At 40.6% G+C, this 229,227-nt stretch overlaps 1 protein-coding gene and 1 long non-coding RNA gene across 4 annotated transcripts; one reads left to right on the forward strand and one right to left on the reverse strand.

Moving 5' to 3' along the window:
- Positions 1-58,689: 58,689 nt before the first annotated feature.
- On the forward strand, positions 58,690-219,098 carry RAPGEF5 (Rap guanine nucleotide exchange factor 5). 3 transcript variants are annotated; one of them, XM_038174149.2, is made up of 26 exons: positions 58,690-60,025; positions 89,649-89,699; positions 90,790-90,896; positions 91,890-92,011; positions 93,526-93,685; positions 99,219-99,285; positions 108,650-108,698; positions 123,969-124,045; positions 129,184-129,309; positions 155,129-155,232; positions 155,552-155,640; positions 183,588-183,666; positions 184,753-184,897; positions 186,111-186,208; positions 186,945-186,975; positions 187,926-188,004; positions 190,940-191,089; positions 193,715-193,812; positions 195,552-195,674; positions 196,926-197,104; positions 199,871-199,961; positions 202,336-202,386; positions 203,483-203,570; positions 206,764-206,828; positions 212,310-212,364; positions 215,445-219,098. In XM_038174149.2, the coding sequence occupies exons 1-26, from the start codon at positions 59,816-59,818 to the stop codon at positions 215,561-215,563; spliced, it is 2,613 nt and encodes an 870-aa protein (XP_038030077.1). In that variant the 5' UTR covers positions 58,690-59,815; the 3' UTR covers positions 215,564-219,098. The 3 variants fall into 3 exon arrangements, with proteins under 3 accessions (XP_038030077.1, XP_038030078.1, XP_071889653.1); XM_072033552.1 differs by lacking the exon at positions 58,690-60,025 and adding an exon at positions 60,168-60,389; XM_038174150.2 differs by lacking the exon at positions 129,184-129,309.
- On the reverse strand, positions 69,441-131,577 carry LOC140001595 (uncharacterized). The gene is made up of 4 exons (XR_011806975.1): positions 130,013-131,577; positions 81,409-81,509; positions 73,124-78,389; positions 69,441-69,918 (listed from the first exon to the last, which is right to left on the reverse strand). It is a non-coding gene; the product is annotated as an uncharacterized lncRNA (long non-coding RNA).
- Positions 219,099-229,227: the final 10,129 nt, after the last annotated feature.

Genomic DNA, 229,227 nt, shown 5'->3' on the forward strand with positions numbered 1-229,227 from the left:
AGTACTCTAAATATTGATGTAACTGTGACATAACGTTGTGTGCTCAGCTACCTGTCGCTCTTGCATGATTCATGTGCTAATGGTGTTCTGGTCATCCTGCACTGGCTGTGTCAGGCTGTGAAGTCAGATGTGAGTTATTTCCCAGAGAACAGTTTAATGTACTTCTAAAAGATCTGCGTGTACTATCTGCGAGCAGCCTGACTCATCCTTTTCTTTGGCAAAAAAAATAATTTCCGTGGCTTTAGAAAACAGACTCTTGAAAAGTATCTTCTCTCTTTAAAATGAGAAAAGGCAACCCCTCAAAAAAAAGTTGTTGGTGAGTGATATTGTTGCTACACTATCCCATGTCTGTGAGATAAAATAGAAAAAAAAAAATCTCTCCTGAGCTGACTGTGGAAAAATAATGAGACTAGAAGAAAGTATATTTGCATCACTGAACACAACAGTAGTCATCTAAAAGCATGCTGCATATATGCATGTTCTGGAAGGGGAATTAGGCACTTTCTGTGAGAAACATGGGGGCTAAGGAGGCTGAAAGTTAACACACTAACCTATGGGCAGGCCAGGAGAGCACCAGACTGACCTCCTTCAGCCTACATAGCACAGGTAAAAATCTGGCAGTTCTTTGTCTTCAAGGTCTTGGGGGTGTGAGGTTATGGGAAGTTGAAGGCAGTGACAAAAGAATTCCACCAGGACCCCATACTAGTGATTTTTGGAGTAAACGTAGTGAGTGAGGTCATTGTCCCATGAAGTAGCTATCTTGTGCATCTTCTGCCAGCATATTCATGGTAACAGATGGTTCAGTATAGAGTGCAAAGCTTTCCTAGGAAAGTGGGGGAGTTAACTGAGTGCTTATCCTAAACTTGGTGTTGCCATGACTGGTTTAAAGCTTGGGTGTAGTTAGATACAGTGATCTAAATATAAGGATACTACCTTGCTGGGATTTAATGTCCAACTCTTGTCCTATGCCTTGTGTTAAGAAAAAGCTGCTAGAACATAATAAGCAGTACTGCACACAGCTTTTCCATTGAGCAGGGAAAGGAGAAGAACATGAAACATCCTTTTTGTGGGAATTTATATCTGGTCTTCGAACTACCAGTACTTTGCATTCATGGACAAAATAAATGGATATGAAATGCACCAAAAAAAATAAACTGCTATACAGAAAGACTGAAACCAGTCTACTGAAACCAGTATCCATCTTTACACATTGCCTCCACATGTTTAGTTTATACCTCTAGTACAGAGGTGGGCAAATTGTCTTTGCAAGCAGTTTTGTTTCAGTTTCCAACAGAAAAGTATGGGAACCCATGGGAGATGGTGGCAATTTTGGGAGTCACAGGAAGGCTATAGAAGGCTGCAGTAGACAAAGGGCATTAGAGCTCCAGTTTGGGGTAATGGTAAAACACCTGTAAGGTTGTGAGATTCCTAGCTGTACCAGAGTTGTACCTACAAGCACTAGGTAGCCTGTTAGGACCATCTGGAATACAAGGAGTACGAAATGATCTCTGATATAATGCGAAAACAACTATCCTCAAATGAATTACTTGGACTGAAAAATTACTTATGTTTTTGGCAGTGGAAAACTGTTTGGAGAAAAACTCTCCCTCTCTCCCCTCCCCCCAAAAGTTTTATCAGGCTTTCAGAGTATTTTTCATTTCTTAGGAATGGCGTGGGTTTTTTGGATCAATGTAGAATTTTAAAAATAGCAACATGAACTCCTACCACTTTTAAAAAGCTAATCAGTAGTTTTTATGCCAGGATAAATTCTTCTTCTCTAACTTATATGAGGTCCTCTTTGGCTGCTGAGATAACTGCCTAGGAAGTCCTAAGAATAAAGAAAACGTCCTGTCGTATTTAAATAGCAGAACTCTTTGTAGGCCAAAAATTGGTAAAAACATTTTTCTTACTTTAAGATATTTATGTTATTTTTACTCTTTTACCCTGTATAATATTACTTCAAAAGAGGTTTATTTTATTTTATTTTATTTTATTTTATTTTATTTTATTTTATTTTATTTTATTTTATTTTATTTTATTATTATTATTTTAGAAAGAGTCTTATATAGATATTATTTAAAAATCTGTGAATTCACTGGCTGCTGCAAGATACATATCTCACACTTACTCAGTCTTCAGCAAAGCCCTGCATATACATTCGTGCTTTGTAGTCCACCATTAGGTTCCAAGTTTAATAGACCTCTTATTACTCTTTCTGTTGCAACTCCCACAAAAATCTTATGATGTCTCTAGAATAAGATTCCCCAACTGATATATCATATTTTAAAGGTGAGATACTGTATATGGGAAATGCAGTCTCCAGCTTATGTTTCAAAAACGGTTTGATGTCCTTCTTAAGTTTTGTATCTCAAAAGCTAGTTTAGACTGATCTTGGGTCTAATCCCTAAAATCTTACTAGCTGTGCCCTGACATAATTAAGGATATGATTTAGGAAGCATCAGAAAGCTGCTTCTTAATTTTAATTTATGCAACCACTGCTGCAAACTAAACTGGAAATGCACAGTGCTATGAGGATAACTTTGGATGCAGTCCTATTTAGAGGTCAAAAAGAGTCCAGAGCAGAGGAGAAGGGGAAAATTCAGCCATTATTTGAGCCAGTGTATTAACTGGTTAGTCTAGAAAGTTATACAGAGATCGGTTTTAAGATAGACATGGCAGCTGTGAACTGGATGTTTGTTACCTATGTTCTTACTCTAGGGTGTGCGTTATTGGTCTTGTTCATCAGCTTGGAAAGTTAATAACTTGCGTAATCCATGCAATTTGTTCTTTTTAAATTCCCTCCCTTCAAGTCCTGATGATAGTGTGTTCCAGTAAATCAACAGCAAAGAATTTTTTTCCTTCCTGGTATTTGTCTGAAACTTCAAATTGTTGTTTTATCCCTTACAAATTGAGAGCGACCAATAAGAGTTGGACACATCTCTCATTTCAAAGTTGGCAGGCAACTCTGAAATCCCACACACGTACCTCTGCCAAGTGGAAAGGGAAAGCAAAATGAGGGAAGGAGAGCCACCGCTGTACTGTACAGTCGGCTGACGGGAGGTGCGTCAGCAGAATGACTCTGGCTTGACACAGTCAAATAGGAGATCGTGAGGGGCCACCTACAAATAATTAGTTTTATTTCTCCTCAGGGTTTTATTCATTGCTGGAAATGAAACATAAAACGGATGAAATAGATTAGGAATGAAGTCTAAGAGGACAATGTTCGAAAGTGTGGTTTTACTGTAACTACCTTCACTGGAAAAGAGGTCCCTAATGGTTGGTTTGCTTCTGTAAATTGGTCTCACTCCTTTTAAAAGCAATGATACAATGTTAGAAACTCTCATTTTTTTCCTTTCTTTCTTGTTTTGGGCTTCAAACTTCACCTTCCATGAAGTACTTTATAATCATTTACATGCTAATTATGCACTGCATATTAACGATGTAGCAGGTGTAGGGCATAAAATGAAGATATTCAAAATTAGCCCCTCCCAATCAAACCCTAAACCTAATTTTGAGAGAGATATTTAGCTCAAAGTGAAAAATAAATAAAATAATTTAGTTTGAACAACATGTAGAGACACATTAATTCCTGGAATTGATCAAAGACACTTTTTCTTTGCACTGGAAGACACCACCAGTAGGGAGGGATTCAGACATGGTCCTTTTGTTGCCTACCATGCTACAGACAGGGAGCCACTGGCCATGTTTTGATGGCCATAAGAAACTCCTGTAGGCCACTGTTAAACATCTGCCTTTAAAAGCTGAAACACCAGTAGTGTTCTTCATTTTCTAGATACCTAAGGCCAAAGTTATTGCAGCATCCATCATCTTAGCAAGGAATTTGTGATATCTAAAGGAATGGAAATAACATTAGAAATGAGGAAGACCTGAGTCCCCTGACATCAGTTAATTTCTGAATTGATGAAGCTATCTAGCTGAAGCTTAGTGTATGAAACTATCTTGAAATTATTTTGAAAAAAATATTTCACAGATGAAACAACTTCTGTGAATTAAACAGTTTTATGGAAAATGTCGCTATCTTTTTATCTGGTCTGTGGTTAGCCTCAGGAAAATCTCTCTGTCTTCCCATGGTAGTAATATTAATGTCATCCTTTCCCTCAGGTAAGTTCATATTTCTGATATGTTAGATGTCTGAGGTAGAAATCCTGTTGAGGTTAACACCTCTGTACCGTTCCTGGGGCAGAAAGTTTCAGGAAAGACCCAGAAGGTGATGGGTGAAGGAGGGATCATCTGTTGAACAAAATGTGAAAATGCTGAGTGACTCTCTCCTCCCCTGAGCAGAACTCATCCTGGACACCCCATGAGGTGAGAATCTCTTGAAGAAATAGTTCATATACCTGGAAGTAAAGACAATCTTGAAGTGTCTGTATCCAGAAGGAAACAGTGTGATCCTGGCCTGTTCATGTGCTTCATTGTAAGCAATTTCCTCCTAACCCACTTATTTTTAAGTGATATGTAATATTAATCAGGGAGAATAGCCACAGACTTGAAGTGAATGAACCATTATAACACCCCTATAAAATACTTTCTAAAGGGTACATATGCATGTAATTTAACTTGAAGAATCAAAGTCCTTTTACAAGTAAAGAAAGTGTTTAAAAACAGCTGATCCCTTCCCTTCCCTTCCCTTCCCTTCCCTTCCCTTCCCTTCCCTTCCCTTCCCTTCCCTTCCCTTCCCTTCCCTTCCCTTCCCTTCCCTTCCCTTCCCTTCCCTTCCCTTCCCTTCCCTTCCCTTCCCTTCCCTTCCCTTCCCTTCCCTTCCCTTCCCTTCCCTTCCCTTCCCTTCCCTTCCCTTCCCTTCCCTTCCCTTCCCTTCCCTTCCCTTCCCTTCCCTTCCCTTCCCTTCCCTTCCCTTCCCTTCCCTTCCCTTCCCTTCCCCCCCCCAAAAAAATGATATTTATGTTCAAACACTTCAATTTTAATCTAACTTCTTACCTTAACTCTATGAAGCAGGTTGGCCAGGATTTTTCACATTTCATGGAGAATCTATCAGATATCCCTGAGATCTGGCTTTGCATGCTCTCACACCTCAGTTGAAGGGACAGAAATGCTGATTCATTGACCAAGATCACAGAATCACAGAATCATCTAGGTTGGAAGAGACCTCCAAGATCACCCAGTCCAACCTCTGACCTAACACTAACAAGTCCTCCACTAGACCATATCCCTAAGCTCTACATCTAAACATCTTTTAAATACCTTCAGGGATGGTGATTCAACCACTTCCCTGGACAGCCCATTCCAATGCCTAACAACCCTTTCGGTAAAGAAGTTTTCCTGACATCCAATCTAAACCTCCCCTGGAGCAACTTTAGCCCATTCCCCCTCATCCTGTCACCAGGCACGTGGGAGAACAGGCCAACCCCCACCTCACTACAGCCTCCTTTAAGGTACCTGTAGACAGCGATAAGGTCGCCCCTGAGCCTCCTCTTCTCCAGGCTGAACAAACCCAGCTCGCTCAGCCACTCCTCATAAGACTTGTTCTCCAGACCACACCAGCTTTGTTGTCCTCCTCTGGACATGCTCGAGCACCTCCATGTCCTTCTTGTAGTGAGGGGCCCAAAACTGAACACAGTACTTGAGGTGTGGCCTCACCAGAGCCGAATACAGGGGGACAATCACTTCCCTAGACCTGCTGGCCACACTGCTTCTTATAAAAGCCAGGATGCTGTTGGCCTTCTTGGCCACCTGAGCACACTGCTGGCTCATATTCAGCCGACTATCAACCAATACTCCCGGGTTCTTCTCTGCCAGGCAGCTTTCCAACCACTCATCTCCCAGCCTGTAGCTCTTGTTGGGGTTGTTGTGCCCCTGGTGCAGGACCCAGCACTTGGCCTTGTTGAACTTCATACAGTTGGCCTCAGCCCATCAGTTCAGACTATCTAGATCCTCCTGCAGAGCCTTCCTACCCTCGAGCAGATCGACACACGCACCTAACTTGGTGTTGTCTGCAATCTTACTGAGGATGCACTTGATCCCCTCATCCAGATCATTGATAAAGATATTTAAGAGAACAGGTGATATTAAAGAGAACGGAAGATATTAAAAAGAACTGAAGATCTTTCTGTGCTACTTCTAGACCAAAAGTTATCTAGCTAGTGAAGCTGAAAAGTTGGTAAAATGAAAATTGCAAAATGAGAAACAAACTATCTCGAAGAGTCTTAGTTGCTCAACTTTCCCTTGCAGTTCACTTGCTGTTGCTTTCAACTTTGCAGTGTCGGAACTTAGTTCCCTATATTAGTTCTTATCATAGTGGATTTTCCTAGAGCAAACAGGTCCTAAAATTCTACTCTAGGCACTCCCTTCCTTCCAAAATAAAACTAAAATTTTGGATTGAAAATTGTTAAGAAATGAATATGTATACCAATTTTGTCACAGTAAGTCAGATATAACTGAAAAATCTCCTCAGCAAAACAAAATTATTTTACAGGCTCTCTCCATGATTTTTAGTCCATTTTTGTTATTAAAGACAATCCAGCAAAAACATTGAACTGTTAGCATTTTCTTTAAAAGAGAAACTACTGTACTTCACTAATGGGGTGAAGGCAGATCTCATACCCTTTACATGGGTGACACAAGGGTAGTCTGTCAAGTGGCAAGGGAATAGGGGCACCCACAGCGGGTTTACAGGCTGGTTAAATCTGCTCACACTAAAGCTGAGTGTCATGGCAAAATGAGACAAAGTAAACAGTGTAACACTTATTATTTCTGCTGCTCTTCCTTTAAACTTAAACATATGACATCAAAGTAAGGGGAAGTAGGAAGTCCCACATTAGTCAACAAAAGCTTTATCCTCTTGCAATACAAAAGCTGCGAACTTCCTTTGACCACAATGTAATTTGCTGAATGCTTGTGCTCTTACCACATACAAATGAATGGTATTGCAAAAGGTAGGACAGAAATTCTGAAAGATGGATATCCTGTTTTACTTGGGGCAAGAAAAAACATGCTCATATAAGAAAATGAAAGCAAGCTATGTGGTAATGAACTCAGCCATTAGTTCAATAGAGCAATAGCAAATTAAAACCACAAGTCAGTCAAAAAAAGTTCTCTGCATGTTGTTGTGTTTTTTTTTTTGTTTGTTTTTTCTTGTTGTTATTGTTAAGATGTCTTATTGTAAATGTTTTCTTTCTTTCCCTCTTTTTATTTGTTTATTTTTTTAATGCATAGTATCTTGTTGCATTATTTTTCTTTAACAGAGTCCTACTGGATATTTAATGGATGTTTTCATAGCCCTTTCTGTTATAACCCCAAGATCTCATTCCTGAGCAATAATGTTTAGTTCAAAGCTCATCATTCTGTTTGTGAATTTAGGATTTTTATTCAAACAAATTTATCGACAAGCAATTTAATCTCCCAGCAACTCAGGACTGTTTCTGTAGTTTTTCATAACTAACCTACCTCTTTATTACTCTTAAAAAGTGTACATAAAATATATAGAAATGCTCTACTAAGTCAGAGAAATGGTCTGCCTAGTTCAGTGTTCTGTCTCTAACAAGGAATCTAGGTGATGACATGACATTGGCTTGTCAGTTCCCTTGTTGATTTAGAAATATATTGTCCCTGAGTTTGCCTGACCCTTTTCTGCACCTGCTGATACTCTCTGCCCCAGCAATTTTTCATGCCAACAATTTCCAGAGTGTCACTACTTTCAGCACAAAGAGTTAGAATAGTTTCATCAGCAAATATTGCTACTGAAGTATATGACCTTTTCCCCTAATGTTGGAATATATGACAAAGCGAAGGCTCTGTCATATATTCCCACTCATCCCCACAAATGAGTGGGATTCATTTGGTGATTTCCTCCACTGAGAAAAAGACTATTCTTTGTGGTTTCTTATTATTTAATCATTGCTTACCCATGCAGAATCCTTTATTTTTATCTTGTGGAAACTTCCTTTAAAAGACCATGTTAAATGCACTTTGGAGACATAAGTGGACTATATCAACTGGATCTGGCTAGTTAGTCTACATGCTCATAGACGTCTTCAAAGAACCCCAATAGATTTGTGAAGCTTAACTTTCAATTTGGAAAGCATTTGCTGAGTCTTTCTTGGCATGACATATGTATCCGTTTTCATTCATTTATTTGACTTTTTTTTTTTTTTTTATTAGTTTCCCTAGCATGTGGATACTATGACTTAAACCGACATTGTTCCAAATAATGTGGCATCCAGAGATCAGTGATAAATTGTGCTGTATACAGATACATTATGTACATATGCACACTACTACATACATATATATACATTAAATTGAATTCACAGAATCACAGAATCACAGAATCACAGAATCACAGAACTGTAGGGGTTGGAAGGGACCTTGAAAGATCATCGGGTCCAACCCCCCTGCCAAAGCAGGTTCCTCAGAGCAGGCTGCCCAGGTAGGCGTCCAGACAGGCCTTGAATGTCTCCAGAGAAGGAGACTCCACAACCTCCCTAGGCAGCCTGTTCCAATGTTCCGTCACCCTCACCGTGAAGAAGTTCTTTCGCATGTCAGTGCGGAACTTCCTGTGCTCTAACTTGCAGCCATTGCCCCTTGTCCTATCCCCACAAACCACTGAGAAGAGGTTGGCTACATTCTTCTGTCACCCACCCCTCAGATATTTATATACACTGAGGAGATTCCCAAAATTAATTTTTATATACTTACATATGCAATATATATAAGAAAATATTATACATTATTATAGGTATTATAAAATATATGATGTAATAATTATATATCTGTATAAATATGTGTGTGTTAACAAGGCATTTCCCCCTTTCTACTGTAACCACATATCCTGCAATTGCAAAGATGATTTTAGAGAGTGACATGATTGACAATTTTATGAAACTTTTCATGGAATTATGAAATTCATACTGGAATAATTCTGATTTGGGGATTTCCCGAGGAAACATCAACTCTCAGTAAAACCCACTGAAGAATTTGCATACAGTTGTAGAGGAAAGAATAGTACCATGCAACAAGTATGACTCCAATGGCATTTCCATCATCACAATTTCCTTTTTTCCACAACTCATTAAAAAAAAAAAACAAAAACAAAGAGACCCTTTTTCACTAACTGCCTCTAAACATTCAAGAGGCTGAAATAGTCTTGTGTATAAGGCATGTTTTAGCATTTATGAGGAGTACAGATGGATCATGTATCACATGAACCCTTTCTGGCTAGCACATGTCCCCAGGAGCATTGGTATCTTAGAGTCCTCTGTTTTTTTTGGAAGTGATGCCAGCACAGAACCTGTCCCCACATCATAGCTGAAACCAATGGGAGTGCCCACTTACAGTAATTCCATAATATAAAGGACACATTTAACTCTCAGAAGGATCCAAGGCCACAGACTTTGTGAGGAAGAACATTTGGATGATAACAGCTGCTCACACAAGAAGTAACAAGAGCATGTCCAGGAATCAGAGGTTAAACTGTAGAGCACTGAATCTCAACTGAATCATGCTGGCATTTTGCAAGGAGTGGTCTGCGTGTTTTCAGTTTTAGGTACAGCGTTATTATTTCTGTTCTGTACACTAGTGTACGTGTGAAACATTTTTCTCTGATAAGATTATCACTTACAAAATTAATTATGACTGTCTCCAACCATTGTAATTTATCATTTTTGTTATTTAAATCATTTGCCATTTTGATGTATATTGACTCTTACGTTTATGATGTGAATGTAAAAGAAATGTCACCATCTGAAATATTAACAAGAGGACTTTATATTTTCTCCATTTTAGAGGATCTTGAAGCCATTACATAAGCAACTATAGTCTTTACAGTTTGAATAACATTGTGGTTTGTGAAGAGGAAGATTTCATCACACTTGAGGAGATGAGAAATGGTAGTATGTGAATAAGAAATATAGTGTCTAGGCATTACTTTTTTCTCCCTCAATGTAGTTATACCATTAACCGAATTTATTTGTGTTTGATTTAATGAACGTAGATCCCATTCCTTCAGCACTTTAGCAAGAAGGACATCCTACTTCACTATCCATATATACACTTTACAAAGGCACTTCTTGCATCCTCTTTTAACACGCCTCCACTAACGCTGCTCTAACATTGACCAGCATGCACTAGAAGAACAATTTAACTTGTTGATTTAATGCACTGTTTACCTCCATCAGATGTGGGTCTGTGATGTAGTGGTCAGATTTAGAAATAGGTCTGGGAAAAGCTTCAGTACTCAGTGCAAAGCTGTGCATAACAAAGAGGAACTTTGCTCTGGCTCATTCCCATGAGGAATTCCCTTTGCTCATCAGAAGACCTGGACTTGTGGTCTAATCACCTGCTCCTGGGGACTTGTATCTATCCAACTGACTTCAGTACTCCCTAGCTGTACCCTCTTCTCCTGTAACACCACATTCTGAGCCCATCCTAGGCCCTGAAGGCTCTAATGCCTAATTGCTGGTGGGACCTGTGGCTGTCGTAACTCCTGCTTCATTATGGGTATGTGCTCTCTTGGTAAGTCCTACAGACTAGGAGGCTTAGGAAAATGGAAGACCAGGTAGCAGACCTTACTGATGAAAGCTAAGGATAGAATAAAATACACTTAACACTTCAGTCTACTCCATGTCTTCTGTCACTAGTTTCCTTGCCTCATTATGCAGCATGGCTGTGTCTTCCTTAGATTTCATTTTGTTACCAACGTGCTACAGAAGTCCTTATTTCTGACCTACATGTGTCCTGCAAGTTCCAACCCAGAGGAACCTTGGCCTTTCAACTTCATTCCTGTAAATTCAAGCAATGTTCCTATATTTGTTCTGGGCAGCCTGTTTCTGCTTCAACCTTCTGTCTGCTTTCATTTTTCATTTCTGTTCATCCAGGAATGGACTGACCTTTCCATGGTGCCTGTCTTCCGCACTTGTTTTCTGCATGTCAGAATGGGCTGTGCTTTACTTTGAGGAGGCTGTTCTTGAAGACCAGCCATTTGTTCTTGCATCCCTTTTCCTTCAGGGTAGTCTCCCATGGAATCCTGACAAGGTCCCTGAATAAATCAAAACCTGCTCTCCTGAAGTTAAGGGTTCTGACTCTGTTTATCTTGCACAATCTCCTCAGGATCAGAACTGCAAAATCCCATGTCCTTTGTAAACTCCAATTGTGTAACCTATTCTATCCTCTGTAATCCTAATGAGGTTGTATCTCTGTGTACATGCACAGACTTCTGTTTACTTTCTAAGCTGTGCAGAGCTGCATACAGACACCTGAAAGGGTTATACCCTTCTGCAGAAGTCCTGCCTGAGCTGAGATCTCTGCACTGGGTGCCAGGTGCTGTTTCTGCAGATGGTGGAGATTGCCCCCAGTGGTGCATCACCACTACTGCTGCACAGTCCTGAGTAGATCCTGAGCCCTTCTACACCACTGCTCTGCCAGGTCTCACTGACAAGGTGCTGGGGCTCTCAGACCAGAAGTCAGCTGGAGGCGGAGGTGTAGATAGTCTCCATCCAGGAAGCAGCTCAAGAGTGCTGGCTGCTAGAGGTGACAAAAGGAAAAGGATTCAGAAACTACCAACAGCAATAAGCTATGAAAAGGTGATTCTCAATTGCCCGAGTAGTCTTCATTTAAAAGTAAACTTAAAGCTTTGGGAGAAATAGTTTTATTTCAGGTGGCAGATTATTATTTTTTTTTTTTTGCATCAGCAAAAAGCATTCTGATACAAATGCAACATTCATTCGGAAAATTATTTTTAATAAATATCCTGCTTTTTCCCTCAAAGAGATCAAGTGTCTGTGAGTCACAGTGCTTTGTGTGGCTGCAGTCTGCATCTCTTCTGTGCATTAGAAGTCTATTGGTAGTTCTTACCAAAGATTGGGAAAGCTGGCTGTTACCATGGAGGAATGGGATGCAGCTAACTTCTGGGATGGACTGTGCTAGCTCAAAACTCTCCTCACCTGTTGCACCATTTCAGTGTAAAGCAAACTTATTTACAGGAGAGCCTGGAAACCAGATGCTGTTTGCTGAGCAGAAACTACAGCTTTTGAGACATCAGCTTACTGTAGAAGATATTCTGAGGGGGTAATGGAGCTATCAGTGGACAGAAATATGCATACTGAGTCAAGGTTGTATACTTCCAGTGTGAATCTACGGTTAAAATGCCAGTCTCTCACAGTGGTGCTGCCTCTTCTGATCTGTAAGCAGAACTTCAGTGTATGTTTTTATATGCAGGAAAGACTGCAGGTTTTCAATAGTTTTAGTCCACTCATTTTCTAATGCAAAGCCAAAGGGCTGTTAGCTACTGTTCCTGCTTGGACATGAGCAGCTTTTTTTGTCCTAGAATTCAGTACCAGTCCCTGCTGTGCTATTGTGTGCCATGGTTTGCTGGACCACATCTCAGATGTCAGCCAGGTTGAGCTGGGAATACTAGAAAGTTGTATCAGGCAGAATTTGCGCACAGAAGACAGGTGATAAAGCAGCTGGGAATAAGGACAAAATAGCCCTAATTTCACAGGAATAAGGACAAAATAGCCCTAATTTCACAGAACTAATGTCTGAAGTGCTTTAATTTGCCTTTGGTGAATTCATGGAATACATATATATATTTTTTTTCATTTGGTGTTTATCTGATTTATGTGAATAACAGCTAAATAAAGAAAAAACAGCCTTATAATAATCTAATAAAATAAAACAACAAACCCACAAATATCATGGGATTTAAAGTACTAATGTGTTTAATGGAGGGGCTAAAAACATAGTTGCATGTAATTATGGCAGGAAAACAATCCCAAAGATGAGCTAATACCAAAGCTAAGGTGGTAGTCACTATGGCATGCTTAGAGAGAGAGAGGAGAGCAGGCTTTTTGCTGCATTCTTCATGTGCCTTCTGACAGAACCTTTCCAGCCCCACCTCACTTGGGGCCATAGGCTCTTTCAACCCCAGCCATCCAGGTTAAGAGGATCCCCGGAGGCAGCCCCTGAGCCAGAGCAGATGGCAGATGCAGCCAGTGTTTCCACTTACTGTCAGCACTGGCTCCCTGTGGCAGGTGCTTTCCAGCCCCAATTTAGCTGAAGCTCTAGGCTTCTTCTTCCCTCACCCTGAAGCTGTACTGTTGTCAAAGCCATCCCTTTTTCAATTAATTGCTCAGGGATTTTTGCAAGTATTTTCCTCATGTCCCAGTTCTAAAAACTTTTTTCTTTCGCTTTAAGCATCTTAAAACCAGTTTACCTCTCATCTGAAGTTTCAAAAAAATTTTTGAGTGTATGGAAGAATCTCTGCGGTTTGAAGCTGCATCTTTGTGCTCCCCTGAGCTGCTCATGCCGGAATACCCCACAACTGGCCCTGCCTGGGGCGGGCATCCTTCTTGTCCCCTTTTCCCCCCGGTGCGCACACACGAGGTGCGGAGGCACCGGAGCCGCGGCCGGCGCTAGGTGGTGCCAGCTGCCCGAGCATCCCCGGCTCTGCTCCGCTCAGCCGCTGCAGGCGTTTCTGCTAGCGCCTTGGGAGCCCGTGGTTTGCTCCTCCAGCAGCGGAAGGGAGTACGAGGAGTTTAATCAAAGCCAGAGCATGCCACTTATCACTCTCGCTTACCTTTAGCAATAAATGCTTAGGTTACAAGAAGGCAGATAGTGAGGTCATGGTAAGGAGATAGGAATCTAAATACTGAATAGTTATAAATTAGTTACAAATAATTCTTTAAATACTATTATTGAAGTACTAATCAGTATTTACAACCTCAGCCCACAGCTGAATTTTCCATGGCAGCAAACTTTCAATAGCAGCAAATTGAGTTACTCAGCCAGATGTATCCTCAGGGTCAGCTTTGCAGAGGATGACTGCTCAGTGGTGCAAAATACGTCCCCTTTAACCTGTTTAAGGTCAGGAACCAGAATCAGCATGTCTCATCAAAACAAGTTATCAAAGGTGATTAGTACAACATGAGCACAGCTTCCTAGAGAGAGCAGAAAGCAAGACAGCTCTCTAGTCCCATCCTGAAACACAAATGGGCCTCGGAAGGCTTTCTCCTGGAAGACATCATTGGGTGACAAAATCTAGGCCAAAGCTCTTTACACAAATAGGTAAAGAGAAGAGGAATTGATGGGGTCTGAAAGAAACCTTCTGGATTAATTAAAAATCACTTTTAGGAATAGGAAGGTTCATTTGCCAAAAATGCAAAGTGGGCTGCATTAACAGAGACCAGTAGAGAGACACAATGCAAATTAAATTAAGCAGGGAAAAATGCTAGGTTATTCTTTTTCAGTCAAGCCCTTTGGTCAAATGGCAAATCATTTTATGATTAGAGTCCGTGTTTTATTCTGTGGAGCACTCTGAGATGCTGAGCTCTCTGCGTCACCGTCAACTAGGAGAAGTTGCTAGAACTAGTGAGGAAGAAGAAAAAAGTTTCAGATAGAGTAACACAAAATTCTGCATGAAATCCTATTTCTGTGTTAAAATGGAAAACTCCAAATACATTGAAAATGTTACTGAAAATGCACCTGGCTTGTTCTTTCTGTGGCTATGGATGACAGAACCCCTGTCTTGTCTGTCATGGCCACCACACAAATCCCTTGTTGGCTGTGCTTGATGACAAGTGAAGTCTTGTGGTAACTTCTAATTCAGAGGGGAAATTCAACTACCCAAGCTATAAATCCTGCTTGGTATTGCAGCAAAGTTTTAACAACACTTCTGTCTACCTCTGGGATTTGGTCCTTAGTTACATAATTCATTCTATGCAAAAATTCAGAGGGAAAACATGAAATTACACTATTTTTGAAGTTAGCTAAAACTGGAACAAGTCCATAGGTGACAGTAATACAGATAATGTGTTTGAATTTAAATTAGCAAAACACAATGACACAATTATTTAACATTATTGTTAATTTAGTGTGTGTATATACATAAATTTATAAAAGATTGGCTAGGAGGGTGCAAAGCACACAGTAAAGCTGGAATGGAGGCTGCAGGTTGTTGGGTGACCCAGGGCAAGACTCCTTCCCCATCACAGCTAATAGATGTGACCGTAAAAGATGACTGCTGCAAACTGTAGCTGATCCATTGATTCCAGATGTGCTCAACAATTAGTAGGTAGATATGGTATTTATAATACACTACTGAAACCAAAGGAAATTGTTATGATACAGTAATAGTTCCAAAAGATTATTTTCTAGTTAGCAAAAAAGACAAAGTCAGACATTCAGTAGTGGCAAAGCTTTATTCGTCTGTAGTTTTGTGATGGTTCTGTAACAATTCTGCGTTAATTTGAAATGGCTTATAATCTACCAGGACAAGATTTGAATAATCACAAGTGCCAAGGCAAAAATATTGTGGTGAAGCAGCGAGCAAGCCAGGTTAGGCACAAACTGTGAAGATGACCATGCAAAATATGAAGAAAACAAATTAAGGTAGGTTGGAAAGCCAAAATGAGCTGTGGTAGGGGTTTAAGCAAATGCTTTAACTGGCAATTTGCAGTTGGAGCATGGGAAATGCCAGAATACACTATAATATAATGTTGCATAGTATAGTAATTAGTATGTATATTATATTGCATGTTATAATTATGCAACATTATGATACCAATTTTATGTAATGTAATATGGCTGTAATTCTATAATTGCAGTAAATTATAATATTCCATACACTAACACATAAGTCAATAAGATTCTAAAGCAAGTGGAGCAGGGCTGAACAAATGTGTTTTTCCTTTCTAATGGGCTTCTTGGAATATTTGGGTGATCTCAATGTAATGGGACCAAAATCCAAAAATGAATTCCTTGTCACTTCACCTCACGTTTCTCATCAGTTTTACATCAGCTTCTGTCTGTGGCAATGTTTAGCAGTAGATGTACATCACAGAATAATCTGCTGCCGGAGCTGCCAGCTAATGCCACTAGCTACCTGTGATAGTCTCACATACCTAATATTTACAGTCCCGAGCTCCAGTCACAAGGCTGCCTCTAGACCGGCTGAAATGGCAGAAAAAAACAGAGGCATTTGGTTACTATGTTCCATTATTATTCAGAGCTGGTAAACTCTTGGTTCTTAGCTCCAGTAAGCTTTCTTCTAAGGAAGGTACACTTTGCTCCAGGCACTTTGAATGCATGAATCATTTCTACTGTAAGCCTTACATATAAAAATATTATTATTTAAATCTAAGATGGCTTATTAGTAAAATTGTTCAATAAACACTGCTGCATAATTCATTTCATACACTGGGAGCTTTTAAGTCTAATGTGCTACATAATGTACTGTGTGCCTTCAGTGGAATACAAATACAGGCAGTTGTTCTTGTCTTCAGTAGTGTTGGGCAGGTCTTTAAAACATCACAGTTACTTCTGTCCCAGGTTCTCAGCTATTGGTGTGCAGTTACCCACCTGCAGTCCCCTGCCAGGATCTCAAATATCTGGAGAAAATGCAGGTGGAAGCTTGCAGCCATCAGAAATGTGTACTCAGAGCTTCATTATGTCTATGAAGTCCTTGGTTGGGTTCTACTGATGTGTTTACAGATCCTGAAAGAGTGCTTGTCATTGGCATCATTTGCTTTCAATAAATGCTCTTATGGTTATATGTTGACCTGTTTCAGGAAAGAATTCAATTTTTATATTTCTTGTCTAAGTTGGGAGCTGCCTCTCCCACATTCCTCCTCATCAAATACAACAAAAGAGGTTGTTTCTGCTTTCTCTATATTTTGGGTTGTCTTTCAGATAATTCTTCTAAAAGGTCAGAAGCTTCAATGGTGTGTGATTGTGCTAGAATTTATTTTGATATTGAGATGACAATACTGAGTAGATAAGGTTTTACATCAACAATGTTACTGATAGTCACTGCAATACAAAAGAGTTGCCATATGATTTTTTTAAAATACGTTTTTGAGATGGAGAGTATATTAATTTTTTTCAGATGTCTGAACTGGCACACCTTTCCCTTTACAGACTGGAATACTCACTTGCTTTTTGCAGGTGCCCATTTTTATACAAGGTAATACAGACAGTAAAGTCCAGGAAGAATAACTCAATACTTACTAGACTGTGTAAGTGAGGAATTCAATTACTAGGAATGTTAATTAACTATACTCCTACAAAGTTCCTTAATTCTTGGTCTTTCTCAGCATCTGCATAGCCCGTACCAGGTAGTTTCACAGCTTAATCATGCTTTGCTTTACACCCATTATCTCCTCTTGTTTTTTGGGCAGTCACTTGTTCTTGTGTTGGAAAACTGAGTAACCGTTCACTTTCTTTATGCCACTTATGATTTTAGAGGGTTTATCTAATTGCTTATGAGTCCTTTCTCTTCCAGACTGAGGAATACAAAGATATCAGATCAAGATCTCAGACATATTTTATTTTTTTTTAATGCATGTGCTTGTAACTTGCAGCTGAGGCAAGCACTGAAGAGAACTCTGTCAAGATGTCACAAAAAAACAAACTATGAACAGCATTGGAAATCCATCTCTGGAATATTAGGATTTTGCAGTAAATTTCATAAGAAGTCTGATCTTGGGAAACTGACTTAACTTTGAGTAGAATTAAATGAGCAATTTCATGCTGATGGGATGTAGGCAATGGTTATTAATTATTCATTTGATCTGTTTTGGAGTGCTTTGATCCTTGCAGAAGCAGAGTTGCATCAGTAAGGCCTCAGCCATATAGGTGTTGGATATTTATGATATTCTGTGGTGTTGGATAGTTACAGCTGCATTACTGAATACTGATTTTTTTAGTTGTGTTGCTGCTTCAGCTGCATATAGGAGAAGAGAGCCAGACTGCAGCCTTTTGTATTTTGGTTCAATTTCTTTGATTGCCTCTCTTCACATTTCAGAAGAGCAATGCATTGGCTGAATGACTTGTATTTGAAATCTGTCTATGTTGTTGCTAAAGAACCTGAGCTTCTGCTGTGCTGAAACATGGCAGTCTTGCATTTGTCAGCAGCAAGGACCACAATGCAATCAAGCAGTTTCCATGGTGTCATTCCAAATGTGTGGTTTAACACCACAGGTGTGCAAGCAGACTGGTATAGAAGGACTATGCACATTCACCATGGCCATGGTGGATGGGGAAAAAAATAAAAAAAACTCTCTAAGTGAGGCAGCAGTTGGTAAACTTGAAATGGTGTCTTTGACCTCATTGCCTCTTCTTCACCTAATGTAATGCTCATTTGAAATAATTGTCACAGATTTGTGGATGAGATCAGTAGTCTCAGTGACAAATCTGGCCACTCCATGCCAGGAGGATGGGAACTCATACACACTAGAAAAAAAGTATTGCATGGAACTGACGTTTGAGGAGACACTTCTGGGTGCAGGTTCCTGGCATAAAGAGTCAGCAAGTGGAGCTTGCTACCTAATACAGACTGATGGCCTGTTCTTAAAATATCTTGCTATTTCCAAAGACAGCGTCTCAACTCCTCAGTCACTCCTACGTGATGTCACTTACCCCAAAAGCAAACAGGCCTTCCCTCCTGGAGTTTCTCATCAACTGTAGTGGGGTTTCTTTAGTCTCTTATGGAATGCTGGTATTGTCTGTGCTGTCTGAGGTAGTTATGCACTGTGGGTTAATTTTCCTCTACAATATGTATACGTTATCTAAAAATTATTCTAATATTGACCATAGAGGCAAAGAAACTTTGGAAGATGAGCTAATAGTTTTCTTAGACTGGTTGACAGAATTGAATTGAGATGGTTTCAGGCAGATACATAAACCATTCTTCATCGTGACAACATCCTTCAGAGGAAGGAGACATGAGAGAGGCATTGAGAACAATGCAGAACTGGAGCCTGTGGTAGAAACAGTCACTGTCCTCTTCAATAATTGGAAAGGGATGAGGTCCTCCAAAAGCAAAAAGACAGATTCAAATGATGTTCAATGGCTGTCAAGTTTTATAGCCTCAAGGGCAGTTAATGAATCCTTCCTGCTTTGCCTCTGTTTGATCTCTGGTCCACACTTGCTCCAGGCATTGACACCTCCAACCCCTTTGGGTTCTGTTGGGGAATCTTGCCATAACAGTTCTGATACTTGGAATCTTACTCCCTTTTCCTTGTGTCTCTTATACGTCATTTAGAATCTCCTATACTTGGTTTATATCCATTATTTTTAAAACATCACCAGTTTAAAACCTTTGTCAGTGCTTTCGTTTTAGATGTCCTGATGTTAACTTGGTACAACACCCAGAAAAACACACTGAGCAAACTCTGCTCTATGTGCATGGTTGCTTAAGGCGAGGATAATATGGCACAGCTAGCAGAGGTAGTGATTTCACCCTCCTTTTTCATTCCTTTCATGGCAGCAGCATCCCCCGACATGAGCAAAAGCCATTTGTGTGGTCACACTGTGCTGGAAGGGGGAACTGGTTACCGGTCTGATTGTTTTAGCTAATTTTCAGCTGGACCAGTTTTTCATCCTGATTCTCTATAAGCAACAGAGAGGTGAGGATGTGGGCCAAGAATGGTGTCCCAGGAGAGGGAGAGTCTGACTTTCCTTTCATGGAGATCCAACTTATGTCAGGATAAAGAGTTTGTGAGCTTGTAAGGGTACACTTCTGACAGTCACAGGCAAGCTAACCTTGCATTAAAAACATTGCATGTGCCCTGCCAAGTCATTGTGGTATCTAACTACATATAATGACTCTGTACCTAATTACAACAGCACAACTGTGTATTCAGAAAGGTGGTAATTGAAATAGGCTATGATAAGAATTGTTTAGATTTATTTTCTAAATTTCCTTTTCACCTCTTATACAGAGGGGAGAATCACTTTAATCTGATATTGCTTTTTACAGGAGTAAAGGTGCCCAAGAAAGTCTGAAAAAAGAAAATACTAATTTTCTCCCTATGCTTTGACAAATGAATTTAAGTGGAAATACAATTTGGAGGTCAAACATAAGAACTAACTGACATTTTCTAACTGCTTTGGAAAATGCAAAACAGCAGTACAACAGTTCAGGATTCTTCCCCCCTTGCAACCTTCCTCCCCCAAAAAAGTACCAATAGGTCTTGGAGGATCGGGAAGAATTTCTGTGGTCAGACAAAAAAGATTTAGGTGCCTTAAAGAAATGCCTACTTTGTCTACACTGTTGGTGCATTTTGCTTGAATGTTAGTTTTTTTTTTATTCTCCTGTTTTTATTATGGCATTTCCTACTGAGTTCATTCTAGACTGTAGAAGTTGTTTAGCCCATAACTGCAGGTTTTAGGGGTGTTTTTAGATATCATTAGCCTATACTAAGGAGTGCTTTCAAGGTAAACATAAAATTCTTGTAGTTGGCTGAATAGCCTTTGGGGCTTGTTATAGAGAAATTTCTGCTTAAAGACTGGTGCTCTATATTTTAATAACCAGGTCAAGCAGAAATAAAACAGTGTGTTTTTTTTTTCTTGGCAGTTTCTTAAACCACAATTGTGATATCACTCATTATTCACTTGAGATGACATTAGAATAAATTAATATTAAAATATTTAAATGCAGAATAAGGAGTTTGGAAACTCACAGAAATTGATCACCCGAGATACAACATTGGTGTTTCATTATTCACAGATCTCTGAGTTGCTGGACTGAGGTACCTCATTACCAATTCTTTAATGCTGACTGGACTGTATTCAGGCAGCATTGTGTACAAACTAGTTAATAACAGCTCCTATCAATACCCTAAGTTGCATGTGCAAACTGGAATACTCTTCATTTGCAAACTATAGCAATTTAGGCTTCCTAGAGATGTGGTTGATGTCCCAAGCCTGGCAGTGTTTAAGAGGCATTTAGGTGACATAATATGCTCTATCTTTTGGTTAGCTCTGAAGTGATCAGGTAGTTGGTCTTAATTTTTCTAGGTTCTTTCAAACTGGAACCAACCTATTCTAGAGTTTTATTTAAAAAAAAAAAAAAAAAAAAAAGCAAAGAATTTTCATATGGCTTGATATTTTTTCTTGCAGAAAAATTTACATTTCCAGCAGATTGCAAAATTTGTTAGTGACATTGTTCATTCCAATGCAAGAAAGAAAGTTTTGCAAAAATTAAGATTTTGTGGCCAGTCTAAGATTTGGGAATAGTGGCACTAATGGAGTGGGAGAGAAACAGTTTTTTGGGAAAGGTGTGACCTGAAGAGTGGTGGCATGTGTAATAAAAAGGCCATTTTTTCAATGTTTTTTGATGTTGACCTCAGCCCATATGCAGAGAGAGGAGGTTTCTCAGCCCCTTGAGGAGCTTGGCTCGTCCTGAATAAATAAACGGTTGCCCAGCCAGTTCTCCTTGCTCACAGCCCTGAGGTGTAGGGTAGAGAAATCCCTTTGCAACCAGGGATGTACCCTGCTTCAGCATGCAGTGGCTGAGCTGGAGAATGGACAGGCAGAGAACGGGTGCTGATAGCCCAGCAGATGGCTGAAAGTCTTTAATCTGAGCAATAATGCTAACACAGCCATATGGTCCAGTGCTGTAGGAGAAATCATTTTTCTAATAGCAGGCAATATCCAGAGTTTAGCTGGGCGGGGGGAGGGGGAGCTGTAGGAAAGCAAGCTTTCTAGTGATTTAAGTCCATTGACAACTGCAGCATGGAAGAAGAGCTGTGCAGCTATTCTGGACCATTTACATGTTGACAAGAACAAATCCATCAGCTCAATTACAGACAATTGTGCTTTTTGTGCAGAAATCTTGGCCTCCATCTAATCTGGGCAATGTTGTCCTGTAGAATGCTGTCAAAAGCAGACCTTGTTTGGTGCAGACAAGGCACGCAAGTGCTCAGTTCCTGGGGTATGTAAGCTGGGCAGGGGTCCCAGAATCACTGCACAGACGGTGAGAGAGTTCCTGAGGGGAACATGGTCCTAATGCTGTCAGGGGTGGTGTCACGAAAGCCAGAATTCAGCAAAAGGCAACACAGGAGAACTAAAGCCCCTTGATGATGGGCTGAGAGGTGGGGAGGGCAGGGGTCTTTGGAGGTGGTGTGGCACAGGTTGATGCATGTTGGCCTAACCAATGTCGCTCTCACAAGTGCTTGGAGTTTCTCCTTATTCTTAGGACCACAGATCTTGATCAAGCAACTTGATCTTTGGTCTGTGAGTGCTTTTAGAATATAAGTCTCAAAAAGTACCCTTACCTCTGGTTTTAAAAAAAAAATTCTCTCTATTAGGAATTGTCGCATCCATTGTATTTATTTACTTACCCTCTTTAAATCCCTAACTGAGAAGCTTAAGGTTTTGCATTTGCAGCTGTGTTATGTTAATGAAAAGACAGCTTTAAAATGGATTAAAAGCAGGCAGAAGATTGAGTGACCTTTGGTGCACAGCCCCCAAAGGGATGCAGGTTTCAGTGAGTGGGCCTGATTTTGCTTGTGTAGGCCCCACAGGGTTCATGGTGTTGTGAGGTACTGCAGTGCTGTATGCCCGTTTTAACTCCTGCCTGATGCAATGCATTGAGGGTGCTCAAATCCACCAATACAACAGCACAGCACATGCCCTTCTGGTTCACGAAATGCTCCTGTGGCCTCTGTAGTGTCCTGGAAAGTGCAAGGTGAGCTGGGGTTGGCACATCAGGCCAGGGAACTCAGTATGTTAATGATTTGTGTGGCACTAAGGGTTAAGATAAAGTGGAGGAAGGTGCCTTTCTGGGCCTCCAGGCATGTGGTCTCAGATCTCAGCCTGTGAAGAAAAAAACCTTCCCAGAAAGTGGCATCTCATAAGAAAAGTCTTCTGTTCCACACAGCTACGTGGTCTAAAGGGAACAGAACCAAAGCTTTGGTATTAGCTACTGCCCAAGAAACAGTCTGATGCTGTCTCAGTGGACTCTGTCATCCAGACATTAAAAAGACATTTTAAAATGAGCTTTAACTACTTTTTTCCTGTTGTGTTTTTTTTTTTTTTGTGTGTGTGTGTTTTTTTTTTTTTCTTTCTCCACTGGGGAAAATTTCCTATTCCCAGGCATCAGTTCAGTCAATGCAGAATTGCCTGGGGGATTAATGAATGCAGAGAGAGCAGCAGGATTTAGAGAAGACGCAGGTGGGCGGAGGAGGACTGCTGAGATGAATGTTTCTAGGGGACAAACTATGTTAAATTTATTGCTTGCATGAGGGAAAGCTTGTACTGGTTGCACAGGCATGGTGGTGGAGATCACAGGAGTAGCGGGAGTGACCCAGGATCAAGCTGTGAAGCCAAAAGGGAACTTGCTTGAGGGGAGGAGGGAGTCTTCAGATCCTTCCAGTACGACAATGTCTTCACATATGTTCCTTATCAACCCCCGAATGAGCAGTATGGGGTCAGTACACTCTGTGTGCATGCACTTGTCTTTCTTAGGTACCCAGCTAGGCTGATTTTATTCAGATACTCTGCTTTTCCACACCCCTGGGGACAGGGCAGGGGTATTTTGTGCTTTAAGTGTGACAACAACAAACCCTGGAGTCATCACTCCCCTGTGTCTGTTGTGTGCCATGGTCTTATCAAAAGCTCATGGGTGACATTTGTTTGGGAGGCATGTTAAAAAAAAATTGGCAGCATGTTACTAATTGCTTCATTTTAACTGGTAAAACAAAGAAGTTCAAATTCAAAGCAGAGGGACTCTCAAAGAGCTGCAGGTGTTTCCCTCTGACAGCCTGCTGTTTTTTTTTTTTTTTTTTTCTTTAAATTTATGCTAGTTGGCAGAAGTAATAAGTATAGAATAAAAATCCAGTTGGTTTCTACACCATCCCCCTTGACACCCCCAACTCCTATTTATCAAGGTTTTTCACAGATTCATTGTACTGAACCCTTACTTCCTGAGCTGCTAACCAAAGTCCTGCAGGCAGAACATCCTTCTCAGGACAAGGAAGACCCTGGAAAAGCTGCAGCTGAAACCTCTTCAAGCCTCTTCCTGAGAAGGGGATCTGAAGTACATTGCTATCCCACTCCTGTCTTTTGCTTCAACATTGAAAGCATTTGGGAATTTTTCCTGTAATGTCAATTAAAAAGGTTTGATGACCTGTTTCAGAGCAGCTGTTGGCAGTTGTGAGAGGGCTCCCCTGTTCCTCAGGATGGGGTCTGTGTCCTGCCAGCATCTTTAGGGAAAGTAGTGGAAATGCTGGGAATTGTAGGACATGGGAAAGTGGGAGCATGCAGGTCATTGCTTAAAGGTTGCAAATAAGCTGCAGAGGGGCTGAAAGACAGCAGGTTTCAAGTACGCTAGTCCTAGACTGGGGTATGGAGTAGGACAGGAGGAAGTTATCCCTGGTCATCTTCATGTTCCTAGATAAAGGTCAAAATGTTATTTACAGAGGCAGCTTCTGGAGAGGAGATGTGGAGGGGCTGGGAGGGTGCAGCCTGAAGTCAGAGATGGCCTGTGGAAGCTCCCTCTGTGCTAAGCTGCTCTATCTTGAGAAAATCTGGAAATATTTCACTTTTATTGCACTGGTGCTGTGTATTTAAAGCTTTTTTCTAGCTATGAATGGGCCCAGTCTTGCCTAAGGATAGACTAAATCCATGAGGCTCTCCAGATAATGTGCTGTTCTGCAAGTACCAGTCTTGGTAGTTTATCAGCCTTCCTACATGAACACAATGCTTAAAAAAAAAGTGTCTGGAATTACTGGAAATGTCCCTAAAGGATGCAAGTGGATAGGTGTCATATGACAGAAAATTGATTTTCTCTAGAAGCTTTCCCTAACAAAGCAACTGCTTTGGGTTTCTGCTAAAGCATGGGATTTGCCCTCTTTTCACCTCTCCTGTGATTTCTGGCTGGCAGGAAATCAGCAAAGGCTTGGCTCAGGCTGGGGGCCACCATCCTGCCAAGAGGAGCATTGTGGCACTCGGCAATCCTTGGGCTTTCTGGCAGTGCCTGCAAACTGAGGGGCACTGGGACAGTGCTGGAGCTTTACAACATGGGAAAGGCTTGATTGGAATGAAAGTGAGTGCTTGTGTTGTTGCAGAGACACAAAACCATGGGAGGAGGTGGTAGAAAAGCCTAGAAGCTGAGGGCTAAAAAGCACCCTCTGCAGAAACTTGTCCAAAATATCATCTAAGTGTTTTTGTCAAATCTAGTAGGGAAGTCTCTTAAGAAAAACAACATAAAAAAAAAAAAAACTTAAACAAGCTAGTATTTCTCTAATAAAGCCCATGGAAAAAAGAAGTCAGTAGAAGAAAACACAAACCAAATGTGTTATGTTCCCCCTCCTCCCCTTTTTCCCTTCTCCAAAATCTAAGAATGCTGAGTTTTGTGTCATTCTTAGATTGTCTTTCAAAATCTCATCTTACCTAAGACAACTTGAGCACAGATGATGAGGCTGATTTTTATATAAATGTGCATGTTTTATTGTTGCTTGCTTCGTTATCAAAAAAACTTTTAAAACCATGCTGAAGGAAAATAACTGCTTTAATCATTTTTGTGAATATCTACAAGTTAGTGATAACTTCATCTGAGTAAGTCCTGAAGAATCACATTTGTACACTGTAAGCACTCTGGATCAAACAATTGTTTACACTGTCTATGCTTTTTGTTGTAAGATTAAGGTTGATGCTTTTATTTGTAGTCACAGGCCTGACCTAGAACTAAGGATCTCTGAACTTTGGGGCTGTTTTCACCTGAACCTCTAGGCTGAGAAATGCTTCTGTGGCCTTGCATGTCCATGGAAAAGAGTGTGCTCTGTTCTTCCACTGTAAGCAGTTAAATGTACCTGTTTTAAGAACTGGTTTGGAGTTTAATTATTAATAATTTTTCTAATTAGGATACACCTTTACCATAAAGCCTGGGCATTATGCAGAAGACATTCAGCAGGAATCTGAACAAGGTCATTAGGTGTCTGCGTGTGCTTTTAAAGGAATTAAAGCTGTATTGAGCCCCATATGTGGAAAGCAAACTTGAAAACATGTATACTGCAGAGCTCTTTTATAGGATCTTAACAGCTGTCGACAAAAGGCACAGAAGATGTGATACTGCTATTTTCTGATTGTGCAAAGCAAACAATGACCACTGCCCACCAGCCTCTCCAGTGCAGTGCCATTGTTTGCTGGTATTCCCAGAGTCTCTCAGCCACAGCTGGCTTCTGCAGTCACTCAGGTCATGCATTGTCTTGGTCTGGTCTGGACCAGGGCATGAAGAAAGCCTTGGGGCTGCCAGGGGCAGCTCTGCACTTGCCTCTTGCCACAGGTTGGGTCAATCTTTGAGGCAAAGGATGTCTTTTTTACTTCAGAGGTGCTCACGGGATGGAGTGTTTTGGTAGCCAGTCTAGCTGTCATTGTACAAGACATATTTTGCCAGCTATGGATGGCTCTTCTCATCTGATTTTGCCACAGAAACATTGAAATGTTTTAGCTATTTTCGTTATTACTTTGCTGAGAAGAGATGCCCCATAATGAGTGTGGTAACATCCACAGTTCTTCCTTTCTTCTTGTCCTTGATTATTTCCTTGCAGTGTCTAATTGGGAAAGGAAAGCTCCAAGAGATCAAACTGTACAGTAATTAAACCCATGCTAAAGACTAAATGAAAGTGTTTAACCCTGTTTGAATGCAATATTCTAAATTCTACAGGACTAACATTTCATTTGGAAAGGAAACTTGATGAGATTTTTTGAAGCCAATGATATTCTTTTCTGGACTTTTGGGCTCTGTAAGAACAACAGGGACCTGACTCCAGGATCACATAAAGCAAATAAATCCCGGAAAACATTTTCACCCTGTCTTTGATGGTACCAACATGTACTAGCCCTGTTTTGTTAAACTGTATTTAAAAATGCATTTATCTTAACTTGCTTATCAAGACGCATTTCACATGCTTCATCATGGTGATCAGACTGAAACAGGAATTTCTCAGCTGATAATCTGCTGTGCCACAGGAATGGCAGGTTAGAAGTCGAGACTCTGGGGACTAAATTGTGGTCCCTTTGAAATCAATAGGCATCTTGCCAATCATGTTGGATCCTGCTCTGTTTTGCTGTTTCACATAGATTCTGTTCTTGATTCTTATCAGCAACTTGCTTTGGGACCTCAGCAAGTTATTTAACTCTTCTAGTCTTTTACTTTCTCCAGCAGTATTTTACAACCCTTCGTTTTATTTGTAATATAGCAAGATCAACACACAAATACATTAGAAATGTGTGTGATACTCAAAACAGAAGGGTGATCAAATATTCCTCTGTGATCACCCTCCTGTTATCACTGATTTCCTGTTCAGGAAAAGCAAAAGATATTTCCTATGTTGAGAATTAAAAAGTGTGTAGGAGAATATTTTCCATTCTGCGGGTAACTTTCTGATCTCCTATCTCCATATGTCTTCCAGGCAAAACTGCTTTCAAGGTAAGTGGCAGGGCTGTATGAGTGGAGTTGAAAGATTTCATTTGGCACTTGGTACGTGCGTAGGCAGGGTGCTGATGGAGCAAGTGTGAATGGTACAGCTCTACAGGGGCATGTTTTCTGCAGTGTTGTAGGGACACAGCAAGTAACATGGGTGCATAGAAGAGAAGCAGCCATGTTATTCCTCAGAAACTGTGAATCTCAGTATTTCTCCGGTTTTACTTCTTACACCTAAAATAATTCATCTTTCACCTGCTGCAGAAAGGAGAATCCTATCTCTGGCTGTATGCCAACATTGCTTCCATGTCTGGGCCCACAGTGATCATGTCCTTGCTTAGTGCATTGATTGGCATGATGGAAAACACAGCCACTAAACAGGCAGAGGATAGGACGAGGGTGGAAAACACAAAATCATGCTCCTAGCATCGTGCTAGAATTCAGCCTCTATTTACTAAGGTATCTTTTTGCCTGAAATCAAAGGAAACTGAGCTCTTGAACACTTTTGGCTGCGTCTATGTTACTAGAGACATCTACCTGCAGGAACAAATCCTTGTTCCCAGGTAAAGTGGCTTGTGTTTAGAAAGCAGCACCAGTGGATATCTCCTTTGAGCCTTGTGTAGTGACCCTGCTGGGCAAATAAAATGGGCCAGCTCCCGGTCATCATAAGGGGATGCTTCACAGCTGGTGTCTATGGATAAGCTCTCTTTCTCTCCAGAACAAGGCAGTCTTGGCCATCTTTTGAGCGCTGGATTGCAACCTGCCAGATGTTTTTGCAGCATGACACCAGGCTGTATGGCAAGAGGGCATCTTGGGGGTGTCTTCAGGTTGCAAAGCCAGCTAAGGTAGTCTTGAAGGATTGATGTAGGTGGAAGGAGCCAAATTACCAATGGTCTTTTATTCTTTGAGTGGGGAGTAGACTGTGGGATAATAGTCAGCTGGACAGAGACAGCTTTTGATGCATTTATGCAGTTATCAGGGGTTCAAGGAAGTGAGACAGAAAATGGCATTACCTGCATCATGGGTGTCCCCAGCTTTGTGTTGCCAGGTCTCAGGTGCATTGGGGTCCCTGGGTGGGCAGAAAGAGCTATGTAAGGGCAAGGTATCAAAGCACAAGGAAGCAGGACCGCCTGTGTTGCCATAAGGTCGTGGGGCTGCCCATGGCCATCTGCTTGCTCGCCTGACCTATTTGGCTCCCTTTGTTCAAACTGAGCCGTGCCGCCCTCTGCCAGGCCCTGCAGGTGCTGCTCTGCAACCCAGACCGGGGAAAGAAGTATGCATTTACGGAAAGTCCTCTTCCCTCCCTTTCCTTTCCCTTTTAAGGCTCTTGGCCAAGCTGTGTGATTCTTATCTGGTCTCTGCAGGGCCGTTAAGTGAGGTCATTCAGGAAGTTTAATTAATCCTGTACAATTGTCGCTACATCCTTGGCTGCACATTGTACTAGGGCCCAGCCCACTACTACAATGCATCTTACGACAGCTGAACATCTGTTTAAAAACTGATTGCCAAGATGAGGTACTTGCTAAGACTAGTTTTCCCTCCGGCTGTATGTATGCAGCTCAACACAATGTTGTGTAACGTCGTTAAGAGAAAAAACAGAAATTCCCTCTGCTCGCAGGATCAACTGGTAAAGCAAACTAAAATAATCCAGGAAATGTCATTTCCGAAATATCTATGGCAAAGAAATGGGCTGTCCGTTCAGCTTCTTCCCCAGGCTGGTGCCATCTGGGGTGCTGGGTTGTGAATGGGCGCTGCACTATAAGTGTTGGGATGTTGGGGCAGATTCCCTGGGGGCTTCAGCCCCCGGCTGTTGCTGTCCCTCTGCCTCATTCCTGGGGAGTACATTCTTCCATGCCATGCTCCCTTGGGCTGCAGGAAGGGATGATGCCTTTCTGATGCTCCTGAGAGCAGGGTGATGCTACACGCATGTGTAAGAACACATCTTGGTGCTTCCCAGACTCCCAGGACAGCTTCAAGATTAAACTTTAGAAGAGGAAGCAAAGAAGAAACAGAATGATGATGAAAGGGGGGAATTGCAAGTCCTTTGCATGGGAGATGGAGAATGATAGCTGCTGGGAGAGAGGGAGCAGGGGGTCTGGGCACAGGCAGAAATGTGGGGCAAGCAGCACCTGAGGCCATAAGGGTGTAAAGAGGATGGGACATGTAAAGGCTTGGTGGCAGGATATCCCCTTATCTGACAGAACAGTAAAGTATCATTGCAGTCTTTTAACGTCCTCTTCCTTTATTTACTCTTATCCCTCACTGAGTTTGCTCCAAACATCCTAGGGGGACAAGAATATGAAGATGTCTAGGAGAAAATCCCACAAGGATTTGCTTTGTGTATAGGCAGACACATGCTGAACCCGAAACATGGTGACCAAGAGCCCACTGACTGGGATAACTGAGCTGGTTTGAGCAAAGTGCAGCTCCTTGTCCCCAGCACAAACCAGTGCAGCGTGAGCCACCCTGTCCCCTGGCTGCTGCAGCTTTTCCAGGAGCAACCTGACACCAAAAATGGCTAATTTGGCATCCTTGTTAAATAATGGATGGAGATAGCTAGTGCAGTAAAAGAAAGACTTTTTGAATCTCCCAAGGTAATTATCCATGCTTCCAATTTCCTGAACAGTGCTGCCTTTTGGTTCTGTAATTAAATCTGGTTTTCATAGTTTGGCCTTTTTTGAATTGTCTGATTGGTTTAACTCTGCATTGGTTTAAAATAAAAAAAAATAAAAAATGAATTTTTCTTTTTTTTTTTTCTTTTTTTTTTTTGAGGTTTTGCTGTGATTACACTGTTGGATGGACAGAGGTGTATTTAGGTGGATGTAGTGTCTTCAGGATTATTGATCCAGGGATATTCCATATGGGGCCAGTCTTTTATCCTGGAATCAGCACACTAGTTTATCTTGAAATAAATTCTTTAAATTCTTCTTTCTCCAACATCAGATTGTCCTTTCCTGGTGTTATTGGGGAATAGAATTTAAAACTTGCAACCTACCCTAATTAATTTTCTTAATTTAAGTACACATATTTTAAACACAGACAAGCTTTAAGGAGTAAACTGTTGACATAACCTGCAAGATATAAAGGTATTGTCTATAATTGTGGTATTTTTGTCACCTCAGAAGAGCTGAGATCCATACTGAGTTTACTCACAGATGCATGCCACACAGAAATGGTAGGGGGCTGAGCTTTCTGAACATCGCCTGCACACGTTAAAAAGATGGCTCAGGAGGTGTTCTCCTCAGATGAACTGCACAGCCTCTCTGCAGTGTAGTGGCAGAATTGTATGTCCAGGGACTGCTACGGGGGACACTGTGTTCACCATTGGGAAGAGTCTGTTCCCACCCTTAGAGCACCTCTCTGGGGAACAAACTGAATCCCTCTAGGGATGTATTACTTCCTTTGAACTTCAGGCATACTACTGTTTGGATACACTGGAGAGAGCTTTATACTCAAGTTTTTGTCTAAGAAACCTGTGAAAGCCAACTTCAAGGAGGGTATAAATACTAAGGAGGACTAGAAGTGATATCTAACATTATCTTTCTAGAAGGGTTTAAATTATTGATAGTTTTCTAGACAGTATTTTCTTGCCTCAACACAATCCTCTCAAGTACACTTATGAGACTGTGTGGGTTGCGTTTTAGGGTGTTTATCTGTCTTGTTTTTTGACATAGGCACAGATGTGTCTAACTGATTTTTGTGAAGTACTGTTAAGAGCTGTGGTAGCTGGTTATCCTGCTTTCACAGTGTAATAACTCCCTGGTTGTCCATGCCTTTACTACATAGTACTTCTGCTGTTTTCATGCTCTGTGTTTCTCAGAGCTGCCTGAGCTTTCTTCCCTCTCCAGGCATGGTGTGTTGGTTTATGGCTTGTGAGGAAATTGGAAGCAAGGGACAGATGATTTCTGTGGGTGTAGCATACCTTGCATTTGTGTAAGAATAGTTTATTTGTAGTGGAGTAGAATTTGAAGTCTGGAGAAGGTGGTAGATGGTAAAGGCAATGTTTTTAAAAATTAAAGCTGGATTCTGTCCTGATCTTGCACCTCTTTATTGAGATCTCATGGTTGAAGCCAAAGGGGATTGTCACAGTTAGATACAGAATATTCCCCGTTACCTCTCAAATAAATAACAGCTAGCACTGATATATACAATCCCATAGTTCTTCAAAAGGCTTAGGAGACATTAACTAATTAATCCAGTAGTGCTTTTATATAATGAGGTCTGAGTACAATCACGCTCACGGAAGATGCCTGTTCTTGAAACTGCCCTCAGAAGAATAAGGTCTTTTGTTTTGAGCACCACATGCAGTAGTATTTTATTGATTACTGCTTTTCTCCTGCAGTGCCATAGGGGTTTCATGTAACAACACGGTGGAGAATCAGCTTCGTGCTGTATTGTTAGGTGGCATAATGCAGTTTGCAAGTATTGGAAATCTACATTGAAATGGGTTTGGAAACTCTGTGAATTCTCACAGGAAAAAAAAAAAAAGTAGAAGTAACTAAGGAAAACATCAGTTCCATAAGATGTCCTGTCTCAGCTTGGATAGGTCTGCTACAGTTTGTCAGGTGTGTCAGCATGGTGTCATGTCTGAGTAAAATTCAGCAGGGTTTAGCCCAGCTTTTGTTCCAGGTTCCAGGCAGGATTTTTGTGCCCCCTTGGTGCTGCCTAGACCTGTGATGTGCAGTAAAGTGCAAACACAGCCCTGCTCAGCCCTGAAAATCACCACCCATACCTGCCTGCAGCTTCCAATGCTAAGCATACACCATGCATTGCTGCCTGGGAGCATCACCTTACTCAGGTGACAGTTTTGTCCAGGCAAGGGTCAGGCACACCACATGCAGCCGGAAAAGCTTCTCCATGGGCATCCTATTTTAAGGACCACTCAGAGGTGCATTTTTGTCTGGCATTTAGCTAGAGTTATTGCTAGTCTCCAAGTAACTTGGAAAGCAAGACAAATGGGAGGTTTCCACCAGACAAATTAAATGGTGCATCGGATCAGCCGGGATCCCATCATTTAGCAGTCAAGGTTTAGTTTATGATTTTGCAGTACCACTGACACACCTTGTGATTTATAGATACAAAAGTATGTTTGTTTATTTTTTTTTCCATCAATGAACTGCTAAGCCTTTTAAAAGCTTTATAAATGTGTAATATCAGAGAGATTGATTAAAATGTTTCTAGATGCAAGCAGCATTGCATTCTCTGATAGCATATTAGCTAATTATTGTTTATCCTTATTTCCCTTGTCTGTCATATCATGAATTCTCTAGCACGCTTCTCTGATATACCAAATGTATTGTCAGGCCTTGTTTTGCCTCGAGCAGTTGTGTTTTTATTTCACGGTTTCAGTCTTTGCCCTAAGTGCCTTAGCAGCAATGTTTACAGGATGCAACAGGTCCTACATTCTGTCACTAATCCCTACTCATTTTTGGTTGTTTTACACTGAATTCTGTGTCTTTGCATACCCAGCAAGCCTTAAAACACACTTTCTACACGCCTGGCTCACAGCATCTGTTTTTTTTTTCCTCTGAAAGCAACCTTCTGTATGCCAACCAAAGCCCTTCCCCAAGCACTGCTGAAATGTACTACATGAGGATGAGTGCGGGGCTGTACTGCTGCTCTGCACTATGACTGCAGCCCAAAACATGGGGTATGTATTCTTGATCTACCCAAGTGAGACTGAATAATACTGCTTTTATGCTCAATACAAGCAGCAGGTTTCCTCAAGCTGAGGATAAAGTTGACCTGAAATCACCAACCCATTTCTGCTGGACTAACCCCCACGTCTTCCAGATCTTTGTGCTGCCATTTCTCTTCTCATAAAGGCTTCTTTCTCAAATGTGAAGCAGGTATGTTAAGAATGGATTTTCTAAATGAATATTCTGAGAGAAAACCGGGGAACTGGAGGAAGCACTGCTTCCTGCTTGTATTGAAGAGCTGTGCCTCCTGCTCCTTCAGGCCACGGTGACAGCCCCTGACCAACGGGCAGCATTTCCCTGGTGAACATGCCTCTTCCCTGTTTTGCAGGGTTGTGAATTGGACACAAAAATCTCCTAAACTACTTAGCATAAACACAGCAGCTTCTCCACTGTCAGGGGCTGTGGGTCTTTCATCATCTCTGTGCCACCATCCAGTACCTTGAAAAGTCTTAAGATAGCCTCAGTCCTGTGCTCCATGGCAGAGACAAGACCTGCCTTGGAAGGAAATGATCAGTCAATCTGCTCTGCCCTTGTCCGGTCTGGAGTCAAAGACGTCACTTCACTGCAAAGCTGGGAGGAAGGAGGAAGGGGGAATGACCTCACCGGGATGCAGCACAGAGCACAAAGGCTGTGAGGCTGTTGGGAGCCAGCTCAAATGCTCTGGGAACTTCCTTTCCCCAGCATTTATGGAGGCATCATCACTATGATATTACCTACCGGGCAATATTCTGTCAGATGCCTCCTGTCTGTGTCCACTCACCCCCCAGTCTGGCCTGGTCTGGCCTGCACAATGCATCTCCCAGGTTTCTTCCCCACTGCTCCTCTTTTATGGTCTGATACTGGCTGCCTTTGTTGCATCCACCTGCATGCATGAGTCTTTGCTATGTCCACTGCTGCTCTGCCCAGGCACAACTCAGGGTCTTTGGAATGTGAGTAGGTCTTAGGTCTTGGGATTGTCATGGGCCCATCCACCTGTTTTTTTTTTTTTTTTTTTTTTTTTTTTTTGGTTACTGTATTTTTGTTTGTTTGTTTTTTGCTTTTTTGGTTGGAAGATGAAAGTTATCTTGAGGTAGGGTAGGTGTAAAGCAGTCAGTATCACAGACACGTTACTGGAGATGACAGCTCCCAGAATCCAGATGTTCTATGCCTTTTTTTTTTCAACTGACCATTAAGAAATGAATGAAAACTAGGCTTATAACATTAAATTTTTAAGAACTTTCAGTCTACTTTGATGTAGGAAAAAAAAAAAGAAAGGCTTGGTTTTGGTAAAAAGATTATCAGAACAATACATTCTACATCCAAAGGAATTAGCATCAAAGAGCTAATAGGTGAGCTATGGGACATATATGTGCTTTAGATGTAAAGGAGATCATCCCTTTTGATGTTTACTGCCTATTTTATGCCCATGGGTTTCCCCATTTCCTTGATTCTGTTAACTTCCTTGGGTTTGTGAATGTTGGCAGGTGATCAGGTGTGCAAGTACCAAGAGATGAACTCAATTTTAACTGGAGGAACAAGGAGTGGGAAGCAAATTTACCTTCTCTCTCCCTCTCTCTCTCTCTCTCTTTTTTTTTTTTTTTTCTGCAATGGTGTAGAGGTTTGGGTTTTATTTTACTGGAACTAATTAACTTGGCTAATTGAAGACTGGGTTCATATTGTCCTGCTTGTGCATCAGTCAGCCAATGGGAATAAGAGCAGAGAGCTCTGGGCACAGAAAGGCTTATCAAATTCTTTTATAATATCTCAATTGGCTTTTCTCTAACGCATGGTGTGCAACAAGGTATAATGACAACAAAAGTTTGAAGAAGTATGGTCAGTGATCTAAGACTCAGGAGTCATTTGCAGATTGCAGTTACTATATCTTTAGGGGTACAGTATTTTCTGGCTTCAGAAAATACTAAGATAAATTCACGTACAGATTCCAAGGTATTCTTATTCTGTGAGATCAGATACCTCAACTTGCATTATTACAGCTGTCTATTTTTCTTCCTCCATCTTTTCTTACTGCAGAGGAAAATTCTTTTTGAAGTCTCAGGACATGGGGCTTCAAAGCAAAATTATAACTTTAAACATAAAGTTTCTGCAACTTGAAGAGCCCTGTGTCTTCTCAAGGTGATGAATTCTAATGCTACCATCATTAAAAGGGTGATAAAAAAATAATAATGAGCTGTTGCTTTCATCAGCTCTTTTAGGGAAGTGATGAGATACATTGCGGAGTGAAGCAGATAAAAGTTGGAATAAAAATACGTTTATAACCTCTTTGAAATCAATGAGTACTCCACAAATGTACAGCAGTAGGCAACGTACTTTGGACAGAGCACTCTGCTGTTAGATTTCTGGTCCAATGAACTGGAATTTAAAAGTGAATATCTGTGTGTCAGGCTCCAGTAGGTGCCTGAAACAGCTAGAAAGGAATTGCTAGTGCTCATCTTCAAACATCACAAAAACCTGATCTGTGTTTTCCTAAACGCTGATCCAGACCATTTGTGTGGTTTGATTCAGCATCTATGGAGGCTTCTTCTCCTAAGAGGTGATGGAGAGAGTTAAAGTGCTGGAATGCATTCATTCATCAGCAAAAATATTTGGAGCATAAGAATCCTTTTCTAAGCCAAACCCCTTGCTACCAATCAATGCTTTAACTCCTGTTTTGCTGTTCTAATTTCCATTCCAGCTTCCTCATTTAGATTATGTCAAAAGGTGAAATTTCATATGGCTTTTCTCCTGGCCACATGTCTGTCTCCTTCATCTTGTCCTTCATGTAAAGACATAATACACTGGACAATAGAAAGCTTGTGTTTTCCTTCAAATTTTGTTTAATACTCTGTTTACTAATGCTGAAAATTCACAGAACCTCTAGAGATCTCTTGCGTTCCACCTTCCACATTTACATTTGCATGAAGCTAAAGTAAAATTGCATGGGAAATACTCAGGAAAATAAGGTATTTTCTCTGCTGTAGAAAATACCTTCCTCTGATATCTGTAGAATCCCTGATTAGTCTGTCTTTCATGTCATTTTTTTTTAAGGGATGTTATACATGCCTCTGTTGTGTATTTGTAGCAAGCTCCAGCCAGTGATTTATTTCCCACTGACTGTCAAAGAGGAAGGATTATACCAAAGCGCTGATTGCTGAAAGGTCCTGATTGCTTCATTACTGTGGTTTTGGAGAGAGCTGGGAGAGGAAGCCTGGGTGCAGGAAGCCTCAGGATTGACACTCTCAAAACATCCTGAAAAAAACAGGGGAGAGAGAGAGGGATTTTCTTCCAACAGGACAGGAATCAGGCAGTTCCCCTGGCAGCAAGCTGATGTTGCAAACTTGCAGGGCTTCTAGCATCTGCAGGACATGCAAAAGGAGAAAGCTCTCTTGCAAGTTCTGCTTTGTAGCCAACCTCATCTAAAGCTATTTTTTCTAGCTGGGTGACCACCGAGAGCAGGCATGGCATTATAACTCAAGAGACCCCAGTGGGGGGCCTAGCTTGCAATAGCCTGGATTGTATTTCACCCGGAGGTGTTCAGTGCTAGTGAGAATTTTGGCGCTGCAAAATATCTTGAGAGGCAATAAGGCTCTTGTTACCCAGGAAAAGTCTGCAACTTGCAGAGAGGAGGATGTTGGTCTCTTTTCTTGGGTGATAAGCGGTGGGATGCAAGGTCTCAAGTGTTGCTGGGGAGGTTTAGATTTGACATTAGGAAGAATTTCTTCATGGACATGGTGGTTGAGCATTGGAACAGGCTGCCCAGGGAAATGGTAGAGTCCCCATCACTAGAGATATTTGAGATGTGTGGATGTGGCACTAAGGGACATGGTTTAGTGATGGGACCTGGTAGCTCAGTGTGGTGGTTGGACTCAGTGATGGTGAAAGTCTTTTCCAGCCTAGATAATTCTGTGTACATGAGGCATGACTTGAGCCCTGCTGAACTACTGCAAGTGGGTAGGAGTGGCTTTGCAGAGGATTGTGCCAACTCAAATTGTGCCCACTGAACGATGAGGAAAGGTTCCCTGTTTGTCACCAGCCTGAGTGAGTGCATGGGCTTTTCACCTGCCATCTGCTGAACGTGGGAGCTCTGATCCGTTACCTCCTTGCTCACATACTGGTGGCTCAAAATCTGCTTCTCTGCATAGGGTTGAGTTTCTCCTCAGTGTGCGTGGTGTGGAAATAAAAAAGCAGACATATATCAATGTTATTCCTTATTACTATGCAAATAAACCGCCTGATTTTTTTTGGACACTCTCCAGGGCTTAATTCTCAAGCTAAACCTGGCCAGCTTGGGGGAGGAGGGCATGTGTGGGCAGGGCTAATCATGGGGGCAGAAGGCAAGCTCTCCTTTTTGGGCCTGGGGAGATGGGAGAAGAGCTGTCTAAGGAGTGTAACACTGATGGAACAGTTCCCACAGTGTGGGCAGCCGTGGAGGGAAGAGGAGCCTGCTGAGTTTTTGACATCTATTTTGGGAACTGGCTGCAATTTTAGCTGTCTTTAGCACAGCCCAGACTCCCGTCTTGAACGATCTGTTCCTTCACAACAGGAGGAAGGGATTGCTCTGCCTGATATGAAAAATATATCTTGTGCAAAGTTTTTTGGAAGTGACATTTTGAATAGTTACAACCACTGTGGGTAAATTGGTTCAAAATCGAAAATGGTGGATGTAGGTGTAATTTTTTCTCTCTTTCATTTGACATGAAGATATGTAAACGTACATGATATCCAACTAGAACTGACCTTGGGGTTGTTCAGATGAGGGTTACTAACGTTGTGCTATCTCTGAAGTCTAACAATACCTGTAGCAGCACAGCCATGGCTCAGCATCAACATTCCCTCTCTAAACACACCTATTTTCAGGTGTTTATATAACTGCTGCTGGAATTTCCTCCTGACTGGTTGTCACTTGTCAGATGTATTGAAACCATTTCAGTAAATCAGAAGAAAAATGTTTTGTGTTGCCCAGAATGTGAAAGATTTGAGGTTTTTTTTTTTTTTTTTTTTTTTTTTTTGAGAGGAAAACTGAAAACACTTTTAGCTGAAGAGCTGCCTAGAGAAGATGTGGAATCTGTACCACTGGAAGTTTTCAGGACTTGACTGGGCAAAACCACAAGAAACTTCAACAGGAGGCTGTCTGGGTGTCTCCTGAGGCCCCTTCCAGCCTCCACAGTTCCGTGATTCGATGAACTGTGAACACTGACAATGTGCTGGCGATGTGCTTTTGAAAAATTGTTTTAAAAATACAGCTCTGGGGATAACTATGCCTGCTCAAGATTGACAGTATGTCAAATGCTTGAGGTGAGAAGGGTTATTTATTTCCAACTTCCACACCATGTTGGAAGGAGTTGTTTTTTAATGGTAGTGCTGTTCACATAGGAAAGAAATACCACCATGTTGTTTACTGAATGTACACTGCAGTACACCTGTAAAATGTATATTTGTTGTCTTAAAAAAGTAATGTTTTTTAGGCATTCTCTGAACTCATCCTGATATGGTAAGCTGCCCTGTGAAGCTGTGGCTTTCCTTCTGCCCAGCCCTCCATCAGAGCCTGCAGGATGCCACAGAGATGTCAGGGGCCATTTTCTCAATGGACAAAGTTCTACTTTTTCAGAAGAATTGCACCCGTGTTTGCCAGGATTCAATTTGTCAAAAGCTGTAGTAAATAATAAATGACATGATGGCTATCTACCGGGTAATATGCAGAGGGAGACAGTAAAAGCTCTGCATACAGAATGAGCGAACCTTTGTCAGTACATGGCAGCACAAGCACCAAGAGTTGATGCTGAGGTAAGTCCCTGCCAGCATTAGCCCCATGGCTTGGCTCCATGGACCTTCCGATTTCAGCTGCCTCATCTCTCTATCAAAAACCTTTCTCAGCGAGTGGTGTTTGACTGTCCACTGAAAATGAGTTGTGTGAGGAAAGGTTCCTCTGTGCCCATGTTCCCATTGCAAGGCACCTTACTGCATTCTTGACTCCAGCTTCTTTGGAAAGGTGTCATCCTCCTAGTGGTGGTGTGCCTTGCTGGTGACTGTTGCTGGAACAGCTGCTCTCAAGCACCTCTGCGACCAAGATTTCATTTCTGTGCATGTTCCTGCCATATCTGCCTGTAATTAAAACTGAGCAAGCAGAGCATCAGCATAAGTCTGTGAATGCCGGTGCTGCAATATTCAGTTCCCTAAGTGAGGTGAAACAATAATTTTGAATATGTGAACCTCCTCCTGTGGTTTACTTGACACAGCATCATTATCAGCTTGGCTCTGCCGTTATCTCCTTCTAACATAATTCTGTCCCATGTGAAGCCATGCAGTCTAATCTGCAGAGCGTGGCCCCAGCAGCATGTATTTGCAAGACCAGGTCCCAGACAAACCACCCAAATTCTCTTATTCTCTTCTGTTTCTTTTCTTCCTCTTTCACTTGACCTTCCCACACAACTTCTTGTCTACCTTCTCAGGACAGGAAATCTATCCTGTACTATCCTGTTTTGTGCTGTTCTAATATTTCTTGTTCTTATGCCACCCACATCAGTTTAGTGTTTAACTGTCTCATACAGTTTCAGGGGAGAAGATTTTAAAAAACGGAAAAAAAAAAAAAGAAACAAACAAACAAACAAACCAACGGTCCTGCTACTTAGCATTCCTCTAGTGGTAGGAGAGAAATTGTTCTGTTAGCATTTAATTTTTGAAAAGTACTCAGAGTAGAGGTTTTGGGAGGAACTTTCTAAATACTTTTCTTAATAAAGCAGCAATTATGTGAAGATGAGAATAGACAATGATTGCAGAGACAATGGAATGTGATTTCGGGGGAAAAAAAGCAACACCCCACACTACAAACTCAAGTCTTCTAACGGCATAGAGAATGGCATTGATGAAGCATTGATGAACTACACTCAAAGAAAGTAAGATACTTGGTAATGGCCATCTGCCAGTCACTGCAGATTGGAAGATACATTTTGTTGTCTTTTGAAGTTAGAACAGAAAGGTGCTTTACTGAACAAGATTATAGACAAACACATCCCAGGTAGTGAGTCCTTAATGTGGTAGATATGGAAATCAAAAGATATGTGGGAAAGCTATCCATCTATCTGTCTGTCTGTATGGTAGTCACTGCTCAGCTGTGCAGTCAGAGTTTGGAGTAAATTAGTATGAGAAAATGAGAATGACTGTGCCATGAAGCTTCCAACAGTCAGGTGGAGATTCTTCATTACTTTTCAGAGAAGAAAATGAGATTTCAGGGATTTGGCCTGAACTAGATGGGCAAGATTAAAAACAAATGGTAAATCAAGATATTCAGTGACATTCCTGAAGGCTTTTCTTGTGTCTTATTGTAATATTCCAAATAACTGTGGACAGAGGAAGAGAGAAAATATCTTTTCTTTCGTTACAAACATCCTGAATTTATGAGTAGCAAAACAAATACTTCATTCCAGGAGCACCTAGAAAGCATGAATGTACTCTGATCTTAGTTGTGTACTAATGTAAAAGTCTTCTCAAGAACACCCAGTACTGATACACTACAACAATTGCTTCTAAACCCAGAAAAACAGGCTGAAGTAAAATAGGATACGTTGTGTACCAAGGCAGCATGGGAAGAAACATAACATACTGGAACATGACATTGAACAATTTTTATCATCGATTGTACCTTAAGTTCTGTTTCCTTAAACATGTATATAGAAAACTGATTAGATTTAATGACTTCTGGTTCACAAAAAACACTGGTATTACTTTTTCAGGTTTAATAAACTCACTGGCAGATACCTGCAAGAAACAATGATGAAAAATTATTCTAAGCACAATTTATATCTCATATCTGATGCCAGGTAAAAACAAAGCAACAACTGAGACACTGAAATACGCTGAGTTACAGTATAAGGAAATGAGGTCTTTTCCCTGCTCTACCCATGAGTTTGTAATTGGAGTTTATACCTAAACAGTACAGGGAAGGGTTTATTTGAGGTAGGACAGGTATTTATAAAACTGGAAAACATGTAAGGAAGGATTTCACGCTAGAAGTGTACAGTAAAGCAGGATCTGACTGTTGAACAGAGCCAGGCTTGCCTGCACAGGGATAAAAACAAATATTTGGATGATGGTACTGCAGCTTCTGTATTATTAAACATACCTACCATTTAGAAAAAAAAATCTCTTTTCCATGGTGAAAGAGTCTGTTCTTCCTAGGGAATCCAGCTGAGTTTACTTCAATGTCTTTCTTGAACCTTGTTAGGGCAGATTTTTCTGTTACTTCTGTTTGCAGTGAGCCTGGGACATTATGTTGTGGAGGGGGTAGACAGATCCTTTGAAGCCTCCTTTTTTGTTGTTTTTGGGCTTGAGGGGGTTGCTTTGAAGGCTGGTGCTAAATGCGTTTGCAAGCATGCACCCTCGTGAGCTGCATTGATCTGAGCTAGTCTTGCCTGGGCTGTATGAATGTCAACAACTTAAGGAAAGAATGAAGCAATTCTTTCAGTGCTCAGACATCTGCACAACGGTGAGGAGCAGCAGAGATACCTCCTACAGTATAGATGATATTGTGCAAGATTCGGGGAAACAAGGTAGTACTTGTATATCCTCTGCCATGTGGTTAGTGGGGGGCTCTTGTGCAGGGGGCAAATAGCTGGGGAGAAGGAAGAGGGCTGAGGAAGGAACATGCCCAATGTCAGGGAATCCGCTCATCTGTGGCTAGGCAAATTGGTGCATGTCCATAAGCTACCTCACATCAAATTTCCCCCATTTCCTAGAGCCATGAGCAGAGTACACTATAGGGCTGAGGGAACTCCAGGAGGTGTTCATCCGAGGAGGACAGTGCCTTCTCAGGGGCACTTCTACTTGCTCCCTGGGAGAGTGCTAGCATGCAGCTGGGTCTTTGGGCAACCATGCTGGCTTACTTCCCACCATGGCTAGTGATTTGTGTTGCTTCACTCTACCCACGCTATAACGTGCCTGCTGCAGGATGAGTGATGTTACAGGTGGTAGGCATAGGAGCTATTTGTGGAACGTATATAGGGGTCTCATGGACCTCAAGAGGTACATGTTTTCTACCCTTACAGGACCATAGGGACCTTCAGGTCTTGTGGCCCATAAGAATATAGCATAAAGGACACTAACACAAATACTTGTACCCTTCCATAAGTTCCATATTCAGCCCAAATATTGCATGCAGCAGGGAGTAGAGAGCCATAACTGCAGAATTATTTCCTTCTGCCATTAAAAGAAATTTTAATGCACAGCAAGCTCCATTGAAGTGCAAGTGAAGGGCCCATTTCATAAAAGATTTAGGCACCATCTCGGTGCATACTTTTGATTTGTACAGCAGGGAGCTTGCACTTGGGAAGAAAAAGGAGGTGGTAGTGGGGGAGGAATTTGCTTTAAATGACAGCTTTTTTTCTTACTCATTTTGTATTCAAAAGCCCAAATATATTTTCTCTCTCACTAGCCTTGATTTATGACCTTATAAAAATGAGATAGAATCAACCCAGAAAGAAACAAAGGTTAGGTCTTCCCAGAGCCTGAAGCCTTTGTATAAGTCCCTGAAGAACAGCTGTGCAAATTACATTTGTGGCTATCAGATAAAGTGGAGACAGAGAGCAGTTTCTTTAGCAGGATCTGGACAAGATTCCGTTTTATTTTGTCATTTTGAATGCAGGTTTGATTTTGTTTGCTGGTAATAGCAGCCTTTAATGTTACCTTGCTAAAAATGGCTATTGCAGGAGAACTCGCATCAATAGGATATCAGTACAGGCAGAAAGAGAAACATCCTGTTTATGTGAATGTCCCTAACAAAAGGAGTCAAGATCTAAATAGATAGAAGAGAATGCCAGTAACCATGAAACAAACTACATGCCAGATGTTATGCTGCTCAGAGCACTCCTAGAAGTTGATCAGATGTCATGTTGATAAGCACAGCTTATGAACCTGTATAGAAGGAAAACACAGATGACATTTGCATGATTAAAGGCTTGTGTAGTACTTCTACATTAAATCACAAATTCATTTTACTTGATTGTATGAATTAAAAGGTTACATTTCAAGGTTCCACTTTCCTTTCTTTATAAATTCATACAAAACATTTCCCAGAACTACTGAAAGGACTTCTGGAGGTTGTCTGGTCCAAACCCCTACTCCCCTCTGAAAAGAGGCTGGCCCCATCTTCTCTGTAATTCCCCAAAGGCCCTGGCAAGCTGCTGTTAGGTCTTCATGAACCCATTTCATCTCTGGGCTAACAAGCCCAGCTCCCTCAGCCTCTCCTCACGGGGCAAGTGCTCCAGCCCCTGCCATTTTGGTGGCTCTCCGTTGAGCTCACTCCAGTGTTCTGAGCTCACTGGGGGATGTAAAACTGGACACAGTGGCTTCATAAACATCAATATGAAAAATTCCTTCAGCTTTCTGACTGTTTTTGTTTGATCTGTGCATTTCTTGAGAGTGTGCATGACCCCAACATCCAGGTTGCTGATGAAAATGCTTCATAGTGTCAACGTTGGTACTGCCATTTATAACCAAATGACAGTTTGACCAAATGTTGAATGCTGTCTTTTGAACCCAATGGTCCAGCTTTTCATTCATCTTGCATTCTGCCTCACCAGTCTGTAACTTCTCAACTTGGATACAAGGGTACTGTGGGAAACCCTGTCAAAAGTCAAACTGAACAACATCCACATTTGCACAGGAATATTCATGCAGCGGTGACACTTTTTTTTTCTTTTTTTTTTTTTTCTTTCAGTCAACATGCTCTGGTATCTTCATCATCAGTGAGATTTCTCTTTTATTTTTTCTAATTCAGAACTATGAATAAATTCGAATACTGACCCTCTTCTGTGATGGAGATAACTTGCAGCAAAATATTTAGGATTTGCAGAAGATAACTCGCTCTCTGCATAAAGACCAAGTTCTGATTATTCAGCCTGTTTTCCACTTTGATACTCCTTGGAAAATAGTTGTGTTTCTCAAAGAATAATAAAAGTTTATTTTTCTTTTTTAAATCTCTTTTGGGTTTCAAGACAACTTTGAGGAAGTGGAGTGTGGGAAAGACTAAGGCCTGAAGAGAAGGGACAGAATCCAAGACCAGCAAGACCACTGTGGATTTTTACAGGGATGAGACCTGTATCATCACAAATGTATCTGTAGCTAGCAGATGCTCCCAGCACTGTTTCTACTCACTATATATTTTTCACTCTTTGACTAAAGGAGAAGACAGTTCCCCTGCAGCAGTGCATTGATTTTTTTCAAATATTTTTTCTTCATAGAAACCTTCTCGTTTTGATATAGCTTTTGATCTTGTTGAAAAGCATTACCTGTCTTTGCTTGTTTCATCAAAATTAGGTATTTTTTCATCAAATAACTTGGTTCACTAAGTGAGTAAATGAACATTGGTTTTGTTTGTATTAAAGAATGCTAGGAAATATAATAGTAGCAGCTTTACTGCAATGTAAAATCATAGTGTTTGATAAGCAGGATCTGTATTCAAAATGGATGTGGAAGCAAAAAGTAAAAAATGATGTTTCATGTTGGTCTTTTGAAAAGTCAATTTTCTGTTTCAGGTAGCCTTAAAACTTTCTGGAACTACTGAGAGTTGAGGTGGACCCTGCTCTTCTAAGACTCACAATTCTTAAGGAGACTTCACTGTTTTGCCCAGCCCAGGGTGGTGGAGATGCATGATGTCTCATTCCTTGTAGTGACATTTATGGGCGGTTCTTGGTCCCTGCTCTTTTTCTGTACCTTAACCTAATTAAAACGAACAGCTCTTCTGGCTCCTTACAACCTGGCATGTGACAGTGGAAGATTTCAGGTTACACCAAGGGGACAATTAAGCCTGTCCTAAGATGTGGTAAGGTCTCCAATAGCCACGTTGCAGCCTATTGACTATTTGAGGGTGCGGGCACCTTCATGGTGGTTTAAACTAACACATTTTACTCTGCAATTGGGGCATGCTAAGAACATGCTCATGGTCAATTATTGTCATTCAGCTGATGGACTGCCTGTGCCACAGGAGCTGAGTTGTTTTTAACCTAGTGCATCTCTCCATACCAATTTGTACATAAAGCTTTGCACTAGACCACCTTTTAAAAAAAAGTTACTTGTAACAGAAGATTAATTAGATCCAATGACTTAACCCAGCTTAATGCATATATAAAAGGCAGTGTCTTTATATATTCTGTAGACACTTTATAGTGACAGTAATGGGTAGTCTGCTCAATGATTTAGAGACACTGCTGAGGAAGACACTCAATACCATTGCAAACTTGTATATATATGCACAATAGCGAGTTTACATAAAGTGACTTGCAAAAAAAAACCAAAAACAAAACAAACAAACAAACAAACAAAAAACAAGAAACAAAAAACAAGTAAGATTATGTAAATTTTAATGCACTTCAATGTGTATGTGTTGTGTGAGTGCATCTGTGCATTATCAGTGTGTACATTGCACATTTTTCTCAGAAACTTCAGCCTCAAGAGCAAAGGTAAGGTGACATTGTAGTATAGCATGCTTTTCTAAATGCCTGTCAATGAGGGTTTAGATTTTAAGTCTTCTCCATGTCGAAATTCACTTGAATACAAAACAGTTCCTGGCTGGACAGTTTAAAAGATGCATAAGGGAAGTCACATTCTTGTTGGTGATTCATTTATAAAATTTCAGGTGAGGGAAACAACAGCCTTTAAAGAATTTCTAGCAAGAAAGTGTATGTGAAAGGGTTAGAAAACCATTTCCTGTATTGACCAAAGCCTTCTGCATAGACGAGTGTAAATACTACAACAGTCCTCTGCTGACTCGTGATCTGGTGTTTTACTACTGATCGCATATTCAACAGAGCAGGCAAATGGTCAACATAGTGAACTTTATTTTTATTTATTTATTTATTTATTTATTTGAAAACCAGGATGTAGTATTCAATCTTTCAGAAAGCAAAACATTATCATCAAAAGGCAGTGATTGTGCTTCACGCCACCTGGGAACAGAGCGAGAACATATGCTCAATCACTCAGCCCCACATTGTTCTGCTTCTGATTTTGTCAGTGGGATGTGAAACTGAAACGGTTGTGTTATCTTTGGTACAGAGTAAAACCAAACAGTTGATCCATCGTGGCCCTGAAAGCTTGCTCTGCCCCTGAGATCATTCTACCCAGTCCATTTTCTTATGCTGAGCCTTGTGCTGGAATAAAAGAAAATGTCAAGGGCGAGGGAAGAGGGACTTAGCCATTACAGCAAGGTGGGAATCTCAGCAGCTTTTGAATGTCTCATGGCCTGCCCACCCATGCCAGCACAAGCTAGTGCTATGCTGCTAGGAGAAGATAGAAACATCACACTTCTGGAGAGCAGTCTGTATATCTGTCCCCCAATTACACGTCATTGGATATACTAGAAAACAGCTACGAGAAAGAACACAGCCCAGGTTTTATGTCTGAAAGAGTAGCCACTGAAGTCAGCAGATGATGAATATGAAGCAAATATTTTGTAACACTAACTTTTGTCATGCAGCAATAGAGAGAAAATGAAGGTAGGGTGTTTTTGGTTTGTTGGATAGTTGTTTTGCTGTGTTTTGTTTTTTAATCCAACACTCCTGTTTGAGACAAACTCTGGGAAAAGTGAATCAAACAAAGCCACTTGAACTCTTTGCCCTGGAAGACGTGTTGGCACAGAAGTGGGAAAGATGTTTGTGACCCTTCCAAATGTTCCAGGAAACAAGGAATATTCTGAGGAAATCTGAGAAGCTGGAAATCCTCACACGGATGCGTGCCAGAGTCAAAAGCATTGTTATAACAGCTGAGATCTGTTTCTGCAGGCCCCATTGAGCAGGACATAAGTACGTACTTAAGCCTATCACAAGCTAGCAAAGTGCAGAAGTGTGGGCTGAAGTTCCAGCTGTGCTACTGATTGCACGTTGCTGTGTTATGATTCTCATTGTATTCACAGGCGGATTTGCTCTGCCTTAATGTTTCTCTGCTATATCAAAAGTAATTATGTGAAGGCGATGAACCTGAACTAGAACATGGCTTTAGGTTATCTTAAACTAACAAAGACGAAGATAGATATTCACACCGTGTGATTCTGTGCATCTATTCAGGTGCTCTGAGCCATGTGCTCATATTTGCATCGTTCCCTTTGGACATGCAGGGAACTTAGGCTCCCAGACTTATGTATTCTGAATCACAGTTCAATTAGATGACTAAAATACTTGTTATAAATATCTTTCCAAAGAGCAAAGTTTTAACTGTGAGGGTAATTAACTGCTGGAATCAATTTCAAAAGCATTTTCAATGTGTCATCACTTGCAGTCTTTCAGCTGAGTGTGGATGTCCATAAATACGCACGGCTCCCCGCCTGCATGGGGCTCCTACAGTGCAAATGCACTGTGCTTTCTTGCAAAGTGCTGAGTAAAACTAGTCAGGCCCATGGTGTGCTTTTGGTGTGTGTTCTTCCAGAGGGGAGAGCTGTGTACAACAGAGCAGCTGCTTGTGGTAGCAAGGTTTGGCATGTTTGTGTTTCTGAGAAGATAGTCAGCAGAGTTTTATAGCAATTTCAGCCTCCTGCCAAGACATACTGCATGCTATGATCAGACGGTGAATGATCAAGGCATGACTTACTAAAATCAATTATCATCTACCAGGAACAAGCTTCCTAACCAGCCAGGAATGACTGTTAGGTGATGCTATGTGAGATCTTGATTTCAGCAAGATAACACAAGTGACTTTCCAAGTAACAAGTCTGCTCTGAGGAAGTGTACGTGCTCCTCCAGCCACAGCTACTGATCTGTGACTGCAAACTCTCCAAATGCTTTCTCTTGCTCTCTCTTATCATTTCTGCCTTGCTTGCATGCCATTTCCACAGGTCATTCTTCATTTATGAACAGATCTCATTCAAGTACTGGTGGCTTTGGGGGTATCTGCTGGAGGAGATGTAAAAGCTATGTGTCGTTTCTATATTGTGGGAACTTAGGTCCTGGTTTTCCTACTGCTGTTATTTATCGATTGATTATAGGTGTTGAATAAAAGCTGTATGAAAATTTGTGATAAAAACGCAGTTTTCTCATGGTACTTTTGGGTACTCTGCTCCAGAAAGAACTCAGATCATTTCAGACAGTCACTCTGAACCATGCCTTTCTTTCTCAGGGAAAGGATCTGAGTGTCTGAGACATCAAATGCTTGAGGCAGCTCCAGGAGTCTGAGAAAGGATGTTTATTGTCTATCCACTGACTACAGGAGATTTTGCATCGACTAAAATGGTTTCACATCCATGTCCTGAATCTAAATATAGGCATTATGATTCTATTATATGAGACTGTACTTATCTTTGGTTATTTTCTTTGTGAGCTTGCTCAGAAATAGAGTGGAGAAGGGCTGACCATAGCCAATAGCAGGCCATTACCCATGCACCTGGGATACTTTGCATGCCCAATTATGCCTTTGAAGAAGAGAGATTTCTCCTATGGTTTCTATGACAGCTATTTTAGTCAAGTGGCACCTGCTTAACATGGTGGAGGAGAAGCAACTGCGGAATTCATTGTTCTTGTCTCATGTCCTCTCCTGAGCATATGAAACTTTGTGCTGGTTGAAAGTACTGGGCCCTGGGAGCCATGATGGGTTCTGGGTATGGTTGCTACCTTTTCACAGTGCCTTCCATTTCTGGTGCTTGTTCAGTCACAAGATCTATCTGAACAGGACTGATTAAACCATCTGTGAATCACAGGGGGGTTTGGGGTGAGATTTGGCAGCATCAGCAGAGGGAGGTGGGCAGGAAGGTTTTGTGGGAGTGTGGGACAGTCTCAGCTTTTATTTTCTGCCATTTGGCACTCATGTTTCATGTCTCTGATAGGGGAACACATGCAGTGCCAGAAAGCTATGGAGGCGTATGTAGAAGGTAGGAAGACAGAGCCATATGGCCGTCAGTGTGCTGACTGTCAGAAGTGTCACTGGTAATGTCCCACGAGGCCCACAGGCTTTCTTCTGGGGAAGAGGACACATTCATTTTGGCAACCCTTGGTGCCCATTGAAGTCTTTGTGTTAAAGACAGAGGCCCTGGACTTATTCTTAGTGTCCCAACGGAATGATGATCTGTCAGTGTGATGGTTATGATGTCCATAATTTTGATAGCTGGGCTGGCAAGCAGGATCTGAGCAGGTACATTGGCCAGAGATAATCTGTGACACTCCCAAAGCAGAAAGAGGGAAGAATTTGGCAGCTTTACTTCAGCAGTCTTACTTCAGTGTTGTTAAAACTGGATGAACTGTTTGAATAATTTCATTGTCTTTAAAATCTCAGTGACTTCCTTCATGTACTCTGGAGTGCAAGCGCACAACATATTCCCCCTTCCTCAGCTCCCCAGCTCTGCCCCTGGCTGCCTGTGCCTGGAAAATGCAGCAAGTCCAGGCACTGTCCTCAGACTGCACCCTGTTTATTCATCCATAGAAACACAGCCTTTGGGGAATGGATTAACCAACACATAGCCTGCTTGTATATGACTTTCCTGAGTGTTACTGTTTTCCCTGTGACAAAGAGGATGAGGGGTTCAGATCCAAGACTGTCTTGTGGGTCCTACCAAAACCAAACAGTTTGCAGGCAGGTATGTGTATTCTTGTGGTGTAACAAGAGATAAAGCCTGTTTATTTAATTCAGGCATGCAACTGATATCCAAGACGATGAACAGGAAGGGCATGCATAGCATACATTTACCTGAGAGGTTTGTTTACTTTGGCTGAAGTTATTCAAGCACTTTTTTTTTTTTTTTTTTTTTTCATAAATAAGCCAATGACTGCTATCCTGATAAACTGGCAATCACAAGTATTGTACAATTTATGTGAAACAAATACAACTATTATTAGAAATAGCAAATATTTGCATATGTATTTGTATTATGGAACACTCAGTGACAGGGAATTTGAGATTTTATAAAGAAAAACATCCCAAAAAAATAAAACAACAACACAGTTGGCTTCTGCACTTTATACACCTGTGCAGCTTTAGATAAGAATTGAATTACTCCAGGGCAGCCTATAATGCTCAGTTTTCAATTTCCTTGTACTGTATGAGATCAATCTGTATTTTCATAGGTGATGTAAATGCTCTGTCCTGGCTTAGTTACATTTTATGCCCATTTGCAGAAGTGTGAATAAAAACCCAGAGCAAAATTTAGGCGTCTGCGGTGCAGCTGTCTAGATTTGAGCTGCTTGCCTAAATTTGGTTTATAGTTAGTGGAGAAAAACAGTCATTTGGAAGACAGGCTTCATTCAAAATACAGTGGCTGAATCCAAACCTACAAACACCTGTTTCTCTACATTGACAGTAAAGGGAGCCTGGCTGATCTTTTTTACATGCAGACACACTGCAGGTAAACAAAAACCAAAGGTGAAAAATCAATATAAGAAATGTGGGAAATCTCTGAAAATCAGGGGTGATCTACAGGTGCCCTCCATGGATCAGGAGAGATTTGTTAGGTGACCACATCATGTCATGAAGATATCAAATCGCATGTCAAAAGCTGTTCCCTTCCTTCTCCCAGTAGTGTTGAAGATTGTTCCTGTGCCCCTCTTTTTTAATGGTTGCCTCCAGAGTGATCATTAGACTCCTGCCTGAGATATGGGTGCTTGGACATTTTTCTGGGTAGCTCTGAATATTTGTGTCCCTGGCTGCTTGGTTCTGTCCTTGTACCATAATTAATTGAACTAATCCAGGGTGGAAATAATAGAAATAGCCTACAATACAATAAATAAATAAATGTGTGTGTGTGAAAGCACCTAACATTTTGTAGTAAGGATCTATAGATGTGTTCAGCCTGTGTGTGTGCCCATTGGGTGTAAATAAGAACTATGTGAAAAACAGACTGGTTCTGTTCCATTTTCTGTGACTTCTGAAATGTGTTGTGTGATTATTTTTTGTTGTTGTTTTTAATGAGATCTGATGTGCTTAAAAGTTCTCAGAGTGAGGAGTTCTCAGACATTCTCAAAGTTGGCTCAGCTTTGTGGAGCTCACAGGACAAGCTGTGTGATTTTACATGACCCATTTAGTTTTAATAACTTTGCATTCAGACAGCATTCTCACTTGCCAAAATAGAATTTTTCATGAATTACTTAATCAGTAATCAGTACTTACTGACTGGCAGCATCAGTGAAGGCTGATAGGAAGATTTTCTTAGTTTGCAGTGGAGGCCTAATATAATCTTAGAGGGATGCACTATATTTCATCCTATTTTTATCAGATTTCTTGAGACGCTTACTTTTTTTTTTTTTTTTTTTTTTTTTTTTTTTTTTTTTTTACTGTATTTGCTTGCAGAGACACTTGAACCTTAGAAAGTTTCAGACAAGGTATTTACTCTTCTTTTCTAGCAAGTGGAACAACCGAACAATGCTAGAAACAGAACCACTGCAAACCAGTAAGAGTAGTTTACTAGTCCATTAGTTTATCATTACCAGAAAGCTACCTATATCTTAACTAAACACTAAGTCAGTCTTCCTGAGATAAATGCTGTTTGGAAAGAACCGGGAAGCAGAAACTTAAATGTCTAATTAAATAATTTTCTGTTTGCTTTCTTCATGTCTGTTAGGGTTTTTTTAGGATCACTGCAAAGGACAACGTTTAAAGAGAAGTGTCTGGCTGTAAACATCTGATTATGTTGAGGAGGTCACATAAATGTATTTATCACATAAATGGGGAAATAATGTATTATTCTTGCTTATTGTCTTAAAGTTTTGAGTGTTAATTGTGATGTAGGGTGCTAAGCTGGTTTTCAAGTTATATTCTTCACAAATTGTGTTGCCAATGAGTAAAAATACTAGAAGAAAAGGCATGAATTGCTACTGTCTAACCGCAACAGTCTAGGCGGGCTGCCATAAGAGTATTGAAGATCTATTTCAATAATTAATCTCAGCTACAAATTTATTAGTTTAGCCAGGTCCTCTAGTTGGCAGAATGTCTATCTTAAATTTGCTTTGATGCACACTGTTTGGGCTATTAGCTAAATACATCATTAGGTAGTCTAGGAATTGCTTGTCCATAAGCTAATAAGTTCACTGTCAACTTGTTAATTAGACTAATTTTATTTGGTATTTTCTTAGAAATAGCTTAACCTTTACATGACTTTATAATTTTATTTCATTACAATTACAGATATAACATTGTTTACAATGGTAGTGTATTCAAGTCTCAGAAAACGCTGTAAATGTCTTGCAGGCAGAGTACAAAAAAGGTCTTTTTTTTCTGCAGCTTCAGTGAGATTGAGCATTTTTTTCTCATGGGCATAGAAAAATCATCTTATGTGTTTCTTGTGTGTAGGTCCAGAAAAATGCTGTGAGTTTGTTGTGAGTCTCCTCTGGCTGGTTTTGCAAGGCTGCTGATGTGGTTTTGTCAGGGGACAGACCTGTAGGTGTCCTCTTGCACAGTGCCGGGTGCTCCCTGGTGACCTGTGTACATTTCAGGCAGCTTAATGTGCACACACCCCAGAGCTAAGTACTGTTCTGATATAGAAGTACACCTGGCAAAATCGAAAATCATAAACATTTTCAGCCTCTGTAGCTGATATTCTCACTGAAACCTGTCCCCCTTTACAAGCCAATATCTATAACCTTCCATGGGTGGTCTTTCTGTACTGGACTAACCAATGTACATACTAGATCACACTGGTTTGCCATCGCAATTTCTTTAATTCCCTGACTCCTACTGCCTTTTCAGAACTTTCCAGGCATGTCTGTAAGCAGTCAGAGGCTAAAAGACTGGAGAGACCAGGTTAACCAGGACAAAGCCAATTTCTTCTTTTTTTTTTTTTTTTTTTTTTTTTTTTCCCAGGTGTTCATGTCTTGGCATGGAGAGAGCTGTTCTGGTCTGTCACCTCTTCTTCCCTGCACCATCCATCTACTGCTTCCTTGAATAGGTTATTACAAAAGTGATGGAAGATTTTCCCACAACGAAGCGTTATCCCTGAAGGACAGCTGAACAGTCAGTGCTTATTGGGAATGCTAGGAGAGCTCTTGGACTGAGACTTGAGTGACCACCAAGGTGCAACTGTAGACACAGAGTTCAAAATGCCCTTATGTGGATACATTCAAAAGTCACTTAGTAGACCTAGACCACAGATACACATGCACCTTGTGATTGCTTGGCCTTCCTGAAGGTCTTATATCCCCCCAGGTGTTTGCTACAGTGCTGCTGTGTGGTAGCACTGGCAGATGTGGAGGACAAACATGTTCATGGTTTGGCTGTGGACAGACAAGGACAGAGCCAGGATCACTGCAACCTCGTCCCTGATTCCTGGTCACCAGGAGTGCCCAACCTCCTCAAAGCAACCGCCCACCAACACCTGCCAGCAGATTTGTTGAGGTGAGCCCTCCCACTCTACCACCACCCAAATGGAAAGGGGAAAGCCACTTGGATTTCTCTGTAGCCTTGTTGCCTCTGATAGTGCCACTCTGTCTGTATCTGTCCATCTCTACCAGGAGGAAATATTATCCTTAATAAAACCACAGAAACCTATAGGGCCGTTGAGCAAACCTACAGCATCCCTTGTACAGATGCAGACTCCTCTCTGAAACACCATCAGAGATTTTCTGTTCCAGTCATCTGCCTCACTGTTTCCATTCAACAGCTGCTGTGCTCTTATTCAGCAGGAAAAATCAGGCACATTTAAAAGAAAACAAAAAACAGAACACAATGCAAACAAAGTAAATTAAAGAAAATGTTTTGAAGCATTTCGTTACTCACAAGATGTTGTGAGATGGCCTGGTGTTTAAAATTGCAATATTATTTCTGGCAACTGGTCTCATACAATCCTTTTGTTGATTTTTCCAGCCTCTCAAGAAACTGGAATGAAAATATTTTACTGTTGTTACTGTTCCTGGGAACAACTTGTCAACATGGACCCACGTTAATGCAGAAAACTCAAAATATGTGGTATGTGGCTTTGTATTTTTCCTTCATCAAAGAGATTTTATGGGGTGAAGGTCTGTTCACATGAAGGCAGTGAGAGATACTGATGCTGTACTTAGCAAAACAAGAGAGGCCCTTGCATAAATATGTGTGCATATATGCAAATATCTTTTTACAAATGGCAATACAATAATGAGAATGTTACACTAAGGTAGCTGGCTCATGTGAAAGCTGAGTGGATGCTGTAGGGATGCAAATAATGTGGGAACAAGTACATATACATCACAGCTCTGTAGTGATGGGGGAATCAATGAAGCCTGATTTTCTATGGATTTGTGTCCTGAGGTTACAACACTATCTGGATTTTCTAATGTCTCATACGAGGATTCTGCACTTTTTACCTCAGTGAAGCATTAACCACAGCTCTTAACTGGTTGCCTACCTTCAGAATACTTTTAGGATATAAGAGGGTTTTTTTTGGATTTCTGTACTTCTCTCAAATGTGCTCAATATGGGCCTAAGCATTCAAAGATTCATAGAGGGCTGTCAGATGTACAGAGGCTGTGTCTTAAACCCAGTTTCTGCAAAATCAGGCTAAGCATCCTCACACTTACAGTTATGGAAAAGAAAGAAAAACAAACAAAAATAAACAAAATAGAAAACACGATTGTAGACATAAATATGGAATTTAACAGCTCAGGAAGAAAAGACAAATATGCAGATTGACCATCAATCACACAGGAGAGATCTTCCACTGACTTTCAGTGAGAATTTGGCTCCTAACTGCAATCTGTGTCTTTCAAAATTTCCTACACCATCTCTGCAGTAAATGTATGTGAAACTTCTCACATTGGACATTAAAAAATAAATAAATATCATGCATATGCTCAGGTGCCTGGGGGTAAATGAACCTGAATTTTGGTGGCAGCTGTCAGAAAAACTCCCAGCTTCCATGGGTCCATTTATAAGTGGTGTTTGTTTTTTTTTTTTTTTTTTTTTTTTTTTAATTTAAACTAAAAGGTACTGATTTGTCATTTTGAGATTTGTGTTTTGTTAAATAAAAAAAGAATAAACATTGAACAAACTCCTTTGAGAATCTTATTGGCTTTGGAGTTTAATTTCGTCCTGTAAGAGAAAGAGCAATAGCTCAATGACAACATTGTTTTGACAGAAAAGGCCAGACATGAGAGCTATAAGAGTTTTAATTTCCCCGAGGGGTCATAAGGTCCCCTGCTTCCAAGTATGTTAAAAGACAAATCAAACTGAAGAGTCGAGTCAGGTTCATTAACTCTGACAATCACAATTACCAATGCAAACTCATTGCTCTTTTTATTCATACTAAAACAAAAGTTTGCTGTGTACCAAACAATGCTCTGGGCTGTATTTACATTAGCAATGCCCCTGTCGCCATGGTCCAGAGATTCTTAAAAAGAATGAAACGAATAAAGTAAATGCAAGAAGATATCCCTTTAGGATTGCCAACACCCTGCACCCCAGCCACCCATTCCTGTGGACAGAGCAGTAACTCGTTCCAACCACAGCAGGAACAAACCTCATGGCTCAGGATGCTCTGGAGCTCTCTCATTTTTGAGTGTTGAAGGGCTGCTAGTGGGGAGTATGGCCCAATTCCCTGCGTGATGACTGGCAGGACACAGGCTGAGCTGAAGGTGCCCTGGGTTTTGAAGCCTGAACGAGGTGTTAGGGGCAGAGGGGGGCAGAGTTGGAGAGGATTGGGCGGTGTGTTGAAGATCTTCACAGGCCATCAAGAGAAATCTGGGGGTTGTATAAACGCCTTTCCAACTCTGAGTCATACAAATCATGAAACTACTTGAAATGTTTCACCTACTCATATGTTTCCTTTATCTTTCACCTCTTCCCTCTTTTTTTTTTTTTTTTTTTTATGGTTATTCTCCTGTTCTGTTGTCTTTCAAGTCACACCCTGTGCTGATCTCCTGCTTCCTCATCCCCCATTCCCATTTTGGTATCTTTCCATTGCTGAACTTACGTTATGATTTGTAGGCCTTTCACATCTCTGAAATGCAGCAAGCAGTGGTTCTGAGCTGAATTCACCAAATTTGCTCTGTGTGATAACAGGATACTAAACCAAGTAGATATTTGCTTTCCAAAAACAAACAAAAAAAAAGCACTTTAGAAACTAAATCAAAGACTTCCAAACAACATGTATACATGACCCACACACATGCCCTTGATGCATATGGTTCTGATAATCAATTGTTGCTATTTATATCCACAGTAAGTTTTCAATACAACCAACATTTAAAACACCACTAAGATCCCACTGATCAGGTGAAAGGGAGCTAACAACTCAAAAGCCTGCAGCAAATTATTCAGAGAGGATTCCTAGCAGCCCTCAGTGATGAACAGGTTGGTTTTGAAGTTGGATGAACCAATGAAGACTTTCCAAAGCAGAAAAGCGTGTTTCAGTGAGAGGTGCCCAGCCTCCCACAGTGCATGCACCACAATGTCGTGCTTGGCTGCCCACCTGCCCACTTGTGTGGTGGATGGAGAGGTGCACACGTGCCTCAGAGGTGCACGTACATGGGTACTACAGCTCACTTGCTCTCCGAAGAGATGGGAAGAAGAAAATGGACTCATTCTCTGCAATGGTAGAAAAGCATTGCCCCCCTCCAGCAGGAGCGACCTCCTAGGGAAGAGGAAGTGATGCTTGGCTGGTTGTACAGAGGGTGTTGTTGCTTTGGAAAAATTTGCTTTCTTTTGAATGGCTCCTGCCAGGTCAGGGAGAGCAAATATTCAGAAGACACTGCTGCAAGCAGCTGGCTCAGGATTGCTGTCTGTTGTGTATGTTGTGTGGCTCCCTCGCATCCGGCCCCTGTGCCCCGATACTCCCCAGCTCTGCTCCTGCACTGTCTGCACGGCTGTAGGCAAAACCAAAGTGGCACCTACTGCTTGTTGTGATGGGGTCAGGAACTCACTACACTTAAAGTCCAAAATAAGTGTTTATTATGTCTCATTACAACTTGATTATACATTATTCTTTTTGTTATTAACCACTCAAAAAAAAAATGATACTAAACACACATAGGCATGAAACGACTTGTATTGTTTTCACTGCATTTCTTTTGATTGTGCTAGACCATGAAAGAAAAACAAACAACCAAAAAAAGCAGACACTCCCAGGCCCCACATCTGTTAAGCTTCAGTAGATTTGCTTAGGTCTCCAGAGTCCATCCTGTATTGGTTTAAACATACATGTTCCTAAATTTATATGAAGTCTCTTGCAAGTGAGAGAACAAAACCCTATTCAGGCTCTACTTTGGAAGGTATATCCAAACCTAGACTTCTGCAGAGCTTGTCTCTGGATTTTGGTTTATATCAGACCAAATTAAGTGTTTAAACTTTCTGGAGAACTGGAATTTACTGAGTGCCTGCAGATGGAACTGAAATCCCTTTTGTGTTACTGCTGATGCCTGCAAGGGGCAGGAAATCCGTAGTCAGGCCCAGGCCAAGCCCACCGAGGATACAGACCAGTTCCCCCAGTGCCCTGCTCTGGATGCAGGGAAAGTTCACTGAAATCAAGGTTCTTTGAACACAATATTTTGGATACAACATACTGTCTTTTTTTTTTTTTTTTAATGAAAATGGTTTGTCAAATACTTTGTGACCAGATCTAGTTTTGATCTCCCCTCCCCCTTTCCTGTAAGGAAAAAGAACAGGTATCAGGCTCATTCTGCAAGCTAAATCTTCTATGACATAAGAAAAAAAGTGATGTAAGGTTTAATTTTAGACAATTCTTACTGTGATCTTCCAAAAAAAATGGAATAATCCAAGCTAGAAATAGAAAGGTCTAACTACTATCTAGTCCACTTTCATTACAATTATTAGTCCAAATAATGTTACCCAGTAGATTATTGTTTTAAAATGTGCTGCAGAGCATATGTATTTCTATTCAGACACTGTAGTCAATGTACATTTACCTTGCTTGGTTTTAAAACAAGTAAAACAACAAATTCTGAGCATTGGCATAATTTATCCTTTCTTTGCATAAACAAATTACTTCTGGTTATACCTCAGTCTGTCACATTAAGTCACACTTCACTGAGTTATCTTATTGCTGTTTGCATTATAGCAGTGCCTAAAGACCTGGACAAAGACCGTGGGCCTTTTGTGAAGCCTACACGCGAAGGATGCATTATTCTTTTGGGTGCAGATACACCTCTCCTTGTAATTACATCCTGAGCTGTGACAAAGTGGCTGCCAGGCAACACAGCTGTCAAAAACACATTGCAGGGCAGTTGGAGAGCACAAGTCAGATGAAATAATAGAAGTGTTTGGGACACGAGCAGTTGCATAGAACAGCCAGTGCTCTTCATGTTCCTCCTATTTGATTACACAGCACAGCCTTGGCTACGTGTTTATGGCATAATCCCACTTGCCCTTTCAAAAGGGCTGGAGCTGATATTTCAAACTGGGGCTCACAAATCTCCCTGCTGTTTTGGGGTAGAGGAATGTACAGGGCACTTGACCCAAGTTAGGACTGTCACTGCAGAGCTCATTTCTGCCCCTTTTCTGTCTTTTGTGTCAGCTATAGGTCTTGTGTGATGGGCCGCATCAGCCATCTAAAATAGCTGAACATTTTTTACAGTTACATTTCAGGTGGATTGGTTCTGATTTGGCTCACGTCATGGCCAGCGACTGTTGGTACTAGCAGGAAGGAGGTGGCAGCAGAATGTGGCTGGACAAAACCACCCCTTCTCAGGAGTACGCGGCTCAGCCTGCTTTGCACTGCTCATGAAGTCGCATGCAGAGGATGCAGATGAGCTGATTTAATGATGGATGGCTGCAGAAAGGAGTAATTCTGCTTTCCCTTGCTTCCAGGTTTCTGCCTGCCCCGATCCTGCAGCTGTGTGGTCACAAGGTGGATCAATTCAGCTCACTGGCCAATGGAAAACTCATTATTCCCTGAAGTGTAATTTTTCCACCAGACTGACCAGCTGACTGGAGTCAGACGGGTACCAGATCCAGTGTAAGGGTTGTGAGGGGAGTACCTGTCCAGTGGCTGCAGGCAGGACCACCTTTTCGCAGCAACCTGCCGTCAACCCAATGCCACACTGGTGCTGGAAGCGGCTGTTATGCACCTCTGCACCCTGACATGGGCTGTGCACATCTGCACATCTCCTACTACCTCTGTGATCCCAGCTGAGTTGGTTTAAGAAGCACGAGTGAGGAAAAAACTATTTTATTTTTTGTAAGGTTAGTTTTGTGGTTAAGACAGCTCCTTGTTGGGCTGGCTGAGTGGTGGAGCTGGTCCCTGAGAGATCTGGACCTCACAGGTGGGACAGGGGGACAGCGTTTTGCAATGTCTCCGTGAGAGTGGCTTGACTATAATGCCATTTATTGAGACTTTTAGGCACAGGTGAATTCAACCTGGAAGAGCAGGTCAGCGTTTTTTGTAGCTCGGAGGCAGAAGATGTGTGCAAGCGGAGCCCCACCTTACACCGAGTGCTCTGAAGGACACAGACAAGAAGAGTCTGGCAGCAAGGGAGCGACACCTGCACCACTGCGAGGGCTCAGGCAGGGGTGAAACACAGCGCCAGCAATTCAAGGCACGGGGTTCCCGACGCCTGCCTCCTCCCTGCACCAGGAGCGAACGGGATCGGCTTCTGGCACCGAAGGCTCCCTCCTCAGCTCTTCCAGGGATTACCTGAAGGACTGCAAGCCAGCCGCCCCCCGGGACAGAGCAGAGGCGAAGGGACGGCCACCTCGGGTCCCCCGGCAGGACGTCAGGGCACCCCCCGGCCCCTCGCAGCCCACCTCCGACCCCAGCCGGTCCCCAGCCGGCGCCGGACCTGAGCGCAAAGGAGTTAACAGGACTTTCTGCCTCTTCCCGCCCGCTCCTCCTCCTCCTCCTCCCCATTACCTGCACTTTATCACCGCCGGAGCCGCGGCGCGGGGCGGGGGCGGTGAAGGTGGAGGGGGGCCGGCGGCTCCCCCAGCTCCTGCCGGGGCTTTGCCGCCCGGCCGGCGGGGCCGAGGCGTGCGGGGGCCGCGGGGCTCCGCGCTCGGCTCCGCTCCGCTCCGCTCGGTGGGCGGGGGGCAGGCGGAGCGGGGCTGCGCGCCGTGAGCCCGGCCGGGATGCGGCATGGCTGGGGGCTCCGTGAGGATGCCGCCGCCTCCGCCGTGTGAGGCTGCGGAGCCGGCCCGCGGCTGGAGGAGCCCCGGCGGGGGAGCCCCCGACCCGTCGCCGCCGCCGCCGCCCGTGCAGCTGCGGCAGAAGCTGCGGGAGCTGCCGGCGCTGCTGCGGAGCGGGCTGACGCTGCGCAGGAAGAGCGCGGCCGCCGCCGGCCACCGGGTGAGCTGCCGAGGGAGGATGGAGGGAGGGATGCAGGGAGAGAGGGAGGGATGCAGGGAGCCCGCGGGGTGCGCCCCCGCCGCGGCCTGCCCACCGGGGCCGGCCCGTGGGGCCCGGGGCGGTGCCGTGCCCGTGGGGCCCCGGCGGAGACGTGGGGATGCGGCGGGGGAGCCCCGCGGGGGGATGCGGGGGGTCCCCGGGCGGCGGTGGCGGCCCCCTGCCGATAAACCAAATAGCGCCCGGCGCTGCCCCCCGCCGTCGTGCTCGTCCCTCCTTCCCCTCCCGGCCTGGCAGGACTCGCGTGGGCCGGGCACGTGTGGGAGCCTCGGGGCCGAGGTCGTGGCCTCGAGCGCTCGAAGCTCGGGTGGGTTCTGGGCCCCCGCTGGCTGTGAGTGGGGTTGTGGGGTTGGGGATGCTAGGTGTGGGCTCCTTCGGTTTGGGGAAGGCTGATGGAGCGGTTTTACCAGGCTGTAAAACCTCCCCGCTTGTGCTTGGGGATGTACTGGGTGGGACTGGCGTCAAGTCACCGCAAAACTTACACAAACCTGGCCTCAACCCCACCGTCTGGTAGCCGAACTGAAGGGGTTGGCGTCATCCCCACAGCCTTGGCTTTATCTGTGTGGGGAACCAGGTGAGATGCCGTGGGGCTGTGGTGCACCGGCAGCCACCTGTGTAGGCAGTGGGGAGAAGCCTTTACGATGTGTGTCTGCGCCCGAATCAACATTGCAGCACTCTGCCCGAGTAAATAAACGCTTTCTCTGCACGGCAAAGTTGTTGTGAAATCGAGTAGGGTGTGAATTCAAAATGCAACTTGCTATGTGACTGCTTTGTTGTAAGAAGATATATGTGGAGGGAAGATAAATGGGATTAAGATAGTACGTATATTTACAGGAAAAGAGCTATTTCTGAACAATGTTTTGTTTCAGAGCCTTCTTCTAGAGTAAGTTTCTTTCTGAGGTGAGTTTAACCCACAGAATAAAGACTAGTCTGTATGGAGATGACTGATGATTTTTATTGTTCGGGTTAAATTGTAATCCACTTGGCAAGTGTCCATCCAAACACAGGGCTAAGGAGATTCAGTGAATGTTAAATGGCCAAGTCCTTTCTGCCCTAACAGGAAGTTTACTACAGGTGTCTGTCTTCCAGGGAAGATGAGACCTTTTCTGAATTCTGCATTGAGCTTAATTTATTCTAAAGCACCCCAGGAGAGCAGTGGAGTGATCCCCTCTGTGAGGAGGAAAGAAGCGGTGCCCAGCAGCTGCTGGTCCCTGTGCTGGTTTGGAGCAGGTCTGAAACACTGTTTCAGCACAAGGGATTTGTGCCTTTTCAGGCACAAATTCGTGCAGAGCAGGCCCAGGCTGATCATCGTGGTTACTCTTCACTGCTACCGAAAGCATTCGATAAGTGATCACTGTGAGCATTTGCTCTGTAAATATTTGGAACTGGGTGAGCTAACACCTCTGTGAGAAGCCTGCATGGCTCCTGGGTTGTGCAGTTCTTCAGTCGTCCTTGATGAAGCATTGGTCCTGTCTTGCTTCCTAACAGCTGAGGGTCAGCCCGTCTGTGCTGATGTGCCCCGTTACAGGCTGCCAAATTTACTAGTGGTACCATCCTTGGCTTTGTTTCACCCAGAGGCTCACCTTGCAAAGTTTTTCTTTGCCTATCTATCCTGACAGGAGGATAGCTGGAGAGAGTGTGGTGAGTTTGTGAGTTTGGCTGGAGTCATTCCAGGAGATCTTGGATCAGTTGGCAATGCTGCATGGAAATCCTGCGTGGCTCCAGCAGGACCTTCTGGCTGGTGGCTTAGTGCCATGTGGAGGACATGACTGCTGTGCTCTGCCAGCTCTGGGCTTGCAGGGATTCTCCTGCCTCTCCCCAGGACTCAGCTGGAATTATTCAGTGATGCAGGGCTCTAGTGGGGTGTCATGGGATGCAGGCAGGGCTGACAGCCCAGTAGGGAATGTCAGTGTCGCTTGTTCCCTTCTGAAACAGGGTGGATGTTTGGGGTGCACGCAGGATCTCTTCCACACATGTGATTCCCCAGGGAGAAGTCTGGCTCCTTTATTAGTGCCCGTATTGGTTCCTGCCTACTTCATTCTCCACGTGCACTTTCCCCCCAGAGATGAAATTTTAGGGGGATGGCACTTTCCATATATTTCCACTTCATTTAGAGAATAACTTCAACCCTGAAAATGTCAATATTTGGGACAGGGAATAGATATGTTAAATTAATAAAATAAAGCTTTTTTTTTTTTTTTTTTTTTTATTAGTCTCTTCCTTTTAAACCTGACTCTCGAATTGGAAAAGCCTTAAAATAAGGTTGGAAAAGGGTTGAATAAAACAAATACGAAATAAAGATTTATTAATTCCACCTCAGCAAAGTGTTTCAGGTTAATCCAAAGATCATTTTTGGAGGGTTTTCTTTTGCTTGTTTATGAAATATCCATTTTTACCCCCCCCCCCCAATTTTTTTTTTTTTTAGTCTGATCTTAGTCTCTGGTGACTTTTTCTTTGTGCTTTTTTTTTTTTTTATTTTTTCCTTTTTCTTTTTTCTTTTTTTCCTTTTTTTTTTTTTTTTTTGTTTGCTAAGCCACCAAGCTGAGAGTCTTATTTGTCCAGCTGGATTCATCAGGAATGTTGCTCACTTAGGTGAGCTGTTTTCAAATAAATGCTGACCAGCTGAAATTCTGGTTTGTTTAATTTCCTAGAAAAATATTATGACCCCTGAAGAGGGGGGGTCTCTCTCTGATGCTGACTTGCTGAGGGACCGCCTGCAGTGCAGTTTGCTTCCTCACCTATAACACACGGATAATCTGCATGCATGCATGCTTGGAGGTTATGGATAATAAAGTATAATGGAAGTGTTAAGGGTGCTATAATTATTTTAAGGATGTACTTCACTGCATGCTGTTAGAATACTTCCCGTGGTGCAGGGGAGGAGAGAGCACTGAGTAGTATACAAAAAATGGAATAAATTTTGCAAACCAGTATGGGGTGGAATAATATTTTTTAAATCTGTTTAGGCCTCTCAGTCCTTGGTACTAGGCTGTTTGACAACTTGTGACCAGAGATGGGGATAATTGAACGATGTGGAATAAAATAGAGATAAAACAAAGCAGGCATTCTTCTCTCAGTTCAGTGAACCCCAAAACCAAAGTACAGAAGGGCGTTTTTGCCTTTCTATGTCAGCATGTGTCTGATTTTAATGCACTTGAAGAACTTTGAGGTGGAAAAACACCTTGTAGAAAAGCTGCAGTACCCATCTTGCTTGCACTTTCCCATGTAAATGGGAAATGTGCACCCAGGTAAATGCCAATACTCTCTTGTACCCTAGTCATTTAGATAAAGCTAACCTTGAATCCCTCTGCTGGGGATGCCCAGTGTTGTTTTTTTTTAAAGCTCCTGAACTTTGCAGTGGATGTTGGCGTTGTCCTTGACTGTGGATGTTCTTAAATTAGGTCTAAGGGCAGGTCTAGCACAAATATCTGAGATGGCATTGGGCGTTTGGTTGCAGTCTCACAGTGAGCTTGAGAGAGGGGTGGGTTTTACTCCTCTCCCTCTGCTTGGTGCTTTGTTGTTTCTGCTGGATAAAATAGCAGAAAATCATCCAGTCTTTCGCCGTGTTAGTTTTATTCCTACATACATATATATATATATATATTATTTTTTTTATATATATATTTTTTTTGGTGGGGTAGGTGGATTCAGCTGGTTTCCTTGCCTAGTAGACATATTGCAACCCACCAGAGCTTGTGCAGAGGCAGAGGAGGGATGTGTTATGTTGGCTCAATGTGTTCTGTGGAGCTGTTTCCCTCTGCCACATGCTTTCTGAAAATCTTTGGTAAGTAGGAGCCTTCTGTTTTTCTAGTTTGCCTCCTTGAAGCATGTATTGAGTGTACAAGCAGTAAACATGAGTACACAAGTCATGAACTGGCCTTGCTGTCCTTTCTGGCACTCAGAAGTCAGAGGGACAGTTATCTTGCACACACACACAGACACATACACATTTAAAATGGCCTCTTCTGCTTTCTAGGTTTACTCTCACACCCAACCAAAACAGTGCTGTTATACCTGAGTGTGGATGTTGCTTTTTGTCACAGTAGTGTTGCTGGAAAACCTTCTGTACATTATGGTGCTACTCTGATACGGTGTTTCTCTGATATTGTGAAATTTTCACCATGGGCCATCCTGTGTGACTTGCTTGAAACTGAAGAAACACCATGACTGTTTTCTCTTCTGAGATCCTGTAATGACTTATGTGAGGTTCCCAGAGGTCTTCAGCCAGGCATATGTTCTTAGATGACCTTCACACTAAGAGACCCTAGCTCTGTTCTGGGCGACAGCTTTGCCCTGTGTGTATATCAACATGTAAACCGGATGTAAGGCTACAGATTGAAAATGAACTAAGGAGTTAGGATACGAAAGCTAAGAGTTTACAAGAGTTCAGGGGAGACTAGGGAAGCTCATCGAAATTTACTGAACATAAATAATCCTCATCAAGCACAGAAAGTTCCCAAGCTGAAAATAGTTGGAGGGTTGGAGGGTATTAGAGAGATCTGTCATATATTCTGGCACTGGCAGCTGTCGTGCTATTGCAGAGAACTCTTCTTTGGCAGGGAAAAACATCAAATTATATGCAATCTGTTTTAATTAAAAGAAGTATCCTAACCCCTCTTAGCCTACATTTTTGTAAACTTTTATTTGTCTCTTGTAAGAAGCTTTCAGTTGGTTACCTCATTCAAGTTATTTTCCTTGAATCAGTTCATGCTGCAATTGGGGAAACTATAATGTTGTAAATGAGGTTTTGCTAGGACATTAGTAATTCCCTGCTGGAAATATTCAGAATTTCCAGTACTTCTTTTCATGGCTACATTGTACTGGTAGTTCATAGTTACCCTTTGATTGAGACAAGCATATAGATCTGACTTGTATTCAGTTAATCTCTCACCAATGACTGACATTTATAGCAGTTCATATTCTTCTTCTTTGACGCTCTTCATCTTGTTATTGACAGTGACCTTGTATCTCAGGCTGCTAAAGTATATCCTTCTAATATTTTGGTCCTGTAAGTCACCTCATCTACCTGTATGCCGTCCTGTTTACATTTGTTTCTACAATGCCTGATGTTTTGTGTGATCAAAACATTTCATTAGCACATTTATCCTTGTTTGACCAGATCTGTTAATGAGAAGAGTAGGAAAAAAATAGGAGAACAATTGTGCTAGTACCTATATTTACATGTGTTATAGATGCTTTACTTTTGGAGTTTTTCCTGCCTTTAAAAGATGTGGTGTTGTGGTGCTGATTGAAATCAGTGCACAGAAATACTGGATTGGCTCAGTGAATCGAAAGTTTTACTGTCACAGCTATTATTGAAGTGGGCTGATTGATATTGGTGACATTTTGCTTTAAAGCCTGCCATAAGAGTTCTACTCAGTAGCTTAATACCCTGATCATTTTGGCAGTTATTATGGGGCTAAAAATAGTTTCAGTAAGTAGTCTTGAATTTTTTCTATTGTAATCAGGCTTATTATGTATTCCTACTAAATGTATTTGATTAAGATAATTGTCTTTCACAGTATCCTTTAGCTTGTCAGGTCTGTGACTGGTGACACATGAAATGTTGAGTAATGAGTAAAATATCTTAGCGACAGTGACCACAGTAGCTGACAGGGAATTTCAGTGTCTCTTGTGTTTATTTGCATAATAATTTGTTTCATAGTCACTGTTCAGTGAATTACTAAATTGAGAATACTTCTTAATTAGCCCATGCGTTATGACATCTGAGAAATTGCGCCTGGCCTTTATTAACTACAGCTGAATGAGACCTAAGGCAAACCCATTCCTCTGCCCTACAGAGTAACCCAGAAAGCTTTGCAGAACCCAAAGTTATGCTGCCTGTGGCTTCCCTGGTACTGTAGGTGCAGTTGGCAGTGCCAGGGCTGGCATTTCAGCCGCTTTCTGGCACCCCTGATGGGTGCAGGTGATGCTGCCCACATGCAGGGAAGAGGTGCCATCGTGTGGCTTTTGCTCACGGAAGATGCACAGAAGTTCTGCTGAAGCAGAAAATGCACCAGCTTGCTATAGGGTAGGACCTACGTAGCTTTCTTTCTCTGTTTTGGCCAGATTGTATCCTGGTGAGTCCCTCTTTGATCCATTGTCAGCTGCTATAAAACATGGTCTTGTCTTTAACCACTGCTGCAAATTGAGCTCAACCTGAAAGCACCTTGAGTAAATTTTGCCTGTGCTCAGTCTTCAGGTGCTGCTTTTTTGTGTGTTAGTAATAAAACTTTCAGTCAGGGACTGATGAAAATATGTATTGGTCATGCATGTTTTTGTAATTCTGGTTGAACAAGGATATCCTGAATTTCACTTTCAGCTTTGCTCCTCTTTGTGCAGGACGTGGCCTGCGGATTCTCAGGTGGGATGCTGCATTTTGTGGCTTAGAAATCCATCAGGAGTATCTCTGTATAAAATAAAATCAGCTCAATTGAAATTAAAAGGAACGTGTTCAAGTATTTGGAAAATTTCTTCTAGTGTTACATCTTGAGGAGAGGAAGGCTTGATTTATAAGTGAGCTGACTGTCCTCTTAAATATTTAAACAGAACTAAACAAATTTCACTTTATGGAAAAGTATACTTTAATTTTCTTGGTTGCAAACCTGCACTAGTGGATAATTCACACTAGATTTCTTAGACAATGAGGTGAGTGAACAAGCACAGTGCTGTGCAATTATGACAAACTGTGTTAAGGTTTGTATTCACCTGTTGTTACTTGTGTTCCCCCAGTGATTTGAATGCCCTTCTGTACTGGGAGAAAGTAACAAAACAAGCTGTGCATTTTTATGCTAATGAAAATGCCGAAAATAGAAGGCAATGGCTTTTTAAAAAGGGTAAAAACAGAAAAATAAAATATTCCATCTTTTCAACATAACTCATGGAAAGCCATTACAATAAAACAGATGTTTTATCCTTAATATAAAAAAAAAAAAAAAACAAAACAATATTTCACATATTGGAAAGGAAGCTTATCCATATTTATGTAAACTACTATGGGCCTTATACTTTTATACTTAAAGATTCCATATCTTTAAGATGGTTTATATTTTCCTCTTGTGCTTATTACAAGTTTCTTTGAGAGAACTGGATTTAAACGTGTCTGTCAAGATGTGGAGTATCTACTGCTGCAGAGTTACTTCACCAGTAGGCCCATGCAGTGGACAGAAGTCGCCTACATGGTTATATCTGAAGTGTTCCTGTCCATCGATGGTTCCTGACCTTTCCTCAGGCAGTCACCATATTTTGAGCATATGCAGTCACCATATGAAACGATGGGTTTCAGAACATGGACTTATGTTCTGACTCTGCTCAACTCCTCAAGATCCTCAGTGGATTCTCTCCATGTTTCTGTCTTGGATCCCCAGGCCAACAGATGCTGTAGTCACTCATGGATGGGAGATATCTTTTCTAAGTATTGGTTGGGGCTCAGGATGGTGCTGTAGTACAGGAAATAAAATAGGGTACCCTCTAACAGTGGGCAGTGTGAGGCTGCCCTGTTTTCGGTAGACCTAGGTTGTCTTAGGCAGGTTGCCCATGGCGTTGCTCTGCTGAAGGCAGCTGATTGCAATTCTTCATGCACAAAACCTAAAACCTCTTTTTCCTTAAGTCTTGCAGATCTCTTAGGATCCATACACATGGATTGATTTCAGTGGAGTGTTTTATGTTAGTTTTTAGTATTAGTTGCATAAATGTTATCTATGTGCCATCTTTTGATTTAAATATTTTTAATTTTATCTGTGCTTTTGGCAAGAGTTTAAGGATAAAAACGAAGTCACTGAGGCTCAAAAATTAAAAGCCATGGCAGCAGGATCTGAATATTATCCTTTCAATTTTCCAGGTGTAAAAGACAGTGCCTATTCATTATTGTCATGATGTCCTTTATCTTGGTTAACTTATGGTTTGACTTGGGTTAGTCTGACCTTGTAAAATGATCTACTTACGGCTGTTGTATTAATCTATGGTCAGTTATTAGTATCTAAATCTATAGTATACTTTTTATTTTGATGAATTCCTTTTTTTTAAGAGAAATTTTCCTAGAGAGAACACAGCAAGCTAACTGATTAAAAGTCAATATTTTTTTTTATGTTTTCTTTTTGTACTATTCTGCTGATTTAGGAGAAAATCTGTCAGTGTGTATAAATATACACAAGTAGAGATACATTCATAGTATCAGTAATGATTTTTTTGAGTTCAGTTTTTAGAACTGAATTAACCCAATAAATCTTAAAGTACAGAACAATTTCTAGTTTGCCCTTTTAATTGGTTGGCTAGGAGGAATGCAACTTTCTTTTTCTCCCCTTAATTTGGCTTCTGACTTGAACTCTTCACACTCACCATGTATCATCAGATGACAACAGCTGATTTTTTTGAGCACAAATATCTGTAATAATTTTATTTTCCAAATAATTTTATTAGTATTTACTATAATGCTGGTAACTTATACATCTATAACTTAACTTCATGATTGGTTATGCATATTTTTTAACAAATCAGAATGGAGTTGTCAATGTGTGAAAATACTTGGAATGCTACCAAAAAAGTCACAACAACATACCAAGAATAAAATGCCACAGCTTGTGTTGTGCAGTTTAGATACTCTTTCAGTAAACTGAACATTAAGTACTCCATCCTCCTTGGATTTCTATTCACTTTGCTTCTGAAAAGAAATTAGATGTACAGTCTATTTCTCCATGGATTGTATTATCTAAGCAGGTAGATGCTGGAAAGATGACATCAGGTATTTGGAGAGGAAGAGAGAGGCTGTCCTGTTCTGAGAGTGCTCTTTGGTTTCCTTTGATCAAAGAGGGCTGCCTTTCTGTCCTTGCTTCCTGAACCTCCAACCACAGCCTTACATGACTGTGAGACAGATGGGCTGGGAGAAGTAAGGAAAGAAATAGTTCAGAGGCCAGAAGCTTCATCAATGCTTCATTATGGAGTGCATTTTATTTGTGTGTGCTTCATCTGCTGGTAGCTTCTCCCACTGCTGTTTTTTCTGAGCATTTCTGCAGATTGCTTGTTAGCATTGTTACTGGGACTGTGGAACACGCAGCACCAAGGAAAGGGCAGTGGCTGTTTGCAAAGATATTACTGTATGTATGGCAAACCATACCCCTGCAGTAGATAGTATATGGTCCACAGGTCAGTGATGAAGAGCAGCCAACCAGTGAAAGTACTGCATTTGTTTGAATTAAAAACAAACAGAAAATTGAGGTCCAGACCACTTTTGAGCATCAAGAGTTTTTGATGTTGCTTTGTTGGGGGAGAGGGAAGCAGAGCAGGTGTTTATGTTTTACTTGCTTATTTTTTAAGAAGTTAAGCATTTAATTGTGTTTTTTTTTTTTTTTTTTTTTTTCGGTCAAGTTTGGCTTAGATAGTTACTCAGTGATCCTAAAACACTTTATGATTTCAGCTGAATGTGGTAATCATTTACTGTCATAGACTGCTACTGCACGCTGTTAAGCAAATGGTCTATTCATCCCATAGGTGAATGCACTTTGGTGATGCATAAATTGATCTTTTTAAATATGGAAAGAAGGGGAGAAAAAACAATACGTATGCATGGTTGGTTCTGAAAGTTACAGAATAGCTTTTTGTTTACTGGCTGGCTGAAGGAGTAAGCTGGAAGAATCCATCAGATCTGATGGGGATCCTAGCTCTTGCACATCCCAGCGCTTTGTTGCAGTGTGTCATTTCTGCATCGCCTGAAGCCACTTGGCAGAGAAAGCAAATCTTGGGTGTGTGGGCTGCCAGGCTGTTGCTGAATCTGTGTTAAGGGATGAACTGAAGCTTGCAGAGTTTGTGAAGATAGGCCAAGCTCATGGGAGATGCAAGTCCTAAATGAACAAAAGCAGAATCCAGCAGTTAGCTGCCAAAGAGGAAAGGTGAGAACATGTGTATCCCATGCTTCCGAATGTTTTGGCTTAACTGGTAAACTGTAACACTTGTCCATGCCAGTGCTGAATTGCGCTCACTGTAATCATGACACAGGAATTCTGTAAAGTAGTCTTCCTCAGCAATTTGTTGGAAGAAATCACTTAAAAATATAATAATCCTGCTGATATAAACACATTGAAAACTTAACCAGAATTTGACTTCTGTTCACAAAGAAAGGCTCCATCTCTGGACATGATAATGCCAAGATACTTTAAAAACTTATCCTATACATGCCTTCATAAAACTGTAATCTGTTCTCTTGAAGAGTATTTACAAGCAATGAAAACACCTGTTCTCTTTATAACTCAGTACCCATATGTATGAAAGAGATTGATAGAACTGGTCAGCCTGTTAGTGTAGTCATTCATAAATGTTGTCTCTGTAATTGTCTTTGATGGCAATTGCTGGAACAAAATACATAAAATGCAAAAATAATAATGGCAGTTAAATGAATACATCTATTTATATTTTTTATTGTGTTCAAGAATATGAAGAAGAACATTCAACAGATATTTAATTTCTAGTTTTATCTCATTAGACAGACAGTCCCAAAACAAATGAGTTTCAGATTAGTTTTACCAAAGCTATTTATCTAATTATGGCTTTCACTGCACTTCAATGAATGGCTGCAAATCAATAGGTCTGTTAGGTTGCCAGGACATGCATTAGGACTGGTGAGTCTCCGAGCTGAACAGCTGGAGTGATGTCTCTTGTTTTGTTTATTTCCATTGAGATGTCTGTTCTCAGTTCAAACAGTGTATGCATTAACTGAGAATTTATCTGAAATCCTGCTTAAAAAGTCTCAGTTATTTGCATTTCAATGTGGTAATAAATATTTACATAATACTGGTAGTAGTTTTATTTAAATAAAATATGATTATTTCAAAGGAAGCTAGTGTAGATATGAAACATAGTAGTGGGTCAAGATGATGGCTCATCTGGTTGAACATCCACAAATTTTAAAGTTATTCTAACAGGTAACAGTAGCCATGGATAAAAGTTTTCTCTATCATATCATGCGAGTATTTTGGACAAATGTTATATAATCTGCCTGATACGTTGTCTTTTTCTGGACTCAAATAGCTGGAGATACCTTATATTCTGATGGTGGCTGTTACTGTGAACTGCTGTAGCTACAGCTGTTCATGTTACTCATAGAAATCCAGCCTTTTAATGAATCTGTTGGTATTTTGGCTCCAGGCTCATCTTGAAACTCATGGTTTCAGAGTTTGAGTGAGGTGTTTGGTGACAGTGACATTACAGGGGAAGGAAAATTAACTTTTGTTTTCTTGTGTTAATGAAAATATTTATTTTTTATTGGTCTTGAATAGCCCACCTTTAGTTTCAGTGACCATTTCGTTCATTTCTCCTGACTTCTGCACAGTTAGTTTTCTTTTTTACAACTGTCTTTTAAAGATAGCAATCCCAGTCTCTCTAGATGACTATCTGGAAAAAAAATATCTCCTTTTCAGAGGTGTTTTTGTTACCTTGTTTTGAACTCTCTGGTTTGGCAATGTCCCCTTGAACTTGTGATGGCTTGTGCTGAATATAATCTAGATGAGACTGCACTGCTGATTTATACACATTGTTCAGTTTTCTCCCTCTCTCCATCACGTGTGCTTTTCATCCTAAAAATTTGTTATCTTTGTAGAGTTCCTGGTGGCATAGATCATTTCTTCACTGAAATGTCTTCACAGCCATTCAGATTGCTTTCTTTACATTGATGCATTTAATTTAAACCCACAGAAGTTGTCAGCATTTTTTCCTTTCAGTGGGCATTTGCATTTGATCTTGATGAACATAATTTAATGTGGAGTTGTCCACATACCTACCTTGATTAGGTCCAAATGAAGTTGTTTATAGACTTCTGATTGTGACTCTACTAAAATAATATGAGCAAAATTTGCTTATATTAATACTATGTTTTATTAAACAGCATTCACCCTAGGATGTAACATTGCGACATCTTCGTATTTTCGTGTTTGGAACTGTTTAATCCTGTTCTTGTCCTTCGTTACTTTCCTATTGCTTGATCAATTACAGTATTTTGTCTTTTCAGAATCAACTGCTGTAGCTTCATTAAGGGAATTCTCTGCATTAGTATGAGTCTGTACTCTTGAAGCTGAGGTATAACAATAGGGTATTGCTGCGTAGATTGGCTCTGAACGTATGAGAAAACCAGCTAATTTCATATCAGTCTTGACCTTGTTACAAAGTACTGTGTCAAAGACTCTATTGTTGTTTAAAAATAATAACAAAAGAAGACTTTGTGAATTTTGAAACTCCTATGAAACGATTGCTTGGAAGGCGCTATGCAGACTGCTAACCAACAACTCTGTCAAATAATCACTGAGCAGGGCTCTGCAAGAGTATCTTTTGGCTCTGCAAGAGTATCTTTTGGCTCTGCTACTATCAGTATTTTCTTTAAAAGCTGCAGTGATGGACTAGAGAATACATGTATGCTTACTAAGAATTAGCTACCTGTCCAGTAAGTCAAAGAATGGGTGGGGAGGAGGAGGAAAATAAAGGTGTTTTTTTATTTTTATTTTTATTTTTTATTTTATTTATTATTATTCTGCTTTGATAACTTTAGGGCAAAACCGTTATATGGAACAAAACTGTCTAACAGAAACCAATTACCAAAGATTTCTGAAGAATGCTGCATTACTGACAACAGTTCTCTAAGCTTGCAAATCTCTCTATTAAAATCAGAGACAAAAAACATCTCAGTAGTAGATTGTTGCATCTAAGCACAAAAGGTAGCTAACATAGCTACCTTGCTATTAAAAGTTGTGCTCTTATTAGACTTAAGGTCTTTGACAACCCATTTGTCAAAGCTGGGGAAAAAGACCTACTTCAGTTTCTTATTAATAACAAAACACATTACAGGAAAATTTGTGGCAAGATGATGGGAGTGGATAAGGAAATATTACATTCTTTTGTTCTGTAAATAAGATTAATTTCAAAGAAGCTATCCAGAGACAATAATAATTACTCTTTATAAACCAGAGTTAAAAATTGTCATATGGCATTTAAGAGATAACAATAAGGTTAGTAAGTCTTCCCAAACCAAAAACTAGCTTTATTTCTGTATTTGTTATTTACCTTGAGTTAAGGAAGAAAACTGACTTCACCCCTTGTTGTAGCAGTTTCTGGTGTTATCTGACTTTTAGAAACAAAGCTAAATACTGCGGGTCTGTGAGTCATCTTCTGTTCAGCCTGAGCCAGCTAACTCCAGTTTCAGTGTGTATTCTTGTTTCTTTATACCGTGACTTTTTCCCTCGTGAGTCAGTCATTGTTATCTCTTGGCACAAATGGAGAAGTTATAAACGTCAACAAGCATGAGGCATGTGAAAAACATGCAAACAAACCTCCCATGTAATCTCTCAAACCCTGGAGCGTTCCCGTTTCCATTGCTTTGTTGTTGATGAACCCATCTGATCTTTTGATCGTATCCTGGTGGATGGAGTAGGGATGTGAATTCCAAGGCAAAAGTTTGCTTGACAGAAATGATGTTGTTGAGGCCCTGCAGCTAACTTCTGCTGGTGTGTCCGGTGCTTCTAACAGACCAGCAAAACCTATGGGTTTCAGCATACCAAATCCAAACCCAAGGAACACCAGGAATGTCTTGATCTCTTTGGTGAAAGGAAATGCATCTTGATGAGGTGCTTGCAAGAGGATGATGATCACATTTGTTCTGTACCCAACACTTGCCAAATCCCTGCATCTTTATTTTCCATCCCTGTTCTCTTAATTCCTCGTCTCCACATCAGAAGCATCTGTGTGTGTATCCCAGTACCCATAAGGTACAGAAACTGTTTATTTTGCTAGTTTCTTTTGACATCTAGGAGGTGACCAAATAGGTATCATACTGGTGGCTTGGGTGGAATTGATGAAGCCTATGTGGTTAGTGGTACTGAAACAACTGGCTTGAAGTCATCTCCAAAAAGCTGGTGTGGGAAAGGATGGAGCAGTGAGCAAACTGATTAAAGATGGTGTATCTCAAAATGATGGTTTCTTACAGTAATTTTGGCAGTTTGCCATCAATCTGCCCTAGCACCAGAGATTAGCTGATGGCTTAGGTGTCTCTGCTACAAAATTGAGGTAGACAGGCTTCTGAGATTGTCATGGTGAAAGGTCTAGAAGAGGTTAAACAGGTGTTACCTACTAACACCAGTAGGTGTTACCTACTTTGGTAGGGCACCAGGCTGGCCCAAGCTCATTTGGTGAATTGATTAGGGCAGGCTGTTATGTCACTGACATCTTGGGTTTTGTAAGTGTTTATAGAAACATCTGTAGAGTATGACTCTTAGTTTTGGACAGTTCAGTAATGGCAGTGGGGAGTTCTACAGTGTATTAATAATTTGTATCATTTTGTTTTCCTGATTTCAGTCAAACTTCACTAACAAGTTAGCATCTTTTGTGAACATATTGCCTGAAGCAACTTTTAAAGACAGCAGGTCTCCAGCAGCTCCTCTTTCTTTCTCTCCCACCTCCTGCTTTGCGTAGGTCAGAAAACACTTGCTGACTTAAAATGGTATTTATTACTGACTTTTAAATCTGGGTGGGCTGGTAACCAGGATACGGTGGGCAAGGGGAAAGAGGATAACAACATATTGAAGAGATCAGAGTTACAAGCGTGGGTTATGATGCAAAATATTAAAGAGTAAGAAAATGAATTCTTGTTGACATTAGACCTGAAAAAATATGGTCAGTCTAATTCTTTAATTTCTAGGGGACAAAGCATCCTTTCAAGGAACTCACCATTCTATGATTTGTCACTTTCTATAGCTACCCAAAAGGAGGGTGTATCTTTTCTCAGGTGACTAGTAGTAGGATGCAAGGAAGTGGTCTCAGGTTGTGCCAGAGAAAGCTTAGATTGGGTATTAGGAAGAATTTCTTCACAGAGAGGGTGGTTAAACCTTGGGACAGGCTGTCCAGGGAAGTGGTGGAGTCCCCATCTCTGTATACACTTAAAAAAATAAACATGTGGGTGTGGCACTAAGGACATGATTTAGTGATGGGACTCAGTATGTCAGGTTGATGGTTGGACTTGATGATCTTGAAGGTCTTTTCCAACTTAGATGATTCTATGACTTTGTGACTTAGTCCAGTGAAGCAGAAGAAGGTGGTTCAGGTCAGAGCTCCTGCTTCATGTAGGGTCCCAGAAGAGCCTTGGACAGTTGTGCACGTGGTAGGGCGAAGAGGATGCAGCACCAAACAGGACAGGGAATACTTGAGCTGCTTCTTAGTCTGATGGTCAGAAATTCCTCAACTGGGTTTTTCTTAGCACTGACCAGGCCCGACTGTCCTCAGGTGGCGGACATGTGACCTTGTAGAAAGGCAGTAATGTATGAGTTCTTTCCTCTAATTGTACTACAGCATCAGCAGACTGCTTTGCTGGCTCCTTGAGGATGTGTTGTTCAGGATATGTTCAACTATACTTTAGCTGTGAGTAATGCAGAGGCTATTCTACATTTTTTTTTTTTTTTATGTGATGGTTTACACAATTGATAAGCATGCTTATGTTCACTTAATATTCTTCTGCTTCTCTGTTATGTGCTCTAATGAGTACAATTTCCTTAAATATAGTTGTGCTGCTACAACTGATGTTTTTAGTGGAGGAACTGGGATGCTCCTGTGAGGTGTAATTTCAGATTCTGTAAGTGCAGGCTTTGGTTATTTCCTCATGTATATTTTGAAAAGACCTTTAAGAGGTGATCCACAACTTGCAAGGCAAGAGACAAATGCAGACAAACAATTGAAACTTACTACAGTTTTCACTGGACTGTGCCAATTCCAGTTAAACACTTACTGTGATCTTCTGATCCCTGCTATGCTTTCATATTCTGGACTTCTTTTTTCACTGCACACATTTATCTCTTCTAATGCTAATTTAGACTGTAGCACTTTTTTTTTTTTTTTTTTTTTTTTTACATACGCCTTTGAATATGGGAATAAGATTGACTAGGACGTACATAGACATCAGATGGTAGGACTTCTGTTGGGATGCAAAACTAGATAATAATTGCAAATGCAGTTAAAGGTTAATGAATTCAGATCACTTAATCAGATGTAAAAATAGAAAAATCTTCTAATTTTTTTACTCTCAAACTGTTTTTTTACCTCATTAAGGAATGGAACCTTTCTTGTAAATGGGAAAAAGGTGCTTTTCGATGTTTCTATGTTTAAAGGGCTCCTAATACACATAAGAAAAGAGAGAGGAACCCTGTGATCTAACTATCAGGTCTTGGTTTTCTGGAGGGTTATTTTGTTTTTTTTTTTTTTCTTGTTTCTGTTTTGTTTTCCTGAGGGCTGGGAGATTGTCAGGTTTAGTGACCTGCTGTGGGACCAGTTGAAAGAAGATATATTTATTTATTCATTTAGAGTTTAGGCTTTGTTAAAATATGTATTTTTATATAGAGAGAGTCTCCAGAAATTGTTTAGTGCTCTACAGTTTAATACTTTCTTTTCTGAAAAATTTGAGTGGGACATCAATCTCACATGAGTAGTTTGTCAAATTTTGTGAGTTTTTGCTTAAAGTCAGCTTGGATGAACACCTGTGCTGTGAATCCTGATGAGAGTGCTAGCCTTCTCTGATCTGGCTCATACTGTGTAGAAAATAAATGGTGAATGCAGAGAGCCCTCGTAAGGGTTCTTTGGGGAACCCTTGTGAGGAGTGTATCCCTTATCTTTTCAAATGTCTCCTGATGGAGCAAGGTCTTCAGGGTGTTGACTCCCTGCTATCAGCTGGAAAATCTCAAGAGGTCCCCAGTCCTCCTGCAGAGAGAATGGACTTCCACAGCACCAAAAGGAAGGACTTTGTCTTTAAGATGTAATTTTGCATTACCGTGAGTAAATTCAGAATAACGTAACATAAATAAATGACATACCCATGTGCTTTAGTAGTTTGAAATGTGTGCAAAAAATATTATATGAATAAAGAATGAAAATAAAAATATACTTCAGGAGAAAGGCAGGTAATTAAAGTTAAGGGTAAGGAGTGCCATCGGGGAAATCTGCCTCTTTAGGGAAGAAATCTTGCCTAAGTTCAGAGACTTCTTTTTGTCCTTGAACCTGGAACCTGTGTTTGTGAAGGTGATCCCCATCTAAAAATGTCTGAAATGTTTGTGACATTATGGGGGTGCTGAGCACATCTGTTACTTTAATAACTTAATCAGCACAAGATATGTCACTTACATGATTTGGATATGATCTTATCATACTTAACTAAAACTTATATCCATTAAGTACTTGGCATTTGAGCTGCTTTTTTCCATGCTCAGAAATTTGCAAGACTCATCTGTGTCTTTCATCTATGCTGTTTTCTGATCAAAGTCTACTGAAAGCTGAATTTACCTAAGCTGCTTTTAGTAGTTCATGTATGTTAAACTGCTATTCATGTTCTAACCTTATCCTTATGGTTATTGCACACTACATTCCATATTACTCTAGATACTGTATGTTCAGGATTAAATTACAGGTGAACTGCCCTGTTTTTCAAGTCTCTCCTCATCTCAGTGGTAATAAGTCTCTTTGGAGATGGAGTGCACTTGAGTTTTCATTTGTTCCTGCTTCAACAGGACTGACAAACCAAAGGTTTTCAAGCACAAAAAATGATGTTATAAAGGTTAGTGTGATAAGGTCAGTGTAATCCTGGTGTTTGAGGGTGCTGGTCACAGATCTCTAACAGAGCACAGGCTGTGTAGAGAGCAGGTGAGGAGTTCTTGGATCTACTTTATGTAGAAGTTGTGTGATTCAAGGGAACAATTCTTGTTTTACTTATTTGTTTTCCTTGTGTATTGGATGCTTTTTAAGCTTCTTGTATAGCAAAGCCTTTTTCCTTTGTGAAACTAAAATAGTTGAACTTCAATAGTGGTTTTTTTTTTTTTGGACAAACAAGTAAATTACAGCTGTTCTTCTGGAAGTGGTTAAGAACTCCCACTATTCAGTCCATAGCAGGTTGGCACCAACTTGTGCCAAGAGCTACTGTCAGTGAAATTAATATTGTTCCCCAGAGGTCATGTAGCAGACTGCTGCCAACACAAACAACACAACTGCAGATTTTCCAACTGTTAAGATTATAATGTGAGCTCCTTTAATCGTAGCTTGTTCACATGGCTTGGAGGCCGCTCCTACTCTTTGCAAATCTAGAAAGTAAGAAAAGTGAAAGCTGATAGTTTCATTTGAGCCTTCGACACAGTTGATCTTGACTAGTTGGTCTAAAAGTGCTTTGAAATGCAAAGTGGTCATTGCTGGTCCCACAGCAAGTCATTTGACTTCCCATGTAGAAAGCTGGTACCAGTGAGAGATGCAGGAATAAAGCAGAGGTGCACTGAGTAGTCTGGTGCTTTGCCCAATAGGTCAGTCACTGCAAAATCAGAGAATCAGTTTTTATTAGGAGCGAGGAATAAAGAATGTCAACCTTTTGATCAGGTGCCTCAGCTAGCAAATGTAGAACATGCATCTTGTACCTGAAAGGAATAATTGCAATCTACTTTAAAAAAAAAGTTTGGGAAATTACTTTTTGACCTATGTATCCTGCAGGCAGCGGTAAACACGGGGCTCTCTGAAATAGTGAAGAACAGGGCCATTAAAACATACTTCTATATGCTTGTAATGTAATTCGTGGGCTATTTATGTGCAGCTCATGGGGAAAAAAAATCACAAATATAGTCATTTTTCAAATAATAAGCTAAACTGATGCAATTTACTGCAAGTTATTTTCATAAATCATAATGAAAGCATGGAATTTTAACTCTGTCTTTTTGTATGTCAAGCATTAAATATGCTGTAGTTATTGAAATCTATAAAATTGTTTCTTTATTTGTAAATTGCTTTTGAATAAATTAAGATTTTAATGGATTTTCTTATTGAATAATATATACTTCGTATTGACATTTTTGCTATTTATTCTGTCAGGATTGTTCACAGTTGGTTTGCTGAATATTTGCTAGTATTTGAAGTTTTATTCCTGTGTCTGTGGACAGGCATTCACTGAAATAGCTGTAGCAATTTTTGATATTTTTGCCCTTCAGCTGTGTGTTACAACTCCTGTGGCAGAGGTGAGCATCCTTGCAGCAGGGTCACCAGGGCAATTCACAAAGATGCCCCTGAGTCTGAAATGAGGAGAATCAGCTACCTAACTCTGCCAACTTCATCAGATACCACCACAGAGGGAGCGTTAGAACTTACATCTGCATGATGGGTGTTGTAAGTGATGGGTGAGATAAATCACTTCTTTAATTGATTGTCTGCTTTAAAATTTTATTATATTTAATCTCTGACAAATGTGAGCTGCTGAAGGCAGAGTTCTGGCACCAGTATTATCTGCACCAGTGTTGATAGCAGAGGTAGGTCCTTTCACAGTGACCCTCAGCACACCTAGCAGGTGAGACCTGGCACATTGGGTAGTGTACTGGGGAGAAATGTTGGTGAAAGGCTATCGTAAAAATGTGTCACTTTCAGAGCCCTTTTTTTAAAATGCTGTGTCTAGGAAAGTGTCCATCTTTAAGAAAACTCTAGCTCTGTTTCCTCTGTAGCTCCTTTTGGATAGTGGAGGGTGGCATTAGAGTCCTCTTTGCACTCCTGTCTTCTGGCTGGACCAACCCAGTTCCCTCACACAACAAGTGCTCTGAAAGTTTTGCTCTTGGTAGTCAATGTGTTCCTGTGCTAGAGTGCCCAAAATTACTCTGTGTCCCAGAGATGATCTCATGACCCACAAATACAGGGGAATAATCACTTCCATCCACCTGCAGCTAACTTTTATTCTCTGCAGGGGTACCTTACTAGCTTACATGATCTTTGTCCACTGGGATTACAAGGCCTTGGTACCAGACAGGGAATGCAAGAGACAGAAACCCAGTAGTGCAGGACAGGGGAGAGAGTGAGAGGGCTGTCATGTAGGAAGCTGCTAAGTTCTACATGGGAAGTTCTACGTGATTCTGGTGGCTCACTTTGTAATCTCAGAGAATGTCTTTCTGTAGGTCTCAGCTCTGCAAAACTAACATCTGCCAGCCTCATAGAATGGCTGCCACTTTCCCAGACTTTCCCAGCATCCTCCAAGAACCACCATGAAATTTAATGGGTTTTCTTGTTTTGGCAGGTTAGGCTGATGGCAGGGGAGGCTACAAATAACAGTTATAATGACTATGAAATGCATCAGCCCTCTCTGACTCTGAAATCCACCCCCCTGAGGAGGAGGTGACTGTTAGCAAGGCTTTTCTTCCCCCTTTCTTCCTTTTCCCTGAAAATTTTACTTGCAGGAACCTCTGTACTATTTGCACATACACAGCAGTAGTCTGACTATTGTGAGCATGATGATTATTTTAATTTTCAGTCATTCTAAGTTTTAACCATACTGCTAGGACAAGAAATAACAAGGGGAACAAGTGTGACAGTTTAAGTAGTTGATCAATGTATAAACAAATGTTTGTTGGTTTTATAAAGTCAATAACCCAAACAAATATTTGCATTGATGAAAACATAGATAAGATTTGCATGTCTCAAGAGGTGATGGTACATGAGTTTTAATATAGCTGTTCTGAGAGACATGGCAGCTTTGGGGAGGTAAGGAGCTTGCATATATTGTACGTATTTTTTGGGATATGCAGCTTTCCCTCTTTTTTTTTTTTAAGTGTATTAACTGAGTTTCTGAGTACTTACGTTTTGCATGTTGTTAAGCCTTTGTCCTTCTCCCCTACCCCTGTTTATTCTATTCTCAAATTTAGGATAAATTCAACATTTTTATTATACAACTTGCATGTAGAGTAGTACATAGAGTGAGAATAAACTAGATAGACGCTTGTGTCTAAATGAGATGCTGTCTGAAGTCATTTGATTGAAAATAAGAGCTGTACAGAGGATGCACCTCTGTAAAAGTGGGGGCCATACAGTATTTTTGATGAGTGATCTTTATTTTTCTTCCATGATGCCATTTTTCCATACTAATGATGAAATCCTTTACCTTGTTTTTTCCTAAATTTATTTTACTACTGTTTGCTTATGAGTCAGACTGCCTGGCTTGCAGAATTTCTTTGCCAAGCTGTTGTGCCATTTTGCCTTTTTCGTTGTTATTTTTTATTTTGAAATGTCATGAGAAAGTACTTCACTGGCAGCACAAGAAATGTGCCATCAGAGATACTTTGTCTGAATATGTAGAGTTTTTCAATCTACACTTTCCCACTCCTGATCTTTATTTCAATGTTTTGTTGATATCTTCATTCAGATCTCGATGAAGAGAAATTGGGAACATAGTTTATTTGTAGTGTGAAATATCCAGTGTGCTTTCTTTTGGAGGCTTCAAATAATTTATTATTAAATTATAACACGTGCCACTTTAGAAATATTAATTGTTGTATAATATTTAATAATAATGAAAAAATACCCACCTGCTCTTTTGTGGTATACTCCAGATTGAAACCAAATCAGACGCTGATGGTCTGGAACATGATGGTAGATTACAAAGAACATCTACTCTGTGTACGAAGTGCTAAGGTTTAAAGAGAAATAAATACAGTGATATTCCTCAATTTTTACTCTACAGCACCTGTTTCGTACTGAAAAAAGAGAGGATGCTGCTTTGTTGTAAAATGCTGACAGCCAGGAAGAGTGAAATGTATTGGGAAGCATTTTAGCGAACATTAATGAATGGTATTACTGAAACTGCAAGCTGGAACAAATATGCTGCAATAAAGTTAGATTAATGAAGAAACACAAGTAGTCAATTAAAGGTATTATGCATATTTTAACATTATATTAAACATAGAAACAGTAAAACTGATTTTATGCTTTTCGTATTTTAAAAAAATGCTCATTGCAAACATTGCATTAGCATATAAATTTTAAAAAATCACTGTTTTTATAAGAAAGAATATCAAATGTTTAAGCTCTGTTTTTATGTTGTAAACAGTACTTGTAGCATACTCAGTTTACAATAGCTTTATGGAGTTAGAGGTGAGTTTTTTGTTTTACTTAAATGATGTACTCATGTGAATATGCAGGTGGGAGGTTAAGTTCCCCATTACTAGTGCTCTGCTCTGACACCTTTGAATTTTGTTCATGTTAGCAGGGCAGAGACGTTAAGGGTTTGTTAGATGTATTTCATGCCATAGTTCCTTGAACAGTTTTAATTCTGCATAAACAAGTGCTTCCTCTGAGCCCAGCTGTCCCTTCCTGCCTCCCTCTGCATCCCACTGCTTTTGCCTGTGCTCCCTTTTGCCTGTCTTGCTCACAGCAGAGTGAGGTAATTGGGGTTAAAATCAATCATTACTCATTAAGCCAGTTTTAAGCCACTAGTACTTTGGCTTGTTTGAGTAAGTGGCTTCACAAACATGCCCAAGGCAGAAGGGTGGCAGGGATGGGAAGAGGCAGCCAGAAGTAGAAAAGAGGCACACACGACCTGTTTGTCAGCAGCGTCATTTTGTGAACTGCATCATCACCAGGAGAGTGGTTGTCTCCTTTCTTGTAAGAAACATAAAGTTTGACAAGCCCAGCTATTTCCCTCCAATGGTTCACCACTCCTCTATTTCTCTTGAACTGATTTGATTTCAGTGGCAGCATCCTGCTGCTGTAGTTGAGGCACAAAACAGGTACAGAGGAGGTCCAGGCACTTGTCAATGGCTTCCTGAATCTGGATTTATCCAGGGCTTTCCTCCCATGATATGACTGGGAAAGAGGAAAGAACAACTGACCCATCCTTCTGTATTTTCTTCTGTCACTTTTAATTCCTATTCTTAACTTACTTTGGGTAAAGAAAAGGGCTTTGCAAACAAAATTGGCTATTGTGCAGTAAATTATAGTCCTTGTTAGAATATGGTGGCTTTAAAAGTTTGCGAGTGTAAGTGTCTTGTGCAAGATTTTCTATGCTTCAAACAACCTTATTTATTTATTTAGTTAGTTAGTTAGTTAGTTACATCCCACCATACTTATCTTGGTGGGTACTGGAAAATACAGAGATGCTTCTAAACACATTCCTATAATGGCTATTGTCTCAGAAATAAGTGTGTAAACCTGAGGAGCATTGTTTGTCTATATAAATTATAACCGTTTTTTTCTCAGTTCTTTCATTTTTGGGGAGGCAAGAATGAAGCATGATTAGTAAACTTTCCTTTTGTGAAATAACTTATTCAGATTCATACAAGTTCTTTTTGTGCAGAAAATGGGTGAGAAAGCACTCCTCAGTTTCCTTTCACTAATGACCCGTTTGGGTGTGTCCAGAGAGCTCTTCGGTTTCACCTGGGAACCCAAAATTGCAAGTTTTGCTGAATACAGATGTTTTATTTGATAGCTTTTTGACCTTCTTCTGATACACCTAAGTATAGGAAGTTTAAGAAGATCAAAGCAATTTCCTTTATAAAGAATTTTATATTTCAACTTTAATATTAATGTGGGAAGTTGTTCCATCAGTTCTTCATTATCCATGGATTCTGATGGTGGCTTTTGAGAAGAGCAGTGGGGAAGATTGTTTGCTATGATATTACTTGGCAGAAAGTCAGGCGTATTCTACATTTCCTATGAACGATATCTGCTGAAAGTCAGCTATCTGCAGAACCAACTCTGCTTGCAGTGCCTTAGCAACCACAAGTAAAAATCTGCTGCCACATGGAAACGGATTGGGATTCATGACAATACTCGCTATATGCAGCCACCGTCAAACAGCAGTAACATTTCATCTGTTAAACACAACGCCTATATCTAATTTCTGCTCAGAAGCCCTATAGAAGTGAGTGATATCAAATGCAAAAATGTGAAGTTGGCCAAGCAATAACACAAACTGTGCAGTGATTTTTCTTTCCCTTCCCCCCTTCTTGCGTGGAATGACCAAGCACTTGGATTAAATGAGCATTTTACTCGTACAGAAATTGCTGCCTTCTTGTATTGCACATTGGGGATAGATTGTCAGGAAGGTATAGCCCAGCTTTCTGCCAGGATTCATTTTCATATCAGGGCTGGAATGGAAATTCACTTATTATTTAGGTGCTTGTTTTGAGCAAATCAGTTTTTTAGAAGGGGGGAAAAATACTGACTTCCATCAGTTGAACGTTTACAGTCCTTTCTAATGTTATTAGGATATTATCATTTTCAGGGTTCATAATGAGAGAAAGAAATCTATGTAGGAAAAAAAAATAATTACTTTTTGAATTGTGTGGAGTGGGAGAGAAGCCTGAGGGAAATTAATAAATACCCCTGGTGAATTTATTTTTTTTTCCTGAACAGCAGTGTTAGATTTGAATGATTAGTGGAGAGAGAAAAGCACAAACGTGTGTTTGTTTTTGTGAGTGAATTTGGATTCAGCTTTGTGATATTTTTATATACGCTATCTCTCATGGTTGGAATGTGAGAACTTTCCAGTGTGAATACTTGTGAAACTGCATTTTAGGCTTGGATGCTTAAATGTTTTTTCGAAATCCGTCTGAATGTATAATTTCCTTTGTGGTCACATTAGTCAATTTAGGATTCAGGTTTTTAGCAGTTGCAGAAATCCCCCTTTCAGGGAATAGAAATGATCTCATTACCAGGTAGTCTGTGTTACACCACATGTGTTTCCAAATTTGATGGTGTGTGGTGTTTTTTAATTTTTTGTTTTGTTTTCAGGCTATTCATATTTAGGGAAATAAGCCCTGATAGAGTACAGCACTGAAGTATTTATTTAATTTTAAGCACACCGAGTAATCCAATTTGGAATGCACAAAATACTATGCTAAATTCTTTAGGGACATAGTGATAAACCCCTGAAACTACAAACACTCATTTTCTTATATTTATACACAAATGTTATTAGAACTGCTTATCAAGAACTGCTTATCAGTATGAAGATGATCATGGGTATGTTCGCAGATTAAGGCCTGATCAAATAGAGAAATATGTTTGAATGTTTTAAACCACAAACTGTTAAAATTTAATTGTTCACTGCAAACTCTTAATCCAGATTTTGGTAATACAACTAGGTGAAAAGCTAAATGTTTGAAAAAATTGAAATGGAAGTTTAAACAACTTGCTGGGGGGGAATAACACTGATTCTGTCTGTTCTTGTTTCTTTGAGGTTTAAAGGTGCTTACAGGTTTAAATCCCCCTATTCCTTCTTCTAAATATTTAACAATCTTAATTAATAAAAATAAACTTTAAAAAACAATTCCTTAATTAATATAAAAGACACAAAGCTTTATTTTCCTGCTTGCTGCACAGGAATACCAGAATAGAAGAAAGGCAAAACTCTTGAATCCTGTATTTGTAATTATTATTTCCCTACAATTTCTAAGGCCTCTTCTGTAGTGTTAGTGTGACTTCTGGTGTAGACAGGTTGCTGGCTGCTACCACTGTACTAAATCCCAGCAGAGGAAAGCACTTGAATTGGAGCTCCAAGCGCTGTTGCTTTGTGTCTTTCTGAGCATGATGGGGATTAAATTGCTAGCAGATGTATGGAGCATCGCTGATGCTACCACGACTGCATTGCTGGCAATGGCAGAAATATCAGCAGTTGTTGGAACAGCTTGGGCAGGAGGGAAAGCACAAGCAGCTAGTAGACAACATCATCTGAAGTAGGGATGAAGCCAAATCAAAATCCCAGATTTAAAAACTATGAGAAAATTCAAATATATCCCCAAAAGGCATGACTGAGAACATGCTCTGTAGTATCTTTATCCTTTGGGTAGAACGCTAACCAGTTTCTTGGAAATAAATAGGGAATTTCTGTCATGGAGCCAGTTCAATACTCTGTCATATAAAGAACTAACACAATGTCTCACAGTGCTGCAATGCCTGATCTTTCAAATGAAGACTGAAACATGCTCTCATTAGTACGCTTTGTCTTGTACGATATGCTATGGGGGAATTTTTCTCCAAACCCTTCAGAAATTGGATTTTGTTCATATATTAAACTATTGTCATCAATAACCTCACGTGCTTAACTTTATGTAATTGGAGAGATTCTCAGCTTGTTTGAAAACAATTGTCAAGCTGAAGTTGTATAAATTTAAACCCAGGTATAGGCCATACTTGGTAGCATCAGTCATTTAATTAGGTACTGCTTCTAAAAATCTAGCTGGAATTTTAAAAATCTGCTCTGCTCCCTGTGTTTCTATTGGTTTTAAATATCACAGCAACAACTTTTATAGTGTTTCCCAATTTCAGACCATGTTAACCGTGGTGTAAAAAGATGTGGATCTTAGCAGTACTATTCTAAAACCTTTTCCTGAGCCTCCTGTCCTGTGCAGGCTGTGCCCCCAAGATGGGCTGCCGGTCCCAATGCCCTATTTGTATTTCATGCTCACCCAGGCAAAGGTTCATCTCCCTGTTCCCTCCTTTTTGCATCCCCTATGGGGAACCTGAAGCCCCCTACGTACACCTGCTCATGTGCTATAGAAGAGCCCTCCCAGAGGGCACCCAGCACTCTGGACCTGCTCCTTCCCCATCACAGGACCAAATGTGTCACCACATCCCCATCTCTTCCCCGCCTCGTGGCTTGGCGCAGATTCTCCTTGAGCTGGCAGAGTGTCTCTTGGCACAGGCCCTGGTGCCTCTTCCAAGGTGATTGTCACTAGGGACAAGTTGTTCACTTGACAGCTAATGAATTTGCTTTAAAAGCACGTTTTGGCTCATTCTAAGAGTTATTTGCAAATGTGTTTTGAATTGGTGTTTGTGGTGGTGGTGGGGAGTCATTTGGGAAAAGCAGCCTGTATTTACTAAATACCTTCAGGGAGGAGTGGTGCTTCCTCCTTGCTAGCATCAACAGGAGAGATCACTTTTATTCTATTCCGGAACACCACTTCCACTTCTTTGGGGGTCTTGTGGCTCTCCTATGCAATCTCTGTTTTCTTTGTAGAATTTCAGGTATGTATGTTCCTGCCTCATATGCATAAATGTACACTCTTAGGCTCTGTTTTTATGCTTGCTCTGGGCTGATCTGGGTTCAGGCTACCATCAAAAGAAACCATTGTCCTGCCTTTCCCTCTCCTCTTTCAGGGCTGTGAATTTCTTCTCTCTCCCCTGCACCAGAACTAGCACCATGTGGTTTGGAGGATAAATTAGAAAACTTTTTTGCTCTATTAATTTTCAGCCTGAGTCATCTTTTACAGACTCGTTGGAAGTAATTCATAGCTCCAGCCATCTTCTGACAGCTGAGTACATGAGCAACATGATTTCAGTTTTTGTGATGTTGTAGGTCTTCTGTGGTCTGGTGGAAAAAGGGACATTGCCCTCATGGCCATTTTCTCTCTCTTGTGAACTGACTTCTTGTTGTGTGTAGTGGCTTAGTACGTGCAACCCAAAAGAATGTCTGACTTTGAACTGGAAGTCAAAGTTTTACTGCTTGGTGCTTTTTCACTTCATAGGATGTAATTAGTGCCCACTGATGTGTGCTGCATAAACAAAACTAGTTATCTCGGTGCTAGGGCAGCAAGCTCTAGAAAGTGACAAATTTGGACCTAGTACAGCCTCTTAAAACAGATGTGAAGCAGGAAGCGTAAAGGTACCAGTTTCACTTGAAATTAGCCCAGAGAGAGCAACTGCAGGCCCAGATGAAACATGGCTGGGCACATGTTGTGTCTGAAGTACCAGTGAGGTATGCAGACCCAGTCTGGGGGTCCCCACAGCTGCTGAGTGGGTCAGGCTCCCTGCTGCCAGACAGGGGAGCTCTTGCTGCCCTTCCCTTTCCTCCTTCCCCTCATCTCTACTGACTCCCCTGTGCAGCCTTATCTGGCTCTGGAGCTCATCCAACACTTTGAGAGCTGCTCCAACTTACTGAAATGTCATACTTTTATTTCCAGTCCTTTTTTACTGAGTTTTTGGCCTCCTCTTTAGTGAGCCAGGCTGACAAGTGGCATGGGTGGCACAAGGCCAGTGGTGAGAGCCCAGCAGAGGCAGGGGGTCTCAACTCACTCCACCTCACAAAACCAGACCGCTGGGCTGTTGTTCCCACCAGCATCACTGGAATTGGCTTACAGATAAGTGTTAGTGCCAGCCTGCAGGGAGGGGGGAAATCGATGTCTGAACTTGGACGTGCTGCTGTAATAAGTGAGGCTTGTTGAATGAAAAGCTTGGACACAAATCAATTGAAATGTCGGTATGTAAGGCTGCTGTAACATCGAGGTGTTAATGACATGTCTGCTAGAAAGAGTAAGTGGGGCCAGAGGCACCGTTGCAGTCTTATGACACATTTGTTGGGTATGGGCAAGGGGAATCAGGCTTTTATGTTACAGTATTTCTGTATGGGTCTGCTGTTATGCATGGAACTATGCTAACATTTTTGCTGGGCATGGAAGGGTAAACACTGATTGATACTTCTGTGGTTCTGTGTCACTTCCCTTCCCTTTCTAAAAATACAGTACTAAGAACATGGGGGGCAGGGTGGAAAGCAGGTGGCCTTACTGAAATATGGATTCTGTAATTCTTATGGTGTGTGAAGGATGATTTTCCTGTGATTGTAATGTACCATGTGTGAATTGGATCCTTCTCAAAGTGAGGAATTAATTATCTTGCCTGCAAGTTGGAATAATGTGAGCAAGCACCACACAATCCTCCTATTGTTCTGCCAGTGCACCTGCACGATTTCTTCTGTTCCAGTTCCAGGCTTCTTTTAGGCAGTATTTATTTGTGCATTGTACAGCTTGTAGTGAGATAGGAATTACCAGTAAACATAAGAGTAGGCCAGGTCATGTCTTTCAACACTGACAAGATATGGAAGTACCATGGTGAATATGGATGAGATAACCCGACTCTTGCATGGATGTTTATCTCCAGAATTCCACTGTTAATTTTATAACTTTGAATCAACGATCTTTACTGAACGCCAGTAAGACTTTGGCATTTGCATTTCCCAGCAGTAAAGAGTTGTCATTTTCCTTTCTGTCTCTTCAAATATGAAACTTCTCTAATTTCACCTAGTGATCTGTTATTCTCACCTTATATAAAACAGAGAACAGAAAATCCGTCTTTTCTCTGTGCTATTTCATTATTTTGTATAATGGCATTATTTCTCCTGTAATCTCACCTTTTTAAGGTTATTAATTATAGTTTTTTTCTTTCTCTTCTAATCTTTATCCAAATCCTTTATTATTCTTACTAATATCATTGTTTGAATGCCCTCTAACTTTGGAGCATCCATTTCTGAGATGCTGTTACCAGTGCAACATGCGGCATGACAGAGGTAACGCTGATGTCCATTAGAGCAATGATACATTCCTAGTAGTCACCTTATGATTCCTCATTTATCCTAATAAAAGGTATTTTTTTTCCCTGTAATTAAAATTTTCATTTAAGAAGAGTGGTGTTCCTTAAGAAGTTCTATGACTCTGAGGTGTATTTTCTGAAGTTTGTTTGTTTGTTTGTTTTAAGAGGTATTAAGGCCCACACAATTACATTTTCCTTCCTCTAGTACATCCTGCTTTCATGGTGCTGTATTTTCACTTCACATTTTGTAGGTTTATCTTGGAAATTTTCACTGTCGTTTCTGGCCCTTCCTCACCCAAACAGTTCTACAGAACTCGTCTTATTGCTAAGCTTCTTTACTAGATCCAGAGTAAAAGTAGCAAACAACTCAGAAGTGAGTTTACCAAGCTTTTTTCCTAACGTAAAATGTCTTAGTTGGCGACTTTACCTAACAAAACTAAAGAACTATCAAACTTTCTTACAGACCCTGTCCAGAAGAATTTCAAATCCATACCTGGAAACTCCTTCAAACAAGGTACTTGTCGAGCTTCATTTTAATTCCAACATATCAGGAATATCTTTGCTTTATTTCAACCCCTTAGTCATAGCTTTGAAGACACTCCTAGATGTGGCCTGCAGTTAAATCAAGTTAACAAATCACAATCTGTGTTTTATAAATTGTTAATTCCTGTTGCTGAATTTGCCAGCAAAATTGTTGTGAAGTCTGATGTGAACTTGCTTCCTAGCAATTTAAACTATTTTCCCAGTTTAACTCAGTTTTTCAGTATTTTAGAGTGTGAGAACTCTATTTTTACACCTCATGAGACCTCACTGTCTCAGGATTATTTTTTATTCTTTGAAAGATTCAAAAACATAAGAACCAAAAGAGGTGAAACTGTGACGTGATTTTTCTTTCAAATTAGTAGTTTGTGGTACTGCTGCGTTTTGTTGGTACTGGGAAGAAATGTGAAAATGTATGCCGGAGTTAAACTTGTCAGTAAGGAGTAGTCTGTGGAACCCAGGTGGAACATGCTTTTAGGAAAGATGGAATTTATGTCTTGTTTTGATAGACCCACCTGCAACCTTAACGTGTAAGGGCATGGGGGAATCAAAACCTGTAGCCATTCTGAAGGGCCCCATTCTCACAGCAAGGTGCAAATTACCTAACCTGTAGCTGTTACAGAATACCCACAAAGATCCTAAACAAAACGGAAAAAAATATGAAATGGTATTTTAGTATGTATTCAATTATTTAACACAAATACATGTGGAATAATTTTAATTTCCAGTGTATTTATGGATTTGCAATGGTTAAGTCTTTCTTCTTCACTAGCATGACACTTGTTTTAATTTAGGCATATTTGTTGTTCAAAGGTAAAATTGGCAGATAGTAAAATCTCTGCTCTTCTAGGCAGACATAAGTCATCTGGCCCATGGGGGTAGATGAGAGTAGGTATGGCAGAAGTTGGGGTGCATTTTCTATGAGGCTTTGACAGTTTGCTAGTCATTTATCAGGGGAGAAGTCATAGCTCAGAGGGAGGGAGGGGACAGTGGCAAAGCAATTTACTGCAATGGGAATAAATCCTTGTTTGTTACAGTGTTTTTTTATTTCTCTTTTCATTCAGATTTATGGAGAAAGTTCCTCCTGTGCTGGGAGAGCCCTCAGGAATATTTTCACACTACAAGCTTCTGACCTGATTAAAGACAGGGTGTACCTTACTGGAATTTGCAGGTAACCCAAGATCATTCATTTTAATCAACTGCATGGGTTTTATTTGCATTTGTCTGTCATCTTATTTGAAAAGAGACTAAATTCTAAGTAAGATCTTGTGTGTGTTACTAAGAAACTAAAATGTTCTCTTAAAATATGAGGTTTTTATTTTTTTTCTTATGTTACCTTGTCAGTTTTTAGAAAGCAGTGATGGCCTGCCTGTGTGTATGTCCATTAATTTAATTCCTTACAGTTACATATACAATGGAAATATTTTGTTGAAAAGAGTGGTAAATTCAGTCCTGGTCTGGAGCTACAGAAGAGGTTAACTGGATTCCTAGGATTTAGTTACAGTGATTTTCTTTTTGCATATAATTTTTGGAATATTTCTGTAATGAAGTGATTTTGTGTTTGTGTTACACTGCAGCATAAATCCTTCGTACTATTTTCAGTTATGCCAAAATATGTAGGTCTCTATTGTAACACCATTTATTTATATCCATATTTGAGGAAAAAGTTACTTTTTCTTAAGAATTAAAAAGAAAAGTTTACCAATCATATGCAAGATGAAGTATATCCTAGAGCAACACTCAAGGTCTTGCATGTATGGTGTTTAGTTGTGTTGCTTATGCCTATGCTCTGAAAGGAAATAAAATCTTGAGGCTAAAAGCTGGATTTTATTTAGTTCTTTTGTGTCTTTGGATGACTATATGCAGCACAAAGTGATAAAAATATTTTACATTGTGAAGTGTGCTACGTGAATTAGATATGTAAGGGAACTTACTCGTCTAACATGAGTTTCCTTGTTGTAAGTGCCCCTGAGACTTGCCAGAATAATTCCTTTCCTTGAAATGAATAGGGTTACCTAAAACAGTAACTGAGAAAAAGGGTTTGTTCTGCTGAACAAAAGGACTACCTCTTTTAAAAAAATAACACACAAACTGTTTTATAAAATTGCATTTTAACTAACTTTAATTGCATCTTATGCTACAGAAATGCTTTGTCTATTTTCAGGAGGAGCTGTGTTGGATCAGAACTGGTAGACTGGCTCTTGGAGCACTGCCCATTTGTTAAGTGCAGATCTACGGCAGTTGGCGTGTGGCAGCTGCTTCTGGATATGGGCATTATATTATCAGGTCAGTGTTGATAGTGTAAGGAACGTTATCAGTTTCTTTTGCATGTGGTAATATTCTTTTTTATTTTTTATGGGAGAGGAAGAAGGTGTGTGTGGGGGAAAGCAAGTTGATCCATTTTTAGTTACACTTGTTTATTTTACTACCTCTTCAGTAGGCTTACCTCTGTGACCTTTCATTTCATAAATGTCAAAGATGAATTTCTCTTTTTAGGCAAGTTCCTTCCTTTTGCTTTTGCAAATGCAATTGCGTACTGCCAAGTTGCAGATAGTGTGCATGTCTCTTTGAGCCTTTTTTTCCTCTCTCTTCAACCTCTTACATTTTTTTCAGAAGACAGCAGCTATTTAATCACTGTAGATCACAGATTTGCCAGATGACTTTTCTAGCAATTAGTGATTTCCCCTTCCTCTCTCTGTTTTCCATAGTTTTAGAATACAATGGATTGTGAGAGTGTTCTGCTCCTCGAAGTGGTTGTCATGCCAGGTTCTTCCCAGCTGCCTCCCTTTCCACCCCAGGTTTAAGGGTATGGTCCAAATGATGTCATTAGTTATAACCACAAGGATAACCAACATCTGGAAACCTGAGGGACTACAGTACCACTGTAGGTGTAACTCCTTGCATAGCTTAACTCAGTGCATTCCCAGCCCTGGGGTCTGTGTTACACAATTTCCTTTCCTCCTTGTGAGAGGGAGAGGTGTTGTGGGAGACTTCTCAGTGTCAGCTTGCACACAGAGTATACTTCAAGATTTTCTGCTGCTACAGCTACACTGATGGTGTGTCTGATAATGTGGCATCAACAAGGATTCAGTGACTCCCCCAGTAGGAACTTGTGCTTTTGGCTTTGGAACCTGTTGTTTGAATCCAGTTAAATCCCAGTTATGCCAGGGAAGACGAAGGCTATTAGTATCACTACGTTACCTTACCTGGATTTATTCTACAGAACCAGTATCCTTGAATTTGTGCAGAGGCCGGGATAAAGATGTGCTAAACATCAGCTGAGTGGCTTTAAAAGTGGTGAATCTCTGAGTGTGCTATGAAGACAATGTTAGACATGAAACTGTTCTAATCCTTTTTCAACCTAGAAAATTATTATTATAATTTTTTTTTTTTTTTTTTTTTTTTTTAGCCTAGTGTACCCTTTTCATCTGCATTATTGAACTTTGTTCACTAGTGCCTGGCCATTAGCGAGAACAGATTAGAAGCTAATGGAAATCAAAGCTCAGAAGTTTGACAAGGGAAAGGTTTTTTCTCTTCCAGCCAAACCCCCCAATTCCAAACTGATTTCAAAATTGATTACTCAGCAGTCTTAATGCTTCAGTCTCAGGAACCTGGAGATCTTCACATAGAGTTTTTGGTATTGTTCTGGAAGGCAGGATTTCTATTTTACTGTTTGTGATTCTTTTTTCCTGTGTAGTGGTGCATATCAGAATTAAAGTTGGATGCAATACAGAAAGTGTTTGGGACACAGCCTTCAAATGCAAAAGGTTTAAAGGATATCTTTTTCTTTCTTTAAACAGTGGACAGACAACTGTATTTTCAAGACGCTCATGCTTTCTACCAGTTCTCAGCAGATGAATGTACCTACCTTTTCTGTGAATTTGAGAAAGAGGAATGCTGGAAGAATGGTGTAAAGCTCCTACTTCAACTACTGCCATTGGCTCCTCCCAGGATTGACATGTAAGTAGGCATATGCAGCTGTTTTAAACTTTTGCTAACTGGTTTGTAAGCAGCTGCCTTATAATGACACTGTTTATGCCCCAGCCACCATGCAAGTGAGTCAGCTTTCTTTTCAGGGTTGCCAAACTTTGAAGAGGTGGGCTTTTCTGTGATCTGCACTGTGATTAGTATCTGAGAAAGTCTGGGTGCTACATAAATGAGGGCACTCAACTTGGGGTTTTTGAGATACTGTGGTCCTTATGTACTAGTTTGCTGACTGTAGCTTGCTCTTTTACCTGGGCAAGTTGCTTTATTTTTTTGGGGGTCTTCTCTTGCATTTGGAGGTTTGGCACTAATTTGGCAGCAGACATATTGTGCAGCTGATTGACTATAGTAGACCAGATGCCCTCGTCCTGGGTGAGGATCAGCTATCAGATAGAGAGGATGATTAAGAATGTGGTAGCTTCAGTTATCTGATTTTTAGTTTGCTGTTGTGTGTTTGTCAGTGCCCTGTAGTCTCCTGTTGCCATTCCTCATGCAGAATATGCCATTTAAGAATTTTCCTTCCTATATATCTGCTCTTAGACTCGACTCTTGGTTGTTAACATACCCTCTGTGCTGATACAGCTGCACTCTAAACATTGTCTATTTAGAGCAGCTAGAAAGAAACCATACTTGTTTGTTCCACAATGAGAGGCCAAAATGCAGAGGGGGAAAAAAAGACATCAGTGAGGTCTGGAGGCTTGTGACCTCTCATGCCTTGGCAAAGCTGCAGGAGCTGGCCAGCATAGACATGTTGGGTTAAATTCTTTCATTGTCACTAGCGTAATGAAGCCTTAAACATGATACTTATGTTGTGGAGAATTATTACTCTGGCAACAGGAGGTTTATTTTTTCTTTGATGCCAAAGACAAAACTCTTTTCTGCCAGTATTTTTCTTCTCTACACAGATTTAAAAAAACACGTTCTCTCAAATATGTCTAACAGAAATCTTTAAAAGGAGTATAAAGGCAAAGTCACTGAAGTGTCTCACTTCCAGTTACTTAAATTCAGATGTTCAATCTGAGCCTTAAGTGTGGTGAGCTGACTGAAAAAAATCTCAGTAACTTCTCTACCTGGCTCAGGTCAGAAACTTGATCCCTACCCCTCTTGCTGACTGCCCTTACCAACATGAAATGAGCAGTTCTGGAGCGGGGGTTCCCCTGAAAATACATTTATTTGGTCAGCTTGAGTGAGTAAAGTGAGTAAAGACAAGTAACAAGGCTCTCAAATTGTCAAAAACAGGGGGTTGAATGTGATCTTCTAAGCAGATGACTCATCGGGCAAAATTTTTCAATATTTTTGGAAATAGAAATTCTTGTCTTACAGCCTAATATGGCATTAAACAGTTTGGCCTTTCCTTAAATATCGGTGCAATTTCATCCTGACTTCTGTGAGAATTTGTTTTTCCTCATTTTAACTGCAAATCAGGTAACTTTTCATGATTCATGACTACTTGTACAAAGGTTTTGCATCAAAAAGACAAACCAGATAGCTTGTATTGATTTGTTACATGAAGGATGCTGGCTGAGTAAGAGAATAGATTGAAGTCTTTTCAGGTTCTGAGTTAAAAATGTGTCATGCATGCTGACCTTGGCCAGAGAGTTCCCCTATTTTACAGTCTGCTTTTGCTATTTTACTGTTCCAGTGAAACTGTCATTTCGAGTGGAGGCTGCTCCCTGCTACATGAAATGAACAATTATTCATTAATGTACCTTTCCAGCTCCTTCCTGCTCACATTATTCAAATTTTAGTCAAAGTTGGATTCCTTTTGGGAACATTGTCACTGAAGAATTATTTTTTTGGAGGTTTTACCTGTCAGATTGTGAGGGTGCCTTTTTTAAAATACATATTGAAGGAGATGAATGTTAAGTAATGTTATAGTCTCCAGGGAAGGTGATATTAAAGGGAAAGGAGGCTTTTCCAGTTTCAGAATTCTCTATGCCTGATGCAAGTAATGAACTGCTAAAACACTATCTGAAAGAAAATAGATGTGAAGAAGTGTGTGTTAGTTATCTCACCAAGTTAAAATAGACCCATATATTCTTTCTTCATGAAGAAAGAAGTGATTCTAAAAACCCTTCCTTGCAATGAGTGTTCATCTTCTCGGATAAATTCATAAGTTGTTTTTTGTACCATTAGATGATTTGTCTTTCTTTTAATTTGGTATTTTTGTATTCATTTTTCTGTTGTGTTTTCTGTATAGTCTGTATTGTTAGCACTAATTCCAAATGTACACAGGGACAGAGAAATCCTTAATGTTATTAATTATTTTCCTGCTTCATCAGAAGTGACTGCCTGCTTGTGTACCAGGAGGCAATGCTGGACATCTTGCAGTATGCCCAGATACTAGATGAGCTGTCTTCTCTGCAGCTGGCAGACAGCAGTCCTGCATGTGCCTAAGCTTCTGGGTGCATTGGTGGGTCCCAGAGCACCTGCTCACCCAGCAGCAGCCTGTGGACTTGATTAGACAGCAGCAACTCTGGAGGCTTCTTTCAACATTTCTGGAAACTGGCAGGGCTCTGGTCCTGCCTTGCTGTCCAGATTTTTTTTTTGAATGGATTTGTTTGTTTCTGGGCAGTATTAAGTGTTTCCAAGTAATATTGGAGCAAGTTCAGCAATTAAAGTAGTACTTTGCATGCTGAGGTGTGCTTGCAGTTCCCGAGGAAATACTCCCTGTTGCCCTTTGACAGTGTCAAATTGCCTGTATTAAACATGGCATTGGGCAGGAATCTCCCATGGGAAAAAAAGACAGGTCTGGAGGATATTTCAGCAGCTTGTGCTAAACTGAGGGCTGATGTTCTTATGTGTATTTCACAACGCTGAGCCACTGTAGATGTTGCCAGATGAGGTGGGACTGATGCTGAGGCCTCTTGGGGTTGTTAAACACTCGATGGTAATCACAGCCAAATTCTACTTGAATGGAAAAGAAATGAATATTGGCTTAACATGGGAACAAAAGATCTGTATTCAGAGTCCTGCCATGGACTTCCTTGCAGCCTTGCGCAGTCACTTAGGCTCTTATCCAATGCCTCCTGAATTCTTTCCCAGTGACTGCAATGGCATTGTATCAGACATTTGATCTTTATGTGCTTCTATTTCCTTCTTATTAAAGGGGGTGTTTATACCAACACCTAATTCCCAGTGCCACATTTCTAGAATGCATTGGGTGTTCTGGGTACTGGAATATATCCAACATCTTTTGTAATTATTTGAAGGAATATTAATAGGGGATTTTTTTCTCCTTTCTATCATATTGTTTATTTTCTTTCCAGAAGTTTTATACTATATTTTGTATCTTCTGACTGAAAATAATGCATTTATTTAGATAAGTAGCCTCTTTTTCTAAGTAAATTGCTTTTAATCCACTTGTTCAGGATGGGATATTTATTTAGACAGTGCCTTTTGAAGTTCCTGGAAAGCTTTTGCTGAACGTGAATTGTCCTCAGGTATCCTTGGGTCTCTTATTTGCATTGTAGGTAGATTAGAGTAGGTAGATAGAGTAAAGCCAGTGTGCAGCACGTGTTGTGTATTGGAGGTGCTGTCTGGGTACGGGACTGTGGGCATAGCTGTCAGCAGGTCAGGAAGCAATGTATTCGATTTTAGGTGGTGCATAGGTAGGCAATAATTGTGCCTACCTGTCATGCCTTCCTGAAGATCTAAGGCAAGCATCTCTGCATTTTGTTCTGCTCAAGTATGCCTATACTGAGCTGTACAGGTATTAGGCTTGTTTGTCTGGGCTTTGTACCCCTTGTTCAGTACCAGCCCTACTAAGCCTTTGTTGGTCCATTTAAATAAAAGTGCTAACTGTCCTGATTCTGTTTCTCAGCATCCATTCTGTCTTATTTTTTCCATTAGCTGGGTTATCAAAATACACTTCCTCTCTGATTCTGGAAAGCTAACGATAATTTTTAGTACATTAGTGTTTCCATAAGTGTTTGATGCACATATGCAGATGAATACTGGGAGTACTTTAAAATAGAAGATGAAGTGATTAAAAACCCAAGATGAAAATAGCTGTGCTGTATGCTCTTCTGGGTTTACGGCTTGTATCTGTGTCTGTACCAAGCTGCTTGCTTTTGCCTCCAAATTAGAAGAACCTGGACTTGTCCGGGTTCTGAGAGATTAGAAGAGATCAGATGTGTAGGTAAATGCAGGCATCTAAAGAGGTCAGCTATTTTCATCTCGTTCCAAATTATAAAGAGACCAAATCAGACTCTGTAAACGAAACTGTTTGTTTATTTCTTTTGGGTGGTTTATAACACTTAAAATGTTAAATCACATTTTTCTTTGAATAGGATAGGCAGTTGTGAAAGTAATTGTGATTTCTAATCCAAATTACCATTGTGTTTTGAATATGCTTGCCCCCAAACAAATACATACGTCATTCTTTGCTTTCTGACCTTAATTTTTTAATTTGGTAAAGAAGTTTTTGGACATGGGATGTAAGAACCACAAATACACCAGCTGCGTATTCCAGACATGTTGTGAGCTCTCTCCCTAAACACATCAAGTCATGTGAGCAATTAAATAATTTAGCCAAATATAGAAGCTTCTGTTAATACCTGGGATTTATGCTTATTACAGCAGCTGGAGTTTTGCATATCTGCTCAGTTTGCTGGCACACCACACTTCTTGAAAACCATAGAAAGTAAAAATCTCCATTTTTTTTCTTTTTTCCCATAGTAATAACTCTATCATATTGGTATATTTCTTCTGATTGTTCTGTTTTGTTCTGAAAGGCTCACAGATGGTTTACTGGTGGGAATTGGGCTGTTTTAAAGAAAAACAGTTCTATCCCACAGCAACTTTAGTGTGGCTTACTCCATGTGGGCCAGAGTTTTGTGACAGCTTCTAGAAGGGTTCTTCCTGCACCACCCCATTTTTGTAAAGACACAAAGTCCCTCTGTCTCGTGAATTAACGTAATTGAAACCTAATAGTGTTCTCAGGTGTTGCTATAGTTTGCTAATTTATAGCTTCTTACATGTATTCTTTTCATGTGTGTTTTTTTTTGTTTGTTTTTTTTTTTTTTAATATCAAACTTCATATGTCCTGTATTGATTTTGTTGTTGCCTGCTTTTATCTATGTGAGCATGCATTCTATTGAAGGTGTTGCTCCACAGCTGAGCAAAGCTTGTTAGCAAGCAGATGGAAAACTCTTTGCTCTGTTGATGGTGTACATTTTTAGCAGAGAAAAATATGCATTCAAATAAGCAAAGATGAGTCAAAAGGGTCCTGCGTTCTTCAGTTCTTCGTCATGTTTTTATAGCCAAAGAATTCTCTCACTGTTTTAACAATTTAATCAAAAGAGTTCTTGACAGCAAGGGACAAAGAATATACCCTGTCATTACTGACACAATTAATTATTGTCATGTTGCAGTTATCTTTTTGATGCAGAATCTCAAAAGCCCTTTTACACTAGTGCCTGTAGCCACACAGTTCTGTGCTTTCCAGGAATCAAAAGATTTTGAAACAGAATGAAAGAAATAATATTATCTTATTTTTATTTTTAAGGCCTGATCAAAAAATAGAAGATACGACAGAAACCAATGCTGAAATTCTTGCTCGTCTCACTTCTGCGGTAAGGTCACTGCATCAAAGTTTGTACTGATCATGTTTGAAACACCATGGTTTGGATCCTTTCAAATTAAAGAACCAGGTCTTAGTGAGCAGATGTTTATAATGCAAACTACTTTTTTTTTTTTTTTTTTGTGTCACTGAAATGAGGAAGCTTTACTAGATTCTTAGCATGTAACTCTACAGATATTAAAATCAGTCCAATGAAGGATCACTGGCTTTCTTATAATCCAGGCCTTTCACAGCCTGGGAAATGCTGGTTTAGAGGATCACGATGATTTTTTCTGCCAGCTAGCTTGCACTCAGATCCTTTCGGTCAAGTGAACATCGGTGTGAACACAACAATGGAGGTCAAGGGAGTCATAAGTTCTGAGGAATCTCAGCTGGGTTATCTTGGGATTTGGCTTCCCAACTGCGTTTAGCCTCAGTAAATTCCATCATAATAAATGACAGTTTTTCCTTTCTGTGCTGGAATTTCATGCATCTTATTTAGCATGTAAAATCACTGTTCTAAGAAGACTGGGCTTTAGAAAGTTATACTAGATTCACTTGATCTCATGTAATATGATGACATAGATGATGAGAGAGAGTGTACCGTCCGCAAGTCTGCAGACGATATAAATCTGGGAGGAATGGTTGATACAGCAAAGGGGTGTGCTGCCATTCAGAGGGGTCTTGGCAGGCTGTAGAGATGGGCCAACAGGAGTCTCTTTTCACCAAAGGGCAATGCAAAGTCCTGCATCAGGGGAGAAATAACCTTGTGGCCCTGTACAGGCTGAGGGCTGGCTGGCTGAAAAGCAGCTTTTCAGGAAAGGGTTTGTGGTGAACAGTAAATTGAATATGAGCTAGCAACATGCCATCATAGCCAAGAAAGTCAACTGCCTCCTGGGCTGCATTAGTACAAGTGATAGCCTCAGCTTAAGGAAGGTGATCCTTCCCCTCCTGTCAGTAATGGTGATGCACAACTGGAGTGCTGGGTCCAGTTTTGGATTCCTAGTGCAAGAAACACATGGACATAGTAGTGTGAATGCTGCAAATGACCATGAAGATGATAAAATGATAAATGGATTACAGCATCTGACAGAAGAGGAAAAGCTGAGAGAACTGGGAGAAACTGAGAGACTGGAGAAGGTTCAGGGAGGATCTTAGCAGTGGGTATAAATGCCTGATGAACCAGAGTAAGGACAGAGCCACCTCTTCACAGTGGTGTCCTACAACAGAACAAGAAGCAATGGGTACAAACTGATGTTCAAGTAATTCCACTTAGACATAAGAAGAAAATTCCTTACTCTGGGGGTAATTGAACATTCAAAGAGGTTGCCCAGAGACGTTGGAGACTCTACATCTTTGGCAATACTGAGAGCTCAACTGGCTATGGTCCTGTGCAACCTGTTCTACTTGACCCTGCTTTGAGCAGGGGAGCAGATCAGATGATCTACAGAGGTGCCTTTCAGTCTCAGATGATTTTGTGATCATAAGGTTCAACACCTCTAAATCATAATATAAAAAAAACAGAATTAGTGCTAGTTCTGTTTTCTGTACATGAAAAGGTACTGAGATGACAGTGAGCCAGGCAGGGTGAAGAAGTTTTAATGGAGAAAAGCATGAGGAAAAGAGTAAATAAAAAAAGAAAAAGAAAAATTAATGAAGTAATATGATGAAACTCTGAAAAAGGGAAAGAAAAGAGAATTTGTATTAAGTTTTGTAAAGACGAATGGTTCTGAATGCTCAATAAACTAAACAAAATAATTTAAACTGTAAGATTAGAAAATTCTGTGGTTTGTAAACTGCTCTTTATTTTTTTACATTTTCTTTATATTCAAATTCCTTGCTTTTTTCTACTTTTTTTTTTCTCCTGACACTGAAAAGAGAGAAGAACTCAGACTTGCTTTCCTCCATTTTTAGTTTTATTGGGAGATAAAATAGAAAAGTACTTATTGCAAAGTCATATCTTTAAACAAACAAACACAACCTCACTCAAAACCCACCAACACTAAAAAACATTGTCAGTATACCTCAAAAGCATCCCCTCTCAAAACTAGAAGAACAAAATATTTTTATCATTTTAAGAAAGAGAAATAATCAACAAAACACACTGACATGCCGAGTTTAAGCACTGGATTTAACTTACTGGATACACTTGAGGAAAATGCATATCCCTAAACACGTAATTGACAGTGAATTCAGAGTACTTCACATCTATCTTGCACAGTCAAAACTTTGAACTACCATCCTTAGCGATTTCCAGCAACAGGGCACATGTTCAATTTTGTTTTATTTTTAATGAGCTGTTTTATGACTGTAGCTAACTAACTGAAGAAAAATTAGACAGTTGCATTTCTAGGTGGCCTGAGGCCCATTCATTGCCACAGTGGTGTCAAAAAGACTGATCTTTTTTTTTTTCCCTGCATTTTCTGTCTTTTCAGAAAACCCTACAAGCTCTCATAATGATTTTCTAGCCCAACCATAGGAAGAAAAAAAAACCCACAACCCAGCCACACAAAAAAAAATGAGGCCAGAGCAGAATCCTTCAAATATTAACATTTGTATATGAAGTTCTCCATCTAAGAGAAAATGGCATATAATATTGTTCTCCCACTTTTCCTCCATCCAATTGGCTGGGATCTGAAATACTAAGACTTTATGGAGAGTCTTCATGTTTCTCAAGGCATTTTGAACCATCAACTTTCACTGTTCCACAGAGTGCTGTCCTCAGCAAGATATAGGTTCTCAATATTTTTAGCTAACAGCCTTAGAATTTGTGATGGGGAGAAAAAAAGAGTCCTGTGAGGAGGAGCAGGAAACCAAACATGAATATCCTTGTATTTTCTATAGAATCAAATCACTCTTACTTGAAGAATCCATACTTCAGAATCCTGCTCACAATATTCTTCAGACTAGCATTTCAGAAGTGAAAAACCTTATCTACAGATCAGCATTAAAGCAGCTGGAGATCAGATTTGACTTTTTAATGTATTTCTAGGTATGGAGGTTCAAATCCCAACAGGGAACAGGGCATACCAGCCTCTTCCACTGTCTCTTCTACTTTCTCTTTGCTTTTCTTGTAATGGACTGAAACATTCTGCATCAGGTCAGGAGGATGCTTCTCTGTCAGGTTTTCTCTTTTGGAAATTGAATTCCCAAACTTGCAAAACTAAACTGATTGTGAGGATACACCCTGAGCAACATTGGAAGTATCTGTGTGCCTAAAATAGAAATCATTGTTTTAGCATCTGAAATGTCAGGGAAAGCTTGCAAGCATGCATGCCTGTAAGGCCTAATTTTTATTTCTGTATCCCTGTAGAAGCTTTTTTTGTTGCAAAATGTGGAACTCACTTCACCTAAATATAAGTGACCATATGGCAGACATCTACATCTGATCTAGTTTTCCAAGGCACTCCATACAGTCAGTAGAAATAGGTGTTTTTAGGATGCTGAATGTGTAATTCATTTTGGAAGTCTGCTTCTGTGAATAATAATCATATCTTAGGCTGCAATGGTAATGCATTTGCTCTGTATAAAGGGAGTATAGCATGACTAGCACAGACAACAGGCACTTGCACAAGTTTGGCAAATTCCTTATTCCACCTCTTTTTCTTTACTGTGGTCTGTCTTTCCACATTGGCCTTTCTCTTATTACTTACCCCCTAGTGTTCTTTATTACCAGGTGTTGTTTCTTTTATATAATGCCATTTTTTGTGTTCACTGCACAATTTGACATTTTTTTGATGATTCAGCCGGTCTCAAATGATTAGTTAGGGAAATGCACTTTTGGTTTCAAACAATGGCTATTGAGATCATAGAAGATAATAGCGATAGCTGTGGCAAATGATGCAAAGCCAGTAGGGCTGAAGGAAAAAACTGCAGAGGTTTCTTTCTCATCTTAATTTGTGCATAAAGCATGCAATGCAGCTCTTTGAAGAGCAGAGTGTGATACAAAAGACAAGAAATTAACTTGGTGGGCTCTCATTTTTTCTTTACTCTTTGTTCTGCAGTGGAAGAAGCAGAGTCAGTGAAGGTAACTAAATGGAGCCCATCAAATTTCATATGCTTCATTACAACGAGGCACTGACAACATCAAACTTAACCTGCAAAAACAGTTGACATGCAAGCAGTCTAAAATGCCATTTGAAATAGGTTTGCATTGGATAATCTTTTGAGCAGTGAATTCTTAAGAAAAAGTACCGATTGTTCCTGGGTTTAAAGAGGCATTCCAGAGCTGTCATGCATTCCATGTCACGTCCCAAAAAACAGCTTCGTATTCAATGTTTTGTTGCACTGTTAAAACAAGAGCACACTGGGATGGCTATGAATGCTTCCCTGCAATGCTGTTACATCACCTTGTGATAGTATAAGAAAGAATATCAGGATGTTAATGCATTGCACCTGGCAAATACAGTTTCCTGGTACCCTGGTACCTGGATAGTCACCCAGGTACTACATTTATTTAGAGTCCACCAAACTTTCATTTCTTAAGGTGCAAAGAGTGAATTAAACTCTTTTTCAAAACCTCACTGTTGAGAGCTTTCTCTTGCGGGATTTCATTTTGAGATTCTCTAAGGATTGTCACTTTGTATCTAGACCTGAAGTCCTATTTAGCACATTGAGGTATGGAATACTTTCACAAAAGACTGCTCTAGACAGAAAAGAGTAGAGGTGGTATGAACTCTCCACTAGATGCAAAACTATGTGCTCTATGAGAAAATGACCAGATTCATGGATAAGAGAAGAACAGTGTAGAATCATCATAGAATGGCTCACGTCGAAAGGGACCTCAAAGACCATCTAGTTCCACCCCCCCTGCCATAGGCCTGGACACCACCCACTAGATCAGGTTGCTCAGGGCCTCATCTAACCTGGCCTTGAACACCCTCAGGGATGGGGCATCCACAACCTCTCTGGGCAACCTGTTTCAGTACCTCACCACCCTCTGAGTGAAGAATTTGCTCCTAACCTCTAATCTAAATCTCCCCTAAATTTTTTAGTTTAAAACCATTCCCCTTTGTCCTGTCATTAGCTGATTGAGCAGAGTTGTAGTCTGAATGGCTGGAGAACCGGACAGGTTTAAATCTGCTTCTGTGGTGTGTCTCAGACGTTCACAGCTGATGAACTGTACTCTACCTAGAGGCTGGCAACAAGAGGGTTGCTGATGGGCTGGTGTTTGACCTGTTAAGTGTCTTTGTCAATGACCTGGAAGAGGTGATGAAGTCTTGCTTGCTCATCAAGTTTGCAGAGGAGACCAAGTTGAGGACTGTATGCTGGAAAGCAGGGCTGCCATCCAGGGAGAGCCGTACATGCTGGAGAAATGGACCAACAGTACCTCATGAATTTCGTCAGGGACAAATGCTGAGTCCTGCACCTGGTGCAAGTTAACCTCTTGCACCAGTTCAGGTCATGGTCTGCCTGACTGAAGAGCAACTTTGCTGGAAAGGATATGGGAGTCCTGGTGGATACCAGTTGAAAGTGAGCCAGCTGTGAGCCCTGGCACCAAAGACAGCCAACAGCATCCTGGGGTGTACTAACAGGAATATAGCTAGTAAAGTGATGGAAGTGATTGTCCTCCTTTACATGGCACGCATTAGACCATGTCAAGATACTGCATGCAGTTCTGAGGCCTCAATACTAGAAAGACTGATAACCTGGAGCAAGTCCGTTGGAGGTTCACCAAGGTGGTTGGGGCTGGAACACTTGCGTAGTGAGGAGAGGCTGAGGGAGCTGGGCTTCTTCAGCCTGGGGAAGAAAAGGCATCAAGAGGACCTAACAACAGCCTGCCAGGGCCTTTGGGGAACATATCAAGGAGATAAAGCTGGGCTTTTGGCTTGATTGAAATGAGATTCAGACTGGATGTAAGGAAAGAAAACTTCTCATTGTGAGGACACTACAACGGTGGAACAGACTTTCAAGAGAGATTGCTTCCTCAATTGTTGGAGGCTTTCAAGATTAGACTGAGAAAATTCTGAGCAACCTGGTCTGTTCTCATAGCTGACTCTAATTCGAACCAGCGATTGGACTAGAGACCTCCTTATGTCCCTCCCAACCTGAATTATCTTTAATCTTATGAAAAGATTATTTATGAAATATCTTTATGAAAACATCACCTTAGCTCCCCAGGTTTCACACTTGTGTGACTTATATATAAAATTATATATATATATGTATATATATATTTTTAAGAAATATCCACCTGCCATTTAAAGGTAGGAAGATTCACCATATAAAATATAATTTGTATTTAATCAAGCAAACATAAGTGGGTACTTATGTGAATACTTTTGCTCTTTCTTATTGCAAAAAGAAAACTTAGCAAGATGTGGTAATATGATTACAACAAACAAAATGTTCTCTTTTTGACTGGTGTAATATGTCTGTAAACATGTTGTGGTAAGCTAGCATTTAAGCTGAATCAGTCTTGACATTTGCATTGCTACTCAAAACAGGATGCTATTTAGACAGTGTTTGCTTTGTAGCAACAAGCTACATGTATAAACCAATTTTTTATATTTAATATCTTAATTTATTATGGTAGGCACAGCTCTTGTGTGAATACATGTTTTACTTTGAGTCTAGATTATTATCTGCAATGTGATGTGCAACTATCGATTTTGTCAAACAGGCAGTAACTGAAATCCTGTTAGGAAGAAGTATGATAATGTGTGGCATGTGTGCAGTGAGGAATGAATGTTGTGCACCGATTTCCATTGGTGTAATGATGCATAGGAATTGCATGTCCAGCAGAGATGCCAAATATGCTTACGCTAAAACAGACAAAAGCACATAGAGTATGAAATCTAGGGGCACCAGGCAAAACTAGAAGGATGCTCATCAGCACCAATTCTTTGTGATTTGGGTGAATCCTATGAGAGGGAGCTCAGACAGACAGGATGAAACCCTTTGGTGAAGGAACATTTGCTTAATATTAAGACTACAGGGGCATTTTTTCCAACTGTTTCATCTTAGTGTTTTTGCTTAGATCAAATTCAGTGCTAGCTGCACACTTGGCATACAGCAAAAAATTAGATATTTTGCATATCGTGGAAAAAATACAGAAAAATTGTATTATTGTATATGATATTAGCATCGTTTTTCAAACACTTAGAATGTACTATATTATAAGCAAAAGTAATACTGTAAATATAATTGCTGGATGGCACAATGTTGTTTTTTCTTCTGTTTTTGAGAAGAGGGCATTTTTCCAATTCTATTTGATTGGGTTAATTGAAATGTTTACAACTGTTGCAGATTGTAGTGTCTCCCAAGGCTAATCTTGAGATAACATATTTTTAAAACACTAAAAGATAAAGATGAGACATCAGTGCACTGTTTTGTACTGTCAGTAACCTGGGAGAATAGACCAGGATTGGGGCTTTGACGTCGGTACCTCCTGCTGAGTTTAATGAAGGGAGAGATGTCTGAGCATTTTGCCAAGAGAAATTTTGGTGTTGTTATTCAGAAACAACTTGGGCTTTTATTGAAAATCCCACTCTAACTCTGGATAGCATGCATGTATCATTACTAGTGTATATTAATTGCTGCAAGTAAGCACACAAGTTGTCTTGCCAAAAAAAACAAATGTTCTTTCCCATTATACTTGCAGTTTATGCTTACATTAAATGTGATTAACGGTTCTCCAGACATGGGAATGAGTGTACAGGAAGGAAGGAAGGGAAGGTAATACTGCCAGCTTGCACAATTGTGCTGGAAACAGGACGACATTTAAGAAATCTGTGGCACTGCCTTCATATTTTCCTGCTTGGAGTGGCAGAAAACTCCATCCCTCTCCAAGGGGTAGTATCAAGGAGCAGAAAATATCCTTGTACCTTGCAAAGACAGCAAAAAAGCTCCCTTGTCCTTTGCCATAAGGGAAGGAAGTATGCAAGTAGAGGAAGGATGTGGCCTCTGGTACGAGTGCTTTCTGCTCCATGTAGAGCATGTTCCTGGGTGGCTGCTCTGTATCTGATCAGCAGATGCAGGGGTTACCATTATACTGAGAAGTCCTGGGCAATTTTGTCTTCTCCTAGTAACCACTGCACTTTGTCTTTTTGCTCAGAGCAACGTAAAATCAACTGTTCTGGTTTCATGTGTTCAAACTTCTGAGTGGTAAGAGCAGGATGTTGACAGTTGTTAGTGATTGTATTACTACAGGAACTTTTTGTGGGAGTAATGCCTTATACTGACCATACCCCATGTCTTGCAAATGATGTTTTAAATGTCATATGCTCTCAGAAACTGTATGCCAGAACTTCTGCTTCAGAACAGTGTTGAGCTGTGCATAGGTCTGCTAGGCAAGATGGCTGGTATGCAGTACCAGAGACTTCCTACAGAGAGATAAAAAAATCCCTAGAAAAACAGTTGGAGTGTCCCAAAGTTATTTTTTTACACTAAGGACAGTCTGCCTTGGGGTATGGGGGAGGGTGAAAGAAGCTACCAGGTGTACAAAAGAGCCCAAGAGTATGGATAGGACAGAGGAAGGGAAGAGTTGTGGTGTATGCAGGAGACACCCATCTGGGGTGTTGTAGGTCAGATGGAGAGTACTTGAGGCAGCTGCAGGGGGGATAGACCATGGCAGCGAGAAGCATAAAGTATAAAAATAATGCATCCTATGGAACTTTACTGATAGAAGAAGGAACAGACCTACAGAGGGAAGTAGGTATAGGGCTGAGCTGGGTAATGAGACTGTCTGACAGTGTAGAGATTATAGAGAAAATAAAGGGAATGCAGAGGCAGGAGGCTGAGGAAGGGAGCTGGCTAGCATGGCAGGGTTATTTCATCACAGCCTAGTAATATAACCTGTAGATGTGGAAAATATATATTTCCTATTTCTGCCTGTTTGCTTGAAGCTAAATTTTGGTCCTGAAATACTCAGTCATGCTATTAGGAGAGGTTGTTCCCTCCTGAAGGCTCCAAAAATGAACTTTGGTTATATCCACAAACCTCAGCATGGAAAATGCACCTATGTTGGAGTCGCACAAAAGTCCAGCATTACAAGTGCGTTCAGTAGAGGTAGAGCAAACTTTAACAAGGCAAGGAAGAAGCTTTAAGTGTGTGTTTGTGAAGGAGATATGCTGTAGGCCAGGCTGCTGAATTGCCCACCTCCCTAAGGAATGTGAAGTATTTACATAAAATTAAAGGTGTTTTTTTTTTTTTTTTTTTTTTTTAAAAAGTCACAGAATTCCCATCTGAAGAAGAAATAGATTTGTTAGAAAAAGTGACTGTAGTTCCAAAACTATCTGCATAACTCTGTGTGCAGTTTACTGCTCCAAAAGCTTGATAGCCCGTATCTTTCCAATTTTTTTTTTTTTTTTTTTTAATGTGTTTGTTTTACTATGTATCAGTAACAATAACCATCATTTCCTTTCCTGGTATTTTAGGTACAGAGAGAGCTGGCTGCTGTCATTGCCTTGAAAGCAAGGAAGTCAGGTGAGTCAGATTGGACTTTAGAGAGGTTTTTATAACATTGTTCCCTTTTGTTATTGAAGTATTTGAATTTTCACTGCTGTCTCATTAACATTGGGAAGCAAAGATAGCAGACCTCATCCCTCTCTCACTGGAGAATCTGTGTACATAGCACAGTGCAATTACTGTGAAGTTTTACTTCCCCTCACTTGTCACATCTAATGGCCTATCTGATAAAATCTGAATGTTATGGTTGAATTGAACTTGGGTCTCTTTCTGGCCAATGTCATCTTTATCTCTGGGTTTCCACTTTATAAAGTAACAACAACAAAAAAAAATTCCTGTGTTTGCTTTTATGGCCCTGTATTTCACGCCATCTTTGCTGTATTTTACCTGCCCAGTCAGGTGAGTTTCTTTATCCTAAAGCAAAAGACCAACTTTATGTGTTGAGAACATGCTTTCTTTAAGACTCCTCTGGTACATACAGAGGGCTATGAAGGCAATTCTCTGTTATCAGGGTAGTAGAAGGGAAAAGCCAAGTGGATTACTGAAAATCTCTCAGAATATAAACACTACAGCACATGCTGGTGATACAGTGTGAAGAAATACTAAGATACATGGTCATCTCAGCTTTGTCAGGGTTTATCAGCACAACCACTTCCTTAGCTCTGCCTGAGAGTTTTAAAAAAACACACTACTACTTCACCAGAGTAAAGAAATCTACTTGACTCAATACAGAGTTAACTCTACAGTGTCTACACCTGTAGGATAGTTAATCTGCAGAGAGGGCGAAATGCCTGTGGCAAAGGGAGAGTTGAATGTGTTACTACAGTAAACCAGAGGTGGAATTGACTTAAATTTTATTGGCATGTTCCCAAAGCTATTAAGGTCTCTGGGACTATTTTTATGAAGCATCTCTTGTGACTTCAGTGATTTTGCTAGAAGTTGAGATCATGGATCTTGGACTTTGAGCTATTTTCTGACTTGTAACCAATATGGTGTCATATGATTTGTATGTCTGTCTACCTGCTGCTTGCAAGCACAGCACAAAAGTTATTATATGCTACACACAAAATATCTTAAACTAAAGACACCAGAAGATGTGGTTGGCATATCTGCAAATATTTCTGTATTCAAATGTAAGTATTACAAAAATATTGCAGACACTGTGATGCCTGTTGGTCTTGAAATAGAAGTACCCATAGGTTACATCCATTGCCATCTGTAAATGTAAATCCGCAGAAGGTAATCATAAATTGAATCGTGAATTCAGACCTGAGCTGCTTCTGTGAGTGTCACAGCTTTGCTTCTGGGGCTGCTGTAGTAGTTCAAAAACATCAACACCCCTCACCTGCTTACCCTCACCTTGTGTCAGCCCAGTCCCACCTGAATGTTAATGAATGAACATGGAAATGCTTCTGCTCTGGTTTAGTGCAGAGCAGAACAGGTTATTATAAGGAGGATTGGAAGATTCCTTTTGTTTTGCCATAAAATGTGTTAAGAGAGTGGTTTCACGTACCTTGTAGTTAGCCATTTTACAGCTCCAAGAAATCTCTTGTTTCTACTTCTCATCTTCAGTTGTGTCGGCAAATATTATTACTGCTATTGTTAACAAACAAAACCTTATTCCCCAAACGAGTTGTCTTTAACCTGAATTAGCATCTCATTTCCTTTTGGCTCCATAAGCAGTTGTGTCAGTACAAAATGGGACAGGCAGCTGGATCAGAAATGAGCTGCAGGAGAGTAGGCAGAACACAGGGAGCAGGTAGAAATATTTTAGTTAAAAATCACAGCCTTAAATAAACAAAGCTCCCTGTAGAGCTGGAAAGTGCTGACCAGGCTTTCCTAACACATTAATGTAAACACCAGCAATATCGGTTTAGATCTGAACAAAAGATACCTCTTTAGTCAGTTTAACTAGCACACGCTTGTTTTTGAAATTTGCATTCCTTTATGCCTCATCTTGGATGACTGTAAAAAAAATATGGCTACTTGAACAGGCATAACTGTAAGGACTAATTTAAGTTAATGCGTTTACTACAGTAGGAGTGAAGTAAATTAGGGTGGTTGATTATGCTTATTTGTTTTATTGCTGATGGTTAAGTTCACAGCATAGCAGTTGTTGTGAGCAATGCTGTGCCTGGTGAACTAAAGCATATTTCACAGAAAGTACTTCTGGAGCTAAAAGCCACAGTATCTTTCTAAGATATTGTTCTTCTAACCTTGTCCAAGACTCCATATAATTCCAGGAAATAAACCAACACAGATCAGACAGAGTTGATTTTGGCATTAAAAGAGCGGCACATGGCTATTGGGCCAGCTGCCTTGGTTTGGTTCCAGGCTGGTGTGAATGATGTGGGTACCAGGTTTGTATGCCCTGGGATTGATGAGGGCTGGCTGTGGGCATCATCCTACCTGGCTGGGTGGAACCTGAGTGCTTTTTATTTATTTATTTATTTATTTATTTATTTATTTATTTATTTATTTATTTTACATCAGTATCCAAAAGCTTTCCTAGAGGTCTGCAGCATGAAAACCGAAGCAGAAATTTCCACTGTGCTGCTTTTTGATGGCTTGGTGTTTTTTAAATTACAGTGTTTCAAAAGATTTTCCCTGGACAGCTTCTTAGCACTACCAGTTAGAGAAAAAAAAATGAGTATTTTCCTTCTTAATATAAAGACTGTGTAATTTGTTTCTAAATTACTTTAATTTTTGAATATACCTCTGCCTTTAGAGAGGCACTTTTGGGTGATTTAATTGCATTAGAAAAACTGGCTGATAAAAGTTTTAATATTACATGTCAAGGACTGTTGTAGTAATCACTGGGCTACACTGCATGAAAAGTGCTATACAAGCACCTCAGCTTCCTCTGCAAGAGGTGAATAGGGTCCAGCCACTAATGTCTGCTGTGCTTGGAAACATTGCCTTTGGTTATCAGGGTGAAACAAGCAGTTTGTTTTTATTGAAATGAAGCTTGGGCTGCTACACAGTGGTAGAAGAGATTCAGTGTATGAGAAGCAGTGATTATAGCTATTTGAGTTCTTGGGTCAGAATGGCTGCTTCAGCTCAGAGATTTAGATGCTGTCTGTATCTACTGACAAAATGCTTTGAAAACCAAGGCAGAGCGATGAGCCTGATGTGGGGTAGGGCAGAGTATCAAATTCATGCTAGCACAGGATCTGGCTTGATGGAGAATGTCAGCTAGCAGAAAATGAAGCCTGTAGGGCGTGGAGGAGAATGCTTTTCCTCCAGAGGTGTTCTTTAGTCTTTATTGTGGGGTGGGAGAAGAAGAGAAAAACATAAAACTGACAAATGGCTGAAGGAAAAATGCAGAACCTGAGGAATGAAAAGCTTGTAAGCTGTGGAAACGACTTCCCTTTTCTTATTTAAAATGAACACTGCACTTATACCACTCCAATAGCAAGGTGAAAGCAGATGGATAGGTACTTGAGAGCCCTCATGCAGAGGGAACTCAGCATCAGTAGTTCCTTTGTAAATAGAAATAAAAATTGGGGTAAAACTCATGTCTGTAATCGTGAAGTCTTGATGGACTTCAGTAACACTGTTAACCAGAAAACACATTTATATTTCAGTAGAATAAAGCTCTCATGATAAAGCTGACCTAAGAGGGGGAAATGAGCTTATGCACTTCTCTGTGGCTTATTAAAAAATGCATTAAAATTGTTCTTGGTTAACATCAGAAATAAATAGATTAAATGCTGTCAACCTCAGTTTAGTAACAGGTCTTGGGGAAGCAAATAACTGGAGCAGAAGACAACTTTGTTCTTAATTGCAGGTACATGGCATTAGAATTGTTTTGTTTACTTATACCTTGCTGGTTTCTGATCGCTTCTGCGAGTGTGCTGGAACACATATAGCCTCTGTTCTGAAGGTTTACAAGGGTTGGCATTTATCTCAATTGCTTGTCATGGCTCATGACATGTTCCTTATGTGTTAAAAACGGTGGCTAAAACAAGGAGAAAATGCAGCAAACAGCCTAAGGCTGGAGACTCTAGCCAGTGGTGTAGCTACACAGATACATCAGAGCTGATCAAAGTCTGTCAGGTGGATGCTCTGAGCTCAAGTTAATCCTGTCTACAAGCAGGAAGCCTTGCATCTGTGTGCATGAACTCCTGGCATTGCCCAACAAATTCCTTTAACTTTATATCTAAAGGAAGCAGCCAGCAGGGGGTCACTTCTCCCCTCCCTGCAGGGCAACCACAAAAGCCCTTGCTCTTGTGTGCATTTTTGCTTCCTCTTGGGAACGTGATTCAGTTTTGCATAACATCGTTAGATACTTTTTGGTCATACCATTCTTAAATTGACAAGCAATATATATTTTTTTATAATAATATGAGTTTGTAATATATTAACTCTATTGAGATGTTGTGGATTGCCTCCCTCTTAATACTGACTTACATCTATGCGTATCCACCCTTCCCCTTTATTTTTGCATTGCTTCTGTCAGAACTCGGTTGTCTATGCAGTGTGCTTAGTATTTTCATTTTGGGGCAGACAATTCAATGCGAACCAGTCATTGGGCTTGAGCTTTGCCGACATGAACAGAAAACAAGCTGTGAACAGCTCTTCCTTTCTCTGGCCGCAGTGCCACCTCTTGAGCACGGCTGTCAGAGCTGTTTGCATGGCTGTACTTAAATGCACTCCAGGCAAAGTCAGCCTGGTTAAAAACACGCTAGCAGCCAGGCTGGGTCAGGTTAAAAGTCCACCCAGCTCTGATCCCACTGTGAGTGATGACTCGAGGATGCTTAGGGCAGGGAAACAGAAGTACAGGCAGTCCTTCTGATGTGCTCACTCAGCATCCACCGGTCTGTGCTAGAGTTGTCTTGCTGTACTCACACTGTTGAGATGGGCAGCACTTGGTGGACCTTCCTTCCATTAATTTGTCAAATTGCTTTTTGAACGCACTTAACTTCAGACCTTTTTCACATCTTGTGGCAGTGAGTCCCACAGTTCATGTGTGCGGTATGTGAAAGCATATTTTTTCTTGATTGTTTGAAGCGCATTCACCATGACCTTCAGTGTATTGTGATACAACTTTTTGGTTATGTAAAATGGTGAATAATCCATTCCCAGTCTGTCATCATACTGTTCGCTATCTTGTGCCCTTCTGTCATAACCTCAGTGAGTTGTCTCATTTCCAGGCTAAAGCACTAGTCACTCCTTATATTAAATCTCTTTGATTCTGATAATCTTTGCATTGTCTTATATTGTTTTGAGATGAGGGCAGCCAGAACAGCATGCAGTATTTAACATGTGGAAGCACCCCAGTTTATGCAGGCAGGAGTTAATACTTAAGTTAAAAAGGTGTTATAGCATTCTGTTTTGTAACATTTCAATTAATTATTAATCCTCTTCTTTTTTCTTTTTTCTTTTTTCTTTTTTTTTTTTTTTATTTTATATTTTTCTTTTTGATCCCTACTAAGTATTGAGCTAATATGTTTTAGAAAACCAAACTGTTCAAAGTTGTGATTGAGCACTGCTTGTTGCCCTCATACAGTTACATCTGATTTTTCCAATAGGCATTATTTTCCATTTGTCAGTATTGGACTTCATATGTGATTTTTTTTTTCCTCCCTGCTACTCAGTGTCTTTAGATCCTCTTGGCAGTTCTGCACAGATAGTTTTAGACCTGACTACACTGAGCAGCCTGTGTGCCAACAAACCATGTTGGTTTGATGTGTGGCTTTGCAGCAGAGCAAATTGGACAGCCCAGTGCTTCCAGAAGGGGTGCTCCTGCTCGCCTTGCCCTGAATGTGGATGTGAAGAGCTCACACTTTGTCAGATGAGTGTGCAGTGCTGTTCTGCAGGGCTGAGAAGTGCTGGAGTTGGTACAAAGCAGGGGAGGCAGCTTCTTATCAATGGGCTGGGGAGCTGGATGTGGGAAGGAGCCCAGAAATGTGCCTTTTGGCAGCATTGAGCTGTTTTATCAGCTTACTTAACTCAGGAAGCTGTGTCTTGACCACTTAGCCCTTTTTCTAAAGTAGCACATATCATTGTGAGACTTCCTAGTAACTTTCCTCCATAAGAATTAGAAGAAAAAAAAAAAAGTCAGTCAATGCTGTATGAATGTTCTATGTTGTCATTATTTCCTTGTAGAAGTGTTGTTATATAGATGCAGAAATCCTTGAGAATTTGGAGAGGTACACATACTTGAAAATGAAGTTAAAAATACATGATCCAAGGTCACCAAAGTGTGGAGCAGTTCCATATTATGTTTTAATCTGGAACATATTAGGTACGCTTTAAAGACACAAGTCTTGTAAATAAATAGATATATAATAACTCTGTAAAATGGGCACATTTTATTATCAGTTATTTTCTGCCATTGAAAAACCTCAGGGACTGGAGGAACTTGTCCCCATTCACAGAACAAAATGGCAGTCATGTGCTACAGACGTGTACATTTTCCTTTGTGGAAAAATTGAGAGAGTTTGAAAGGTAGGGAAAGGTTATCATACAACATTTATATCAAAAATATCATGCTGCTTTTGTGTCCCCTTAGGTCTGTTGCTAGTGGGTTCATTTACTTGATTTAAGTAAGACCTTATTTCATTACAACTTTTAATTCCACTAACCATCAAGTTCTTGAAAGCAAGGGTCAAACTTAGCAAAATATGTAGAATAAGATGGAGTTCTTCTGTGACTGTGGTTAGGCTGGATGTTAGGAGAAATTTCTTTACTGAAAGGGTTGTGTGGCATTGGAATGGGCTGCCCAGGGAAGACATTGAGCCACCATCCCTGGAGGTCTTCAAGAAACGTGTGCATGTAGGACTCAGTAGCATGGTTTAGTGGTGAACTTTAGTTAAATGTTAGACTAGATGATCTTAGAGGTTTTTTCCAACCTGAATGATTCTATGGTTCTGTAATTTATCCTGGAGATAAATTACAAAATGCTCAAAATCAAAGTGCACAAGTGCCGAGCTTTAGATTGGGCTCAGTAACTTTACCTTTACTTTTCCCATTCAGCCTAAAAGTTGTACTTGAAAACATAGTCAGTGATATTTTTAAAGTTACTTTTTAAAGTGCTTCTAGGATTTTGTGCTCTGAAGAGAAGTAATCATGTAGGTAGGCAGCACTTCAAGAAGATGGAGTCAGGCTCCCTCTAACCCTGGTAAGCGGAGCTCTTTGTGCTCTGCAACCAGGGACAGAGTGTGGGACACGCATAGAGCTCTGCTGTGCTGTGTCAGTGACCGCCTGGTTTGTACTACCCAGTGATTTCTGTTTTTTTGTAGTTTCAGAATTTGAGACATCATTATTTCTGCATGATTTATAAGGTGCATACATGAAAATGAGCAATGCAAAATAGCTGCATAGATGATTGATGTTTTGCAAATGCATGGTAAGAGATTGCACAGTAAGGTCAAAATGAAAATAATCATGCAAAAAACAGTTCCCAGGTGAAAGTTTTGTTTTCAGTCCATTGGGAGAGGCATTTTCAGAGTTCACAGAATCTGTTTGTTCAGAGTCCTCTTTGTTTCCTGTTCCTTTCCTGGCCATGCCCATAGGTTATTTCCATGGAATAGAGAGTGAAGTTTCACTTTGCACTGCTCTGTCACTGTCCCTCTGCATGCCTGTATGAACATTTCCCAGCTCCATTTCCTCCACCCTTCCAGCATCTCATTTCAGGCAGCATTTTTAGAGATGCATTTGTTGCTGCTTGATTTTTTAATTAATTTTAAATATGTTGATGAGAAGAAATGTCTAAAAACACCGGGTAAAATTTTTGTGTATTCAGCTGTTGAATGGTTTTCCTTGAGCTGCTATTGCTACAAAGAACATCGCTTACGTAATCCTACATTGTTTGCAACTCATTTTCCACTTCTTTTCTCTATGGTAAAAAATTATATGAGGTCATATGTTCACAAAGCATGTGTGAAATGTGGCTTTTCCTTTGTATGTGTTACAACATGTCAGGAAATTAAAATCAAATCTCCCCTGGCCAGGTAAATTAGTGGTGGCTGGTTATCTAGCAGGAAATGCCCATCTTGTTTAGCCAATGGTTTTATAAATCATGGTCTTCTAACACAGCACAATCTTGAATGAAATATGGGCCTTCAAAGTCAGATAAAAGGGTTCAGTTCTGATAAATAAAATAAACAGAAATTTCTAACAAAAACATTGTACTAGAATGTGAAAAGAATAGTAGCAAAGGCTGCTGGCCACATAGCTTGAGTTGGGAAATACTGGTTGCTCTACTTTGTGCACTCATTCTTTAATTTACAATGGCTATATAACACAGGGAGGAGGAAGTCTCATTTAAACTGAGGTTTGTCCTCCAATGGTCATTCAGATGCAGTGAAAAGGGACCATGACTTAATGATGTGTGGTTCAGAAAGATCAAATCTGCATCTGTCAGCCTCCGTTCTTACCAGTCTGGCTTTGCTCTGTTTAGATTTGATTCCTACCCTTGCTCTTATCTGTTCCTTTTTGATAAACTCTGAAATGAGAGGAAATGTTTTTTTTGCATAATTTTCAGGAGTCCTGTTTCCTATTTCAGATCTGAAAAACGGCTTGTAGCACTAAGACCCTTGGGAACTTATTTTTCTGGATGGAAACTAGATGAGCATAATGAGCCTCTCTGCAAATTCAATATTAGTTCTATACCTAAGGTCAAGGAGAAGTTAATGACCATTTTTTACATACTGAAATCAGTTATGAAACTGACATTACATTTCATGTTTCTGTCATTTAAAATAATAATAATAATTAATTTATATGAAATTGATTTAAACTACAAAGCATAAGTATCATCACTCTCAGATTAGTATTTGAGAGAAACTAGCATCATTGTCAATTTTGCAGTAGTTCATTCCCAAATTTACAAGCACCTTTATTCCATTCCATGCTTGCTGTGCCTTTTTAGATACAAAGGTGATGAACAAGGCTGTAAGCTGGAGACTCTTTAATAATTTTTGCATTTTCTTTGTTTCTTTAATTAGCTGATTTACTCAGCTGATTGCACAGCTGTCTGGGCGACACCCCCCCAAGGGCCTGCCAACTGTTTCAGAGATATGTAGTGTACTCAGAAAAGGGAAATCTGTACAATGATTTGCATATATATATATATGCAGAAATAGTGGCAAGGAATGAAAAAGCTCAAAGGCAATTTTTGTATTGCTAATAAAAGAAATCATGTTAAGGATGAGCTTAAAAAGCTTTCTCTTTTCAGTAATTTCTGGGAAAAGATTACAGTTTCATGGTAAATAAGGAACCAATTCTCAGTTGGAGGGTTTTATTCCTGGGATTATCACTGTGTTTTATACGCAGCTTTTGGAGATTTCAAAGTTGTTCCGTGCTTGTTGTTTTTCCCCCTTTTATTTGCAATAAAACTAGGAAAACACAGCAGTATGTATGAAGATCTGGTCTGGCTTAAATGGTCCCCCAGACCTGAGCTTTGTAAAACAGTTACTTGCTGCTCATCTCCTTCCCACCACTCAGCTCTAGTGCCTTGTGTAAAAAGCTAGAGGACTTGTCTTTTATTTTCCCCAATTGTATCAACTGGAACTATTATTTTTTTCCCCACTCTGATAAATTAATAAGCATCAGCAAACATGACAGCATCATACAGCCCAGAGCTGCCATAGTAACCAACCTCTGTAGAGCCCTCTCTATGCCCTCCATGAAGAACAACAAGGGATATCACAAGCTCCATTGTTCAAAATAATAAAGTTTTCAAAAAACTTTAGAATCATATGATTTTTAAAAATGCCTTTTTTTTTTTTTTTCTGAGAAGTTTCATGCTGGAAACTTCCTTTGGATAAAAAGAGCGGGGGGGGGGGGGGGGGGGGGGGGAATAGGGGGGAGAGAAAAACAGAAAGAGAAGAAACATGCCTCTAAAAAATGTGGGATATAAGAAGAATGCTAGAAGTTGTGAACTTCCCAAGAGCTGATGATAAATCAACTGGTGCAGGCTGCTGGAGATTCAGAGCATTGGACTTTTCCCCCAGGGAATTTTCTTGCAGATTCCTGAGGTCTTTTCAGCAGTGATGGTTTGACAAGGCTGGAAAAACAGCCTATAACTATCCAGCAGGGATGAGATGGTGAAAATCTGCTGGCTTGTCAAATAAACAGAATTCTTCTATTCAGTGATAGGCTCTTTACCAAGTGCCAAGGTGTTGCCTGCCACCCATCTGTGGAGGGTACGTAGGTGCCCTTTGTTTATTAACTAGGAAAAAAAGATCCTGGTCCCATGGTTGGGCAGACACTTATTTTGGGGGCTGAATCTGTTGGTCACAATGATTTTGGGGACTGAAGCTGTGGCAACGCCAGCTTGCACGATGTCCCTCTGCTGCCTGCTGCCAAAGTGCTGCGTTCTCAACCAGGGCATCAAACCCAGACTAGTTTAAAGTTGTGGACCCAGGTTTATGTCTGTTCAGAGAGGGAGCAGCAAGGGTGGCAGGGTGCGGGACAGCCAGCAGTGATGCGGAGCTGAGTGTAGGACGAACAGATGTCCCTGCCTGCCGTGTCGTGCTGTCCAGCAGCAAAATGGTTAATGGCGGTGGCGTCCCCTCTGCAGCGTTTAAATAATTAGCTCTCAGAGTTCACACCCTATTAAGCCAAAGGGAGGAAGTTCACACCTCTCCTGGTGGTATTGTTCTGGTGGGGCTGGTTGCAGCGCCGATAGCGCAGGGGTTTGTCTGGGGAAGGTTATCTTCGCTGCCAGAAGGGGCAGAAAGAAGAAACTTCATTTATGGCAGAGGAAGAAAGCCGTGCTGCTGCACAATAGAGCAAAGCCTCTGGGAAGATTGTAATGCTGTGGGTTCCAGGACTTTCTTATGGATGGATTTATTATTATTTTTTTTAAACTGTCCTTTCTACTTTCACTCAGGCAAAAGATTCTGCCGTTTTGTGTCGCACAAAGTACGTGTTGTATGATGTGACTTCTAAAGATCTTGTACATCAAACACGATTTACCTTCAAGTATGGGGTGTACAGAGCAACATCTTGAGGGGCAGCACACTGTGCAATGCTGAATCCCCTGGCAGTGATGCTTCTGTAGGCACAAGACAGCAGTCGGTGCTGGGGGTGGCTCTTGGGACCCTGCTGCATGCCAGGCAGGCTAGCAGGGAGCTCTTTGGCATGCCTCCGATTCTCCAGGCTGCTGAGGGAGATGAATCTTAAATTTGCTTTATACTCTATGGCAAGGCCATAAAAGCAGGGGAGCACTGTGGGTCAGAACTGTTGACACAAAGGATGTGCTTGGTTCCTGTATCAGTGATGGTTGTGTTCCCTTTCCCTTCTAATCCCCTTGTGATGGCTGACTTTGCTGACATAGCTAGTACATGATTTACTTTTCCTTCTTATTTCTTTGTTATTTTTTTTCTGCTGATTTAATGAGCTGAAATCAGATTGCTAAAGGATAAAGCTCTCTCCTGCAAGAACTCTGTATTCCAAAGTTAGTTTTATAGAAGAGTCCTCTAGCTAGACCTCAGCTGTGGTCCACAGGGACTCAAGGAACTCAAATCAGATGATGCCCCTTGTGATCCTGAAGTGACCATAGAAAAGTCAACATCCTGAATTCCTTAGGCTAAGTTGCAAATGGACGCATTTGAGCTGCACATTAACAAGCTAATGCTCATTTAACGTCTTTTTCTTTCATTCATGGTGGCCTTTCCCGTAGATCAAAGGAGGAGAAATGCTGCAGGTAGAAAAGGGGGCCGGTCATTATACATTTGTATACAGACCAGGGTAGACCCCCTTTGCTTTTCTGTGGTGTTGCTACTTTGTCAGATGTGCTGGAGCATTTGTATCATAAGGAGAGAATCAGGGTTTATGCTGGCAGTAAAGGCAGTGGTTGGCCAAGCTCCAAAATTCACAACTTTTTTGCATGTACACATCACAGTTTTAGGGAGCTGTCCCAGAATCAACACTTTCCTGGGAAATAATTTCCCATCCCACCCTAACCTTCCTGTTGCTTTTCCTTCAGTAGAATTTGCAATGCCAAGTCTTTTTAGTCAAAAATTTAAGGCAACTGAGAGTAAGTGGGAAATTATCCTTGAATTCTTATACTTTATGGCTGAACACTTATTGCATGCACAAGAGCCTGTTAGGGCAGTGCTGAGGCCACAGCCACAGGCTGGTTTCCTGTGTGGGAATTCTTGCATACATAAACCTGTGTACGTCCCATGTCATGGGATGTCTGTGAGTTGGTACTGGGTTAGGATGCAGGCTGTGTACAGAGATAAAGCAATTTGTATCGTGTGTGCGTGTGTGATGACCCATGGAATAGGAGTATGGGATTCCTATAGGAATATTTTAAGAGATTCATGGTGGTTTTTTGTTGTTGTTGTTTTGTTTTATATATATAGACAAAACATGTAATAATCTTTTCACGCAGAAACCATGAAAATATAATTAAGGCTTGTTATTTGCCAATACGGCCACCTCAGTTCTCAAGGGACTGTATTCTTGTGGTTGAAAACAAGGTATTAGATGGTGTGATTCTTTCAGTATTACTCCCTCGATGTAGCTAAAGGATTCAAACTGTAGTTGGTTCTTGTGTGTTTGTTGGTTTGTTGTGTCCTCCCTGTCTCTTACCCAATCAAGTTTGTGATGGAAATGTCTTGAAAAAGAGGCTGACTCTGCTCCCTCCCTCCCAAGAGGGCTAGGAACACATCACTGGAAGGTCTAGGATTATTTTTTTTTCCTTTATGAAAATATTTACTGGTTCTTTTCTACATTCCTCATGCAGTCTAAACAACACTGAAGCCAAGGGGAGCTGCGTTTGGATTATGAACTTTTTCAGCTTTTTTAGAGCTGAGCTGTGAAATTGCTGATTAAAAACAAAACAAAAACAACTTTTTTTTTTTTTTTTTTTTTAAATCATGGGTTCATTTAGGGTATGTCTAAACTGAGGCCATTTTCTCATCAGCTGTAAAATTTTTCATGCTAAAATTGTTCAGCTCCTGAGGCTGTCTGTAACTGTGGAGGCTGTGGACATGCACCTTCCTCTTCTATTCCTGTCCCCTCTCTATTCACCAGCTGGGGTAGCAGCTGTGTGCTCTTTCTCTAAGGTTGGCTGGTTCATTTTGGTCAAAGTAGGTCTGGGCACTGGCCCTGGCCCTGGGCAAGGGTGGGGACACCCATAGCAGAGCAGCAAGCAACTGGTTATCAGCCACCAACCTTTTCCCCATCACAGCTGGTTGCAGCATCCCCACCTGCTCAGGCTTGTGGGAGAAGCTGCCTGGACCCATGGAGATCACCTGGTCACTTAAAATGCCATGAGTAGCAGCCAGCATCTGAGGGGATGCTTTGGCCATCAGTGGCTAGCACAAATTGATTTTAGGACAAACCAGGAAAGTAAAAGGAGAGTTAGGGAAATGTGTTTCTTCTGTCACAGCCATAGATTTGAGCAATTCACAAATGCTCAAACAAATGTATTTTTAGCATTTGCTATTGCCTTCTGGCATTGCAACATTCCTGTCTCATGCCTGTTGTTCTGAGTCACGTTCAGCACATCCATACCCTGAATGCTTCATGCCCTGCAGCTCTGGGAGGAGGAAGGCTGGGACTACAAGGGAAGGGGCTGCACAGAGCCCCTGGCATGGCTGCATGGAGTAGGTTGCCTTGAGAAACCATGGGATATGAAAGCAGGGGCCACACAAGGCTTTTGAGGCTGGAACTCCAGTTATGGCTTTACTGGATCATTACTTTTCCAGCAGTGTCACAATCATGTTTTGGTTTCATCTGGCTTTGAAGACTACTGTGATTTAACCCCAATTATAAATGCTTTGTGTTACAACTAGAGACTAACCTGGTATTTTCAGCATTCACCCTGAATTTCAGAGGTTGGCTGGTGAAATGGTGTCAGCAAAGCCACTAGTCCAAATTTGTATCAGACCTCTGTTTTCTTTAGATAGTGGATTTAAAAAAAAACAAAAACGAATAGAATATATTGTGTTGACAAAATTACTTTTTTTTTCTCTTTTTATAATTGCATCTGTATTACTTTTTATTTATTTATTTATTTATTTTAATGGTATAACCACGCAGGAAGAAAGAAGAATTGCAACCTCTATGACATAGCAATATGAACAGATATCCTGCAGTAAAAAGAAAATAAATCCGTATCCTTAGAGTTCATGAAGAGTCTAAAGATACTTTTCTTTTAAGGTGTTGGATGATGCTGGAGGTTTAAACCAACTTTACCTCGTGTCTGCAGCAGACTGAACAAGCCAGATCTCATGGCACCAGTTACCTGCATCAGCTCAGCTGTGGTAACCTGGCTGTGTCTAAAGGTTCAGGCTGAGAGCTCAGGACAGCTTTGGTGAAGGTGGCTGATGAAGCTGGGATAGGCGAGCTCTGCCACTTCAAGGATGCTTTTGTTGTTACAGCTATTATGGACAAGTCATTTAGTGTGTAGAAAAAGAACAATGGTATTTGAGAGTGGTGGTTGTAAGAAAAGTCACTTCTCACATGTTTCATTGAGTCTTATCTGACTTCTCTGTTGTGTGTCACATTTCAGAACGGCTGAGGGCTTGCTGTCCCCCCACCAAAATATTGTAGGAGGGAGTGTTGACTGGAAGGGGTTCTACTTGGGCTCTGTAGGTACTTTTGCACCCTATAGATATATCTGTTTGCAAAACAAGTCTGATGTGTCCCTCCAAAACTGGTCCCTGTTTCTTAAGCTATAGACAAGCTGATATCTCTGATTCAGCCCTTCCACAATTCATGTCTGATCTAAAACTTTTTTTTCTGAAGTCTGGCAAAACTCTGATGGTGTTAAGTGGTGTTGATTGAGCTAAGCTACAGGTTTCTCTTATTGAGCTAGCTGTGAATAATCTTCAGTCTTCTGTTACCATTTATTTTTGGAAATTATTTTAATGGATACTGGTGGTATTTGAGATTGAGATCACTGCTTACATAGAATTTTCCAAGGTTGAGATGAGGGATAAATCTGGTTATTTTGTTTAGTCTGATTTGACCTTCTGCAATAAAATGAAAATAAAGGGATGTCTGTTTTTCATTCTTCATGAGTCATTAAGTCTTGTTATAAGATATAGAAAAGATGGGAGTTTCCTTACATTGCACTTCTTTATCAGGAATAATACAGCAGCAGGAATATACCTATTCAATACTACATTTTAGTGTTTTGGTAAAATAAGGTATATAGAAGTCAGTCCAAAACCACTCGATGACTTAATTAGAAAGCTAAATTAGGAACCATGTTTGTTGAATGGTCATTGTGTTTGATCTAGCCTGGGCCATGCTGCTTTGGGCTTCTTGTGATTAGAACATACACACTTCCAATACATTCTTTCTTTCTTATTTTAGCAATTCATCAAAATGAAGAAAACAACAGTCAAGAAAAAAGAGGGCTAGAAGAGCTCAAGGATACCTCTGATGCTCAGGTAAATGTATAAGATTAACAGCATCTCAGAGACTTTTTCAGATCTACAAGTTGAAGGATCTGTTTCTGATAGCTGTTTAGTACTGGGAAATGGATTTCCCCCAGTGTTCTGAGTGGGGAGCCCATAGGAAAGAGAAAGTCTGCTGGATCATGTCATATGTGACTATTTAGAATAAGATTGATGATCACCCTGGGAATTAATCCCATGATGTTGAAATCGGGCAGCATTTTTAAACTCTCTCTGCTCTTTCTAGATAACACACATAGCATATACCAGATGTGAAAATAAAATGAGATGTGTTTAAGAGGCAAGGGCATATGACATTTTGATTGAAATTTAATCACTGTAAGTAGACATGCAATAAAATGAGGATACTTAAGAGTCACTTGAGTATAAGCAACAACCTTTTTTCTTTCCTTCCCTAACTGCCTTCATTTACAACCAAAGCATGCTTCTAGATATTACTCAGAAGAAATTTAACTACATTCTCAAGTATTTTACTGTGGGATTTCTTACCCCTTTTGATTTTGTGAATCTGTTTTGATTAATCTTCAGTTCATTCAGTCATTCAGTTCACTCATTCAAACTGAGCAAGCATAACTATATTAATCATTGTACTGGTACTGATTATTGTTTCTACTTTAAAATTGATTTCTCCCATTTTTGACTTTTTTTTTTTTAATTCTTCTGTGCCTCTTGAAAATCTGATATCTCCCACCAGTTGTCACCTTTTCTTTTCCTGACACATACAGCTTGTTGTTCCTGTCTCTGACTTCTTTCTTTACATTTTGCCAGCTATGATCTATGAGAAGCAGGATTTGCACTGATGTCTGACTAACACCATTCTAATAGGTACAAGCCCTGCACCCATGTCAGCAATACCTGTATCTTTCTAGAGGTACAGGTTCTCTTGAGCACTGTGAGTGCAGAAGAGACTGCAGACACCTTCTGTAGCACACCTGGATCATGACAGACACCTTGAGGGTACAGGCACAAGAGCCAGGGAGCATGTGGACATACCTCTTGTATCAGCCTGGGACTGGGACTTTTATCACAGTCTTCACAGTAATACTTGAGCAAGGTGTTCAGAAATGACCTTTGCTTTTCTGTTCTTAATTGCAGCAAGTCACTAATCTGTTTTGAAAAGAAAAAAGTGTAGGAGCCCTAAGGCATGAAAATTTTGTTACCTAACTGATTCCTAAATGACGTCAGTGTGACAAAGAGGGTCAGTCCTCTTACACTTGTGTGTGCACTAACATCACTGAAAAAAAATAATCTGGTTTACCATTTTCTTTTCCATGTTTCATAAATGCTCTGTTTTACTTGATGTTTGTAATTATTATTTTGGGGAAACACTTGTTTGCATTTATATAAGAGATATGAAAGGAAAGACTAAAATGTGTGCTCAAAGCTCATAAGTAGACAGCTAGTAAGATTGCATAGGCAGATGACCAAAAAACCATAAGAATTAATTGTTGGTATTTCTTTGCTCAGATCTTATTTGGTTGTAAATCACCTTCTAATGTTTACAAGAATTTGAAACACATTTAAAATTAATTATTAATTGAGGAGTTAACAGAAGTGTTGAAGTACTCAATGGGGAAGAGAGCAGTGGCATTGTCAAAGCAACTGTAGCTCTAATTTGTTCATTAGTCCCATAAAAACGACATTCTGCAAACACTGAATACAGTTTGGGTTAAGGGTGTGAATGATTTTTTCACTTTAGTGAGACCATGCAAGTGACTTGGAGCGAAGCAAATGATCTGTCTAGACAGTGGTGTATGGTTTTTAGTTTTCAGGTTGATCAAAGGTGAAGCCTGTAATAATTACATTGTTTTCAGAAGATGCAGACAGAGACAGAGGTACAGTGGGGAAAAAAATCTCTTCTGTTAGCAAAGTTTCAGGGTGTGGTGCCTGCTCTAAACTCTACTCTGTTAAGCATAGAATTGTCATGCCTTGGGGTTAGGTTACAAAACTGTTTGAAACATGGAGAAAATTCAGTACAGGGATTTTTGAAAGTGAGCATGCTATAAACAGTGTGCCATCCTGTCATCATGGGGATGTTTTAATTCAACTCCATATCACTACTAGCATATTCATTTATGGCTTTTGCAGATGAAATATTTTCCAAGGGATGTGCTGAAAAAGAAAATGTATTGTCAGCATCTTTCCTTTTCCAACCTCAGTATTGACTAATTCATTTTCTTTACCTTATTCCATTTCAAATATTCCATAAACACCTTTATTATAGCAGTTTTGTGCTGTGAATGGTAGTAAAGCCTCACTATAAAGCTCCTACATTATGCTATCATTCAGAAAGTTAAAGCCGGTTAAAATATGCAATTTCATAATTTTCACCTTCACATAGGTTAGTACTTGCATCTCTGCTGATATACATGAATCAGAGGGCTAAGCACAAACATTTGAGCATGCAGGATTGTGTAGGTTGTGTGCCTGCACAAAATACAGATTGCAATTGCATTTTACAAGTAGGATTTCTGGTCTTTACCCTTTTGCCTAAGAGCTTTAGAGGTATTACTTGGAAATTAAATTAATATTGACAAGTGAAAATGACCAGTAATATGAGACTAACAGTATCTTCACAACCAGCTTTTAGAAGCTGTCATCAATTAATTAGTTGAGATGGATGGTTTCTTATATTATTAAGCAGAAAGATTTATAGTGGAAAGTCAGTATAATTGAGGAAAATGGAATTAAGAGTGAGGGATTTGTATTTTCGTTCTTAATTATGAAAAAGCATATTTAGACTTTTGTGTTTTAAGTGTTATTTACTGCCAGAGCCAAATAAGTACATTTAACTTGATATTACTCTAACTTTCTCAGAAAATTTTAGTTGACTTTTTATCCTCCAGCAGCCCAATATAATAAATATATTTTTCCCATTCTTTACAATTCTTTAAATTAAAAAACAGTGGGGGGAGTAGGCACATGCTAAAAAGTAATGTCTCTACTTGGTGGTTATTTGAAGCAGGAGGATAACAGAATTCTTTAAAGAAATTCTCAGTTTGAATACAGGCAGTATTTGTGGCAGGGATAACAGGCTTGTAGCTAGTGTTACTTCTTCCGTGGGATGCTTATCTGTGTAGAACGCATGTTCTGCCTGAACACACAGTGAAAGGAGGTGAGGGCCATGTGCTCAAAAAGCAGCCTTTTTCCAGGATGTTTCTTCCACTTGAACATCCTGAAGCTGGTTGTTCCCTCCAAAGTGAAATCCCTCTTCCTCAGCTTAAAATAAGAGTTTTAGCCTTTAAGTTTTGCTTCGCAGGCTGGAGATGAATACTTGTGCAGCAGATTGAGTGGGGCATTCCTGTTGGATATCTGACATTTGAAGGATAGGAACATGTAACCATCCATGCCTCATGTAGATCATGGTCTGACTTCTTGGGTGCAATGTAAAGGTGTGAAAAGTGCCCCTACAGTAGTTATAGCCCAAATCCAGAGAGGCTGCAAATCTTTATAGTCCCAAAGCCATAACACTGATTTGTCCTTATCCTACAAGCCTGCGTGGATTAGAGTGCACAGATGTTAGAGTACACTCTGCTAGAAGCATCCATAAGCCATGAAATAAGCTGGCTTGGCTCTAGTTGATGTCCCCACATCAGCCAAATCTGTGATAATGGTCTAGGCTCCCTGTGTATATTAGTGGAGAAAAATGTGAGTTTTAGGAAAGAAATCATTTGGCCATTTTAAAAAGTACTGTAGAGTTAAATAAATAAAAATATTACCCTTCATAGGTACCTCTTCTATATTGATTAAAGAGAGTCTGGACAACTAGTTCATTGTATTCTTCTGCATTTGATAAAATCCATCTCACTCCTGATCTGCAGGTGATAAGTGTGTCAAAGTTGGCTAATAAATCCATATCCTTGATTTGGGAGATGAGGAGCTAATCTCATAGAAAATGTAAGGATCTTCAAGTTTGGCACTACGATTCCTTATTTTTTGGTGGATTTCAGACCTTCATACCAGTGCTTAGATTCATTATCTGAAAAGGTTTTTGTGCCTCAGGATGTTGGGGATGAAGCATAGAACATGCAAAGCACAGGCTGTATCCCAAATTCTTTCCTTCTTTAGAGTACAAGTCACTGATGAAGGCTTGTGAGGAGATTCATCCAGACTGTTTTATGAATTTTTGAGCAAACACTGATTCAATAAAACTCAGGATGAGTAGTAGAAAGACAAGTGTGGAGGATAAAGGTTTATTTGCAGATTGCCTCTGAAGTCATATAGCAATAACATAGCTGTGCCACATGCCAAGGCATATGCAGTGCTATCAGGAAACATCTGGGTTAATAAAAGCTGTGCAGTATCATTGAGCCAGTTCTTGATGCAGAGGCTATATCCATGACCATATCATGGATAGTAATATTAGCCACTGACTGCAGTGAGCAATTTAGCCTGTCAGCTGACTTTCTAAGGCATGGGTCTGGTGTACCTGTGTGCAAGCATGAATCTGAATTTATATATACAACCTTGTTGTAAAACAACCAGTGTTATGGTGAAATGCTATCAGCATAGCTTGTATAACTGGCAGAATATCAGCTAAAAAGTAGTTCTAGTGTAGTTTTTAAAGTAAATCTCATTTTCTATCCTAAACAGAATTGGACTATATAATTTGTTTTAAGTAGAATACTTAAATGCGGTGCAACTTTCTTTTAACTCTTACAGCTTGCATACATGAAAAATTGGTGGAGCTGGAGCGATGGGAATTGCAGCCTGTTATTTTTAGGAGTGACTGTGTTGCGCTTCATTCTTTTTCCAGGGCTGTTCCTGGCTAACTTTCCCATGAGTTTTTAACCTCTTGCGCTTGTTCTGATGTAACAGGAAACAGGCTGACAGGAACAAACAAAACACAGCATATCAGTCGCACACATAGTAGCACTTGATTTAGTTAGCCCTGCCTTCGTTCCTCCAAAGTAGACACATTTGGAGGTTCAGATGTGCCTCAGCTCTTGAGTTGTTTCCCAGGGAGCAGCATTTGTGTTTAGCGAGCGGCACAGAGTTCCAGCAAATATGATCAAACAGATGCATTTCTTTTAAGGTTGAAATTTTGTGGCAGTGCCATGTCCTGGGATTGTGGATTTAAGTATCTGTTTGCTCTTTCTCCCACCCTTAAGGCAGGGGTTTTGTGCAAGCTTCAGGAAAGAGATGACATTGGACGGATTGAGCTAGTCCAGAAGCTGGCACGAGAAAACTGTCAGTTTTTGCAGGCGGATAGAAAACAACCAGAGAAGACTGAACAAGTAAGACATTTCTTGTTTGGGTTTTCTTGTTTGTTTCTGGTAGGGGAGGGAGATTTAGGTCAGTAAACTGAAATAGCAAAGCTGATGGTCAGATTCCAGGACACACATTAGTCATGGGGCTACAGCTGTTCTCTTCTGTCATTTACATTTCTCTGAAGTGCATTGAATTCAATAATTGTCAGCACACTTAAATTATTATGTTGTCAGTAACGGTCAGTTACTATTATTAATATCTTATGTGTGATGAAAAAGCAGATTATTTCAGGATGCTTAACACCAAATTATTGTTAGTGATTAAGAAATTCTTGTCCTTTTTAGGATGTGTTTATACAACACATAAGGAATATGAGTGCTTAGAGTATTTAATTTATCTTAAAGAAAATTACTTTGCTGCTTTGGAAAGAAGCATTGGCTGGAGCTTTTCAGAGTGAATTAAAAAGGATAGGGAGTTCAGCAGTTTCATAAAAAAAAAAAAGTGCTTTCAACCAAAGTCATACTAAAGAAAGCAGTATTCTCTTTAATGCTCCTGAAAGCACTTATTCAAATGTTAATAACTGGATTTGAAAAGTCACTAAAACATGACTACTCTGCTTATAGCACAATGTATCCTAGTTTTGTTCTCCTGCTAAAGATTTCTATTCTGATTGCATATTCAGCTAAAGGTGCCCAGGCTAATAACTGCAAGAAACAACAAAAATCCTACCTTGTCCTCGTGTATCTTGCTGTCATATATATGTAATTTCTTCCATTTTCTACTTGCTGGACAGCAGAAGAAAGACTTATGCTTTAGAAAATAATTACTTTACAGCTCCTCTGCAAGCTCCTTCCTACTGAAGTAAGGCTGTACAAAGGAAAAAGAGAAAGATGAATTCTTATTTCGGAGCTTCACGCAGTTCTGTTCAGCAGTGCATAAGGTCTAGTCTCATGTAGTTAAATATGCAATTGTATCAGTAGGTGCGCACAAGGGAGGAGAGTAATTAGCCAGGCGCAAATCCCTGAGATTGAATTGTTCCTCAGCTGATTCACTGGCCGTGGACAGCTGGCAGAATTTCCATATATCTATAAACCGTATCAGCAAAGTGCAATTAAAAGTTTAGGAGCTTAAGCAAAGAAGATTTTAAGCCAGGAAAGGTTCCTAATTGTGTTTTGGGATTTTGAAGCAAGATTACAGGCTTTGTGGGCAGAGGGGAGAAGGGTATATTGGGACAGATAGTCCAAAAATTCAGTAGTGTTTTTGCTGCTTACTCCAGTCACTGCAGAGTGTGGTGGGGTGTCAGCTGTGGTTTTGCAGCTATGCAGATTACAGCACAGCTCTAAAAATGGAAAAGAAAGAGGCGCTCAGCTTTTCTTCTCATTTGAAAAGTATGATGCATCGCAATAGCTGCTATTTAGGACTTGAATGGCTCCAGTTCAGCAGCAGCTTGAGCGAGCTGCTCATGTTCTTACTGGGTGGTATAACACAGCAGTTATTGCTCTTGGGTAACGATGTGCCTTTAGACCTAGGAGGGCCAGGAAATACAAAAGCTGCCTGAGAGCCTTTGCAGCCCAAGTACAGGTCATTCCTCATATGCCCTTTATTTCTAGATGGGGAGCATCTTACAGCTAGCACTGGCAATAAAAAGTTTCAATGTGCTCCCCCCACCCCGTTCTGCACTTTGCTGGTTGTAGGGTGGGTGGTGATGTGGCTGTTACCTACTGGCCTGGCAGCCCATGCTCAGCTGTGAGAGAGGCTTGCAGCCCTCAGTGTGGGCACTAAGACCCCAGCTCACTTATTTCGTTAGGAATATACACCAGAAAGGCACCATTGAATGTGGGAAAGGTGTGGCACAGGCTTCTCAGTTTAGCTTAGTCAAGTAATTTACTGCTGCTGGGAGGAAAAAAAAAAAAAAAGCCTTGACATGGTGGGGGCGGTGGGAACTCAGGTCAGGAACATTCAGGAAGATGTGAGCGTCCATCCCTTCCTCTCCCTCCCTTCCCATCTGAGAGCTGCTCTGGCGCATGTGGCAGGATTTGGCTCTGGGCAGAGTTCATTCCTGCAGGCAGCTGTTCCTGCTCTTCTCTGAGGAGCAGAGCAGCAGGTTATTGCTGGGAGTGCTGCCTGTCTGTGGGCTTCTGGAGCTCCCCCCAGTCCTGCTGCTGCGGGAGTGATGGCAGATTCATTGGCATCAGCTTACTGCCCAATCCCTGGTGCTCAGTTGAAATGTTAGAGGAACAACATGTTCAGGGTGCGGTGTCCTTACAAACTGATGTGTAGCATTTCTTTCTTTCTTTCTTTCTTTCTTTCTTTCTTTCTTTCTTTCTTTCTTTCTTTCTTTCTTTCTTTCTTTCTTTCTTTCTCTTTCTTTCTTTCTTTCTTCTCTCTCTCTCTCTCTCTCTCTCTCTCTTTCTCTCTCTCTCTCTCTCTCTCTCTTTCTCTCTCTCTTTCTTTCTTCTTTCTAAAAAGCATTTAGCTTTCTCTTAGATTGCTTTCTCAGAAACACAGGATAATGTACGCTCCCTATAGACAGTAAAACGGAGCCTCTTGGCATGTTCTCCACAGGACCCTCATTTCTCAGCAAGCATCTCTGCACTAAAGCTTTCACCAGCATTCCCTCCTGGTGAGCTCAAGCTGCGCTTTCACGGATGGTCTGCCTTCCTCAGAAGGCTGCCGTTCGCTCTGTAAATGCAATGCACGAGCATCCCGCAGGGCCCCTCGTTCAGCACGGCGGGAGCTGGCTGGCTAGGTCTGGGCCTAAAACTGCTGTTTCCTAGATGGCCAAGGGGGTATTGGGGCTCAAAATGGAGTTTTGATTTGTTGTCCACTGGGAATATGGAATTCTATGGAAAATAATTACTTTGGTTGGAAAAGACCTTAAGATCACCAAGTTCGATCATCTGCCTAACACTACAAAGTCCATCACTAACCCATGCCCCTTAGTGTCACATCCACTCATCTCTTAAATGCCTCCAGGGAAAGTAACTCCACGGCTTCCCTGGGCAGCCTGTTCCAGTGTCTAACCACCCTTCCCATGAAGAAATTCTTCCTGATATCTAATCTAAACCTCCCTTAGCATAACTTCAGGCCATTTCCTCATGTCATAATGTGAAAAGGAAATGTCTGATGTGAAAAGGAGAAAATAAAAAACAAAGAACCTTGAGCACAGGGCTAAAATTCTGAATATGCATACTTCAAGTCTAAGTGGACTATATTCCACACCTCTCACTCATGTAAAAATGCCAGGAAAATGGAATTGTGGCTCCTCTCTTGCTACTCACTGTGTTTCTAAAACAGATCTTTTCAGACTAGTACAATGTCTCATTTTTTTTCTGTCAACTGAAGAATGTGGTACCCAGTGTACCCAATAGCTTTTTCCTATAAAATGGATGAGGTGTGGAGCTGCTTGGGGAAAGGAACCTTGCCTGTCTTTGTAGCCCTGAGTGTGATGGGGATCTAGTTTGTGGCAGGGCTGGTAAGCCCTTCTGTGGCTCCAGTAACTAATGACCAACTTCAATTGGATCTGGGAATGGAGCTTCTTGACTCATGTAGGAAAGGTAAATGACAAGTGGGGAGTCAAAAATGCCTGGTCTTCCTACAGTGCAGAGGCTTTGGGGCAGATATACCTAACTGTGTTTTTCAAGGTATGATGCTGGGGGCTGTGGTCTGTGGCCTACAGTGGGCAGGTGAAACGTTCATTGCTTTGGGCTGCTGGTTCAGAATGAGGTGAAATACAATTATTTTTTCTCAGAAAGAAAAGCAGATAGTCTGGGAGAGGGGAAATGTGTCAGCTGGGTGGTTCACAGGAGGAAACAGCTCATTTAGGAATTGAGGTAGCAGAGATAACAGGGTCCTTGGGCTTGGATGTGTTCTGGAGGGCACAAAATGGGGTACATATATATGCTGATTTTGTAAATGTTTACGTTTTTACTTCATACTTCATACAACATCCAAGTCAGAAAGTCCACACTCTTTTAGTTTCAGGTTTGTGGTATGTGCTGTTTTTTTTTTTTTTTTTTTTTTTTTTTCTTTATAATTTAAAAACTTCTGTCCACAAGCTCTGTTGTATGTAAACTGCTTATTTTTTTCTGGCACCACAAGCTTGTTATGACCAGGTTATACAGGTATATTGGGATTTGAGACACTTCTGCAGCACAGTGCCAAACTCCTCTCTAGTGAATATACTGTTTGCAAAATTCTCTAACTGTAATAGTGCTTACAGACTTGTTGAGTAAAACAAAAACTAATTTACGATGTTTTTTTTTTGTTTGTTTTTTTTTTTTTTTCCCATTCTCACTTGTTAATGTGTTAGAATAAGGTTCTTAATTAAGGCAATGAACCTACCATATGTGTTAGGTTTCCTAAACTTCAGTTTTGTTAATGAGTAAATAGTAGTAAATAAGCTTCTAAATAGGCAGATCAGCTTCTTCTCTGAGATGTCTCATTCCTACAAGGTAAAAATGTGTTGATAACCATTTTGTTTTATTTTATTTTATTTACTTTATAAGATGCACAGAAGTTATTTTAACTTCAAATGTGTGCTAGACTAAAAATAACTACGCAAGCTTGCAGTTGTAATTTTATCATTACAAACAAATTGTGCTCATAAGCCTGGGAAAAATGAAAATGGAATATTTGTGTTTTTATGTTATCTAAATATTTCATTCCTGTAAGATATAATATAGAAAACAAGCTCTGTACATAAAGCTATTTGAAATAATTTGTCATTGCTTTTTTGGTCAAGTGTACATTTGAGATGCATATGCATCTACATTGTATCTTCTTTTGGACCTTCTTTTAAGCACCTTCAGGCTCACTTAAATAATGCCTTTGCAAGGGACTTGATGCTATTTGTACAGTATTTCCAGGTACTAATTCAATGAAGTGTTGAACTGATTAAGAAAATCCCATCCTTTTATAAAGTCATTGCCTTAACAAAACTGTAAAAGTGTTGTAAAGGTCTTTTTACCTCAGCAACACAGGGAAAATATTCTCTAGGTTATACTGTTGTTTTCATAGTCAGATGAGAATTGCAAATTCACACTAACGTTCAAAGAAAATTGACAGTTCTCTAATGTGTAGAGACCAACCGAAGAATAAAAATCCATTTATTCAACTGCATAAATTATATTCTTATCTGGGGCTATTTCAGTACCTCAGTGCATTGGTGGGGAGGGAAGTGTTTCCTAAATCTGGTAATCCCTTTACAGATTAATGTATGTATTAATAAGCGTTACACGCTGTTTAAAAGTATGAACGTACATACAGCTTGAAAGTATTGATTCTGTGACTTAGCCAATTCAAGATGAAAGAGCTATATCATAGCAAGGCAGGTACATTTTCAGAAGGACAACAGATATTTAAGGACAGTTTTGTTAATTTACTGGGCACTAACTTTTGTAATCAGTGGTCTCATTAAGAAGACGGATGATTTGCTCACTGAAGCAGGTTCGTGGACGGGCTGAGGCTGTTAAAAGGCTTACAAAAGAAGATTAACGATTTAGAGCCTGGGGTTGTACAGATTACTCACAACTGAAGAATTTCTTGAGGAAATTCCAGCCATGAGACATCAAGGTTATTTCAGGGTGCACCTATCTGTCCAGCTGGATGCCTGCAAAGCGAGGAGAATGAATGTCAGGACATGCCCGGAGTTGCAGTGGTCATTACCTTGGCAAAGCAACGTCCTTGTGCTGATGCAGTCATTGGTCTGGTTGTCAGAAGTCAGGGCTTGGATGAAAAATATTCTTTAAAACAAGTGATATCCAATGATGTCTGAATGCAGAAGGTGACTGAAATCTGTGCTTTACTTTTTAAAAAACCTCATCATTACTTTTGTTACGTTTTCTCTGGCTGGGGTAGATCGATTAGGTGCCTTGAGTGTAGATTTACTGTTTTTTTCTCCCTTTTATTATAATGGAGGTTATTTTGTATCTGCAGCAGAACTGTGGATCAAATGGACATAACAGAGATAGCACAGTCAGTGTTTGTGGGTACCTTCGTGGCTTAAATAGAGATGAGATGGTATAGATATCTGAAATCATTGGAACAGAAGGAATTTAGCTATTTTCCTTCATATCTCTTCACTCCTACAACGTTAGCAGAGGCAACTGTACCAGGGAAAGATGTTTGCAATTTTGACTTTGTAGACTTCAACTAAAAGCCAAGAAAAACAACAACAAAAAAAAGTCAATCAGTGAGGTTGTCAGTTTATTGCTCTGATTAAGAGTAAGCAATTAAGAGATAGGTGCATGCTTGCCATGGAGGTAACCTGAAGTTCAAGTCTCTAGCCTGAATGAGGAGGAACAGGGACACAGATTAGTTCTGTCATGTTCCAGAGCGTGTCCTGTTCCTGAATGTCAATCTTTCATCTGCTGGAATGAATACATAGCCCCAGGTGATCACCTGCTCTGGGTAAGCCAACCTCTTTATCTTTTGAGAAGAAAAGACTTCTGCATGTCCTAGGATCTTTTCAGTGTGGAACAGGCACAGGCATCTTTTTGAAACGGAAAAAGTTGAACAGAGATTCAAAAAAATTTCCTGTTCAAAAAAGTTGAACAGGAAACTGCTCAGATGTAGAATGGGGATTGCTTGGCTGCTAGAAAAAAGTTTTGTTTCAGTCTCTTGAAAGGTTTTTTTTTTTTTTTAATAAAAGTATTTTTATTTTCCTATGTTTTTAAGAGAATTTACTATTCCTTTTGTTGAGTCTGCTTAATGTGGCCCATGTTTTGGATGATAACGCCCGACTGCCAGCTGTGCAAAGAGACAGTGAGGTGGTAAGATCCTTCTTCCTGTAAAAAATCCCACAATGGAGGAGATTCACGCTTGTGCTCACATGATGTGCTGTGCGTGTAGGATGGGAGCATGTGCAGGATACTGGGAAACTCACTCTTTTCCTTTGAGTCAGGTTTTGTATTCCCATAATACTTTCTTTCCTCCAGATGCTTGGCCTAGCATTTAAAAGAAAAGAAAGCCTAATTTGTGCCTCTTTGATTTATTCTGTAACATTAAAGGACTTTGTATAGAAGGAAATTCCACGCACACATTTTGCCTGCTGGGCTTTCTTTGGTGTGGGCGATGACTCACTCCTGCATGTGACAATAGTTTAGCTAATGGGGCGGAGGGGGTAAAAAGGGCAAGTGGTATCCCACAGGCTAACACTGAATGCTGGGAGTCCCAACACTTGGATTTTATTTTTGACTCTATTGGTTATTTAATATGTAACCTTCTCTAGGTCCTGTCCCTTCTCTGCACCTTTGTTTACCCAGATATAAAATGGGGTCCTGAACAGCAGGACCTTGAAGGGGTGCTATAAAACCTGCGGTAATTAGTGTTGATAGATTGCTTTGAGATCCTTGAGATACGGTTTGGGCATCCCAGCAAGCTGGAGGCGGGCTGGACTTTGAGCTACTGAGGGCCAGGGAGGAGATATCTTACAAACCTGAGCAGGGCAGCAGCAAGGCCAGCAGCTGCAGTCACTCAGCAGCCTGGGGTTCCACCCCTCCCAACACCTTGTTCCCAGCCCCATCTGGTGCTGCTTCGTGAATGTGCATGGGGAATAATCCTGCTGAAGAATAAAATGCATGCACCTCTCTGGTGGAGTTGGTTTTCAATCAGATCAGTTTCCTACATGCTACAGGGAAGTGGGTAAGGGATGGGAGTGAGATGCAGTGACCAGGATGATCCTTGCTGGCAATAGCTGCCATGCTGCTGACGGCAGCCTCTTCTTGATGAGAGCTTGAATATGCTCATCCTGTTTGGGTTTGGGCCCTCTTGTTATCCTCCCTGGAACTTTTTCTTTTTGTTTTGAAGTTTTATCCATCTACATAATTCCTAGATCTTTCTCCAGCCTAAAGCTTTGTAGTAGCTAGCCGTATTAGCTCTTATCCTTTTCTTTATTTTGTTCCCAAGACTCATTGTTACTCATTTGTGTAGAAACAAATTGTATGAACCACTTACCTGCTTATGTTTCCAGACTGTCCAAACACTTACATAAAATTAGATAAGCAGACTACTAGTTTATGAATTCAGAGCACCCACTGTAATGTTTTCCACATCTAAATTTACTGTTCTGTCCCTTTGTTTTTATGACCAGTGCATCTGATGACATTCTGAATGTTCTTTTCTCCATTTTTCTGACTCATGACATAGATAAATTCCCAGTTATGCTGATAATACAGTGGGTGTATCCTGCCACCTAGTTCTGTACAATTACCTTTATGCTTGTCCTGGGAACTCTGAATAGGAAAAGCGCCTGGATTTCTCAGTCAGATTAAGGTGGTTTGTTATCTAAATTCAGGAAGACTAGAACCAAAAAGTTGCTAGTGCCATGTATATGTACCTTGTAAACTTAAGTCAGAAATTCCAAGCAGCTTTTGAAGTTCAGGAGTAGTAGTTTTTTTCCTTCACCTTTCAGTGATGCAGAGCTTTTGAGTCACTCATTTCTTTACTCTCTTTTCTCTTGGAATTGAAACCAATCAAGGATGTCTGGCTTCGGCTCACTGGCTCACAGTGTGGACCTGGGTGAGATGAAACAGTGAAGGTAACTGGAAAACCATTGCCAAGCCAGAAACTGATGTCTGTTCACCACATCATCCTCTCTGGAGGGTGTTTGAGATTTGGTAGCCTGTCCAGGGAACAGTCATTCAAAAGGATTCAGGACTTCTAGTCTCCTTTTTTAAAAATAAAAAAAAATATATTTTTTATTTATTTTTTCCTCCCTCATATTCTCACATATATATTCAAGAAGAACCTTCAGCTCCACTCAAGTGGAGATTTGGGCCAGTAATGCAGGAGACATGTGGCTAGTGTCATTAAACAAGTGAACATGTTTCCTGCAGACTGACATTGTGTGTACATGTTAGTTTGCTCATGTTTTGAGCAGAAATTGCACCAGAGCATGTTCTGCAGTAAGAGCTGCCCTCGCAGAAGTCGGTGTGCTTCCAGTGGCAGGATGCCCCAGCCCAGGTGAGGTCTCCTTTGATTGCAGGTACTGCTGTGCTGGCACCACAACCCTTCCCAGCTACCAGAGCAACCTATCTTTCTGCAGATGTCTGACAGCCTGTGTCATGACCTCACTGGAATAAATGCCATCAGCATTTGTTCCTGCAGGCAAGATCACCTGGAGCATGCTGGCGTGAAAACTTAGCCTTTCCTTTTCATTCAGCTGCCTCCTCTTTACCAGAGTCAGCCTATTTGCGTCAAGGGCTTCAGAACAAGAAAGGAAAGACAGCTTGACCTTGCAGTTATTTATTTATTTATTTATTTTCCTCCAGGATTTATTTATTTGAATCATGATACAACCCTAAAATCTGCAAATCTTATCCTCTTGCTATAGCTTTTCTGTCACTCACTGTGCCTGTCTGCATTATAAAGCTTAATTCAGCCCCTGCTGATGTTAATAGGTGTTTTTCAGGGAGAGCAGGCTATAGCCCTTGGGGTCTAACGCTTCCATTGCATTGTAGCCTTGGAAGGTGGTGGCATTTTGCAATATGTGCTTGACACAGTCACCTGTGGAGAATGCTGATTTGGTAGCAGTTAATACACCACTTGAATTCATTTTTCTTGGTTGTATGTGGCCGCTCAAAGAGCAAAGGAATGAAAACCCAGGCGATTAGTGGTATTTTTGCTGACTGTCCTCCTCTAAATCAAAGTAGGTATTCCCCTCTCCTTCCTTGATTAGTGTTCCTACTGCTGTGTGCAGCACCTTCTGTATTCTAATTCACAGCATGTAAAAATGAGGTCTCAAGTGCATATGCATGGATTTCGTCTTAACTACCCAGCGAAAAGTTTAAATTAGATGTTTCATCTAGAAACATGAAATAGGGTTTGAAATTAGCAATGACCTTGCAGCCTTCCTCGAGTTTACTTTCTGATATCATGTGGCAAGCAGTTTCCAGCTTTTTAGTTGCTCAGTGAGTGAAAGGTGCACATCAGCATAGGGGATACTCCAATGTGTGGAAGTGACAGGCGGTGCTGGTTGAAGGAAAAAGTACTTTAGCTACATTTGGTGACTTGGAAAATAATAGAATGACCTAACACAGGAAGATCATGAATAGTATCAGGTATTTCCTTTAAAGGCTTGCTGAAGAGCATGCCTTAGATGGATTTCTAAGCTCCCTACTGAGGTAAGCCCTGAACAGGTGATGATAGTGATTTATATAGCTTTGTTTGGTTGAGGAAGAGGCATAGAGCCCAAACCCCTTTGTTGCCTGTGCATCAGCTCTGCCCCCTACACATCTTGCTGACTCTGCTGTCTCACTTGGAGTAGCAGATGGAGAGCACCAGCCCTTCATTCTTCACCATTTTCTCTGGGAGGTGATGGGAGCAGCCCTGGGTGTGCTCTGTCAGGAGCAGCAGTTTTGTTTTGGCAAGTGCTGGGAAGAACCAAGGAGATTCTGCTCTTTTGTTAGGGTAGGGAACTAGCTCCAAATGTGAATGTACATCACCTTTTTGGTTTGGTTGAAATATCACAGTTTCTCTTCCCCTTTCAGAGGTGCTAATGCAATATCACTTCAGACTTTTTTTAGCAAACACTTTTGTTATGGAAAATAATGGATTGTTCACCACAGGAATCTTAAGAATGACTGTATAAAACTACAATAGTATACCAATTAAGTGTTTATAAAATATGTTCTTCGGCCATATTTAACAGGCTAATGGAGAAAACCAATAAGGTCAGGGTCAAGGGAAAAGACTCTCATCAGAACTGGCTGGAGTGAAGAGGCCAGTTTCAATTCTCACATGCAAAGCATTGCTGTTTAGGTTTCAAGCTAAAAAGCAGACACATTCAGGCCCAGGTTTCCTTGTGTGGATGGCAAGTGGCTGGAAAGTATACTGACCCTCTGGCTTTGTCTCCCCACCTATGCAATTTGAATCTTTTCAGTGGAATCAACAGATTGATTCAGTCTGTCTAAATAATCAGTCTACACACAGTACCTTTAGTGAGCTAATCATTGTGCTATATTGATTTTTTTTTTCTCCCTAGATGCAATGAACTTGTTTAAAATGAATAGGTAGCTTCTAAACAAAATTCTCTTTGCAGTAGTTCTTTACTCCCATTCGCCACAGGGGCAGAAGCAAGCCTGGAGTGGAGGGTGAGGAATGTCCTGCTTGCTTTATCTCTAGCATCGCAAGATTTTCCAGAGGAGTTTGAGCAGTGCCTGATACTCTGCTGGGAACCCAGATAATTGCAGATGATGGCATCTCGCATCTGGGACCTTTCCTACGATTTCATTAAGGATGTGGCAGCCTTCCTCCACCAAGGAACTTAGGGTGCTTAGGTCCCCGGTTCTCTCTTCTGTAGAGATGTGTGCCAATGTTAGCACATGCTGTCCATATTTATTCATTAAATAGACTGCAAACCTTGCCAAAATCAAAGCTGATTGCCTACAAGGAGTACTTATGGAACCTTTTTATTCATGCTGTAGAAATAACCAGTCATTTCCACACAGTCTCAGTTTAACACAAAGAAACTACTTTCTCCTGGTGATCTGTCTGTTGTGACATCCTTCTCTTCTTTATCTCTTCAGATTGTATCAGTTTTTTCCTCTAGGAGTTTATGAAATATTTCAGTCTCCTTTCCAGTTCTTCACAGCAAACCTGAATCTCAGGCATTGCATTTGAGACCTGCACAGACCTTTGTGCCCCTACCTCAGGGATGTCAGAGCTGTGAATGTCACCTTTTCCTGCTCTCTCCATCCAGTGCCTGCTGCTGGAAGAAGCGATATGTGCAGGCTGCCTGGTCACTGGGCTACCTTGCAGATAACCCTTCAAAAGTACACGGGGCCATAGCTGGCTCCCTGAGAAGGAAAGGCTGGTGGTGGAGTCTGGCCACCAGGCTAGGACCTTATAGGACCTTAATCAGGTACTTCCTTAAAGGTGACCCTCTTCCCCCCCCCCCCCCCCCCCTCCCCAGAGGAACAGCCATAGCCTTCATTGCAGGAGACCTCTAAAAGTTGAGTGTTTTTATTCAATTTTGGACGTTTCCTTACAGTAATCTATGCTGGCACTGGAGGAACACATTCCAGTTTTACAGCAGACAGATAGGCACCTGCATTAGTTTGTGAGGGACCCATAGCCATTCATAAAACAGAATTGCTCTGTTCTTGCAGAGACGTGGGTGGCTGTACGGTCCCAGTAACTCCTCTGCTCCCAGTAACTCCTCTGCTCTCACTCTTGCACCCTTGGCTGCCATAGATGCCCTTATGTATTCATACAGATACGGCTGTCTCTTCCATGTTACAAAAGTTAGTTTTCTAACGTACAGGAAAAAATGATATAACTCTACTTCACCGTTTTCCCTGACAGCAGCTGTTAAACTCCAGGTAATATTTACCCGTTAATCAATTGACACGTACTGTTTTCATTGCGGTGACATGAAAATAGTAAATATTTGTATTAGACAAAAGCTATACAGTAAATCATGCATATGTCTTTTCTAAAATGCTATTAGTTTTTAATTTGCATGATGTTCAATACGTAGTAAAGATACCATAAGAATGGAAATAAAAATAATGATAGTAATATAAAAGCAATTTAGTCATTAATTATTGGAGAAAATCATGTCTTACCTGCAGTAAGGAGAAATGAAGGTTTGGCTTTCCAGCAGAAATACCAACAAGCTGTAAAAGTTGGCTGACCATTATAATGTGAAAATTAGCTATAATCTCACAGGCATTTGCAATTTTCCTTGTAATTCATTAAAGCTGTGGTTTCCTGTATTCCAATTCTCTTGTGCATGGAAAAGATCTGCGTCTTATAGTTGGGTGCCCAGCCTCCTTGAAAAAGATCCTATTGATTAAGAACCTAATAATACTTCCCATTGTGGTTAGGATTTATTTTGGCAATTCTGTTTATGCAGCACAATTCATAGTATCAAAATGCCCGTATCACTTTTGCTTTTGTAGCAAATAATTTGTTCCGATCCTTTTTATTTTTTTATTTTTTTCCCTTCTGATTTTCCCATGCACATACTGCTATAGCAAAATTTCTCTTTGCTACCTTAGACAATATATTTAATGAACTTTATCTGTATTGCATTGTTAAGGGCAAGGAGCTAACTCTAAACAGACTGGGGCTTTTATGAAAATGAAAGCCATGAAGATTTGCTTCATCATGGAAAATTGTTGCCAAATGTCGTGTGAGCTCTTGCTTTCCTGGCACACACAAAGTAGAGAAACATTTTCATTTATAGACCCTATCATCTTGACATTCAGCATCTTGACTTCTATTGCTTTACCACTTTTTAGTATATGAATGTTTTCCATCAAAATGGATTGTTATGAATACACTTATATTTAAATAACAAATGAGATAATATAAAGATACAGATAATTAGAGGTTTAGATAATGCTATATAGAAACATCTTAATCAGATCAAAGAAAACACTGCATTTTACTTTTAGCATAGTCTGTTTTTTAATAAGCCAAAGCTTAAAATCTGATGAATTGGCAATGATTTTGTGATATGATATTCAGAAAGAATGCATCCTGAATACCAAATGAATGAAAGTTACTGTGGACTATCATTGCTGTTTTTCATTTTGACCTTGAAAACTGGGTTAGCTTTGTATTCTGCACATTGCTAGCCTTGAAGCACAAGCAATTGGAAAAACAGTGCTGAAGATTAGCAATACTTTTGCTACAGTTATCTTGGGGGAACAGTTTAGGGCACTGGAGGGGAATTGTCTTCAAGGTCTCCAAACAGCCTGAAAGTTCTGGTGATGACAGCACTTTCAATTATCATTATCCTAAAAATGTCCTTCTGTTCCAGTGAAGCCTCACGTAGCTAAAAAGAAAGGTGACTAGAGGCCAGCATTAAGTAATGTCACAAGGATGCAGACTCCTGAGAAGCTGCTAATCAAACCCTTTTGTTGCTATGCAAATATATCCATGTTCATCACGGATGTATAACCTCACAAAATATTCTTTGGTACAGCATTGTCATGGTAGGGAGAGTGAGTAGCTATGTGTAAAGGTTATAACTCATATGCCAAATGACTGCCCAGAAGACTGAGGTCTTGCACTACTCCAGTGCAAACTCTGAGTGTAGATGAAGAAATAGGCTTTGAGGAGGGATGCTTTCCTCTGGGATAGATAGAGGTATAAGACAGAGGGGAAAAAAAGTCCTAGCAGATCTTTACAAACGTTAGACTGTGATCACTTGCATTTCAAGGGAGCAGAGGAAACTGTAAACTGCTTCTGTTTCAAACCATCCGAAATTAGGATTGATTTTATTAAAAATTTTACATAAGCTTAATGTTTTAGATACATAAGATTTTATAAAATTTGTCATTTTTTTTATCGTTGTTGAATTATTGTGGGCTCTGTCTTTATGACTGCAATCTCCTAATCCTTCTATGGCTATGTTAAAATTCAAGGCATCCATAAGGCACAAGTCCTTCTGACCCAGTGCTGTAGTTATGATGATGCATAAAATAAATCATTGCAATTACTGAGGCAGTCTCAAGCACTTAGTAAGTCAGGCAATTGCTTCTTGAAACATGACTGAACTGAAGAAAGGATCATTAGTTATTTCCCTGGAGTACTTGGATATTGTAACCCTCTCCACAGGGTTCTATTAGAGAGTTAAGACCTGGTCATTTGTTCACACATCTCATTTTATCTTTCTTTTACTCAAATCCTCTCTGACAGCTGATGAATTCCAGAGCATGTCTCTTCTTCACCCGCGGCATCTCCTTAACTGTCAAAGTTCAGGTCAAACAGCAAATGGCCAACTGGATGGGAAGGAAGAGCCCAGCAACAGCAAAGAAAACAGGTTTAAGAAGTTATTACTGGCATGACTTAGGAGATAGGATGACTTTCTGAGACATACAACTATAAAAGTAATTTCCTGAATAAGGGGGAAGATGTTAGGTGAGATCTCAAGTTTATACACAAAAAGAGTGTAAAACTGTATAAAGCTATATAACGTTTATAAACCTATGGAAGTCAGGATGGAGTCTAATCGATGAATGGGGAAAGAGAGGTCAGGATCAGAGGTGCATGAGAGCTTCAGTATTTCTTGGGTGCTGTCATGGGGACTTTGTGCGACGCTGTCTGGTAGCGATGGGATGTCCTGTGAGGAGGAGAATGGGATCAGGAGAAGATATTTGTCAGTGGACATTTGCAGAAGCTAGCAAGTGGCATAGTGCTATTGCTCTCTCTCTCTTCTTACAGGTGACACAACTTCAGGTTGCTCAGGAGGTCAAGAAGGAGGAGATATTTTGAGGGAGGAGAAAGGAAGTAGAGAAAGGAGGAAAAATCCAAGGGAGATTGCTCAGGAATCTGGTGGATTAAAAGGATGCGTAGGGAATCTTGTTGGGGCATGATAGTGGTTGGAGAAACCACAGTCAGAGCCCAGAGAGTGATGGATATTTAGGTGCTTTGTGGATGTGACTGGCAGTAGAGGAATATGGTTTGAGGGGATTGTTCTGGAGAGAGCTATCTTTGTCAAGGGTTGAGAGGAGGGAAGGCCCCCTCAGGGAGAGGCTGTATGTTAGCTGCTGATAATATCAGAGCCTGGAAAAGCATGCAGCAGCGTGGTTCAGGACTGATTCAAGGGTAGATCAGATGTCCTTGTTTTGGGGGTGGCAACATCCATGAGAAGGGTGGGGCAGATGGCTGGAGGCAGTAACAGCTTCAGCTGCCCAAGTGGGATGTGCTGATGCTTGTCTGTGAGCTCTTCGTTCCATCAGGAAGATTTTTTTCTAGTGTTATTGTGAATGGTCTCCTGGTGCCAAGGACCAAAGTGACGTTGAGGGGTACACTCCACCATTTTTCAAGCTTTCATAGTTTTGACTGAGGTGCATCCTAGCGATTTATTTATTTATTTATTTATTTTCCCAGTATTCCTTTCAGTTCTAATGACTGATCCAATTAAATTATCCCATGCAAAAATAAAATTTTGAATTATTTGTACCAACTTTTTGCAGAAGGGACAGTACTATCTAGACCCTGGGGTTTCTGTGCATGTTCCTTGACAAAGGAACATTGTGAGGACACACGGGCAGTCGTATGAGTGTTTACTCAAGATGCCTTGCATCTCATTGCAGATACCATGTGATTTACCAGTTGCCATGGTAACTATGCATTTTTCCATTCCATAACTTGAATAAATGTTGAGATTGCTTTCGGTATAACTAACTTACCTTCCTCCTATAGCTGGACACAATTGTATTATCTAAAGGAAGCAGAGAGGAGACTCCCAACACTCATACTGAAACACATTTTTAGAGCATATAAGTAGTTAAGAATCAAATGTATTATCCTGTCTGGAACAAAATAAAAATAATATCTGATCATTTAAAATCATAAACCAGGAGAAATAAAAACATATTTTTTTGTTGTTGTAAACTTGCAACAAAATTTCTTGCTTGTGTTGTAACCTTCACTTTTGAATGAATTATTGCTCACAACAGCTGGTTAATTGTTAACCTGCTCTTACCCTCCTTCCCCTCCCAATTCTTTCATTTAATACTTTTTGCTAAATGTGGACAACAAATCTTCTAGCAAAGGAAAAGAAAATAAAAAACAAAACCTTTCTTTTGCTCTTGTTCGTGTATGTAACATTTTTTTAATCTTATATAGAGGCAGCATGATTTCTCTCATTTCTGTAGTAGACTGTGTTGAAGTCAGTGAGCATTTTATCCCATGTAATAGATGCAGAATCAAACCTCCTGCTATTAGATGGAAGGACTGAGCTTTATTTTTCCTTCTACCCCATTTTTCCTTTCTTTTTGACAGCCTCCTTGTGTGCTCTACACATTGCCATCTACTTAGGATAAATTATCAAGCCTGCAAGTGATTAGAGGCTTATCTATTTTTGAATGATTCAGATGTATGAATTAATTAAGCAAGAAAAGAACTATTAGAAAGCATTAGTAAAAACAGTGGCCATTCCAGGCTATTTGGGAGGGAGCTGAAACCATCATCCAAAACCAAGAAAATTATATTCATGGTGATTTGTCGTTTTTTTTGAAATCATAGCATTATATCCAACTTAGTTGGAAAAAACACCAAAACACAGGATATAAACTCTACTTTGTGACTTTTACTGTTTGGCTGGAAGTTAAATAAATTGGTTTTATTTTCAACATTAGCTTTTAATTATTTTTTAAATGCCTTACTCAGTGCACACTCTCTGTTAGATGCTCCTGTTAAATGTCAGTGCATTTGAGAGATTTTGGTTTTGAAGTTGATGAAAATGAGCTCAAGCTTTATTTAGTGTTCTCATTTTTAGATATTATTTTGTTTGCAAGGCCTGAACCAGGTCCTTTGCTGACTGTGAGAAATCAACTACTTTCTTTTGTGAGCATAGGGGCTTCAGAGAAGTGTATGTGTCTTACAGTGATAAATGTAATGAACAGCACCTCAGTATAGTAGGCAAGCTGTAACCTTCCACATTTGGATTTCTGGTTTAATGTGGATAGCATATATATTTATTTTTAATTAAAAAATTACTTTTTGATATTATTATTATTAGAATAATGGTATTGTCAGCACTGAGATGTGCTATGGACCGAAAGTAAGAGAGAAAGGTTTCTCTGGTAGACAATGACAGGATGTCAGTTTTTTAAAACAATATTTTAATTCACACCATGTATAAATTGGTGTGAAAGGCAAAGAAAGAGATTAACCATCTTGTCTGTTTGACTTAGAAGCTGTAGATGCCCAACACTGGTAATTAGAGCACCGTAAAGCTGACAGCATCGTATATTTACTGCTATATCTCCTCCATTCTTTCAGGAGATCTTATTTATTGCTATGCCCATTATAAAGGTTGTAAAGCCTTTGCACATGTGTCCTTACCAAGGTGAATATTAGTCTACGGTAATAAATGCAATCAACTAATATTAGTTATCTTCTGCAGTTTTCATGGCTGTGTGAAAGCTGTATGTGGACTGCCTTAGGAGCTAAGTTCCACCTCTTCTCGATGTTAATCAGTTTGTTATCTAGTTCCCCTTATATCCCAGTAGAATTTAACCCTTCTGATGTTGAGACTATTCTCAAGTAGAGCTTTTGTATATCAATTGCCTTTGGTTTTTCTTTCCCTAAGGCACATCATACTAACAGCACATAGTATGAATCTTGGGGTATCTGGGGTGAATCCTTCAGTTCTTCCCTCTTCCTAGACAAGCAGTACTTTAGTCATCATGTTATTTTCCTTATGCATTTTTCTGCTGCTACAGCACTGGAAGACACTCGTGTCAGCAGCTGGCAGGTTGATCTTTTGCTTCATCTCTAAATGCAAGGGAGAGACTTGCATCTGGTGCTAGGATTTTTGTCCTGTAGGAAGCTTTACATTCCCTGGGGGAAAAAAAAATCTGATTCAGGTGAAAATAATACAGTTGCAAAATTAGAGGAGAAATAGAGATTTAATTCTCTTGCTACCTACTCTGGAAACCTTGGGATGAGGACATGCAGGCTCCAGCTGCAAGGGGCTGGGGAATCCAAAGCCCTGCCAGCCTGAGGTATAAGGCAGGCATGCGGAGAGCCTGGCAGCCTGGTTTCTCTTCAAACTGACATGTCCTGGCAGAATTTCAGTTCTGGGGAATCCACATTTTCTCAGTCAGAAAAAAAAAGTTGTGCTGGAAAATGTCCAGCCAGCTTCACACCACCACAATTCATTGCAAGGCAACTGGAAGAGATAGTTGGCACCTGCCCCTTTTGTTCTCAAGTCACATTAATTTGCCCTGCTATATTGCACGGTGTGTTGCTTGCTTGTTTGTTGGTTTGTTTACAAATACACGTGCTCTCAGCCTCCAGCCTCCAATTCTTCCATATCCTGGTGTTTTTGAAATAAGTGCTGTCCTGCAGAGAGAATTATAACAATATAAATACTGTCTAATGCCTTTTGTCTTTCTCTCGGTCCCCCCTCCTCCTCCTACCTTTTTTTTCCCCCTCAGCTTTTGTGTGGTTACAGAGGGAAGGTCTCCTAGGTTGTCCTTGCCAAGGTGGCAGCACTCTGTCAGGCTGTCAAACTTATCTCCTAAGAGCTATGAAGAGTGTGTGCTCAAAGAAAGGGAAAACCGAAATGCGTAACCTTCAGTTGTCTCAAAAACACATTTTTCATTATCCAACAAAGAGGTGTGGAGGGTTAAGGCTATGGTATCGTTACTTTTGTGGTTGTGACTCCAGTAATGCTTTCTTTCATGTTATTTTAGTAAATATGCTCTTTTTCCTGCATTAGAGGTATTGCTTCCTTGCGTTGAACCCCAATCCATAAATATGTTTTAGCCTCAAATGGCAATAGTCTGAGGTAACAGAGGACAAACAGGGGTACAGAGAACTCAGCTTGGACTCATTGTCGCTAACCTGTTGTGAAAGGCACTTTTTTTATTGCTCCTTTTGTCTTTCCTGAACTGTACAGATTTTTATGTTTTTAAGTGGCCTACACGATGAAGCCCCAGTATTGCTTGCAGTGGGACCACTGATCGAGCTTGGGAACATAGGCGACTGAGGCTTTTTTGCCCCAGGACCTTTCTGCTCACATAAAGACTTGCATTTAGCAGTGCCCTATCCCCATGAGCGGTTTCTTTCTTCTCAGTGATAGGAAAAGCAGAAACAATCCTACTCTCAGCAGTTTTGGGATTACAGGCAAAAATTGAGTTCCTTGATGTATGACTGTGTAGGGATATTAATCTTTTCCCTGATGCCTGTTGTCTGTCATCTCTGTTTTACCAGCACTATCCTTTTGACCCCTCTACAAGGGTAACTTGTTATTAACGTTGTCTTTGCAGCACATGCTCAGTATGCAGATGACAGCTCCAACAATTTTTGTTACAGGGCTTACTCGGGGTGTTATTGAATGTGATGCTCAAAATTATTTTCAGCAACAAAGGATTTTGTTTTATTTTTTTTATTTTTGTCAAAATGTGGCTCATGCTTGTTTCCCCATTGCTTGCAAAGAAATTCAGAGCAGGTTCTGTTCAACAGGGTATGGGCTCTTTGTTGTGCATTGCTGAGACAGATAGCTCAGCATGAGGCCACCAGGAAGTTTTGATATGATCCCTTTGCTGGGGAGATGGTGTTTGAATCATTTCAATTGTTTTGTAGTTTTCCAGACTGGTCAGAAGTTGCCAAGAGCTAAAATGAAATCTCTGTGTTAGCCATGTTAATTTTTCATTAGTGGATTTCTGTTTCTCCCAGTATGCTGTGGATTAGCACATGGCTTCAAAAGCAGATTTAACACCTGCACAGAGAAACAAAAATATTAAAGTACAAAGAGGAATGGGATAAAAGTTCATGAGATGACAAAAATAATGAAATGAAATGTGAGTATTCTATGAGCTATACTTTAGAGTGAAGTAAAATAACATAACCTTTTGTGCTTTTTTTTTTTTATTTGTAAGAATGGTTATATGAAAAGATGCTTTTGATGTTCCTGCAGTACTATAAGGCAGTTTTTCCCTTGAAATTTGGAAACAGTGGTGGTCATGCAACTGACTACAAAATAGGCAGTCCCATTTAAAATGTTTCCTGCTGTGATATTTTAAGTAGAGGTGGAACAGTGTTATGTTTTATTTCTATCTTTTGAGAATAACGAAAGACTGCAGAGAAAATATTTACTGGTCTCTTCCTTATATAGCTCAGTTAAGATGTGCTGGTGACTTTGAAATGCTTTTCTCCTGCTGTAGTTGAAAGTGAATCAAGCCTATTAATGGGGATATTGGTCTCTCGAAACTCAGTGACATACTGCAACACATTCTGAGATGTATTATCCACAGAGATCAGAGATACTGTAGTCCATCTCCACTTTAATTGTGATGTGTTCATTTCCATTTTCCTGTCAAACAAGGAGGGATATCCTGTAAAGAATAGGGCCATTTTTGTACATCTATTTGTACTTTGGTGACTTTAAATCTAAATCTGCACTCTCCACAATAAGAGATTCAAGGGAAAAACATAGCAAAGTGTAAGCAGGCAATCATCTCTAAGAGTGTCTCTTATAGGAGAAACTGTTAATAGGATGTTTTTTTGGTTTTTTTTTTTTTTTTTTTTTTTTTGGACTTTATGTAGGTAATGTAAATATGTTCGTATCTTATAGCTAGGACTAATTTCATTGTGGTGTACTACTAGCATTTGCAAATGCCTCACATTGTGAAAATCCATTTTCAGTTGTGTATGAGATTGTCAAGCCTTATCTGCTTGTTCTGAAAGGTGTCTGCCTCAGATTTTAATGAAAAAATGTAGCCAACATGGTTCAGCGGCTGCTAAGAGTGAAGTTAGATGTAAATACCATTTTGCTGTGCTTAAAAAAAAAAAGGCTGAAGTTTCTCTGAAAAGCTCTTATGCCCTTGTACTTCTGAAGAGGGATTTGAAATCCCTTTGGGGAATAGTCTTTGGTGGTGTTTTGTGGTGGTGGTTTTGCCATCTTCATGAATATCCACCCCAACTGGCCAAGTCAGAGGCCAAAAAACACAGTTTGTACAGGCATTTCACAGTTTGTACAGGCATTTTGTCTGAGCTTTGACTCAGGCAAAACAAAGCAGAGCTGTATTGTGGAACAGGGCAGAGTGCTTTTTTTTTTTTTTTTTTCCCCCCCAAAGGAGCTAAATTAAAGAATAACAACTAGTGTTTCCCTGTTTTTGGATGTGACTTTTTTTTTTTTTTTCTTGACTGTGCTCTTGTAGCTCCTTTTTTGAATGGGTAAAATGTGCCAGGGATTGATTACAACAACTAAGCAAAACTCTAACTGTCCATGAAAAGTATCAGTCTGTTGACATGAGGATCTTGTTATTTGATGGCTTTTGTCCTGCTTTTTCACCTACTTGAGCAGTTTCCCTGCATCTCAGTGGAACCTTCTTTATCCTTGTGTTTCCAAGCCCCTTCCAACATCCCTTGCATTTCACATGTCTTACACAGAAATATTTCCATGTGGCCATGGGACTTGTGTGCAGGGAAGCTGCATGGGTTCAATGAGCGGGGACTCCTCTTCAGAACACAAACAGCCCCAGGAATCCTTCATGTTAGACTTTTCCTGTGCCTCTCAAGGGCATGCCCAGGCACCAGCATCAAAAGAAAAGAGGCAGAAGTGATCAGCATTATCTGATTGCGTTGAGTCAGTTTTACCAAACTGTGCTATGAAAACAAAATGTTCTTGCCCTCCTTGAGAAGGCAGTATCTGTTATTTAATGTGATTTTGAAGCAGATAGTCTGTGTAAAGTTTGCTTTGTTGCTTATTGCTCAAAGATTCTTCTCTTTGCTTTTGCTCCCTTGTTTGGCAGCAGGAAAATCTTGTACGCAGGCTAGATTTTTGGTGTTCCATTAATTTTACAGATGCCTTTATTCAGTTTTCTCTCTTAATTTCTGTGTTACTTTACCGAGTAAAATCAACAATGTGAGAGACTCTCTGGGCCTGGGTAGACTTGGATCAGGTCCTTTTATTTAAAAAGCAGGTGTACAGATACTGAAGTTATGTCATTGGGAAGTGCGTATTTTGCCTTGCTAGCTGGTGGTGTTTCAATATAGCAGGTGCTTCATTAATGACTAAAATTAATAAAATATTTGCACAGATGTCCTGTTCCGTGGAGGAGTTATGTGAAAATGAAATTTCTACTCAAAGGAGCAGGCTTCTGAACAGCCCGTGTCCATTGCAGAGCACTGTTCTTTTTAAGAAGGAGTGGGCTGCCAAGAGCTGTTAGGACGTACGGTAGCTTTTCAACTCTATTTCTAGCAGTGGATGTTTCTAGTAGCTAGAGGCAGCACATTCTCTGTGTTGGCTCCTGTTTCAATTAATTGCAAGTCCAAACTAAGGAATTTAAGAGACACGGAAATGTCCTTGACTGATATCCAAGTTATTGGCTGCACTGTCCACAGATCAGGTTCTTCCATGCCAATAGCAGAAAAAGCAGAAGTCAAGTGTTTTCCTTAATGAAACTGGCACGCCAAGGCTATTTGCAACGCTGTCATAGGTACCTCTGCTTTCTTCTACTTCAGTGGTAATTCAGAGGGTCATATTCCTACCCGTGCAAAGCGTAACCTGCACAAGTTAAGGCCCGCTAAGCAAGGAGTCCCAGTGTCTCATTCCAGTAAGCATATAAATATTTATACCACCCCAGGCTTCCTTTCATGCTGAAAAAAAAAAGGTAGTGCTTGTCTGCTGTTAAAATATATTACCCGGGAGATAAATGGCCTATCTCCGTAGGAGAAAGATAGATGAGAGCACTGGAAACTTGACCGTAATAGTGGTCAAAAGATCTGCCAAGTCCAGAGGGCCTTCCTGCTTGCTCAAAGCGCCTGCCAGTAAGTAGTGTAGAGGTTGATAGTGCTGTGTTTAGCTATCAAGAGGTGAGATGATTAATTAAAAGCTGTAATAAATGTGAAATAAACATTCCGAGCATGTGTGTAGCGTAGGAGCAAATGGTGCTTCTGAAGAGAAAACTGAGGTATGGGAGAGTCTGGGCAAGTGACTTGCTCAAGGCCACGTACGGAGGGAGACAACGATTAACCTCTACAACACCTCTGGTGTTCTTCACTCTACTGATGTGCCTCTGCAAACCCACAAATGTAAACATACAAATACAAAGTAAAGTAAATGCCAAGTAGGCAGCATCAGGAGGCTCTGGGATGAGGTGCCAGTGTCACCCACCTGAGCCTGAGCTGTGATTCTGCCACTGATCTACAGCAGTGCCCTGGGGTGGCCTCTCATCTTCCCATCCATAAAGGGGGAGAGATGGCAACCCTGAGCTGCTCTGCTCCTTCGAGGCTGGTGCAGGCTTCTTAAGGCTGTGTAATGGTCTGGAAAAGTGCTGGCAGGTTTCATTGTTAATTGACAGTATGATGAAAATGTCACTTGAGTCAGCGTGCTGACTTTTAGGGACTCAGCTAGGGTGCTGCCTTGCTCTTCAATACATGCTGCTGTCACTTGGGGGCCCCTGGCAGCCTCGTCCTCATCTGCCACTGGCTGTAGATGGAGCACGCTGAGAACAGCCTGGTTGTATTCCAGCAAGAATTAATTATTTCACAAACCATTCAGGATTCCAATAAATGAAGCATGCCATTATGTCATTTCAGAATAATATCGGTAGTGAAATCAGAACTTGTAAAACTGGGAGAATACATAGCACTTGTCTTTGTGCTTTGCTTTGTTCAGGTTAATTGTTGTTGCTTGCAGTATGATTAAAGGGCCTGGCTGAACACAAAATTATGTCATGCATAAGTAGGGTTTTAATGAAGCAATAATTCTTTCCTTAAAGTGAAATTATTTATAACAGATGATAGCCAAATAAAGAAATTCCCTATCCCTCCCCTTTTATGGAAATAATTATTATAGGTAATGAAAATCCAAATCGAACCTGATTGGCCTTAGTTTTGCACACTTTTTGTCCTTCCTGATAAAAGGGGTTGTTTTCTACTCTTCCTTGAAAATGATGAAAGGACAAAAAGAAGAGCCTTATGAGAATCTCACCATCGGGGTGCTGTATGCAGTTAATTTGCATACAGTTATCCAAGAGGGTTTTTTTTTTTTGGAAATAATTCTGCTTGGTGGGATGTTAAAGCAGGAACACTGTCTTCCAGAACAGACCATTGTTAATGTCCTTTCATTACAATATAGCTTTCGTTCTCCCTGTGCTCACTGTTGACTTGCTGCCAGCTGCTCCTGTATGTAAATGTATATGGATACGCTTAAAACCCGTTCCCATATAGATGCTTTGTACGAACACAGCGCCATCCATCACATGCATGCCCCATATATGCTGTAGTTTGCCATGTCAGTGAGCACAGGGAGATGAGTATCAGGGCTGTCTTAGAGGATGCCAGAGGAGAGACAGAGAGAAATGGAGAGATGTATGTTTGTATAAACCCCCTTGTTACTGAGTGGCTTTAATGCTTTGCCTGATTCTTGTTCTCATGCTCCTTCTCTTTCGTCGCCTCTTTCATTGCAGCTTTTCATATATGTAGGCAACAACAACAAAAAAAAACAGGGCTGGTGAAATGGAAGATTACAATTATGCATCAGTATTCCTGTACCGTGTCTTCTCAGTACTGTCCCCTGGGAGTGTTACAATGAATATCTGACATTAATTGGCTCGGTACCTGTACGTCTGACCTTGCAGAAATTTAATAGATCAATTCTACATGTTGTTTACTGATAAAGAAAACTTCTTCAGGGCAGGGGCTGCATCTTTGGACGTGCCTGCACCCACTGACAACCAGAGGTGGCAGTCAGACTAAACCGGGTCTCAGAAATAAAATAATCGAAGGGGGGACCGTAAAGGAGTTTCTCTCCCTTGTGCTGCCGAGATGTGTTCCTCAGAAAATTTTAGGCTACTCCCAGTCTTCGTTGCTGCTGGGTACTGTGCATTTGACACACACATGCAGCAGCAGCCTCCTGCTCGGCAGGGTCAGCTGCCTTTGGGTGCTGGGGGCAGAAGGGGTGAGTCCCTCAGCCGAGCCTCAGCGGGCCCTGCTGCCGGGCGGCTGGTCCCCGAGTTAAAAAGTTGCCTTATAAGAAGGAGGGAGGGTTGCCCACGAAGCGTTTGGAAAGGGGCTTTTGTTGCGTGCCTGCCCCACCGCTTTTATTGCCTTTGTTTCAGGGCGGGAGGGAAGCTGTGCTGAACGCACACAGCCGGCACCGGAGCGCCGGGCAGCCCTCGGGCTCCTTTTCCCCGCTGCATTTGGCCGCTGGAAAATTCAATTTACCCCACCCCGGGGACACTGAAACCCCACACCCCCCTGGGAACCAGTGCAGGGCGCTGCCCCAAAGGGACCCCCCCCGTTAACCCCACCCTGCCATAGGGGCCGAGCCCCTCGGGCAGGCGCTGACCGCGACCTTTTTCTTTTTCCTTTTTTTTTTTTTTTTTTTTTCCTCTCCCCCCCTTTTCTCTCTCTGTGTCACGGCAGGCGGAGGATGGAGGCGGCGGCGAGCGGGCTCGGGAGGAGGCCGGCGCGGCGCTGGTGCTGCGGAAGGTGTGGTCACGCAGCCCGGCCCCCGAGCGGCGCGGGAGGTAAGGACGGGGCTGAGCCGGGCTCTGGGAGCGCTGTGCCGGGCCGGGCCGGGCCGGGCCGGGCTGAGCCGGGCTCCGCTCCGCTCCCAGGCGGCGGCGGCCCCCGGCCCGGGGCGCTGCGGGGCCGTGCGGGGCCGTGCGGGGCCATGGGCAGCGGCAGGGCGCGGGTGCCCGAGGCGCTGGCGGGGGAGCGGCCGCTGCCCACCTTCGACGTGCCCTACTTCAAGTACATCGACGAGGAGGACGAGGAGGACGAGTGGAGCAGCCGCTCGCAGTCCTCCACCGAGGATGACTCCGGGGACTCTCTGCTTTCCGACAGGTACGTGGTGGTGGCGGGGACGCCGGAGAAGATTTTGGAGCATCTCCTGAGCGATCTGCACCTGGAAGCGGCGCAGGACAAAGACACCGGTAAGGAGCGAGCCCCGACGGGACCCCCGGCCCTGGGGAGCTCTCCCGGGATGGGAACGGGGGGGAACGGACGGGGGGCGGCCCCGGGTACCCCCGGCTGGAAGCCGGCTGCAGCTTTTTGGTACCCGGCGTGCAAACCAGAGAAGCAAAGAGAGGGCAACGAGAGCCTGCGGTCACCGGGAGGCGCAGCTCAGCAGCAGGCGGCTTGTGCATAGCTCGCTGGACGCGGCTGTCACCGCACAAGATGTTCCCCGAGCCCTAAAGCATCCCCCGGACCACTGGGTGAGCGCTGCAGCCTCCCCGTGCTGCCCCCGAGTGCTTCGGCATGTTTTCCGTTTCATAAAGGCGGCTTCTGAATTTTCTCATAAGCCAGGATAACAGCGTGTGCAGCCTGATGCTCTGCTCGGGTGTCTTCAGCCGGAGCCTGTAATTTGTTCCAGCCTGGAGCAATTATTATATTGATCGGGCTACTTGACATGCAGTTTAATTTTCAGCTGGATCTCTTGGCTATACGCACAGCTTGCTGTCACCAGAGCTGCTGTGGCAGTTTGTCAGGAGTGCCTGCAACATGCAATTCCTAGCTAGTTTGAATGGAAGTAGCCGGGCTAGTGACAATTGCAGAGGTCCCATCCCAAAATCACCGGGCTGCTGAGAGTTGCAGAGATCCCAAATTCTGAAGAGCCAAGGAAGAGCTGGCTGGAAATAGAGCCTGGCATTTGGCTGTTCCCAACAGGGTTAAAACGCATACTCCTGATGCCTGTATATCTCTCCCTCTACAAATGAGATTACTGAGAATAAACACACTTTAATCCTTTTAAGTGACTGAAAATATAAATAACATCTGTGATTCCCAGAGGAACGTCAGGACTGGGTCCTCAGAACAAGCCATTAGTTTAATGTGGGACAATACGCATATTCCTGGCGAAGATGAATGGATGCCCCGAAGAAATATACGGAGTGTCTGGTGGCGATATTATTATGATATTCCTAGTGCTGCTTTTGTCTGCCTAGACATTAATATTTAGTGCAGAGAGAGGCTCTGATTGTTTCTCTTCCAGAGATGCGGTCAGTCCAGCTCTGTGATTTACTTGAGCCAGCTCTTGGCAGCGCAGCGAGGGTCCTTCGTTGACCCCTTAAGGTCAAATGGTAGATGCAGAATAAGTTCCCCCATGAATGTTTATCACCTGCACATTGACGGACATCAGCGACCCGCCCTCACGGACTGCTCCAGCTTCTTTTGTAAGCTCATAATCTTGCTGGAAAACAATGAGATTTTCACTAGTGTTATGCATTATATTTCAGGGGTTTTAAATACAAAGCGCTCCTTATGAAAAGCATTAGGTACTGAACATATCCTCACGTTTACTACCTTTTCTTTTTTCCTCCTCTTCGCTCTCCCTCCCATCACCGGGAGGCAGTTCATAAACCTGTTCTTATTGTTAGGGAGAGGGGCTGGTAAAGTGCCTTCCAAACAAATGCTAAAGCCACTACTTGACTGGTTGTTAGCAGATGGCAGTGTATTTAGAGGCTGATTGGCTTCTCCTCACCTCTTCTTGCCTTATCACGTCTCCTTTGAGAAAGAAGCAATTAGCTCTGTTCTGTGTCCAGGATTAGCTGGATCCCAGCGATGCAACAAAGTAGTTGTGGTTTCTTTCTTTTTTTTTTTTTTTGTTCCATCACAACGAAGTGTGGTAAACCTTGCCCGATGGCTCTCCACTTCCTTGTGTAGTTAATCTTTTTTATATTTTTTTAAATTTATTTATTATTATTATTTATTTATTTGTTTATTTATTTATTGGTCTGACTTTATTAATCTGGTAATATAGAATTTAAAAATAAAACCCTTCAGGAGTTGTTTCCCAGTGTTTGTGAGGTGGGTGCCTCCGTGACAGTTTTGATCAGTCTGTTTTGCAGACTGGGTAGCAGCTGATGTAAGGACATATGGGATATTGGCTGTATAGTGAGCACATCTTTGCATGTGCACCTGAAGGCATCCTTCTGTGGTTTATCTGCTTGGATTTGCTGTCCTTTGTAGGTAGTTCTTGTAGTTGCAGGTTGGCCCATCTCTGAGGATGGCTGAGTTTCAGGGTCCTGCAAGTCTGTGTCTTCACAGGCATGGCTTTGTGGAACATAAAAGGATGATGTTGTTGTACCCAGCTGCTGCTCCTGCTGTTGGTTTGCCAGTTGCAGGATGATTTCTTTGGCCTCCTGTTTTCCCTGCAGCCCCCAGCCGGGTTTGCTTATTTGTGCTGCATGGAATATGGGAAAGAGCAGTTGTCACATATGCTCGTGCATATGGGGCTGTTGTTCTGTTTGACCCTTTGCACTGATTCTCAGGGAGGGGTGCTCTGCGTGTTTTTGTTCCCAGCTTTTGTATAGCAAATCATAAGAGCAGCCCTCAGTGGTCATAACAGCAAATATCCGCTGTCCCCTGGGGCTAGCATGGTCATGGAGCACCGCTTTTTGTATACGCTGACATGGCTGAATGATGCTCCACGTATTGCTTCCAGCCACCCTCCATTTCCTAGGCCAAGTCAGCAGGTAGCTGTTTGTTTTTTTTGCTGGGAGATTTGGGGATGGTCTGGAGTATATTTAACTGTGGGCCAGCCCAGGCCTCAAGGCTCCTTTCAGCTGCCACTAAACCTGTAGTAAGATACCTTAAGATACCTCTTCTTTCACAAGAGCTGCCAAAATATAGAGTTGGGGACACCTTCTCTCACCCAGCCTGAAGAGATTCAACACTGTTTCAGCAACTGAGGATGCTAAATGGGACATTGCAGTGTGCACACCCAGACTAGCCTGTAGCTCGGATGACTTCTGCTGGCAAGGATGTCTTGAAAGCCTGAGGTTTGCAAGACTCTTCAAGATTTTGTACCTAATAACTGGTTAATGACAGGGTTTTTTGGTGATGTCTATATTAGGCTATATTATATGTGAGTTTCTCTGGCATCATCTTAAACTACAAGTCCCAGTTTAAGATGATGCCACAACAAATCTACAGTCTTCCATCTCAAAGGGAGAAAGTTTTCATCTCATCGAGTTGCTCTAAACTGTCATGTACCCCCAAAGAAAGCTGTTCTTTTTGTTTCCTACTGTGAGATGGCTGAATTTTTTTGTTTGTTTGTTTGTTTCTGTAACTAACAACTTTTTGAATCATTTCTGATTGTTGGAGTCACTGGGGGTGTCTGCTGAGTGCATAGTTTAGAGGGCAGTTGGAAGTTTTTAGAGTTGAACAGTAAGGCCCTTCATATATGTCAATATCCAAGCAGAAAATGCTAGGCATACCTCCTGGCTAATCCTCATCAAGGATGAGGATTTGAACGAGTAATCTCTGAGAGGCCAAATCTTAGTGTCTCAGGATCTCTAATCCCTTCCTGATAACTAAAACTCTTCTTTCAAAATTGTTGTCTTTTCCTGCAAAAGCTTTTCTTTCCTGGACATGAGCAGCATTTCCTTCCCTGAATATTATCTCATCTAGTCTTCGAGTATCCTCTGGCTGGTTGCTATTCAAACATACCATCTTGCCTTGGAGTGATTGCGTTCAAGTACTGACCCAGTTCTGGTACTTCCCCATGCCTGCCTGCATCCTACAGGCCATTTCCTTCAGTCCACCAGACCATTTCTCTCAAGCAGCTTAAGCTGAACATTGCTGAAACAGAAGATCATCTCCCCTCATCATGTCAAATGACACTACCTTCCTTTTAGCTCCCTATCATGGGATTCATTTTTGGGGAGTGAGTAGGGAGAAAAGACTGATTAGTGAAGGTCTTTGAGGGCAAGAAGCAGTGGGAGATTTGTAGAAAGGGAGTAAAAGAGGAATGGTATGACTGGAACAACATGTGATGGTGTCCATCTTAACTGATGGATCTTTTTAATGGACTCAGTGAAAGGGATTGTGGTGAAAGGAGAGGCATGATACTGTTGTCAGATGGGCTATTGCAGAAATTAGGATAGCAGGTGATGAAAACCTGGAGAGGAGTTAACAGGATGGAAAAAGAGGGTGAATCCTCATGACCTAGGTAAAAATAGGTGTGGAAAGGTGTAATCTGAATGTCTTCAGAATAGGGAGGAAAGGAGTAATGACCTTTGTACCATGCTGTGCCATTTTATTTGGAGCTGTAGATGGTCCTGGGATTAGTTGGAACTCTCCCCTCACACAGAAGCAGTTGGAGATTTCAGATCATAACCTAGCATGCAGGAGATGCTCTCAGACCATGCCTATTTGTACTGGAAGCGCTACCTAAATAAAGGTTACCTTTGTTTAATCCATTGCTTCTGCACTTGGACGTGTAGTGCTTTGAAGTTGCGTAAGGCACCTTCTGAGGAACTGTATGTGACTTTTTAGGAGAATGGTACTGTCTTATACAAGCAGTCATAGTCAGAGAACTGCTAAATGGTGCTGCCAAAAAGGGTTACAGCGCTGCCTCTCTCAGGTATTGTCTTTTATTTAATAATCCTAGAAAAAAATATCTGTTTGCTTTTTGTTTCTTTGTTGTAAAGAATGTTCTTGCTCACTATGCCTTGTTCCTGATGAGTAAAAGATGTCTTAAAGCGTACTCCTGTGACTGCCACAAAATCAACAGAAGTATATCTGATGCATGGGGGACTAATGTCAGGGAGAGTAAATATTTGCCTAACAGTTTGTGATCCTATTTTCCAGCTTTTAGTATGGAGAAAATAGAATTCTGCTGGCCCTATCTCTCGCTAGTCATTTGTACTGAAATGCTGTCTGTCGTCATTCTGACCATCTTTGTAAACTTTTCCCCAAAGTCTTGGGAAAAGTGGGTGAACTGAAGTGACTAAATGCATATTACTGCCATGCCTGTATTGAGGAACAGGAGTTTAGCAGAGTTAATGTGCACGAAGCAACCAATGCCAGTGTGACAAGAGCAGAAAGCTGAAGCAATCGTTTATCTCGGTGTTCAGTGCGAGGGAACTCAGGGAGGTTCCTGGGCAGGACCATTTCTTCATGCACAATGAGTCTAAGCTGTCTCAAATTGAAGTGTCAGTAGAAGTAGGTTTAGAATAAATCAATAAAATGAATAGTTACAAATCACTGGGATCAGATGTTACTCCCCAAAGACTTCTAAAGGAACTCAGATATGAAATTGCTGAACTCCTAACAGTGCCGTGTAATCTATCATATAAATCAGCTTCAGTGGCAGAGGAAGGTGGGAAATGTGATGCCAATTAAAAGAAATGGTTCTATTTGGGGAGCATCTAAGCAATAAGGTTGTCATTTTACCAATCCATTATTCCAGCATAAACTGATGCTACAGCTACATCTGAAAGCAGCAGCTCAGCCCTCCGCAACCACTCGTTGCTGCTGCCACACCAATCCCTCTGCCATGCTGGTCCAGCCTGCTGTGGATCGTGGCTGACACCAACCCAGGAAATACTAAATTACTGGTTTTAAGACTGATCATTTTTCTTATCCACTGAATCTTTCAGAGGCACAAGCTTTGTCCCTGCCACAAGGGAGAGGGCTGCACAGAGTGGGAAAGAGGTGAGGGCAGCAGGAGGGAAGGACCTGTCCCTCTAGCAGCTGTACTTACCAGAGTTGAAATTACCTGCAGAACGTGGCTAAGATTATGGCTTTCCACTGGGAAACTGGGTAGCATTCCCATAAAAGCAGAAGGAAGAAATGCATGCAGGATTATGGTGCTGAGGGAAAGGAAAGGTAAATTGCCAGTGATCAAAATGGAGAGAAGTTGCTGGTGGAGACTGGGGTGCTGCTGAGTGGGATGAAAGCTGAGCTAACCGAACGTACTGATAATGTTAACTGGTTAACTGGTTGAGGATCTCATGATAAATGAAGCCATGGCTTCATCTTTGGTGGCCATGCAAGGTTATGTTCTTGTATGCCCTATTATCCCTGCCTCTGACCACCTGTTTGAGCAGTCACATCGTACTGTCATACTGACAAGCTTTACTGGGCTGTCTCTGCAAGGTAGGTTAGATCAGGAAGCAGATCCAACTCAAAAATAGCCTCATGAAAGTAATAAGAATTGGGCAATATGGCACTGGGAATACAAGTTGGGAATGGGCCCACTCAAACCAGCCCTGTGGCTGAAGAAAGATAAAAGGATTAAAAGTCTGCACAACTGGGTGATGAAATTGCAGATGAGATTCAAGTTTGATAAATGCAAGGTAATGAATTCTCTAACATAGAGAAAAGGAAATCCTTATTATCCGTATTCAGCGGAGGGGCTGAAATAGCAAGTACCATGCAGAAAATAGGTCTTTGGAGACAGTGTAGATAGTTCTTGGAAAATTCTGTTCAGCATTGATGAAAAAGGAAAATGATATTTGGGGCAATTAGGAAAGAAGACCAGCAAGAACCATAGTTACACTATTGTGTAACTCTATGGCATGTATCATATGGTTCCTTCTTCTCCCATGGCTCAGAAGGGTTGTAAATGAACTAGAAAAAGCATGAAAGGGCAGCAAGGGTGAGTAGAAATATAGATTAAATGTATCTGAGACTAAATAGTCTAGGGCTGTTCAGAATAGGAAAGCAGTATCTGCAAAGGAGGGGATATGGTGTGGTCTATAAGACCATGGCTTATGTGCGGAAGGTGAATATGGAAAAATTATTCATTGCTTATAATTAGGAAGTCTTTTGTAATACAGTGAAATTTTTGGTTTTATAAGTAGTAAGGAACTTGGTGGTGGTGATTTTTTTTTGTTTGTTCTTTAATATGATGCACAAGTTAACTGTGAAACTGTTGTGAGCATTTTGTGGAAACCAAGGTCTGGAAGGGTTTGAAAACAAATAAGGCACAGTCATAGCAAAAAATCCAAAACTTCAGTGATGTGAATATAACTTCTATTTGGGAAGTCTACACTGCCAGTTGCTGGAAGTTTGGAGGGTATCACGGAGAGAGAAAGACAAATAGGTATTTGTCATTTTTCTGTATTTTTTTGTTGCTGTAATTTTCTTCCTCTGGACATCCTCTATTGGCCCCTGTCCAAGACCTGTTTCTGTTTTTTGGGGATCCTTGATCTGACTAGGTGCTTGGCATGTAGCACATTGCAGTTTGCAAGCAGTGGATCAGAATTTAAGGTTATAAATGTATATACATTATAAGGCACTGGTTCCTGTGGCTGGGTTAGCTGAGCAAGGTATTAGCTCAGCTGGCAGAAGAGGGTGAGCAGTTTTTTGCTAAACTGAGTGTGCTGAATGGCCCAGTGGTGCCTGGAGCTGGGACCAGGGAGGCAGGAGCCCTGTGCTGGGACCAAGGCACTGGCTTCTGCTCAAATAGGGAGACGTGACATCCTCTGTTGGTCCACCTGGTCACCATCATGTAGCCTGTTCTCCTCTGATATACTTGGTTTGACCTTGGGCCAAGCAGATGTATCGTCATAGGAAACTATCTTTTTTCTCTTTGCTGGGGTTATTTTCTGTCACATTAGTGAGCTGAATCAGCCTGCAGAAGGAGTGTCGTGTCTGGGATTCACTACAGACAGTGTGTCACACGCTGCGGTGCCTAGGCTAATAGGAAATGCCAGCAAGGGGAATGTGTCAAAGATACCGTCTCCTGGCAGGAGTTCATGCAGTTATTTCTGGGAAGTGAGGATGCAAAGCCTGAAAAAGTCTGTTCCTTTTTTTTTTTTTTTTTTTCCTCCATTTGTGCTCAGGAGCTAGTTTAGGTCAGTCTCTTGGAAAGGCAGATAATGATAAATGCTGCTCCTGGATTGTTGCACCGTTGTATACAGTGAGGTCTAAAATCCTCAGCCCTCTGCTCACACTGGGCAATTTCCTGCTCATGATGCTGTGGGCAGACACTTCTGTCTGCTCCCTTGTTTCCATGAACCCAGCCTTCCTGCTGCACGGTTTCCTGAAGTCAGCCTGGGAATGATGCCCATCCTGTTGTCTCAGCAGTCAGGGCTCTCTCCGTAGAAGCTAGTGGTATTTTACAGTTCATCACCTCAAACAATGTTCATAGGGTAAGCCTAATTAGCAAAGCAGACCCTTTCAAGGAGGGAAAGGAACCAAGGGTAGCCATCAAGCAAACGCATGGTTTCAGTGTGCCCAGGAGCACCTAGGCACCTCATGCACCTAAATAAACTTTTGGTATCCTGTGCAAGAATAGTTTTGGTGGGAGATGGTAGGGCCCCAGTTGTTTCATGTATTTTGTTTTTGAGGTAAATAAGATCATATCTTTAGTTTCTCAGACTTTTCCCTCTACTTCTGTGGTTCATTATAGCTAGTTGTCACCTTTTGCTATGTGAGAAAGTGATAAGGAATCACAGGAAACACCATAAAAGCCTAGTGTAAAATAATTTATTATGAAGATGCATATTATAAGTACTGTAAGGGGGCTTGCTAATCTTTGTGATATAAGTAGAAAGGAATTGACAAGCGCATGTCTAGCACGAGAACTTTTTAGAGGTGAATAATTTTCTTCCAACAGTGAAAGATGCTCTTTTTCTTTTTAAGTTGTAAAAGGCAGAATATGTTAATTCGTTGTACTGCGGAGTGGACTTGGATGATGTAAACATTTTGATGAGTTACCTGTGAGACAGGTTGCTTTGACACTGGGAATTTGGTAAGATTTCTAGAAAACCAAGTATGGCCCTAAAGAGTTTTACTCAGATACTTGTAAGATCATTCTTGCCCTAATGTCATTGGAAGTCTAGGAAATAGAAATGAATTATCAAACCAATGGAGTAAATGTTTCAAATGTTTGGATGGTCATATGTATCTTCAAATTAATACATACGTTACGTAGCTGAGATTGTAGAGAGACATTTGTATATTTGAGACATATTCTTTTGGAAATTTTTTTCAAAATGGTACTTTTGATCATTGTTGATTACCTTGTGTTGTCAAGCCAAAAAGTGAGTATGAAAGGGATAGAAAAATTCTTGCATGGCTTTATTTTATAGAAGTGCTTGTATTTTAGCGATGAAAGAGTAGTAGAGGTTGCCCCTTAATGTACTCCTTAGCCTGAATCTTTTTCAAATAATTCAAGAGTGGCTGGTCAGAGTCAAACCTAGCAGAAGTAAGTAGTGTTCTCAGATCTGATGGTTAGGACTGAGGGCCATATGGACAAAAATGAAAACTGAATTGCTGCACAGTGTTGGTACCAAAGAGATCTCTCTTGACAAGGCAGATGTCGTCTTAGAATGCCAGCCAGTTGGGTTGATTCCCTGTTTGGCTTAAATGCTATACAGAAGGTCTGCTCAGTTTGACAGCTGCAAATTTGGAGGCAAAACATGCCAGATTTCTTCTGTTGCAACCCATGTCATGCCCTGCAGATGCAGATCAGAGTTCAGCCCCTTTAAGTACACAGCACAGTGCAACATCGTCTGCTGTGGCCATCCTCCATTATCTGTCAACTGGAGGGGAGCGTGAGCCTTGTCCCCTGGGAGGCTGGCCAGAAGGAGCAGAGGAGACAGATGTCCTAGGGATCCATAAGGATGTCTAAGCAAAGAAGGTCAATGCTGACGTGGACTTGATGCAAAGATGCAGCCAAATGGTGAGATGAGTCTAAACTGTGCTCTTACTTGTTTCCTGTCTACTTGGGCTCAGTTCCCCTGCAGCAACAGATTTAAACCACTAACAAGAAATATATGAAGGGAGAGACAATCCCTACAGTGAAACTGACATGACTTTCTAGGTCCTCTCAGCACCCACATACAGCCCTGTCTTCAGGTTTTCCTAGAGCGTGGCTCAAGAAGTTGACTAATTCTAAAACATACAGTTATCTCGAAGCTATGGTTTCCACTAGAGAAGAAGTGAGACATGATTAATAAGGGAATGTCTCTTATTGCAGCCACTGATTTGTTGGGGGTGGTGGAAGAGTGAAGTGTTTCTTTAAGGCTGAAATAAACAAAGTATTACTGACCCTTTAAGGAGCAGCAGCAGATTGTGTGTGGGTTGGCAGGTTGTTTAACAGTGAGAGTAGGAACTGGAAAGGCAAAATCAAAATATCAGCATTGCTGCTTCTTGTGTTGTATCTGCACATCCTGTTCCTTCAACAGGAGCCACAGACCATGCAGTCTTTTGGGAACCCCAGCCACGGAGCCCTTCACCACAGGTCCCGCATCTTCCCTTCAGTATTTACTCACCCTCCTTTGTGGTTGTCCTCCTTTCCTCCCTTTTCATTCTCAAACCCTGATCTTCAGCCTCTCACTGCTGCAGACTGCTGAAAGCTGGCTGATATTTTCAGTGCTCTCTTTGTGTGTTCCTCTCCCACATCACAGCGATTCACCGCCTGCCGACATAAGTGGGGTGTTTGTACATTAATGACTCCTGTCGTGCTATTAGCACTTTGTGTGATGGCTGCTAAGTAGAAAGGTGGTCTGCAGAACAGAGCAAAGCCCTCCTTCCTGAGATCTGCCTCCGTGTAAAGTTGTAAATCTTGGATATGGTTCTCTGAAAGATTTTTTGGGGAAGATGACTGCAAAGGTGGGGGAGTTTTCTTGTAGGAATGCTGAAAACATAAAATCTTGAACTGCTTGCTGCATTTTTGAGTTCAAGAATACAGTTCATGCACTGTCTTCAGGCTTTGAATTCCAGTGTTTCCAGTGCTCAATGTCACTACAACACAATGATTTTTTTGTGAGATTAACATTTTCTGAGGAATATAAAGAGCGTGTTCATTCCCCGCCCACAGGGTGGAAGGATGGATGCACTGGCAGACTGAAGACCTGTGCTTTGAGACTGTGTGTGAAAAAGCTGAAAGAAATCTGTTCTTCAAAGCTGCTTTTTTCCCCTTGTGAACTAAATTTACTCATGCTGTTAATTCCTCCTTCCCCCGCAAACCTCCTTAACATGCCCTCAGTTCAAACAGTTTCACGGTATTATGGAAGTAGTAGCCTCGGTCTTTTCGTGAGCAGGACCAGGGCTGTTCTGGATGATAGCCAAGCTACAATTATTGTTACTTCACTAAGCTACCTATCATACGCCCTGTTATTACCATTCGGTGATACTTTGCTGTACAGTATGCTGATGCGGTTGTTCTCTTTCCAACCTTTCACTTTAGCATTTTCTGTAAATCCCTGTGCTCAGAGGACACCCAGGGATATTAAGAACAAAAAGCCATGGCTCAGGACCTATTTGTGAGCCATTAATTGGAACAGATTTCTGGTTATTTCCATATGCGTAGTGCCTGATGAAGCTTTCTGCAGGCTCTTAAGACCTCCCTTAAAAAGTGCTCCCCCCGAGCTGGATTACAGCAGCAAATGCCTGTGCTTGTTGTATAGTTGAATAAACACTATTGCATGAGAACTCTTGTCTGTGGGATAGGCATGCTGGTGCCAGAGAAGTTTTCACCCCACGTAACGCAGTTCCATAGTGGTGACTGCAATGTCCTGATTCAGACTGCTGCTGCTTCTCTGTTTCATCCTCCACAAAGTTCTGTCCTTGCTCTTCCTATTTCCTTTGCAACATGCCCTGGGTTATGAAGTGTGATGGAGCTCGGCCATGCCTTGCAGTAGCTCTGACTGGTGCTCTCTCTACCATGACTGAGTTAAAAAAAGGGGAAAGAGCATCTGTGACAAAAGTTACTTGCAGCCATATTGGCTTCATGCTGGATGTGGTTGGCTGGTATTCTGATCTGGTTTATGTTATCTTGCTGTTGTTTTTTATTTTAACGGGCAATCCAGAAAATCAGCTATTGGATGTAGGAATAGATGGTTGTAATGGGAATAGTTTAGTGAAAGCTGAGGTGCCTGTCTAACCAGGAAATAATGGAACAGAAAGCACTTTGCATAAATTCAGAAACTTTACAAGTTTCAGTTGATGCACAATGCAGGCTTTTTTTTTTTTTTTTTTTTTTAAGACAATTTTGATCCTTTCACAGGTTGAAATAGGAGTAGAATTACACCACTTTGGCAGCCAAAGGTTTCTCATGATGTGTCAGTTGCACTCATGGACTATAGCTGCTTCTGGCAGAAAGCTTTTCAGAATAGCATCAGTTACTGCAATAAAGTAAATTGGTATTCCCATCTTTCAGACAAGGTGAAAAATACCTATGTGAGTTGTAGCTGTGGCAGTAGCTCACATAGCGTCTCCTGAGTCAGACTGAGATTGTGAGATGACCTTGTCTCAGTTAAAAATGCTTGTGAGATCTTTCCGACACCAAATCAGTACTCTTTCTCTGAAGTAAAAATGTGATGGCTTGTTTTCAAGGGCACTGAAGGGAAAGAAATTGGGGGGTGGGAGGATAGGAAAAAATAGATCAATGCAAATAAAATGGCAGCATTGATGGATCTAATTTTGATGGAAGCTATAATATAAAACTTACACATTCTTGTGACAACAGTTGGGATGAATTGTGATTTTATTCCTTTGTTTGAGTTTGAGTTTTGATGTAGATATAAATTACCAGAATTAGGAATGTAATCATGAAGAAATCATGCTGTCTAACCCAGGGTTTCTGGAGGCCATTATACCTCACCTTCTACTGCTTTTCAATTTATTTCCTTTTTTTCTGCACCCTGTGTCCCTGCATGCTGCTATCCCTCCTCCTCCTGCCCACCATGCCCTACCAATTCAACAACCTGCTTTTCTTTAACCTCCCCCCATCCTCATTTCTTAGGATTTGGGGTTTACAGCATATCTCTAGGAACCGCTGCAGCTACAAACAGAAATCCAGATACTGGTTTTGTTCTTTCTTAGTCATGACTTCAGAGCCCCAACATCAATACAATAATGAAGCCTTTGTTGGGTTTCATTCCCCACCCCAAAGCGAGCCTTGTCTGTGCGATTTTGTTTGTTGTTACTGTTAGTACAGCATACGGGATGCACGGCCACAAGCTGGAAGCAGCAAACAAACAACAGCAGAAAACAGCCACAAACAAATAGCATTTGTAGGATCCTCTTGTCACGGGTTTTTCTTTCAAGTCCTCAAAGCAGCAGTGAGCGTATTGTGATGTTTTGCGTGCCCCAAAGCACGGAAACCACAAATAACGGGCAAATGAAAATATTTAGCCTCTCTAGGTGACTGCATTGTATCCCTGTACTGTGTTTCCTCAATCTCATTTCCATCCCACTACGTGCTGCGCTGCAGGCCCCTTGTTGTCCTCTCTGCTCTCTGCGTCCCGTACACCCCTGCCCTTTGGCCACCTGAAGCTTGGCATGGGCAGAAGCCCCCAAGCACATACATGGAGTTTTTGGGGTCTGGGTTGTCAGTCCTGGGAGCATTAAGGAGGAAAGGACACTTTGCCTGCGGCTTGCTTGTGTAGCAGCAGCTTGTGCTCCAGGCTCTCCCTGGCTCTGTGGGGACCAGCTTGCCTGCCCAGGCCTGCTGGATGGGAGGGCCTGTGCCAGCAGAAGCACGGCCTCTCCCCATGTGTTCCCAACCCCTTCAGTACTCCCAAATATTTCCCTTCTCTTGCAAAGCAGCAAAAAACATTTTCCTGAGTTCAATGTGCTGTTGCTGGCTTAAGGGAATTTTTCCTACTCTCTTCAGTCTAGTGGCCCCTCTCCCTAGGCAAAAGTTTCAGCACATCTCATGGGTTGCTTATGGAGCTTCTGTAAATATTTTGAATGGTGTTTTTTTCTTCTTTTTATTTTTTCTTTGATGTCTGCATGCAGATTCTGTTAGTGTTAATGAGTCTGATCTTCATATTCAGTTGAGGGTTTTGACATGTGGATGGGCCGTAGGGCATTTGATTTAACATCTCAGTTTAAAAGACTGGAAATCTGTTCAGGGAATCCAGGTTAGTAGATGCAGTTTGGGAAGTTAGAGCTATGTACTTGATTACAAAGAGTGATAAATATTCAATAACAGGTTTATAAAAGCATCCGGAAGACATGAAAACACCATCAGCTTTGGAGGAAACTGCTGTACTGGGTTTTCTTGACAAATGGAGAGAATTCAGTGCCTCCTAGAAAGTATTGTCATATAGAATTTAACAGCAAAAGGCCAGAACAGTTGCCCAAAGCCCTGTTATTTCTGGGATTAGCAGAAATGCCTGCTCCTTTTCTGAAGTCCTCTATAAGAAGGGGAGTCCTAGGCATCAACCAGGGCAGAGAGGCTAGGGAGGTCCATCATTAGACCACGTACAAGCTCAGCTGAGGTCAATGTTTGTGAGGATTTGGCTTGTGGACTCCTGGGATCTGTGAAAGGAGTTAGTGTAAAATAAGCCTGTTGCCTGTGTGCTGTAGGGGTATTGTTGCTTACAATAGGAAATGCTTACGGTCACTGAAATGAAACCAAACATGGTAACTTAGAACAACCACCAACGTCAAGGCAGTGAAGAGCATTGGTTATAAAACCCCACTTTGTGTAACCAACTGCAGGGAAAGGCAGTCTACGTATTCAAACCCCAAACTGAACAGAAAAAAGGCAGCTTCTGTATTTATCTTAAAATAATTGGGTGATGTTAATGGTTTTTGGATGTTCTTATTTCAAATGGGAAGTAAATGCACCACTTACCCTGCTAATCTGTGAATCCAGAGATTCACAGCTTTTGGTTTGACTACTCATGATTTACTTACTTTTTAAAATTCAGACATAGTTACGTGCGTGATGATTTATTCCTCCATGTAATTGGATACAGTGATTAAATGAGCTTGCATATTGTACTTCATTGTCCTTCTGGGATGTGGACTGCTATGTCTTTGAAGCAGCAGCTCCTAATAGAATTGATTCCAACTCCTGTATATTTACTGTAACTGCTGATGTGTTTCTGAAAAATGATTTGGAAATCTGCTTTTAAATATATGCTTTTTTATAGGAGGTATTTAGCTAGCTGAAGAGATGTATGTAATCCTCAGAGTCTTCCTTTAAGATGCCTTGCTACCTTCTCCTGCAGGGACTTTCAACAAAAGTAAACACATGCTTACTGCTTTATGAGCTGAAAGAAGCTGTTGGCTACCAGGCTGTGCCTTTGGACAAGTGCTTGCAGTCTGTTTGAGGAGACAGACATCATGTAATTGGTGATTTTCTGCAGAATAACTAGGAATAGTATGGAAAGGATATTGCTTCTCAGTGGGGGGGAGGGGAAAAAAAAAAAGGATTTTTATAATTGGCCTTAATAATTAACTAAATAAGTAAAGCAGTTTAATGAGAAAAAAAAATACAAAAACAACAACACAGCTATTTACAGAAACAAATGCAGGAATATATTGAGTTGCCATTTTACATATACATGGGCATTCAGCAGCCACAGTGTCTGTGGCTGGTGCTATGCAAGCATAAAGCAGGAGAGTGCTCTGCCCTGGGAATTTCTAGGCTGCACTAAGGCAAGATACAGCAGCCTAGTGCAGCAGAGATGAGAAGAGCAGCAATAGGCCACCTTGTTAGAGAAACTGGGATGGACACAGTTTGCAGAATTTTAAATAAGGAGAATATCTCGGTGATGCTAGTAGTCCCAGTGCTGGAGATGGTATCTTTTAATCAAAGAAACAGTCCTACCAGGAGCAGCTTGAGGCAGTATGACTTCATCTCTTCTGACTGAGTTTTTTCATGTCTGAAAACATAGCTGTGCATGCATGCAGCCTTTACTTGAATGAGAGAATAATTTGACTCTCTTCTGCAGATAAACTTGATTTCATTTTTTGTAGCAACTTACTATCTTTGAGAATTTGCTGCCCCTGTCCCAAATTTAGTTGAAATTTGTTAACACTTGTGTGAGCTTTGGTCATCCCTTAAGGAACAATAAAGAAAACGACATTCTGAAGAAAACTATAATACATTTAATGTGTTGAAAAGGTGTTGTAGAAGCTGTGCTGTTGTTAGCCGATTTGATTTGAAAAGGGTTTGGAAATTTGAAAGTGAAAGGCACTTTGCATTGGGTTCACTTTCTGAATTTGATAAATTTGGTGGCTTTGGCTCACTGGCAGGAGGCCAAATGTTCAGGTGTTCTCTGTGTGTTACCCAGGGTTGATGAGCAGGGCAGGAGTAAGGACCCTGGGTTCATCATCTCGGCTTTGGCAAGTACCTCCTGCCACAGCTGGTGCTGCTGCTGAGCCCTTGCATGCCTCCCCTTCTGGAACACTTTAAAAATACTGGAAAAATAAGCCTCATATGTTTTGTGAAAACTATCCTGGCACTTCTGGACAAAAAGAGCTACAGAAATGAGAGATGGTAACAAGTGCTAGTCACTGCCAGTTGTTGTGTAGTGGTGAAACATGGTCAATGAGCCTATGAGCAAAGAGGCCCCGTTTAATGCAATAATGTCATATCTATTATTGAAGTTCTTTTTTTTTTTTTTATCCTAAACAGTGCATTAGATTTGAGTATGCTTGTGCAGGAAGGTACAATTTGCATCTCAGCCAAGGAAATTCCTTTGTGCCCCATGGAAATCCACAGAACAGCTGGCAGGGTGGATGAAGGGGGAAACAGAACAATTTCTACAGGATAGAGAATATATCTGTTGTGTTAGATGCTTTACAGGTTGTGCATGAGAGATAGTGTCACAGAAGACTTGAAAAAGAAGGATACAAAAGAAAAAACTGTCTTTAAGGAGTGCAAAGTTATGTTTATCTAAGAGTTGTTTTCTGATTGTATGTTTTTATAACTAAGTTGTTAAGTAGCACTAAAAAATCTGAAATAATGGCAAAAGTGAGTATTCACCTTTAGAAAATCACCCCACTGGATTTTCATCAAGTATTTGCTTAATATCCCCACTTCCTAACTTTGAAGAACCATGTATATAAGTAGCCAAAGGTCCATGTGCAGAAACACAGTTCTGCTGCTGCAGGGAATAAAATAGCTGTGCAGGTATTTTAATGCTCACAAGCAGCTGTACAACAAATAATGTATATTCCTCTTGTCTCACCTACCCCTGTGTGATCTTTAAACAGTGCAAAAGGGAACCTTTTCTTTTTCTTTCATTCTGCTGTCAGGACAAGGTTGTACTGACAAACTCTGTGGTTTGAAGTTGTTAGATATTCTTACTACACATATAGACTATGTACAAGGCTTTTTTATTTCTCTGTCTTCCATTATAATTGTCAGTAATAATAAGGAGAAAAGCTGTCTTTAATTACATGTTAACCACTCAATGGAATGATTTGGGTGTCTTAGTATAGCAAGTGCAATTTCAGGTTCATAATTTAAAGACATATGTATGCAAGCCTACAATTAATGTAAAATTATGGTTTAATGCCACCATCATGACATATATTGTTTCTTTTTGGAACCATTTCACTCTGTGGGGAGGCAAACCATGGCTGCCCTATGAGAGCTCTGACACTCCTCACTGGGGTTTTATTCTGTGGAGATGTGTGCACACACCAACCATGCTGCACCTTCACTATACCTTTTGCCTTCATATGGCAGAAGATGTTGGGATGTGGGTCACTGTGCCCGAGGCTGCGTGGCAGGGTACCACAGTTGCCAATGTGAGACCCTAACCTCATCTGAAACCCTATACACCGAAGATGTCATTTGACCCAGTGCATTGCTGTTTGGCATGCTGGAAGAGAAATCTGTGAGTTATCTGTCTGTTAGTCCCGTACATGTTATTGCCATCTTATGCGGAGGTTTGGACCAAATCCCACGGTTCTTGTTTGGATGCAAACACTATCGTTCCCTTTGTATGCAGTTCTGCCAACTCTGTAGAAGCCAGGATCTTTTTGCCTGTGGAGGCTTTGTCATTCTCTGTGTCCCTGAAGAGACATGGCGATGTTTATTGCACGTGTTCCTGTGCCACATGTTGTGGAGCTCATGCTGCTTAGCATATTTATGATAATTTGGGTCCCAGGGGCAAACAAGATTCCTCTTGTATCTCCTTCCCCGGGCTGAAGCACAAAGAAATTTCCCCTTGCTTCTTTGTAGGGGGAAAATAATGGATCAAAGTTTCTTGCTAAACACTTTTCAAAATACACAGAGCAGATCTGTACATTTCTGTTCCCTCCAGGGACATATTGCTCTAGTTGGTATGGAAAGCAGTTAACAGTGGATGTGGTGGGGATAAGGCTGCACACTGAATTGTAGGCATTGCACCCGACCTGCAAAGCTTGAGAGGTGGCATTTCCACATGCCTTTTGGCTTGTTCTTTACCCATGTGATGCTCCAGTGTGGAGTTTATTCTGGTCCCTACATTGTACTTGTCATTGTAATTGACTCGACTGGATATTGTCCAAATGTAGTTGTTTTTTAGAGCCTGTCATTAGGCACTACATTTAAAAATGTAGGTGGCAGTAGTATTTGAAAATACTGCCAATTAAGATTTTTTAAATTACTCATTTATTTTTATAGATTTTGTATTGGGGACATCAACAGAAGATTTTAGTTCTTGTTCTGGGAAATGCCATTGAAAATTAGGTCCTTCTAAAGTAGCTCAAGATGCAGACCCAAAAAAGAAGAACTCACAATCTCATTTTGAAGATGTGACAGTATTTATATATTTGATATGACAGCAGATCTGAAGGTTGCTTTTTCCAAGCAGTAGGTTTTCCAATCTAGCTCTCAGCCCCCCTGAGGAGGTGACAGTGGCACCTGGACATTGTGTCATTGAGGACCAGGGCTGGAAAGCCTGGCACCTCTTTGGGTGCCTGGAGGTGAGGGTGAGGGCAGGGTTAAAAAGAAATCCATTTAAAAGAAAAAATAGAAAATTGTCTCGCACTTATCTGACTTTTACCAAGACAAGTGGGTGACTGGGGTGCCAGGCTGTGTGCCTGCTGGAGGTAAAGAACAAGTGAGGACCATCCAGTGTGCTGCGCTGTTACTGCTGCATGCCTACCTCCCCTGCCCCACGAGGCAGCTGGCTGCAGGCAGATAGATGAAAGGGAACCATTAAATCTTTTATCCTCCATCCTGCTGCTCCAGGCACTCCTGGCCTGGCTGGCTTATTAGAAACAATCAATGGAAGGAGAGGATGGTGTGTTTTTTTTTCCTGAAGTACTTCAGGAGACTGGAGAGGCGAGCGAGGAGTGGCTTCTTTTTGCAGCTAGGCTGGTGGGAATACTTTGCACATATTTTAGATATCTCAGTCTGCTGTCAATTGAAGTTTCACTGTATGGTAGGCTTGAGTGGTTTAGTTACAATAGTTAATTTTTTTATTATTATTATTTTTTTAAAGTAGCAATATCTTAGGGTTAGAGCTATAAGCAATATTTCTAATACTTTAAAACGTATAAGGTGTAGTGGATTTGTTCTGTAACTTCAAATAACCCAGACCATTATAGCTGCACATTAATCACCACGGCTCCATCCTACCTGGAGGGGGGAAAAAAAAGCTTCAGATTTCAGATGACTATGTGAAAAAAAAAATTAGTGCCTCATTAAAGCTAGACAAGTCTGACATTTGCTCTATGCCTGTGGTTTCAGGGCTTTTTGTCCCTCTAACAAAATATGAAACTGCTCCAGTATGTATGATAGCAGCAACTGGAATGCAACTTCGGGAGGATCTTTGACCTTACCAGACAGAATGTGTTTGATTAATTCTGCAGATGTTAAAATACTGCCAGAAATCACTGGGAGGTGACCTTAGAAATTATTCCTAGTTCCAATTTTTGTGCTCTAATAAAAATTCTGGTTGTACAGGTTAAATATCTTGCCCTTATATATTTTCTTTTTCTAACCTAACGACAGAAATAAATGCCTTGCTCTTTATTCCTTTGCACATTGATTTCTCAGAGCTTCAGTGGTTAGATGACATAACTACTATAATTGTTTTAATACATTAGCAGCAAATTATATATTGACCTTTATTTCTCAACGTGATTTTCATTTTTTGCTTCAAGCTGTGCCCATAGTGGCATAGCATTTCTGGAATATTTGATTTTTGGATTAAGGGCTAATCCTGTGAGGTCCTGAGTGCCACTGCCATCTGCTGAAGGCAAGGGGGATTTGGGACTACTCAGCACCCTTGCTGTTATGAATGGTATCTTGCTAGATCAGACAGTAATGATAGCAGTCTGCATTTACTGTTTGTACTCAGGGACATCCTGACATTTTTAGTAAATTGCTGTGGAATTACAGATTATTGAGAAACTTCTATCTTTAAAAGGAGTTGCCTTCAAATCATTTTTTCCATTTCTGCAGAATGAGCAATTTTCTGATTACTAGCTACAACTTGCTGGACATGCATTTGCATTGCTGAAAGGTTTCAGGGCATTGCACAGTATTATGTCAACCAGAGACTAAGTGTAGCAGCTTCCACCTTGAGGTGTGATTATAATTTTTCACATTTTATGGAAAGGAGTAAGAGGGATGACAAAAAATTTGTCAAACTTAAGAGCTTTCAGCACTGAGAGGCACAAAAACTTGCAAATGCATTGCTGTGGCCCTCATCTAGTTTAATTTGAACTCAGTGCATATTCAAAATAGCAAAAAATGTCTGTTCCCTGCAGAACAGTAAGCAATCAGCATCCATTTTACTCAAGCACGGGGATTTCATCTGTCTGTTTGCCCAGCTGTAACCCTATCTCATATGGCTGCTTTTCTGCAATTGTGAGAAATACAAGTTTTAACTGTTTCTGAGCATTATGGTATTGATAACCCCATCTCTGAATATTTTCTTAAATAAAATAAAAAAAAAAATCCCACATTTTTCTGATTGTGTCTTGAGGTCACAAAATACATTAGCATTGTTGAGTCCAACGTTTAACTCATAGACAGGAAGATATAAAACACTGAAGGATTTTTTTTTTTCTAACATACTCAGTAGGGTGAGCCTCACTAAATGCTAAGGAAAAGTGGCTGGTCATGTGAGGTAGGGATGACACAATGAATGCAAATGAGAACAAATTTTGAAGTTGTTGGTGATTTTTAAATTTAGAATTCTGGTTAACACTGATTAGTTCATTAAAATAAGGAACTTCACAGGAGATGTCTGTATGCTTATACCATTGTGTTTGCCTGTCATAGTCACAAATAAGAGATGGCGTAGATGAAGGGTTACAGCTGTTGTATTTTTTCTATATGTTATCTAAAACATATTTTCCCCAAAAAAAGTCTACCACCCCACCACACTAAAGAGTAAAGAGGTCTAATTCCTGCATGAAACTTAGAGTTTGCATTGATGTTTGAGAAAGGTGTGTGTAACTCCAACTAAGAGTTCATGTTGCTGGAGTTCCTATGTACTGCCCACTAAATATATTATACTCAGGTTTTAACATGCCTCAGGATGAAGGAGATCTTCTGATCTCTTTCTGTTTGATACCTTTCTGAGAAAGAGAGGTAAATTGAAGAGTAAGGGTATTTAGCCATTTCCTTGGCTGGGAAGGCAGAAGGTTTTGAGAGCTGTACTTCTAACCCAAGACAAGAATTCTTCACCCTTTTGCTTAGTTCTTCACATACTCATAGTGAAATCCAAGAGTAAGGGCTGTGAACTTGACACTGTTAAAGCTCATTAAGAGTAGTTTTAACTTACGAATTAACTGTGAATTCCAGAAGCTTGTTCTTTCAGGCTTTTTAGATGATTTTTTTTCCTCTGCATTCTCCATCTAGGTTTGGTCTCCTTGAGCAAATCCTCAGAGAAAGCTGAACACCTACATTACATAAAGTGGAAAAAGACTTGCTTTCCAGTACTTTATCTGTATTTTCTTGTAATCCGATTTAATGTGGAATACAGGTCTAAAAAGCCCTTAAATCTTTCTATAATTCTTGCACAACCATTCACAATGGATTTGTACAGTGTGAAGTGAAAGAGATTTATATTCAGAATGGATGATAAGCTTTACAAAAAACTACATTAGTTGTTTTTCTTTACAGTTTAAGATTTCACTATTACCCTCTTAATAACTAACAGTACGTGACACAGGCAATCTGCAGATAAAGGGATACAGAGTCTATAGGCACAGAGCCTGTATGTTTGTACCCCTCTATACAGAGCAAGTTACCTTTTGTAAACAATGTAATTATCAGAAACAAAATTATACATTGTATATTTAAAATATTGTTGGGCAGATGTTTTGCATAAATGTATTTTTTCTTAATATTTAAATAAGCATGTAATAACAAAGAAAGAAAATGGAAACAGAAACACCATAGAGTAAGAAGAACGAGAGGTTAAAAGTTGCTTTGTAAGGTCAGATATGAGAAGAGAAGGGTTCTTGTCATCAGGGCAATCTGTTTGTGAAGGACATGGGAGGACATGTTTGGCTTATTTTTCACTGATAGTTTTTTGTTGGTAGACATCGAGAAGCAGCAAAACAACAACTATTCAGGATGTAACAGGGTGTTCAGAAAACCAGAACAAGCTGGAGTTTGTCATCAGGTTATCTCTTCTTGTGGGTATAAAGGGATTAATGACTCAGTGCTGGCATTAGGAGCAGTTATATCTGGCTTAGGTGGATAGGTTGTCTAATATTAGCAATAGGTGTACTCTGAATAGTTTGATCTATTGAACATATTCATAATGTAAATATGTATAGAGTATACGTGTAGTGTTCTAGCTGTGATGATGTGCACAAGTGTGTTTAAACCCATGCTAATAAATAATATATATATATGGATATAAGGTAGTTAGGTGTAGCTATCTGTAGCACTGGAATATTTTTCTACTTCTCTTCCTTCATTCATTTTATGTGATAGCTAAAATATTTAATTTCATAAAAATAATTTAACTTCTATTTCATTTGACAAAGATTAAGATGCTTTAGATTAAGTCTCTTTCCACATTTCTGTAACAAGTTATTAATATCATAATGCTCCCCTGATGCCTTGTACCACTATGCAAGCTTAAGAAAATGTCCAAGTTTGAGATTAATTTACAGGTCTTAGACATACCAAAGACATAAAAGTATACTGCCTGTGCTGGTTTCCTAAAGGTGTACCGCAGAGGACTTCTGGCTACAGCTCTTTATTCATTTCTTTTCTAAGCCTTGGTAATTGATACCCTGTCTAGAGAAGACAGTGGAGAAGAAAGAAATAAAATTTGTGTAAATTCATGTGAGAAACCCACTCTACACTCCTGCCATTTAAAATTGTGCGTATATAAAAAAATATGACCTCACACTGGGTTAAAATTTGTAGAGTTGCACCCTCAGAGAGAAAGGGTATGATCTATTCATGTAAGAGGGCACATGGAAAGCAGCAGGGAAATCCTGTGGATTTTTTGAAGGACATGGGAATGTACAACTGATTGGTTATCCAAATATATGACCGTTTACTGTCTCTGGGACTCAAGATCCCTGTTCCCAGCCAGATTGTTGTTGCCATTGGATCCCATCACTGTACACATGCAGTACAGCTGTAACTTCTCTTGTAGATGTCTTTTCTGTGTCCTCCAGTTGCCAACTGAAAGAAAATGTTCCCTGGGAAATCCATGTGCATCAGGACATCCCATGCCTATATACTGCTCTCTCCGTCCCTTACCCATACGGAACATATCTTGCAGAAGGACTTAGTGCAGAAAGTACTGGAAGAGCTGCCAGTAAAGTTAATGTCTACATTGCCTTTTTTCACCTGGGGGAAGACACACAGCCCGTGAGAACCTGTCTCAGCAGAAGCTGGTGTGAATTGACTATTTAATAACAAATAAGCACAGTGCACTTTTTGTAGTTGTTACTATTTTTATGCCTATGGTGAGAGCACACGTTCAGTATGGTGAGATTTACTGCCTAAGGCTGCCCCCAAAGAGCTGCAAGAGCAGTAGCCCATTGAACACATGGTGTTTCTGTTGCATGTCTCAATGAATCTTTAAAATGCTTGAAATTGTCTTTGAAATGAAATATTCCATAGCTGCAAGCTGACTGCATACTTTGTAGTGATTGCTTAACCAAATAAAGGTAAATTGTGAGGAATAAAGAAAAATTAGATTGATGACTAAAAGAAAATGATTAAATAAAAAATTCATGAAGAGAAGTTAAAAAAAAATAGCATCACAGGCTTTTGCATGAAGAAAGACTTTTCTTCCAAAGGCAGCTTGTTTTCTTTTTCAGCTATTACTGTGCATTTTATTCTCACTAGATAATAAATAAATACCAGAAAAATAAATACCAGAAAAAAATAAATAAATACCAGAAAAACTAGGGAAGGTGGTCACAAATTATGCAGAAACTGGGACAGTAAAGTTTAAAAGCTGAGGTACTTCACTGCAATTATGAGTGGGTGTATGGTGCACTGTAAATAATTAATGATGACTGGAATTGCTTTTTTTTTTTTTTTTTTTAAACTCTTAAATCAACCATGACTAAAGAGGAAAAAACAGGAGTAATTTTGTTCATAATTATTAGGTCAACTTATACACTTAAAGCCCTTCCTCTTGAAGTGTACTCTTCTAAGTGTCCATAAGGAGCATAGAACAAATAACTTGCTGTGAATAAATTGTCTCATGCCTAGACTTTTTCTCTGGTTGCAGGTTAAGACCAACAAATTAATAATTGAGAGCACATTACTCTTCAAAAAGTATTTGAGAAGCCCGCAATTGTTTGTGTTGAAGAGATTATTTTTGAAGAATCAGTGGACACTTAGATTTTGTGTCCTTGCTATGGCATATAAAACCATATTGGAATTATCTTAAATTACAGTGCATTTGAGAAGAAAATACAGAAGATAGGTAGAGTGAACTGTACATATCTACTTAAGGGAAATACATGCAAGTTAGTACAGGTGTTTTAAAATATGAATATTATTACAAAGTCTCTATGTGATGTCTGGCAATAGATATTTAATCTAGCAAAAGCACTTTCATTGCTTACTTGTTAAGGTAATTTAACAGATGAGTGATGCTATTAATGGACCACATGTATAATCTAGACTTTTTTGTTCAAAACATTCCTTTAGGGTTTACGTTTCTAAACAAGTTCAGAGGCAATTTGAAGAAATGCAGCCTATACACAAACTACAGGAATCATAATATATTGACTTCTTAGCATTTCCTTTGTATTAAAAAAAAAAATAAATTAACCACTCTGTGACTTTGCGTTGGCTGAGTGGTATACCTTATTATGATAAAGTCGTCAGAAGCTAGAGACTGAACAGATAGAGGTATGTCTGAGTTGAACAGAGGGCTTAAAAAGAGTTGGTGGGACATCTGAAAAAAATAAACAGTTTTAATTGTCACTTGTTTTAAAAAGAATTGCATTAGTAATATTTATAACACTGTTTGTGCAAAAAGTTTAAGCAAAAACTCAAATCATAGCAAAACCAGCCTTTCTTCCTATCCTAACACTTTGGGATTGGAAAAAAAATTGATAACAGACATCTGGAAAACACATGATCTGTATTAAAAATATTTTTTTATATTGGTATTTTAACACCAATTAGTATGATAAAGTCACAGTATTTTGAACAATTCCTCAAGTTCACTGATAAACATTGAAGCTTTCCTTCAGCTAGTACTTCATTTCTCTTCTGAATATATGGCTATTTATTGTTGATGCTTTGGCATCACCAATATAGAACAGACAGTTGTGGAAATAATCTGTTGTAACTGCACCTTTGACTTGATGAGTATCACTGCACATACATGTAGTTTGGTCAAGAACTAAAATGAGAGATTAGATGTGGTGGTCGGCTCCAGGAACAACAGTTTCCAAATAAATGTTTGTGAAACCTCCAACTTTAGTAGCTGCATTGTATCCTCCAAAAGACATGCAAGAGAATGAATAGAAGGCCTTTTAGATAGAGAACAAGCTGTTCACAACATCTTTTTCATTTACTGAGACAAAACATTTGTTTTATACACAGATAGTACTTTCCACAGTTTTTAAGCAATGCTGGTGAAATATAAAGAATCCACTTGTTTTATTAGTGAATACAAGGAGCTTTAGCTATGCTTCTTCACATCAGGAGTCTTTTAAGAACTACTGGGCAAAAGGCATTGATCTAGATTTATTATTATTATTATTTGTATTTTGAATCCTGTGCTGGCAGGGTGGGATGTCATTAGCCATCCATCCATGTGATATTCAGGTGATAACTGGCTCTGAATGATACATGGATGAATTTTTCTTGCCATTCTGCACCTCATCTAAGAGGTCAATTTACTGACAAGGAGGTCCAAGGCAGCTGTGACTGAAATTGGCCTAAATTATTGTGAAATTACAGCCTTAGTATGAAAAGCTGCTGGGTTGCTCTCAGTTACACACATGCACACAAGCACTAGCTTGGACTGGACCACATCATAAACAAATAGTGAGGAAGCCAATATACGGAAATGAGGGCACAGCCTTATCTTCATCCTGTGAGGGGTGTTTTGTCCTTCAGTCTCTACAGCTGTAAATCCATCACTTAAATCACAACTGAGCACTGGTAGCAATTACTAGTAATAGCTAACTAATAACAACTAGTAATACCACTAAAGTATTTTTGCTCTAAAAAAAATACTTTATATATTTTTATTTATTTATTTATATAAATATATAAATAATACAGTAATATAGCACAGTAATAGTTGAAAAAGAAAAAAGCTGAAGACGAAGAAGTCTTTCTTCGTGCAAAAGCCTGCAATGCTATTTTTTAAATTTTTCTTCATGATTTTTTTATTTAATAATTTTCTTTTAGTCGTCAATCTAATTTTTCTTTATTCCTCACAATATATATAAGTGTGTGTGTGTATCTATCTATCTATCTATCTATCTAAATAAAAGTAACCAGAATTTCCTTTATCTGTCAGCCTCTGTTTATGCTCCTGTTCTCATCTGGTAAAGCAGGTGGTGCAAAACTGATTTGTTGTTAAAGGGAACACAGAGTATTTGCTGGAAATCAAAGAAATACAGTGAATGCAGACTCCTCAAGTTTCAAGAAAAGTGCATTGTTTTATCAAAACAAACAAACAAACAACAACAACAATAACAAAAACTGTCATTTTTATTTTGGGCATAAAATGACTGGCATAATTCTCATGTCTGTTTGCAGAAAACTAAAAGACTGTGTTTGTGAACAAAATAAAAACTAATTCTGAGATTATACATCATGTATGAGTGATTAACTAGCACTAGAAGCAAAGTTGTTTGAGTTATAGTGCGGTTTTCTTTGGAAGGGACCTCTGGAGGCCATCTGGTCTAACCCTTGCTTAAAGCAGCTGTAGTAAGAGCAGGCTGTGGTGCCCCAGCAAGTTTTGAATGTTGTTGATGTTGGAGGTTCTGCAGTCTGTCTGGGCAACTTGTCCCTGTGGTTGTCCATCCTCAAAGGGAAAAAAAAAATTCCCTTTTATCTGTGTCTGATGGTTTCCTTTTGTCATTACATTACATGCTCCTGGCAAAAGTTAGGCTTTATCTCTACCTTGCCACTGAGCTGTTGAAGACCACCACAAGATTCCTCCTGAGCCCTCTCATCTTAGAGCAAATCTAGTTCTTTCAACCTTCCCTCTTGTGACTAGTGTATGTAGGAAAGGTTTGGAGAAATCCTAAAATCAGTGTGGCATAGGAGTGAGGAATGAGAAAGCTCTATTGAGGTCTGAATTGGCAGTACTGCTTGTCCTGACAACCTGAGGTCCTACATTGCAGTGGGTAGAAATGCTTTGTCAGCAAGTACGTTCAGGTCATTTTAGTAACACTGATAGAAACCATTTGGAGGAATGTCAGAAGCAGAAAATAACTTGAATAATATAATTAAGTAAACCATAGAATAAATGTCCCAGCACTTAGTGTTGCGTGCAAGATTTAACCAGCTAAAGGTTTCAATATGCGTAGTTCATGCTTCTCAAAAACTATGCCTACATGTTCATCAGCGTACATGGCAATCACGGTTTTCCATCATCTATTAATAAAACCTTGTCTTCTGAAATTTTAAAACAATTTATCTGGTGGAAAGGTTGCTTGGCTGGAACCATCCAGCAGAGCCAACCAGGGTGGTGGTGTTTATGATGAGGATTCTTAGTGCTGAACTCTGGCTTATTTTGTGCATTTTTCTACTCTTTGTCTCTATGAGAGTTGATGTGCTTGTTAAATAAGGATCTCATCTGCAGTGGAAACATACTGTTAACTGTGAAACAGTCTTCAAACCAGTGATGTATTCTTTAGGCTTTTTTTTTTTTTTTTTTTTTTTTGAGTTCCTGTTCCTGCCATGCATACAGGAATAGATGATAGATATGGTCTTCTTCCTTTCAACAGTATATTGTACCTTATTATTTTTTGTCTTCCTCTGCAGAAACTCTCCTGGATGACTTCCTTCTCACGTACACAGTTTTCATGACAACTGATGACTTGTGCCAGGCACTTCTGAGGCAATATCCTTTTAAGTGTTGTATTAGCAGGCGTCACACAGTGACACCTATGTTTGTATACTGTCAGGCCTAATTCATAAAAACAGTGTAAATGCTGTTTTTTTTTTTTTGTTTTTTTTTTTTTGTTTTTTTTTTAAAGCTATATAAATCTTCATAACTTTTACAAAAATAACATTTAAGATCAGGTTTAAACATACCCAGAACATAAATGTAAATTCTTAGAATACTTGTGTAATATACTTCAGAATATGTTAAGAGGAAAAAAAATGAAGTATTCTACAATGTCTGTACCTTTTGTCATTTTGATACAATATATAAATCATTTTGAGACAAAACATTTTTTTTCTCCTATTTCCAATTATTTCCATAAGCTATGGTGTATTGCTTGAATGATCTTGCAGGTATAAAATGAACCTTCTTTTTTTACTTTCTTTTCTTTTTGCCATGAAAGCATTATCTTTTCACTTAATGAAAAAAAGAATAGTGAAGGGACAGGAACAATGTATAAAGTGAGTACCTTGTGTCATTTCGTATTTCTATTTGTGAATAGATAACAATAGTGGAAATAGATTCTTTTACTCCCCCCCCCCCCTTTTTTTTTCTGAATAGCGTTATTTCTGCAGATAGTATAATTTGTGCAGGGAAAAAGAACTGACTTCTTCTGCTCATTTTTTGTTGTTGTTGTAGTAATGATGCATTGTCCTCCTTCATACAGACGTTCACATTGGCATCTGTGTGCAGGACAAAGGATCATTCCCACTTCTACAGGAAAGATATGACTCAACATTGTATAACTCCTTTTAAACCGTTTTTACGTTTTATAGACTTCTCTCTCTAGTATAGAAAGGAGAAAAAAACCATGTTGACACAGGGGATGAAATGACATTTCTATTGCTGAGTATTTCATTCCAAAAAGTTGAAATTCCTAACATTTCAAAGAGGATAAATATGCATTTATAACTGAACAGTTTAGTGAAAAAAACTTTAATTACTAAACAACAAACAAGGTGATTATGAAGTTTTTCCTGTCACTTGATTCAGTGAAGTTTCAGTGAACTCTTAGTATATTTTTCCCTTAACCTACTGTACCTATTGTGCAAAGAACTATCAAGGGAAAGAAGACGACTCTGATGTATCCTGTAGGAAACGAAAAGTTTTGCATTTGGTTTCTCAGTGGACTTCTCTCTATAAAGACTGGTTACATGAAGATGAGCATTTAAAACAATTTTTAAAGGTATTGAAACACTTCCTGATGTATTTCAGTGTTTAATTATCATGTTTTGTCTAAAAAGCCTCAACAGTGAAAATTAAAAAAGCATAATTTTTCATATTTAAGATTAGTTCTAAATATCTATTTATAAAGAGTTTTTTGCGTGTTTTTCCTTAATGCCTTAGAGGAAGTCATGTTGAACATGCATCTGTTATTCATATATTCAAAATGAAAAAAACATTACTTTCAGGTATGAAACTTATAAAAGTACATGCAGTCTAGAAAATGGGGAAAAATTAAGAAGGTAAGAAATAAAACTACAAAGTTGTGGAGGTTCCTTAGACACACTGGTCTGCCAGAACAGGGTCTACAGTCAGTATGATCATGGATGAAGGGCAAGTTTTGAAGCCTTTGTCTGAGGTACAAGGAAGAGTATAATGTTATTCCACAATGTTTGTATATTGAGAACAACACAGCTTTATGCATTTTTATTAAATGCATAAATATTCTGCCCCTCTTAGCAAGTATCTGAGTACCAAAACTTTATACTTGCCTTGTGGATTCGCAAATAGCCATGCTTCACTGGGCCAAGATCTATTAGATCTAGCCAATTGTGTTTTTTTGTTTTTTTTTTTCTCCCTGCTGATAGAAAAAGTATTTTGAGAGAATTTGTAGGATTGATCTTTCACCTTTCTTGAAAACTTTGTCTTGTAACTGGAGATCTTCCTGAGGGCCTTTTTGCTCTGTTCAGTCATTCACTCAAGTAAAAAAATGAATATTTAACTAAATTTGAGGAAAGTCTTGACTCAATTTAAAATGTCTGCAAACATGAGGAAGTGAAGAAGAACATTTATTTTGAAAGTCTAAATCAAATTATTATCATTTTGGATGAGTGGTGATGGTGTGGTATGTCCTAAAGCTTCTGAATGGATTGTTCAGAACTAATCCACGTTTCATGTAACAGCCATAAGTGCCATTTTATCTTTGTTTGTAGACTAGTGAGTTCAACGTTTTACGTTTTCACTTGGTGTTGATAAAAAGAGTGCTTCTCTGAAGACAAACTGAGCATTGAACTAGCCTGAAAATTTAAATAGGGACATTCTCTGCTGATTGCATAAAAACAAGGATGAAACTTATTTCAGTAGGCTAGTGCCTGAATTGATTTAGACTACTGATGTGACACCTTAGATTTATTTTTGAGTTATCAGATGTTTGCAGATACTATTTTATTTTGTAGACGATATACCGGAATGTATTAGATGATGTATACGAATATCCCATTCTTGAGAAGGAACTGAAGGAATTTCAGAAAATACTTGGGATGCATCGTCGTCAGTAAGTATTGATTATATTTGTGATCAAATCTCATTTTATTTAAAGTGTAATTTATTTTTGTTGGCATCTTGCTGGAATTCAGTAAAGATAAAGGGATGAGTGATACAAATACTGTATCCATTTTTACAATACATCTCGTCTAAAGTAAAGCTAGATTATTCCATTTTATCTGATGTTTGTTGGGTGAAGTGTGTTCTACAATTGCTCCCATCAATTTTGATTGTGATGATTTCCAAGTAAAGCAATAGTGTGTGGAAAAACTGGCAAAATGTAATTCAGAACCAGCAGTCTTTGACTTCAAACAATGCATTCTCTCTCCTCTTCCCTGCAGTATTGAGAAGCAAATCTCTTTTGCAGTGGTTGCGTTAGGGTTACTGTTTTACTAATAATTACTGTATTTGTGAAAGATATTTCCTCGGCACATTTTTCTAACAAATGGAATAATTTCTGTGATTTGTCCTTTTGGGAAATTGAAAGAGCTGTGACCCTAGCTGGCACTGGTATCAGTGTCCTCTGGGATCTCATAGACTTTCTTTTTTCTGCATTGACTTTGTAATTCACAGAAGAGTTTTCAGGTTGAGTCAGATGCCCTTAGCTTTCACTGAAGGAGCTCTGCAGCTATGCTCTGGTGAACATTTAATGTTAAAAAAAGCTTTTTTATGTTGTAAACTTAGATAGCTAGAACTTCCTAATCTTTGGATGGAAAGAATGATTTGGATTTTCCTTTTTGTTTCAGCACTGTAGATGAATATTCACCACACCGAAAGGTAACACAAGCCTGATTTTTGCTGGTTGCTAGCTAACTTACAATCTCACTTTCTTTCCTCCTCTCCACTTTCACATCTTTTCTTGCTGTCTCAGTTGAAAGTGACAGGTGACCAAAAACATGACAGGATACATCAGTGAGGCTAGACCTGCAACATTACTTAAGGATTTTTTTTTTTTTTTTCCTGCCAGTGTAGCCTAGATATCAGTTGTGTGAACTAACCTGCAGTGGCTGTGACAGTATTATCATCTTAACAATACGTCCTGAGATGTCAGTGTTGAATATTTTGAACAACAAAGGTCTGGGAGCACATCCTGCCTGGCTGGATAGATGCGGCAAACCAGCCTGAGCACAGGCGTTGACTGCAGGTGGCAAGTAAACAGAGTAAAGGGGGATTTGTTGTGACAGGGACAGAGAAAGAAAGAAAGAGAAGAACATGGATTTGTCTATTTAACCAGAGGTAAAAGATGCAACTGGAGAATGTTTATGTATGAACTTTGCAGAGGTGAACTGCTGAGCTAGTGAAGTCTTCTGGATTGAAGCTGTAGCGTATAACAAGCTTGAAATGTTACTGCAGAAATGTAGAGGGCAGAACAGTGAAATTGCCAGGTAGGCTGATTGGTACATAGGAAATGTATATAAGAATAAGTGCATAAGAAATTAACTCTGCGCATGATTACAAATAACCTTGAAATGTCGAGGCTGCTTGGTCTAGGCACATCTCACTTCCTCAGAAATTCCCACCTTTGCCATTATTTAGTAAGCAACTCCCAGTTTACTGATCCAGGAAAGGGTGGGTGGATTTCCTATACAGAAACCTCTTGGCCAGATGTATGCGCTGAATGCTAGATTCTGTGAATTACTGCTTTGTAAAGGGCAGGAATGCAGAGAGTCATTGTTGTCTCTTTTTTTTCTTTTTTTTTTTTTTTTTCCTCCCCCACTCCCTCACAGAATAAAACCTTTTTCCACCAGTTCAGTCTAAAGGAGAGCTGGCTGCAGCACAGAGGAACCATGAATGAAGCAGAAGAAAGTAAGTATGACTGAAAGAGTGGGGGAAAACCCTAGTGCACTGCCTTTAAATGTCAGGGCAAAATTGTTTCTCAGTAGGGGCTGCCTGTAAGGTACACTTTATGAGACATACAGATTCTGAACAGGACCCTAGGGCCACAAACAAGAAAGGTTTGGCTGTATGAAGATTATCTTTCTGACTCCAGCTTTGCAGGGTCTCAGTGGTAGAATGATACCTCAAGGGCTTTCCCCCACCCAGTTCCTCCAGTGGTTCTGTGACAGAGCTATGTGATTCACAGGAGAGGCAGCCTATCCAACAGACTTTATTCCTGCCCTGTGTCATGATTTCAGTCTCTTGACCGAGATGTTGGGTGCAAGAGGTGAATGAGCCTGTCAGGTTAAGTGGGGCAGGATCTGCTAACGCTGAGAACTGGTGTCAGTTCCTTCTCTCCTCAAAAACCTTTCCTTCTGGAGGTTGAGATGCCACTATGCTTTAATGTCAACCATTTCAAAATATGACTTCCCTTCGTTGTTGGTAATGCAATAATAAAATTAAGCTCTCACTGTCCCGTAATGCCTTCAAGAGGAAGTAGGCAGAGAGGAGAATAACACCACGCAAATGAGAAGAGAACAGGCAGAAAAATCCTCTCCTGGGAAACCTTGCCCTTTAACAACAAATCTTTGTTTCTCCTTGGGAACAAAACTCCACAAGTTCATGTTGAGTCAAGATATTTTTAGTGCTCATTTGTGACATGGCAAAAAGACTGATCCATTAGTGCCAAGTCTTTTTCTACACTATGTTCTGCTGATAGGTAGCCTCTTTCTGCGCCTGAAAATCTTCTTGAAGTTTAGGCTGACAAAGCTGCTTCTAAAAATGTAATTTCTGGATGAGAACCCCCACATTCATTTTTCTTCTTAAAAAGTCTGACACCACTCATGAGAAGGAAAGGTATTGGCACAAGAGAGGGGACAGATCCCATGGCCACGGACAGGAAGAGTAGGACCCAGCAAAGCCATAAATTGCCTTACTCTTTCTTTGTGAGCATGAGCCATGGAAGATGCTGGGACTGAGGGAATGAAATAGAAAAAGTGGGGCTGGGCAAAGGAGAGAGAAATGCCTGGGTGTAACAGAGGGAAATGGGATGGGCTGTGGAGTGCTGCCAAGAGATGGTGCTTGTAGAGGATGGGTTTGTCCAAGCCACGCCATGCCTCTTGCCCTCAGGGCCAGAGGTCAAACTAGAAGCATTTTATCTCCTAATATAATGTTACCTCTCAGGGTTGTTTACAGCCCGTGCCCACAGCCTCCTGGTGGCATTCCCTCCTGCATCTCACTGAGGGGCAGCGTAGGCTCTTGAAGGGATGTCATGGTCCATGCCTATAAATATCATAGATTTGTGGAGGGGAAGAGGATCAGTACGATGGTTGTTCTCAAGGACCTGATTTTGTAGGTTGGTTCAGTGCTGAATAAAGGGTATGTCAACAGCTCAATTATAAGTTAATATATTGCTGTCACTTTCCCCTCCCAAATGGCAGAGGTGGAGTTTTCAAAAAAATTCACTGTAGTTGTGTTGTGCTCTGCATATGGAGGCCAAATATTGCTGTCTTATTTATTTATTTTTTTCTACCTTGCATTTAGAGTGCTTGATATATCTACCTACTCTATATAGAGTTTGATATATCTACCTTTTCACTAGTTTTATGCATTCTGAAGACAGATTCTGACACACGATGAGCACATGATTTACTGTCTGCTAGCAGATATAGGTTAAGAAAAAAATTATAAAATCAAATGACTTTTCTTCCCCAAGGTTAAATGTTAAGTTCCTCCTTCCTTCTTATCTTTGTTTTTCTTTTCTACAACACAAAAAAGATGCTCAGTAAGATAGAGTTCTTAACCACTTCTGGCATGGTCTCAGTTAATGACAGTGCCCTGAAGCTGTGAAGATTTGTACAACAGGCAAAATTGCTACATATATTTGTCAGTAAAAATACAACATTTCTGGAGAAGAATAGTATTATCTTATACTGTCATGGTAGCAGCCTGTCTACAATAACCACTTAAGTAGAAGAAAATGAAAATTTTAAGCACTTAAGTGAGTAAGGAATCCAGAGCTGTGGCAATTTTCATTAGCAGATGTCATTTTGAAACATCTGTGCCAGTCTGCAGGTCTGTTTCTTTCCTTTTAAGTATGGCAGCTGTATTTCAAATATCTGAATACAGCAAACTCAGAAAGAAAAAAAAAAAAAAAAGTAAACCTAAAATTCTGGGAAACAGGGATCGTACATCATTTTCATTGCAGAAACAAGGTACTGCTTGAGCCAACCACAACGTTACCGATGGGAATCTCCCTCCCAGAGCCTAAACAACTCTTGGACTTCCGTGGAAGTTTTGAGCCCAGGGAATTTCTCCAAACCAGTCCCTTTTATGTGTGCTGCAAGTGACTCAGAAAGAGAGTTTTGGAACAAATTGCACTGCAGTTCAGGCAGCCTCTGCTGGTGCTAACATACCCTGGCAGTGCATGTAGTTTAGATGTCTCTTGAGGAACTTACTGCTCCAGGTGAAAGTGGAGGGGCAAAATAGGTTCTGCAGCAGAAGAATGGTGATTTATCTGAACCTAAAAGGAAGGGGCAAAATGTGGTAACAGCTGAGTTTGCAGAGAAAACAGACAGCAGAGGAGGTTGTCTGCTATGCATCCTCATGGTGGGAGCTCTTGAGTAGGTGTTGCTGACATGCATCCATGGAAATGCATCTATTTGTCCATGTCATCTCCCAGGAAGAGGGGGTGGTGAGGGGGAAAATGGTGATAGTTGGTGCTTAGTTTCACATCCCTGTTGGGCGGGGTGCGGGAGCAGCCCTTCCTGCAGCTGGGGTATTGCAGAGACTGGGTATGTGCGTTTCCCGCTTTTCTGCTGGGGTCTCTGACTTCTGCTGAGCCTGTCTTTCTTCCTCTGCACAGTATTCTGCCGTGTGTATATAACGGAGCACTCCTATGTCAGCGTGAAAGCTCAAGTAACTGCTTCGGCGCAGGAGATACTGAAGATTATAGCGGAAAAGATCCAGTACCCAGAGGAGGAGCTGGCACTGGTGACAGTCACGTTCTCTGGTGGTAAATACCGTTCCTTCATCCAATTACTCACCCTTTAGTGCATCACCTTAAGGGAGGGCTGACATTTTCTGGTGCAAGGATACAGCTGTTCCTGCATGGGCCCACAGCTGGATGACCAGGGAACAATGAGGAGCTGCATCCCAGAGTCGTTCCCATGGCAACAGCTCATTCTTGGGTCCTGCCGGATGCGGTGTTTCCATGCTGGGAAGGGAATGCAAAGGACTGTCCGTATCCATCAGTATTACAAGATATTTTTTTTGTTCCCCACAGATAAATCTACTTTCACATCTAAATTAATTTGGAAGGCAATGAGGCATGGTTTGCTTTTAAAATATAAAAGGGAATAGCAAATACTGTATGTGTGACTGCTTTCTTATTTACAGCATGGGGAATGAATATTCTCCAGGAGAAAGGAGGGAGACATGTATTTGCACAGTCGAGATACTGAGGCAGTATTGCTTATGACTGACATTTTTTGCCTGTTAGTTCAGTGTTTCTCATTTACCAAGAAAGGCTTATTGTCTTTACGTGGAGGATCAGACTGATTGTGGGCTGACACTAGGGACCAGCCAAAAGCCAAGATTTTGTTTGGTGTCTGTCAGGCCTCAAAATCACTGGTCAGGTTGTTTTCTTCATTGCGGTATCTTTTCTTTGTCTCTTATTGAAAATAAAGGAAGTGATGTAACTAGGTACATGGAAAGGATAAGCTGGACCTGCAAAGAAGGGCTCAGACTTGAGAATGCCTGGGCTGTGCTCTCAGCCAGCATTAACCAGTGTAGATCCCAAGACAAAGGGCAAACCTGTAAAGATATTGCATTCAGTCTTACTTCTTTGAAATACAGACAAATGCTGGCTTGTTCTGTTTATTTATCTGATTCAGAAGTGGAGGTCACATTTTCCCTCCCCCATGTCAAACACAATTAAATAACCTTTTTTTGCAGGATTTTGGTGTGGGTGGCAAGGAGATGGCGCCCTGCCCTGGCAATTGAGAGCCTGGGCGTGGAGCAGCCACACGGGAGCATTACATGTAGGCGTCCTGGCCAACTGGGTTACATCACTTGCAGATGTACTTGTTTTACCCTTGTGTGTGCCCAAACTCGAGTCCATTGCATTTTGCAGCACTGCAAGATCACTCTGCTGCTGTTATTCTTTGGGTGTTGTGCTCCCGGTCAGGAGCAGAGCAAGTTTAGCTCTGATAGCAATAAATCTGGTGCTAACTACCTAGTTATCTAAAGAAAACCAGCAATTCATAAATAATGAAACATGCTATTATCTCTAGACCGCATTGTTTCCTAAGAAAGCCACAGAAAAAAGAAGTCACTGCCATTTGGCTGTTCAATAAGAAGAAATCATTAAAATGCAGGTACAATAGGACTATCATTTGTACACGACCATTGTAATTTCCAAAATGCTGTTTGGTCACATGGAATGAATAATTGGAGATAGCACAGCTTCAGTATCCTTGTTCCTATGCATTGCCACTTGTGTGCTATGTGCAATAAACAGCAGCCTGCCAATGCTTTATTTTTTCCTTTGTTTTTCACTGTTTGTGTGACTCAGAGCTGTCATCCACCATCCACTTGGAAGGCAACAGGTTGAGCGTTGAAGAACGTGTTTTTATTGTACTCTTTAAATGCACAAGCAAGGTCTTTTTATTCAAAATTATCTTGAAAGGACATACTGGTAGTTCAGCATGAATGTTTCTGGCATCAGTGTGAGCACAGGAGGGGGAAAAATGGATTGTTAGTAATGATGTTTTGCACTCAGACTCCTGTTTCTACCCCTCCCTCATAGGCCATGAAAAGTCAGCTGTCAACATGCTTGTCGTGCTTTTGGATCTACATTAATACAGTGACTGTAATCAAATCTCATGTCAGGTCTCCAGAAGATTACTTGGAGCCTGCAGGAAAAGACAGTTTTCCTAAGGCATGAGTGTTTAGATGTGTTCTGGGTCTTCACCCCCCCCCCCCCCCCCTTTCTCTGGTGCATCCAAAATTGCCCAGAGCAGAACACTGCCCAGTGAGTGGAGAAAAAAAGTCCTTTCTCTTTGCTGGCTGTTTGGTGTGTCCTGCTGGTTAGTAAATAAATTGGTAAAGGTCTAGAGGAATCATTTCTCTACATAAATTAGTTAACAAGGACCTTTTTTCCCAGTTATTCCTCTGCTCTATGGGTTGAACAGCTACTGATGAGGTCTCCACCCCTGTTCTTTTCTGCCTGTGACACACAGCAGCTCAGTCTCTTGAGGATGAGACACGTTGCTTTAACTGAAGTCACTGCATTTGTGGTAGATCCACTGGGTTGAAATGAAATGTTCACTAATGCACAGGAGGTTAGACTAGAAAATGTAAGGGTTTCTCTCCATTCTATCCTCTGTGAAGTCCACACTGAAAGCAGGTTATGGAAGACTTTGTGCTCTAGTCCACCATCAGAGACATTTTTCTTTTATTCTGAATAGTGTGGAGATGATGAAACCATGCTTGGTATACGTGTGTTTAATGCTTAGTTATGTTCTAAAAAAAATAAATAAGTGGCTTTACAAATATGTTTGTAATTTTTTTCTTATATTTATATGCAGCTTGTACTCCTTTTTCTGAAGCTTGTGTGTTTTATTTTCTATTTTTAAAGAAAAACATGAACTACAACCAAATGACTTGGCCATCTCAAAATCTTTTGAATCATCGAGTCGGATGTTTGTCTACCGAAAAGATCTGACTGATTCTTTGGTAAGGATGTGTATTTTGTACTTCCAATTTTTTATGTGTCTGACTGCAGATCAAGGGCTTCCTATTCATTTAAGAGTGTGTTTTCAGTACATGACTTATTTTTCAGTTCCTTAGTGAAGCTTACTAAGCTGTTCTATACCTGAAAAAAAATCTTGCATTAACAGCAGTTATTTGACTGAACAGTAATGGAATTTGTTCATCAATTTCAAATATACCAAAGCTTCTATAAAGCTTAAATCTTTCAATCTATGTCAGCCTAGAAAAGCTGGCTTGTGGTTGTACAGGGCTGACTGAGATGAGGATTACTTCAAAGCTCACAACTCCATTTTTTACCCCTTGTGCTTTTACGATACATAAAATAGCTAGTATAGAGTTACAGAAGTGGAAGACAAACTCTACAAACGTGGAATTACTACATGTAGATATGTATATATGTAGTGTGAGTTTTACCAAAATTACTGAGTATCAGCATGACCACAGTGTTGTGGCATCCACATGGTTATTTTGTGGCTGGTGGCATCTCCTTTTCTCTTCCGTCTTTCTGTCTTTCCATGTCTCTGGTGCTGGGGAGGGAAGCATGTTGAAAGGCAGAAGTTCTCTCATTCCCCCTGTCCTCAGGAAATGGGATTGAAAAATCTCTCTCCCTGTGCTTTCTCCAAACCTCAGTAAGGCAGCAACTCCCAAGATTTAATCTTTTCTGCTAATTATTCATACGCTTCGAGGAAAGTGCAGGGACAGTATTACATCTGACTTCTATTTGTTGTCAGCACAAGTATCTGTGCATTCATCCTAGCAATGAGAAATGTCTATTTACATTTTGTTGGATCAATGTGCCCTGAAGAGCTGACATGCTGATATCATTGTAATCTGTCATCCCCATTATCTCCAGCATTCTAGCTACCTCTAAAAATGCTAATATTAAGGAAGGGTTTCTAGTACAGACAGGTGACAGCCAATCTAGTTTCATTAGTTGCATAATAAAAATAGCAAAACTTGCTGTAACTGTCAAGAATATAGCACCAAAGTAATGGCTTAACTGATAAGAATAATCTTTCATCTTGGCAGATGGTTCATGTGCCAGGTTTCAGACTGATGAGGTAAAAAAAAAAACAAGAGAAATACAAACCTTTGAAAATCAGAGCTAATAATGGAAATTCAAATGACCCTTAATACTGGCGATACCAGTGAACTCCACAGTGATAACCTAAGTAACTTCTATGAGTCAGAACCTGCAGTGTTTTACTATTTGTTAGCAACTGCACTTGGAGTAAATTATGTTGAATTTATGCTGTTTGTAAATGTATGTGGATTGGTGGCAAGTTTTGTATATTTATTCTGGAGCTGGTGTGTTTGCATGATGATTCCTTTACCTTGTAATACAAACATTTCCTGGTGTCAAAATTTACTTTCTTGAGAATTTCAGAAGTTATATTTTCATTATGTTCATTACCTGTTTGGTCAGTGTTCTACACTTAAGGTTTAGAGAGAATAAGAGAAAGGGAAGGAGAAATCCTAATCCAATGGGAAATCATTGATCCTATTGACCAGTTCTTGTTTCAGGCTATTTATTAAATAGGCTATAACTCATTGATTTTGATTAGTGTGGAAAGAAAAACACCTCAGTGCACTTAGAAGATTACTTACTCAGTCAGCTCTGTTTTGTACCTTGGTCTAACATCTGTTTCATTGTGAAGCTTTTGGCATTTGCTCAGAAATTTTTGTTCTTGTCAATTATTTAGAACCCATTTGCTGAAAACGAGGAGTTGCAGCAACGGTCTGTGAGAATTTTGGGAATCAACACCTGGGATCTTGCCTTAGAACTAACAAATTTTGACTGGAGCCTCTTCAACGCAATTCATGAGGTGAGGAGCACCATGCTCGCTTCAATGTACATTGTTTTCATGCAGCAGTATATTGCTTTGGTGTCTTGATATTGCACCAGGATTTTGGAGCATTGGTATTCCTTGGTTCTTGGTTCACTGTCATGACAATATGATGTCACAGTTCTCAGTAGTTGTGATATTGAATCAGGTCCAAGACATGGGTTGTAATCCTTGATACTGCAGAAGTTTGACAAAGGTTTCTAACTTCCCTGTGGTGGTGCATCTCATGTTCCCTGTATACATCGTGGGTTTTACTGAAACTTGCCTCAAGAGAGTAAAAGATCACAATTATTCTCTAAAAACTGTCTGTATGAATGTGTTGTGGATGCAAATTGTCCTTTGCACTGAACAATATTCCAGTAAATACAGGACTCTGAATAAGTGACCTTGATTTCACTTTAATCACACACACACACACACACACACACACACACACACACAAATAAATCACTATTTCAGCAACTTAGATGTTCACATTACTGCTCTGGTTAGGTTTCAATGAAATAAAAAAACACTGGGCAGGCTTTATAAAATGTCATAATATCCCACTTCAGTGCCCATTGGATTGTTTCAATGACTTTAATAGGTTCTGCTGTGAGCTTCTGAGTAAAACACACAGCTAACAGTACAAAATGTCACTTGAAAATATCATTCAGTGAAAAGTGTGATGACTTTCTGTGAAAGTGACTGGGAAATTCCCTTGCCTCTCATCAGATGCTTTCCTTGATCTTTTATTTCATGTTCTTTTACTCAGGTTAGACACTTTAAAAACAGAGCTAGTCAAGATTTTTTTTTTCTTTGCACAGAAAGCAAGACCCATGCTTCTGTTCATGAAAATTTGGCCATTTTTAGCAAGAAATTGGAGTCAAAATTTTTCAAATTCTGCAGTGCTCTGGGATTTGGTTACTTCTTCCTGCTGGAACAGAAGTGATGAAATTCAGAAAGAGACAGATTAGTTATGTCCTGTATCTTCCTGAAACGAGAAGTGGAACTGCAGGAAATCTTAAAAGAAAAGTACATCTTGCAGGACTTCCAGTTTACCTGAATAATGTAATAAGCCTCTAGACTGCTAAGCCAAACCAAAAACTGAATCATTTGTGATTGGCTCATGGACAATAAAAAATAGCCATTTGTATCCAAGTCTTGTCTCAGAAATATTTGTCATAATTTATAACTTCTTTATATTTAAGTCATTTTTGTATCCCTAATAATATTGACAATGTCTTCCAGCAAGAGCTCATATACTTCACATTCAGCAGACAGGGCAGTGCTGAAAACACTGAGAATCTCAGTCTTCTGCTTCAAAGATGCAATGAGGTCCAGCTTTGGGTTGCCACTGAGATACTCCTCTGCAGCCAGCTCTGCAAACGTGTACAGTTGGTCAAAAAGTTCATCAAGATTGCTGCCCAGTAAGTTACTACAGTTGCAACAAAAATCCTTGAATTCAAATGCTTTATATATATCTATATATATGGTGGGAAAAGAGAATTAGGTGCAAAGCAAAGACAAAAACCTAATTTGCCATCTTGAGTTCTAAGAATGTAGTAACCATACCTAGATAAAACAGTCCATAAACAACGACAGCAAATACTGGCCAAAATTAGATGTGGTGGAGTGTATGATGTTCAAATCTTCCCCAGCTACTCTGCCAGTGTATTTGCAGCATCAACTGCAAAATACATGATGATGTAGGGCTACCTCCTTTCTTAACAGGGCTAACCTGAGGAAGCATGTTGCAAAACATTTGAGCAGCAACACTCATTCTCCAAAGACTATAAGAGAACCAGAAAACTGTTTTAAAGGCCTACCTCTAGAGAGGAAACTCACTTCAGTAAGCTGTTGCCCCATGCAATCCTGTTTAGAATACTCTTTTAATTTTTTGAAAGGGGTGGGGGAGGAAGGGGGAAGGGAAGGGGAGGGCAGAGGTTCTTCACTAATTAGATATGGCAGTCTATTCTTGCACTATTAGTAAGTAGTACTGGCATTTATTCTATGCCTTGGAACAAAATACACATATACTATAGACAGAGAGTTCTTCTCTCTGTAATTATTCTTATTTGGGTAACCAAGGGAATGGAGCAATTTAAATATGTGCAACCATTCTTCTTGCCTTTCTCCACTTGTTGGTCTTTTGCAATATTTGAATATGCATGTTCATGGAAAATGTATAATTTGTTCCCCTCATCGACTGGGTTGATTTAATTTGCAAAGCAGTTACATACAAAAGGCTGTTCTCTACTGAAGCAGTGCCTTTGGTGAAATGAATTTTTCTAATCTAATCTAGTGTAACTCATAAATGTGATTTGATTTAGGTTGCAAGTTCTGGGGTATACAGTAATGCTTTCATTTTCTGCCTTATCAATGGCCAAGTTTGGTCCAGTTACGTCAAAACTGGTTGGTTCTGTGTGCCTTGCTTGCACCACAATAGTGTTAATTTGCATTCCAAGAAAAGTTTCATATCTGTCCCACATGAATAGGGATATATTTGTCTCCAGACTAGAATCTTTCTCTATGTGAATTAATTCTGTGTCTGTTAAGTGAATAGTTGAAGTTGTGGAAACTAAATAAAGTTGTCAGTAAATGGGAGACAGGCTCTCCCAGTGCACTGGAGAAGCACCCATCAGATAGTTATGTCAAAATCTGCATACTGCTATACAAATAGGACAGTATCTAGTTTGCTGAGGTCTTGTTTTAATCCAAAAATCATCTGTCTAAAACAAAACCTTATAATATCTCATAAATTCTGGACAAGTTAGGGTGGAGAAATAGTGTGCTATGCGCAGCCACAAGCAGCCCTGCTGTTTTGTTTATGACCAAGGCAGAGAGGAAAGGAGCTGAGAGCAGCTCTGACTGCTCCCTGTTTTTTCTTTTAACTTCAAGACACGACACTTGAAGTTAAGTGAGAGATGTGCCATCTAGAGATGTTATGCCATCTTTAGTGTGAGCTTTATATAAACTTGTAACAAGTGCCAGAGAGTTTCCAGTCTAAGGCCTTGGCATGTGCTTTTCCACGGTGATTAATCCAGTGAAGACAGTGGATTCACTCATACCTAAAATCATCTTAAGAGGATTCTCTCTTACACGCACACATCTTTTTATTTCAGGATTTCAAATTTCCTAATGGACTAGAAATAAGCAGGGGCCAACTGTATGTAGTGAAACGTCGAAGAATAGAGGTATCAAGCAAATTCCACAGGGACCACTATTGGAACCAGTGCAAACTGCAACTAATTTATAGGGATATGTAAATTGAACATTAATCAGATTTTCAGACAATAAAAATGATGAGGGATTGCAAATGCATTGGAGGATTTAAAAAACAATAAAAAAAAAAGAATGATCTAAGGAGTCTAGTGGCATGTGCAAACAACAGTGGGATAAGATTTAATTTAGATAGATGCAAAGTAATTCAGCTAGGGAATGCTAATACTGAGCTGAAGAAATAACTGCGTGATTGTAAAGAACAGTGCTGTGACAAAGGTCTTTGGGTGATAATAGATGACAAATTAAAGACAAGGACAAAGTGTGACACTGTTCCAAGTAAATATATTTTATATTTGTTTTATACTTGCATAGGAGAAAGATGTAAGAACTTAGAGGTGAAGCAGTAATTGTGCTTCTCCTTCTTTTCCCACTGTCTCACATATCTCCTTGGTAAGAAGTAGAGCAGGGAGAAAAGTTAAAATGAATTACAAAGAATTCAATGAAAGATAATAGCAATATAGAGAAATAGATTGCACTCCATGACCACAAGGAAAAATTGAAGGAACCAATGATGTACAATTTACAGAAAAGATGAAAGAGGGGATGAAAATATTTATAATACAACACAATAGAGGTCATGGAATTATTCTGTATGGTAAAGGACAGCAGAGAGTAACTTGGACATTGAAAAGGGAAAATTACTTTTGACAGCAAAGGAAGAAAAATAACCTGCCAACAACAGGGTTGATGAGACAGTGGAACGTGTACTAAAAAACTTCTTAGAGACCACATCACCTAGACTGCAGGTGGCCATGATGGGACATTTAATGAGTTCATTATGTGGAAGATGATTGTATGTTAGTGCTGAGAGTTGAAACTGGGCTCAGTAACCTAGGATACCTGTGCATTCCATTTATCTCTTATTCTGAGGACAAAAATCAGAATACAGCATTCATATTTTTATTCCACAGCTGTAAAGCCCAAAGAAATCTGAATTCATTCTTTGCTATTGTTATGGGTCTCAACACTGCGTCTGTCAGCCGGCTGTCTCAGACCTGGGAGGTAAGACACATCTTTGTATCTTTTAGACCCTGTCAAAAACATTTTTCATCTATGTTGTGTACTGGTGAATTGCCTTTTCTTCCTAATTATTTGTTTTTCATGCTGAAATCTAACAGAGGGCAAATGCCACTAGAGAAACTTTACTGTGACCTGAAGCCGTAGGTACACAGCCATTCAAATAAAACTAAATATGCCTTTCCAGAGTTTCTAAATACGAGCAAAGCAAGGAGATCTTACCCGTTTGTGGAAGAAGGGGGTGGGTATGGATGGGGGGGAAGTCAGGTACAATATCTTAGCATTTTAAGTATATGTCAGAACAGAAAGTCTTATAAGATTGGTTCTAAACAAAGCATACCTTATTATGGAATAATTTCATTTATTCAAGGTATATATATCTTTGCTGATGAAACTAAAATGGAGGAAGAAGTCATTTAATGTAATATGCAGAGAAATTTCATCCCTTGCCACCTGCCTAGCACCATAAGTGGGTGGTACTCAAAAAAATGAACCTGTAACACAAAGTAAAAAAGAATAGCTGTGATCTCCTTTGTTGGAAATGCCCTTGAGCACCAACAGCTGAAACCCAATGGCCGTTGAAGGGTCACAAAGCTATCTAACACAGTCCAGTGCAGTCTTTCCCTCTTAGCTGAAATCATGCATGTGAAAACATCACCGTGTATGTCAGTGACATTGGCATGTAGAGAAATGAGGGCAATGACTGCTGCTTTGGGATGGAGTTTACAGGAACTTGGATAAGCAAGGCTATTTCAAATAACAGTTAAAGCAAAAAAAAAAATAGGAAAAAAAATACACATTTGAGGAAAACAATACAGAAACCCCTTGTTTCTCCAGCTACTAAAACGCCTTGCCCATGAGGGAACATTTGCCCTCTTATGGGTTGACTTCATCTCTTTTCTTTGGGCTTTGGTAGGAGAGTGGAAGGGGCTAAATACAGGTGGCAATGGTGTAAGTGTCTCCAGCCTGCAAGCACAAAGAGCTCTCCAGTGCGGTGAGACCCCTCTGAAAATCATGCGCCACAGATGTTCTTCTCTGGGAAGAACAAAATGTATTGCTTGTCTGAACAGGGAGTGCCTCTGCATATGTATCATTGTAAATATGTCAAGTTCCTGTGTGTAAAATATTTATGAAGTTGCATGTGTTTTTTATAAAAATTTACTGCACTGGAAATTTCAAAAGCAGAAGGTTATTTGCATTAGTAATGTGACTTCTAGAAAGTAGAGCAATGTTTATAAATTAATTATAATTACTTACACATGTAAATGAAGCCACCTAAATTTAAGCAACAATTTACACACTAAACTATATTGGTTCTGCACTTGAATTCTTAAACAAGTAATATACCCTGAGCATATTCTACTTTTTTTTTTTTTCCACACTATGCAGTGTTTTAATGAGCCTAAGATTCACTGATTGAAGATATTAAAAATGTGCAATTGCAATTCCACATTCAGTTATCTTAGCATTTTAATCGTACAGCTCATCCACTTAATCTTAATTGTTCTAAATCTCTTTGGTAGTGTCATTGTGGCTGTTGTGGTCTAAGTACACAGGCAAGGCAAGATTTGTAGTAAGGGGATATATTCTACTTGAGCTAACCAGTGTAGCTGGAAAAAAGATACACAAACATTCAGGTCCACACACCCGTCTTCAAGTCAGAAATACAATAAGCAAAATTCAAATTGAACAACAATTGCTTAGAGTATGAGATGAATCCATTAAAGCATCTTAGAGAGTGGATGCTTATGGAATAGAGCAGGCATTAGCATATAGGGAATGAAGGAAGAAGTTATGTTGTACCTGAGCTCCCAAGGAGGGCATTTTGTGCAATTCCCTGTGGGATTAGGATGAGACCTCAGAGATGGGGTACTCGTTTTTTAAGGGAAGTTCTTGTTCTCTGAGAGCAGCATGGAATACCATGGATAAGCACCAGGGTGGTGTATTTAAAAGCACTGAGTGTTATGCCAATTCATTTCCAGAGCCCATAGTTTAGAGAGAGAGAGCAGTTACAAAAATAATATTTAACCTGGTTGTGATTACAGAATCTGAATCCTCAGTCAGTGCTACTATTTCTATCTTGATAAATACAACAGATATGGATGCTGGGCAAGAAAATAAAAATGGCTGCTAACATGCAGTTTTTTTGTAGAAGAATGGTGAAAGTGTGGAGACAAGGCTTCAGTCACAGGCATTACATTCAGGTCTGTAAGTAGGGTGTTTAGAGCTGAGAAGCAGAGGTAACTGCCTGAGGAAGTGCAAAAAATCAGTCTTGTGGAAAGAAAGAAAAAAATAATAAACATTTTTCTACTTTTAAAAATCAAATTTACTGTTTTTTTCTCTGTGTTCCCCACTTCAGAAAATTCCTGGGAAGTTCAAGAAACTTTTCACTGAACTGGAAAGCTTGACAGTAAGTACAGTGATGACAGCCCAACAGAGTTGCTTGTTGTTACTTGCCATCCTTCTTTGTAATTTATTTCAAGACCGCCTGTCATTATCTGGAGCTGAAACTTGGTTACATCACATCCCAGGTTTGCCATAGGCCACAAAGCTCTCCAGAGCTCAGAGGTGGTCTCCAAAAAAGAAACAAGCCCTGTTCCTGACACCTGGAGGAAAGGCAGAGAGAGGCAAACATGTTGCTAGTTCACCAGTACCAGTTTGGAAACGGTTCTGTTGCTCTGGTGGCTAATCATGCTCTATCCAAAGAAATGTGCTGCATATCAGAAGACAAGGAGGGTAGTTTTAAAAAGTTAAAAAAATAAAATAAAAAATCAGAGGCTCGGGATCTTTTTCACCATTATTAAAGCTGAGTAAACAAGTGTTTCCTCTGGCTGTCAGGGAGCTGGATGCCTGGTGAGATCGCTGCCTAGTGCAGGGAGCATGAAATCCAGCCTTTAACAATTGTCATGCTTTTGCACTTTGAGTCCTTTATTAATTAACATGTTTTCAAGATGTCTGTGAGCTGGTGTACAAAACCGCTTATTCATAGAGGAAATTGAGATGAGTTTTTGAATTACACAACACTGATGATACATAGTCTCTTATTTTCTTTGACAATGTCCAATATGTTCCTTTTATCTGAGACTAGGCAGTTTTGTTTCTTGGTTATTGGGTGAGAGGGAGCAATGAAGGAGGTGTTTATTTTTTAAGAAGAAATTAATCGGCAATATATTCCAAGGGTATAATCAGTGCTAGAAAGTAAGCTGAAGAGATTTTGCTAATAGAAATTTGTGGGGAAATCATAGAGCAAAGTGAATCTGTTCTTCAGCTTACTCCATTTTTAGAACTGTTTCATCTGGAGGAACATAATTGCTTTTGTTGTTTTCATTGTTTACATTTCCTGTTCAGGTTAGTAAGTCACCTAGTTTAGAAAACCTTTATCTACCTCGTTTCCGAAGAAACCTTTTTATATATGTCATGTTCAGATTGTAAGCCGATAATGGATTTAGAATTGCTCTTTTTATAGCCTATTGATTTTTCTCTCTATTACCCAAATGGTTTTGTAGGACCCTTCTCTGAATCACAAAGCTTACAGAGATGCATTCAAGAAAATGAAATCTCCGAAAATTCCCTTCATGCCCTTACTTCTGAAAGGTATTGTTGAAGCTTGTCTGCTCTTTTTTGTCATGTCAGTGCATGTACAGAAATTTGTGATGGTTAGTTAATATAATTAAAAGGTGATTTTTCCTTCACGTGGGGTTATGATGTGTGTGACAGACACAAGGATACCTACAAGATAGTGCTCAGTCTTGATAATAATAAACACAGCTGCTTTTTAAGACGGGGAAAATGGAAATTTTCACACAGGTTTTCAAATGGCAGTGCTTTCCCCAGCAGGCATGGGCAGAGCAGCCTGTGGTGGCTGCAGTTGCATCCCCTTGAGGCTGGCAGGCAGACAGCAGTGCTGTGGGTCCTGCAGGCTGCATGCACGCAAGCAACCATGGTCACACTGCTGTTGGGAGGGTTTGCCTGGCCTCCTTGAATCAAAACTGACTGGTGTTACAGATTTCGTAAAGCTACGGAGAACAGGATCTGCCCCCTTCCTCTGTCCTGAGAGGAGAGGGTTGTCAAGCCTCCTGTAGGTCTGAGATACACAATAAAACTGCTTGCTTAACTCAGCGAGTTGGGCAGCTAACTCAGTGGCAGGTATTTCAAATACTCCATTATCTCAGCGTCATTAATTATTAATCATCTTGTCTTGAACATGACAAATTCATTTGATTAGTCCTTTATTCGGAAAGTGTTCTCGTTAGGCTGTTTATGCTAAGCTGCTACTGCTGCAGGTTTAAAATGTTTGAAGACAGGTCTCTAAACAAGCTGGTGACAGTTTGGGAGCCATAAGGCACTTCTCTTCTTTGCGTGCATCAAAGGAGTTTGCATAAATTCCGATGGATACAATTATCAAGACTTCAAAAGAAGGCAAATATAAACAAGTAACTTGTAGCAATGATGTTTGCACAGCGTTGCAATACAGGGTATAAAAGCATGCACGTTTTTATAAGTGCATTCATGCAGCATGCTCTCATGTCTCTAAAGTGTGTTGGATATAACAAGGAGACTGCAAAATGATACAGTAAGCTTCTTCAATACAGTGATCCATAAGGAGATGTTGCCCTGGCTGGTAATTCTCAATGTATTGTACAGTACATGTGACTACATCCTGTATCAAACATGTTTGTATTAAAATTATTTACAAGACCAATAAAATAAGTATCAATAGCACAGAAATCATTAATAAGTCAACAAATTAACTGTATTTCCACACAAGAGGAAGAAAAGTTGTTTCAAGAAAAAAAATCAGTATAAACCTTTCACTAATTATGAAAAATAACTTCAGAGTGTCCTTTTAAAGTTAATTAAATGTAAATGCAGAGCTCTCTTACAGCACAGACAGCATTAGAAAATCAGGCAGATTTTTCAAATATGCAATAAAATGCTGTGTTGTACCATTACAACATAGCTCAGATGCAATTTTCTGCTCCACTGAATTTATCTAGACTCTTAGTTGTTGGCCGCAAAGCAAATTTCTGTTCCTTCCACCCTGAGAGATATCCATTGCAGTCACAGACTTAAAAAGCTGTCTGGAAATTTCTGCTTCCAGTAGAAGTTCCTCATTAGAAGTGACGTTTTTTCACTGCACTGATACAGAGACGAGTAATGCCTGCCTGCCAGCCTGGTCCTGAAGCTGTGTCCTTTCCGTGTCCTTTTTCCCGGGTGCCCCAAAGGTGGAGGAGGTGCAGATGGTCCTGTTCCCTCCTTCCCCTCTGATTTTTTAGGGTTCCACCCAGAAGCAGAGAGGCGCTGGAGGCATGCCCAGCGTATCCCCACGCTTGCCCGACTTGCTGAGGAGTCCCTGAGTAGATCTCGGCTCCCCATCCACCCCTCAGGCAGAGCTCTGCCTAATGAGTCCCAGCCTCGGGTTTCCAACCTCATATTGAGCCATTAACATTTCCATTCTAAGCAATTACAAAACCTCCCTCAGGCACAGAGTGAATCTTTGAAACACAAGGAAATAAATCAGGTTGGCTGTTTTGGGGTAGGTTGACAGAGGTTGGTAAAGCAACCTTCAGTGTCAGCTGCAGGTTCCTGTCCTAAATCCATCCGAAACTAGCACTCAGCTTGGGGACCAAGTGGACATGAGAAGGAGTCCTGGAGATGAGCACAGGGTAGTGTTGAGATGTGCGGTTACACTGGTGTACTGGAGGTTGACACCTCAGCAGAGAGAGAGCTGTGACTTATGAAGTAATGGTGTCAGAGTCCCATCTCGTTAAACCAGTGCTGGCTACTCCTGGTCCTCATGGGTACATGTGCATCCATGCGGTGCACAGCTAAAGCAGGAGGGAGGTGATAAGGGGGTATGGGTGGTGGTGGTGTCCCCTGACACCCCTGAGTGGTGTCCCCGCCAGTATTTTTGTTGCCCAGAGGATGCACCACTGGAGGCAGAGCTTCAGTCCCCGTAGGGAGTCTGTCCATGACCTTGGGATTTCATGTCTGAGGCAGGTATTGCTTTGTGTCCTAGCAGGCATAAGAAAAATGGAAAAAAATGACCTCCAGTTACAGTTTTAATTGTAATTTTAACCTCACAATGTTTGTTTTGCCTGATTTCTTTTTTTAATTTTTATTTTTTTCTTCCCCCTCCAGTTCATTACAGCGTGTTCAGTTCCCTTCCTGGAGACAAATATAAACCTTTTCCTTTTCCTCTCACTGACCTTTTTTTACCTTTGCAAATTCTCTCCAACAATGCTGTGTAAGAGTCTTTTAACTCCCTGGGGTTTGCCTAGCCACAATGCTTACTCCAACCTAGGCTTTCAACTCTAGTTTAGTCACTTGTGTTTAACCTCACTGGCTGGTCACTGCTGTAGCCCACATTGCTGTGGGGACTTCAGAGTCATGCTGCCCTACAGAGGGAGATGAAGGGGAGTTAGAGCTGACCCCATGCCTGGTAGCTGTACCCCCTTGGAGCTCTGAGCTCAGGGACTGGCCAGCCCCTGCCTGGGCATGGCCATGAGTAGTGTGGCTAGATCGATCCCACAGGGTGCAGAGAGCAGGAAGAAATCTGGGCTCTCACTTGAAAATCCTCTTATTGCTATGTATATGTAAAGTCTATCATGCCAAGCTTTTGTTCCCTTCTTGTAAGGTACTGTGGCCATCCTTTGTGGGATATTTTCCTCTTTCTTTTTTTTTTTTTTTTTTGTTGTGGTTGTTGTTGTTGTTTAGTCATTTTATTTCTTTGTACTGAACCACAAAGTCATGAAAAGTAATTATTTTCCCTTATTTTTTTTTTCAGATGTAACATTCATTCATGAAGGAAATAAAACATTTCTGGATAACCTTGTTAATTTTGAAAAACTGGTAAGTTAATTTTATCATTCCTGTTTTTCATAGAAATTCTCATTCTCTTCTTCCCTTTCTCCCTCTTATAAGACTAAAAGGTTTTCTTGTGAGTGAAAGAAGAGGAAGTAAACAGAGGTTAGCTCTGCTGCTTCAAAGAGCAAACAGGATAAGACAGCCATCAGTTGAACTCCCCTGCCTCCTTCCTCTGCTCCTCTTCTCATTCCTTCCTCCCTCCTTTTGTCCTGTAAAATAGTTGAGCCAGTGGTATCCAACATCAGTGCCACACAGTCCACTCAGTTCATTCCCAAAGAGACCTGTTCCTTTACACCACCTTGTGGACTGTTTCTCCTCAGTTAAGTCCACCTGCCTGAGCTTTCTCTGAGTTGTTTTATATTTTCTTAAGGCACCATAGAGAAGGTGGGTCCAGTTTAACACTAGTGCCTGGTATGCCAATTCCAGGGATTTCAAATTAAAATAAAATTTATGATCTAGGTTAGATGATGAAGATACTAATACCTAAAATGTGAATTAACCTGACTGTATGTATTACTATATTAACTGTTATATGGAAGGCAAATAATAGAAGTATCCTTGGGTACATCTATTCTATACATGCTGTGACATCTATGCTGGCATGATATTCCAGATGGAGTTTTGATTTTTCTCATTTGCATGTTCTTTGTTGATAACACTTCTGTAGCACTGAAAACCATAGCTAATATATCAGAACAGTGTTGGCATGGAGAAGTTTTGGTTTTGTTTGTCTGGCCTATTTGATCAAGAAACCAAAATGTTCTTCCTGGTTTCTCTAGATGTGCAATGGCACTGTGAGTCCAGATGGTTGTTCCAAGGGAATTGTTCCTACCTATTTTCTCCATGTGTTTACACTTATTCAAGAATGAACATGCAAACAGGGTGTTATTCATGAACCAGATGTTGAACTTTTTTTTTTTTTTCACATCCTAACATAACATATATTGTCTTTCAACTTATAAGCAGATGTAGACTTTGTCTTTTGAATTTGAGATCCTCTTTTTGTGTTTTCTATTTGATTCCCGTACCTTTTCTTGTTGCAGACTTTAGGAGATCACTGATTTGCATTTAATGAAAGGTTTCCTTGTCCCAAGTCCATTAACTGTTTGACCTTTAGGTGTTTGCATAAAACTCATTAGCATGTTCTTCTTCATTGCCTCTTGGAAGTACATCCAATTAACATGTAAATTAAACTAGCCCTTGATGCACAATAATTGTTACCGAAATCCCCCCACTGGCCCATATATTAATTTAGTGGAAATATACGATATGATTCTTATTTCAATCTTAGCCAGCCCTTGTTGTTTGTTTGTTTAATGTCATGTATACATTTAATGTATGGTGGGCTTGCTTGGTAAGATTTCTTATCCTTCCTGTCACCACTGTGTCTCCAGAGGTGGTGGGATCTTTGCTAATTGACTTCAGTGAACCAGGATTTCACCTTTTTGATGGAAAAGGATAAATGGGGCATCTTAAATGGCGGAAGAGTCTGTGTGATGGTGGTGGGGTGGGGGTTGCTAACACTGACACTTCCTCCAAATTGTTAGTCAGATCACACCCTGGGGAACATGTTGTCTCATGGTTGTCCCAAGTCCTGTGTGCGTATGAATGCAGACAACAGTGCAAGCTACAGAAGTGGAAGCTTAGAAGAGATTTAAATAGGGGTGTAGGGAAACTCGGACAGTATATGTATCACACTGGTTCATTTGGATTCTAAGGTATTTAGTCTCCGGGCATGAATGTACTAACAAGGCGCTTCACACATCACCATGTATATGTCCATGTTTCTTTTCTACTTGTCTTTGTCCCAGTGAGGAAAGTCTTTTCTGGTGTTTTATTACTGTGCTGAGCACTTTCTGACCGCTTGAGAAAAATTAGGGTTGACATTGACTCCTGCTTAGTTTGGGTCAAGCTGCGGAACCTCACCTGCAAATTTGCTGTTGCAGAAAAAGAAGAAAAGAATTATTCTACCATAGCAGATTACTGCTCTGGGGAAGGAACTTACTCACTGTCATAAATACGTAGAGTTTCTGCTTATGAATTTCAAAGCAAAGACGGTTTATTATGTCTTCATTTGAGTCAGTACTTTTGAAATATTTCAGGTCTGCATTAAGCACTTGACCTGAAGGAAGACTTCTTAGTCTGAACCATTGTTTTTTCCAACAATATCAGATGGTTTAATAAAATATATAAGCTCTTACTACAGTCCCTGCTTATTTTATATTCTTAAGCCATCATTGCCACAAAATCCTACCATGAGTGAACTTGATTTGACATTACATGATTGCAGTGAAGACAAAGTTAATTCAAAGTATAAAGAAAAGAATTTGCAAGGAGTAGAAAAATAAATGACCTTTTGTCTTTGGAATGTTACCCAGTAATAGCAAAATTTGAAGGGACTGCAGTGGTTTATTGAACTAAATGTTGGGTAAACTCTAGTCTACAATAGAGTTAGATTGCTATTTAATTCCATATACTCTTCATCTATAAATGAAAAGACAGTCTTATACCGTTACATCTGAAGATTTTCTGTGTATTTACTGAGTAGTTTCCCTGAATTGTGGCTTCAATTTTTTTTTCAGTAGGCAGCCATCACCCATATCTTAACAATGACATGTCTTAGATACACTTCAACAAACTCTAATACAGGTCAGTGGCCATTACCGTTTTAGATAATGCCATCTTACATAGTATCTTCAGCAGTGAAAACTGTACATGCAGCTGAAGATTTTCAACCTTCCCCAACCCCCAAATATCTGTACAATTCCCAAGACTGAGCTTTTGCTATCATCAGTTAAAGGAGTGCTAATGATCCTAGGTAGCTGGGAGGCTGAAAACCCACAAGAAATATGTTATTCATCACACTAATGGTACGCAAGCATCTGTTTAAACAGTAAGGAAATAGCATTTACTTTGCAGATGAATAAGCTGATTTTCTGTATTACAATTGGATCCCAGAGAGTTGGAAATGGACAGACGCTCTAATTGGGCTAGTAAAGAAGAGAGATTTGGGATTCTGCTTTAATAGAGTGTTACACAAATAAGTTCTTCACCACCACAGCATCACCTTCAGAAGCTATCTTGGGATGGACCCCACACTGACTGATAAAAGAAGCAGCAAAGAATGAGAGTGTGTGTGGTAAGGGGGGGGAGGGGAGTTCTCTTAATTCTAGGAGCTAGATTCAAAGGGTAGCAGCTGAAAGCTATGAAACACATTCTATGTTTCTATGTTAGAAATATCACAGTAGCAGCAGTGGTGGAAGTTGTAGCTTTCCCAATACCCGCACTATTGACCATGAAGGACATCTCTTGGGAACTTCATTATAATCGGTGCAAGAACATCAGCACAAGAGATTGTGTGATTGTATGGTAAATGAAGTACAACATGTAGCAAAAATATATTTTAAAAATTGATTCACTGAATGTGAAGTTTCCATTAAAGCTGTTTTTCCTGTGATAAGCTTTCCTGCAGAGGAATTCTGTAAGCTACTCTCTAAGTGTTGAGAGAAGAGCTGTTCTATGTCATTCTGATTTTATACATATTTTGCTGAGGACAGGTAATCTGTTCCATCTCTGTTTATTTTTGAGGGAGATATAAAAACACCATGAACAGTTTTGCAATGAATAGTTAAGCAATTTGCTTAAATCATTGATCAGATTTGGTGAGAAGTTGTTGGCCAAATTCTGTATGTTTTCACTTTTCTATCACTGAAGCAATCAAATAAATAAGAGTAATGCTTCAACAAATGTATGGGTGAAATCTAGTGAAAATGAGTTTATTTGCTGATTTGTAGTGAACAGTTCCAGTTTTTGTAGGTTGAAGACCTGAGCCTGAATGAGAAACCAGACTTAAACCTTTTATTTCCTCTGCGTAATCTAAATGAACGTCCAAAATTTACTGTACCTCAGAAGAACAGTAAAATGACAATGTTTTAAATAAATGCCATATCAAAGTAAACCATGTATCATGAGTTATGATTTGTTGGAACTGTAAAATGGACAGATATTTGTAACTCAGGGGAGGAAAAATACCTGCAGGAGTGTATTAAGAAGCACTGAAGAGAAATCTCTCATGTAGCCTGAATTTCCTACCTGCACTACCATGATATTCTTCCAGAGAATGGCCAAGACAAGACATTTCCAGTTCTTGTAGCACCACTGTATGGCTGTTGCAGCAGTCTTTCAGATGAATTATGATTCTGTAACCAATGATCCCAAGATGGTTTAATTATTCTACCATGAGGGAATCTGAATATAAATAGCTGCTGAAACATTGTACATGGCCCCACACTAAATGGAGAGAAGTTGACAACTACAAATGCATCTTTCTTAATCTTTCTTACCTCTGATTTATGGATTGGAAAGAAGAATTAAAGTTCAAATTTAAAGATATTTTTTGTTCCAGCATCAACTGAAGGTGAATTCTGCAGTGCCATCATTAATACTTTGTTAAAAGTCATTTTTTTTTTCCAATGGTATTCTGACTTTACATTTCATTTTTCCAGGACTTCATTTTCTCAGAGCATTAAAATCTTTCACCTTTAGTTGGAAAGCCCAGTAAATTAAAAAGTACATCATTCTGAGACACATAGGGGAAGACTGGTTCGTTATTACTTATGTTCTTCCACAACACAACTTGCTGTTCTAATTACCTAGGAATGCTTTTTGTTCCGTATTCTATAGACAGGTGTCTTGTGAGTGTGGAAGGTTCCAAGTCATTTACTGTGCTTATACTTTGTTCTGCAAAATGGGACAAAATTCTCCTTTTGGGAGGCAAGAGAATAATTTATTCCTGTTAACGACAGCTTTTTTTTAAAACGGAATGCCATTCCTTGGAAAATGTCCATGGAGATGTTAGGGTGTTTTGTCTATCTGGGATGTGGGCTGTATTTTTGTGTGTTGGTTATCTTAATACAGAAAACTGCTTTACTGATAGTAGGACCTGCTTGTGCTAGGCAGCATATGGATATATGCTGAGGTTTTGGCTGGGCTACAGAGAGCTTGCAGCCCAATTAGACAACACATGGATACAGAAGGAGAGGTTGCAGAATACTGGAGGCCCTGGATAATGCACTAAAGACAGGAGTTGGATGCAGAAGTACCCAGCTAATCCACACGACTTTCCTCTTGTAGCCTTTCGGTTTAATAAAAGTCATGAGAACAAAAAATAAGTAATTGTATGGCTGTTTTTCATTATTGCTTTCCATGGGCTCTTTGGGAGTTGTTCTCATTTAATCTGTGCAATACCAATAAGGACCTCCTGAACTAACCTTGTTTCATCATATATTACCACTGTGCCAGAGAGCAGGGTAGCCTTTCTGTTGTTCCCCCACTGTCCTCATTTACTACTTTACTACAGTTGATTTTTGCTTTACAGCATAAGGTGAGGAGACTTTTCAGGATTTTCTAATGACAGAAGCCATCTCTGATTTTTGCACTGATGTTTTATCTGTCCTGTCTTTGCAGCACATGATTGCAGATACTGTTCGATCGTTGAGGCATTGCAGAAATAACCAGTTTGGTAAGTAGACAGATTTGCTCCTTGATTTGCCTTTTTACAGACATGGGGGTGATTGTATTTTCTTTCTTTCTTTCTTTCTTTCTTTCTTTCTTTCTTTCTTTCTTTCTTTCTTTCTTTCTTTCTTTCTTTCTTTCTTTCTTTCTTTCTTTCTTTCTTTCTTTCTTTCTTTCTTTCTTTCTTTCCACTTGCTTTGCTTTATTTCAGCAGCAAAAAATTATTGCCAGTTATTTAAGCAACTGGGAAGAGGGGATGTAATTTCTGGAAAGTCAAGACAGCAGTAACCAGAGTTGGATAAAATTTTAGTTTACAAAATGTCCGTAGAACATTTCCAGATTTATTTTTTATTTTTTTATATATATATAAATGATTTTCCTGCAAAAATTACTACCTTCCCAAAATACTGGGAATGATAAAACAAGATACAAGTATAGATGTGCAAACTGCACTTAATAAAGGAGGTTGCTGTTTCTCAGTTTCCCAGCTATAGCTCAGTTACCTCAGTCTGTTCTGGAGAGACTGACACCATGGAAGCAGTAGACACCAGAGGATCAAACCCTAAAGGTGCATGTTAGAAGACCCTAGCTTGCTTTCGTCTGCTGGTAACACAGGAGGAACCTTGTTTGTTTTTCTCCTCAGCAATTCTCATTCTCTGTAGAGGGGTTAAACACAGGATGGGGACAAACACCACAGTTCTTAAGGAAGTGGTTAGAGTTTTTAAGCCAAACACACTGAATATGTAATTTACCGAGGCCACTAAAACCTCTTTTCCAAAGAGCTTCAGAACTGTGCTGTAGCATGAATGTGGGATTTTCATGGTTATGGAGAAAGAGTTTGAACCATCTTCTTTGCAGCTGTATTTTCAGCAGCTGGCAGCAGAGACACTGACAAAAATAAATAAATAAATTGTGTATAAATACATTTACACACATATAGAACTATAGGTACTATTAAGATTTTTGATTTTTTTTTTTTTTTTAAATTGCTTGCACATATACACTGACTTTTTTAAAAAAAGAAAGGTAGCTTACTATGGTTTTTGTGTTATTTTAATACTTACATACAGAAAGAATGGGAGAAGAGTTACATTTTTTTTTTCTGTTAAACCAGAAACTGAAGAAAATAATGAATAATCCAACCCATATTTCTATGTTAAATGTCTTTTATTTGGCATTATAAAATGGTGTCATTGGTTCCTTATAACGAGGTGAATTTTTTTCAGCTTCTTTGCAAAGCTTTCATCTCATCTTTGCTTTTTTATTTTATTTTTTTTATGAGAGGTTTTGTAAGTGTTGCAACATAAATCTAAGGTTAATACCTGAGATTTATCATATAATCTGGTAGTTTGAAGTACACGTTGTTATTTTATTTTACCACAGACTTGATTTATTGTGAAGCTGGCATTAAAAAGCAGCTTATACAGATATCCCTGTAGGCACACTTTTTTTTTTTTTTTTTTGGTTAGATTCGTTTAGGCATGAAATGAATTCACTGAATATTTATCGAGACTTTATGGACAGTTTCCTTTTCTAGTGGGCTTATTTTGCTCTCAGGAATGTGAATCTTTCTACTGCATCAACTCCCAGATTGGCCTGAGAGCAGCAGGCATCTTACTGTAGGAAAGAATTCAAACAAAGCCAAGCAAGGAATATTATTATTGTTTATGAACTGTATCATGTCTATTAAGTGTCTTTCTGGATCAGAAGCTGATTAGGTTCCAAGTAAGATTGAAATGCATTTTTAATGGAAACAATACTTTTATATCCTGAAAACAAATAATAGCATTTCCAAAATCAGTCAAAGCAGCCTGAACAAATAACACAGTTGAAGCTTTTTGTAATTTCAGGTGTTAATGAGAAATACTAATGTTTTTCAATACATGTAGCACAGCTGCTGTGATCTATTCCCCAGCACCAGAAAGGTCACTGATATATTCTGACACAGATTTATCACATTGTCCTGTTCTCTCCCACATTTCTGAAGTCAGATAGGTGCTTAGAAATAGCTCCTAAAAATAGCTTCCCAAGAACACCATTAACAGCTGCATGCAGAAGCTGCTGCTTTGACATCTCACGTTACTTGCATAGCATCAAACAGTGCTCAGTAGAAACAAGTAGGATGGTTGGTTCCTGGAAAACTTCTCATGTAGCTGGAGAGTGTGGAAAAAAGGATGATAATGAAACAAAAGAGAGGGAGGGAGAGTGCAAGTTAAGCCGATTGGTTTGTGGAGTTTTAAGGGTTTTCTCCTTTAATCTATGGTAATGTTATTAAAAATTCCCTGAGGACAAGGACTGGAACAGAGCTCTTCAGCCTTCGCCAGTTTGTTAACAGTCAGCAATGGAGGGCAATGCATCTTGTTGTTTTCTCTGCCTGTCTCAGTAGCAGTGGATTTAGCTTTTCCTTTTCTGCCTCTGCCGGCTGGGAGGTTTCACAGGCAGTGAGTTCCCAAAAGCTCATACCAAGCTTGACAACTGTAGCAGAAAACACACGCTCTTCAAGCCACCCTTGAATTTGCAAGTTGCGCAGCTAATTCCTCTTGCCATATAAGCTCCCATGAAAGAGCAGCGAGATTCTGTTATTAGACAGAAATCAAAAGCATAACAGATGAAAACCCAGGGGCCTGCAGAGCAGCTTTGAAGAACTTCAGCATCCGTCTGCTGCACTGTTGCCTTTTACCTTCTCCAAAGGAAATGACTCGGGGGCCTGCCGTCTTACCTATTTGTTCTGAAACTGTGGAGGAGTTACAGGCTGGATCACCCACCCCTGCTCAGGGTTACCCGTTGCTCTGCGAGGGAGCCCTTGCATTGCCCTGGCAGGGGACATGCCGCCCATGTTCCCAGCAGCAGCACATCTTCTTCCTGGGAAGTTCAGTGTCCTGCCACCCTCCTGCCCCTCCTGCTTTGCCTACATGTGTGCAAGCTGTCTGGTGTTGGCTACTTCTTCCTTCCTCCTCCCCTTTCCTGTATCTAGCTGTTACCTCACGGGTTGCACTGAAATAGCAAGTCCTTTGTGTCGCTGGCATGCAGAAATGAGCAGCAGGCAAGGTGCAGCTCTCTGATTCCTTCCCTTTCTCTGTCCTGTAGGCAATGAAGTTCCTTCAAAAGAGCACCATGAACTGAAGCCATACGTCCACCACCTGCATGTCATCGACAACCAGCAAGCTCTCTTCGAGCTTTCTCACAGGATAGAGCCACGCGTGTGAGCGTACGCAGCTTCGTATAACCTTGTAACTGCAGCACTTTGAATTAAGTGAATGTTTATGCCAAGCATGTTGCTTCCCTATACGAGAACAGTTTACTGAGTTTTATCAGTAGCTCACACAACATGCACAGGAAAATCGGGCAGAGCAAGCAAAGAAGCTGCTCACAGAGCTGCAGGGCAAGCTTGGTGCTGTCCCCGCTCGTCACCAAGCGGAGCAGTGTTCTTTGAGCTCAAGAGCTTGGTTTCTGTGAAAATATTGTTTGGTCCAGTGTAGCTTTCAATGCAGATTCTGCCAGTATTAGAAAGAAAGGAAGCGTCACATCACAGCAGCAAACCATTGCAGCAAGCAACATGAAGCAAGGGGATTCGCAGTTGGTTGCAGTGTGTACCTCGCTAATTCAAGGTTGCCAAAAATACTGTGCAATCCGGGCAGCTCCCCTGCATCCACCGGAGCATCTTTTTTGGGATGAGTGCGGACAACCAAGGACTGGAACATAAAAAGGCAGCACACCAGGTGAAGTTCAAGAGTATGTCATGATTTGGAGGTCAGTAAACAGTTGATACTGTAATGGCCCCTTAGGAATCTGCTTTATAAAACACACTGTAGGAGCTAATCCACTTTTGTTGCAGTTTCTGGACACAATTGTTTGTACACAAAAAATGTGTTACTTTCTTTCTTTTCATTTATCTCAGATTTAGTACTAACTGCATTTAAAGGGTTATAGACTGTTATAGAGGAGCTGCTTTTTTTCAGCTTGGATTACACCCTCCTTTGTGTCAATTCAGAGGCAATGCCTAGGCTCACCTACATTCCTGACTAACCTTCTGGAAATGCTCTGTTTTAGCAGGTGAGATTTCACCTAACTCGCACAAGCTTCCAGTTCCTAAAGAACAGCACTGTACACCCTGCAGGGTACCAGTGTAACAACCTGCATACACACCAGGCTGTTGGCATTAGGGTCCCTTTCTGCTTCTGTGCACCTCACACATTTTCCTTAGCCAATTTTCATGTAGTTAAAAGTAGTACTTCAGGGCACGTACTGAGGCAGCAGATCTAAAGTCCTGTCTACAACTGACCTAAATCTACACACGGCTCTCACCATAGCTCCGGTTTTCAGCATGAAGAAGTTACACAAAATAATGTGTGCTGCTCTGCCTGGCACTCTTGTTCATACACAGACATGCAGTAACAGTCCCTTTGCAGAGCAGGGAGGTGGATACATTGCACCACTCTGCCCGTCTCTATCCTATGTTTTCCACGTGAGGAAGATGTCCAAGAAGATGCTCCTTTACTGAAATGTGGATCTACTGAACTAGCATGCTCTTCATCATTGTGTTATCTCTGGTTTAAAGGGATTTTTAAAAAGCAGCTTTAATAAGTAGTCTGTGGGGAAAATCTGTAGAATGCATTCAGTTTTCCCATCTGTGAAATATTGTATAGATCTATTGTAAAGGAAACAGATGTTTCAGAAATGTATTTGCTTGTACTTTGTTATTATCAAATACTATATGACTTTTTTTTTTTTTAAAGAAAAAAAAATCTTCTTTTTACCCAGTAAAAAGAAAGAAAAAAAATAAACTCTTGCTGGCCATGGAGTAAAAATTTCCTATGTTCTTCTGTAGATGTGACTGCACATATTGTAAATAAGTCTTTTGTGCAAACAGACCAAAACTGTTCAGATGAGTATACTAGCTGCAGTGGACTCCCTTTTTGCAGTGTAAGAACACAAACCATGGGTTGAATTTGCTTCTTGTTTTGTTGCAGTTCTTCCTCTGGCTCCAGTACTCCCTGAATCCCCACCCTTAGATGCATTACCTGCATTGTCTGCTGGTTTTTGAGCTCCCCCTTGTGAAATCTCATTACTACAATGTTATTTTTAAGAGCCTGCATGTAGACCTGACTGCATGCATTAGCACATATGTTATAATGCTATTCCACAAGTTGTTCTGTTGAAAACTGTGGGAGAGGGAGCATAAGAAAGTACTTGCAGTTCACTGCATTCAGCTCTGTGATAGTTTTGGTGGTTACTGCTGTTGAAGCAGCAGCAGTGCCGGAGAAGAATAAAGGAAATGAAAGAAGAGAGGAAAAAAATAAATAAAAAAGACAACAGCTCTGGCTTTAACTTGAAAGTATGCTAAAGCCAGCTTGAAGTCTCCTCACTGCCAGTTCAAACTGGCTGAAGTAAGTTGTTGGGTAATGTACCAGTGGGCTTCAAGCCAGCCTGAGCATTGGCTTTCTGCACCACTGTAACTTCATACTGAATCGGGTGTTGTCTGTCCCTTACAGCTGGCATGAAATCAGTTTGAAGGCACAAAGCCAGCACTAAGCATGTTATCCAAGTTCTGGCTAACTGGACTATTTTTTAAAACTTTACAAACTAATTTTTGTAGTGGCCTTTATTATTTGAATATGACTTGATGGTCTGAGGGACCGACTTTGGTGCATCAATTTCACATTGAAAATATGGGTCTTTAATGTTATCTAGAAGAAAGGCAAGTAGCCCAAATAATATGTCTAACAAACAAAAAGGCCTGTCAAAGTCTTCCTTCAACACCTGAAGTATTGCAGAGCTGGGCTTCGGACTGGCAGGCACTTTGAAGGTGTGGTGGGAGGAGAAACAAACCCTGTGAAAGTGCCAGGGGCACTACATAGCCTCTCCCGGGGCCCAGCACAGGTAAAACTGTGATTTTTAAAATTCATTCTTGCCCAATAGCACATTTATGTTACATGGATAAAATCCATGAATCCTGTAAGTTCAGTATATCACAGTGACACCTGAGGTTAAATATTCTGCATATTTTCATGAGTAGCTAGGAGGAGTAATTAGACAAAACCAAGGAAAAAGCTAGGTCACCCTACACATCTGATGTGTGATTTTGCTGCATCAAATGTAGATGCTTCCATTATTTGTTTGATTCTAACCCCATTTCAGATAGAAGTTAACTGCATTTGCATGACACTGGCAAAAAAATAAAAATAAAAAGTATATTGAAACAATAAGATATGTGGCTGTAAAATTACAAAGAAAGATGTAAATACTAAACATTTTAGCAGAGTAATATTTATTTGCATAGCCTATTTATTGTCATCTTATTACACTGTTAAGAAATACTGGGATGAAGTCAGTGAGCTGAGGTAAGAACACCTGCCTGTTATGTTCTCTCTGAGTGCCATAATGCTGTCAGCTTGCATTAAAAGTAATAAAACAGAAAACCCCAAATCAAGGTATTTACCTAACTTCTCAGGGACTACTGCTAGTAGTTATCCACCGCTATGAGACCTGGTATGTATGAAATAATCTGATTTACCAGAATCAATGTTGCCAATGTTTTCCTTTTCATATTTCATGCTTGTCTGCCTCTGTACATATTAATTGTGTTGTGTATTTATGAGAGCTAGTAAGCAATAATTTATATGTCAAAATGGCCAAGCAATACAAGGTTAAAACTTGTAGAAGCAACTGTTACACTTATCTTGCATTTTCCAGTGTTTTTTAATATTGCTTTTCAAAATATAAAAACTACCTTAATGAAGACTGGGCTCTGTGCCTTCCTGCCTATCGCACATCCTTTTTATTCCTAACCATAATATTTTATGCTCATACTTATTCAACTCCGTAGCCCCTCTCTGTGTTTGTGAGGTGGATGCAGTGCCTGGCTTGGGAGCCTGGCTCTATTCAGAGCCACTGGTACCTCTCTGGTTGGTGGGTCTTGCTGATGCTGATAAATACTAGGTGATTTCAGAAGCAGAGATTATATTAACGGGGTCTCAGCTGTTCCTTATCATCACCACACAGTCTAAGAGGGGCCTGGAGCCATGGTGAGAAGTCCCTGTGGGAGAGGGGAGGAGTACATCTATCTTCAAATTCCCTGGAGTCTGCTTATCAGCACTTGATCCTCTTAGCGAGGGGAGCAAATGCTTTCCCCTCACATCATTTGTCCTTGCTGCTGCTTCTCTGGTTTTCTTTCTCTTCTCTCAGCTTGTCTGGAGTGTGACAGTCAGAGCCTGCAATGAGCAGTGAGTGTTCTGTAATGCACCTGAGGCTTGTCTGCTCCTTCCATCCTTTCCACTCATAAACTAAGAACCACTAAGCCAAGCCTGGCTATTTCACACAAAAATAACACTTGGTACCTATGGTGTGATGTCTGTTTGAAGTGCTTTATAAACAGGCAGTGCTTCATCCTCTAAGTGGCTGAACCTTACCTAGACCTTTAAACTTGATCAACAAAGTATGTGTGACAGTGTGATATCTAGGTAGGGTGTATAATAATTGAAACTGGAATAATTGAAAAGGTACAAGCCCAAAATGTTGATACAGCTCTATAATATCATTTAAAGATTTTTCCATGCTGTCAGGACCATGCAGATATGTAGGACTGAGGACAGGTACCTCAGCTCCAGCTATGCTAGAAGAGCCATAAGAAGAGGCTGCCGCACTCAGCAGCTGATCTCTAAACGTGGTTCCTTCAAACTGTCTTGCTGAATTATTAAGGCAAGGGTTCCCTTGTTTTTCTCAACCAAAAAAAGAGCTTCAGTGGCAAAAACATGTAGTTTAAGCTGCCATGGGAAGGCAAGAGGAAGCAGGTGGGGGCAGTTTGCTGGGGTGAACTGTACAAAACAGGACTGGCCTGCCCTGAGGCAGTCTGCCTTGTGCAGAGGTGATTCCCTCTTCTCTGTGTAAGAAAGAGCCAAGCCTGAAAAATAAACCTGAATATTTGCTCTGTTTCACATCTCAGCAGGTTTCCATGCCACAGTGAGCACCTGCCCTGGGTCATGCTCTCTTCTGCCGTGGGGAAGGCAGCTGAGCACACACACAACACAGCCCAAAGCAGCAGGTTAAACAATACCTCCTCGGGCTCCAGCACTCAGCCTTTACAGCTCCTACAGCAACCACCATGTCACGCTGACAGCACAAGTAGCTACAGTAACACCTTGAAATACGTGGCTGTATCAGGTATCAGAGAATCACACAGTGCAGTTCATCTATCAGTGTAGGCCTGAAGACACGGGGCAAATAAACAGTCTGAAGCAAGGAGATAAATATTTTCCTCTGCATTCGCTCCAGTCTGGAAGAAGGCTGCTGGACTTCATAAGACCTTTATAAAAGTCCAGAAAGCCTAGGGAAAGTGAGCTTTGGCATGTGCCCAGCCTCGGAGGTCAGGGATGATGCAGTCTGCATACTGGCTTTTAGCTTTCACTGCCATTTTCACTCCACCACCTCAGAGGTCTGTACTGCCAGTGATTTGCAGAGGCACCATCCTTCACAGATCATCCTAGACTCTGCAGTTTTGAGAACTGGCTGAGCTTTGGCATTATCTTCCATCCCTCTCCTATCCCAGGCAGACTATGAAAGGAGGGAAAGGGGGACAATCCTGAAAGCCTCAGAAAGCTTCCTTTGCTCTGAAGGGTGCTGCAAACTCTTTCCTGGTCCTGCTTCCCCAGGGGGAATCCTCAAGGTAGAGGTAACTTTTGTCCTTACCATTGATAAAAACACAGCAAGCAAGAGAAAGCATTTAAGATCCATTTAATTTGGGTCTCAGGAGAGAGAGAAGAGCTATTCAGGAGGCCACATAAACCCAGCAGGTGAAGGGGAAGCTCTTTGTGGGTCTGATTGATTGCACCTGTATATTGGCCTGCTTAAGTCGTTAACTTGTAAGAAGTGGAGAATGCAGGGTTTGTGTATAAGCAGTTTGTCCTTGTGTGTGTGGACTAGCTGTAGTGTGCCTTAAGGTCCTGGTACCATTGATAACTCTCTGTAAAGTTTCAGCTATCTCTGAAGGACGGAATCAGAGCAGTCCTGGGGTGCTAAGAAATACTGATTCAGCAATGTTTAGAATAAGATTTGGTAGCAAGTTCTTTGACCTTTAATTTACAGAAGGTTGGAGAAGCACAAGTCTAAAATGAGTAAGAAATGAAGCAGAACTAAATGAGCAGAAGAACACCAAAGGACGGTTACTCTGGTAGCTTCCCTTGATTGATTTAAATAATTACTTCTGTGGAAAGACGGGGTATGAACTGTATGATATCTGGAACAGGTTTTCTTTTTGTCTTGCACTTGAATTCTTGCAGAAAGTTGTCAAGGCTTCTAAAACTTGAGCAGGTTGGGTTCTTGTCTTGGCCTCCTGCTGTTGTTCTGTCACAGGTGCAGGTCCTTTCCTCTCCACAGGAATATGGGTTTGATGGAGCCTTACTTGTCATGGGGAAGTGACACTGACAGAAGTCACCCATTTAACCTAAGGGTCTCTTGAGAGAGGCACCACCAGCTGTGACAGATGGCTTGAGAGCACAGAGCTGGAGGGGAATTTACCAAGAAATGTAAATAGTGATGATTCAAACCTAGGGATGACAAAGGATGGTGAATATCAAACCCCAGATCAAGCAGTTCCACAGTAAGTTGTACAGGCTTTTAACAAATATTTGTGCAAGCTCTCTTTTATGCACGAAGAAGGTTTGTATTGCTTGATGAGCAATTAAACTGCTGCTGAGGCCACTTGGGCCTGATTCCTGCATAGGCCTGCTCCCATGATGAGTGCTGTCGGTGGAGGTGACTAGGACAAACAAACTTCTGTTGAGGGATTTGGCTCAGCATTTCAGGGCGACAGTTTGTCAGCCATAAATCCCCTGAAAATGTGGAATCTTATGGTTATGTCAAGCACTTCAGAAAAAGCTTCCATTGAAACAAACCCAGCTACAGTTGTAAGGGAATCTCTCCCCTTTCATTCAGAGCAACAATGGAAAGTTACGTTAACCTATTGATTATTGGTTGGAAGCCTCTATGTAAGTCCAAACAGATGATGATGTGATGATAGGAACTATCAGAGAGGCATATGACTTGACTAGGAATGATTTGAATGAGTTCAAAATAGTTTAGAATTAATATAGACATTCTTGCTTACTGTTTATTTGATGAGGTTTACTTCATTTTAAGCGAAGTAGCTAACTTTAAAAAGATTTTCTGCTGAATAGTATAATTCAGTTTAGCCAATTAAATTTTATTTTTATGCTTTTTGCCAGTGTGGATTAATTCTCAGAGTGATATGAGTGAGTCCAGGAGACTCGATCTGTGTTTGTGCAAGTGCAAATGAGGAGAGACTTGGGCTAAATGCTGAGGCTTTCTGGGGAAGTTGAGTGATATCATAGGTATCATTTCCTGACAAGAACTAGAGAAGAAACCGCCAGTGCCAAGTTTTATGAAAAGACAGGCAGGGTTCTTACAGGGAGCATCTCAGTAAGGAGCACATCATCATTTTGACCAAGGAGAGGGCTTGGTTGGTGTGGTTGCTTCCAGCAAAAGCTGCTGCCAGTTTGAACAAACTTTTCTTGCAGCCAATCTGCTCGTAGCTGTAGCTTCTCTTTCCAAAACTCAGATACCATTGACATCTAGTGGTGAAATCCTGTGCCTGGAGAGACAGTTTATTGCATCAAAACTGCCTGTGTGATCTCGAGGGACTGAAGGCCATAGTGCAGCTGTGAAAGGCTCCTGTCATCTGTGTGGTCCGCTGACCCCCGTTTATTAGATCTGTTGACTCAGATTCCCATTTAAGTGGATTGATGTGATTATCTGTTCAGCCTTTTTGTGCACGTTTCCCCCTGGATTTAGTTTCCAGCTTTTATGATGAGAGGGCACATTCACTTAGGACAGATGCTAATGGGAATAAAGACCTTCACCTCCTCATCTGCCAGTAGCCCCCCGAGTCAGCATCTCATCCAAAGCTGCTGGCTGCAACGTGAGCATTTGGCCTGGGCTAGCTTCTCTAAACATGCCACAGAGTTGTCTGTATGTATTTGACAGAAGCAAGCAAATTCGCTGCCTGCTGGGTTAATAACACAATGCTGAGCTTGGTGTTTCATCCAAGTAGCAGTTCTGTGAGCCCAAGGAGTGCTTTTGTTGATGGTGGTGGTTGTTTTTTGTTTGTATATGTTTTGGTTTTGAGGAAGGTGCTGTTGTACATGTGCTCTGTTGGTGTTTGTTTGCAGCTATGTTCACCTGACCTTTGAAAAGCAGGAGGTTAAGCTGTTTTGTATAGCATTGCTGGGCTTTGATCCCAAATACAATGTGCTGCAAATGTACTGCACTGTGAAAGGAAAACAGGTTGCTCCTGGTTTCAGGTCTCTCAGGTGTATCTGTCAGGAGGCCAGGAGGTACAGCCCTGCTGGATTGTCCCCTGGAGCAGACATGGGGCAGTGCTGCACCTGGGGTAGGTGCTTTGGGGATGGTCTGCAATCTCTCTGCCATCATGGGTCATGTCCTCTTCACCCTGGGCACAGCACCCCAAATTCCCCATTTCTGCAGTGCCCCCATGTGCACAGCTGGGTCAGTGACTGAGCACACTGGGGCCAGCCAGCTGGAGCTAGCATATGGTGTCACAGGGAAGCTGCAAACGCATAAAACAATGGAGCATTTGGGAGTCAGTCATGTTACAAGTCACTGGTTGGAAGTCAGTGACTACTAAAAGGAGTAAAATTCAGAAAGGCTGAACATCGCTGCTGCTGGTCAGTGACAGCTGCAGGTTTTAGGGACTCTGGGAAAATCTGAATTTTCCCAAAAATAATAACTAGATTTTGATGTGATTTAGGGACTGGGAGAGCTGCAGTTTTATCATACGTGTATCATTTATAGTTATGAAGAAGCACAATGCCACTGCTTTTGAGCCTGCAGGCTAAGCCAAATCATGAACCTGGGAGATGTGCTATCCTCTTCCTCTATGTAATAACCCTCTTATTAAAAAAACACACACAACTTGTTAACTCTATCCTACCACTAAATCCTGCAGCTCATTATGGGATCTCTCCAGAGTGTATTTGTATTTGCTGTGCTGTTGTGACTGTGGTCACAGAGATTGTCACTGCTTAGCCTGGGGCGGTGACAAGGGCTGTTAACACCTGCTTTTTCCTGGGCTCAGGTGCTTGTGAACAGCAGATAAAAGAAATGTCAATAAATCTTATTCACTTAGTGGCATTTAGAGGGATCTGAAAGCACACAAAGATTAAGTCCCCCAGACACCATTGGCAGAGAGAAGTTACTGTACCTGTTTCATACATGCAGCAACTTAAGAGAGCAGCAAAGAGGCTTGGCCACGGTCACTCGCAAATCGTGATCTAGGTTTAGGTTGGAAAGGACCCTTATGGTCATCACATACAACCATCAACCTAACACTTCCAAGTCCACCATTAAACCACGTTCCTAAGTACCACATCCACACACATCTCAAACACCTCCAGGGATGGCATAGATCTTCCCGTTGGGACTGGAAACTCAACCACAGGGTTGAGCAAGCTTGCCACATCTGCTGCTTCTCCTAAACCAACTTCCTCTTCCCTTTGGCTGGCTGATGGTTGCCCAAGTAATGTACTCTGTGACGAGCCTAAGGACACAAGTCACTTTGAGTGTAGGAAAGCTGATGTGCATAGAGTCAGATACCACAGACAACAACCACAGACCTGAGGGGACATTTTAGAAGCTGGAGAAAGGTGGAGCACCTTTCTCAGGCTCCTCAGAGCAACCCCTTTAGGTAGAAAAGGAGCCCCTCTTCCTGGGGGCTGTTTCTGGTGTTTCCCCTTGCTTGCTACAGTCATGGCTCCAATCTTCACCCTAACATCTTTCTCAGCAGGCTGCTACTAGCAGTAGTTTGCTCCCTGGGCCTCCCAGTCTGCCAAAACAGCAACCAGATCTTACTGGCTTGGGTTTCACTACTATATAGTTTAATGGTTTTATTTTTTTCTGTGAATATCTTTGTTAAGAGAGGTTGAAGAGGGGGCTACTTTTGTATTCCTTACATTGCAATATCTCAGGCTGAATGCCAGCAAGAGCATACTGTGACCAAAAAGCAGATAATTGGCTCTAGGAAAATCCTGTCCTGTCTTGTGCAGAGGATTGCACTATCAGGTGATTGGCAAAAGAAGGAACTATGAAACTAAATTCTGCTTGAGTTTTGTTCTGCTTTATGTCAGCAATCACGTTTGTAGTAACCTGTGCTTGTGGGAGCACGAATTTACTGATGATACAATTGAGAGAGAAGAGGAAGCATTTTTAACCTAGTTTCTAAAAAAGAAAATGTCTCATTTGCTTGCTCTGTCTTATCCTTTGTTAACTTTCTAGTACTTGAAATTCATTCATCCAAGTCTGAAAGTGTAATGAAGGCTTCAGAAATAATTATGTGCCTGAGGGGAACGTGGAGGGCAGCTGGGAGAGATGTGAGGGAGTCAGGCAGGAGGGTGCAGCACCGCTCCCCAGCCCCTTGGCTCTGCGGCAGGCAGAAAGCCAGCTCGTGCCCAATGCTACATTAGCTCATGCCCAGTGGCAATTTTGCAGGTCATAGGAATCAGCGTGTGAGCATGTTCAAGCAAGGTAACAATAGCACACCTTGCTTTTCTTCCTGAAAGTTTAATGGCTGGTAGAGCTGGCAACGCATTGATCCAGGGTCATGAGCCAGTTCCTGCTTTTACCTAATGTTATTGCTGATGTCCTAATGTTAGTGCTGCCCTGTTCTGAGCTGACTACTACCAGTAAAACAGCAGGGCCATTCAATATTTGTAATTGGGGTGTGTATGTCTTTTTTTGCTTGCTTTCTTGCTTTTTATGTCTTCGGCTGCTGTATGGAGAAGTGGAACAGGGAACAGAAATTGAGCATCAGGGGAACAGAAATTGAACATCTGTCCTATTTCTATCCTGGATATTTCACAGTGCAAAGACCGGTGCTTGGCTATCTTGCAGCATCTTTTCTGAAGGTGCATAAATGGTTTAGGGCTGCCAAAATGAAAGATCCATGGAAGTCTTAAATCTTGTCTGGCCCAGCAAGACGATACAATCTGAATATAACAGAATGGCACCAGTGAATATAACAGAATGGCAGAACAGCGATTACACAAAGCAGATAGCAGTGCGGGTATGTTTTACTGCAACAAGATTTTGAACTGGCTTTTAATCAATAAAAAGACATTTCTAGTTGGAGCAGGTTGGATGGGAATCAGATCAAGTTTCCTGCCTTGTTTTCAAGTAGTAACAGGGAATTAAGCTTAAGTAATGTGAACTGATATTTGGATAGGGTTATTTGATATATATTTATTTATTACTTTCTCACTCTGTTGTGTAAAAATGAAACAAAAACGGGGAAAAAAACTATTTTCAGATAGCACTCAGTGCTGCCGAGTGGAAGAGGAATATCGCAGCGCCATCTAGGGGCTTCTGCGCTCAGGAGGGGACTTCTGCAGGTGGAGCTGCCACTAATTGGAAGCTGACAGTGTGTTTTAGCTGTTCTCACCTTGCCAAAAGTAGTCCCAACAACGGATAATAGTTTATTACTGAGCCCCCTCTCATAAGGGAGAGGACCATAAAATATTTCACAGATGTGCTGTTAAGGGCATATACCTGCCATCCCTGAGAGATCTTGTGTAAGCTCACACCTGAAAAACATACAGATAAGTATTTACTATTTCCTCAATTTGTGTGCAAACAAGCAAAGAGTAACCTTAGTTGTGGCAGGCAACTTGATCAGACTTTGCTCTTCTACTCAGTAGCAGGGTTTAGGTACTGACTGACACATTTCTCTCCAGGAAAAGTAGTCCTCACCTCATTCTGCGCTTGTTTCTAGGGCCTGGTTTTTCAGTTGTTTTGCTAAGTAAAAGAATCATTTATGGGCTTTGATGAGCACATGGAGAGTCAAAAATCATTTACGGGTGAGGTGAGTGTCAATGGCAGAATTTGACTTGGCGAAGTGGCATCATCACACTCAGTTCTTCTGAAGCAAAAGCATTGGAACAAAGGCATCACATCAGCTGTAACTACAGCAGCACTGGTGGCAGGGATGACTCTGGATCATGCTGATAAAGCAGGAGTGGATAAAAACACAGTTAAACTCAGGCTTTTGGCATCCTAGGCCCTTCCTCTGCAGTTGCAGAAGCTAATTTATGCTCTCATTATTTTTATACATAATTGATTTTCCCCCTCTAGTTCTTCAGAGAGGAATGGTGTTTGGGGTATTTTTGATAACTGGTCTTTTGATAACTTGTCTCTGATCATGACATGTGCACTGGGAATACCGAGGCTCCTGAAAACAAATGGGGAACATCTCTAGCAGCCCTCGGGAACCTGCTGGCTACCCCTATTCAAAGTGCTCCTCAATACAGGTGTGCCAGACAAGGTAGATAACACGGTATAATGAGTTTCACAATGGCTTCAATGCACTTTTTATGGTTCAAGCAGAATTCCCATTATTACCAGAAATTTAAGGCAACATTTTTGCGAAGTTACACACCCTTGATTAATCTTTAAAAATGAATTGGAGAAGTAGCCTTCAGTGTCTATTCTGTGAAGGTCAAACTCTTTGAGAGGAAACTTGTCTTGCATTTAATATGGGATAGACTGTAGTTGAATGAGAAGGAAAAAAAGAAAGGTTCATTTTCTGAAGTGACTTGCTGTGTGTGCTACAGAACAGTCAGAAGGAGTTTGTCAAACAGAGCAGCGCAACAATGACACCTTCTGTAAAACACTAGAAATGTCATGTCTTGCCATTCAGCTTCTGCCTTGGAAATTTCTAACCTAGATGTTGGCAGACAGCTGCTGCTGTGGCTTCTGAAGCAGACATCGCTACAGAGAAGTGGCTTCTCCCTGCTGGGCTGCACAAATGCAAATGTGTCCAGGTTGACAAGCCATAAGCTGAGGCTTGGTGGAAAAGGGAAATCAAAAAAAGATTAGAAATATTAGAACCCTTTCAGCATTCTTATTCCACTTTTTATTTATTTTATTTTTTATTTTTTTCTATTCCAAAACATGTTTAAACAAATGAGTGGGAAGCTGAACTCCTTACCTGAAGGGTTTCCAGTTCACAGTGTTCATGAGTGCCCCAACCCCATGTTAGAGGCACTTGCAGACATTCCCTTAAAAATAATCCACTGCATCGTATTTCCCAAATTAATTCGTTAAAAGGACAGAGCACAAGAGGGAGCCAGACTCTGCATCCTGATAAGCTCTTGGCTGTGTGCTGGGCAGGGACAGGGGAAGCCTGGGCTTTGGTCCTGTGCTCAGAGCCCTTTCTGTATCTGTTCAGTGCCTTCAGCCTAAGGTGCACAAAGTCCCGTGGACACAAGGTGCAGCCTCCGGGTGGCCAAGGGGACAGCCAGCACTGATGTTGGTGCTAAATTTGTAGCATCTGAGATTTTTAGGGGTTTTAGTTCTAGCTGGTGTGCCTGAAGCCCCTGTTAGAGCACGTGGAAGTTCGGGGTTGACCTTCTACATCCTGAGCCTCAGTCCAGCATTTTTACCACCCTTCAGCCCTTCAGCAGCACAACTTCAGCTGGAATGATCCTCCACACCCTCTGCTTTCTTGAAGGGCATGATGGAAGTCCTTATCGGCCACTTAGCAACTCTGCCATGTTACTGGACAAAGTGTGAAGAGCTCAGTTTAACACTGTAAAATTAATCAGATTCCTACATATTTGGTGCTGTAGTTATCAGATAAAATGAGATTAAACCGATGGTTTGTTGTTTTCACTGCTACTTGCAGGCTGGTACAGTGTGAACACAGCCCGTGATGTGATACACGGTGCTTGTACAATGTGCAGGGCACCTAGTTCTGGGTACACAAATGTTGCATTGCAGCACCTTGACTGTTCAGGCTCAGTGGCTGTCAGAGTTGCAGGGATAGCCCTGCTCTGTTAATGCCAGT

This window comes from Anas platyrhynchos, chromosome 2, assembly GCF_047663525.1.
Source record: "Anas platyrhynchos isolate ZD024472 breed Pekin duck chromosome 2, IASCAAS_PekinDuck_T2T, whole genome shotgun sequence".
NCBI classification, from domain to species: domain Eukaryota; kingdom Metazoa; phylum Chordata; class Aves; order Anseriformes; family Anatidae; genus Anas; species Anas platyrhynchos.

Coding starts and splice junctions, on each gene's coding strand:
- RAPGEF5 (XM_038174149.2), top strand. CDS start 59,816: ATGGCTGGGGGCTCCGTGAGGATGCCGCCGCCTCCGCCGTGTGAGGCT. Junction 99,286..108,649: donor TTGCTCGTCTCACTTCTGCG/GTAAGGTCACTG, acceptor CTGGTATTTTAG/GTACAGAGAGAGCTGGCTGC. Junction 206,829..212,309: donor TTGTTAATTTTGAAAAACTG/GTAAGTTAATTT, acceptor CTGTCTTTGCAG/CACATGATTGCAGATACTGT.